The 210,814-nt window shown below is 44.9% G+C and overlaps 3 protein-coding genes across 4 annotated transcripts; 2 read left to right on the top strand and 1 right to left on the bottom strand.

Moving 5' to 3' along the window:
- Positions 1-58,866: 58,866 nt before the first annotated feature.
- Positions 58,867-200,454, bottom strand: TDRD9 (tudor domain containing 9). Its single transcript, XM_090034129.1, has 36 exons — positions 200,234-200,454; positions 172,337-172,443; positions 164,746-164,846; positions 164,179-164,400; positions 163,411-163,533; positions 159,905-159,985; positions 154,659-154,823; positions 140,710-140,813; positions 138,303-138,361; positions 131,513-131,567; positions 131,214-131,298; positions 130,503-130,560; positions 129,620-129,724; positions 118,505-118,602; positions 117,928-118,059; positions 116,070-116,235; positions 115,912-115,975; positions 115,613-115,676; positions 113,042-113,086; positions 110,437-110,490; positions 107,450-107,566; positions 105,837-105,944; positions 95,326-95,426; positions 93,065-93,238; positions 91,425-91,536; positions 88,461-88,673; positions 84,423-84,512; positions 80,643-80,903; positions 79,533-79,685; positions 77,410-77,480; positions 76,125-76,234; positions 75,821-75,917; positions 70,090-70,228; positions 69,058-69,176; positions 61,782-61,854; positions 58,867-59,862 (listed from the first exon to the last, which is right to left on the bottom strand). The coding sequence occupies exons 1-36, from the start codon at positions 200,452-200,454 to the stop codon at positions 59,761-59,763; spliced, it is 4,149 nt and encodes a 1,382-aa protein (XP_089890255.1). The 3' UTR covers positions 58,867-59,760.
- RD3L (RD3 like) lies at positions 186,187-189,944 on the top strand. Of its 2 annotated transcripts, none has more exons than XM_090034131.1 (4): positions 186,187-186,292; positions 187,192-187,278; positions 187,907-188,212; positions 189,016-189,944. In XM_090034131.1, the coding sequence occupies exons 3-4, from the start codon at positions 187,914-187,916 to the stop codon at positions 189,311-189,313; spliced, it is 597 nt and encodes a 198-aa protein (XP_089890257.1). In that variant the 5' UTR covers positions 186,187-186,292; positions 187,192-187,278; positions 187,907-187,913; the 3' UTR covers positions 189,314-189,944. The 2 variants fall into 2 exon arrangements, with proteins under 2 accessions (XP_089890257.1, XP_089890256.1); XM_090034130.1 differs by lacking the exon at positions 186,187-186,292 and adding an exon at positions 186,871-187,010.
- A 323-nt stretch (positions 200,455-200,777) lies between the features above and the next one.
- On the top strand, positions 200,778-210,053 carry ATP5MJ (ATP synthase membrane subunit j). Its single transcript, XM_090034132.1, has 4 exons — positions 200,778-200,917; positions 204,942-205,065; positions 205,853-205,873; positions 209,865-210,053. The coding sequence occupies exons 2-4, from the start codon at positions 204,942-204,944 to the stop codon at positions 209,888-209,890; spliced, it is 171 nt and encodes a 56-aa protein (XP_089890258.1). The 5' UTR covers positions 200,778-200,917; the 3' UTR covers positions 209,891-210,053.
- Positions 210,054-210,814: the final 761 nt, after the last annotated feature.

Here is a 210,814-nt window from a genome sequence, read left to right as displayed (position 1 = left end):
AGGGGGAAAGGAGTCAAAAATGTCCTTGGCTGAACATGGAAATCCAGGGGAGCCTAAGGGCTAAAAAGCAGGCATATAGGCAGTGGAAGCAGGGAGAAGCTACCAGGGAGGAGTATACCTACTTGGCCAGCACTTGCAGGGAGGCAGTCAGAAAGGCCAAAGCAACTACAGAGGAGGGCCACCCACATGATCCGGGGACAACAGGGCAGACCCTACAATGAGAGACTGCAGGACCTGAACCTGTTCAGCCCTCACAAGAGAAGGCTGAGGGGGGACCTGGTGACCGTCTATAAACTCACCAGTGGGGACCAGAAGGGTTTGGGTGAGACCTTGTTTCCCCGAGCGCCCCCTGGCATGACAAGGAACAATGGACACAAGTTGTTGGAGAGGAGGTTTAGATTAGACATCCGTAAGAACTACTTCACTGTCAGGGCGGCTAGGATCTGGAACCAACTTCCAAGGAAAGTGGTGCTGGCTCCTACCCTGGGGGTCTTTAAGAAGAGGCTTGATGCCTACCTAGCTGTGATCATTTGAGCCCAGCTTTTTCTCCTGCCCTGGCAGGGGGTCGGACTTGAAGATCTACAAGGTCCCTTCGACCCGACTTCTATGATTCTATGACTTCCAGAGCAAGCTTGGTCACGTTCCTTAGCCTCCCTGAGCCTCAGCTAATCACCTGTAAAATGGAGTAATTATGCTTCCCAGTTCACAGGAGTGTTGTGAAAATAAGTTCATTAAACAACTGTAAGGTACTATGGCAGATTTCAGGGGCTAGCAGGCCTGCAGCTTTCACCCCACTGCACCTTAACACACACAGTCACCCATGGCACAAGTTTTGCCTGTCCTCAGCTTGAGGTGCAGTTCCCCCCAAACCTCTGTACCTATCTCCTTGAAACTTGGCAGACTTTGTGGCCTCAGCAGGGGCTATTACCCCTGCAGTTTTGACCCTGCTGTGGCTTAACATATACACGTGACATGAGTTTTGCTTTCAAGACTTTGGGGTGCAGTTTCCCCAATCCTATATCCTTGTAACTTGGCACGTTTCATGCCCTCAGCAGGGGCTACCATGCCTGCAAGTTTCATCCAAATCAGGCTACAAATGACAAAGTTATAGGTTGTTTCGACCTTCCCCATTATAGCCTATGGACGAAATATTGATACAGTGTTGAAACGGCAACACATTTCGACTTGCCTCATTTTGTTTCAAGGCTGTTTTGACCATATCTGTTTCATTTTGATTTTGCTGTTTCGACCTCAAAACGAGTCGAAACAGCATCAAAACAAAACTGGTGGCAAAATTTCACACAGCCCTACAACAGAGGTATATAAATTGCTCTACACCGCTCTGTACTTCTACAGCAACAACAGCTGCTTGCTTAATCTCCTTTCCTAAGAAAAACTGCCAGGAAGCTCCACTATAATAAGCAAGAATTATGGCTGAGGTCACCTCTCACCTTTCTGAGGAAGGGTGTTCATTCAAAATAATTTGCAGAATCAATTTCCATAGTTCTGAGGAAGAGATCTCAGGCTGTGAATTGGCAGAGATAATTACTTAATTGGCTGCTCTTAATTGAAGACATTAAACAATACCAGACCAAAGACAGATCCCCATTGAATCCCACTTGATATCCTCCCAATTGTATGCATCGAGTCACTGCTGAACATGATCCAACCCATTTTGTGTCCGCCTTACAGTGCTTCCATGTAATCTGTATTTTTTCAGCTTGTTAATGGGAAAATTGTGGGAGGGTGTGTCAGAAACCTTGCTAGAGCCAAGGTATATCACATCCATTGCTCTCCACAAATCCACAGAGCCTGTCACCTTACCATAAGAGGAAATCAGGTTGGTCAGGCATGACTGGCTCTCAGTAAATCCACGCTGGTTGTTCATGACGCACCGCGTTCTCCTCAAGGTTCCTCAAAAATGATTCTCTGAGGACCTGCTCATCTGATTCTTTCCTCTGGTGGAAACAACAGGATATAATATAATGTTCTGCCTGTTTCATGTGAATACATTTTCTCCTGTAGACATTTCCCTGCTATTTCTTTTCTGATGCACCAAATGGCAATACGAAATGAGTGTAGTGCTACTATTACAGTCTGTTTGCAGATCTGCATGTTAAGTTACAACAATTTCACATTGTTAAGTATACGTTTGCAACAGCGCTGCCTGCACACCTCTGTCTGTGCACCATCCAGATCACTCGAGCCCCCCACACGGGAGAAACTAACCTTGAATTGTATATAACCCAGTATTATGATGTCAAAGAAAGATAACGTACCTGTGGTAACGAGATAAAAATGAGGATCCAAATTAGCTGACTTTAATGAAACAGTAAAATCAGAATAATGTGCTATGCTCGCCCTCTTATGACCAAACAGGCTCAGTACCACCCAAACGAAAAGAAACCCCCCTGTCCTAACAGCTGAGCTGACAGGAAAGAAGAGCCTGTATTGAAACCTGAGCAGACAAAGAAGAATCCGTTTGTAGTCATAATTGGCTGACACAGAGTAAAACCAGATAAGAAAAGTTATAAAAAGTTTCCCCATCTTTTGTTCGGGGAGACCGCCATTCATTGGTAACTTGAGCCGGACACATAGTTACCCCCCGGGCTGATCACCCATCATCTCCTGCCGACACTCCCCAGGCGTAACAACCATCCCCGTACCCATACCGAGTAAATCAGCTTGCAAGCTGCCGAGCCGCTACCAGGAACAAAGCATAACTTGTAACTCCTGTGTTCCAGTCACCATCATTAAGGGACGCAAGTCAATAAAACTCCTTTTTATAACCATATACGTCTCATGCCCTCCTCATCCCATAAATCCAGATCTGTCACGAACCGGAGGGAGCTGCATAGCCCCTCTCAGTGCGAGACACACATCAGATTTGTTCAGTTTACATGTAAAAAAATCTTGACTGTCTCCTCTGCAAAATCACAACAGCAGGCAAAAAATAAGCAAGGTTATTTTTAAGCATGATCTCCAGCTATGAAGATTATTACTACAGTAAAGGCATGTTTTTCTGTGTACCCCTGAGATCAGGTATGCCCAGAAAGTATTTTAATAGTCACTTTGCATAGCAGAAACACAAATTTCAGAGGTAGAAAGTCACTTTGGACTGGGTTGTTTCCTATAACTGTAACAAATTAAGAACCTTCCTAGCCCCTGACCTCCCCTTCCTGTTGTGCAAGCATGTACCTGTCACAAGTGAGCCTACTAGCCGACCTCAAATTAGCAATGACCCAGTCTAAAGTCCAGGTGACTGGGCTTTAACTCTGGACCTTCATGAATCTCCTTTTTTGTAAAAAGCTGACAACATATCTGCTCACAATGTGTCACTCTTCTAACCAAAGAAAGGAAGGTGTTTGGTCACTGACTGGATTTCCTTGAACATCAGGAAAGGTCTAATTTTTGGAATGTGGATTCCTAGTTTAGCCAAGCCAGTCCATCTATCTCTTGTTCTCATTTCTGGCTGCCCCAAAGTAACTCAGATATTGAATCCATATTACTTGCTATTCAGTTGTTGATTTATACTATATAAAATAGAGATTTATAGTATTAAGGATCAATATACAACCACGCCCAACCATGAGGCATGGGAGATGGGTCTTACTTGCAGAAGACAAGAATGCAAAAGTTTCCAAAAATTAGACTTTTTCTCAGACATGGAGGAATAACTAGCTATTTCTGCACTCTGGGCAGAGCCAGGGGCTAGGGAGGGAGAAAGGGAGTGTGGGGGCCAAAGTCTTATCTACTGCAGCATAGACTGAAGCAGAGGTGGAGTCCCTTGTTAGCCTCACTCCCCTGCTGAATGCTGCTGTGAATCTGCCACCACTGAGAACAGTCTAGCTCCATCTTCTTTTGCCTCTCCCCCACCCACCTCTGTCAGGTAGTTGAAGGCTGCTATTAAATCCCCCCTCAGTCTTCTCTTCTCTACACTGAATAAGTCCAGCTCCCTCATCCTGTCCTCATCAGTCATGCCCCCCCCCCAGTTCCCTCACCATTGTTATTGCCCTCCACTGGACTCTCCAATTTGTCCACATCCTTTCTGTAGTGGGGGACCTAAAACTGAACCCATTACTGCATACTCACCAGTGCTGAATAGAAAGGAATAATCACTTCCCTTGACCTCCTGGCAACACACCTACCAATGCAGCCCACTATGCCATTAGCCTTCTTGGCAACAAGAGCACACTGCTGGCTCATATTCAGCTTCTTTTCCACTGTAACCCCCAGGTCCTTTCCTGCAGAGCTGCTGCCCAGCCAGTCAGCCCCCGGCCTGTACTGGTGCATGGGATTGTTCTGTCCTAAGTGCAGGACTTGGCACTTGTCCTTGTTGAACCTCATGAGATTTCTTTTGGCCCAATCCTCCAGTTTGTCTAGGTCACTCTGAATCCTAGCCCTGCCCTCCAGCATATCTACTACTCCCCTGCAGCTTGGTGTCACCTGCAAACTTGCTGAGGGTACACTCGTTGATGAAGACATTGACCGAACCCACCCAAGGACAACCTCTGGGCCACTCCACTTGATACCAGCTGCCAAGTAGACCTTGAGTCATTGATTACTACCCTCTCAGCCCAATGCTTCAGCTAGTTTTCTATCCACCATACGGTTTATTCATCCAACCTGTACTTTCCTAGCTTGCCTGCAAGAATGTTGTGGGAAACCATATCAAAAGCCTTGCTAAAATCAGGTGTACCACATCCACTGGTCTTCCCACATGCACAGAGCCAGTCACCTCATCATAGAAGACAGTCGGGTTGGTCAGGCATGACTTGCCCCTGGTGAATCCATGCTGACTGTTTCTAATCACCTTTTTCTCCTCCCAGTGCTTAGAAATGGATTTCTTGAGGATCTGCTCCATGATTTTTCCAGGGACTGAGGTGAGGCTGACTGGTCTGAATGCCCACTTGTTACAGTAATTAATCTGTGAAGATTAGCACACTGCAGCTGGCAGATGCCCTGGATCATTGCTACTGTTGGGACTGACAATTGCTATAATAACATTAACTGTGCTATTTAGAAAACAGTTCACATAATTATTGCATTTCTCAGATATCTTATTAGCTTAAATACTGAGAAACTAATGTATTCCATTCAAAATAAGGACCAGGAGTTTTCTGACATCCAAATTACTATGGGTTGGAGGCCCAATCCTGATCCCACCGAGTGTTAGAAGTGCCTTTTATCTGTCTTCCAAAGTCAAAACCTGTAATGCAAGCTTGTCAGGGGAATAATCTGGACAATGAAAAGAAAGAGAACTGCTTTTGTACTACTCACTCCAATATCAAGCTGCATTTCCTATTATCATCAAAAAATAAGGGCTGGGGTGGTGTGGGCACCAAGATGCATGGTTGACAGCTCAGAGGTCACCGGGTTGAGGCTGTAAGCAGAAGTGCTCATGGTGCAGCCTGTCAGATTCCAATTAAATCTGCTAAATACTTTGTCATGAGGACACAGGAAAGGAAGGAAGTGTCTTCACAGAACTCATTGAAGTCCCCAGGATAAAAAATCCCCAAATAATTAGTCACCCAAGAATATTCTCGATTTGGAGCCACTGGCTATTCAGTATTTTTAACACAAGCTAAATTAAAATAAAGTGCTAAAGTTATGGTATTTTCCATCTGCAATGACCAACCCTATTCTCTGGAGTAATCTTACAAGATCTGTTCCAACAGGACCAATGACATGAATAAGAGCTATTTGTTTACCCACCTTGAAATGGGCCTAGCAAACACTGGTAAAGTAATAATTTGGGTCTCAGCCACAAAGCCCCCTCCTCACTACTGATTCGTCCTCCCTTCTTTTTCCCTGTTCCCAGACAACACTGGGTTTTTTTCTCCCCTCTCCTGAAAGTTTTTTGCCACCACACACCTTTTTCCTCTCCTAATGGCTGTTGTGGCTTTCTCCCACCGTAGGCCACTTTTTTAAAACCAGGATCCCCTCATGGCTCCCATCCCCTCCCTTTCCTCATCACTACTGGCTACTACATTATGCACTCAGAACTTACATCAGGGGCAGGCTATTATTTCGGGCAGAGGGCCCGAAGTTTTGGCAAGCCATTGAGGGCCACATGACAGGCAGCCACGGGCAGAAAAATATTAATTTTCTAAAGTTTTTAGGGCCCCTGCAGGCTGGATTGAATGGCCTGGTGGGTGGCATCTGGCCTGTGGCCACATTTTGCCTACCCCTGACTTGTATATAACAAGATAAAATTGAGAAAATGAGTACGGTGGCTGGAAAGAAAAAAGGGAGAGCTAAGAAAATTCTTTCTAATGGTTCTCTTGTGTTATTGAATAATATAAAGAATAGGGCGAAAATCCAATTGCTTAGGACAGTCGCTATTAGATTGGATGGACTCCAGGGAATGCAACTCCAGAGATACGCAAGCTGGGACCCAAAGTTGATTGCTTCCAACCCTAACTCTAGTGATATCCACTCATGCTGGGTAAAAACGTTAGCCGGAAGATCTCTGAAAATGACCATCAGTTAAACAGCTGAGCACTGACATTTAAAATATCCATTATTAGAATCCAGAGTTAATATGTGCAGAGATAAACAGAAACACTGAGAAGCATAAACTATTCAGGTTCTTATAGATACAGAATACCTATATCCATTCAAGCTTGGCTGATTTAATTTAAAACTGAATTTTAGGGTCCAGGAGCAGCGAGAGACACAGGGTGAAAGCCCATCATGCCCTCACATCCCAAAGACCCCCAGCAACCCGCAGCAGCTGCAGGGGACCCCCATCTGACTCCTAGCAGAGCCAGAGGTAAGCAGGGCCCGTGGTGGAAGGGAAGTAGCACAGATGTGGGGAGGCAGGTGAGAGGAGCCGAGGAGGGTCTCACCCTGCCCTGGCTCCTACTTCACCCAGCCACACAGGGAGCCACATGACTGGAGCCATGCGACCAGGACACACAAACAGGCGTGCTTCTCTGCCCGGAGTGCAAGTTAGCACGGAAGTTTGCACAGGAGGGTACGAGGCTCCAGGCACTGAGCCATAGTCAAGGGTCTCCACAGTAGTAGCCAGACTACTACAAGGACTATGGTGGGTGGGACACTTCGCACCCCGAGGTTCCCCTCTGCACCTGAACTCGCCTGCTCGACACCACTGGGGTCTCCACCCAAATGGAGCCCATGGTTACAGCCTCTACCCAAATGGAGCCTGCGGTCCCTGCCCCCACCCAGGCAGGACTCATGGCCCTGGCCTCCACTCAGATGGAGCCCCTGGCTTCATGTGCAGGCTGCCTAGCAAGAATGCAGACATCTGGGTTTGGGGGTGCTGATACCTCCTCTTGTGGGGTGTGCCCAATGGTGGAGGCCCTGGAGTGCCAGATTAGGGAACTCCAGGCAAGGGTGTCATTACAGACACGGAGCAGGAACTGCACTCTTACTTTCAGGATCTCCACCCGATGGCTGATGACAGCATAGTAGAACCAAGGAACAGCCATGAAGTCCAGTCTGGGGTTGCCTGGACAATGGTTGTCTCCAGCCCAAAGAGGCACAGCACCAGGGCTACCACTCCCCTGGAGTTGCACAACCATTTTGCACCTCTCTTATCAACTGAGCCAGCCATTCTGCCAGCTCCAGCATGTGAGAATGGAGGGCCACCAGCACCTGCGCCTAGAAGACAATGCAGATTTATCGTGATCAGTGACTCCCATCTTAGGGGGAAGAGGGAGCGATCTGTCACCCTGACCGCCTAGCCCATGAGGTCTGCTGCCTGCCTGGAGCTTGTGTCCAGGATGTGATGGAGAGGAACCCCAGATGCTTGCCTTCTGTTAGACTGCTGCTGCAATTTTCTTCAGAATTTTTCCAGGGATAGACATCAGACTGATTGGTCTATAATTCCCTGGGTCATCCCTTCCCCATTTCTTGAAGAGAGGGATCACAGTGGGTCTTTTCCAGTCTTCTGGGACCTCACCCAAGTGCCACAAATTTTCAAATATCTCTGCCAAGGAGGATGCAATGATGTCTGCCAGCTCCTTCAAGACTCTCAGGTGCATTCTGTCTGGGCCCACGGACCTGTGAATGTCCACCTTCTCAAGGTATTCCTCCACCTGTGATCCACATCAATTTTGGGCCCATCACCTGCTCCTAGAATGGTTTGTGTTGTTTCTGACAGCGTGATCCTCCTGGAAGGGTGAAAAACCGATGTGAAAAAGCCATTTAAGAGATTGGCCCTTTCTTGGACATCGGATGTTAGTTGCCCTGTTAGATCTCACAGGGGCCCAATGCTACTTTTGTTCTTTTTTTGACTTCCCACATATCCAAAGAAGGACTTTTTGTTGTCCTTGGTTCCCATAGCTAGCCTGAGTTTGATTTGTGCCTTGGCTTTTCTGGCCCACTCTCTACAGGTGCGGGCAAGTGCTAAGTAGTCCTCTTTGGTGATGCTTCCTGTTTTCCAACTGGTATAGGCTTCTCTTTTAAGTTTAATGGGGTCCAACAGTTCCTTGTTCAGCCAAGGGGGCTTCCTTGCCCATTGACTGCATTTCTTGCAAGATGGAATGACTTTCCCATGTGCTTCTAGGATTATGTTTTTGAAAGATGACCATTCCTGATATACTCCCTTTTCTAGGGGCGGTATGGCTTCTAGTTGCCTAACTGACCAATTCTCTGAGTTTGCAAAAGTCAGCTTTCCCAAAGTTAAAGACTTCTCTTTTACTGGTGAGTTTACCTGCTCTTCAGTGAACTAAGAACATGACCAATTTATGGTCACTGTCTCCAAGCTTCCCTTTGATCCTCACATCACTCACATGATCATTATACATGGTAATTGTAGGTTGCCACCAAGTCCCCCCTGAGCCTTCTATTTTCCAGACTAAAGTGTCCCAAGTCCCTCAGCCTCCCCTTGTACGGCCTGCCCTCCAGACCTTGGATCATATGATTGGCTTTTCTCTGGACTCTCTCAAGCTTCTCCACATCCCTCCTGAAGTGGGGGGGCCCAATACTGGACAAAGTAATCCAGCTGCAGTCTCACCAGGGCCAAGTAAAGTGGGAGGATGACTTCCCTGGTTTTGCTTGAGATGCACAGTGGATGCACACCAGAGTTTGGTTTGCTTTGCCAGCTACAGCATTGAATTGATGACTCATATTCATGTTGTGGTTAACCAAGACCCCCAAGTTTCTTTCGGTCGTGGTGCTAGCAAGCGTAGCACTGCCAAGCCTCTAAGTATGTTGAGGATTCTTCCTACCAAGGTGCAGCACCTTACACTTCTCTACATTGAAGACCATTAGGTTGTGGTCAGCCCACCATGACAGTGTATCCAAATCAGCCTGTATCCCCAGCCTGTCCTGTGGTGTGACCACCCTCTCCCATAATTTGGTATCATCTGCGAACTTTCCCAGTTCACCTCTGACTCCCAAATCCAGACTATTAATGAAGATGTTAAAGAGTGCTGGCCCAAGTACTGAGCCCTGAGGGACTCCACTGGTCACCCTGCACCATGTTGATTTGCTCCTGTCAACTAGTACTCTTTGGGTCCAACCCCATAGCCAGTTTACCTAGCCATTGGACCATAAGATGATTAAGGCCACAGTTCCCCAGCTTAACCATGAGGACATCATGGGGAACTAGGTCAAAGGCTTTCTTGAAATTCAGATATATGACATCCACATCATCTCCCCCATCCAGGGCACATGTTACCTTGTCAAAGAAAGGAGATGAGGTTGGTTAGGCAAGACCTGCCAGTCAGAAAGCCACATTGGCTGTAAACTTCAGGAAAGGCAATTTAGACTAGACACAAGAAAACAGTTCTTTATGGTGCAAGTGTCCAGGGTCTGGAACAAACTCCTCCCAGAGGCGGTACAAGCATCTACTCTGGACTCTTTCAAAAAACATGTGGATGTATTTTTTGCTGGGGTCACTTGATCCCAGCTGACTTTCTGGCTATGGCAGGGGGGCTGGACTCAATGATCTCACGAGGCCCTAATGTCTGTGAAATCTATGAAATATTACAAGTTTCTCTGGATACATGGAATATCTTTTATTAGACCAAAGCAGGTCTGATAACATGTAAATTGAGGTGATAAGGACAATAGGTGCAAGTTTCAGGAAAATACACTGGTTTAGCATAATAAACATTTAGAGATTGACTGCCTATTTTGAGAAATATGCCTTAAGTAATGAATGCAAATGTGAGACGGTGAGGATCAAAGGCCCCTGAGGACAATAGGTGAGTTAGTTTTGGGTTGGATGCAGTTATGTAGACTGATTTAGCATAGGAAACATTGGGTACATTTGCAATTAACACAGGAGATGTGGGCAATTTGGGATTGCTTTCTTACACATGATCCCAGCCACAATCTTCCATTTTTGTACAAAATGTATTGTTTTAGCAGTTTAACAATTTAAATTTCATGTGTAGGTCCTGACCAAGCTTTTACACCTATCAGATAGTTTGCTGTTATTCCATGCCCATTTCTGTAATAGCCTGAAATGCATAGCTGCTTTTCCAGTTTTGTTGGTTCAGTCTGAAGGTCAAGATTCTTGTTGATCATAGAACCCAAGTAGCAAAAACTGACTGCCTGGCTGGCATGCATACCAGTAGGGCTGTGCAAAATTTTGCTCTGTGTTCTGTTTTGAAGCTGTTCAATGCGTTTTGTGCTCAAAACAGCAAAATCAAAATGTAAAAAAAGTCTTCAAAACAGCTTCATAATGAAACAAGTGCACTCAAAATGTTTCAAAAGTTTAGAAACATTTCGAGTTGCAAAGCCAGGCTTACATGGCTTCAGCGCCAGTCCCAGCTGGCAGCAGCAGCCTCCTGTCATACGGCAGGCAAACCGGGGCCCGCCTGCACCCCTGGGAGGGCTGCAGGACTGTGCCAGACTCCTCCCGGGGGTGTGGGCCCCCGATCTGTGTGCCAGATGACAGGAGACTGGTGCTGCCAGCTGAGACTGGCAGCACCACCAATCTTCCTGATGCTGGGTGTGGGCTGCACCCAGCGCCATCCCAGGTGGCAGGAGTAGCCTCCTGTGATCTGGCAGTCCAACTGAGGCCTTAGACCAACACAGGTACAACCTACACCCCAAAAACTGTCTGTGACACCAAGAGATGTATGCTCCAGAGAGATGTCAGGTATTGTTTTTTCCACCCCTTGGTACATGATCACAGTCTTTTTGAGACTGATTGCCATCTCAAAGCTCTTGCATGACTCAAAAAATCCAAGAGGCAAACAGACAGCTCTGCTTCAACAAAGGCATTCAATGAGGGAAAGGTCACCCAGCTAGAGGTTCTCTGCCCCCTTTCCAAAGGGTAAGGCAGTTTTTCTGTCCCCAGTTTAGCCCAAAGCTCTCCCAAAAGATTGCTCTGTTGTTCTCTTTCCATCTGCCCAGCTTCCAAGCCCCAAATCTGCTGGGTTGGCATCCTTCTCTAGAGTGTCTCCCTGTTTGTCCAACTTTATGTCTATTTCCCTCCCCTAAGCACCTCCTGGGTATTACCTGCAATCCCACTCTTGCTTAAATCTCAACAAAGCTATTCAAATGTATGTAGAAGAATGTGTCTTCTGTCATCTAGACTCTGGATTCACTGTCTCTGTATCCCATGCTTTCCCCCTGCATAAGTTAGCTAGGGGGAAACTGAGGTATGCAGCATTATTACAACATGAACATGGTTAGCACAGAACTATTACAATAAATCCCAGTCTGACACCTATCCAAGCGTAATATTGATACTTTAAGTCACCACTTTATTCATCCATTGATCTACATACTTCAAAGCGTACTTGTGTCAATTGTAATGGTGACCTTGCACACACGTCCACTATGGACCTGACAGCACAAATTTATTTTACATAGGCTGTTGAGCAGCCATCATATGTTGATGACTTTCAGTCACTGCATTTATGCTAGTGAGCTAGAAGCATGTATCGTGTTACCAATTTTGTCAACCATTCAGACTGCTGTAGTTTACATTGGGCTGCTGTTACATCTTTCCTTAATTGATCAAGTGTCTGTGTGTTGTAGGGTGGAAACTTGAACTGTCAAGACTATGATGATCGAACTCCTCTTCACATTGCATCCTGTGAAGGACACTCAGAGCTAGGCAAGTACTTGCTGAAATATGGAGCAACTGTGTATGCTAAAGACAGATATGGTGCTACCCCACTGATGACTGCGGTCAAGTTCAGCTATAAGAGAACATTTTGTGCAAAGCTTCATGAAAGACTAGGTCAGTAGATGTTTCATTTTGGTGAGCAAAGATTAGTGAGCAATAAGTGATATTATCAGAGGAAGGCAAGGTGGGATCAGTTGTATGATAATATTTTAAGTAGTTTCAAAGAATATGTAAATAGTTTGCCTAATTGGAAGGCTTGCTGGTCTCAAGACAAATAGAGGTGACTAATTAAAGGATCTTATAGCTCAGTCACTAGTCCTGGATGTCATTATTTCCTGTCAGGTATTCTTTATAAAGTAGCATATCTTTGTCAGATGAAGCTGCCTTTGTTAATTTTGCTTTTACAAATGCGAGGAGCTGGGAGATAAAGCAGAGGTATCTTGCCTATATCCTGTCATGAAGAAAAGCGGTAATAGGCTTCTCCAATAGGCTGGAGAGTTCATACTCACACTTTCATGACAAATTTCCTCTACTTTGCACTTCTTATTCCTTAAATGATTTCTTGGCTTTTACAAGTTAGCGGCCTGGACTGAAAAAGAGTCAGTAGATAGTTACTGTGTTGCTAGTATCAGAGTAAGGAGCAGAAGGGGAAAGAGTAAGGAGCTGAAGGGGAAAGACAGACTCGACAAGTGGTGCTCCACCTTCTTCCGTAACAGGCAGGATGGGCAGTGCCTGGTCTGATCGCGAGCTGGATAGTGGTTCCAATCCAGCGCCTGGGGCCAACCACCATCTGGCCATGAGGAGCGGGGCAGGGAGCAGCCAACCTGGGCCTAGTCCCACAGTGGAGAGAAGGGGACTTCACTTGGCCCTGAAGGTGGGGGAAGACAGGGACGTGACCTGGCCTTGTGATGGGGAAGAGGCTTTGACCTAGCCCACAGAGGGAAAAGGGGAATGGCCCAGGCCCAAGCCAGTCCCCTGAGCAAAAGAGGGCATGGTCCCATCCCACATGGGGAAAACTCTTAATTTTGAATTAATTAAGACTGCTGTTTTAGAAAATAAGTCAACATGAATAGTTTATTACTTTTTGCCTCCTTTCTTTTTTTCTTACATTTGTGATGCGGGGGGGAGAGGGGTGGGCTAGGGACAGACATTCAAAAAGTCTGAGCCTGAACTGATTCAATCTTTGCAAGTTAGTGTAACCTGGCTAGGCTGAAGTGGTTTGTAACTGCACAGACATCCCAGAAATGCAGGCACATGCCTGCAGTGGCTGAGGCTAGAAGCTGGGGGGCGCTAGAGCAGCCCCCCTGTCCCTTTCACAGCACTGAGCTGAGGAGGGTGGGGCAGGATGTTCTGATTAGCCCAGCAGGCAATTAATAACAGTATTTATCATCCCACTAAGAAAACAACAGAAGGACGTTACCAGCTACCTGTTGATTCTGTCTGTTGATTCTACCTGTTGATTCAGCAGGGACTGTGGTCTGCTAGCTAATACACAGACACCTCCTCAGCAAGGCAGAGGGGAGGGAGAATTCCTGCATAGCAGGGAATGGTGAGGGGGTGAGGGGTTGCAGCCTTCAGTCTGTGCTGGAGCTGCAGTCAGGAAGTGGAGGGGAAGGGCCAGCCCTGCTGTGGAGGAGAGAGCCTCCCCCACTTCCCCAGCCCAGCCCAGAGAGCATGCCAGGATGCTGGGGGAGTCTGGTTTCTCTTAAACCAGCAAGGGGGCTGGGACAGACATTGCATAAGCTGGTTTGAGCCAAATCAGTTAATTCTCATACTACATTCAACCAGGTTTATCTCAAACCAGTTTCAGCCATTTTCAAACTGGTTTATGTGCGCTGAACATCTGTTCTGTTACAGATTTAAACCAGTTTCTGACCACTTCAATTAGTTTGTGTGTAATGTCTGTCCCTAGCCAGAGTGAAGTGCCAACTGCAGGTTTGAGCCCAGAACTGAAAGCCAGAATTTAGACACTAATTCCTTTTGTAGCCTTTGACAAAGTGTCTGTATTGTTATAACCACATTTTTTCCATCTATAAAATGGAATGGTACTGGCCTATCTTCTGGGATTCTGAAGACTATTACTTTATAAAGCACTTTCAAGGTGGAACATGATAAGTAAGCAGTAAATCTTTTATTTGTAGCGACAGTAACCTGAACAATTCTGTTTAAGCAGCTGATTGTTAGGAAACGTTGTTTAATAAACTGTTCAAATATTTTGTAGTTTCCTCTTCTTCCTCCACCTTCTCTCTCTGGCAGCAGTCTTGTTGTGCTTAGTTCAATGCCCAGCAGCACTCCTTGACTAATTAGCACAATATATTATTGTAGTGGGATAGCCTTAAAATTAATGGAATGGTTCTTTTCCCAGCCTTGCTGTTAATAGTGATGTGAAAGGGCTGCCTGCCTGATACCAGGCTGGGGAAGATGTGTAAGAAACAGGTTACAATGGTAGAATTCACAAGTTGTAAGTGTGCCCTGTGCATGAACATGAGCCTGCAATGCGATGCTGCGGCTAGTAAAGCGACCAAAATGCTGGCGTGCATCCATAGATGCTTCTCGAGCAAATCCCGGGATGTCATTCTCCCCTTGTACTCGGCCTTGGTGAGGCCGCAGCTGGAGTACTGCGTCCAGTTTTGGGCTCCACAATTCAAAAAGGATGTGGAGAAGCTTGAGAGAGTCCAGAGAAGAGCCACGCGCATGATCAGAGGTCAGGAAAACAGATCTTACAATGACAGGCTGAGAGCCATGGGACTCTTTAGCCTGGAAAAGCGCAGGCTCAGGGGTGATCTGATGGCCACCTATAAGTTTATCAGGGGTGACCACCAGGATCTGGGGGAACGTCTGTTCACCAGAGCGCCCCAAGGGATGACGAGGTCGAACGGTCACAAACTCCTGCAAGACCGTTTCAGGCTGGACAGAAGGAAGAATTTATTTACTGTCCGAGCCCCCAAGGTCTGGAACAGTCTGCCAGCGGAGGTGGTTCAAGCACCTACATTGAACACCTTCAAGAGTAAATTGGATGCTTATCCTGCTGGGATCCTATGACCCCAGCTGACTTCCTGCCCTTTGGGCAGGGGGTTGGACTCGATGATCTCCCGAGGTCCCTTCCAGCCCTAATGTCTATGAAATCTATGAAATCTATGTTGCATGTAGAGCTGTAAACATTCACGCTAGGCAAATCTATTTGGAATGCCAAAAAGTAGTAAAATTAAATAAAATACTAAATTATTCCAATTATGAGTTGATCCTGCATATAATTTGCCATTTTCAGGTTCACTTTTAGAAAAAGCAGCTTTTTCCTTGAATATTCTGGTATTGTGCACCAGCAGTTTGGGGGTGCACCCAGGGCCAAGCAGAAGCAATGACTTCTAGTTGCCCTGCTGTGGATTTCTGTTGTGTATTTGAATTAATTCTTTACCTGTATTTGTTACAACTTTACATGCATTTTCTTCAACTTTTTAACACTTTAAAAATATGCTTCTCATCAACATTTGCGATGTTCACTAACATTTCAGTGTAGATCACTTTTTAGTGGCATGTATCTAAGTACAGACTGCTGAGTTTAGAATTTTTCATAATGTGGTTCTTCTACTGTGTAAATTCATCATTTTCACTTTGCTAATTTCTTTCACCAGCCTACCAGTCATTAGTGGATTTAAGAAAATTACTGCTAACAGCATGGCTTTACCTTATAAGATTGAAGGTACTTAAGCCTGGAGGTTTGAATACTGGAAAGACAACTAAGTCTTATCTACTGATAAACTGGATCTGTGTAATCTGTGCTGTTCACTGGAACATCTGGTTTGTACAGGTTTGTCAGACATTGTCATTGTCCAAAGTAAAGACAGCCTATTATTGAGTTGGATTCCAGAGGATCCTCAGGGGTTCTTTCCTACCATGTCTTTGCTGTAATAAATATATCTAATATATTTAGGGGATGTATGTTCCATCCCTCCTGGTCCCTCCTTCAATCCTCCAGTCAGTCTTCCCATTTTGGGGCTCCACCTCCCCTACACCCCATCTAACACCAACCAGTGATGTTGAATCCTGGTCTTCTGGATTTGGTCACAGTGTTAGTACACACGTCTTTCCCTTTTGGATCAGTATAAATGTGTACGGACATCAGTTTGCCCCACTCTGCTTTGGCCATAGTGGGACTGACCTAGCCTCTTCCTGACCCTGGGTTACCTTGACTCCCCGTGTCAGTTCCACTTTCCTTGGACTGCAGTTGTCACGGCAGGGCCAGCTGTCTCTCCTGCTCTCTGCAGGTTTCCTGGGGGGTCCAATCCCTTCGGGAGATGTCAGGAGTCCACAGCTTTGTCTCAGGTAAGTAATACAGCCCTTTTGGGCTTGAAATATCTCCAAAAGCCCTCTCTTAGGACTGCCACCATTTTCCCTCAGTGGGGCTCTGCTCTTCTCTGGGATGCTGGCTCCCCACAGGGGAACCCACTTCTGGTCCCCCATGCTTCCCATCTGGTGGGGTTTTAATTCCCTTTTACATGGGCCAGCCAGTGAATCAGCACCAGCATGTGGCCATAAAATGCGCTCACACTGGCACGGGAGCCGGTCCTGGCTCCTCCCGGGTCAGCCGCTTTTTGGGGCTTTTTTCTTCTGGCACTGTGTTCTCTCCAGCCATAGCTCCGTGCCCACCGCTCCTTCGGCTCAGCACAGCTTCACGCATCCTCTGCTCATCTTCTCCCCCAGGTAAGTTCCTTTCTGTGATTCCATTTTTGTCAAAATCTGCTTTAAATAATGGGCTTCAGTATATCATGGGGAAGGCAGATGTACCTCTGCTTTTCCAGCGTTACTGTACTAGGAGCAAGAGAGCATCTGGCTGAGTTTTAAAAAGTGGGAAACAGTGATGGTCAAGATTTCCTTGCAGGGATCTAAATAACCCCAACGGGAGAATATAAATAATGTTGCTTGTGTTTTATTTAGTGTTGTACTTTATATAGCTGAAACAGGTAGTCAAAATAGTGGTTAAGGTGGGGGCAGGGACCTCAGGCTCCATTTGGTTACAGGCCAGAACCATGGGCTTCATTTGGGTGGAGACCCAAGTGGTGTCAGAGCAGGGAGGGAACCTTGGGGTGCAATGTGTCCTGCCCACCATGGCCCTTGTAGTAGTCTAGCTACTACTGTGGAGACCCTTGGCTATGGCTACGGCTCAGTGCCTGGAGCCTTGTGCCCTCCTGCTCGCTCTCCTGTGCAAACTCCCATGCTAACTCAAGTGCTGGGTGGAGAAGCACACCTGTTTGCACATCCTGTTTGCGTGGTTCCCTGGAGGGCTGGGTGAAGTAGAAGCCGGGGCAAGGTAAGACCCTCCTCGTCTCCTCTCAGCTGCCTCCCCGCAGGGCTAGTCCCCTCCCACCACAGGCTCTGTTTACCTTCAGCTCTGCTGGGGTCAGACAGGGGTCTACCGCAGCTGCTGGGGGTCACTGGGGGTCTTTGGGATGCGGGAGCACGATGGACTTTCACCTGTGCATCTCTCACTGCTTCCGGACCCTAACTGCAGCTTTTTTCCATAGGTGGGCCCTTTTAAACTGTGCACATGCACAGTGGGCCTGCCACTGTGTCACGTTGCTCCTGGGCTAGGGGGGACCCTACCCAGGACTAGGAGGACTCTGCCCCACTGGAGATAGACTGGTGAGTACCCTCTCCCTCTCCACTCTCCCTGGGGGGCTGTCCCAAGTAGGAGCTAGGGTGGGGTGGGGTGAGCCTCTCCTTGGCTCCTCTCAGCTGCCTCCCCACAGTGATTAGTCCCCTCCCACCATGGGCCCTGCTCACCTCCACTGTGCCACTGCATAGACCTCTACATAGACCATGAACCAAAGGATCAACAGTTGCCCCCCCCACCACACACACACACACACACACACACACACACACTGTTTATGTACACAGTTCACACAAAGACTTTGCTAAAGCATTGGCCAGAGTGGGCCTGATTGATAAACCTGACTGAAGCATGAGATCCTTACATAAGCATAAATTGAAATCTTCAAATGTTGTTAGGATGATGGCACAAGATATGAAATCTTACCAGGAGATGGGTGGAAGGGGTGTGTGTATGTGTGTGTGTCATGTAAAGGTCTCAAGGGGTTCTGCTTTTGTCACAGGTTCATGCATCGGTCATGTCTGTTGGTCAGGCCTACTCTGGCCAATGCTTCAGCAAAGCCTTTGATCAATGCTCCAGTGAGGCCTACATTCCCCTTCTTTTTGTCTTTTATAGAGGAGGATGTCTCCTCATCATCCTGGAAAAGCATAATGCAACAGAAGGTAACCTGGTGGGCTAGACACTGTTTAAAGTTAACCTTTTTATATCCACCTATACATTGGTCTACACATTGCCTCAGATGACAGGTTTACTCAATTGTTTGTCCCATAGCTTGAGTCTGGGACTGTTAGGTTCAGGACTTAAGTCAAGAGGAATAGCCTGCTCATGAGTATTTGAAACACTTTATCTGCACAGTGATAATAAGCCATAACTGAGGATACTAAATGATGATACTTGAGTCTAAATATACATGTGCATTTTATATTGTCAGAAGGAATAATAAACTCTATTAAGAGTGCTTGCATTGCTGGTTGGCAGAAAGTGAGAGTCCTGACGTGGACTATACTTGATATGTTCAAGCAGAATCTTTCCAGGTTCCCTGGGCAGGCTTCTTCCTTCATCAAAAGATAAGAGTACCCAAAAACCACATACTGTATTTTTTTACTTGTATTGCCTCATGAATTCTTTTTGTGCCAGTCAGACCCAGCCCCTTTTTTTGCAGTATTGGCAGTGATAGAGGCATAGCTCTCTCAGAGCCACTTGCTTTGAACAGCAAGTTTGGTCAACTTCTAACCTTGTTTTTGTTAGAAGTTGACTAGGGTAGTGCTGCATGTATACCTTATTCAGTAAGATTCCTCTGCTGTTTGCATACTACACCCTTACTGGAGGATTATTTCATCTGGGGATTGCCATTAGAATTTCCCTCTGTATGGGGATGGCACCCAGTCAAATTTAGCAAAACTTAAGAAGTCCCATGGGATATGCCCTATTCTTTGTTCATGTAATTGTGCTAGAATGGCTGTGAGACCATATAATGAGACCATTGTTGCGACTGCAGTAAGAATAAACTTTTCTTACCTAAGTCAGCAACTGTACTTCCATACATTACACAGGCTATGGCTAAAGAGACTTCATTATGTTTTAAATTATTGATAATGGATACGATTGCACTGAATTGTCCGCCCAGAGTTTCCGTGTCAGAGTTTCCATGTTCAGCCAGTACGTGTCAACCACTCCATTTGTCTCTTTGCTTGCAACAATTAAGAACAAAAGTTCCATTATCCAAGTTAGTGCTTTCCTGTAAGAACGAAATAAGAAATTGCCTCTCCCTTTAAAATATATATTATATATATGGCATAGGAAGTAGATTTTTTTTTTATCACAGACATTAAACTGTGTATATTTTTAACAGCATAATATGTTTCCAATATAACTGTCATTTATGTTAGTTAGATGCAGGGCTGGTCCAGATTTATTTACAACAGGATACAGGCCATGCCATTCATTTTTGGGAAATGTTCTTTTTGGCTCTGGTATAGTTTTAACTATTTCTTGGTAAAACCAAGGATCATTCCCAGTCATTTTATAGGTTCTGCTCCAATCAAGTTTTCCTTTTCTCTAACAGCACGTCATCTGGGGTTATCAGTGTAGTCGTTGCTGTTGTCCTCATTGGGTGTTATTGATGCATTGCCACTGTCAAAGCTTCAGGAACTGCAGTGTCAAGTCACAGCCAAGAGATTCCAACACCAACCTTGTCTTAAAGAACGACCACAGGCTTAGTTCAGTGGCAAAGTTTTGCCCAGGTTTGTTGTGTACAAGCACAGCTGTAACACATTTTGGTCTAACAAGTACAGGTGACCCTTGCCATTCATGGGAGATATGCTCTCGTATCTCCCGCAAATGGTCAAATCTGCGAATAAGGCACTGCATTCACAAACACAGTGCCCCCAGCAGCTGCGGGAGGCACGACTCCAGTGGTGACAGCGGGAGCCCAGCAGCAGTGGCAGGGAGCCCGGCAGCAGCAAGAGCACAGCTCCCAAGGAGCTCCTGAAAGTGCATAAAATATATTAAAAATGCAGGTTGGCATTCACAAATATTTGAAACCGCAAATGCCAAACCCGCAAATAGCGAGGGTTTCCCGTATATCAGACCAGGAGCTCAGGAATTTGTACATGTGACAAAGTAGTCAGCACAGCATCATGCAGGCTCCCCCAGGCCACTACAATATTCCCTTGCTTTCCAGTTCTCTTTTTATACAATAATCAAAACAAATTACACATTGCATTTCATCTGTATCTTGAACATCTCAAAGCATCCTATACCATGGGCTTGGTTCACGTTTTGACCTGAGTGTTTCTGTTCCACCCTTATCATCCTGGTACTGGGCTATCTTATCATACTGTGCCAGGTATGACTCTGTCCTTCTGCCCCTCTTCTCCTGCTCTCATCACAACCATCTCCCTAACCCAGTCTGTGACCAGGACACAGAACTAACTAGTTATGCTGCTGGAACAGAGGTCCTTAACTGCAATGCCAACCAATTCAGTAAAGTTAGAGGGGGCCTTAAGTACAGAAACGTTGAGAACCACTGGTTTAGTTTAAGAGGCAAGTGAGTGAAAACATGAGGACAGTCTTCAAATATGTAAATGGTTGCTGCAAAGAGGAAGGCCATAAACTGTTCTCTGTACCCTATGGGCACAGGGCAAGAAGTAACAGGCTTCCATTGCAACAAGGAAGACTTAAGAAAGACTGAGAAACTAGAATTAAGCATGGGGATAGGTTACCTACAGAGGCAATGGAATCGCCACCACTTCAGATTTCAAAGATCAGGCGAGACAAACATCTGCCAAGAATGCTTTAGGTATAGTCAAACCTGCCTTGGAACTAGAGTAAATGACTTCATGAAGCCCTCTTCCAGACCCATTTTCTGTGATCCCTCAAAGAAACACTTGAAGCTTGGTAGAGTACACATTCCCCACTGAAAACTATACACTTCCCATTATAAGCCATATATTCCACTGGTAGCCCCTGTAGATAACGCTTAGCAAATCTGTTGTAACCTGAAATTTGCCAGGTTTACTCTGAAAATTCTGAGGAAAAATAAAACTTCTAAATGAGAAAATTGGTCAAAATATACCTTTGCTTTGCATGCTGTTAATAATTGCCTTGATTTGAAATTTTGTGTTGCATCTGTAAAGTTTATGTCCCTTTAGCTCAGATATAATCTTTCTACATTAATCCTTCAAGCTCTCCACAGTCAGATTTCCCAGGCCATTTTTGAGCATGTTATTTCTGGAGGAAAAAACCCTAACACATTTTTTTTAAACTAAAAAAATTAAAATAGTTAAAATAGGTTAGCTGGATGCAAGACAATGATTGTATTATGGAACTGTAATGGTTATGAGTATGTAAGAATTTGCCCTCTGGTGGCTGACTGGAGTGTAAAGATGGGAAGGACTTCTGCCTTACCTGCACAGCAAAGAGCAACTCACAGAGACACTCTCATGGCCCCAGAGGAACAGACTTCCACCTTCAGCTTCCTCTGTGCAAAAATGAGGTTTATTTTCTACCTATAGGGACTTTTTTTTTTTTTTTTTTACCATCTTTAATTTTCCCTTAGCCTGAGAAAGGGCGTTTGCACCCAAAAGCTTGCAGAAAAGGATACCTCTTGTGTGATTTCTTAGTTGGTCTAATAAAAGGTATCATCTCTGAACCAAGATTTCTACAGTTTTGCATTTCCAGATCTACAAAAGACTTTTTTCCACCTCCAAATCAAAGATTTTTCCCCATGCTCAAATTGCAGAAGCTTGTGCTTTATCAGTCTAGGTGCTTACATCCACAGGAGTTTAGTGAGTGCCAACAAATATGTATTAGTAAATGGCCACTTTCTTGTGCTCTACAAAGCAAATTATTTTGAAAATATCTTTTTTGATTCCTCCTGCATAAAGTAGTGCACAACCCAAGAGGCACAAATTTAAGTAACTGTGTAAAAAGTAAGTATAACAAAATATGTATCTGCTTTTCCAGTCCGATACACTGGCTTTGAGTCCTGAACTAAGAATCCCAAACTCTAGGTTTTATCCTGAAGTCCAGCCAAGGCAATTCAATTCACTACTCCATGGTTCTGGTCCAGCATCAGCATCTGAATACTTATTTCCCACTTTGGAAAGCGCTCAGATGCCCACCTATCAATATCAATTTTAATCGTCAGCAATTAACCACTACAAACCTTGGCAGGGAGTTAAGTCATCAGTGGACTGAACTCACTGACTACCCATGCTGAACAGCACTGCATTCATGACCTTTCCCTGTATTTCCCCAGAGGTGCCTGTGCCTCTTGTCTCATCTTTAATGACTGTAAGCTCATGGGAACCCATAGTCTTTCTATCTCGTGTTGCTCCAGCATTGAGCTCAATGGGGTTTGGCCCATGACCAAGGCTCCTAAGCATTATGGTACTACAAATAAATAATATAAAAATAAAACTTTGTATCAAGGAAAGAAATTGCATGTGCATCTCCCACAGAACTTAACAATTAAAAATGGACCCTTTTCACATAAAAGTTAAATGAAACAAGATGCTGTGAACAAAGAACCTGGTAAGAAAACCAAATCCAAATGATCAGTCTTTCTAGAACCTCTAAGGTGATTCCAGGAAGTCTGGAACAGCTGAGCTGAGGTTTTGAAAGTGAATTACTCTTTAGGCCTATACGTTCCATTAAACTTAATTAAGCTTTGAAAACTCTAGTCATTGTGTTGCACATTGTTGGACCATAATGCAGCAAGATTCCCTTTTCATGATTTCACAGAGTCAGAATTTATTTCAAAGTTCTGCCTAAGCGAACACATCTGACACCCTGCACGCATACAAACTACTGCTTTCCCTTATCTTTGTTCCTTTCCCTCTTCTTCAGGTTCGTGGCCACAGGGACAGCTGTGACAGCCCCTAGTGGCCTTGCCACTCCCGCCTGGCTCAGACTCTAATGTCACTCTCCTTAGATTGCTCGTCTGCCATGCCCTGTTCTTAATATTATAGGTTGATTGAGGAAGGCTGCCAGCAGGCTTTAGAGTAAGCCCTAATCCCAATAAGTACCCACGGGGTCTCTCCTGAGGTCCCACTGGTCTCAGTCCTGCCATCAGGCCTCATAGGTCCCTCTTGGCCTGACTAGGCCCCCTGTAGCCTTAAGGACAAATTGTGTGCCTCCTTTTCCTCCCCTATACCATGCCCCAAGCCTCGCAGATGTTCTCGCTCACTGATGTTACCTTATATATACACTTGGCCTCCTTGGGCCCTCAGACCCCCTGGTCTCCACTGCACTCTCCAACCCCTGGTCCCACACACAATGTCTCCTCTGGGCTCTTGGACCCCTAGTCCCGCACACAGCCTATCCTCCAGGCTCTCAGACCCCCAGCCCCACATGCAGCCTATCCTCTGGGTTCTCAGACCCCTGGTCCCGCATACAGCCCCTCCTCTCAGACCCTCTAGTCCAGCTTGGCCCACTCTGGGTTCACGGGCCCTTTGGCCAGGCTCAACCCTTGCCTGGGCTCTTGGACCTTATGGTTTGGGCTTCAGGCTTTTTCTAGGCTCCTGGACCCCACACTGGGTCCCACCCTCAGTCTGAAGACTCCTAGGTTACTGGTTCTCTAAATAGGCCTTAATCCTGCCCCATCAGGGCTCAACACTAAACTACCGGTGTAACTCAAACAAGAAGCATCTCAGCCCTCTGGCAGACACCTCAAGCCCTCTAGGGTTTAACTTAAACAAAGACCACTTGCCTGGAAACCCAAACTTTTTTAGCCCAGGGAAGTTGCTTCTGTGTCCAGGCCTGCAGAGTCGTCTGGAAACATCCAGGTCCTTTCAGGAGCCCTGCAGCCAGGAGCTCCTCACTTCATGGTTGCTAGGGAGAGACTACCTGACCCATGCAGACTCTGGGCTTATGTACCTCCAGCCTGAGCCCTCTTCCAGTCAGGTGAGCCCCTCGCTAGCTCTCCCATGACACCTGCAAACAGCCTGGCTGCTTGCTGTCTTCAAGCAGCAGGCACATCCCAGGCTACACTCATTGCCTCAGGATGTTGTGGAGATCAATCGTAGAACTGGGTTCAGAGTGGGATCAGACAAGCTCATGGAGGACAGGTCTTTCAGAGGCTGTAAACACAAATGTTAGCAGTCTAACCAACTCGTGTTAAGTAGCAGAGAAAAAGGAGGAGGATATGGCCCTGTTTCATATGCTCTTCTTCTAAATCAGTGGTTACTTGTCATTGTGAGAGACAGGATACTGGACTAGATGGACCATTTATCTGATTTGATATTGAAACTGTTACTTATGTTCTTAGACTGGAGGCCTGCTCACTTCAATATTTATTTTTTCACTACATAATGGACTGTCTGTTATTAAATTACTTATGCTGTTCATGTCTGGTTTTTGTAGTGTTCACCACAAAGCTTTATGGAAAGAAACCTGATTGTTGTGTACCCAGAAATAATACTGTAGTTAGTTCTTGGGGCAGGGCGGGGGAAGATTCTTAATCTACAAGTGGGATCCGTCCTAATACAGCAGTAAATTTCTTTGGTGTTTTCCCTTCAACCAAACAAATCAGTTTTCATTTTGTGTTATAGTTCCCCACTAAACACACCAGTGAATTACTTTTCTTTCTAATATAAATGCATAAATCTGCTTTAAATACAGAATAGATACCCCCCTTGCAATTCAGACTTAGGAGTTCAGTAATCACTTTAATAAACTTGCTACCTCTCAAAGTGCTCTTGGCTCCTGTGAGTGTTGTGCACATTTCCCCTCTTAGATTCTCACCCAGCATCTGAGAAAAGCAGCAAACAAACACAGCCTTTGTAAAATCAAGGTGAAACTTCCAGTTCCAGAGCTTTAATTTAATAAGTCAGAAAAATAGGTTGACAATCATGGAGGAAAAAAATGCATTAAACTATAAACAGCAAAATAAAGCAGCTGGCAGCTCCTCAGGGAACCACAGCCAAGCTCCTTATGTAACGTGGGAAAAAAGTTGTTTTTAACTGATACTAACCAATTCCATTCAAAACACCACTTAGGGTTCAGTCTAGACTACCCTAGCTATCCGATGAAAGTATTAATGGTGTTAAATGGAGTCTACACTTGGTCCCAAGTGGGTTTGAAGCAGGTTAGCTAGTATAATTTAAAAGGATGCTTTTGTTACTCTAGATCAGTGGTTTACAATCCTTTTAGACTCAAGACACTCCTCCATAACTGTTGTGAATTGAGTGGCACCCAATCCAAAGTCTAATTTATTTATTATGGTGCTTACCTCTTTGCAGAGGGACCAGGCAGTTGGGGTAAGAGAATGGTCAAGCAGGGACAATCTGAGCCAGCCAAGAGATAAACAGATAAGGATTTTTTTTATCTCCTTACACTTCTTATGGCACCCTTCAAAGGATCTTGTACCACCCCGGGTGCCCAGACACCCTGGTTAAGAATCACTGCTTTAAACCAATGATTCTCAAACATTTTAGACTCCAGGCACCCCTCAGAAAATGCCAGCTCTTAGCTTTCATTTGTTTCTTGACTACAGGAAAAAAACAGAGCAGTTCTCCCATTGCAAAAAACTCAAAAAGCCCACAATAGGTCACAATGTTTTTGATGCTGTGAATTCCTATTTGGAGCCTCTGGGTTTATCTTCGGAATCATGTGCAGGCGTCTGCAAGCCAGCAGTGCCAATACTGGGTAACACCCTATGGCATAGGCGACGTGTAGGGGAGCGACAGGAAGGCACGTGTCCCCCGACAGGGCCATCCCTGCCACCGACACTCCTGGCAGTGTCGACAGGAGCTTGCCAGCTCTCCCCCCACTGCTAGCGGGATCTGCAGATGCTCACCAGCTCTGGCCCCACCACCGACACCGCTGGTTGCATCTGCAGGAAGTTACCAGGTCCACCCCTGCCACCAACACTGCCAGCAGCTTCTGCGGGTGCTACCCCAGACTTGGGAGGCACCAGTCACCTATGCCCTATGGCACCATTAAAAGGCTCTTACAGTACTCTTATTGAGAATCACAGCTCTAACCAAAATACAGCAAAAGCTGTATTAACTAGCAATTTATTAGCTGGAAAACTCTATTAACCAGCATCTGAGGGATGCAACAAAAGCAAAACCAGAAGTATCACTTCCGGGTTTCGCTGCCGCCGCGAGCAGAGTTCTTGCCACTTCTTCAGCCCACAGCCTCGGGCAAAGCAGCCTGCACAGGGCCCCCATCCCTGTCCCCCAGCACACTGACACCAGGGAGTGCACCAGACAGTGCACGTTTGATTAGCCAGAATATTTGATTAACCAGCATCCCCCATTCCCAGGGAATGCCGGATAACAGAGCTTTTACAGTACCCGGTTTATTTGTAACTAAATTTCTATTTGAAAACAGATAAGGCATCCAAAGATTAAGAGTTGAATAATCCAAACAACATTTTCAGCTGAGAAACTCTCATCTACTAAAATTATTAATTTGACATTTGTAGAGTTCGGTACAGCAGATATGTCAAAGATATGGTCCCTGGACTGGATCTGGCCTGTGCTCCCCTACCATCCATCATACTGTGCTGCTTGTTGGTCTCAGACACTGTGTGTGCAGCTGGTCTGGCTTGGGCCACATGTGGTACATGGAGTCAGTCCAGGGCAAGCAATGCATGAGGCCAGTCAAGGGTGCATGCTGCAGGAGCTGAATGTGCCAGGCCAGCCCTACACAGAGGATCTGGGGCTGATCTGGAGCAGATCCACAGACCAACCCTGTGTGCCAGATTCAGCATACAAAGCCAGTCTGGGGCATGTGTTGCATGTGGCATAAGGAGCTAGTCGGGGGCCGATCCAGTGCATGGGGCCAGACCAGCTCTGTATGCTGGATCTGGGGCTGGTCCAGACTGGGCCCACAGACTGGCATAAATGTGGTGGATCCCATGCCACACTGATCTGTTGTGCAGGACCGGTTTGTACACCTGATCCAACCTGAGGACTGGTCCCACACCCTCTATCCAGCCCACAGGGCCAGATGAGTTTGATATGCCTGCTGTAGAGTAGTGACATACATGAGCTTTGAAATGTTAGTTGGGGAATAACATGTCAGTCAGCATAAATTTCAAGGGAGCAACAAGTCCAAGGTCCTGTTATTCATTTTTATTATACCCCCTTTTTGCTTTCTCCCCACCCCAACAACAACACTTACCCATCTTTGCTCATCTCTCCTTTTCCACCATATCACTTTTTGATTGCTCTTCACTCACAGCACTTGAAAAAAAAAAAAAAACAACTTTTAGAGCCTCATTCTACTACAAGGAAAAGAACCACATCTTTGGGAATTCCTCATGCTGTTAAAAAAACCTGGATTTCTTCAGGAAATGCTTCAAACTCTTGGACTTCCAGCACCAAAAATCGAGGCTTGTGCCAACTGAGCTAAAGGAAAAGTTCTTTAACCATGTGAAAATGGCTATTATCAATGTAAAGGACAGCAATGGCAAAGAATTTAGGCTACTGGAAATAAACTAGGTCAGTTTACTACCTGCTGCCCTTGGTAGACAAATTCATCCCTGAATGTCTGAGGTCTCCAGCATATTTCAACCCTAATGTTAAACCCAGAGAATGAGCAAAAATTAAGATCAGTGAGTAAAAGCCTCAGCAGTGTGCAAGTCACTTAGGAGCTCAAATGGAACAGGAAGCCCATTTAACTTACAGCCTTAAGTCTCTTTAGCACATCTGAGGATTTTATCTTCGAGACTAGAGGCTGCTGATTTGAGGAAAAAAACTGGATCCCCAAACTCTGCCCTTTTTCCATGCTTTCCCAGTTCCAAAGATAGTTTAAGATACACATCCATCAGCTCTCACTCTCTGAACCAACTGCAGATTTTGAATTACAAGGAAAGAAGAGGAAAGGAACGGTGAGAAGAATTTTCTGTTCAGAGGAATCAAATAATCTTACTGCATAGTACTCTATTGAAAAGCTGCAGTTGCTAGGTTTTAAATCAGCAGTTTAAAAAAAACAAACCAAGTGTGGTGTTCTCCCACAAGCATGTTGACCATTTTATTACATTAGTTAATTCCAGTATTGTCGGGTGCTTTGTGCCGACAACGGGGGTGTTTTCATACCCTTCTAAACAGTGTTAGCTATGAATGATTTAGGATACAAGACTGGGTTGCATAATTCCCAGTTCCGGAAAACTCAAATCATGCTACAGAAAGAGTTTCACCTACGCCTTTAATGGCTGAAGGGAAGCAGAACGGAACCGAAGTCAGGCAAATGTCTTTAGTAACTGTATGGAGAGCTCCCAGTCCACAGCATTAGTGAAGAAAAGACCACTAATAGACATCTATGACATGGGGACTATGCCCCTGCCACATGTCATGTTTCTAAGTCTCTCTGGTACTGTTGCTGCTGCTAATTTTGTAGATTTACCTTTTGATGTCATTTTTACTCAAACTCAGAAAAGTCCAAATAAAAGTCAGTCAAGACATGAAAATGACCTTTTGGAATGAGAACACTTGTACAATCCTAACTACATGCATTGGTACACACACTGGTTGGCTTGCAAAAGAGCCTAAGAGAGTTAAGCACTCAGCTCCCATGGCCCACCTACCCCTTGTGCCTTTGAAATCTCGCCCCCCCCCCCAGCTTTAAAACCTGCACGTCCATTAACACTGTGTTCACCCTCATACCATATATATCCTCCCCCCTCCAATTAGTCCTCAAAAATTGGGGCGAATGCATCAAGCAGGAGAGCCAAAAGCTGCTGTCATTTCGGCAGCATCTATTAAAACAATAGCTTTTGCCTGAGCAGTGATGGTCAGGATCCCCTCTGGTCAGGGTTTAGCTGTGACTCTAGAAACATCTTTTCTTTGTCTTCATTCTGCCTTCCCAAAACAAGGTGCGTGTTTTATTTGGGGGCATGTGGTATGTGAGAAAATACATGGTGTCACCTCACCCTTCCACCCAAAAGCCAGTGCCATACTCAAACGGTGTTTCCTAGTGAAGGACACTGCACCACGCATTTCACTGTTGGGTGTCACACAGAGCACAATACATTTGCAGTCTGGATCAAAGACAGCAGAAAACAAAGTATGTTTCAAGTAAAACAATATGCAGAATGGCCCTCCTACCACAGCTATCGGTATGAATCTAAACAGTCCCTTGAATCTTACTTAATGAATCTAAGTCAAATGACTAAAATTTTCTACTAGAGTTGTTTTTATAGCCTTTTTTACAAAACAAAGCCTTTTAAAAGCAAATAATTCAGGTAGAAAACAACGTTAGTGAAATGAAACACATATTTTGTACAAAGATAAGGTCAGAAACTGTTCACCTGTCCAGTTGCATAGGCTGAAGTCACAAATTCTTGTAAGTACTGACGGCAGTTTAGAAACACCACGTTACATCCTGCTGCCTTCCTGAATTCTTCCAGCAAATCTCCTTGGTTATTTGGAGCATTACTACATCCAGGCATAGCCAGTACAATGCCCTCCATTGGGGAGCTGAAGAAATGCCTTCATCTGTAGAGTACAAGAAGTGAATATATTGCAAACCAAAGTGTCTTTCTCACGAGCCCCCCTAGATGTCAGTCATTCCTGAAGTGCTTAGAAATAGATTTAGGGATGTATTTGGTAGCCGTGTTGGTCTGAGACAAAAAAAAAATTGATTTAACATGGTTTCTAATTACGGCAAATGACACTATATTTGAAAAAAGATATGGAGGAAAGTACAACATAATAAAAAGCATCCTAAAAGGTTCAGATAACATATGGGAATCCAAGACATGAGGAAGGAAGTCAGGTAATAAAATGTGAGGCCGGCACTGGAATCACTATTAGTAGATGTCTAGGTTAAACAAATGTTTGCCTGGAATGGTTTTGATAGGGCTGAACCTGCCTTGAGTAGAGAGCTGGACTAGACAACTTCCTGAGATCCCTTCCAGCCATATTTCTCTATGGCTCTGTGACTCGAAGGGGTAACGTGTTTTACGGTAGAGGGGCAAAGTTAGATGAAGCAGGTGCACAGATGTAATTCAGAATAAAGCTCAAAAGACTTCCTCCAATAAAGCCAGTGCTTACACCATTCAGGGTTTAAAGAAAAACAGCAGCACCAATTTAAAATCAGACTGTGCAAAGAATGCAAGATGGTAATGATTGCTTAAACCACTGAGGAAATGTGCTGCTCCAGGCTGTGTAAAGTACAAATAAAAGAAAAACAACTCTGCTGGAAGCTGTATTAGTGACACAAATGATCAAGCATGAAGTCTCAAAGGTATGTTTTGCTATCGCAAGGCTTCCACAAGGTATTCGAGGGTGGAGCACATACAGATTATACAACAAGAAAAACAACAACCTATGCCTGCAGATGCATGGTTTTCCTAGGAAGCCACTAGTCTGACAAGGCCAGCATTAGTTTAAAGGCAAGGATTTTTAGGGTGGTATCTGTTATTAGACCAACTACATAGAACTAGATAAGCTTTTGAATGCAAGACATTCTTCATCAGGTGACCTTTCACTACCATTATATTAGCTTGGTAAGTTGTAATTATTTGTATTACCCCTCTGCTGTACTTTCCACTGAATTCCTCCAGTTAGATGCACATGATGTTGCTGGTTAAAAATGCCATCATTTCAGTAGGCAGGATTACAAATCTTACAAATCATACTATTATGATCACAAATTCTTTGTATATTGATGCAACCTTCCCCCACCCCCGCTACTCTGGATGACTCCCATACAAACATCAGCCACAGCCCACAGCCAGAATGGCACTCTACAAACCACTACATAGAGAAAACCATGAACCACCATATTTACATGCACAAAACCAGCAATCACTAGAGATGCACCTACAAAGCTGCAATGTATATTCAGGCCCTCACGTACCACCACATTTCATCTACAGAGAATAGTCACAACACCCTCCTCACCAGCCTGTAAACTGCTTTTACCTAGCTAGGACACTCCAACAAAAACAACAGATCATACCTTTAAACAAATCACTAAAATACCCTGTAATAACCTAGTAAAATTCAAAAAGAAATGCTCACTGATCACACAGCCCTGGTTATCACATACCTTCCTACACTGGAACATATATAAAGGATCATCAAAGAATTCCAACCTATTCTCAAACTGTTCAGACCTTGAGAGAAATAGTCCCAACTCCTTCCTGCTTCTGGCCTTCAAACAACCCCCTAACTTAGTCCAACTGTTCAGAAGAGAACTCACAGCTGATCAGCCAGGAGCTTCCTTGACTTCAGTAGACCCCCTATTCATGTGGCCCTTTTCAGCCCTTCTTTCCAATGTTCCTATGATCCTAATCTCCCTCCTCAAGTGTTCACGACCCTCGTCCATCTTGACCGGTCTTGTTCTTCCACTAGTTAGATTGCAGTCCTACTGCACTTCTTTCACCTTGTAACCACCTTTGATAAAAACTTCTTGTTCCTAGTTTACAGCCCTCCTCCAGTCCTTCAAACAGATTGCCATTTGCATATGGAGTAATACACATGCTTTTGTTCTACCTGCTGTTTACCTGAAGCTGTACCTGCTTTTCCCTCAGACCTGAGGTAAGGCAGCTTGTGCCCAAAAGCTTATCTAACTTTCTTCCCAGCTATACAGTTGGTCCAAGAAAAGGTATCACAAAAAGCCATCACCTCTGCTACAAGGTAACTGTTGAGTTGGACTTTTAATTACAAAAGTATGTTTCCACTAACACCCAAATATTGCATTCACTTTTAACATCCATATTTTTAAGAAAAGCATATTGCAGAAATGGGCTGGAGAAAATGACCGCTGGGATTTTAAAAGCTCCATCTATTTAGGTTAGCAAAAGGAAAAGCAGAGGTAACTTGATTATAGCATATAAGTGCTTTACCAAGGCAAAAATACAGGGTTCTTCAACCTAGTAGAGAAAGGCATAACAATACCTGGAATATGAAGTCAGACCAATCCAAATTAGAGCCAATTTTTTTTTTTTTTAAACTATGAAGGTGATTAACCATAAGAACGAACTAACGAGGGAAGCAGTGGATTTTGCTGCTGTCTTCAAGTCAAATGTGGGTATCATTTCGAAGATCTGCTTTAGCAAAATGTAATTTATTGGGTTCAAAGCAAGGGTAAATGGTTATAATTTAATGATTTATTGTACTAAGAAGAGGTCAGATTAGAGGACCTATTGGTTCCCTGTGGCCTTAAACTCTCTGAATCCATAGTCTCATACTTATCTATCTGTTGCGATTTATACAAGTAGAATGTTAATATAATTAATAATGCGATTTAGCAGTTAAATTCAAGATATGATGATAACCACAAAAATAAATGTGTCCATTAAGGGAAGGTGTGAATACATAGTAGGTAAATATATACATAAACACATAGACTGCATGTTTCTGCACACTGAATGAGAATCCAGATTCCATTTTACAAGCCAATTTTTCATTTCCCTTTTGAGCAGAATGAAGCAATCCATCTATAATTTTATATAGCATCTTTTCCCTCTTGGTGCCATTTCCAGGAAAAACTGGTCCCAATCATTTTGCCTTAAGATGTCCTTGCTATTCAACTGTTTGCTTTTTAAATAACTTCTTAATGGTTATTTTTGTCATCCAACCTTGGAAAACCCCAAACTTTTCTATTAACAACCCATATTTGAGTAATACAAGAACAAAAAATAAGTACCCTTCCCTCTTTTTTTAATTTGATCATGTACATATCATTATCTCTTTGAAAAACAACTAAGTTCTGGCTCAGCAAGTAAAGCAATGGAGCTCTTACATCAGGAATCTGGCAGCAGACAGAGAGACAATGCCAGCTGGCCCTGACAGTCTGGCTGGACTGGCTGCTTGAGTGCCCTCAGCTGGCCCCATTCAGATACTTGGGCATGGCTGCTGTATATAAGCGGCAGCCCTTATAATGCTCTGTGAGCTTACAATAAGGCAGATTCCCCTTCTGTCTGACCCAGTGCTCTTATTTCCTGCTTTCCTAGTCCTGGTTCCTGATCCTTGGTTCTCTGTTCCCTAGTCTGGTTCCTGCAGCCTAAATCAGGGGCAGGCAATTATTTCAGGCAGAGGGCCGCTTACTGAGTTTTGGCAAGCTGTCAAGGGCCACATGACAGGCAGCCAGGGGCAGATAAATATTAATTTTCTAAATTTTGTAGGGGCCCCGTGGGCTGGATAGAACGGCCTGGCGGCCTGCATCTGGCCCACAGGCTGCATTTTGCCCATCCCCGTCCTAAGGCTATACCTCCTTCCTGCACCTTTGCCTAGTCTGAAATGGGGAAAGTTCCCTTCATGATCCCTTTCCAGTCTTAAGATAGTCTTACCTTAGAAGCAGTGACCATCATTAAATTGCCTAAAGGGCCAAATAGAAGACCCGTTCTCAATTTCCCCAACAACCTCTGAAACTCTTGCTCCCAAGCACTTAAGCCTTCACCTTCTGTCCATGCCTAATCACTGTGGGCCCACAACTGTTTCAGCATTGCGTTATACACAATAAAAAAAACACCAATACCTCAATTTCTTTTCCACAAGTCCAGAAGTCCCTGCTTAGCGTGGCACAGGCAGGGCTATGCTGGAGCCACAGGACTAACTCTGCTGTCCCAGGCAGAACATCCTCAAAAGGGCTTCGATGAAGCAGCAGCACCTGGGCTGGGCTGGGCTGGGCCTGCTTGGTATGTGGGTATTCCCTCTACCATTCCTAGAAGTACATGGTGACGTGCAGTGGCTGCAGTGATTCCTGGGAAGAGTCACACCAGCCCAACGTTCCTGTTCATGCTGGCGTGAACCTGGAACTTCTTGATGGTGCTGGCTCTCCACATCATCTCCCAATTGACTATTGAACAAAGAAAGAAAAAGCCAGACTGTGGGAACCCCACCACTCTTACTGTTTAAGCAGTTAGTTAAGAGAGTCCCTAACTCCCCCGTATCGACACCAATATAAATCTCCTTTAAAAATCAACACTGTATCAAAGGCAGCAGCAAATCTGCCCTAATGTTATATTTCTCCAGCAAAGATTTTTATAGTTAAGAGTTTGGCAATAACATGAAGTTAAGGCAAAAAATTAGACATGAAAGCACCCGTTCAGTCCTAACAAACAGAATGGTCTGTTGGAAAAACCAGTTCAAGTGAATTGAACTGCCCGATTAATTTCAACAAAGTCCTCTAAAAATTAAATTATGTCAGGGCTTGGAAAAGATGTGGAATCAGCAATTATGCAGACCACTTCCTTATCATAACAGATTTAGCAAGGGCAGTAGTAGCATTGGAAATGTCCCCATGCTGCTCTAATTAATGCATCTAAACCCTGACATGGTTAAAACCTTTTATGAGGATACAAAGAAAAAGCAGTTTCCAGCCTCATTCCACCATTGGCCTTTCAGCTGAAATTTCTAAAAAGCATCTGAGCTTTGACTGGGAATTTTTCTGCAAGTCACTTTTCACAAACAAGAACCCCTCACCATTTATTACATTTTAAGCTTCCTGAGCTTGTGGGATATTGATAAGCACTCCTTTAAACTACCTCCATAATTATAACTACTGCATAAGCACAGATTCAATATGTAAATACCTTAAGGAAGGCTGTTTGCTTTTCCTTTTACATGGGCTGGGCATTACAGGATTTAAATGGCGGAGTCGCTTGCTTTTAATGTCAACCTTGGCATTTGCAAGTGAAGGCAAATTAGGTGAAGAGAAGGCAACTAAACTTTCAGCACCCACCTGAGTCACCCTGTTTCCCTCGTGCAACTGCTGGTGAAAATACAGGCAGGCCTGCAAGACGAGTAAACAAACAGGTCTGCACGCAAGCCAGCAATTAAAGATTCAGTTAAATAATGTTTCAACATGTTTTTCCAAATGTTTCCAAAGCCTCAAAATGAATGATGTAATTAAGGAGACACATAGCTTTGCAACTATTGTGCTTTGAAAAATGGTGTTTGTCACTCAAAATTAAGCTTGGCCCTTAAGTTCTTTTAAAAAATTGTCTAGTTAGGAAATTCCTTCATAAAAAGAGCAAAGGTCTAGAAAAATGGTAAACAGCATAAGCATCTAGAATCCAGTGTACAGGACTGGACAGCTGAGGGAGGAGGGCTTCACAGGAAACACAAACCCTTTCTTCTCAGTGCCAGCTGTTCAAATCTGATATTTAAGCAAAATTTATTGCAATTCACTGGCTGTTCCACAGACTTTTACCCATCAGTCTTAGTCTGTATCATAGCAAAGATGCAAGGTGGAAAGAGGATGGAAACTAAGCTATTACTCTAAACTCCACAGACAGTTTCTTGGAGTGCTGTACAGATCAAAGCTAACCTCAAATCTACTGCAGTTGTACACTGCAAAGGCCAGGCAGCGTTTACAGTAATAGTAACACACTGGTAAAACAAGCCCAAAAGATATGTGCAGCATCATATAACATGACACAGGCCCATTAAACAAAAGCGCACATTTTGTAGGTTAAGCGAAAAAAATGTCCAGAGCGGAAGCATTTGGTTTTACCAGCTCAGGAAAGCAAATTCTGCTGCAGTTGGCCAAGCAAACAGACCTCGGGAATGACAAACTGTCCGGCAATGTCCCAGCGGGCTGGAACACCCATCGCTCCTCAGTTCACGTACGGGCAAGACTCGGCCTTCGGCATGGGCGACATGGGCACCGTGTGCCACACATGCAAACAGTGCCACACCTTTCCCCCGGGAGTCTTTGTAGCCCTCTCTGGCTGCTGCTGAGCCAGCCAGGTGCCCCTTGGGGGTGGTGGGGTGCCAGAAGGCAGGGTTGTCCCTCGGGTATGGGGTGACCGCCCCCGGCCCCCTGCTTTGGGCGGCACCATGGAGCCGGGTGGTGCGGCTGCGGCCCCTCCCACAGGACCCGCCTGGTGCTGGCAGCTCTGCGCCATGCCGCAGAAGCGCGGAGGCTCCCTCAGGCACAGGGGAGACCCCAGCCCATGCCCTGCCTTTGAGGGGATCCCACAGGTCCCAGGCAGTGTTAAGGGGGCCCAAAACAGGCTGATTTGGCCCAGGCCCTGCAACGCCCAAGGTTGGGCCCTGCTATGAGGCCACCCCCCACCCTCCCAACTTTGTGGGCTATAAGCCTCCCTTTGGCTGGACCCAGGCAGCTTCCTCTTGCCCCTCTGCCTTCAGCAGGAACCAGGTGACTGCCATCAAAGCCAACCACCTCCCAGGAGCGGTGGCAAGCAGCAGCAGCAATAAGGGTGGGTAGGGGAGCACGTGCCAGTTCGGGAACAGCAGAGTACTCCTCATCGCATGTGGGGAAGGCCGGAGGAGCAGCCCCATTTCCCGTGCTAGGCCCGAGTGCTCTTTACTGCACGCTAGTGGTAGTACGGGGGTGTTGTCTGCTTCTCTCGTAAATACTGTACAGCCTGGTTTGTTCTGCCATTCTGGTTTGTTGGTGTTGTTTTTGGTGTTAATTATTGAATTGTTATAATACACACTTTTATTTGACTTTCATCTTGTGGTTATTAGTTCATTGTTCTCTGGGCAGGGCCAGGCCATAGGCCAATACCTGGAGTAGAGAGCCTTGTTGGCCTGCCAAAAATCAAACCAACAGGTTAAGAGGCCTAATAAGCCTCTGTGCTAGTTGAATATAGAGACCCCGCCAGCTCCTTTCAGCAGAGGTGGCAGAGCTGGGGAGTGTGCATGTGGAAGTACCTGGCTTGGCACAGCTCATTGCAGCCAGCAGCTACCTGCAAAGCGGTGGCACTTCCCGAGAGCTCCCAGAACCACCTCCAGGCGGTACATGGTGGCTGCCTTCCCGGGAAGGGCTGCTGTTGAGAAGTACACAGGAGAATGAGGACAGGCTGGCAGTGGAGGGCGGTGGCAAGGTGGCAGGGGCAAGTGAGCAGCAGAGGATGAATTGGGATGTCCGGGGACCCTACACCACGCTCTCCGGCTGCCTCCTGCTCACCTGCATGCTCAGTGCCACCATTATGGGCCTCAAGTGCTTCCCACTGGGCTCCAAGCTGGGAGCTGTTCTGCCTGGCCATCACTGCCCACACCTACTTGAGGTCACTGCTCTCCACCGAGTGGGGAGGCGGCACCAAAATTAAAGTTCACCCAGGGCACCATGTTCCCTAAAGCTGGCTCTGTAGGCACCTAGAAAATATGTACTGAAATTACACCTGCTCCCTTCCAAGAAATGAAGCAGCAGATAAAAGGCTGTAGATCAGGGGTCAGCAACAGTTTTGGGCAGTAGGCCAAAAGCACCTGTAACCTCAACTTGTAAGATGTTGGTGTCCCAGTGGCAAACAGCAGGGGAGCTGTGAGGGGCCTGATCCTTATTGTGGCAGTGCAGCCCTGGCCTCTTCCCCAGGGCGTGTGCACCAAGCAAAATTGCCTTCACATGCCATGCTCTGGCAAACATACTGGGGGTGTCTACCCCTGCTGTAGATCATGCAGTACAAATGCATCAGAAAAACTGAACTAGTTTATGTAAGAGCCGAGATGAACAACATGATCTTCAACAAAGCAACTAACTTTTTCAGACTGCAGCTAAGAGTAAGAGTTTTCCTTGTCCAACTGTCTCTCAGGAGTACTAATGACAGTTACACAAAGTCATGAGTCCCTCCCTTCCTGGCAGAGTATAAACATATGTAAACAGCCATCGCAGGGCACGTCCAGACGAGTGCACGCATGCCTTTTGCTTGGGGTAAGAGGCACATGCAGGAACAAAAAAATGTTCCCCGCACTGCAAGTTTGCAGCGTGGGGAAAAAATTAGACCCCTGCATATCCAGGGGTCAAAAAACAAAACCCAAAACAACAAAGCTTAAAAAGGCAGGGCAGGGCAGGCAGGACCATGCCCTGAGTCAACCAGAGGTTGGGTCCTCCATGGAGCGTCTCTATGGTTGGCCCCTCAACCTGGTGCTGAAGTATGTGGCCAGCCAGGCCATGTGTTCAGCATCAGGGTTTCAGTGCCATAAGTAAGGGGCCAGGGGGCTGGAGAAGGGGGGAGGGGGACCATGGGGGGGACCCCAGTGGCTCCGCCCACTCCCCTAGCCCCCCCGATCCCTGACCTGTCCAGCCCCATCTCCCATCTGCCCCCCGATCACTTCTCTGCCTGTTCCCTCCCACTGCCTACCACCTGCCCCCCCCAAACCCTGCCCTGCCCAGCCCCATCCCCCCAAACCCTGCCCCCCACCCCAGCAACCCCATAGTTTAAAAAAAACCCTGGCACTTACTGTCAGTCTGGGGGTTTTCTGTGTCACTGGGGCCACACCCACACACTGTGGGGCGGAGACAGCCTCAGCCCGGGCCCTCCTGTCCCCTGCTGCCCTGTGCTGCTTGGGGGGGCTCTGCCAGGAGGACCCAGAGCCCCCCCAGCCCCTGCTTCTAAGGTAAATAGAAGCTTTTCTTTTCTTTCTTTTTCTTTAAAGTGAGGGAGCCTGGGGTGGAGGGATGTAGATTGTAGCCATGTTGGTCTAAGGACATAGGCAGACAAGGTGCTTTGGGTGAATTTGATATCTTTTATTAGACCAACTTAAATAGTTGGAAAACAATTATTAAGCAAGCTTTCGGGTTCAAAAACCCTTCGTCAGGCTAAGGAAGTTTCTGCAGTTAGTGTGTGCTCTTCCTGGATGAGATGAAAAGTAAAGAAGCCAGAGGCTGGGCTGGTTTGCATGCAAGACAGGTAGTCAGTGAAAATGCAGACTGAGGAGTCAATGGGTGAGAGACAGGCAGGGGGGGGAGGAGAAGAGAGAAGGGGAATGAATAGTGGACAGAGACCTGGGGAGTCAGATGCCAGGCAGGTTATAATGTGTCATAAATCCAATGTCTATATTTAGCCCATGATTTTTAGTATCCAGGAGATTGATGAAGTGGATGGAGTTCATAGGCTCCTCTCTGGGAAGTGTTTTGTAAGTTTCCTTTGAGGATCAGGACTGAGAGATTGGAGAGAGCGTGGTTTTCTTGTGAGAAATGTGCCCCCGCAGGTAACTGGGTATTCCTGTCTTTGATAGATTTCCAGGGTGCATTCATTCTGGTGCGCAGTTGTTGTTAGGTCTCTCCTACATACTTTCCATCAAGGCATTTGGCACATTGGATGAGATATATTATATTTCTGGAGGTGCAGCTGAAAGATCTAGGAACGCTGATGGCTCTGTTGTGGGGCGTAGTAATTGTGGGGGTGGTGGAGATGTGTTGGCAGGTTTTGCATTTCTTGTCATGGCAGGGTCTGGATCCATTTGATGTGTTCTGGGCTTGAGGAAGTTTGCTTCTGGTGAGGAGGTTAGCGAGGTTTGGTGCTTGTTTGAAGGCTAGGCTCTGGGAAGATCTTTTTAAGTATGGGTTGCAATTGTTTGAGGATTTTCCGTAGGGGTTCGAGGGAGGGGTGATATGTCATAATCAGTGCTGTGTGACTCGTGGGGGGGTTTCTTCTGTACTGCAGCAGTTCTTCACGTGGTATCCAGGTGACTCTTTCAAACGTGTGATCTGTCTCTGGAGGAGTGTCCTGGCCTTTTTAAGATTGGTGAGGTGGCAATCCCAGGTGTTCTCTTCAGGGCAAATTTGTTGGTATCTGAGGGCTTGGCTGCATACCACAGCTTTTTTGGTGTGTTTAGGGTGATGGCTGGATCTGTGCAGATATGTATGTTGGTCGGTGGGTTCCTTGTATAACGTGGTCTGTATTTTACCATTCTGGATGCTGATCATTGTGTCTAAAAAGGAGATGTTGGTGCTGGACTACTCAAGATAGTCAGATGGAGGGGTGATGATTGCTGAATTTCTGATTGAAATCAATCATAGATTGCAGGTTTTCAGTCCAAATGATGAAGATGTCATCAATATATCTTAAGTACAGATGGTGCAGTCTTTGAGGAATTCTTCCTGGTGTGGGATGTTGGTATATAGGCTGGTAATGTCCATGGTGGCTAGGAGGGTGTTGCTGGGAAGGTGGTCTATGTTTTTAAGTTTCTGTAGAAAGTCTGTAGCGTCTTGTACAAAACTTGCTCTGTGGGTGACGAGCGGTTTTAGGATTGATTCAACGAAACTTGATATTTCCTCAGTTAGGGACCCATGGTTTGATATGATGGGTCTGCCAGGGTTCCTTTGTTTGTGGATTTTAGGGAGCATGTAAAAAGTCCCCGCATTAGGTAGTGGGGGGATCAAGGTCTGCAGTTTTTCTTGTAGTCTTGATGGAAATAATTTGATGGTATTGTTGAGTTTCTTGGTGAAAAGGGGAGTAGGAGCTTCCTGTAGTTCTTTGTAGTAGGTGGTGTCAGGGAGCTGTCTGTTGGCTTCCTTTATGTAGTCTTCACAGTTTAGGATGGCTATGGCTCCTCCTTTATCTGCTGGTTTTATTACTATTTGGTGGTTAGATCGTAGAGATTCTATGGCTTTTTTCTCTGGTAGACAGGGGTTGTTATGATGGCCTGCGTTGCTGATTATTTCATTGTTCATTCTTTCCCTGAAGCAGCCAACGTAGTGGTCAAGGTTAGGGTTTCGTCCAATCTGACGGGGTGGGGAGGGAAATCATGGGGGCCTGGGGGTGCAAGTGGGGGGGTGGGGCTGGGCAGGGAAGCCATTGGGGGGTCTGTGGGAGTGAAGGGCGGGGCTGGATGAGGTAGCCATCGGGGGCCTGCAGCAGCTGGCAGGGGATGGAACCAGGTGGAGCAGCAACGGGGGGGCTGGGGTGGGACATGTGGGCCTTGCAGGGTGTATGGTGGCCCCTGCTGGGGGACCATACCCCTTGTGTGGGGGCTGAATCCCCTGTTGGGGGGCCATAGCCCCTGTGTGAGGGCCATAGCCTTTGCGTGGGGGCCAAATTCCCTGTTGGGGGGCCATAACCCCCGTGTGGGGACCATAGCAAAATATATATTCATGAATTCATAAAACATGTATTTAGAGTTCACTTTATTGTTATTATTGTAAGAGACTTGCTTTAACACTATAGATATATCAATAAAACGTGTCCAACTGATCACTGTCTCCGTCTCACTCTCTCTCTTTATAGTGGTCTTTTGTTTTACTTGTGGAGGAACATGGATTTGGCATATTTTACACAGTGACATTGGGATTTTATCGGGGATTTTTCAGTTTTTCAATAGGGAACACCAGAATTCCTGGCATCTTGAATCCAGCTGGCTGTGGCTGACCTCCTGCCCAACTGGGGCCAGGAGGACATGCTTTGACAGTTCAAAGCAGGCCACCACACCTGGAACATCTTCTGGGTGATAGCTGCCCAGATGGCTGGGCAGGGGGCATATGTGGCAGTAGTGCCACACAGATGCCAACCCTGCAGCCACAGCCCTCTGGGCCAGCTGCCTCTTCTGGCTGTACAGTCCCCATCCAGGTCTGGCAGGTGCACAGCAGGTCACAGCCAGGCAGCAGCCCCCACTCCCAGACTGCACTGGGTAGATGGTGCAGGGAACTATCAGGGCTCCTTCAGCAGTCCAGCTGGCAAAAGGGGTAGCGTCCCCAGGTACCAATTGGCTGGGCCCCAAAAGTTCCTGAGAGCTGGTAGCCCTGAGCTACTTGCCAGGGCAACTTTTTATGCTGCTGGGGACTGCACAGGTGCTGGCCCCAGGCTCTAGCTCCCCCTGGCTGTAGATCCGGCAGGAGCCAAGCAGGGTTATTTTGCCCCAAGTGCCACAATTTGCTCCACAACAAAGCGCATGTCCAAGCATGTGCACCGAGGCAAAAAGCCCCAGCTCAAATTTGCACCACTTCTATTTGAGCTGGTGCAAGTGCACGTGCTTGCATGTGTGGACGTACCCGCAAAGTCTATCTGGCTACCCAAGGCTGCACAACATATATTCTTACATATAATGGGTGGGGAGACTCAAGAGGGGAGGAGGAGGGTGGTATTCAGATTAGCTGCAGTTCTTCAATTTACTGAGTTCTCCAAATTTCCCTCCAGCCTATAGTTATAGATGGCTTATTCTAATATTCCAGGAAAAGTTCTCTGATTGGTTTTAAATTTCTTTGTTTAACAAAAATGTTGAGGCCTGGACTGAACCCAACCTCTTATCCACTTATAAGGCATAGATTATTTGGAATTTACATCTTTGGGAAATTAAAAGAGAGGGTTTCTTATAGGGCCAGCCCACAATGTTTTGGGACCCAATGTGAAGGCGGCATTGGTGGTGGGGATTGGCGAGCACAGATGTAGATTAAGGCGTACTGGAGCCCTGGGCAAGCACAAAAATGGAGGCCCCCTCCCCCATGGGAGCTGGGTTTTTGGCAGGGGAGGGACCCCTTCCCCTCCTAGTGCTGGCAGGGGAGGCTGGGTGGACCCTGCTGGGCTGGGAGGGAGCACATGCCCTCCACTTCTCCTGTTCCCCACCCCCACTACAGCTAAATGTACACATACATATGGCAGACAAGGTTCTTTGGGCAAGTCTGATATCTGATAACAGTTGGAAACATTTTTTGAGCAAATTTTTGGGTTTAAAAGCCTTTCTTCAGGCTGAGGAAGCATCAGTAGTTGGCGTGTGCTCTTCCTGGATGGAACAAATAGTAAAGAAGCCAGAGGCTGGTCTGTATGCAAGCCAGTCAGTGAAAATGTAAATTGAGGAGTCAGTGGGTGAGGGAATCAGTGACTGAGAGTCAGTGGGTTTCGTGGAATCAATCCTTAAACCACTTGTTACCGAAAGAGTGAGTTTTGTCCAAGATAATACAGACTTTCTACGAAAACTTAAAAACATAGACCACCTTCCCAGCAACACTTTCCTAGCCACCATGAATGTTACTAGCTTATATACCAACATCCCACACCAAGACGGCATCCAAGCCTGCCTTACATACCTACAAGAGCAAGATGACAACTCTTGAGTACAGATCCAAAGATATTACTGGAATTATATGCTTCATCCTCTCACACAACAATTTCACTTTTAATAACTAACACTTCCACCAGACCATGGGCACAGCTATGAGCACCAAAATGGCCCCACAGTATGCCAACCTTTATATGAGCCACCTGGAAGAATTCCTCAAAGACTGCACCATCTATACTTAAGATATATTGATGACATCTTCAACATTTGGACTGAAAACCTGCAATCTATGATTGATTTCAATCAGAAATTCAGCGATCATCACCCCTCCATCTGACTATCTTGAGTAGTCCAGCACCAAAATCTCCTTTTTAGACACAGTGATCAGCATCCAGAATGGTAAAATACAGACCATGTTATTCAAGAAACCCACCGACCAACATACATATCTGCACGGATCCAGCAATCACCCTAAACACACCAAAAAAGCTGTGATATGCAGCCAAGCCTTCAGATCCCACCAAATTTGCACTGAGGAAAACCAGAATTGCTACCTCACAAATCTTTAAAAGGCTTTCACACAACAAGGACACTCCTCCAGAGAGACAGATGCACATTTGAAAGAGCCACCCAGATACCACGTGAAGAACTGCTGCAGTGCAGAAGGAAAACCCCCACGAATCGCACAGCACTGGTTATGACATATCACACCTCCCTCGAACCCATATGGAAAATCCTCAAACAATTGCAACCCATACTAGAAGGAGACCCAATTCTTAAAGAAATCTTTCCAGATCCACCCATCCCAGCCTTCAAACAAGCACTGAACCTCACTAACCTCATCACCAGAAGCAAACTTCCTATGGCCCAAAACATACTGAATGGAAAATACGGAGGAGAGACCAAACAACAACTGCTCATCAGAATGAAGGCACACCAGAAATCTGTTTAAGACCAGAATACTCAATTGCTGGTGGGGGCACATTTCTCAAAAGAAAACCACTCTCTCTCCAATCTCTCCGTATTAATCCTCAAAGGGAATTCACAAAACACTTTTCACAGATGAACCTATGAACTTCACTTTATCAACCTCCTGGATACAAAACATCATGGACTAAACATAGAAGAAATACAAAAATATAGAACTCTTGGTTCCAAAATGATACCTTTTATTAGACCAACTGGGAACTCACCAGAAAATTGTCCTTTTCTGCAAGCTTTCACGCTCAAAGTCCCTTCATCAGGCTCTGAGAAAAGAATAAATGGTAAAAAGTCCCCATAGGTAAGAAATAAACTTCATTTTTGCACAGAGGGAGCTGGAGATGGAAAGCTGTCCCTCTGGGCCCAGCATTTTTTTTGTGATTTCCCAGTTGGTCTAATAAAAAGATATTATTTTGGAACCAAGAGTTCTACATTTCTTATTTCTTCTAATCTCAGACAAACATGGCTACCAAGTAAAGTCCTGAAACATGAAGATGCTGAATTTTAGCTGCTTTGGATTTTAAGCTTCATTTCAGAACAACATGAAAGATTTTTTACCTCCCTGCCTGCCATCTGACACCTCCAGGGAAGGAATTCTACCTAATCTACACACCAAAGAGCAACTCAGCACAACTCTCAGACACAGCTACTAAGTACATCCCTGTACTAAAGATTGGATTTATGACACACCACAAGCTGCCTGCCATCTGACTCCCTAGGCACCGCTCCACTTTTCCCTGATACATTCATCCCCCGTTTCCCTCCCCACCCCGCCCCCAGCCTGTCTCTCACCCACTGACTCCTCAATTCACATCTTCACTGACTGCCCTTCTTGCTGCAGCCCAGCCTCTGGCATCTTTACTATTCATTGTATCCAAGACGAGCACACGCACACACCAACTGCAGATGCTTCCCCAGCCTGACCAAGGGCTTTTAAGCCCAGAAGCTTGCTAAGAAAAATGTTTCCAACTCTTTAGTTTGTCTAATAAAAGATATTACACATACACAAAAGACCCCAGCCTTATTGGTGAAGGAAGATGCCCTGCTTCTAGCTGCCAGGAAAGCAAAAGTAAAAGCTGCAGTTCTAAACTTGGTGCTGAAAATGGGCGCAGAGTTTAAAACTGAGGTTTTGACTTCCCTGCTGGGGAGGATGCCGGCCACACAGGGCCCCTTGGCTGCAGGGCCCCCTGAGGCCCAGGTTTTGCAGGCATAGATGGGCCGGCCCTAGTTTCTTATCTTCTTTTCTTCACCATTGTGGAATGCTGTTCAACACAGTCCTGTTTCTTCTTTACCTTACTTTATGATCTTCTCTGATGAAGCTGCTTTGTTTTTACAATACATCTAAACATCTTGAGAAAACAGATCTATTACAGGAAAACAGAATCTAATACATTTGGTTACATCAATTACTACCACTAACATTTTAAGATAAAGCCATCATATAGTACATTTGGATAATTTAATGTATGGCCTTCCTTATAATGTTTCTTTTTCAGGCCTTGTTTAATTAGATCTTATTACTGGAGTAGCTGGACATGTTGGTTTCTTCCTTTCCTTTGCTGACCAAGCTAGTTGTCACATCTGTAAAGGTTCATTCTACAGTCACTCAGAAATGGACTTTGCTGGCTACACTTCTGCAGCTTGGTCAAAGCCCCTTGAAAATGGTCAAGGCTGGCAACAAATATTCAAATATTTCTTCTTATGCACATTTAGTTCATGTCCCCATACCATGGTTACTGCACATTATGCAAACCCTTCACTGAACACAGAATTATGAATTTCTTTATGGATTTTTTTTTATTTTGATCCTGACAATATCTAAGAGATGCACAAACATTAATCAACTTACCGTCACAAAAACCTGGAAAATAAAGTGGTATTATCCCCATCTTAAAGATGGAAACAAAAGCACAGAGAGAACAAGGTGTGCACACCCACAAGTTCGATGACTTTGTTTTTTTAATATACACTTCCTTGTGTGTTTCCCCAATTGGTCTGTTAGTTAAGAATCTTGATTTTATTTGACCTTTTGCCACTTTTCAATTTTACTCAAGGCACTGTGGTCACAAGTCACAATCTCTACAAGCTTCGTAACAGAAGGATTTCTGGGTAGGCCTACATAGCACAATGCTATCATGCTAATACATAACTTCTTCAGGCTACTTTACAGGTGCTGAGAGAAGTGACATTGGTTGTGTGATCGGGGTGCCCTGAAGGTGCTCTATAGCCATGCCCTGGCAGAAGTGCACGACTACAGAGTGCTTTAAAGGTGCCTGATAACATAATAAATTACCCCACATGCAGCGAGGGTTCAGATGAAAGCATTACAAAGTAGACCACCTTCATTAACTTCTGTCAGCCCTTGTGTGCAATCTCAGCTGGGCTGACGCAGTCCAGCCCCACTCCCAGTACTGTCTGCAGGATGGGAAGGGAGCAAATGGAGGTCTGTTTCTTGTGTGCCTGTTTGTGATGTCCTCTGGGTTCTTTCGGTTCCACCGTAACTGCTTTCCTTCTCTCCTGTTCCCCAAGAGCAACTGTACGATACCTAGCCCCGCCTTTTACATCTGGCAGTGGCCATTATCCCCCTCATCTGTTCTCAGTGTGCCAATCCCCCACTGTGTTCCAGTTTCCCTCTTGACCCATGCCTGGGCTTTCCCTTTAGTAACAGGGGTTCTGCCCGAGCCCCGTTAGTCACAAACTGACAGAGAGCAGATTTCCACTAGATATCAGGAAGAACTTCTTCACAGTAAGGGTCGCCAAAATTTGGGATGGGCTTCCAAGGGAGGTTTTCCCCTACCTTCGGGGTTTTAAGAGGTTGGATAGGTATCTGACTGGGGTCATCTGACCCCAGCACTCTTTCCTGCCTAGGCAGTGGATTGGACTCAATGAACTGTTGAGGTTCCTTCTGACCCTAGCATCTATGAATCTATGTATCTATGAATGCAGAAGGTGACACTAAATTCAGGAAGTCCTATCCAGCCTTGTATCTACTCTGATATAAATATTGTTTTACAAACTGGTGCTACACTGCACCTGTACATCTACCAGGCTCACAGGTATGCTCCAGGAAGGGGTTGGCCAGACATGAGGTGCCCTAGGGAGGTACTCGGAGCCTGGTAGGTGGACAGGCACAGTGAGGGGGACAGCTCAGCACAGGAGCACCCCCTACTGGCCAGCCACACAAGGTGGAAGAGGTGGGATCCCACAGCCTGCTGTTTAGAATGCATAAATTGGGGAAGGGGATAACTCTGTGGATGAAGGCTCACCCCTTATGGCAGCACCAGAACTCCCTGCTGATTGCCTATCAGGGCTGAAGGAGTTCAAGCAGGAGGTTCTGGAGGACCCCAGCTTGGAGAAACTCCAGCAGATGCTCAGGAGCAAGAGACAGAGTTTACACCAGATAAGAGGGAACAGGTGATCTGGAATAAGGGACTCTTCTACCAGTTGTGTGCACCTAGGAAATAGGAGCCCCATTGCCAGCTTATTTCATAGATTTCATAGACTTCCCCGTGAGTCCTTCACTGGGTTATCTGCAGGAGTCTCCAAGGCAGACAGTCTCATTTATAATCCTTAGGACTGAAATGAAATAGCAGCTAGTGGAAATGAACCCCTGAGCAACGCAGAGGAAAACAGCCCAGTGCCACTTTTGTGCAGCCCCTGCAATACAAATCCTACTGCAGCAGCAGTTCCAATAACTGGAGTGGCTGGGGCATGTATCCTGTAATGTGCAATCCTATGCTCATGAGCCTAATCGCACCTCAGCTCCCTGTGGAAACACTTGCTCTAAAGAGGGGTGCAGTTCCCAGCGGTTCTGTCCACACCTTTCCACCTTCCCCAGGATCTGGGGGCAGCTCATGGGAGTCCCTGGAAGCTCTGTCTGTCTGCTCCCCACCATTACATACCTTGCCAATAGTGTCCCCCACTGTAGTCAGCACCACTACCTGGTGCTTTAGTGTCCACCACACCAGCAACTAGCTCTGGGTAGCCCCACAGGCTCTTGCAGCTCATCAAAGATCTCCTCAGCTGGCCCCATGGCCAGGTGGGCACTGCCATGCCGAGCTTGGGAGCCATGTGCTGCTCCCCTGAACAGGTTCCTGCACCTCCTGTGGCCCAACCTGACCTCCCCCCCTACCCTGTGCACCATAGGACCCACTGCCCCTCTGGGGTTGTAGGCTCGAGCCACTGCTCACAGCTCCCAGAGCCCTAACTCTGTGCGCTGAAATGTGCACCATGACACCTAGTCACCCACTAGGGTTGCAGGCTCGAAATGCCACTTGCGACTTCCAAAGCCTGGACTCCGTGCACCGAACTGTGCACTGTGATGGGCCTGAACAGTCTCATACCGCTCCCGGGGCCGGGTCTCCGTGCACCATTCCCAGGCACCATCCACAGCCCGAGCAGTCTCCCACCGCTCTCAAGGCTGCTCCTCCAGTAGCGGCTTCAGGAGTCTTGGGCCTACTGCCCATTGTGGAAGAGCTCCCCAGCTTTTCTCTTTCCACTCTTCTTAAGTCCCTTGCTGCATCTCTTCTCCAGCCTGCGGAGCACGCTCTCCTTTTATACTCTTCAGGGGCTCCACCCCCAAGTTCTCCGGACTTGGCAGGTGCAGTTCTGATCCAGGTCCAGCTTTGGAAAAGGGTGGGGCATTGCTTCCCTTGTGCTGCCTCCGGATTGGTGGGTGGGCTCCACCAATCAAACAGCAGACCCTGGATCCTGGGACTCAACCCAAGCTCTGAAAAGGTAAGCCTGCTACATAATCAGAAAATTCAATCTCTAACTTGATTTTTTTCTTTTGCAGTTTGAGGCCATTGCTCCTCCTTGTCATGTCCCCTGCAGCCACAGGGTGCTTGTACACATGATGGGGGTTTAGTCATTAGACTTGCATTCTATGCCCCCTAAACTGAAACAGTGGGGTTTTATTTTTCCATCAGTTATGGTGAGATGTCTGATCCTTTTTTTTTTTTTTTGGAAGAAGCCTGCCCATAGCTGCGGGGCAAGCTGCCAGTGGGCCGAGCGGCCCCTGAGCTGCAGGGGGCCCTGGTCCTTCCCTCCACAGCAGCAGCACCCCATGAGGCTGCATGGGTGGGCTGCTAGTGGGCCAGGTGCTGCCCCAGCTTGAGACAGTATCTGGCCTGACCCAACTCTCCCCCGATCCTGACCTGGGGCAGCACCCAGCTCACTAGTCCACCCAGGTAGCCCTAGGGGGTGCTGCCACCATGAAAGGAAGGACTGGGACAGCTCAGAGGCTGCTCAGCCCAGCAGCAGTTTGCTCCCTGGCTGCAGGAGAGGCGGACAAGTTCCACCAAAAAAAAGGATCAGGCCCCTTGCCACTTCTGCCTTCAGCAGGTTTCTGGTGAAGGCAGAAGTGGCAAGGGGGTCAATCCTTTTTTTCTGCAGAGCCTGCCCACCTCTCCTGTGGCCAGGGAGCGAGCTGACTAATAGCTGCAACACACTGCTGTAAACTCAACTATATCGGGATGTAGTTTAGTTTGCAATGATGCAAACTCATTTAAAACCCCCAAAACTCTTGCACTTGTACAGTGTGACACCATTAAGCCACACAAAGTGACACTTTCATCACATGTACCTGGTAATGGCATCACGTGTACAAGTGCCCACAGAGAATAATCTATCTCCATCTTCTTTAAAACTGCCCTTCAGGTATTTGAAGACTGTTGTGAAATGAGCATGGTAGAATAATGAATCAAGACAAGACATGCTATAAACACCGGGGGGTTGTTACAATGCAAGAGCAATTGGCCTTGAAAAGACAACCGTCTTGATTGCCTGCAGAGGCCACCAAAACAGTTTTGAAATCCCAGAACAAACACGCCAGTGAACTGAAAGAACAAATTCTGAGTAGATTTTATAGGACACACTCCCTCAAGCAAGGAGGGAAATAAACTGACACCCGGATCTTTGAGGTTAGGAGTCACTGGGAAAATAAGGCCTTCTTAATAGTCTAAGACAGAGGTGCCTCTGGGGGTGCATTTGGAAAGACCAGAGAAGGGCCCAAAGGTATAACTAGCCCTCACTGTTACAGAAGCCTGACAGTGTATGTGCTCACTGAGAGGAAAGGAAACAACAGCTAAACTCATATTGCTCTTCCTCCTTTAGTGACTTTGCTGCTGTCATCCTTTCCCCCCTGTCACCCAGACAAGATAGGGAGCCACACTTCTACCTGGACTGGTGGCTGGGCCCTCAAAGCAGTGGCAACAATAGCATGGCCTCCTGAACAATAGTCAAGTGGCTTCTGGCAGACTGCTGGCTGCTGCTGGTTCTCCAGGATGCCCTAGGCAGACCCACTGCAAAAAATTACATTCATATTTTAAGATTTTATTCAAGAGCACAAAGGAATAAAGAACTTTTTAAAATGCTGAAAATGGATCCTGACCTGATTCTGCGAGTTGGAAGCCCAAGGCAGGGAGCAGTTAAGTTTGTTTCCCAATGTTTTTCAAAAAGCAAACTGTGCTACGTAGATACTTTCAAAGGGATTTCGCCACATGGTCAAACCACAGTAACCTTATACTTCTTACAGGTAACTTACAAAAGGGGAAAAAAAAGTTCATAACTGTGGCAGAGCGCAGTTGCGGGGCTCACCATGCGGCAGGGGCTGCAGTAGTCCGAGACAAAGCCAGCAGAGAAGGCAGCCAAGCAAAGCCCCTGAAGGTCATTTTAAGTGGGGAGGTGTGTGGTGGAACACCTTTGGGGGTGCTCACCACTTGAGGCCTTTCACAGGCTCTGAGGGGAGCCTGCTTTGGAGGAGCAGCAGGGGGAAGCTCCCCCAGGAACTATTTTAAGGGAAAAGGTGTGTGGTAGTGGGTGCCTGCCACTTTAAGAGCTGAGCCAAGCATCCAGCAGGTGCTTGATTGTGGCAGCCTGGCTGCCTATTTAAACAGAGTTTGCTGCTGGCAGGCCAGGCAGTAACATTGCCTGGCTGCATGCAACATCCTGGAGGCAAGGGAGGAGCTGTAGGGGATGGCTAGGAGGCTCCTGGTCCTGGGCATGACCTAAAACTACACCCTGCTGGGAGTAAGTGGCCTGGTGGGACTCTCAGTGGCACAGAAGCCTCCAGGAAATGCCAAGCCAGTTACCACCCTGGTGAAAGGCGGGTAGGGGTGCCTTAACCCCAGCCCTCACCTTCGGGTGAGTCATTTGTCATCGGAGGTAGTTGGGGCCAGGCATGGCTGGGGGAGAGGGGGGGAACCAGAGATCTGGGAGCCCAGTATGTTGGAATGGATACAGTTGCCCCCGGAAGGGGCTAGGGCAAGCTTAGATCCAGTTGGGTAATTGGCTAGCTACTACCCCGGTTAGGGTCGCAGGAGAGGCCCAGAAGATGGTACACCTGCCACCCAAGGTATGAGCTAGCTAAAGAAGCAGGCCACTTAAGCCATAGGCAAGAGGGAGCAAGGCGGCATAAGCTGTCGAGGCATGAAAGAGACCCTGTGAGAGGAGGTGGAGTATGAGAGGCCTTAGTAAGAGGGGAGTGGTATGAATGTGCATGTGTCTAAGGCCTGGCAATGAGGGCTAAGCTTGGTTTGGCTATACGTCGTGAGCATTGAGCCATCTGGATACCATATGCGAGGCTTGGGCTGTGGTGTAGGGGAGGAACAGAGCTGCAGATAGTGCCCCCTGGCATTGGGGCAAGAATGGGCTGCCCCCTCACTGGGATCACGGAGTTCCCTCCCCAGTAGGCTCAGGTGGCCATAGCCATACCTGACCCCGACTCTCACTCCTTGGGGTCTTGCACCCCACAGGGCTCAGGTGGCTGCAGCTGTGCCTAGCCCCAACTACCTCAGATTGTCAAATGACCTACCCAAAGGTGAGGGCTGGGGTTAAGGCACCCCTACCTGCCTTTCACCAGTGTGGTAACTGGCCTGGCACTTTCTGGAGGCTCCTGCTTCACTGAGCCCCACCAGGTCACCCACTCCTGGCAGGGTGCATTTTTAGGTCATGCCCAGGACCAGGAGCCTCCTAGCCATCCCCTACAGCTCCAACCTTGCCTCCAGAATGTTGCATGAAGCCAGGAGATGTTACTGCCTGGTCTGCCAGTAGCAAACTGCTCTGTTTATGTAGGTGGTCAGAGATCTAAAATGGCTGCCGCAATCAAGCACCTGCTGGCTGCTTGGCTCAGCTCTTAAAGTGGCAGGCACCAACAGTATCCTGCCACACTCCTTTCCCCTTAAAACAGTTCCTGGGGGAGGTTTCTGCTGCTGCTCCTCCAAAGCAGGCTCCCCACAGAGCCTGTGAATGCCCTCAAGTGGTGAGCACCCCCAAAGGTGCTCTGCCACAATGACCTACTGTTTCCTTGTAACATACAAGAAATCTTTGAGTTTTTGTGCCCAAACTCTTCCAGCACAGACAAGTCAAGAATGTTGAGGGCCCTCTCTACACATGAAGCTAAAGGCATGATGGGGTCTAATGTACACTTCACACAATCATGCCTCCTGCAATGTCACATGTTCATGGCAGGAGACATTATTGTGGGATCAGTGCATTAGATCCTATCATACTTTACTGATCTCCAGGTAACTGCACAATCAACTAGTTAATTGTGCAATACCTATAACATAGGAAGAACTCCTCCCCCAACTTTTAAAACTTCAGGAAAATGAAGTTTTCCAGGGCTGTTTTGTATATCAACATCCAACAGAAAGCATAAAAGAATACAATCCTCTTTTTTTCCTGGCAAATCAGTTACCTTTAAACACTGTTCTCATCCACGGCCTGGGAAGTCATGCTGGGAATGCCTTTGGAAACAAACCTGTGAAACACTGAACCTGGTGTGAACAAGAATGTTAAGTGAGCTTAGTAGCCATCTTTACCACTTCTTCAAAAGGTCCAAGGATCATTTATAACCTCAGGTGCAGATCATGTGAAAATCCCAAACATATATAGATCAAAGTGATCTCACAACAGGGAAGATGTCAACTTCAAAAAACTCCTCCCCCACAAATATAGCTTTAAAAGAAGCCTCCTGACTCCCTAGTCTAATTTAACGAGTTTTATAGCTAAAAGCATCTCCTATTCACATCCTTTCCTTCCTGTTTTGCAGCAAGAAAGACTACCAGGAATAAAGGAGAAAACTGACTATAGCGATGCATTTACTTTAGTGAAATAACTGAACTCCATATGCACAAAAATTAACTGAAATTAATTATTTCTCTACTATTTCAGTTTCAACAATCTTAGATATTACCTGGAATAGCAACCCATATAAAATACAGAGATATGTGATTTTTAATTGACTGTCTATTATAGGAAAACACACCTCTCTCCTTCCCCTCGCCTGCCCAAAACAGCAATAACAGAAGCAGAAGCTAGGATTAGACTGGGTATTTAAATTACCACTGGCCTACCAGCAGCCTTCCTTCATAACAGTTCTGCATTAGACTCACCTTGGTCACCTGACATACCTTCCCCACCTCCATACTCGAATCCTTTCTGGAGCTTCCCTGGAAGCTGCCAGGGTCCTCAGAGAGTGCGAGTCGTCAGGGCTGGCTGCAGAACATCATTGTCTGAATGTACAGTTGTAGTACTTTGTGTCGAGTGATTTCATAGATTGTAAGGCCAGGAGGGACCTTGGAAGATCATCAGGTCCAGCCCCCTGCACCAAGCAGGAAAGATAGCTGGGGATCAGGTGATCCTGGCAAAGGGACTGTCTAGTTACCCTGGAAATCTTCAAGAGGAAAGTGATTGCACCACCTCTGGAGGAAGTTTATTCCACAGTCTGGACACCCTGACTGTGAAGAAGTTTTTCCTAGAGTTGAGCCTGAATCAAGTGTGAGAATGCAAGGTCCACTGTTTTCAAAATGAAATACTTGAGTGCCAATTTGTTAATCAACAGTAGAAGCATATCATTTTTGTCAGTGTGGACAAAGCCTCCCCTATGGGAGTTACTCAAAACTACACACTAAAATGATGAATTGCATGTGCAATTCAGCCAACAGGGATGGCTTTGCAGCTGAAACATTTTCAAACTACAGGCATCCATTTTCATCTCACTTGGATTCATATCTGCCAGTTATTCTTCATTCAAGGGCTGATTTTATTCAACACTGTGCTACGCTGGTGGTAGCAAAGTAGCTGTATCTTGCAAAGAATCTACTGTTGGCATCTGAGACCAATGTCATCTTATTAGTTCACTTGACTGCATGTACATATGGAATAGAACTAGAAACAGAATTGCAACTTGTGAACTCAGGAAGAGGTGTATGGAGCAGTTTCCCAATACTGCTCTTTGGCTGTGTGGACTGCTTCCTGAACTAGAAGCAACAGAGCTGCATTCAGAAAGCACCAGGGGCAAGTTTATTGCCACCACTGAGCAATAATGGTTCACCCACAGCAGAGGTCATATGCTATGAATAATTTTGTTTTTGGGTACATGCCTTCACAAAGCTCTCAAACCACTTTAGCCCATTCCCAGGGGCTCTGCAACCAATCAAGTTGCTTCATACTTGGTGGGTGTCAAATGCTGTAGCTGGGACCCAAGAATTGATTTCTGATCATCATTCAACTGACGGCAGAAAGTAAACCAACAGTGCCACTAACAGTCTCATTCCACATCTTGGCTAGATCATGCCAGGCCTACGACACTGATTTCAATCAGACAAACTTGGAGTTAACCTGCAGCTAGCGTTAGAGTTTACTAAGGCATGAAGGCTTGATCTAGCTAGGATTCATCTATCTGGACGGTAGAAAGAAAATCTTTATGCAATAGCTTGAGGAAGAAATGTTGCATTTTCTGGCTAGAATTACAGAAGTGGGTCAATGCTGCTTGAAAAAAACTTCCAAAATGCACAGTCCTATTTTTGCAACGCTTGATGCAAGGGTTTTCTGGGGTGTAGGCATATCACCACAAACCACCTCTCCATCAGGCTGAAAAAATGCAGTAAGGACTATTTTTCTATTTTCTACATAGCAACAAAAGCATATCAGTTTCACTAAAAACACCCAACACAGGGAGCCTTTTCTCTTGCCATAAAGAAAACAGTCGTCCTGCAATTACAAATTCAAATAGAAATAAAATGTACATCCAGCTTCCCACCAGGTGGCAGGAGACTCACACTAATGACATGCAATTTATTAGTTAACAGCAGTCCAATTCCCCAGGAGAATTTTCCTTTTATCCTCTTTCAGTATCTCCATTTCAAAGTTTAAACCACAACCAAACCATTTTAATAGCTCTACGTCTTGACATGAGTAGTCCCCTAGCAGAAGTTCCTACCAGTAATATCTTGGGATGTGATAGAGGCATAACACCTTGCCTGTTGCCCACTATCCCATCCAAATTTGCCTTAATCTGATTGCTCCCTATTTACCTGAGTGTTAAATGCAATACACTGTTTTTCAGTCAGGTCACTATATGTTTTAATTCAATGGAAAAGTGCTCAGAGCTACTTATCTAGAAAGAGGTAAAACTGAACCATAGAAAATTCAGGTTGGAAGGGACTTCAGGAAGTCATTTAGTCCAACCCCTGCTCAAATCAGGACCATCCCCAACTAGATCTTCCCAGCCAAAGCTTTGTCTAGCTAGGTCTTAAAAACCTCCAAGGATGGAGCTTCCACCACCTCTCTGGGTAACCTGTTCCAGTGTTTTACTACCCTCAGTGCAAAAATTCTTCCTAATATCTAACCTAAACTTCCCTTCCTGCAACTTGAAACTGTTGCTCCTTGTTCTGTCATCTGCCACCAAGAACAGTCCAGCTCCATCCTCTTTGGACCACCCTTCAGGTAGTTGAAGCCTGTTATTAAATCCTCCCTCAGTCTTCTCTACTCCAGATTAAATACACCCAAGTTCCCTCAACCTCTCATCAGGTTCCCCAGCCCCTTACCATTTTCACTCCCCTCCACTGGACTCTCTCCAATTTGTCCATATCCTTTCTGTAGTGGGGGGCACAAAACTGAATACAGTACTGCAGATGTGGCCTCACCAGTGCCAAACAGAGCGGAAGAAACATTTCCCTCGATCTGCTGGCAACGCTTCTAATGCAGCCCAGTATGCTGTTAGGCTTCATGGCAACTTGGGCAATCCTAGCCCTGCTGCCAGCGTATCTATTACTCCCCACAGCTTAGGGTCATCCACAAATTTGCTGAGGGTACACTCTACGCCAACTTCCATTATTGTTGATGAACATATTGAACAAAACCAGCCAAAGGATCAGCCCTGGGTCACTCAACTTGAAACCAGCTGCCAACTAGACGCTGAGCTACCCTTTGAGCCCTACCACCCATTCAGTTTTCTATCCAACTTACAGTCCAGTCATCCCACCTGTACTTACTCAACTTGCTTTCAAGAATATTGTGCAAGACTACCAAAAGCCTTGCTAAAGTCAAGGTACATTATGTCCACTACTCTCCCCGCATCCACAGAACTAGTCATCCCATCACAGTAGACAATCAGGTTGGTCAGGCATGACTTGCCCTTGATCAATCTATGCCAACTTTCTATCACCTTCTCCTCCTCTAAATGCTTATAAGTGGATACCTTGAGGACCTGCTCCATGATCTTTCCAGGGATTGAAGTAAGGCTGACCAGTCTATAGTTCCCCAGATCCTCCTTCTTCCCTTTCTTAAAGATAGGTACAATAGTTGACATCTCCATCAGCATGTTTTTAAAGACAATGGCCAGCAGCTCTACAGTCACACTGCCCAACTCCCTCAGCACCCTTGGTGCATTGGATATAGCCCCATGGACTTGTACACATCCAGCTTGTCTAAAGAGTCTTTAACCTGTTCTTTTGCCACTGTTGGCTGCTCAACTCTTCCCCAAACTCTGCATGCCAGGTGCAGTAAGTAGTTTGGGAGCTGATCTTACCTGAGGTAAAAAAAAAGGCATTTCCTCATCTGTCACTAGGTTGCCCCTCCCATTCAGTAAGGGACCCACATGTCCCCTAATCCTCCTCTTGTTGCTGACATACTTGTACAAACCCTTTTTGTTACCCTTTACATCCTTTGCTAGGTGGAAACCCAATTGTGCTTTGGCCTTCCTGATTTCATCCCTGCGTGCCTGAGCAATACTGTTATACCTACAGACCTACCAAATTCACGGTTGTACGATTTTCACAGAAAATGTGAAGTTGGGTGGGTTCGCTACAAAACAAATTTACCAGCAAGCAGAGAAAAGGGGAGGAAGTCCTGCCATCTTGGACCATGGGGAGCGGGGTGGGGGGCCAGGGAGGAGACTGTAGGTGGGGAGGAGGAAGGAGGCTGGGGGAAGGTGAGGGCTTCTTGCAGCAGGAGGTGAGGAATCCGCAGGCAGTTTGCACCAGGTCCCCGGTTACAGCAGGCAGCCAGGAGGCTGAACTGAGGTCCAGAGCCCTGGCCCAACTCATTGAGCTCATGCACCTGCTACGAGTAAGGAGTTGGGAGGGTGGGGGGAAGAGGGGAAGGCTCCACAGATCCTGATGCAGACTCCCAGCTGCCTGCCACAGCGGGCCTGGGACCATGGTGCAGCCTCCCCACTTATGGATGGCCTGAAACTGTGGCTTAATAATGCTGAATAAATTTATGGACGTCATTAATCCACACTCAGAAATGAGTGGAGTAATGGCTTCCCCAGGGCTTAAATCAAGGTAATTAAGCTGCAGGTTTGGGCCACCTGCAATCTATAGGGAGGGGCAGGACTGCTGGGGCCCCGTGGCCAGAGGTGTGGGGGAAGGGGGGTCATCATCATGTTCAGCTCATGAAAATGGTGGGTGGCTGGCCTCCTCCTCGAGTTTGGTAGACCCCAACTTACACCCCTCCCTGGTAGTCTGTCCAAGTTTCCACTTCATGTAAGGTTCCTTTCTGTATTTTAGCTCACTGAAGAGAAGTACCCTGCTTATCCAAGCTGGTCTTCTGCTATACTTGCTAGTCTTCCTGCACATCAGGACAGTTTATTCCTGTGCCCTCAGTAAAGCTCAAAATACAGTTGCTTCAAGGTGCAGCAACAAGCGGGGGCTCCAGGCTCACCCTTCCTCTGGCTTCCCCTCCTTGCCATTGCCCCAGGGGGCAGTCAGCCTTCAGTTCCAGGGGACCCTGCAGTCCAGTCCTGTGTCATGGTGTGGAGGAGAAGAGGGCAATTGTAGTGAGAGAGGTCAAGCTAAGGCTGCCCAGGTGCATGGTGCAGCAGGGAGGCATGCAGTAGTGGGGGATGCTCAGATGCACAGTGCAGTGGAATGGAGCACAGGATGCAGTATTAGGGGCGCTTGGGCACACAGTGCAGCAGGGGGTATGGGATGCAGGGGGGTGCACCTGACTGTGATGCAGCAGTGGCGGGGTATGTGGTCCCTGAGGCCCAGGGCTCCTGCTAGCATAGCCTGAGGGGCATGAAGCCCCTGGCCACTTGGAAGCTGAACAGCCCTGTTCTAGGCAACAGAGGAAGGAATAAAATAGAGGAGCAGTGGATCAGGGCTTCACAAGGACTTTTCTTTCCTCATAAGTAAGATTTATGTTCAGTTGTGTCAAGTAGATGGACTGACTTACTACAGCCAGCATTCAATCAACTAAGGCCCTTCTACATGTTACAGCTCATGGATGAGAACAGTATTTAAAGGCAACTGATTTGTCATGATCTTTCCAGGGATTGAAGTAAGGCTGACCAGTCTATAGTATTAAGGGGCACTTGGGCACACAGTGCAGCAGGGGGTATGGGATGCAGGGGGGTGCACCTGAAGGTGAAAAAGAGGACTGTGGAGGTTTTTTTTTCTTTCTATTGCATGTTGATATATGAAACTGCCCTGGAAAGCTTTGTTCTGTTGAAGTTTTATATGGTAAGGGTGGAGTTCTTCCTATGCTTATTTTAACCCCTCTCTATATATTATAGGTATTGTACAACTAACCGGTTAATCGTGCAATTACCTGGAGACCAATTACACATGCAAAGCAGCTATCACACAATAAAAAGCTCCAAACACATAAAATTAGACCTCAAAAATGCATACTGACTTTATAGTTGGTTACTATCCAGCTTTAATTAGCACATGTAGCAGGGTCTTCTCTGCAGCTGGCAGCCTCATCAAGACAGGGCTCCCAGCCACAGGGGTGCAGCCCCTGAGCCCTGGGGATCACAGCTCCCCGCATGCAGCTGCAGTCCCACACCTGACAGGGCTCTGAGTCCATGCTCTGCCTCTCATGCAGCTGAGACCAGGGCCCTGTCAACTGTAGGATCCTGGGTCCCAGGTGTATATGGCCCCATGGCTGGCCCCTCAGCAAAGGGGGCTTCCAGCTGTAAGCACCTGCTTCTTGCCAATGCAGGGGGAGCCCAGGATCAGGCTCACCCTATACCCATAATACAGCACAATGGGAACTAATGTGCCTACAACTGCACCTCCTGCCATGCAGCATAGCAGGAGGTAAGACTATGTGCATCACATATTAGATCCAATCACGACTTTACCTGCTTGTGTAAGTTAAATTACTGATACGTAACCTAAAAGACTAGTAGCCATTAACCTTTTATATATACAAACCGCAACCTAGCAATTTGCCATAACATTTATTTTCCGAAACACTAGCAACACCTAAACAAAAGAATATAAAAAACATTTTGCAACTCAATATCTATCATCTTCAAAGACAAAAATTAAATCTTATTCTTCCTCAGCTTTTATGATCTTTTAACTAAGCAGCTAAAATAACTTTCTTCTATTCCCTTAAGGGTTGGTTAGTGCTTTCTTAAAGCCTTATCAAGCATTATTAAAAGAAAAAGAGCATCTTGCTTTAAATAAATGTCTTCTACGAAGGTGTGATTGTTTTTTCTGTACTTGTGGATCTTGATTCAAATCTTCCAGTGCAAAAAGTCATTGTCCATTTGCTCATCTTGGGGTAAAAAATGATTAAAGTATTCCAAACTAAATTACAGCACACCATTCATTTTAAGAACCAGTGAGACAGAGCCAGCTTTAAGAGATCACACAAAAAAGGAGGAAGTTGTTAAGCCTTTTTAAAAACATTTCTTCCTTTAAATAACTTGTAGAAAACACTTAAGTATTTAACACAACTAGCTTATGTAGTTGGTAAAGAAAAGCATTCCTTCCTCTTTCATTCTGCCCCTCAGATTGATCAATGATGAGTTCTGAATCCACCTAAAGAAAACAAAAAAATGACAATGTTAGGCAGATGCAACTCTGCAAAAAACCTTTCTTATAAACAAAGCTGTGAAAAAAAATCTTACTTAGTTTCCTAAGAGTTTGACTGGTCCAAGTCAGAAAAGTTCTCCTTGTTTTCCATGGTGTGCGCTTGAAAACTTAACAAAAAACGCTACTCTGGAAATCCTTATTTGTGGAACTCCCACGTCAGAGTTCACCTCAACAAGAGATCTACAGATTTTACTCATCAGCTGAACACTTAAGGTATTTTGCAGTAGCATAACTAAGTGGAGATGTGCATGGAAACAGCCACTGCTGTTCCAATTGACTGCACTTCCAACACTGCTGGTGGAGCTGGTATCCTGTTATGCCTCTGGATATTTGGTAATGACATCGAATTAAATGCCCTCACTAAAATCATTTATGTACTTGAACAAAAGCTTACACTACAGTGCTCATACTGGTGGTTTAAAAACTACTGAGTTACTGTTCTTTGACTTACCAGGTCAATATTAATGTATTTGTAGATTAGGAGAGGAATCAGTAAGGAGCACTGCTTTATAACAACATTCAAACCGATCTTCTGTGCACGTGCGCGCACGCACCCCCCCTCCCCCATGAAAAAGGGTCAACTATAGGGTTTTCAACCCCTTATGCTGTTTAGAAGGGGAAGGGGGATTCATACCCTCTGAAGGTAACAGTACTGCAGGGGATTCAGAGCAACAAACTGAATGGGGTTTTCCTGATCGAGACACACTTCTTTCTAATGTCAATGCTTCAATACCAAACAATACTGAAATGTAAAAAATTAACACCACTACTATTTCTTATGCACGATATCTGAACTGGACTAGGGGAACTTTTGAGCTGGTGTTACAGAAGACAGACGATATTTTGCCATCATCAAATCAGCACAGAAAAAACAGCAGCAAAATTTAATGAAATTTAACTTTTGCTCACAGGACAAATATTCTCTCCAGTTCCTTATCTAGGTGTGACAATCTTCTCCTCCCTTTCATCCTTCATTTATTTGCCTTAGGAAGGCTCCCATTACTCCCCTTGCAAACCTCCTCAGAGATAGAAGTGCCCCCACAGGCCTGCCTCTTTTTTTTTTTTCTTTTTTTTAACCGATTGACTGACCACTGTTCTGGCTATGAACTACCGTGCAGCAGGAATCGAGTGTTTTTGGAAGGATGGGAAGTCATGGCAGGTTTCTAACAAAGCAGCAGGACAGAAAAGCACTTACTCCAAGCAAGACCCTAATTTTCCAGGTGCAGGAAGCCCTCCCCAGCTCTGCTGGAGAGTACTCTTTATTTGACCCATCCCAGTGACCCTAAAACCATCCAGTTTCCTGGAAAAATAAAAAGGAAATCCTGTTTGAAAGCACAACAGTAAACAGGAGAACCCAAATTTTGCTTACTGCCAGCTGGCAATTCCAGAACAAGCACAGCAAGTATAGCAATCGCAGGCCTTCCCTTCCTGTGGTTAATTTTACATCTGTGTTACAGGAAGTACCAGGAATTACTTTCCAAGGGAGATAAAATTTTAGGCATTAACATTTTAATCCTTATTAGAAAAAGCAACCAAGATGACTCCCTGTTAGAAATTCTTCTTCTTGTGAAGCTTTTTATTTTCAAACAATATAAAAAGAACTAATGTAAGCATTCACAAATTAAGCAGACAGCATTAGACTGATGAGTATAAGTTTGTCCATACATTTCACATACTAATCTACAATATTTACATTTTTTCAAATGAACTGTCTCCTTAAATGGTTATAAAACAAAAAAAAAAAAACAACCAACCTATGAAGGGCAACACTGGGACAAAATCATTCAAAGAGATTAGTGTCAGCCCTGAACCTACTACAGAACTCAAGGAATATATAACATCCCATTCTCTTTTTTTCCCCTTACCTGATTCCATTCGTAAGACTTCTCATACCATTTGGGAGTAATTACTTCTCGAGGTTTTGGTTTGCAGATTAAACTGAAATTCCATAAAAAGATTAATAAGAAACTGTATTTAGTTAACTCTAAACATCTACAGGACCATTTCTGTTTATTTGAATTGCTACTGCATACCATCATCTAAATGAAATTTTATATTGGAAACTCATTTCTGATAGTACTTTGCTGAAAAATGAAAACCCTCAGATTTTCACATTACTGTGCTTCATTTTGAATTTTTATCTGTATTATGCTGGCATTGTGAAAAAACAGATTACTGCTTTAGTGAAACTAATTTAAAAAAATGTATTCGGATAGCTAATTGAATAATATGCCTATCTGACAAAGGGCTATAATTTGCAGCATTCCCTTAGCCCATTAATTTTTGCATACTTGTTAATTTGACTATATAATTTAGATATTTTAGGACATTTTGTTTTTGTGACAACTCAAATACTATAGATGGTTTGCCTTTCCCACTTATTTCCTCAAGCTGTATGAAGCGCATTTTAATTAATTCTGTCTAGATGTGTTTTTCAAAATATGCATTTTATTCTGAAGTAGCAGTGACATGATGTAAATATGATTAACTTAAAAAAACAGAGAGGAACTGTAAGAGACTTAGCCGGATTAGTGCTATAATTTTTACTGGAAGGGCTCTAAATAATACGTTGATACATTGAACAAAAATAATCAGAAAATATTTGAAATATGGAAGAATAAAAGAACGTACATGGGTTAAAAAATAAAAGCAACATTGTGCTAATGAATCATCTCTTTCTTCAGAATCACGGTCAGCCCAGCCCATATGAGAAACAATCATTCTGAACGGAATAACAAGCAACTGATTTTACTCCTAAAAATTTGGTTTCTGGATACTAAGATCCACAAATACTGAAGAGATAAGAACACTGTGAGTGCTATACTGAGTCAGACCAACAGTCCATATAGCTCAGTATCCAGTCTCTGACAATGGCGGAAGTGGGTCTTTTGGAGACAGAGCACTGACTCAGATATATCTAGAGCAGAGATGGGCAATTTTTTTGGCTGGAGGGCCACTGAATATGTTTTTGTGAACTATCGGGGGCCACACAAATAAAATCTTTCAGAAGATACAATTTTAACAAATTATAGATTAAAAAACAAATAATATACGAAAAAAATCAAACCTTTACTATATTTTAATTTTATTTAAAAAAAAATCATCCTGATTTATTTATTTTTTGAGTAGTGAATATAGAGACAATTGCATAACAGCTCAAAATAAAGATTTACTCCTGTATATTGTGGGGAGGGGACAGGTGTGGAGGGGTCATATGTCGGGGGAGGCCGCCCATGCTAGGTTCCAAGGGCTGGCCGGAAGGTGAAGCATTGACAGCAGAGCCTGCCCAAGCCATGCGGTGCATGTGCAATTCACCCCTCACTCCCATCTGTCCAACAGCTGCCCCCACGGCGCTCTGCCTGGGGCCAAGCCCCACTTGCTCCTGCCTGGGGCGGCTTGCACTGCACTCCTGCCTGCACCTGCCAATAGCACCACCCCAGGCACAGCCCATGTACACAACTTCCCAGCAGGGCTGCCTTCCACTCACTTGGCTGCCCACAGATGGCTGCTGGAGTCCTGTGCACTGGGACAGGAGCTGCCCAGCTACAGCATTCCTCCTGCCTGGCTGGGCACGTGGTGCCTGGCATGTGCCCCACCCCCATGGCTGCTGATGCTTCCCTGCACTACCTGCTGCCCAGAGCAGCACTGCAAGGGCAGGAGGAGGAGCTGCTGGAGGTGGTAGGGAGCCAAGTAGTACCCGTGCAGCAGCAGCAACCCAGCCAGGAAGCTGTGCATGCTGGCCTGGCCAAGTCGGGGCTGGGGACGTTGATGGGTACAGGGCAGGTGCGGGCAGGGCTCAGCCCTATGCAGGCCGGATACAAAAAACTGGTGGGCTGGATCCAGCCTGTAGGCCGTATTTTGCCCACCCCTGACCTAGAGCGATCTACCCCTTGTTCAGCACCTATCTTGGCATCCTCCATCATTGGTTTAGAGATGCTATAGGAAATAATTTCTGACTATTCTGTTTAATAGCTATTAACATATACATTATTCATAATGTTTTTAAATCCTTTTTGGAACCTACCTGTATTATCTGCCTCTACCACCTCCTGTGGCAATGAGTTCCACAAGTTAGCTACAAGCTGTATAAAAAAGTACTTTCTTTTGTTACTTTTAAATCCGTCTCCTACTGATTTCAGTACGTGTACCCTGGTTCTAGTCTTCTGGAACTTGGTGAATAAAATTATCCCATTATTTGTCCACACTTTTCATGATTTTATAGACTTCTTTCATACCCCCTCAGCCTTCTCTTTTCCAGACTGAAGAGTCCTAGATTGTTAGACTCTCCTGGCATGGCAGCTGCTCCATACCCTGATCATTTGGTTGCTCCTCTTTGTATCATTTCTAATTCTACTACATCTTTTTTGACCACAACTGTGTACAGTATTCAAGAGATCTGTATAGTGGCATGATGATATTTTCCATTCTGTTTTCAATTTTCTTCTTGGTGATGCCAAACATTTTACTGACTATTTTGATCAGCAGTGCACATTGAGCTAATGTTTTCAGAAAGCTACATACAATGACTCCAAGGTCTGTTCCCAAGTCATAACAGCTCATTCAGAACCCACCACTGTGTATAAGTGTTTGAAGATATTTGTCCCCATGTGCATTATCTTGCACTTGTTAACAGTGAATGAAGCTCATCTGCCATTTTGGCCCGCTCACTCAGCTAAGGTGAGATTTTTCTACAGCTCTTCTGTCCACTTGGGATTTGACTACCCAAAATTGTTTAGCACCATTTGCAAATTTTGAGATTTCAGAGTCTATCCCCATTTTCACGTCACTGATAAAAGCATTGAACAAAACTAGGTCTAGCACAGATCCCTTCAAGACTTCACTTTTGGTCTCTCTCCATCCCGAAACAGTTCTGCAATTTCACCTTGGAGTGCCTTCAGAATTCCTGGGTTTATCAGTCTGTTCTAAAACGTATTCTGTTGCGATTTCAATGTGATCCAACTCTTCTGACCTATCCACTAAGAGGGACTGGTCTGGTCTGAGAATTCTCCCAATATCTTCTGCAGTAAAAACTGACGCAAAGGATTTTTTTCTTTGCCACGGCCCTATGGTCCCTGAGTGCCCTTTTTACACCTTGGTCTAATCTTGCAGGACAACTAAAACCTTATATCTTAATATAATTTGTTAGTATGGCTTTAGACATGTAATCATTGGAATATTTTTTTAGAACAGAAAGAAGTGTGATATATCACTAACTTCAACAAAGAAACTTCAGGGTTTTTTTGTTAGGGTAATCCTTTAGATTTAAAAAAAAAAAGACTTATTAATAACATGCTTTATAATATTTTAAGGCAGTAACTTGCACATCTTGAATGTGTATTCATCAGCACTACTGAATATGAAGTTGTCTCATTAAAACTTTGATTTTTTGCAAATACTGGGTGGGAGGGGGACAGGAACTGAAAAGGACATTGCTTGGTTCAGGAAAGATTAAAAAAAATATATGAGTGATACAGAAATAGCTATGGCATGATAAATATGCATCAAAACATCAAAGTTGGTGCATTTTGTCCCCCAGAGGAAAATGAATCTCTGGGCAGCTGGAAAATTTAGAATGCAGCTTCAAATGTTTTGCTTTTTGCACAAAGGGAGAACGGGAAGGGAAGCAAAAGGAGATGTGGAGGTATGGGAGTATATGAAGAAGCCTAACAAAGTTAAGGAACAGAGAACATCTGAAGATAAAGTTTAGAGAAAAGGAAAAAGAGATATGGAGACACATCAACAAAATGTAGTTCTTACACTAAACAGAGTTTTATGTCAAATATTGGTACTTTAAATACCATATCAAATAGGCTGCTTTCAAGAGACAATGTTTTATCAATGTTAGAATTGCATACAGATCCTAACGATAGTCCACCAGGATTTCACACTCTACAGGACAAATTCTGATCTCTACTTTTCTATAACCTGTTTATTTGTGCAGTCAGAGCTCAGTAAATCACTCTCCCGGATGAGGTACAAGTAGGAACCAAAGCCAACTTAGTTTCTCTTGGCAGTTTTGCAGTGGTAACAGAAGTAAAATCAAGTAACCACTTACAGAACAAATTTCAGTGAACCTTTTAGTCTCAATGGAAGTTTGAAAGTCATGCCAGTGCAAGATAAAAGTTAGAATGGACAGAGTGCTTGGGAAAGCTCTGTTGAATAAGAAGGTGCCATGTTTACAGTCATTTAAGAGAGGAAGATCACTTTAAAAAGGAGAGAGGCTGGTAAACTCGAGCATGTTTCGTTTAACCTTTGTATGATGCCTCAAGGCAGTGTTAATTTGTCACCTATGTTTAAAATGTTATTTTTTAGTCTATCTGCAGTTAAAGCCGCTTTGCAAAAATGTTTCTTGCCTGAGCAAAATAATGTTTGGCAGATTAATACAGTATTTCTTTTTTTCCATACATTTATTGCTGTAAGTGTGGCCAGCTATTTACTGCATAACATAACACAGTTACTTTTACTCTTGCGCTTCAACTTTCCTCTACGGTGCTACCCAAAGAAAACCCCAGGATGGGAGTGCAGATCATAACACTGGCATCTTAACTGGTTCCAAGGCATGCGAGAAATCAAGTGTTACCAGATGTACTTTTTTCTGACTTCTGATATTTGGTGATTACTTTGCAGGTCTACAATGAAAAATATGCGAAATCCTGCCCAATGGAGGCAAGCATGTTTATGCAGTACACGTCAGAACCAGCTATTCTGGAACTATCAGTGTGCTGTTTTTCTGGATGCATAAAATCCATTGTGTGCCAAGTTGCTAAGAAGTGCTGTATCACTCTGGGACAACATTAACTGTTTGGCTGTACCAGACAACAGTGGCAGGCATGACATAATGCCCAAAACCATCCAGGTCCCTTTGTTCATTTCACTGACACAGGTCCACAGTCTATATTAAATTTTTGTCAAACCCTGATACCTTGAAGGGGCACATCCAGGCGACCCTGCACGTGGCTCTTGCCCTGTCTCAAAGCAATTTGAGACGGGGAAAGAGGCACACTGGAAACAAAAACAAAAAAAATGTTCCCCGCACAGGGTATTTGCAATGTCCAGGTATCAAATAAACCTCGCTCCCTCCCCAAAAGGGACTGTGCCCTGAGGCAACCGGAGACTCGGATTCTCCAAAGAGACGCTCTTGTAGCCAGCCAAAGTGTCTCTATACCTGTCCCTTGCCCTGGTGCTTTAGCAAACCCCACATCTGGTAAGAAAACCAGAAGCAAACAACAAACTATTTAGATATTTAGAATTTATTTTATGATGATGATGGAGACACTAGTAGGCTTCCAAACTGCTTTAACATTGTACATATAGCAATAAAACATTGCCTAACTGATCTCTCTCTCTCTCTACACACACACATATATAGTGGCCTTTTGTTCTAATTGTGGAAGAACATGGATTTTGGGGTATTTCAAAGAGTGAATTTCAGATTTATTTTTATCAGAGAGTTTGCAGGTTTTCAATAGGGAACACCAGAATTCCTGCTAGTGAGGCAGGTGGCAGGACCCAAGCAAAAGAGCCCACCCAGCTGGAGGTGGCAGACGCTCTGGCCACTTGGGGCTAGGGGGACATGTTTTGACAGTTCAAAGCAGGCTACCACACTGGGAACATCTTCTGGGCGATAGCTGCCCAGATGGCAGGGCGGCGGCACACATGGCAGTAGTGCCACATAAAGGCCAAATGTATAGCCACAGCTCACTGGCAGCTGGCTCAGAGGTGCCTATGCCTCTGCTCCGGCTGTGCAGTCCTTGTCTGGGTCTGGCAGGCAAGCAACCTCAAGGCCACATGCTGTCGCAGGTGGCAGCAGGTCACAGCCAGGCAGCAGCCCCCACTGCCAGACTGCTGCAGTGGGTAGAGGGTGCAGGAAACTCTCAAGTTACGGCTGCTTCAGCAGTCCAGCTGGCACAAGGTGTAGTGTCCCTAGATACCAAGTGGCCGGGCCCCAGACGCTCCCAGGAGCAAGCAGTCCTGAGCTGCTCATCAGGGCAAATTTTTATACTGCTGGGGCCAGAACAGGTACTGGACCCAAGCTCTTGCTCCCCCCGGCTGCAGATCCGGAAGGAGCTGGGCAGGGTTATTTTGCCCCGAGTGGTGAAACGTGCCCCATACCAAAGTGCATGGGCATGTGCATGGAGGCAAAAAAGTCTCCAGCTCAAACTTATGCCACTCCTATTTGAGCTGCTGCAAGTGCATGTGCCTGCATATGTGGATGTGCCCAAGAAGGCATACCCAAGTGTCTCAAAGTAAGACCAGAGTCTTTCCTTACTCATCTATCCCTTTACAAAATGTGGTGACCCAATCTCTCTTCACAGCTGGGGAGTAAAATGTGAGGTGCTGGTAATCACACATACCGAATCAGTGGATATAGTTAGTAAACCTTGGCAAAACAATTAAAATATCTGCAGCCAAAGAGGGAGTCAAGGAAACATTGCCACTTTCAATGTGATAGGAGGATGCCATGGCAACCAGTTTCCCTACAACGCATGGGGAGACTTATTTTTAAGCTTTTCCATCTTAGCATGAGAGTGTCAAGGAAACGCCCCTGCTTCAACATAAATTGTATTTATTCAAATCCAAGATGAGGTGCCCCCATATTTAATATGGGGGGGAGGCCCCTCATCTTGGATTCAAGTATAAAGTGGGGGAGGGGAGAAGGCAGCTGCTGTGGCTGGTCCTGACTCAGGATTGGTGACAGAACTGCAGCTGCACCCTGTCCCTCCACTGCCTTCTCCCCCTGCCCCCTCCTCCAGCTGTTTACCTTTGTTCGGGCAGGCTCTAGTCCCACTCTAGCTTGGAGTAGAGAGCACATGTTTGCTCTGGCCCCAGCCCAGTCCCATAACAGCTGATGCATTGGTGGCACCTCTGGCCAGGACCTGTAGCCTGGGTCGGAGCTGCCACCACTGCTGTTGCTACTGGGTCACGCTGGGGCCAGAGCAAACATGTACTCTGTGTCCCAGGCTGGAGGGTCTAGCAGAGCTGGAGCATTCTCCAACTTCCAGAAAACACCAGAAATTCATAAAAGTGTACAGGATACTGTAACAAACAAGGCGGCTATCATCAAAGAGAAGAAAACTAATGGAGATGCTGTTTTGTCTATCAACTATGAAAACAAAAGAACCTTTATATGAAAAGTCTTACCTCAAAAGCTTCTGACGAGCATTTTCTTGCAGCTGTGCAATTCTCTCTTCTCCATGGCGTATCGGAACATTTGGACCATAACAAACTAGTTTGTTAATGGCTGTCCTTAGGATGTTTATCTGTAAATATGCCAGTGATATATTATGAAAAGCAGCCCAAGTACCAGTTCCAATAAAACATGATAATTTTATTTGTGTATGTAGGCAGTGGCCATCATGTTCACATTACCCTACATCTAGAATACCTTAGTTAAGACCAACAGTTTGTTGTTGCACCTTTGACTTTAGCAAAAAGGCCAAATGAGACTAGGTGCATCTTTTCTATATATGAATGTCCAATTTTTTATTTTAGTGTTAGACTGACATTGTAGCAGTGATGGTCCAGGAATTATGTAAGAGGAAAGGACTCCTTAGGGTGTTATCTTTTATTGAATTAACTGCATAGTTGGGATCAAGTTAGACAAGATTTTGAGTGCAAGACATTCTTCCTTAGGTCCCAATGTCTTGCACTCAAAAGCCTGTCTAACTTGATCCCAACTATGCATTTGGTCCAATAAAAGACAACACCCTAAGAAATCCCTGCTTCTTACAATTTTTTATGGCTAAATTAAGCTATAAAAGTGGTAGTAATCCTTTATACCAAGAATATAATTAAAAGGTATTAATCTCTCAGAAAACAAAAGCCTTTTGTATAAGAGTTTGACTAGTACAAACTTGATATTGATTTAAGTGTCAGTTTGCTTATACAGAGCAGTCCAAAAACATGCCAGTGTGTTACACTGTGTATTTGACTCTGCTCAATAAAGTTTAATAAAATAACCCTAGGGTGTTTTAAACTTAGTCTGTGATGCACAAAATCAATTCAAGGTTATAAACAGGCAACTCCACTAAAAAAAAAATTAAACAACTTTAAAATCCTGCCAAAGGTTGCTAGACTTCAAGGAATAAAACTGAAATAGCTAACGTTATCTGACAACCACTAGACTCCAGCTATGCAACACAACAGTGAAAATAATTCCTAAGCATGTTTTACCTCCACTATATCATCCACGTCAAAATGTACATCAAATGCCAGCTCCATTTCATGTTCTGGAAGAACTGGAGTTCCAAGAGTCTGGTTCCACCCCAAGCCACAAAGAACGCCCGTAAAATTCTTCCCATCTTTATCAACTCTAAACAAAATGCAAATAGGAAAAATGGGAATTTTTGAAAGCATACAAAACATCATGAGACATCAAAAATTTAACAATAACACCTTAATGTGAAATAGGCACTCACATGGAACAACTCTCCCAGACTACCGCAAGCACAGTTTGTGGAAGGAGGTGAGAAGCCAACAGTGGCAAAAGAACAGGTTAGGGACTATTTAAAAAAGCTAGACATGTACAAGTCCAAGGGACTGGACATGATGCACCCAAGGGTGCTGAGGAAGTCGGCCAATGTGACTGCAAAGCTGCTGGCCATTAACTTAGAAAACTTGTGGCAATCAGGAGAGATCCCAGACAATTGGAAATGGGCAAGTATAGTGCTCGTCTTAAAGAAAGGGAAGGAGAATCCAGGGCACTACAGGCCAGCTAGCTTCATCTCAGTCCCTGAAAAGATCATGGATCAGGTCTTCAAGAAATCCATTCCTAAGCACTTGGAAGAAAAGGTTGTGATTATGAACAGTCACCATGGATTCACCAAAGGCAAGTCATACCTGACCAATCTGATGGCCATCTATGATGAAATGACTGAGTCTGCGGATGCAGGGAGAGTAGTGGACATGGGTTACACAATCACGAAAAACTCTCACAAGGACAGTAGTAAACTACTGCAACAGGTTACCTGGAGTATCTCCATTCTTGGAGGTTTTTAAGGACTTAGCTAGACAAAGCTTTAGGATTGGCTGGGATGATCTAGTTAGGGATGGCCCTGCTTTGAGCAGGGGCTTGGACTAGATGACCTCCTGAAGTCCCTTCCAACCCTAATTTTCCTATGATTCTAACTCATTTGAATGGCCGTACAGGAACCAAGTTACCAATAACTGCCTCACTTTCAGGATCTTTGTGTTTTCTGAAACACTTCAGGGCCCACTGTGATGAAACAATGATTTGCAGTGTAACTACCCCAATTTGTAATGTAGAAGAATGTAACCTATGCTATGTACTTTGAGGTCATTAGGCTTTCACTATTCATTCCAATTTCAATCGAAGTATAGATTAAGACTTTTTTTTTTTTCCAATTTCTAATTCTGAACTTTCCATCTTTAGGGCTTCCAGCTTTCATGAACTCCTTTACATGAGGGCTTATAAGAGGAAAGAATCTGAAAGTAGTATTATAGCACAAATCCTTTTCTGATCATATTTGCTTGGATTTGGATCCAGAGACTTCTGACTTTTTAAATCATAAAAAAATAATAAAAAACTATAGGGGAAAAGTACAAAACTGAGGGGCCCCACCAAGGGTCAGACATAAGAGACTCATCAGTAACATAACACCCATATCACCAGTGGCTGAAATGCCTTTCATGGAATTACACATTTAGGATTAGTTGTCCATTTTTCCATCTTGCAGTTCCCCTTTAACAGCTCAGCACAACCAATGCTGGTCCAAGTTTTGTTGCAAGGTGAAACATTCAAATTCAAAGGAGACATGTCCAAATCAGGAACCAAGAGAGTTGGAGGCTTTTATCAGAGCTGGCCTCTGTAGCTCTTCACAGTTGTCATCTTGGCCTGGCCCACTGACTAGGCAGATCATACTCCCCAGAGCTACTCAGTACAGAGAAAATGTAGAAGCCCAGCGTACAAAAGGTGGCACCAAGGGCAGCAGAGAGTGGGTGCAAGCAGGGGGCAGTTCAGGATGGCATAGAAAACAGGAGGGGCAGGCCATTCACGCCACCTGATCTAAATGGTGGACAAAAGTGGCAGTGCCCAAGGCCCCATGTGGCAACCGCCACTGGAGGTCACTAGTCTTCTTAGCAAAGGACAGCTTGTACAGGCTAGATATCAGGAGGCACTACTTCACAGTCAGGGCAGCTAGGATCTGGAACCAACTTCCAAGGGAAGGGGTGCTCACTCCTACCCTGGGGGGTCTATAAAAAGAGGTTAGACAGACACCTTGCCAGGGTTGTTTGACCCCAGCACTCTTTCCTGCCATGGCAGGGGGTCGGACTTGATCTGCTCAGGTCCCTTCTGACCCTACCAACTATGAAACTACATCCAGGTGGGTGGTGAGGGCAAAGGCATGACTCACTGACTGTTCATGTGTAAAGCATCATCCAAAAGAGGATTTCAGAGCAGATCCTGCATGGGGAGGAACAGCCTGGGTATCAGGCCTGCCACTTTCACTGCTGTCCATGGCCAGAGAGATAGTCGTGCGTTCAACAAGCTGCCATTAGGAGGGTTTGCCATGTGTGGAGGTGTCTGCCAAGCAGCAACAGCATCTGAGGGAAGGGCAGCTTCCATTTCAGCCAAGAGGCATGATGCAAAGTGGACAGAATGCAGGCCCAGCGAGGACAGAGGCAGAGGATGTAAACAGAGACTGCATCTGTGCCAGGAGAAAACCTTTTGTCCCACAATCCTACAGACATATGAGCTTCAAGTCCCTTTCAGGTATGCAGGATAAAATGTGCTAGTGCTTTTTCCCAGGACATGAATGTGTGCATGCAGGCTGTAAACAGGCCAAGAGCAGTGAGAGTTAAAATATGGAAGTCTGAAGTTTGGCAGAAAGCACCAGAGTGCATCAGAACATTTGGAATCTGGCAAAGAACATCCTGGGATGGACAGAATTAGTATAACCTGCCATAGCAGATAGGCAAAGCATAGAGGACAGTACAACCAAAGCATGGTATGTACCTGGAAAGGTACATAGGAAAGCTACAATTAAATAAGTTCATTAATCAGCAAATTGTGAGATGTGTGGGCAGTGATGCAGATTTGAGCAGAGTAGAACAGAAGAAATGCCCTTTGTATTTGTATTTAACCCTGCACTATCCCTGCTGTCATCCAGTCCAATCACCTGGCTTATAGAATGAATAAAGGCTACACTAAGTTTATACTCACCCGGTTGATAATATGAATAAAGTTTATACTGTACTCATCAAATAGCTGCTGTGGGTTTATTCAAACCATGTTGCAGTAGGATCTAATGGGTCCCTAGGGGACAAATACAGTGCATCTGTAAGGTTATTGTGTTTTTAACTGGGACAAGCCAGCCAGGTTGTGTGCTCCTCTCTGGTGGAGAAGCAGCAATATAGTTTGCAAGAGTAATGTCTGTAAATGACTGCTGTGCCCATTTTAATCCAAGTTAAATCAGAGGACAGTCAGGCCTGTGTCATCTATTTACTGCCAGAAAGACTGAGAAACTGAAACCAGTGTAAAGCTCTAGGTACCTGATGCAGGTGAAAAGAGCAAAAATAAAGTTTAGCAATACAGCTTAACATACAATCCTCTCCACCACGCAGATCTGAGACTGGCAGAGGTCTACACTATACACTTAGCTACTGCTATACCTACACTTGTAATAATCTCAGGAATGTGACTGGTGCACTGTAATGTGCTACATGCTTTATTGTGTTGTTTCTGTGTTCACACTGTTGTTCTATCATGTGACTCAAGGTCTTCCTTAGAAGAGGTTAAGTGCCAGGACTGGCTAGGTGCAGGAGACAACTGGACAGACATTTAGCATTAGCAAAGCCTTGAATGACTTTGCTGACATGTCAACAAGGGTTAGATATGTGACATCCATGGGGTGCCTTGAGGATATACACAAGACAGTGGGAGAACAGGCTGAAAACAACCGACCTGGCAGCTCCTGACCGGAAGGGTTGAGTAAATGAAATAAGCTATCTTTGGGGGTGCCCAGGGCTTTGTGAACTGGACTGGGGATGGAAGGACTGCTTAATCCTTTTGGAGGGGACAGAGAACCTCTGGCTGGCTGGCCTTAGCCCCAGTAAATGCCTTTACTGAAGAGACTGTCTGATATGCTGCTTGGAACTGTGAGTTGTGCTGTTTCACCAACAGGAGGTGAAGTCACTCTCTCAGGAGCAGAACTGGATGCTCACTCCTGGAGTCAGGGCCACAGAGAGTCAGGGAAGGTGAGAACCCAAAAGGCCAGGGTCTCAAGCAGGAAGGAACTTAAGACTCCCCCTTTCTCTAGATACTAATCCTGGGCTGGCTTTAAGGCAGGGAAGGGCAATTATTTTGGGTGGAGGGTCACTTACCTAGTTTTGGCAGGCTGTCGAGAGCCGCATGGGTAGCCCTGCTCCTTGACAGGTGCCCTGCCCCCAGCCACCATCTTGGGACCAAAGTCCCAATGTCTTGGGACCAGTGTCCCAGGGCCAGCACTGGTGGGGCCCAGAGCAGGGTGCAGGCTGGCAGGGGTCTGTGGAGCTGGGCTGGGCTGCACCAACAGGGAGAGGAGGGAGCTGGCCCAGCTCCATAGAGCCCTTCCTGGCTGGGACCCCCCGCTCCTACCACCCTGCTCTGGGCCCCACCGGCACTGGTCCCGGGACACTGGTGCGGGCCCTGTGCTCCTGCTGGCTCCCTGCCCACTCACACCCAGTGCCCCCCAGCACAGGCAGGGAGCAGCACACAGCCCCAACCCCCTGCTCACCGGCAGGAAAGAAGCTGGTGCTGAGCGTGGGGAAAAGAGGCACCTCGCCTGCCCAGCAGCCGGGGAGCTCCAAGGCGGGCGAGGGGCCACTTTGCTTTGCGCCGGGAAGGAGCAGGGAAGGAACCCAGGGAAGAGCTGAGTGCAGGGGGGAAAAGCAGCCCCTCCCTCGCCCCACGGCCACCTGCTGCAGCAGCTCGCAGCCCACGTGGGAATGTCCGGAGCAGACACAGGCAGCCCCATGCGGGACGCAAGCAGCTGCAGCGCAGGGCGCCTGCCACAGGGCAGGGGAGGGGCAACTCCCCCCCCACACTCAGCTTTTCCCCACTCCTTGCTCCTTCCCTGCCCGGGGTCTCCCCCTGCCCTTCTCCCCTGCCCCCCGCTTACCTGAAGTTCTTGCACCACCAGGGCAGCCATGTGGTCCCAGGCCAGAAGCCCCAGCTGGGGCTTCTGGCTGTGGGGGTTGCGCTGGGGGGGGCCCTGCTGTTGTGGGAGCCCACTGGGCTTCCCCTGGGTCCTACTGCCCTTGGTGCCTGTCATTTTTGACAGGAACCAAGAGCAGATGAATATTCATTTTCTACATATTTTAGGGGCCCCACGGGCCGGATAGAATGGCCTCATGGGCCGGATCCGACCCGCTGGCCGTATTTTGCCCACCTCTACTTTAAGGGGTACTCTGAGAGACCTAACAACCCTGCAGCAGTCTGAAGCAAGCATTCCCTGGAGGGTACTCCGTGACATGAGACATCTATTTACAGCCAGAGAGACCAAGAAACCAAGACCTACTTAAGGTTCGAGGTACCTGAAGCAGGTCAGAAGAGAAAAAGTAAAATTCAGCAATAAAACCTTTAACACATAAATCTTTTCCACCATGAAGATCTAAGATTAGTAGAAATCTACACTATACACTTATCTCCTGTTACATCTATACTTGTAACCATTTAAGGAACGTGACTGGCATACATGAAGGCAAAGTTTGAAAATTCAGATTTACATACCTACCCAACATCTTTGCAGTGCTGTACAGCACTGCTGATAAAGGATGGAAGAAATGAGAAGCACTGGGAAACAATGGTAGAAAGCACCCAGTTTCTGAAGGTGTACAATGTCAATTTGCTAAAGTCACAAATTTATCAATGAGAAAAAAAATATTGTTAAAAAGGCATGAATACCTGAGTTCTATAACAGGAGCAAACAACATACAGAGGAGTGCTGGTAGCCCAGGGATAGGAGGCATAAAAGTCGTTTCCCTTAACAACATGGTGGACCCTATTACAGAAAAGAATAAAAACTGACAGTTAGCAGTGCGAAAAATCACAAATAATCTCAAAGCAGCCCACAAAAGGAACTATAGTGACAAATGTATTTACTTGTGTGGCTGTTCATATGAACGACGTTAAAAGCTAAAGTAGTACAAAAAATGTATAAAATTAGGAATACACAATAATTTTTTTTTTGCCTATTTCCATACGTTACCAGTTGCATTTACTGATAAGGAAGCAGCAACCAACATTTGCTGAAATGGATCTGCAGGGGTATCATGGACAATAACAGAGTTTACACTCTCTTTGTCTATCAAGATGGTTCTAGAGGGGAAAAAAATGACAAAATGTGTTTTGCAGCATAAAGAAAGCCAACTAGTACAAATAAAGAATTCAGAGAAAATCGATGCACAAACTAATTCTATTTAGCAGCTCAATTCCCAATATGAATCAGGCTCATAGTTTTGAACCTATCTGCAGTAAAAGTCTTCAAATGCTTTAAGGGACCTTGCCTCAAATGCTTTAAAAAATTAACCAATTCTCCAAATTCTAAATCACATGTTGTATTTTAACGCTACAGAGCAATGGTTCTTAACCTTTTCAGACTCCAGGCATTCCTCCATAAGTTTTCTGAATTTAGCAGTACCCTTTGTGGATGTGGGCAGAGGGAGCCCCTCCTTTTGTTCTATGAACACAGACAGTCTCCCCTGCAAGATTTTCATTCATTGCTCCTGCCAGCAAACTTCGAGTTCCGTTACCATGTTCAGCTATATCATCAAGGTTCCCAAATGAATTTTTGAACTCAAAGAACCTGAACTCCCTCCCTCATACATGCTTATTCTGTCTTAAGAGTTAAACCCCATCATTTTTCATAGTGCTGAATGTTGCTTGATCTGTGCAGAACCACACCAGCTTCTTACAGGTTCACTTCATGTGCCCAAAGGGAGCTGGGAATAAGGCCATGACTGCAAGAAGAGTTGCAGAAGTAAACCTAGTATCAGAGCAGCCTAGAGATTGCCAGCTTCAGTAGAAGGAGTTTTCCTACTACTCAGAACATATGAGCATGCTACTGCACTTATTGTAGCATGAGATTTTAGTAATCGTTCTTATTTTGCTCTAGAATCCTGGAGTATAACGCTTACATCAGGCCAGTCGGCAGCAGCAACTGCCACAACCTGAACACAGCCTCTCTTGTCAGGCTGGGCTGCAGCAGTTTGCCCCCTTCTGCCACAGCCACAGTCCAGTCCAGCCCCACAAGGAGTCTTCTGGGAATAGAGGCACAGCAGGACAGTTCTACGTAGTGGCAGTGGTGGTGTGGCACCCCTAAAAGGATCTTGTGACACTCTCAACAACTGGTTGAGAATCTCTGCTGCAGAGTTACTTACTATAGCATAAAGATGAATTTAAAAAAATTCAAGATGGGCAAATATGCTACCTTGTAACTCTTATTATGCATAAGAATAAGTGATGTTGTGCTACTGTTGACTGATTTACCATACCTGAACTTGGCAACTTGGGTCATACTATGACATTTCATCTCATAAGGACTGAATGGGCCATGAAGCACTGCCTTTGAAAATACAAGACAAATGAAAATATTTTTAGTTAATATTTGGACCTCCAGCTTAATCAGTCTATCATAAAAAAAGAAGCTTTTAATTAGTGATAACAATTAACCTCTCTCTCTAGTTTAGTATGCTTGTAGCATACATGCACGTAACAGGTAAAATTTTAATATATGAAGATCATACTTTTGGTTCCTAAATTCATGTTGAGGCATCTAAAATGGCCTGTTTTCACAGATGTGCACCATTCAGTTTCCTACTGATCTCAATGGAAAACTGGATGCCACAGAATTATCTACCAAAACAACTCAGCCCACTTCTATTTAAGCGGTCAGGACCCCAATCCTATAAAGACTTTATTCATAGTGTTATGCATGTGAGACGTGCTGTATGCAAATACCTCCATGGGACCATGTGTATGTAAAGTAAGCAAGTGCAAACATGTTTAGAAGACAAAACATGCATTTGCCCAACAAGGAGCCTAGCTACTGATTTGGGGGGAAAACCATAACATATTTGGTAAGATTAACAAGTAATTAGAGTGCAAAGCAGGACAGAATTGCAGTTTTTCATGTCTGCTGTTTAATTGTGACTATATATGCTTTAACATACAACCAAAAAAATCCAACATTTAAAAAAAATTATATGGTCAGTAATGGAACCATATACTGCATCACTAGTACTACTTACTGCAGGATAACTTTGCATCATCAGCAGAACCTATTTTTTGTATGGATTTACATTCAGATTGTTAGAAATAAATTTGACTGTGGCTGTATGTTCAGTGGTGGTAACCAGAGTTTGCCTGCTTGAATACACCAGCATCTGTGTTCCAGTTACAGGAAGTGTCACTATAGATTGGAGTATGAGGTTAAATTATGCTCTTAGGCAATGGACTAGAAAGCATATACCCTAAAACATGAATTAAAACAGTGATAAAGAAAGATCAACTGGATTAGTCCGTAGTGAAGGCCATATTCTGCAAGGTGTTAGAAGGTGCTTCTATATGCGTTAAGAAGGAGCTGGCTCGGAACAGGAATTAAAAGTGAATGACAGTAAATTATTACTCTAGTGTTGAATATGGCAACAAATCATGCTTAGAAAGAAAACAGGGGAGAATTTGTATTACTGTTACAACAAAAAAACCACAAGAGTAATCTTTAACAGCCAAAAGTGTCCCAAAATTTTGGTCACTGCTGACAGTTGTACAGCTTCGTAACAATTAACTGTGAAATCTAGATTAACATGGAAAAGTTGATTTCAAAACGTTCACAGAAGTTTAGGGCTGAAAGGGACCTTGTGAGATCATCAGGTCCAGCCACCCTGCTCTGAGCAGGAAGGACTGCTGGTGTATTCAGAAGATTGATGAGATCAGCTTTCCACAGACTTAATTACTATTCCAGTTCCAGAACTCAGTAAATTCTGAATTATTTTCCAACTTGTTTTTAAAGATAAAAACTGATATACCATACAAACAGAAGTATTCAATTTTATCCTTAACATTCTATTTGTATTGGAAATGGTTTCCACAGACAGTACCAGAGTTGCTCAGGACCTTGCACAGAAGTCTTAAAAGTTAATTTCAAGCTTTACAGCTCCCTAAGCAATACTCACTTCGAATCTCACAATGATTTACACATATGCATCTACAGCCAGATGTGAAAAACCTAAGTTAGCAGTGCCTCTTAACTAGTTTCAGCTATAAATAAAAAGAATATTACAAGAGAGAAATAAAATCTTGGCTAAAGACTTACAGGAAACCCTTGCAACTCGTGGGTTCAGGATTCACCATTTCAAATATTCACGAATGCCGAACCCACATCTTCAATATACCTAAAGGAGCAACTGTGCCCCACCCCCGTGAGGCACTGCGTTCATGAACACGGTGCCTTAGTCGCAGATTTTGCCATTCACAGGGAATATGAGAACATATCCCCCACAAATGGCAAGGGTCACCTGTACTTTAATTCTTCTGCCCAAGCCTACCAAATAGCTATTCAAGCCCTTACAATTTCAAATGAAAAAAAAAAAACCCCAAACCACATTTCTGAAATTACCTTGCAATTTGGAGTACCAAATTTGTTGGCAGAAAAGCTACTTGACATCATTTCAATTAGTTGTTTCTCTTTTTCCCTTGAGGATTTTTGGGTTGTGTTGTCCTCATGTTTTGCCGGTTTTGAAAACAGCTCATTGAGCAGTTCATGGCTTTGCTATATAAATACAGAAAAGGTTGGAAAAGTGGAAACATTCAAATTTAAAATTTGTCTTGTAAGCTTAATGAAAAAATATGCACATCTATGGAGGTGCAAAAATTCAAATATAATACAAAGTCTAGTATTTTCTTTACAAATCCTTCCCACTGAATCATAAAACATGAATTTCTAACATACAAGGTGTTCAGCTAATAAAGTGTCATACAATTCTGTTTTGGAAGTGTTTCAGAAAAAAGAGTGTGTTCTGGTCATATTACAATTACACTAGTATACAGGTTTCCCTCACTTTATGAGGGTTCTGTATGTGCAAATTTGCTCTTATGCAATGACTCTTTATACCAAAAATTCATTATATGCAAGGTAAATTCACTCTTATGTGATCGGTGTGGTAGAAGTCCACAATCAGCTGCTTTGTGCAGTGCATTGCGGGAGTGATGCACACCAAAATATAGTGTCCTGGGTGGATCTGTGCTTCTTGCCCGTTGACAACTACAGAAACACATGTTGCAGACATCCCCATTATGGTAACATTCACCACCACCCTGTGCTCATGTGGACTGTCTGCTGTTGGTGAGTACCAAAATGGTCTTGTAAAAGTGGTTGAAATGGGCCTGGGGGTCAGTACAACTGAGGTCTTGGAACATATCATTATTTGTTACATTGTAAAGTGGGTTCCCTTTATGCGAATTCGAATTATGCGCTTTCTTCCAGGAACGTATGTACTGCATAAACTGAGGGAAACCTGTATGTACTCTCAAAAGACCAACAATGCTTTCATGTACATAAGCACACACTTTACAATACAAATTTACATTCAACTACTAGTTAGACCCAGCTGTGTCTAACGTGTAAAGCTTTCAGGATGTCAGCTCCATGTGGTTTCAGGACACAGGAGATAAACGAGATTAGTAAAAGAAAACCAGAAAAACTGGTTTATTTTTATTTAATATATACCTTTGATTGGTATGATTCTTCAGCTACTTCAGCATAGCCTTCTCTAATAAGCACATCTCGAATGTTCACAATGTCTTTAATCCCCGAATGACAGTAAAGATTCACATGCAGAATACTGTGAACAACTGAATACACTTTCACTATGAGAGCACAGCCATTGACTAAGGAAGTGAATCTTTGACTAGCACCATAGCTCCACTGCTCTCCACATACAAGAGATTTTGCAGAGGGACGCATCTTGCATATCTTGAATTCTAATGCCTGAAGCAAAACCATTTAAGAAAATACAATGCATTACAGAAATAACACATTTTCATTTATTTATTTACATTACTAAGGTCAGTTACAATCTAAATAATGAAGCCCATATGTAACATTTCCATTAACTATATCAACTCCATTATTTTGCACTGAGAAATCCTAAGATTGCTATGGAACTACTGACACTTCATTTTAACTGCCATAGCAAACATATCTACATTTACAGAAAATCTTACACCATTTCATTCAGTGGGCTACGAAGTTTCCAAAAGACATACAGAAAAAAGGTCTAAGAAAAAGTAACATCATCTCAATTTGTTGTACAGCGTTGATTTGTCAACAAAATCAAAAAATTTCATAAGAATGTGACAATTCCTCCCTGAAACTTTGGTATCTTTCATTAAACAACTGAAATTTTCAGTGTCATTTCAGAAGGTCCTCAATACACATCCCTGCAGCAGCTGTTTTACCCTTGAAAAGCAAATGTAGAGTTTTCAACCTTTCCATTGCAGCCATTCTATAATTAAGGTGGCAAATGAGATTCTAATGTAAGTTGTATTTTATTCTATTCAGAACCCAAAGAAATATCAGAATCAACACTAGGAGAGTGGGTCTGCAGATAACTTCTCACTACCAAGTTTGAAGGAGATATAATAATGAACTATGAATAATGACCTCAAAAAAATCCAGCTGGTTCAACTCTAACTTTAGTCATTAATATTGAATTTAATAGAATGGCTTGCTTGCTGCAATAGGCTTAAATATATACCGCCAACTGAAGACCCAAGTGTCAAGTAACAGAAGATTCTAGCCCTTTTATTTGCAAGGAAAAATCTGAACGACAATTTATTTTTAAACCTAGCCATCTAGGAACATAGCTCATTTAAAATCAGTTCAAGGCAGGCATTAAAGACAAGTATACTGGAAAATATTAGAACAGTAATGCTCAACTTTTGGCCCTGCAAATGAGTGGCGTGGAGCTAGTCCGCAGGCCTGATTGAGTCCCATGCTCCAGGATCACATTCTGGGCCCTGACACTGCCCCTCCCTGCCCCACATACTTAGTAGTGGCCCCAAGGGGGCTGGTGTCCTGGGGTTGGTCCCCAGAGACCTGGTGCCACTGCCTATCACTGAAATTAGTCTTTGTAGGACTAGCACTACCCCTCTTCCCACCCCAGCTCCTCAGTCTGGGATTGAGCCCTAGACCCAGTGCCATGCTTGTGCACTAGGATCAGGCACCTGGATTGACAGGTTGACAACCCTGGATTAGAAGATCAAAATTAAGATGATGGTCAGGACAACAATTAAGTGGCAGAGACGAGAAACAACTACAAGATTTCACAACGATAGGCCCTCAGACATGGACAGTTTATCAGTTTGATCTGGCAAATGTAATGCCTATACATTCTTTTCTGCAGTTCTCTGCACAGCTGAGTGGGCATTTGGGGTTTGACTTACAGTTCACCAACAACTGTCACCAAGTAGGGGCAAAGCAGAAATACCCCAGACTGCTCACTGACCTACAGTAGACACTGAGAGAGGAACTAGTTGTTGTTTTGCAGATCCTCCTCCAGGAGCTGCTTTGGGTGTATGCATAAGGGAAGTTCCCAATGCCAGGACTCTCTCAGGGGCTGGCAGACATTCACTTAATGGTACAATGGGATCTAATACCTGATCCCAATAATCATGCTTCCAGCCATGGATGGTAAGAGGTGATTGTTGGGATCAGGGATTAGATCCCAATCATGCCACTGCTACCAGGAAGCTTGAGGCATAGGTCTGCAAGTACTAGACAGGGTAAGTTGATTGATTTCCCCCACATAGCAACTACAAATGGAAGGGCTCCCTGCTAGGACCCTGGGATCAACAAGCCTCTCCCATATCCTAGATCCTGGTGGACATATACATGCAGTTTTTACAGCTCCCAGTGCACAAGGACCCAACAATTAGGTAGAGGACCCCCGATTCATCCAGCAGATTCTCAAGGAAAACATTTCTAAGCACTTGGAGGAGAAAAAGGTGATTAGGAACAGTCAGCATGGATTCACCAGGGACAAGTCATGCCTGACCAACCTAACTGCCTTCCATAAGATGACTAGCTCTGTGGCTGAGGAGAGACTAATGGATGTGGTGTACCTTGATTTTAGCAAGGCTTTTCATATGGTCTCCCGCAACATTCTCGCAGACAAGCTAAGGAAATATGGGCTGGATGAAGGGACTGATAGAAAGCTGGCTGGAGCATCGGGCTCAGAGAGCAGTAATCAATGGCTCGATGTCTGGTTGGCACCAAGTGGGCCCTGGGGCCAGTTTTGTTCAATGTCTTCATCAATTACCTGGAAGATAGCACAGACTGCACCCTCAGCAAGTTTGCAGATAACACCAAGCTGGGTGGGGGGCGAAGTAGATAAGTTGGAGGGCAGGGCTAGGATTCAGAGTGACCTAGACAGATTGGAGGATTGGGCCAAAAGGAATCTCATGAGGTTCAACAAGGACAAGCGCAAAAAGTCTTACACTTTGGACGGAACAATCCCATGCACCAGTACAAGCTGGGGGCTGACTGGCTGGGCAGCAGCTCTGCAGGAAAGGACCTGGGGGTTACAGTGGACAATGAGCTGAATATGAGCCAGCAGTGTGCCTTGTTGCCAGGAAGGCTAATGGCATACTGGGCTGCACTGGTAGAAGTGTTGCCAGGAGGTCAAGGGAAGAGATTATTCCCTTCTATTCTGCACTGGCGAGGCCACATTTGGAGTAGAGTGTTCAGTTTTGGGTTACCCACTACAAAAAGGATGCGGACAAATTGGAGAAAGTCCAGTGGATGGCAACAAAAATGGTGAGAGGGCTGCTGAACATGACTTACGAGCATAGACTGAAGGAACTGGGCTTAGCCTAGAGAAGAAGAGGCTGAGAGGGGACTTAAAAGCAGCTTTCAACTATCTGAAAGGGGTTTTGAAAGAGGATGGAGCTGGATTGTTCTTGGTGGCAGATGAGAAAACAAGCAGCAATGGTCTCAAGGTCCAAGAAGGGAAGTTTAGGTTAGATATTAGGAAGAATCTTCTCACTAGGAGGGTAGTAAAACATTGGAACAGGTTACCCAGAGAAGTGATGGAAGCTCCATCCTTGGAGGTTTTCAAACCCTGGCTAAAGCTTTTGCTGGGATGATCCAGTTGGAGGTTGAACTAGAGACCTCTGGAGACCCCTTCCAACCCTAACTTTCTATGATTCCAGGGTCCTCACGTGCAGAGATGTCTAAAAACTGTGTGCGCAGGTGAGCTGGCAGACTTGTAGATACACAAACCAAGGGAGTTGTCCAATTAATATTCTCTCGATGGAAAGCACTTTGGTCTGCTAAAATACTTTACAACTAACAAAGTTGTCTTTCCTGTATGCTGTATTAGTAATATATGTGAACCAGCAACAGTACGTTCTCATTCTGGAAAGTGCTGTTGTTTAAAATACTTTAATTTGTTACACAGAACTTAAATAAATTCATTAAAAAAGTAGTATGTGATATTATTGTTACCTGAAAAGGAAGCGTCCAAAGATGTTGTGGAATTTCCATTAAAAGATTTAAAGGCACTCTCAATCTATTCCCATAATCTACAAAGAAAACCTAGACAATAAGAAAAGTAAAATAAAATATAAGGATCAGTGCAGGACTTTAAAGGATCAAAGAATAACAGAATACTATACAAGTGAGTACAGGTAATTACAGAAGAGCCCTACTATGGTATATGAGATTACTTTAATTTCATTCTGGTTCATCACAGGATGACGACATGGGCCAATGTGTTGCACCCATAAAAAACCAAATACATCCTACAACCTATCAGGGGAGGGGGCCGCAGGAAGATGAGACGACACCACCCGAGCAAGACAGGTGACAAACGCAATAAGTGCCCAGATAAAAAACAAGGGTCTGGACAGTCTCCCAAATCAGGGGGGTAGGACACGCAGCTAGGCAAGGCCTTAAATGCCTATAGACCAATGCTCGTAGTATGGGGAATAAATAGGAGGAACTCGCCCTCAGAATAGCCAGTTCAGACCCAGACATAATAGGGCTTACAGAAACGTGGTGGGATTCATCCCACAACTGGGCAGTCAGCATTAGGGGCTATAGGCTATACAGGCGGGATAGAGAAGGAAGGAAAGGCGGGGGTGTCGCGCTCTATGTTAAGGAGCAAAACACATCCTCTGCCAGCAGAATGGGTCAGAGGAGGGGCAAGCTGAAGTGCTCTGGGTCAAGATACAAGGGGGCCATGGGGAGAATGATTTGATGGTGGGGGTCTGCTACAGATCCCTCAACCAAGGGAAGGAGCTGGACCGGGAATTTTCAGGCCAGCTTGCAGAGGCACTTAAGGCACGGGATGTAGTTGTCATGGGTGATTTAAATTATCCGGACATCTGCTGGGAGGAACAGTCAGCCAGGTCACACCGTTCCAGGAGGTTCCTGGCCGAGATACAGGACCTCCACTTAATTCAGGAGGTGCAGTCCCACCAGAGGAAATGCCCTATTGGACCTGGTCCTGGCCACAGGCAATGACCTGGTAAGCGGCCTCCAGGTCCTTGACCACCTGGGTGATAGCGATAATCGCTTGCTGGAATTCACCATCCAAAGCAGGGTGTCAAGGGCCTGCAGCAAGGCAGTAGCCAACTTCAATGAGTTGAGATTAGTGGTTGAGGCGCTGGGGTTCTCAAGAGCAGGGGAACTCAGTGCCCAAGATGAGTGGTCATTCCTTAAGGAGACGATACTCAGGGCCCAAGGGGTGACCATCCCAACAAGAGGAAGTGGGGCAGGAGTGCCCAAAAGCCCCCCTGGCTCACCAGGGGTGTCCAGGAATGCCCGATTGCCGAAAAGGCGGCGTACAACCGGTGGAAGGAGGGTGCTCTCTCCAAAGAGTATACCTCCTCTGCTCGGGCCTGTAGGGGGGCTGTCAGGAAAGCTAAGGCAGACATAGAACTAGGACTAGCGTCCAAGATCAAAGATAATAAAAAGTCCTTTTTCAAATATATAGGGAGGATGAAGAAGGCACCAGGAAACGTGGGACCCCCGCAAAATCCTCTGGGCAATCTGGTGGTTGCGCCAAAGGAGAAAGCAGACCTCTCTAACCAATTCTTCACCTCTGTTTTCTCGGGCAGAACCGGGACTTCCCCACCGTGATGCAAGACAGACTCGAGGCAAACGCCTCCAGACCTCAGGTTGGGGAGGACTGGGTTAGAGAGCTTCTGGAGGGGCTGGACATGTTCAAATCAGCAGGTCCAGATGCTCTCCACCCCAGGGTGTTGAGGGAGCTAGCTGGGGTTATCATAGGGCCCTTGGCACGGGTTTATGAGTGCTCGTGGTACTCGGGACAGGTGCCAGATGATTGGAAGGTAGCCAATGTGGTCCCCATCTTTAAAAAAAAGGGAGGAGGGAGGACCTGGGCAACTATAGGCCTGTCAGTCTTACCTCAATCCTAGGGAAACTCTTCGAGAAGATCATCAAGGAGCACATCTGCGATGGGCCGGCTTCAGGGATGATGCTCAAGGGCAACCACCACGGTTTCATTAGGGGCAGGTCATGTCAGACCAACCTGATTGCCTTTTATGATCAGGTCACAAAAGCATTAGATGCAGATGTTGCCATGGACATAGTCTTTCTAGACTTCACCAAGGCCTTTGACACTGTCTCCCACCCCATCCTCATTAAAAAACTAGGTGACTGTGGCATTGATGCCTACACAGTCAGATGGACTGCAGATTGGCTCAAGGGTCATACTCAGAGGGTGGTGGTGGACAGGTCATAGTCAACCTGGGAAGTGGGCAGTCGGTCCTTGGGCCTGCGCTGTTCAATTTCTTCATCAGCGAGTTGGAGGACAGGGTGAAATGCAACCTGTTTAAATTCACTGATGATACCAAAATCTGGGGTGAGGTGAGCATGCTAGTAGGGAGGGAAAGACTGCAGCAAGACCAGGATAGATTACAGGGGTGGGCTAGCAAAAACAGGATGCGTTTCAATACTGACAAGTGCAGGGTGCTGCACTTGGGCAGTAGTAACCAGCAGCACACTTATAAGATGGGAAACTCCCTTCTTGAGAGCACCGAGGCAGAAAGGGATCTTGGAGTCGGCTCCAAGATGAACATGGGCCAACAATGCAAGGTCACGGTTGGCAGGGCTAACTGGACCTTATTGTGCATCCACAAGTGTATCTCAAGTAGGGCCAAGAAGGTGATCCTTCCGCTCTACGCGACACTGGCCAGGCCGCAGCTGCAGTACTGCATCCAGTTCTGTGCGCCCCACTTCAGGAGGGATGTGAACAACATGCAGAGGGTCCAGAGGAGGGCCACCCGCATGATCCGGGGACAACAGGGCAGACCCTACAATGAGAGACTGCGGGACCTGAACCTGTTCAGCCTTCACAAGAGAAGGCTGAGGGGGGACCTGGTGACCGTTTAGAAACTCACTAGGGGGGACCAGAAGGGTTTGGGAGAGACCTTGTTTCCCCAAGTGCCCCCTGGCATAACAAGGAATAACGGCCACAAGTTGTTGGAGAGGAGGTTTAGATTAGACATCTGTAAGAACTACTTCACAGTCAGGGCGGTTAGGAGCTGGAACAAACTTCCAAGGAAAGTGGTGCTGACTCCTACCCTGGGGGTCTTTAAGAAGAGGCTTGATGCCTATGTGACTGGAGTCATTTGAGCCCAGTTTTTCTCCTGCCCAGGCAGGGGGTCAGACTTGAAGATCTACAAGGTCCCTTCCAACCCTACTTCTATGATTCTGTGAGATGAGGTATTTTCAGCAGACACAGAAAAAGTACTAATGCCTTTGTACAAGGCATTAATAAGACCTCTTCAGCAATGCTCTATACAGGTCTGGTTTTTTCTGTTCAAAAGCATTAACTTCAAACTAAAATGAGTCCAGAGAAGGATGACTAGGACAATCTAAAGGATGCAGAGCCTATTTTGTGACAAGAGACTCTGAGCACATCTTGCTTACTCTAGCAATATGAAGACTGAAAGAAGATGATTTCTTCCTGTAAGTAGATCAGAATAGTAAACATGATAGAAGGAAAAGTCAAAGGGCAAAAACTGGACACAAATACAGATAAACTGAAAATTAGAAGATGAGCTTCTCACCATCTCATCCTTGATAATCCAAACAACCTTTCAACTGAAGTAATAGGAAAGATGGAGCCAGAGATCAGTATAAGAATGGAGTTGTATGATATGGTCACCAGTTTTACCAAAGGACTGAACTCACTGACCCAGCATATTCCTCCATCATTGTGCTTCTAAAACAAAATATCTTGTGCAGCTGCAACCTGTTTTCAGTTTTTACATCTACCATCTCGGCACACATGAAACAACAACATTTACTTTTCTTTTCCATCAATAATATTCTCCTTTTAATTTCAAGGAAAATGCCTGTTCTACTTCTTAACTGCCCCTGTCACAAGGTTTTACACATTTCTTTGCAACAATTACCTCACTAAAAAAAGCATTTAATTAAAAAAGTGCAGCTGCAAGATTGTTAACCCAATTATGTCTTACCTACTCAATATGACACAACATATTACTGTACCTCAGCTGAATCTCCAGAAACATACAGGATCCGAGCTCTGTAGTATCTTTTGTTTTCCAATTCAGGAAATGGTGCCAGACAAACTAAATCTGGATGTGGACTTTCTGGCAGAGGCATCAGGACAAAGCGACTAATTTCATCAGCTAGGGTCTGGAGTAAAGTCAGACTGTTTTCATCTATTCTGTAACCCCAGAAGTGTCCAACTTCGACTACCTACAAACACCAGGATATAACATGCTTAGAAGAGTCTGATTTTTGTAAGCTATTCCAGTTGTCTCATATGTATATACTTTCTATTCTTAGTGTTCAAAAATGTTATACTCTCCTTTAGGAAAAGTACAATACAACTTTCTTAATCTTGACTAGCACAATAGGCTGTTAAGCAATGAAGCATAACATCTGTAATTTCACCAGGTTCTGTAAATAAGAAACATATTATCATCACGTAACCACTTGGTGTAAACTCAGAAATGCTCTGGGTATGCAAACTGACATGATGAATTTACTTAAATCAAAGTAATTAAAAGCAATCTTATTTTGCATTTGTACTTTTAGTTATTTTCCACAAAAGCTGATTCTCATTAATTGTTTATTTGCAACTATAATAGCTTGATACTAAATCTGGGACTTTTCTGCAAGTCAAAATATACCACGTCTATACAAGTTTTATCTAAGCAAATTGTAGCTTATATTTTTCCACAAAAAATTACAATAACTATTCCCTAGAGGGTTTTTTCCAATATACGTAAGTCAAAATCAATTTGGATAGAAACTGGAATTTAATTATGAATGAAGAAAACCAGTACCGTATTTTCGCGCATATAGCCCACACACTGATATAACCCACACCCATGTATAACCTGTGGAAAATTTTATTTTCATAAAACAGTCTGTGTATTCCCCGCACCCAGGTATTCCCTGCCCCCCCCCCCCAAAACATGGCCGCAAGCACGGGCTCTGCTGGGCATGGCCGCCAGAGCCGGAGCTGGAGCCAGGGCTCGCCGCAGACTCTCACCGCCCGCCTGCAGCCTCACCCCGAGACATGGCTGCAAGCACGGGCTCTGCCGAGGCTCGCTGCAGACTCTCACTGCCCACCATGTCTCGGGGGGAGGCTGCAGGCGGGTGGTGAGAGTCTGCAGTGAGCCCCAGCAGAGCCTGCACTTGCGGCCATGTCTCGGGGGGAGGCTGCAGGCAGCTGGTGAAAGTCTGCGGCGAGCCCCAGCTCCAGCGGCCATGCCCAGCAGGCTCTGCCAGGGCTCGCCGCAGACTCTCACCACCTGCCTGCAGCCTCCCCCCAAGACATGGCCACAAGCGCAGGCTCTGCTGGGCAAGGCTGCTGGAGCTGAAGCTGGAGCCAGCTAAAAGTGGTGCGGGGGGAGGAGGAGGAAACAGCCCTGCTTCCCGCCACTGCCGCCAGCTGCGCTCAAGATAATCGTGCCGGGGGACGGGCAGGGATGGGCTATGCTGTTCTAAAGACTCTGCATAGCCCACCCCCTTGTATAGCCCGCACCCATTTGTCAAGTTTGTAAAAACATGTATAGCCTGTGGGCTATATGCGCGAAAATACGGTATTTACATTTTTATTAGTTAAATAAAACCTTAAATGTCCTAACTAGAATGGACAATATTCTTTAAATTAAAATGTGTTTTATAGTGAAAACTGACCTACTAAAGAGCATATTAGCTAGCAGCTGGTGAACTGAATCGTTTGTTTCTGGTCACCACGCCTTTCAAGGTTTTCAGATCTAAAAGAGGTCAGCCTCTTGCACCTCAAATATTACTCATAGTTTGGAAAAGGAAAACATGGCTTTCCTGTACTAATTTACAGATAAGTGATGTTTCATTTAAATCACAGAAAGATGTGGATTTGGGGTTACTTTTTTAAAACTGAAAATTAGGGATTTTTATTAAATCACAGAAAACCAGGATCTGTGATAATGACATTCTGTGAGTGGTTACTCAATCGTTCATGCATCCATCCAATGGCAATTTATGTAGCACACATTTCTTCACCCTTCTTGGGACTATATTTATCTTAGAGCCCAGGTGTATTCTGTACACTGCATTCCTTTTAGACATCAATACAGTAAAACCCCATCAAAGAAGGATATCAAAATGGTTTGGCATGTTATTAATAAATCTATGTTGACTTCTAGCAACCATCCCATCATCCTACAGGTATTCACAAACTGACTTGTTTTATGATTTGCTCTAGTAACTTCCCAGATCTTGAAGTCAGACCAACCAGACCAATTCATGAGGCGTTTTGTCTTCCCCCTCTTAAAGGTAAGCACTATGTTAGGCCTTCTTTAGTATTCCAAGACCCCGTTTGTTAACCACGACTTCACAAATATTATTGCTGGTTAATCCAAGATTCTTCAGTAGTTGCTTTAAAACCCCCCGAGTCATTTTCCAACTCCTTCTCTGAGCTGATTTAAATCTGACTTTTTAAATTCCAGTTCTCGTGCCTTTCTTTCCTTAAAATGCCAATTAATGCTTTTTTAATGTTATGTTTGCTAGTTAATCTTGCTTACTCCTTATGCTCCTTGAAGTAGTAGAGAAACACTGGTAAAATTGCCACTCAAAAAGGAACACAAATAATGATGAATTAGCCAGTAGCGATCAATTACAAGGAGCTGATAGTGAAGAGGGGGTCCTCACTGGTGAAGAATCAAAACAGAAAATCAGACCACAGTGGCAAATTCCAATAGATAAAGTAACCAGGGTTTACTGCTTATCAATATCAAAAAACACGCTGCAGAGTACCTTGCTTTTTTTCTTTTAACTTTAATTTAATCTTTTAATCTTTATCTCTTTTCCCCAAAATAGCCTTCTCTGGGGGGGAAAATGAAACCCTACCACCTTCCCAACACTAAATCCAATGCTTATTGGCTGCTTTTATACAAAGGAAAATCACACAGATTGATTAGATATAGTCGGTATTTAGCTACAGAACATTCCTACCTCTGTTACACTGATGGATAAGAGAAGACCTGAGATTGTCTGTGATTCTTCAAGAGCACTGAACGAAATCTGCAAAGGATCTACTGTCTGTTTCTGAAAATCCACATTTACTCTAAGAAAAAAAATCACAATGTGCATCAAACAATCAATTACAATATAATCAAATTATATTGATAATTTAATCAAATACAATATAATAATCTGAGCACTAATTCTTGGGACTGTTGTTAAATTATTTAAAATTAATTTACCAATACTTTTAGTTTTCACCTACTTCCTACACTCATTTAACATAAGAGGAAGAAAAACAATTAAAATGCTTGCTCTATTTGCCAAAATGTTTCTAAATAGTTGAAAAATATTAACTGTTTACTCTATAAAGTCATCCTACAGGATCCCAATTCAGAAAACCCTACCCAGCCCACTTTTACCTGGGTCTCTAACAAAACCAAGACACTCCAATTTGACAAGAAAAGTATCAGTTCTGAAGTGCCCAGTTTCAGGATGGTCTTTGCTAACAATACATGAGATACAAAGGGTCAAGATTATGAAAATCCAACAGACCACAGAGAAATTGTGTTTAATATACCTTATCAGGCATAACCAAAAAAGATACACACTGAATAGCACCTGTCTTAACAAAGCCTTCGATTCAAAAGCCTACACTTAACATTTAGATGTCTTTATTATGGCATTTCTCTTGAGGTTGTGTTCTGAAATTAAAATATCTACAGCCACTCTGGAACAAGGATTAATTCCAAAATAAACTGTTTTCAGAATGTATGTTCCCAGAAAATGACAATATTAATCCTCAGACCTTCCTGGACTAGGTTGCTTCAGGTCCTTTAATAATTAACATTCAAAAACACATGCCAAGATGTATATGAGTGCGTTGATGCTATTACAAGAGCTTTGGGCAAAAAGCAGTGTAATTAGTGGGAGCTGCACACTGGACTTCTTAGGCCCAATTTTGCTTTCAACAATTTTAATATTTTGAAATAGTAAATCCTGATTGTAGAAACTAATACCAGGACCTCAGAAGAAACCTTTTACTTGTATAGAGACAGCTTGTGTACCAGATACTTCTAAGAAAACCTCTTCACTGGGACCAGGGACATGGCCTATATATGTAATCTCCCTTAACTGTATCCATGTCACCAGTAGGTCCCCTCCCAGAATACTCCCCAGTCTCCTCCCTTTTGGTATTCACTTGCCCCCTACACATCTATTGCTCCCTACAGTGTAACCACCTACGGCCACAGAGAGGATGGGTCCAAACTCCGCATACACTGAATGTCCAAGCAAACAAATCTCAATTTTACCAAACATACCATTCCCCACTAAAAATGAAACAGTAAAATGAGTTTGAGGTTCCTAGGCCAATCGTTTTAACTTGAGTGGCAGCCCCCAAAAAGTATGCAGTAAATGAAGTGGTTCCACTATACAATACGTTACCCCAGCTCCCTTAAATGCTGCAAAAATATTCTCTCTTGGCATAAGAGTATGCTTGTGGCATCTGAAGTGTACAGGTTTAGTCTTTGTTACATTAGAGGCAATTTACACTTAATTTTATAATGAAACAGAAGCCATGTTACAACTTGTAACTATGAAGAGATCATTGTCTCTCCACAACACAGTACCTTGTGTGCCTCAAACTTGTAAACATCCTGTCTTCCATTTTTCTTTCAATCTCTTCTGGAAAATGAACTTTGAGTTCAAGAGGAACTCTCAACTGTGACATTTTAAGTGCCAGATACACTGCAGGAAGAGTTTTAAATCGTTCCATCGGATTACGAGAGAACTCCACAAAGGCCCTGTTCCAAAAAAACCCACAAAATAAAGGAAGTCCACGGTAGATTCTTAGAGAACTCAGTGCTTCATTTCTTCCTGCCCTCTTCCAAACACAGAAAAAGTAAAAATGCAGTCTAAGTTTTTTAATCTATCCTTTATAACTTTAAAACATATTTACAAACAGTAATGGATATAGAGAAATTCTTCCAGGATGCTCAAGATTATACTAAAACTGAGACCTAGCAATATAAAAGATGAATATGAGAAAAACATGAATTAATTATGAAGGCAGTGAAACCTCAAGAAGGTGCCGAACAGCAAACATATGAGAGTCCTCACACTCTGGAGAGCTCAGGGTTCAAAGAGGCTCGGATCAGCTGGACATAAGGAGTTCAATTCTTTTAAAATGCTTCTGGAGTCTTTAACTGAAAAAAGCTTGGGTCCCTATAAAAACAGATGGAAATAAACATGGACAAGCACGGCTGCCTTTCTATGATACATTATCATCAAAGATCCAGGTTTTCCATTTGCTGCAGAAAATCATGGGTTTCTACTTTAAAAGAGAAAAAAAAGGGAAACCAAAAAAAAAAAAAAAAAGGGTTTTCCTTTGCAGGCTGGCACAAGGGAAGCCAGCAGGGGATGCAATGTACATGTATGTGGACAGCAGCTCCCTCCAGGTAAGTCTATGAGGGCGAGGAACGTGGGGAAAGAGGGCACATGTGATGCGCTGTGGAGCAGGTGGGGCACGGGGCACGCATTGGGAAGGGGAGCACAGGCAATGTGGCGAAGTGGACAGGGTGGCCATGTAATGCAGGGGCCACATGCCCCCCAAGATTTCAGTGCCCACTGTGGGAGGTGGGGCTGCAGCTGGGCTGAACTAGCTCTGGAGAGGAGCCACAGCCCAGTGGGTAGGACCGGTGTGGAAGGGAGTGCTGTGCTGCGATGGCCGCCAAGGTGAGGAGCAGCAACAGTGGCGATGCAGATTCATGGCCCTGCTGCTGCCAGGCAGACAATGGGGCCTCATCTTGACAGCCACAGCAGCATGGTGTTCTCTAGGCCACAGATGCATCTCCTCTGGAGCTGGTCTCACCTGACTGCAGCCCCATGCCCTGCTGTGGGTGCAGAAATGAGGGAGAAGCGGAGGCGTGGACACATGACTTCCCACTGCGTCACTTGTGCCCCCATGGTTCCCCATGCATTGCCTTTGCCCACACCCCCTCCCTTCCCCACACCAACCCCATTCTCCACAAACCCACTCACTTCCTCACAGGCTGAGGCAGGGGGGCCGTGGGACAGGAGTGAGGGACACTGGCAGGGCTGGGGAGCTGTGGGTCAGGAACGAGGGGCACCAACAGGGCGGGCTGTGACTTATGAGTGAGGGGAAATGGAGGGGGCACTGTGGCTTGGGAGTGAGAGGCACTGGCAAGGGCAGGGCACCAGCATATCAGGGCTCCTCAGTACCATGAAGCAGCGGTGGGGAGACACCAGCAGCTGGACCTGTGTGCTGGTAAGCCAAGGGGGCAGGGAGAGCTCTGATCTTCCGTGATTTGAAAAAACCCAAATGCCAAAATATATAGGTATTTAAATTAATTTTATTATAATGACTGAGGCACTGATAAGCTTCCAAATTGCTTTAAAATTGTAAATATATCAATAAAACCTTGTGTTTAACTGATATTAATATATACAGTGGCGTTTCACTTTAACTGTGGAAAAACGTAGGCTTGGGGGGCGGGGTTTAGATCAGCAAATGTGGGGGGGGGGGTATCAGAAAATTTGAGGAGGGGTTAAACAGAATACCAGGATCCCTGATTATTATACAACAGAAGAAAAAAAGACTGGAGCTGCTGTCAGGAACAGAAGACATGAGCACAAAAACAAACTGTTACTTGCTTCTCAACTCTATAATAAACCAACATGTATTTAGCCGCAAACCAACTTCCCTTACACCACCCAACATTTGGTTTTCAACTCAGACCACCCAAGCAGATTACATCCTAACAGATACTCTATAAGGATGTACTGACCAAATCTGGTTAACAAAAGTAGTGGCTCGGTAATTAATAAATCTGCACTTGTACCTTCATAATTATGACTTCTTTTTACTTACTTTGCTTCATCATATGCAATGGATTTTACTTGACCACACTGTCTGAAGAGTGATTGCAGCTGCTTATGATACAGGAACCCGTATGGAGGAATGTTCTTCACCTGTTAACAAATAAATTATATTTCCATAATTTTAAATGTTTTCACTGACTGAATTCAACAGAACCTGGAAGTATTTGCTCATTCACTCTGTCACTCAAGGAATACACTATTTAAAACGGAAGGAAAAGCCATCAAAATTGATAAATTTTGGACAAAAAGTAGCTTATGTAACAAGTATGTTTTTAAAAAATGAGCAACCACAACATCCCAAGATTTTGCCACTATTGCTGCCCTGCTTTCCAAAGAAATGTTGTACAGTACACTGAAGGTCATAACACAGTGCAATAAAGAGTAAAAGGAATAAAGAGTAAAAGGAATAAAGAGTAAAAGGAATAATCTCCAGCACAAAGGGTGCCTGACTAAGTACTTCCCCAAAGCAAGTCTGTTCCTTGATAAATGTAATTCTTTCAGAGAAAAAGAGGAATTTTAAAGGTGGAACCCTCAGGTGTTTGGTTTCACCTCAACAACCTTCCTCATAATAGATTTCTATATTATGCAAAAACTGCCTCCCTTAAAAAGCAAAAACCGCATTTTATCACAAGGCAAAACTTAGTTTAATTTGTTTAGCATGCCAGAATTATTCCTGCAAGCCACCTGGTGTTAATTTAGTCCCTTGCTGCTTTTACTGGAAGGGAGATGGATTTAGTGGCCCACTCTTTAGAACTGTGTCCCACAGTGCAGGTCTTTTGCCTGCAAATGCTAGCATAGTAATTGCAACATTTAATTCCCAAGGTTTTTTAATTCATGGTATTCCTGGACCATTATATTTATGACCATTAAGATTTATCGCACACAACCCCAGCTGCAAAAGAGTTGGTTGTCTGCAACAAGGGAAAAGAGAGCTAACTTTTCCCACGGACACTGGAGCTCTTTGACATGGATGGTCTGTAGAGTCATTCCCATCGTGGTATGCTGTGTTTCAAACATTCTGCCTTAGACATGCCTTTGCCTTAGCAGTACTCATAATGTGCACCCTGCACCTGTAGAACATTTTCCACATAAGAACAGAATCTTTTACTAGAAGGAATATCTTAGGCCAGTGCTGCCCAGCTCATGCAACTGCATGGGCCATACGAACAGAGTGGGGCTGACCTATAAGCTACATCCAGAATATGGCAGGGTTTACAGAATATGGTGACAGCAGCATTAATTGTTGCAGCTCGTAGCAGCTACCACTCCTCACATCACTGTATTTCCAGCCCTGTGACCAACCCATGGACCAGATGGCACAGCCAGCTTGCAGAACTCCTCATAGGTCCAGAAATTTGGCAGCAGGGTGAACAGCAGTAGCATCAATTGCTGCAGCTAGAGGAGCTATGGCAATGAACACTGCCACCACTAGCCATGTAGGCTGGATTACAGGCTGGGGACTGTATCTTCATCACTCCTGCATTAGATCCCTGAGAACCTTCAACACGCCCAAGTGGAGGACAGACTGGCCTTCCACTTGTGGGTGGCAGGCATAATGAAAGTGAAGAGACAAGGTCACTGCACTTCAGCTCCATCAGCTGATCCCCCTAAGGTAAGTGGGGGTGGAGGGAACTGGTGCAATGGAGCCAGAGGGGAAGCCCCCTGGGTCCCTTTTTGCTGAGCCGGCAGGGAGCCGTGCTCCTGAGCTGCACGCGTGAACAGAGTGTGCCTGCATTTGCACCGGCGGGCAGGCAGTAAGGGCCAGGAGGGAGATTCCAGCAAGGGTAGGGCAAAGGCATCACACAAAAATATAAATAAATAGCAATTTATAAAATAGTGTCAACACTGAACGCTGCTAGGGCCCTGCCGCCTACCTGGAGCTTGTCGGAGGCCTCCACCCAGACAGAGCCCATGGGGGAGCTGGCATCTCCCTGCCCCCCAGCCTGCGGGGAATGCCCCGGGGGGGGGGGGCGCAGGCAGGGAATGAGGGCCCCCATACCTGTCCTGCAGGTGCCTGTCTTAGGGCCCTGGAGGCACAGGTGAGGGAGCTCCAGGAGGAGGTTAGCAGGCTGAGGGGAATCAGGGAGGCAGATGAGGAAATTGATGGGTATTTTTTCTCCCTGCAGGGCCATGCATCCAAGGGAGAAACACCCCAGACGGTGCCCTCCACAGCAGTGGCAGATGACTCCCTCCAGAGCCAGGGCTGCTCACAGCAGAGCAGAGCAGTACCAGTTCCTCCAGTCTGGCTGGAGAACAGGTACGAGGTCCTGGCGACGCTGCAGGAGAAGGAAGAAGACAACGACACCTCCAGAGAGGAGGCCACTCTGCACTCTCCACACTCTGAACAGCCTGAAGGAGCTAAGCAGACCTGGAGGAAGAAACATCGAGCGCTCGTCACAGACAACTCCATCCTGAGAGATACAGAGGGTGCCATCTGTCGCCAGGACCCCTTGACATGCAAGGTCTACTGTCTGCCTGGAGCAAAGATTCAGGATGTGATTGTGATGATCCCAGCCATTATCCGGCCTACTGTCCTAATCCATGTGGGCACTAATGATGCGGCCAGGAGAAGCCCTGATCACCTGATAACGAACTACCATGCTCTTGGAGGCATGCTGAAAGAGACAGGGGGCATAGGTGGTATTCTCTTGTCCTACCAGTGAGCGGATGTGGAAGACAACACAAGACCCGCATCATCTTGCAGCTTCAGAAATGGTGTCTAGAGGCGAGCTTCGGCTTCTTGGACAACAACCCGCACATCAGGACAAGAGACATGCTTGGGTGGGATGGGCTTCACCTTTCCCCCAAAGGTAAGCGTGCGTTCTCTTCTAGGTTGGCTGATCTCCTCCGGCGGGCTTTAAATTAGGCTCGGTGGGGCAAGGGGAAAATGAGGGCGGAGGAGGCCTTGGACCACTAAACCAAGCACCACCCACAAGAACAGCCCAGCCTAGACCGATGACGAGCAGAACAAATACCCAGGTAAGCAACAGGGGCCCGGGTAGTACTGGGACTGGGGGGGGGAAGTGCATGCATCTTCAGGAGGCCTCAAATGCCTCTTACACTAATGCTCATAGTATGGGGAACAAGCAGGAGGAACTTACCCGCCTGCTAGCTAACAACAACCCAGACATAGCGGGGCTCACCGAAACGTAGTGGGACCCAATGCATGACTGGGCAGTGAATATCAAGGGCTATAGGCTGTACAGGAGGGACAGGACAGGGAGGAAAGTTGGGGGTGTGGTGCTCTATGTCAAGGAGAAATACACCTCCTCAATGAGTACCACTGGGTCAGAGGAGGAGCACACTGAAATGCTCTGGGTTAGAATACAAGGAAGTCAAGGGGAAAAGGACTTAACGGTGGGGGTCTACTACAGACCACCCAATCAAGGGGAAGAGGTAGACCGGGAATTCTTAAGTCAGTTCATGGAGGTAGTTAAGTCAAAGGATGTGGTCATCGTGGGGAACCTGAACTTTCCAGACATCTGCTGGGAAGAGCAGTCAGCCAGGTCTGACAGCTCATGTACGTTCCTAGACAAGATACAGGACCTCCATCTAACCCAGGAGGTGCACAGCCCCACCAAGGGAGATGCCTTGCTGGATCTGGTCCTGGCCACAGGTGACGACCTGGTGAGGGGTCTGCAGGTGCTCAACCACCTGGGCAACAGTGACCATCGGCTGCTGGAATTCACCATCCAGCGCAAGGCGGCAAAGGCCTGCAGCAAGGCAGCAGCCCTAGATTTCAGGAGGGTAGACTTCAATGAGCTAAGGAGAATAGTCGGGGAAGCACTGAGGTCCTGGATGGGAGGGGAGTCAGGTGTCCAAAAGAGTGGATAATCCTTAAGGAGATGATCCTCCAAGCCCAAAGGGAGGTAATCCCAACACGGATCAAAGTGGGCAAGAGGGCGCAAAAGCCCCCATGGCTCACGAAAAGCATACGGGAACGTCTCCTAGCTAAAAAGGGGGTGTACACCCAATAGAAGGGAGGGGCCATCACCAAAGAGGACTATACCTCTGTTGCTCAGGGCTGTAAGGGGGCAGTCAGGAAGGCCAAGGCAGAGCTGGAACTAGTGACCAGGATCAAGGACAACAAGAAGTCCTTTTTTAAATACTTAGTCCAAAATAGTTTTAATTAGGGCTGTCAATTAATTGCCATTAACTTGTGCAATTAATGCAAGAGCCAACTAATGAATTAACACATTAATCACGGTTTTGGAGACTGTGCCTGAGCTGCCCTGCCCTGCTGCTGTCACCACCACCTCTGGGCCACCCCGAGGGGCAGCAGTGGCAGTGCACAGATGCCATAGGGCAGCCCGGGTACAGGCTCAGGGCTGCTGCAGCAGGAAGGGAGGGGAGATGCACCCACACACAACCCCCATCCCAGGCCCCAAGCAGCTGGGCTAGCAGTACTGAGGGTTCAGGGAAGGCAGTGCTGAGCCATGGTGGAGCTGCCTGGTACCCTCAGGCCCCACAGCTTGGGCTTGGGGCAGATTGGGACCACGTGGGAGCTTTAGCATGAGCCGCCTCCAGGCCTGAGGGTTCCCATGTATCCCCAGCCCAGGCCCCCAGGGACCAGCATTGATGGCAGCCCGACCCCCTGCACCTTGCTGGCAGGCAGGGGTAGGAGTCCCATGGAGGTACCTCCTGCAGCCCCAGCCCATGCCACATGCCTGGCATCACTGCTGAGCTGGGCAGAGCCACCCTTCTCCTTCCTGCACCAACCCGGCTCCTGCCAGGACCTGCACAGACACCAGCTCCCAGCAGGATCCTAGGCAGTGCAGTGAGGAGAGCGGCAGCTCTGCCCAGCTCAGCGACGGCAGTGCTGGGCACAGCTTGGGCTCCGTCTGTGCTGAGCTGGGGCTTGGTGTGCAGCATAGAACAGTCTGGGCGCTGTGGGAGGTGGCTCTGTGGGAATCCTACCCCTGCCAGAAGCATCTACTTCTGCAGGGGCACACCTCTGGGGCTGTGCCTGGGCAGGAGGTGCACCCCAGACCCAGGCCAGCTCTGGAAAGACCTCACTCAGATTGACCATCCTGTCAGGGCATGCAGGAGTCTCCCTTCCTTATATCCCAGATGTCCCTGTTACTCAGAGTCAACCCCGCTCCCAGGCTCCAAACCCACAGCTCCCCACACCTGCTCCTCCCCCCGCACACACACCCCCAACCATACAAACGATCTGCATAATTTTGAGTTTTTAGCCATGTAATTAAAATCGTGATTAATTGCGACTAATTTTTTTAACCACGCAACTAATCATGATTAAATATTTTAATCATTTGACAGCCCTAGTTTGAATGGATGTCTCAGGGATGGAGAGGGACCTCACACAACATCAACCTGAAAACCCAGACCACTTGGGCCTCGTTCACAGGCAAATAAAGCACTAGCCAAAAGTCTATAGTGGTCTTCAAAAGCGAGCATTCACCACAAGGCCAAGAGTGTAGAACAAATGCAGGATCATGTGAAGGTTCTCTGCCAACTGTCACAGAGAACTACTTTTTCTCAACTTGTTGCCTAGATAAGGACAGACTGTGATTTTGCTACTCACATAGTGAGTCACCACCAATCTTAGGACCTTTGCAAAAAAACTCTCTCAGCTGCTGAGAGATAAAGTGCAAGATCCAGTATTCATGGGTCTATCAAGAACTAGAGACATTTCTTGAGCGAAATCATGATGAAAATACAAAAGCCTGGATCCTGAGGGTCAAGAGATACGCACCCAGGGATGAGATTAGGGGGCTAGCATTACTACCTTAAATTGAGCCTGTAGACCAATTCACCAAACCTTCCTTATGACCAGGGATCTGGGTTTTCCATTTGCCACAGGAAAATGTGACAAAACAGAGATTTTCTCCTTTAAAGAAAAACGTTGGAAACCATGGGTTTTTCCTTGCAGGCTGACAGAGTTCCAGGCTGCAAGGGGCTGCTTGGGGCCAGGAGGAGTGGGATGCAGGGCACACACATGCACGTAGCAGCCAGGAAGTCAGGAGGCATGATGGTGCAGAGTTGTGCCCCCTTGGCCAATCAGAGGTAGGGGGTGTGTGTGAGTGTGTGTGTGGGGGCGGGTGTATCGCCATAAGCCCTTGAAAATCGCAGCCGGACCTGCAGGCTGCTTGTGAAGTTGCCTGGCCAACACTTCAAGTTGAACAGACTCCTAACAATGAAGAACTCAGCATGGGCGTGTCAATGAGGGATCTAGCATGTGGTGAGGCTCTAGGCAGCAGCAGTGAGGGAACCAAGGCACAGTGATGCACCTGGGAGATGCATGGCACCAAGGACTCATGAAATCTTCAACTCACTGCTTTAGAAACAGTGAAAAAACTGAGCGTTCCCTGGCAAATATTCAAAGAAAACAGTGGGAGGCATATCCCCATGATAAGAGGTAGCAGCTTAGCTCAGAGACCAACAACATTACTTGCACAAAAAGTTACCATCAGACTGTAATGAAAAACTTGTTGAATTTCAGAAGCACATTATTGGGCTACGCAAGACTCATGATTACCTGTTGGGCCAGGGAGGAAGTGTTGATAAGACTGCAGTCTATTCTGACATTCCAAGTAATGTCACCATCAATGAGAAAGGCACAAAAGCCATAACTTTGAGAAATACACAAAATGAGAAAGTCACAAATTACAGTCAAGTTAACAGTATGGATGGGAGAAAACTGCCATCCCATAAGATTTTGAAATGGTAAACTCTGCCAAAAGACAAGCCGCCACCAGGACTAGTGCTTAGCTGTCGGCAACAAAGGTGCATGTTGAGCGAACTGATGAATGCTGTGTGGAAATAGAGACCTGGGGCACTGCTACGGAAACGAGGAATGTTAGCGTCAGATTCAGAGGGCATTTAACACCAGATGTGAAAGTACAAATTGTAATCGTGTACTCAGACAAATTTGGTATACCATTTAAACTCCAAGTACTAGAAGTTGTAGTGAATGACCCCTTTAAAGACCGTTTATGGCATCAGTACTCAGACTGGCTCTTGGCAGGGTACCATGCACTTACAGCTGGTGGGAAGATTAAGAAGCCAACCCTAGCACTACTTTGGCAATAGATTCTGAATTCTTGAGGAAGATATCTTCAGAGTCCATTATTAAAGGCTTCAAGAAGTGCAGTATATCCAAATGCTATGGATGATACTGAAGATGATGCATTGTTGGGAGATAAGGGAGAAGACAAGAGCAGTGAAGTGAGTGAAAGTGACGTGAAAGTGACCAGGGTAAGTTCTAGGATCTAAGAAAGGCGCAGCACTCACCACGGTCTGGATAGAACCTAATACAACCTAAATTGTTTGAACTGAAGTTAATGTTGAATTTATGACTAACCTGTAGTACTGTAGTTTTTGTCAGTAGGTCTGTTTATAAAAATAATACCAAATTAGAAATTTTCCATGTGTGGAATTTAATTATTGGCAGAGGTGTCTTAAATTCAAGGTCACTTTGGATTCAGGTAAATATGGTAATGAGATCTGAAGTGAAGTTTCAGCTATTAGTTTCCTTTCTGTGAGCAAAGCAGTGAGTACTTTAAGATTCCAGTGGCATATTTGTAAACAAACGTTAGGCACAATGTGCTAACAGTTTAGTAATTGGCTACTAAGAATTGCAAAACTGGCAACAAATGCAGTTTTGAGTTGCTATGAAACTGTTTAGCCACCTTGACAACTCTACCTACTAGAGAGGCAAACACAGGATTCATACAGAAAAAACTGCATTCCTGGAAAGGACTTGAGGGAAAGAAAAGGTTTTGAAAATAGCCGCCAGGCAAAAGTGCAGTTTGTATGGCCCCTGGTAGGTGTCACATTTATTAGACCTCTAACATGTTAACCACAGGAAAAACTGGAAGCCCCCTGCCAGATGCAAGAACATTAATATGACTGTGATTGGAAGGATTTTATGCCCCATCACAAACATCACACCTCCTGCCATGCCAGATGTGCACAGCAAAGAGTGCAACGTTTGGGATAGGGCATAACATTTATTTCCTCTGATCCCAGCTGCGCCATTGCAGAACTGCCTAGTCCATTCCAGCAGATTGGGCAGCTCTGTCCCAGACTCAAGGCTTCCCCCAGGTTCTAATGGGTTTCAGGACTGTCCAGGCCAGGTCCAACAAGCCCAGATAGTTGGCCCAGCTCCAGGACCACCCAGCTGTGGCTGGGCACCTTTGGTGCCTGCCATTTTAAGGGACTTGAGCAGGCTGTGGAGCAGCCAGCAGGTGCAATTAGGCTCAATTAGGCAATCACATGACTGCAAGGGGACCACCAGACTGGAGGAGGGCTGGGAAGCCTCAGTATAAACCCAGGCCCTAGAAGCAGACCCAGCAAATACATCTAGGAAGCCACAGAAGCAGCATCACTCAGCCTGTGGACTGCAGCACTCAGTTCCTACCCTGACCTCCAGGTGTTCTATGGCAAAGGAGGAGGTTCCTGGTCCTAGGTAAGACCCAAAACTGCACCCTGCTGTGTTGGATAGTGTGGTGGGGCAGTCTCCAAGAAATGCCACACCTGTGCCTCCCCAGTGAAAGGCAAGGATGGGGTGCCAAAAAGCCACAACCCCCACTGCCTTGTGGGTAACCCCATAGGGGGGACAGGCATATTGACAGACACCTGAGGCTTGAGTGGCCATAGGCTGAATTTGGGATGCCCGAGGCCAGAGAAGGCCTAGGGCTGGAGTCAGCCCATAGTGTGAGGCCCAATGCCTGAAAACACGAGGCCTAGCAAGAGGCCACGTTAGGGGTCCAGGTACGTTGACAAACACCTGAGGCTCAAGTGGGCCATATGCCAAGCGTGGGACGCCCCAGGCCAGAGAGGGCCAGAGTCAGCAGTGGGGCTGTAGGCCTGATACCTGTCATAGAACAGGGCCTGAATGGAGCAGCCTGAAGGTCTACAAGGGGTCAGGACCACATGCGAGACAGAGGAAACCTGAAGGGCTGTATGGAGTAGGGCTAAAGGGGCCTGAAGGGCCATACAGAGTACGGCAGAGTGCATGGGGCTCCAGTGAGAGGGGGTGGAGAGGCCCAAGCACATCTGAGGCTAAGTTTGGGGCGGAGGCTGAGTGCAGCCCAGCTAAGCAGCCAGGAAGATGGACGTGATCTTGGATGTCATCTGTGAGGCATGGGACATGGTAAAGGGAAGATCAGAGCAATGTATTACACCCTTGACATCAGGTAATACATGGGCAGCCTCCCACCTATGAACAACTATTCAGTTCCAACAAAGGCATGGCAGGAGAGTCAGGTGGGCAGACTGCCCTAGACAGATGGGTGGGCCAACGATGTTCTCAGGATGACCACATGAGCTGCATCCACGATTTTTTAGAATTCCTGGAAGCCCAGGATCAGGAAGCCTCTCCCCCATCTTGGGGTCTCTGTGCCCTGGGCCATTTAAAATGTGTTCAGCCCGGCTCCCCCTATTATGGAATTTTTAGAGTACCTTGCCCTGCAACCCAAACATTTTGTTCCATTTGACAATAAAATATGAGACTTAAAATAGGAAATTCCTGCGATGCAACGTTTATGAGTAATCCTAAGGTAGCAAACAGGTGTATGAAACAGGTGTTTGGGGTTTTTTTGGCTAGGCTGATCTAGTTGGGTACGGATCCTGCTTTAAGCATGGGGTTGGACTAGGTGGCCCTCCTGAGGTCCCTTCCAACCCTAATTTTCTATGATTCTATGGTACATGTGGAGGAAAAAGGGTATCATGGAATTCAAACTTCAGTTACATGCTTCAACGGCTTAATTATAAATGCTTACTAAAAAGTAATCTTGACAGTCCTAATATACATTTAAAATACTTTACCATATTCAAGAAGCTGGTTATAGCTGCATGACCGCAGCATTCAAAAGCATAGGTGCCAACTTTGGTTTCTGCAGGTGGGTACCTGCAGGCTTAAAAAAACAACACCCCCCCAAACCATGCTTTATTTTAATCTCAATGCATTCCTGCGCCAGCCCAGCACGTGCCCAGAGGAGGCAGCACATTACTTCAACCTGGCTCTGCAGCATCTGTAAAGATTGGGCACTTTAGTGGGCCTTTCTGCCACTTACCTAATAATTGACTGAATCAACTTTAGCTAAAAGTGACAAAAGCCCTGTTGAAGCTCTGATCTTTACAGATGCTGCAGAGCTGGGTTGAAGCAACATGCTACTTCTGCAGGTAAAGCACAGATTTTGGGGGGAAGGGGGTTGTTTGTTTTTTAATACTTGCAAGCAGCATGGCTGTGACTCATGGATGCTGAGTACCCACTAATTATTTTTCAGTGGGTGCTTGAGCCCAGGAGCACCCATGGAGTCGGCGCCTATATTCAAAATAGTCGGAGGTAGACCTTAGCCAGAATTCTTTCAAAATTGTCCAGTCACCACCAGGGAAAGAAGGAAGAAGACTTATTGCATAAGGATTGAAGCAAAGGTAACTATTCTTTTCCTTTTCCCAGAGAAAACAAAACCAGCCTCAACAATTATTTTAGTTGCACAAGATTTCAAGAAGTTACTCACTGTATTAACATACCATTATGGTGGTTTTAGGATCTCTGCCAGTCAGATTCTTCACAGCAATTTCTTCATCACATTGTCCCAATGAAAAATAGTTTGGATAGAAAGCACCAGCTATTACAATCTGAAATTAAATAATTTTTTTGCTAAGATGCAACACATTATGTGTAGTACCTCTCATTAAGATATTTTATCCTTTAATACAGGTCTAAAACATCAGCAATGAGATCTTCATGGGGAAAGTCCTCTACAGGGGAGTAGGGGGGAACCGAACTGAAATTTTATTTCACAAATCAGATTCTAAAAAACATGCTTTCATGAAAAGCCTTTTGGAATAGTTTTCAGTATTAACATAGGTAGCTATCATCTACCCAAATAACATTTGAAAACCTACTGGAATTGTTGGGAATGATGGGTGTAAACCAGGGGTGGGCAATAGTTTGGGCCCAAGGGCCACAAAGGGAGTTTTAACGAGTGGGTGGTGGGCAGGAGGGAACCTCCAGCTGGGCGGCTTCTACTCGGTGCATGGAGCTCCAGCTCCCAGCCACCTTCCACCCGCTCCACTCACCCACAGTGGCTGCTCATCACACCGGGCTCCCCTCATGACTCCCTTAGGGGAGCAGAAGAGCATCCAGCTGACAGCAGCCACACTGGGTACAGCCCCATGAGAAGCTACATGCTGGCTGGGGCCTGGGCCAGCAGGAATGCAGTGCAAGTTGCCCCAGCAGGAGCTAGTGGGGCTGGGGCCCATGTGGAGCACCATGGGGACAGAGCTATGGGCCAGATTCAGCCACCTGGCAGATCAGATCCATCCCACAGGCCGTATTTTGCCCATCCCTGGTGTAAACCTTCATAATAAAAATGTTTTGATTTTAAAAGTTGTCACAATAACTACATGGAAAAGATTATGTATACTATTTAAGACAGGCTCAAAGTTGTCTCAAAATAATTTCACAGCAAATCTCAAAGGAACTGATGATAAAGATATGAGAAACTCAAATTAATCAGTTGCCATTCATATAACTGTCCTGCTTGTACTAACTGGTAACAAGCTTGTTTTCAGACAGGTATTTCATTTGATAGAAAACCAAGGAAACTATATCCACAATAGTTGATGTGATCCTTATGCCAATGAAGCTCCAAATGTGGACACAGAAGGGAGGGAAAATTATGCCCCAAGCTTACTCCTGGCATAATTTACATTTTTGTTATCTAACTCTGGTGCCATTTTCCTAAGTAAGTTGCTTTTTTTTTTTTACTTTAAAAACAATTAATTCAGACAGTCACAGCAAAATGACATCTTGTTATGACTTGGGACACTGCTCAATATCAATTCTGAAACATTAACAATAAAATAAACTGTATTTCTACTTTTTACAAACAACATTCATATTTCTTCCTTTAACACAAAAGTTTAGATCCTCCCAGACCAAAAGATTTTCAGTTGTATGAATTTGGTTACAATACTAAAAGGAAGAAAAACTACTTTGACAGATGCAATTTAATAGGCACTCATTAGTACTTGGTGCAAGCAACCTGTAACAAAGGGCTAGAAGCAAGCATTGTCAATTAATGTTCTGCTCTCCCCTTCCACAACAGGATCAAGAAACTGGGTACATTAGTACTTACCTGAAGAATAAAGCGTTGTTTGAATTCATATTCCTGATCCATAGCAGGTGGTTGAGTATTAACATGCATGTTGAATGATTTGATTCGATTTTTCAGTTCTTCAAACAATTCAGCCACCTGAAATTTTAACTTTAAATAAGGCTGAACAGATCAAAACCATCTACAAAACAAATCTATTAAATCCTTCATTTGTAACCAACTAATGAAATGGGAGAGAGAGCTCCTATTCATTTCTGTAGGAACCACAAGCATCAGTCTCTTACAGTAGACTGCTTAATAACTACTCCGAGAAAAAAACCATCCAACAGTGTGATCCAACCACCCTCTAAGCCAGCTCCTCAGAGTGTATTATTCAGTTAGTGAATTCTGCATTATACCACACACAATAAACTGGAAGATCAGAAGAGAGAAAGATGCTCTGTTTACCAGGAGTAACTAGAAAAAACAGCCATGAGCTGACAAAGAGCAGATAAAAGTTAGACATCAGGAAGAACTTCTTTATGGTGAGGGCTGCCAGAATCTGGAATGGGCTTCCAAGGCAGGTGGTGCTCTCCCCTACCTTGTGGGGGTCTTTAAGAAGAGACTAGACAAGCACCTGGCTGGGATCATCTGACCCCAGCACTCTTTCCAGCCCAGGGCAGAGGGGTCAGACTCGATGATCTGCTGAGGTTCCTTCCAACCTAAATATCTATGCATCTATGAAAATAAACTGACAAGAGCAATGGGGTAGTCACCAACTCATTGTTTTAGGTGAAGATAGAGAGCCAGCCTGAACAGCTCCCCTACTAACACAGATGCACTCCTTCATGGAGTTGTGGTAGCTGCCCTACATAATTGTACACTGAGATTTGGCCTTTGCTTTGTCATAAAGGAGACCAAATTTTCAGGATATGGAAGAATGCACTCTTAAACTCTCTGTGAAGCTATAAATTACTGTATTTACTCAAATCCAAGTCAAGGTCATCATCATGCCAACCCCACAATCAGCAGGGTCGGGGGAAAAAAGCCTGGTCTTGATTGGAGTACCAGCAGCCTGGGCTAGATTTTCAAATAGCTTTCAACTGCAATCGGAGCCAATGGTAGTCAGCTGGAACATATGGGGCACATCTATATGAGACACTAACTGCGCAGTAACTAAATAATATTGTTTGGTAGCGCATCACAGCACCAGCAGTGCTAATACGCTACTGTGCGGCAGCATCAGTAAAAAGGCATTCGCCAGCACTACTGCACAGTAACTCGTTACTGTGCATTTATTTAGTACTTGATTATTCAAGTACTAAAGGAATGCACAGTAACCACTGCTCAGCAGTGTCTTGTATAGATGTGCCCATGAAGTGCTAGAAAAATATTTAATATTGGAGAAAATAATTATACTCCAGGCTTCTCACTCTGGGAGACCAAACCTAGGGGAACATTTGACAATTTGGGCCTAAATCCCTGGGCCTTCAGTTTCTCACCTGTTTAATGGCAAATGTAATTTCACTTCACTCAGATTTAAAAAAAGGATTTAAAAAACACATCAATAATGTTTTTTAAGCTCTTGGACACTAGATAGAGAGATAAGTGCCCTAGAAAAGCCTACTAGGAAATAAGTAATTCTGTTTTCAGGGCAGATTTTGAATAGAATGTGATGAAGGCCCAGCATTGAATGAAGATAATAAAAAAAAAATACCAGGCTCTTTTAATGAATGCTATCCAGCCTCTGAACTAAATGAGGAAGGAGTCCCAGGGGGGAAAAAACCTCTCAGTTTTATGACTGCATACTATCATACCACATATGTACAAATAAACCAACTTCAGACTGCAAAGGCAACCAAACCACTTCCTTGCACATGCTTGACTCAAAGACACTTTCGTATGTATATTACATAAATTGCTTCCACTAGCTTGCTTTTTATGTAACAACCTCTACCTTTTCGAGATTAATTAGCAAGTACTTTGTTAATGAACCTCATTTTCTGATGTTCTGTTTAATAAGATGCTAGAATTTTTAGCTTACAATGAAAGCATGAAGGATGCACAAACTAAATACATTTTTGCTTCTGCACCCACTGCTGCTCCCAGGGTGACTTGTAAGGGAAGCTTTTGCTTTTTTGTGCCTTTTGAACCCTCTATTTAAACTCTGTGTGCACTTCCCTGTACCATCACTCATGCCAGGAGTCTGATGTGATGGAATCATGCCCAGATGTATGTGTGCCAATGCAAAACAGTTGCCTAATTAAGAACCTTGCTGCTAGCGCATGTGAGTGGGCAATCAAGGTTATTCAGGAGTTCTAATTATTTTTCCCCTAGGCATGCCACAGCTTGAAGCACTTCTATGATGAAGTTTCCATTAACTCCTGTAGTAACCTTAGTTACAAAATGCCATGTAAAATTTGCCATTTTAATCTTTACAACACAATCGTGCTTGTTCCATTTGTGTAAGTGCTTAAAATTACTCTAAAGATAAGAACAAAATAATGCAATGTCAAAAAAGCACTAAATTCCAACTACAGCTAGTTATACATGGACTATATAACTGGTAAATAATCTTGAAGAAAGAGCTTAAGAGAAGATATTGGGTGGCCTCAAAATTTTATTTTAAATTCAATGGGCTCTCCCAAAGAAGTATGGTTATTTGTAGGTAGTGTCTTAGGGCTCCTACAGATGTACAGCAAGGCTGCTCTGATGTGCTATAAATCCAGATTAATCAAGTCTGTTGGAGCATGGAAATTAATGCACTCCAACAGCCTCCAGTGTCATGTGTATCAGTGTTCCCATGCTGAAGAATGGCAGCGGGGCACTTTGAACTAAAGCTGGTTTGATGAGCAAAAACTTGCTAATTAAATTGCGCCCCACCCACCTACCGGAGTATGTCTATAAACTGTATTAGTTCTTCGTATTTTTAAAACTGTGGATTCTGCTATAAATCATAAGATAAATAGAAAATTCATAAGGTGAGGTACTGGATAAATATTAAGCAACTGTTGTGCATTTCAACTCACCTCTCTGATTCTCTTTATCTGAATATAGTTTGATCGACCCCAATCAAGTTCCTCCTGAAAGACAGAGAGAAAATTAAAAAGATTTAACACAAACACGGATAGTTGTTACATTACTAGCTTCCTTACTGGTTACCATATTCTCTTTTTAAAACAGTCCAAATTCATGAAAGATGGCTCTAACACTGTGGCACACCCACTTATACATACGTTCACTCAAAACAAGTACTTCCAAAGTAGCTATTAGAGAGACATGTCACCTATTACAAGTCAATTAGAAACTGAATGTATAATGAGGCAACACATAACTATGACACAAGTAATATGGCATTTTGGATCAGAAGCACTTTACATAAAAACAATTTCTCAGTCCAGGCCTTGAATATGACAAATCTTCATGACAGTTTATTCAGTTTATTTTAGGAAATATTCACTGGATATGTGATTTTTAGTAGACAGACAGTCCCTGTAGATAATTTGTCCTCGTCACTCAAGAGAACTTCAGTGCATGCTATGCATTTTTATTGCCAGGTCAGCATTCAGGAGGAGCCAAAGTGTAAGCTTCTCCACTACCTGCATAAGAAAGGTGTACCTCCTCAGCAACTTCTCTTGTGATTCTTTGACCTTTTTTTATTTTATAAACTTCTTGTAAGGTATGCGGCCCTTTCCCTAGAAATAACCAGGTACAGAAGATTCCCCAAGATGAGATTAATAAGGAACCTGGATTTCCTGTCCCATTGGGATATGAAAGGGAGCCCACAGGGCAGAAACATGTTGTTTGACGTTGCATTGGTGTCACCATAAAAATAGATGTCCCTATTCTTTAGCATGCCATAGCAATATTGTGACAAAAATTAGTGTAAATAATGCTGCTTTATTGTACTCTCGGGGGGAGGGGGGGTGCGGGCAGCCTGGAGCTACCCACACCATCCAGCCACCCTGGGTAGGTGGCTCCGGGAGTTTGAGGGGGCCAATCCTGCATACTCAAGGAATTTCTGCACACGATCAGGCCCCTGAACCCCCAAAGCATCTGCCCAGCTTTCCCTACTTATAGAGACACACCCTGGGAAGTCTGTGAGTTCCCCTCTGTAAGTGAGGGAAATTGGGATTCCCTGCTTCTGGAGACCAGCCCTGGGATCTCCAGAAGCATCTCTCTATAAGTAAGGAAAGCCCACATGGGTCGTGGCATGGAGGCACAAGACACAGGGAAAACCCAACAAACCATTACTCCATCACACTTCCCCTTGCCTCCATGAAGAACAGGTTGACGCAGGACCCGGCACAGGTCCCAGCATGGAGGCATGGGGCACTGGGAATTCCCTAGGTCCTGCATACCCCTGGCTTCCTACTGGGATCCATGCTAACCTGTGCTTCATGCAGAGGCACGGGTCAGTGTGGGTCCTGGTGTGGAGGCCCAGGGTTTCGGGGATTCCCCAGGTCCTTTGCTGCCCTGCCCTTCATGCTGAGGCACAGATCAGTGCGAGTCCTGGAGTGGAGGCATGGGGCATTGGAGATTCTCCAAGTCCTATGCCAAGCTGCATATCCGTGGAAGCCATAGGTCAGCATAGAAGCTGGGTCTCAGCAAGAAGGCACAGGCCAGCAAGGAAAATGGGAAATCTCTTGGCAAAGGGAACCTATTGCCTATTGTCCCAACGCGAGAAAACAAGCGATGTGTTTTTCGCCCAGTGAAGTGAGTCAGCTGTGCTGGCATGCATCCCACCACAGCTTGATCTGCTTCATCTGGCACCACCTGTTTTTACTAGTAAACATTCCTACAGAGCTCTTGGAGAGCCTTATTTATATTTCTGCCTTACAAGGTGCCAAGATGGCAGTAATACAGCTTTTCTGAAAAGTGAGGGAAGCCAAGCATGCTTGCTGGACTTCCCATGGCAACATGGGCATTTATAGAGAATTGGTCAGGAAAGGCAGATTGAACATTTCCATCATTTAGAATATGCTTTTTGTGTCCTAGAGGTGGACAAAATTGAAGAGCGACCAAATGGAAGGAAAAGAAGAAAGGATAAAAGAGGTCAGGATCCAGGAGTCTCACAGCATTTTCTATTAACGTGTAGTGAATTATGAACTCTATTTACACTGTTGAAAGAATACTGAAGTACCCAGACCTCAGCTAGAACATGGTGTCAAATTCTGGCCGCCCACAGTGAAGTAAAATTAATTTGATTTGGTCAGGTACAGTCAAGTAAAAAGGGCAATGGTGAGCCTGCCTTACTAAAGAGCAGAAGTGTTGCATTTCCCTGCCCTGCAGAATGGAGACTGAAGGCAGAACAGGACTGCTCTCAAAAAAAAAAAAAGAAATGCATCATGGAAGTAAACACCAGGAAATCAAAGTAACTATTTAAGCTTAAAGACAGTGTTGAGATGGGATGTAATTTTATGGAAAGGATTCACTGCAACAGAAGGCAAGGGATTGGTAACTCAGGAGGTCTTTTCACTCCTATTATACTATTTAAACAAAACTCAACCTGTACTTCACTTTCATGTATAATTAAGGAAGAGGACTGAAGTAAAGAGACCACTGATGATCTGTATCCTTTTTCTGCCACTTCAACACCAGTCTTCAATCATGAATAAAAAAGCATTAGCTAACCTTGGGATGTCTCAGTTGTCCTCTCTGCCTACAAGTCTGCCATGCCTAAAGTAAAGAAATGATTTTTATTATGCAAGAACATATCAGGTTAGATCACTGCTATTTACAAATAAATATAATGCATTCATAAATATTTTTTCCAAACATTCCTATTACAATTTTAATGCGATAAGGTAATTTCTGCACACTAATTAAAATACAAATATTTCAAGAACACTTTTGGGTAGGGGTGCACCAATAGAGATTTTTTTGGGCCAATACCACTGGCCAATTTTTCATATTGGTCGATACTGATCTGATCGCTGATATGCAGCCCCACAGCGTGGAGAGTGGCAACCGGCTGGTGAAGTCTGTTGTGGAGGAAGGGGTGGGGGGAAGGGAAGGGGTGTGGGGAGCGCGGTCAAGGCATGAGGGAGCTGGAGTGGGGCAGGAGCAGGTGCTACCCAGCCGGGCTCGTCCTGACACCCCCTGGGCATGCAATAGGGCTGAGGCAGCTTCACAGCTAGGCTGCCTTTCTAGGCAGGCAGGGTGGCAGTGGTTCCTTCCAGCTGCTCAGTGCAGGACAAAAGCAGCCCCCTCCACCTTGTCCCCACTGGCACTTCCTGGTGCAGCCACCCAGAGCCCGCACGGGGCTGCCCTGCATCTCCACCATGTGACTGCCACCTCTGGGCTGCCCCATGGGGCAGTGCAGCACAGACACAGGGCAGCCCTGCATGGGCTCTGGGCAGCTGCACAAGGAAGCACTGGCAGCTGGAGGGGGAGAAGCTGCTTTTGCTCCACACTGAGCAGCAGCTTGCTCTGCCCTGCCGCTGCCGAGTCTGGGCTCTAGATCCAGCTCCAGGCTCAGTGCTCCAGGCTGAGCAGCAGTAGGTGGCAGTAGCTGGGCATAAGCTATTGCTCGGCATGTGGGAAAGCAGCTCCTCTCACTTCCGCTGCCTGCCAGTTTTTGGTACAGCTGCCCACAGTGCATGCAGCGCCAGGCTGCAGTCCCTCATGACTGCTCAAGAACTCCTACCAGTTTACCGCCAACTCTTAGAATGTGAAGAACCACTGAGTTTATGCCATCTTGGTGAAATCAAGTCCACAGCTTGATAAGCTTCCACACTGAGAAGCACCTACCCTCATTCAGGGACACCAAACCCATCCCTAAAGCACCTGTGATCAATTTCATCATCAAGGGCATGTCCAGGCAAGCGTGGCACCAAAGACCTATCTGCAGCACCACAAACTGCATGTGCCACACATGCAGGTGTTCCCTGTGCTGAAAAGTAGCAGCAGTCGGGTTTCTAGATACAAGGAGATCCATTAAAAAAAAAAAAGACACCTAAAAAAAGTGAGGCAGCATATGTGGCGGCAGCACACGCTGCCCAAAACAAGAGCCTGACCAGCCAGACGAAGCTGCTGGCCAGCCAGGCTCCAGCTGCTGACCAGGCTCCCTGCTTCCAGATCACCACAGCCGCAGCCCACAGAGGATGCCAGGTAAGACTGCTGGGGCCAGTCCAGGTGCTATCCCCAGACTCCCTTACCCCAACCGAGGCAACATGCTGTGAACCAGAGCACATGTGCAGAAGCATTCTCCAGGGACAAGAAGCAGTGGCACACATTGTGCCGCTGCATTTTGTCCCCAGGGAAATGCATGTTCCTGTTCATGGGGATCCACCCCCAGGAAGGGGCTGAAAAGGGCCCTCCCTCCTACATTCTTGGATTCTAGCCAGCATATCGATTCTTTGATGTGATGTGGCATTACGCACATTCTGCCTACTTGGCATCTTGTCAAAAAATGACCTGACTAACAGTAGAGCTGTAATGACTTGCAGGTGGAGTCTGGGAAGTGACACCACATGCATGCATGCTGACACATCTAAAACATGGCTGTCCAACTGGAGGCCTTTCGGCTGCATGTGACCCATGGGGGCCACCACGCAGCTTGTGCTCCTGCAGCTGCCTTTCCCATTGCTCTGTGCTACGGGAGGGTCCAGGAGAAATGCACGTGCTGCCCACGCCCACAGTAGGAGGTGCTGGATCCTGAAGGTGCTGCGTGGCAGAGGTGGGGGGAATCCCAGAGCGCCACTCCTCCAGTATATGGCTTATTTAGCGTGTGGGCCCCAGCCGCATGAAAGTAGAACAGCCATGATCTAAAAGTCTGTGGTAGTGTATACTGTAATGAGCTAGTTTGATTTTTAGTACTGACTGCAACATATTTTGGGCAGGTATGTTTTCACCAATGAATTATGGGCCCTATGAATGTTACTGTCTGATGAGTGGTAAGATATCATTGCTTGTAGTCCAAACACAGGCAGAGCTGGGCAAACCTCAGGCCCTCCACCATTCTCTGGTGGAATCTATCTGTGACCATCCAGTGACTTAAGTGAGAGTACACATAGATGCCCTGCCGTCTCAGATGGGCCACCACTACCAGTACACATTTTGTGAACACGCTATATGCCTTGGAGTGCAAACAGCAACACCTTATTCTGACAGTCAGAGCTGGCTTACAGAACAAAAAATAATTTGCAAAACTTGGTTTCAATTCTAATTTAAATAGACAAGATGACTAGACAATATGATTACCTTAAATGCCTTGACGAAAGCAATGCAGTCACTCTTGCTATTCCCAGAAAAAATTATTTTGCTCCTGGGAATGCAAAAAATAATGTTAAAGCTATTCTAAAAGTTCTTAGACAGCCTTCCTCATTGCAATATCTCAGTGCCTTCCATAAGTGCATGAAAACAAGGCAAGTAACACTGGCCATTACAGAAGCAAAGCTAAGTGCTGACAGAGATTAGGCTAGCTCCAAAATCCTGTAGTCTGGAAGACAATAGAGGAACAGTATTTTTAAAGATGTTAAATATCTGGAAGGTAAAAATACCTGTATCCATCAAAGAGTTGCCTGAAAGGCATTGCAAAGAAGTTCTTCAAAGACAGTGCTGCAGCTGTAACAAGAATAAATGGAAATGAAGCATTGCAGCATGTGCAGATGCAACTTTAAGGAGACTTTTCTTAAATAATTTCTATTTCCTCCCTTACCTATAATAAGGCACTCTTCCAAACATCCGAAGACATGGCCAAGGACTATTAGCTTGCCAAGATGTTGATCCACAGGTAATTGTGCCAACACTCTTCCTAAAAAAGTCAGCTCACCATCATAAGGATTTTCTTCTTCAGTTTGTGCACTAATTGCAAGAGCTCCTATCTTTACAAGAGAGATTATAAGATTAAGAGCGTATAAATTTAGCCAATATTTGTGACCTTTGTATTAAAAACAACTGCCTTAGAACAATACATTTCAAATTAGTGACAAAAGTCCTTAAAAACAACTGCAGGCTTAAGTCAGAGGTTGGCAATTATTTGGGCCAGAGGGCCACTTACGGAGTTTTGGTGAGCTTTCATGGACTGGGTCAGCACCCGCCCCCAGGTCAACAACTTGCCAAAACTCCCTGAGTGGGTCTGCTCCACACTCAGCTCACTCCTCCAGGAGCAAGATGGGCAGGAACCTGGGCCACGGCTGGGATCAGGATCATGAGGCTGTGACAGGATGGGCCCAAAGCCCAGGGCAGGGCCATGATCCATTCTACATATGTCCCCGTGATAGATGCCAGTTCTACGGGTAAGGGCATCTAGAAAGCAGATCACAGCTCTGCCCTGGGACCCGACCCTGACTGACTTCCTTAGGTCAGTGCAGGGCCAGGATCCATGTGGGCAGGGTACATGGCTGGGTGGGCAGGGAGCGGTATCCAGCAGGGCACGGTTCTTGGAGATGTGACAGCGCACAAGGCCAGGGCCGGGGACAGAGCCACAGTCCATTCGTCGCATGCCCCTGCTCACAGAATTGATGCCTATTGCAGGGGTAAGCAGGGAGTGGATTATGGCTCTATCCTGGACCCTAGCCCTACACTGTCACCATGCCAAGATCCCAATCCTAGCTCCACCCACCAGTCCCAGTCCTGGATGCCACTCTCTGCCTGCCCATGGCCCCATACCACTCATGCGGCCATGTGGGTCCCGCCCCCAGTGGTAGACACAAGGCAGACAGGCTGGTGTGCCTAGGCAGTGGGGCCAGATCTAGCAACAGCAGCAGCTGGAAGGAGCCACCGCTGCTGGGGCTGCCAGGAAGCGAGTCCAGCCACCATGTCGCCCCAGCTCCACTGTGTGCCCAGAAGCAGTTGGGCTGACCTCACACACCAAGACCCAGGTCCAGGAGGCACCGATGGATCCACTGCAGGCCAGACAAAATCCCTTGATGGGCCATATTTTGCCCACCTCTGGCTTGAGTTAATTCTAAAAGCCCTCATTTTTGCATGCAGGCAAGACTCATGCAGTGCAAATCAAATATGCAAAAGTAGTATGCTCCTTCTAAACTGGTACTCAAATGTGTGTCCAAAGAAAGATATATTTAATATTATTAAATGCTACCCCAGAGCTTGCGATCACAGAGCATTAGCATTGTGATTTACCTCCTTGTGCAGATTTGCAAACTATGACCCTGTTCTCCCCACAACCTCCAAGTAGAAAAGAAGGGTGCTAGCAGAATTTTGACTTTTTTACCCCCTTCGAAACTGCTTTAGTTGCTGTTATTTCTTTACTATTTTATTTCACTCAGGACATTTGCCTACAAATAGGTGCTCTCAGTTTATTAGTTCCTGGTCCTTGACAAAGTCATAGTCCTGTTTTAGTGACATTATAAACTGTCATCTTTTGGCCTGATTTCTGCAGCTAACAATGAAGTGGGGAATAAACCACAACTGCCCCCCATGTTTCTAAAGTTAAGTGTCCTTGTCCTCCCCTCTCCGAACTCCAAGTAAGAGTCTGCACCTCTAAAAACACATCAGTTCAAATTACTTTCCTATAATACGATTAGTAAAGCAATGTTAGGAAAAATACCTACTTCCTTAAGTTGAAGGATTGTGTGTTCAATATCGCATATACCAGGTGGAGAGAGAGCTGTTGCCAACAAAGCTCTTGGTTCCCCCATGTCAAGCAATTTAACCTTCAAGATGGTACTTCCCAATGGACAACGCTAAAAGGAAAAATAATTGGGAAGTGTTAACTTCCATTATTTGTGGAAAGATGTGGAAATTCTCCATATGAAACTGCTTATTCATAAAAAGTCTGCAGTTTAGCTAGACAATAAAAAAGAAAAATCTATAGAATCCCTGAATTCTCCCACAATTAAAAATAAATTCTAATATTACCAACCTACTAAATTCATCTGAAACAAGTCGTATTTTTATTGATGTGTTGTCTTCACAAAAAGAAAATTGCTAAAACTGTATTTTTCCAGTAGAAATATTTATCATTTTACCTGCTTCTTTCTATACTTCTAATATAAATAAAAATGGTTTACATCTGAACATATGAGTAACTTTTATAACAACTTATTTTTAGAAATAGATCACTTATTACTTACATTACAAAACAGTGAAAAAAACATTAGAAAAATTATATCAGAGAACAATTCTTACCAACATCTCAGGTACTGCATTCTCCAGAATATAGTTTATCCAGAAGTGCTTGCTTACAAGCCTGTAGCAATACCCCCTGGAAACACGTCCAGCCCGCCCTTTAAATTAAACAGCAAAATTAAAGCATCCTTTAGCAATGATTGTAAACTGACCACATCTTAGACTGTCTTGTGTTTTGAAGAAGAGAGATTCACACTCGTCTTAAAGCATTCCACAAGATCATATGGCAAAGCCCAGTAGAATAAACAAGAAAGCTCAAGCTGAAAAAGCTATCTAAAATGGTGTTTAAATTCTCTGTTCTATGCAACAGACTGTGGACCAAATCCTATAAATGGGATCAAAACATCAGAATTTGGAAGATGGAAAGAACGGGTTGGGGGGAGGAGGGCCTAGTGTCCTAGAGGATGGAACAACACCTGGGACTCTTGAGACTATGATTTGATTTTCTGCTCTAGCTGACCCTTGGCAAATTACATAGTTTCTCTCTTCTTCAGCTTTCATCTGTCAAATGAGATAAGAGCACTTCCCTGCCATCCAGGACAATTGCAAAGATAAATCTATTGGGTTCTCGTATACTATGATCTATACCAGAGAAGGAATTATTGAAAAACCCTCCTAACTAGTAAGAAGCAAATTTCATTCTTTCTTTCTTTCTGAACGAATGAATGAATGAATGTGAAAGATTTCCCCCAAACACCACTATTCCCAAATAGCAAAAATGGTTTTGGTCAAAATTTAATCAGATCAATAGCATTTGGGCAGAACCTGGGCAAGGAACTCTTTATGTACAGGAGAGCATAAAATCTAAGCTAAACATGACTGCTCACTGATTCATTCCCCATACACGTTTCCTATAAGAAATCTGCAAGATACAGAAGAGTATAAGAAGGACTGAAACAAATTCCTAACCTCTTCTGGTCTGCATATCCCAACCACATGGTATGCTCAGAAGTTTATAATTCAAATCTGAGATGAGGAAACTTGCCTCAGTTTTTAATCTTTTCTCTGATCAGCACACACCTCCTAGTTTGATTTTCTAAATATTGAAACAAAACTCAGATATAAGCCTAAACTACCTGACCTCAAAAAAAATACTTATTTCTCTGAATTCACCATTCAGACCTTGTCCACATCATCATATTTTTGGAGGACTCTTCCATAATCATACTATAGCTCCATTTGGGAGACTCTTGGTTGAGGCAGACTACTCTAAGCATTTTAAGCACCATTATGTTTTGTACCTTCTTAAAAGCAACACTGAAAAATTTTCTTAAAATAATCAGAGTGGCTACATTCTTTGATTTTTAATAGCAATGAATTATATCATTCTAAATGTTCTATTATAGATGTAACTGAAAGGACAAATATGTCAAAAGTTATGCCATGCTACTGAGGGATTTGGTTGGCTGGAAAATACAGCACTGTTTTTGCACTTGGTATGCCTCCTGTTTCTATAAAGACAGCATGTTTCTAGTATATAATACTCCTGTGTACAAGAATAGAGCTGGCTGGAAAGCAGAACAGGGTAATATTCACATAATTAAGTCACACAAGCTTAAAGCCCTGTACTCTCTCTCAGAAGGATATTTTGAATATTATCAATGTTGTAACTTTGTTTTCAGGACCAGTTCAATATCCCAGGATTGGAGAAGCAATATGAAATAAAATTCACTGGATGGATTTCTTCACTTGAACAATATTTAATCTTCTGTTTCCTTTTATCACACTTTTGGCTACGGTAAAGCAAATGAAACTTAGTTAAAAAGACAAGTCAGTTTTTAAAAATGTATCTAGAGAAGTATATTAGTCAATGGAATAAAAAAACACTAAAAATACTATGCTTAAAAGTAGAACACTAACAAGTACATTCTAAATTTCAGTTTGTATTGAATATTTATCTCTCAAATTGCCATAAAAAGAATGACTGTCATATTAACTCATATAACAAATATAACTCCTTTAAAAAGGTTATATAGAGAAGATGAATCAAAGAAACAAAAGAACTAAAAGCCAAGAAAAAGGATACCAAGAGAAGTCATCCTACTTCATAATACAGTTCACGATTTCTATAAAATCGTATAAAAAGTCTGCCCATACCTGTCAACTTATTTGTATAATTTTTGTTTAGAAAGCAGATCCTGTCTATCATCACTAACATTTCTTTAACTGTATGCTATTCTTCCATCTATAGACCATATTCTGATTTCTGGGGTGCACCAATACAGATTTTGAGGACTGATACCAAGAGCTAACTTTTAAGGAGGCATATCAGTCAATACCGATCTGATTTCCGATATAGCTGTGTGCAGCTGGTAAGTCTGTTGTGGTGGATGGGAGTGGAGAGGGAAAGAATGTGAATGGTGCAGATCAATGCCCCCCACATTGAGGGCGGGAATGGGACAGGGACTGGGGCAGGCACTGCCCAGCTGGAAGGGCGGGGGCAGGGCGCAAGACTGAACCATGGTTCTTCTGGGGGGTGCAGGGCGGGGGGTGCAGCTCCTGTTGCTGCGTGCACCCCTGGAAGGTGGGGGGGGGAGGGGAGGGAGGGCATGTGTTCTGGATCTGACCCGGGGGGCAGGGGCTGCTCTGGGTTCTTCCTGGCACGTGGGGGCTGCCCTCAGAGTTGTGGGGCCGCACTCGGGCCTGCGCTCCCACCACACGGGGACTGCACTTTGGACAGGCAGCGGCAGCGCTGGGAGGAGCTACGGTAAAATTTGAGATAGCTGCACCCCTCCAACCCTCCTCCCAACACCGCCGCCTGCCCTGAGTACAGCCCCCACGCGCCAGGAAGAGCCTGGTACAATGTATCGGTGCATGTCTACTGATTTCCAATATACAAGAACAAACGTTGCAGCTGCTTTTAGAATTCTGTACAACCAGCTTCTTGGAATAAACAAGATTCTATTTAGAAATCTATTAAGATCAAAATAATATGTTTTCCTTTTAGCACACTGTCAAAGTTAGGTTCATTACTGACTTCCTTCTAGAATCAAATATTAAGACAAACCCTAGCATATGAATCAAAATAGCACTGGTTTCTGGATATCAATGTTTTTTACTACTAGTAGCTCCAAACTTACTCTTATAAGCATTACATTACACGTTCTGTCAAACGGAGAGCTGGCACAAGTCAGGAATAAAATATTAGATAAAAGTCCAATGCTTGATGGGTACCATATTTACTCAATTCCAAGACAAGGTTTTTTCCCCTATTTAACGTGGGAGAAAAGGCCCCTTGTCTTGGATTGAGTACAAGGCAGTAGAGGGGAGGGGAGTCAGCTGTTTGAGCTTCAGCCCCAGCCCCAACCTTTGGTTCAGCCCCCACGCCAGCTGGGCAGCACTTGCCCCATCCCTACTCCCTCCCTTGCCACCAGGGCCTCAATCTGAAATTGAATCTCAGTGAGGAAATCCTCATGAAGCCATCTTAATATCATATCAAAAAGTACTGTGAAATGTGGGGGGGTTTTTCAGATCTAAAAATAACACTGCCAATGATTTGAGTTCAGTTAAATCCATCAATAACCTTGAATTATTAATGCCTTGAAATGTCTTAACAAATCTCACTGGATTAAATTAAATAGGAGCCAAAATTAGCGGCTGATCTGGTAGTCAGGAGCAGATGTCTGTCATACCTATGACAATTGAAATAACAGTGATTTGGGGGCATAACTCACATGACTGGAGCACTGTCATGGATGGGTATAAACTAAGGCTGTGTGAAGCTACAGTAGCTGATTCAATTTGGAAGAGATTTGGTCAAGAGACTCACTAAGAGGTTAGAATTGAAATCAGAAGCCTCTGAATCGATATGGAGAGATTCGGGGCTGATCCAGAGATTCAGCCATAGGCTATACAGGTTTACCTGACATAAAGCGAACCCACTTTATAATGTAACAAATAGGGATAGGTTCCCCAAACCAGTGAGGAAAGGAGGGAGTGAAGCTAGGACTAGGGAAGGGGCAGGGGGAGGGGTGCTGTTTCCAGGGCTCCAGGGCTGCACAATGCTCTGTTCCCAGGGCTGCACAATGCTCCGCCTGTCCCCCCATGCCTAGACTCCATCTGTTCACACTCACCCCAGCTCCTGGGCTACGCCACGCTGTGGTGCAGGCAACTGGTGTTGGCTGCTTCCATGGCTCCTGTGGCAGGTGCTGGCAGAAGTGGCAGCAAGTGGAGCCCTGGGAAGCACAGGACACAGCGCAGCTTGTCTGCGCTCACCCTAGCCCCGGGAGCCACCAGCTCCAATGAGAACTGTCAGTGGGTGCGGAGGAGGGAGGGGCAGGGCGTGGAGGCTGGGGGGAAACCCAGGGACATGAGAGAGGGGCGCGAATCAGCCAACCAGCCTGCTGGGGCACATGGCCCAGAGGAAGGCTGGCGTGACACAAACGCAAGAGCCAAGTCCTTCTGATTGAGGCCACCCGCCCTGCCGCGTGGCGGTGCCCTCTCTCAATCACCCTTCTTCATGCATAGGAAATCTCTGCTCTGAGACTCCTCAGACCAGCAGAGACTTGCTGTGCCTGAAGAGGGGCAATTGAGCCCAAAAGCTTGCTAAGAACTTTTTTCCGACTACTCACTTGGTCTAATAAAAGATCTCTCATGTGCTCAAAGAACCTTGCTTGATTTTAGCAAGACTTTTGATACCATCTTCCACAGCATTCTTGAAAGCAAGCTAAGGAAGTATGGGTTAGATAAGTGGACTGTAAGGTAAACAGAAAGCTGGCTGGATTGTTTGGCTCAACAGATACTAATTAATGGCTTAATGTCTAGTTGGCAGCAGCTATCAAGTGGAGTGTCCCAGGGATCAGTTTTGTTCAATATCTTCATTAACTATATGGACAAACTATGAGGTTAAACTACGGGGTGGGGGGCACAGTGAGAGAGACCTAATTGTAGGTGTATACTACAGACCACCAAACCAGGGGGAGAAGCTTGATTTGGAGTTCTCTTGAGAACTGACAGAGGCAGCACATGCACGGGACATGGTCATCATGGGTGACTTGATTACTCAGACACCTCTTGGGAGGAACACTCAGCTAAGTCGGACTGGTCATGTTGCTTCTTGACTTGTATCGAAGAGCTCTACCTGACACAGAAGTACACAGGCCAACCAGAGGTAACGCTCTTCTAGACTTGGTCCTGGACAAAGGAGAGTGACTTGAATATAGAGGATAACCTAGGAGACAGCGACCACAAAACCATCACGTTCACTGTCTGTCATAAGGCAAGCAAATCAGCTAGCAGGGTTGAAGTTTTGGACTTCAAAAAAGTGAATTTCAACAGGCTCAGGGCAATAGTAGGGAAAGCACTGCAGGACCAGGGACCGAAGGTGAAAGAAGTGCATGAAGAATGTTCATTCCTCTAGGACACAATCCTTGAAGCACAAAAGAAGTCCATTCCCATGCAGAGGAAAGGTAGTAGAAGGGCTGGTAAGCTCTCTTGGGTTAACAGGAATATCACGGTCCTCTTGAAAAAGAAGAAAGAGGCATACAAACAACAGAAGCTTGGGACAGTCCCCAAGGAGGACTATACAACAATGGCCCATACCTGTAGGGAACAAATAGAAAGGCTAACACGGCAAGTGAATTTAAACTAGCAACAGGAATCAAGGACACTAAGAAGTGCTTCTTTAGGTATGTAGGGAACAGGACGAAAACAAATGAAAGTGTGGGGCCATTGCTTAACAACTCATGACAGCTGGTTACCGACACTCAGGAGAAAACTAACTCCTGAATGACTACTTTACTTCAGTATTTCACTGGACTAAGGAGAAAATCATACTAGATAAGGTTCAAAATGGGCATGGTGGGAATGATCGCCTTCATATTGTTAACATTGAGCTGGTGCATGATCAGTTAAAAAAGAGAGACATTTATAAGTCAGCAAGACTGAATGAACCTCACGGAAAAATTGGGGAATTGCAGCCTAGACAATTTCACGGTCCGATTGCTGGGGAACTGGCTCCGTGAATGGACCCAGAGAGCGATAGTCGATAGAACTAAATCAACTTGGTGTACTGTAACCAGTGACGTCCCCCAGGGCTCCATTCTCAGACCTGTACCCTTCAACGCATTTATAAATTATTTGGACTTGGGTGTTACTAGCAGACTGGCTAAGTTTGCTCATGACACCAAACTATGGAGAAGTACAGCCACCCCAGAGGATAGGCTGGCAATCCAGGCTGACCTCAACAGGGTTACAAGGTGGGGTGGATCAAAACCTGATGGCATTCAACACTGAGAAATGCAAGGCGCTCTGTCTTGGGAGAAAGAACCCACACCACACCTATAGGCTCAGCAGTGCTACCCTAGGTAGCGCTGCGTCCGAAAAGTCTTGGTGGTCATGACTGACCACAAGATGAACATGAGCCACCACTGTGATGCCACAGCTGGCAAAGCAAACAAAACTCTGACCTGCATCTTCCAATGCATCTCAAAGAAGACCCAGGAAACCATCCTCCCACTTAACTTTGCCTTGGTGAGACCACAGCTAGAATAGTGTGTCCAGTTCTGGGCTCCACAATTCAGAAAGGATGTGGAGAAGCTCAAGAGAGTCCAGACGAAAGCGATGTGAATGATTAGAGAACAAGAAGACAAGCCTTATGAAGAGAGGCCAAGAGACATGGCACTTTAGCCTGGAGATGCCTAAGCTCAGGGATGACTTGGTGGCAACCAATAAGTATACAAGCGGTGTGCACCAGGAACTGGTAAAAGTTTTGTTCATCAAAGCACCCCATGGGAAGGCTAGATCCAATGGTTACAAACTCTTGGAAGACTGTTTTAGGCTGGACATAAGGAAAAATTTCTTTACTGTCTGAGTCCCCAGGTCCTGAAATAAACTCCCCCCAGAAGTGGTACAGGCACCTACTCTCAATTTCTTTAAGAAACACTTGGATGCCTATCTTGCTGGGATTATTTGACCCCTGCCAATTGCCTGTCCTTTGGGCAGAGGGCTGGATCCACTGGGCACCTCAGAGACGGCCACCCAGACGGAGCCCCTGGCTCTGGGCTCCACGCAGACGGAGCCCCTGGCTCTTGGCTGCGGGGGCTGCCTGTCCCTTTTTCAGGCTCTCGGGCCCAGGAGCATGGCCACCTCCCCTTGCGGGGTCTGCTCCCTACTGGGGTCTCTGGCGCGTCAGCTGGAGGAGCTCCAGGCCACAGTCCAGAGACTGTGTGCCATCAGGGACTGCGAGAAGGAGATAGACTCCTAGTGCCAGGCCCTTCTCCCCCGGGAGCCACAGGGGAGAGCACCATCTCCCTCCACGACTAAGGAGGACTCTGGGACCTCCCGTTCTGCCCAGTCAGGGGCATGCACCAAGGTGGTCAAGGGCCCCAAGGCCCGCCGCACCAAGGCCCCTGCCCCGCCAGAGCTTAGCAACAGGTTCGCACCTCTTGCAGCCCCAGCAGAGCCCACGCAGTTGCCAGCTCCCGCAGGCAACCCAGGCTCGACTGCAGCTACTGGCCCCGCTCTCCCCAAGACAAAGCGTAAGGTGTTTGTTGTGGGAGACTCCGGCCTACGGGGCACTGAGGGGGCAATCTGCCGCCCCGACCCCTTAGCCCGGGAAGTCTGCTGCTTCCCGGGGGCCCGCATCCGAGACATTGCGGAGAGGATCCCGCAGCTCCTCCGGCCCACAGACCACTACCCCATGCTCCTTATTCACGTGGGCACCAATGACACGGCTCGGAGCACCCCCGGTCAGGTCATGAGGCGCTACAGGGAGTTGGAAGCAGGGCTTAGGGGTCTGGGAGCTCAGGTGGTGTTTTCGTCCATCCTCCCAGTCTCGGGCTATGGGCTGAGGAGGGAGAGGAGGATCCATGCAGTGAACCAAAGACTGCGGAGCTGGTGTCATTGGGAAGGCTTTGGCTTCCATGACCACAGCCCGCTCTTTGGAGAGAGAGGCAGCGAGCTGCTGGGAAGAGATGGCCTCCACCTCTCTCCCCTGGGGAGGAGGCTCTTCTCAGCCAGGCTGGCTGACCTGCTCCACCGGGCTTTAAACTAAGCCCGCTGGGGGACGGGGGGACTTCTGCCACTGCTGGCCCACTGAGCGACCGTTGCAAAGCCAGCAGACCAAGGCACTTAAGGGAGCCCACCCCTGCCCCAGCCCTGGCACAATCTGTGAGCAAAGCAAGAACCCCTAAGGGCACACTTGCCTTCCTGTACACTAATGCCAGGAGCCTGGGCAACAAGCAGGAGGAGCTTGTCCTCCTGCTCAGTGCAAAGAATTATGATGTCACTGGGATAACGGAGACCTGGTGGGACTCCACCCATGACTGGACCACAGGTATAGAGGGCTATACCCTGTACAGGAGGGATCGTGTTGACAAAAGGGGCGGGGGTGTAGCTCTCTATGTGAAGGAAAGCTCCATGTCCCATGGAGAAAAGAAGACTTGAGGCGGCAACTGACAGCAGCCTTTAACCACCTGAAGGGGGGTTCCAAAGAGAATGCAGCTAGACTGTTCGCAGTGGCATGAGATGACAGAACAAGGAGCAATGATCTCAAATTGCAGCAAGGGACATGTAAGTTAGATATTTAGAAAAAAAAAACCCCTCTCTCTAGGAAGCACTGGAACAGGTTACCCAGTGAGGTGGTGGAATCTCCATCCTTGGAGGCTTTTAAAGCCCAGCTTGACATAGCCGTAGCTGAAATTATCTAGTTGGAGATAGTCCTGTTTGCAACAGCGGGTTGGGACTAGATGCCCTTCTGAGGTCTCTTCCAACCCTAATTTTCGATGATTCTATGATCTACATTGTTGTGGCTCTTTCCCTGACTTAACCATAAAGGAAATAAGGTCCTCCTTCATGGACCAAGGTAAATCCTCTTCATTATACGTATGTATATGTAGCAGCATACGCTACCAGAGGCATAACAGTTAAATGACTGAAGATGTTGATAAAACACTAGTAGCCCATCTGATGTTAGTGCTTTTCCCTTCTTCACTTCATTTATAGCATTTAATAAGACCAAATATTATTTGAATGATGCTGACTAGCACCACAACTGAAAGGGACCTAGAGGTAATAATAAACCATAGTACGAACATAAGCTGTCACGGCAATGCTGTAGCCAGCAGAGTAAACAATACTCTGGCATGCATTAACTGATGCATCTCAAGCAAAACCAAGGGAGTGATTCTTCCGCTTTACTCAGCATTGGTGAGACTGCAGCTGGAGTACTGCATCTAGCTCTGGGTGTCACACTTCAACAAGGACATAGGAAAGCTTGAAAGTGTCCAGAGAAGAGCCACTAGTATGAGCAAGCCATATGAGGAAAGGCGGAAGGACCTGGGACTCTTCAGTCTGGAAAAACAAAGGCTGAGAGAAGACTTCATAGCAGCCTACCACTGTGTGATGACTGGGGCCTTATGTGTTGCACAGCCTGTCAGGTGCATAGCCCTGCCCCTCAACTTGCCTGCCACAAGTTTGATGTTAAATTATGAAGAGAGGGGGTTCAGTGGAGATCTTCCTGAGAGGGCCTCCCAACAAACGACAGTACTCACGACTTTATTTTGACGCGATGTTCCACGGGGCTCCGCCTCCCCTACACCCTGTCCGCTCACTAATCGGATGGATATTCGTAGAGAGGGGATTTCAGCCCTGCAGGATTGCCCGCAGCTTGCCTCAGGTGAGGTCCCATGCTGAAGTGGACACAAATGACTCTTCTCCTTCTGACCTCGAAGCATGGCCCGCCTTCTCTAGACTCCTTAATTTCCCTTTTCCATTTTTTCCCCCTCTCTCTTTTTTTTTTAATTTTTAGAATAAATACTCCCTAAGAAGGAGAGGGCTGTGGAGCTGCCTTCTTGGTCCCAGCCTCTTCCAGGGGCCTCAAATGCTTCCTCTGCCCTGCTCCCTACAGGGAGCTTCAAGGCTTCCCTCAGGTTGTCTTCAGCAAGGAGCTGGAGAGCTTCCCCTGCTCTGCCTCCTGCAGGGGGCTCAGAAGTTTCCCCTGGGTAGCCTGCAGGAGCTGCGGAGGCTGTGCCGCTCCTCTTCCATGCTAGAGCCTCAGTGCATCTAACGTGCTGCCCACCAGCACTCTCTCTCTCCGGCTCCCCGCTCCCCCCCTGGTTCCGGTGGGACTTTTCAACTGTCCTGTGGTGGCTGTACTGCAATTGGTCCACGTGTTCCCCATGAGGGAAACAGCTGATTAAACAGCCGGCATAACACTGGCTCACATGGTTGCGGCCATGGTCCTGGCTCCTGCTCTGGCTGCCCGGCAGGGGGTAAGTCACCCCTGCCGGGGTTCTGCTTCCAGGGTTTGGGGCTCACAGGCATTACCCTCTCCCCTTCGGGAGCCTGTGGTGGCACCTCGCCGCCATACGCTTTTTCAGGGAAATACATCAAGTGCTCAGCGAACAACTGTTCCCCAGGGCACTCTTGGGGAAAACCAGGAGTAATGGCCACAAACTCCTGGAAGACCATTTCAGGCTTAACACTAGGTAAAACTTCTTCATAGCCAGGGTGTCCAGACTGTGCAATAAACTCCCTCCAGAGGTGGTGCAATCACATACCCTGGAAATCTTCAAGAGGAGACTGGACGATCAATTCACTGAGGCCACCTACCCTCAGCTGTCTTTCCTGCCTAATGCAGGGGGGCTGGATCTGATAATCTTGCAAGGTCCATTCCAGTCCCTTATAATCTATGAATCTATACATAATTTGCAGAATTTTAAGATAATATACATGATTATCATAGAATTAATACTTTAAGTAACAAGAAATATCTCCTGAGAAAATGTGAACAATTTACCATACAAGTGGTTGGCATCTTTTTAGGCTGTGGGAGCAATTTTGCCCCAGGCTGTGGGAGGGTTGTGCCCCAGTTTGGGGCAGAGCCAATAAGCAGGTGCTAAGAGCAACCCACTGTTGACTCTCATCCCTGCAGCAGCATAGGGAGAACGTCTGCAGTCAAAGCCCCATGCCCATGGGCCACAGCTTGCTGAACCCTGAACTACAGGATAAAAGAAGGTGGAGATTTATCATGGATCTGCTATTCTGTTTTGACTGATCATATACATATTTTTATCCTAGGGTAAGTGTAAGTTAAACCACATAACTCGCTCTCTTTTCCTTGAAGTCTCAAAAGCAACATGGAAATTCCTATGGAAACAACTATTGTTACCTTACCTTTTCTCTGATTACAATTAGTCTGAGAAGCCCAGCAAAGTCTCAGGCTCTGATATTTAGTGTCTTCATCACAAACCAGTGTTCTGGTCAAACAGAAGTCAATAACTGCAAATTTTAAAACATACAATACATTAATTAATTAAAGTACTGCAGAGGGGAGTGATTTGTACAATGCAGACACTGGTTGGGGTTTTGTGAAGCCACAAAGGAAAATCTCAAACAAAAAACGAATGCCTTCGAAGAAGGTGGGGTAACTACATATGTAAAACTGCACTTGATACCTGAAGTACATTACTCCAAACTAAGATTTAGATGCTTATATAAAATTTAATAGAAACTTAACGTATACTGAAGGATAAACATACAAAAGGCAATCACTTCTGTATTTGGATGTTCTTCCTGACTGAGTTCTTTCATATGAAAATTTGCTTCTCAAAAATATATGGGGAACTGGGTTGACCCGATAATAATTTTAGGTTTGTGCTTTTGCCTTTTGTTTGGTATCCGTAATCAAACACTGGCAACCCCTCCACCCCCACCCCCTGTTCTGCAATCATGGTCTCTCATAAATACTCTGCTCCAAGTTACTAAGTTTTAAAGACAAACTGATTGAGCTGGGTGCTTAATGTGTCAATAGTACCAGCCACTTTTTTTACAGCATTTTTTGCCAGAGTATATCAATATTTTATCCTATTAATATTCAGAAGTTGAAAGGAACACCCATACTTCAAGGTAGAGGGCTAGGAATCTTATCGACAAAATAGCTGCTGCACATAGCAAACTGGATGATGAAGACCTTTTTAGTTAATAATGGGGGGAGAAACGTATACAGGTACAAAGCAAGAAAATGCACATATTCCTATTTATTATGTAGAAGACTCACCGTATTTAATATCAGGCACTGTTAAAGAACTCTCAGCTATGTTTGTAGACAGAATAATCTAGTTAAAGTGCAAAAAGGGGGGAAAAGTAAGCATGCAAAGCAGAATCTACTCATAATTATGCATATATTTAAATGCAAGAAGTTCAGCTCCCCTTGGGCAAATTCTGAAGAGTCATATTTTATGTCCAGACATCAAATGGCGTTACAGGATTTAATATTTTGTTTTCTAGTGGTAGAGTGCTATAATAATGAAAACATCTAGAAAAGAACCTAATAGTTTCTTGGTACATATATTTACTGCTATAGCACTATAATACTCTTACCAAATCTGGAAAATAAACACACAAGATTCTAAACTGAGCAAATACAGAACACCATCCAGCAGAGCATGCACCACGCTGGTAAACTCCTCTTCCCATGTAGAATATTACTGTCATCCATGTGCAGGACACAGCTCACTGTTGTCTTTGAAAGATCAGAACAATACACTTTTAGGTATGCACGTTTCTTCACTTTCTATATACTGTACAGCATCTGTCCGGCTGTGGCCAGCAAACTATGGCCACAGCTGTAAATTGAGAGATGATTTCTTACCCTAGTAGGAAGGTCATCAGTTGACATCTAAACAAAACTGGAATATGGTACATGTTTTTTCACCAAAATTATCTTCTGTTTTTATTTTTTAAAAATACCTATTTAATATTGGTGTACCTTTCTGTAGCCAGGAACAGGAGTCAAAAACACATTATTCTGTTCTTCTAAAGTCACACTTGAATGGAGTGGATATACTTGCAGCCTACACAAAATGTAATTGGTGAAATATCTGTATAGTGCCCCACAGCAATTCTAAAATATTTAAAGGCATAATCACCTGACACACATATTTTGGGACAGGAACTGACATAGCTGAAGGATTAATGTTGTACTTAACAAATTTAATATAATCACAATAGAAATAAGCATATAGAAATACTTGAGTGGTTATTTTATTACTGGTTATTTCAACTCACCTTTTGTGAACCATGTTTGAGAGAAGCTCATGCATATAATTTATCTCAGCCAAACCTAGAGGAAAAATAACCAACTAAGTGAAAAAAAATGCTCACAGAACCAAACAAATTAATGATTTTTATTCTAAAAGCAATTCTCATTTCTGTTCGAGTTCCCAATTCTATTTATTTTCACTGTTTCATACACAGTTACGGTGTGGAGTTAAATAGCAAAGCACTGCACAGTGCTCTAGCGAGGAGAGGAAGAGAATTTATCCTACAATTGCTGCACTGGATTACCATGGGCTGTACTGAGTCCAGACATAGGAACAGGGAGACCTATTTCACATCTCCCCTTGTTTTTAATGATTCTCTTCCTGGATCCAAGCCATGGAGAGTAGGAGAATGCTGAACAATTTGAATGCAGAGGGGACGAGAAGCAGATCTGCAAAGGAAGAGGGGGAAGGGAGAAAGAAAAAAGTTTGGACTACGAAGGGGGAAGAAGGTAGGCACATGATTGGTAAGAAATGAGACTAACGGTAGACTGGATGAAGAGTAGGGGCTATGTAACAAGGCATGGTGGGAGAATTGAGACTGGCTGGGCAAAAGGTACCGAGTACTAAGGAACAGCAGAGATGCACAGGACCCTGAAACTGAAGAAACAGCCCACGGTGAGAGTTTAGGATCAGGAGTCTACAGGAACAGCAAATGTGGGCAGGGGACAAACAAACCAATATCTGGGAGACAAATCTGGTGGCAGGAAAGAGAAACTACTGTGAAGAGCAAAATGACACAATATAGGCTATCTTTCAGAATAAGACTGGGATAAAGAGTCACTGTAATGGAAGATACAGGCCCGATTCAAGCACTGATTGGAGAGGAGAGGACATGACACAAACTTGAAAGGAGCAACCATATCTTGCTTCTGTCCCTGGAATCTAATATTAAGATTTCCAATTCCTTCACTGCCAGAAAACATCAATGGCAAGGGAGATTATGGCCCTGAGTGCTGGTTCCACCACTGGATGGATGGTAACCTACTAATCCTTTAGTTAGTTCATGAGCACAAGTGATATAAATCTGTGTGGCAGATTTAAATGCTCAGCCTTACTGAACAGAGTGCTGAGATTAGGGATTGATGATACAGGTGTCAATGTGTCACATGGTGGAATATGCCATTTCAGGTGCCTAAAAAACAAATAAGCAAACAACGAGGCACAGGTGGTCATTAATTTATGTTCCTCATTTTCTCAGAGGCATAGTGATCTCACTGAGCATCCAGGGCAGGAGTATTCCAACCCCTGTACAAGTGAGCGAGTGGAAAGGAAGGCTTACCTTCCCAGGCTACTGCTGCCACTGCTATAGCAGCATCAGCTCTGCTCTGGCAGCAGCAACCCTGTGACCAGGCTCCCTGGGTGCCAAGCCTAGTGCACTGTTTGCTGCTCTCTCCCATCCCCTCCCCTTCAATACATATCACGTTATCATAAGCAGGGCTGTGAATACTCTGGCTAAGGCTCCCAGATTGGAGGAAGAGCAGGAAAAAGGAAGGGGGAGCAGCATTCCACTTAACCCCTGCCCCCTGGATATGCTGCTTGGTGAAGTGCTGCCCTGCCCTGCCTAGAACCGATGGCCCGGCAAGGGCAGTACAGGGCTGCCTATCGTGTGGCAAAGACTCCCAGAGGCAATTCTGGCATCATAGCCAGCACCCAGGGCTCGTATCCTGCTTGCCCCACCTTCTTTATGTAACTAAAGTGTCTGATTTGAGGCTTAGGTCTGACTTACAGCTAAGACCCAGCACTAACAGCTCTAGCTGGAGTCAATGAGAGCCACGCTTTAAAAATCTGAAGTATTGTTTTCAACTCATCTTATGTTCTCTTCATTTTTTTTTTATTTTTTTTTTAATAGGAGCTGTAGCAAATGCTTCTTGAAAATAAGTCATTTTCACCTATCTGCAGACCTGTTTGCAACAAATGTGTATACATCCACAAACTTTAAAATTGGTATATGCTGAAAACTGCTCTTGATGTTTTCCAAAAAAGGGTGTGCTGCCAAGTTTAAACAGAGGTAACTGAGGAAATAAATTTTAGTGAAAAATTATGGATGCGGTCCTCCAATCAATTTGTTTGACACCCTTGCTTTTGATGGCTGACAGGAAGCCCTATCCCTGTGGAGAGAAAGACTGAAGAATCTTGACTGACCTGATCCAGCTGAACAGTGATCGTAATACTGTCTCCCCAAACTTTACGCTTCCTGGCTGCTAGGCTGTTGATTTGCAGAAGATGAAAAGCTAGTGGCCTTGCTGGCAATGTGAAAAATCTCTTTAAGCAGCATCTTTCTGTTATACATAATGATGTATTTGCATTGTATTTGTGTTCCTCTTCCATATAATACATTGCGAACTGGTCTGATTGCTACAGGTCCAGGATATTATTTTTAAGAACAGACTCTTGACAATTCAGCTGGCTCCGTTTCCTTGATTAAAACAATTGTCTATGGGTCACAGTATACCCTGTATTGACCACTTTTCTGCCACTTATTTTGTGTTTTGTAGAACAGACCAACCTTAGCCAGGATAAAAATGCCTTCAGGTGAAACAGCATCATATAAATGCAAGCTGACATGTGGTCTATCACTCAGAGGTGTGTGCACAATTTGATAATGGCCCGAAGTGATTGCAGTGATCAGAAATGGTCTTCAGGGAGATATGTCTTTGCTGATGGGGAGTCAGAGCTTCTATAAATGCTATCATCTGTGATAGAATAAGGAATGATTTTATGTAGTTTACTAAGGGGTATAACTGGTTAAAGAGCTGAACAGCACAGTTCGGAGCTGCAGAGATCACCTACTGGGCTGCTGACCTTTTATTAACAGTCATTACCTTGGGTCAATGCAAATGTCTTGTCCACTCATATGTGTTCCCAACACATTAAATAAACATTATTTAAAAATTCTCAGCATGGTGGAGAAACTGAATGGTGGTACTTAGCATTGGCAGACATAGGCTTCCCTATGAATAGTAAATTCATAGGGATGCTCAGATCTGGACCATGCTGCCCCCCCCCCCAGCCATGTATGCCAGTATTGGGCTCTGCAACCCAGGACCACAACCCACCCATACTGAGACTGGGGCCCTGCATGCCAGGGTTAGGGCCCTGGGCCCCAAGACCCTGTACAGCACCCCTGTGCTGAGATTAGAGCCCCCAGACTCCACACCACTTCCAATTGTCCCCTCCTAACACTAAGATTAAGGCCCCAGACCCTGTGCTCCCTCTGTCCAGCCCCACATGTTGGGATCAAGGCTCCAGGAACCCACATCACTGCCACCCAGCCCCACAAGGGGAGTCAGCCTCTGAAGCGTGTGCCACCTTCCACTGGCACCTGGGCTCCAGGGCCCCATGCCACCCTGCATGCCAGATCTATAGTGTAGGGCCATGGACCCATAGGGAGCCCTGGATTACAATGTACAAGTATGCACCCCATAAACTGACAGCCATAAAGCGTGATGGAAACAATATTATCATCCTGGATTGTATTATGACATAATACATTTTCAGTGTTCTCAGATACAAAGCAGGACAGAAATCCAGGCTCTTAAGGATAAGGAAATACTTGGAGTAGAAGTCCCCCCTCCTCTGTGCTCTTTGGGAAAAGCAGAGACATAACATCTTATTTAGATTAGCATCTATGAGAAAGGTCCAAACAAGAGGAAGTAAAAAGGGAGCTAGAGAGTAATAACTGAAACTGGACAGCATAGCCATGTCCCATGACACACCTGTCTGTCAAGAAAAAAAGTGGCATCAAAAAAGGAAGAGGTTTGTTGTTGACAGGTTTGGCTGTGGTTCTCAGCAGTTATATCAAATTTGCTATCTAAAAGCAGGTAAGACTGACATCAGAAGAAAAATAAGGAAGGCACATTTGAAACACCTCCTACTAGCCAGATGTCAAAGGGTCTAAGTTTTGCAAGCAGGAAGATGTTCTCTGCCTAAATTACCTCTGATTTTTAAAAGAACATGTAGTTTGCAGCTGGTGTACAAATGCCTTGTGGATACTGTAGAATCCTGGAAGGAGTACAACACTTCACCAATGTACATGCTTAGCAGTTTCACTCTCTCCAATAATAAAAAATCAACTATCTGTTGTATCTCTTTGGAGATGCATGTGGGTTGTAGCCATGATGTTCTATGCCTGGTCAAAGTGGTGGTCAGAGATTTTGTTGTATTACTGCATCTAATGCACCCACAGTCACCTTGAAGGAACACTAGCCTTTGCAGGCAGCAGGGGACAGAGGTGGCAGCAGCTGTAGCTTCAACTCCAAGCCAGTGTTGGGACTGGAGCCAGCTGTCCCTGCCCCTATCTTATACTCAAATCCAAGCCAAAAGGCTCCCTGCTCCCATGATGAATGAGGGGGAACTCTGTCCTGGATTTTAGTGAATACAGTACCTGGCAAGGAGAGCATGGCATTTTGTATTGCAAGAACTAGGTCTTCCTCTCAGAAAAAATCCAGTATTTTGGGATTGGATCCACAGGTGGTTGAAAGGGGGTGCTAACAGGTCTCAGGCCCCCAAATGGAGAACAGCAGCAGGCATAGCCTTACAGCAGCCTGGCTACAGGCTGCTGCAGCAAGGTGGGGGAGGGGCAGGCACACTCAGATACCCTGTGCACTCGCAGCTGGCCCAGCCACAAGTAGGTAGGTAAGTTTCTTTTAATTTTCTTTCTCGATCACCCTGGAGGGGGCGGGAGGGGGGGAGCAGCAGATTGAGACCCACCCCAAGTGCAAGAGAATGCAGTAGCGGCAGGGCAAATCATTCATGCTTGCTCCCTGCTCCACTTTGGAGATTGTCCCATGACCAAGCCAGGGCCCTGTTCACCATGAATGTAGCCCCAGCCAGGCTGGGTCATAGGACAAATCTGAGCCCAGCAGTTCAAGGGTGTGGGCAGGCAGCTCCCACCACTCCGCACTGTGGGGAGCCAAGCAGGGGAGGGGGGAATTCCACCCCACTCTCAGCTCCGCACTCCTGGATGAGCCTCCAGGCTCCGACTGCCCCATGACCTGGCCTGGCCAGGGCCCCATTCATGGTGAACTGGGCCCTGGGACAACCAGAACCCAGTGGTTCCTGCAATGCTGGACAGTCAAGGTGGGGTGGGGAACATGTGGTCCCCTGATCTTTGCACTGGGCAAGGACAGGCTGCAGCTGTGAGCTGCACTCTGCTCTTTGCCTTACTGCAGCTCCTTTGAAAGTGGTTCAGCGCAGTGCCACGTGCCTCGCTACCCAGCCTGCTCAGCAGCGGGACACACATGGCGCCTGATGCTTTTGAAGCAGCAGGAGCAGGGAGGCACAGAGGCAAGGAGCCCTCTGGCCAAGCAGTACAGCTGGCTCTGCTTTGGCCCCTGGCTCTGGGCTCCCCCAGGCAGCGTGCGGCCAGGGCCAGAGCAGGGAGGCAGCTGGGGCAAGTGCAGCTGGGGCTGGCCCAGCATGGTGCCAGGCAACACCACTCCTCCCCTGTGGCCGTTTCCGCCTGCCCCCCTGCAGACTTTTCCATGGGGCGGGGGGGGGGGGGCATGTGTGCATACGCATGCTTAGCCACCAAAAAATGTTTTTCTTCCTTCACCTATAATTATATCCTTCTCTGAGGGTACTCTTCACCATTTTGAATTTTCATGCACCACAGGCAGATTTTGTAGTGGTTAGTATGTGAAGAATCATTCATATCTTTTCTATAGCATTTATTAGTGCTTCTCTGACTTTCTGGCTCTGGGGACAGAGGCAGGTGTCTTGGTGATAATACCTTTACTGGACCCTAGATGTCATCACTGATGCTGGGATGGGCTGGGATGCTGGAAGCAACCACTACTGAAGATATCACAGGAGACATCACTACAGAGGATATAGATTATTCCATTATATACTGGCTGGTATGGTAAGGAAATCTCTTAATGGTCCCAATATCTGCAACAGAACCATGGGCCAGGAGTTGGCACAGCTTCTGGGCAAAGTGCCAAAAACACCCGGAACCTCAACTTGTAAGATGTTGGCATGTCAAAGGCAGATGGCGATGGAACTGCAAGGGGCCTGATCCTTGTTGTGACAGTACAGCCCCAGCCCCTTCTCCGTCATCCACCCTGAAGGTACACATGCACCTGGTACCAGGAATGAGTTGGGCCAGGGTTCCACTGATGCCAGCACAGCTGCTTGCAGGATAGTAAGGAGACTATTAGATTGTGATAACATAAAAGAACAACACTGCCGAAGTCTAAATTATATAAAAGCTATCTGATGGATGCCTTTATCTGGTATTAGAACTCATCTGGACCTCTCAAACAAAACCAGATCCATGCATTTTGTAAGGTCTTAGGGAAGTTGAATTTTTCCACCTTAATTCTGCAAAAAAATAATATATTAACTGATGTGTGATTCTTTATGGATTATCTGCCAAGCATTCACAATAGGCCACTGCACAAACTGAATTCCTGCTTTAAGAGTCTTGGTAAAATTTGTAAAACACAACACGAGGCAGACATGTGAAGAAGCTGTGGCTCCCTAAAGACAGAGAAACTTTATGCAGACTCCAAAGTACATTGTGTGTCAAAATTTAAATCAGCTGTAAGACCACTCTTGCTATATTGTAACTTCATTTGAAAATAAGATTAGAGAACAGGGTATTTGAAAGTGCTATATATGTTGTAAGTTACTGCCATACTCATACTACTTTGGGATACAACTATCATATTTAAAAGGAACAAAAACAACACCAGAAATAAACCTGATTTTAAAAGCATACTGACCACCAAAATTCTTAAATAAGTGCTCACCTGGTAGAAACACTAACACGCTGCCACAATCTGACGTGGGGGTCACATTTTTATACTCTCTAACATAAAAAAAAATTATTAAATTTTATGCAATACCTTAAGCTTTTTACCTTTCCAAAAAAACAGAACTGTACTTCTCCTATAAGATCAATTATTTAAACTCACTCCAGGGATATAATGCAACAAAAAAATAACCTAAAGCCACATGGTTTTATGACACATACATAAAAACTACAAGTAAATCTGCTCCTTGGCATTTAGAACAATGTCACACAGAAGCAGTTCTATTTTACTTTAAGATGCATCAAAACATTATGAAAGGGCTTTCATAAAATATTTTTCTCTACAGCATCATTACCTCAGAACTAATTCAGTATTAATTTAGTTAAAATTTGTGACGTGTCACTACCCTTCCATTAAAAAGTGATGTCAGACATCTCTAACAAACGCTTTTGATTTGTGATCTAAAAATCTCATGATGAACTGCAACTGAATAAGTCTGATTTATTACAGCAGAAACAGTCTCTTTACTTAAGTACTAACAAACTAGCCCGTGACATTAATTGTCTCCGAGAGATCTGCATAAGTCTGTGTAACAGAATTGAGGCTAGTCAGTTTAGCATAATAAAAAATGCCATATACTTGGTAGCAGCCACTTCAGATTTTTATAACATTTTTAATTAAACCAGGAAAATCACAACTCTTATACAATATAACAAAAACTTGGCATCATTATCATCAAAAAGAGTTATTTTCCCTGAAAGGCACTAACATATTTTACTGTAAGCAATGCACCTTTTTGCAACTGTATTCTTAAAAATATGTATTAATCTAGCATGGGAACATTTTATATGATCCTTTGGACCACCTAATTTGAAAACACTAAAAAAGTACTTGTAGAAGTACATAACTCCTCAGAAAGACTGTAGTTTTCTTCAGTCAGAAGTTCTTCAGACACACACGATTAATGATAAATGCACTTAAGTTATAATGTTTTATAATTCAACTAGGTACTACTGTGGGTTAGGACTTAATGAAACTATCCCAAAATTTCAAAAGCTTACTTAATTATTAGGGGTGTGCGAAACAATTCATTGATTTGGATCACGGTCCCAATTCAGTTCGGTTGAATCCAAACATGAATATTTTATGCTGATTCGGAGAATCAGCAATTCAGCCATAGACACAGCTTTAAATGTTTTTTCTATATACCGTGATGTACTAGGCACGGCTCGTGAATGTTGGGACGGTGAGGCGGATAGAGTGTCCCCTGGTCCACTTTTGGGTCTGCCACTGAGCACACGGGAGACATACCCCCTGCCAACTCAACGATCGGCCACAAGGGGACCCCGGGTGCTCCCCCAGACACAGGAGGCACCAGTTGCCGAGCTGGGGAAGGGGGGAGGGTGTCCCTGGCAGACCTGGAAGTGGACAAGAAGTGCTTCTGATCCACTTCCAGATCCGCTGCCAAGCGCGCTGGGGACCCCTCTGTGCTTCTGTAGGACACTCCAGCTGCCCCAGCATCTCAGCATTCATGCCTGGTACCTTGAGGTATGCTAAAAAAACATTTAAAGCTGTGTCTGTGTCCAAATCAGTGACTCTTTCCACATCTCTCCAAATTGACTCGGAGGGTTCTTATTCGATTCAGAGACATTAAAGGGTCTCCTGGTTCGATTCAGATTCAGAGGTTCGGCCACTGAATCAGACCGAATCGAATCAGTGACCAAAGCTTCTCACAGCCCTACCAATTATGTACTTTAAGAAAAAACTACTCGCTTAGAAAATGTAAGATATATATTTATAAATCACTACCAGAAATCAGACTACCAGCAAGTATAGAAAAAAAAGTAGCTTTAGGATGCTGTTCAGAATTAGACCAAGTTCTTGTACCTTCAAATTCTTCTATTGTACTTTTGAAGATGCTGAGACCAATTTGCAAAATGCTGCAGAGTAAGCAATATTTCCTTAATCTATCCTGCATTCTGAACCATGATGTACATTAAGAAAGTCAGTCTAAGAATATAAACAACACATATGCTTTCCTCATCTTTTCTATATGCTTTTGTTCTCTTTTTTAAAAGAGACTCTGAATTTTACTTCTTTTTATAAAGGACATTCAGTTCCAGCCTGCAGCAAAGCGTAAAAAGTTCCCATTTGACATGGCTTTAATGGTTATGTTTCAGGGCACAAAAGCATATTTTAAAATAAAAGAAATTAGACAAGAGCTAAGAGGAAATTTAATGTGATTAACCTAAGCAGAAGTCATATGTAAAAGAAAGCAAAGTAGTGCAAAAAACTGAAGGCATCACTCAGCAGTATTAAGTATAGTACAAAGAATCCTATTCATTAATTAGTTTTATTTCATTAGCATTATAAATTCTTCATCCACAGGCATGTAGTATCTTACCTACTGTCTTTCATTTCCAATTCACTAAACATCTGAATAAGACAGATTGCAACTTCGTACATTTCCTTTGCTATCATAGGTTGTTCAAAGCTCTGAAGGGGAAGCTGGAAGAAAAAATGTTAACATTAAACACTTAATACTAACAGTTTCCAGACAACATATTGAAAGTAAACTGGCAGTCATTTACTTAGGCCATCTGTACATGAAACAAGGGGCATGTGTGCACTACACTTTAAAGCAGGTTAAATGCTTTTGCATTGCTTTAAGGGCGTTGGTGCTTCCATGTGTTGGCAGCATATTGCACAGTAATTCCAGGCACTGTAGCAAATTCAGTGGCATAATGCACCTCAAATGACTTGGAGCACAGCAAATTAAAACTCCTCCAAGGAGTTCTAATTTGCTGCCCTACAGCCATGGAGCGAAGCACCGGGCTCCATGCACCTCAGGGGCTCTGCAGAAAGCCCGTGCAGGCAGCCTGGCAGCAGCCTGGGAAGGCAGGCTCTGTCTAAAAAAAAGCAAGCATTAATCTTTTTTTCCCCCCCGCCTTCCTGGAGCCTCCCTGCCTGCCTGAACTGTCCAGGGGCTTAGTGCTTCCCTCCGCAGCTGCAGTGCCCCGCAGGATTGCCCAAGCTGGGTACCGCCGGCGGGGGGGCGACACTGCTACCGTGAAAGGAAGACCAGTCCCACCCCACAGCCCAGGGAGTGCTCCGCCCACCAGCAGCTCGCCCTCCCCTCCCCACCACCAGAGAGGTAGGTAAATGGGTATGTGCACAACACGGGAGTTTAAAGGGTCCTAAATTGAAGCGAAGTTTTTAAAAACCCACCGCTTCAGTTTAGGGCCCCCATTTCATCTACACACGCACCTAGACCAGAACTAGTCCCAGTGCTCAGTGTGATTTTTTGCAGACTTTTTAAATTTTTCTAAGATCAATGGGTTACACAAGTCATGGGTTACACAACCGGGCCAGGGTATACAGCAAGGAGAGGAAAAGCCCCAGGGAGTTCAGGGCATGGTGTAGCCCAGCAGCTGCAGGCAGCTGGTGCTGGCTGCTCCTGAGGCTGCTGCAGTTGGGGCTGAGGTGAGTGCAGCCATGGCCCTTTCCCTCCCCTCACAAACTTACCTGCTTGGGTGGGGGGAGCATCTACACTGATCACATAAGAGTGAACTTAATTCACACATAATGAAGTATGAGTCTAAATATGTTCATCACATGAGAGCAAATTTATAAGCAAAGAACCCACATAAAATCAAAAGGAAATCTGTATAGTTTTAGGTACCATAAACAATAGCCAGGCAATCTCTGGTACAGTCTCCACCATTCCTTCTCATTGAAACAGGATGCTTAGTCTTCACTTGACTTTTGTTCCTCACACAATCTTCATATTATACTCAAAACCTTTTGGTGGCCACATCCAATTGCATAAATATGTAGCAAAACCCCCAGTCTTTTTTCCTTTTAAAACACATTCCCTCCCCTTCCCCAACCATTTCTGACTTTTTCTTTCCCTCTCTATTCCCTATACACAAGTATAAGTGAGTTAAGACATAGGATAAGCTTCAGCATTTTATTTTGGTAGCAAGCTGTATTTGTTTTGTTTTTTTCTTCTTTATATTCTATAATTATTATGTTTATATTGACTTTTACTGTTCTATATTACGGTTTTACTGGTACTATATGATTTAGGCCTACATATGTAAGTTAGCGTAAGTCATGTCAAGTTTCCATTTTGTTTGTCAAGTCTCCATCCTGTCCCCAGGCCCGGTTGTGTAACCCATGACTCGCACCTACCCCACCTATGTAACTTGATTCCTGAATGAATGGGGATGAATGGCGGTGCTTGAGAGACAACGGCAGTAGGTCTAAAAATTGCTCCCTCTGAATGACCGAACCATCAACACCAATATCTGGACCAATGACCCAGCCCTTGGAACCACCCTCAGCATTCAAGAAACAAAAGATGAGGCAATCCACCATTGTGCCAGAGCTGCACATGCTCATTAAGAACAACTGGAGCCCTCTGGAACAGGATTGACCTTGCCTGGACAGGCCCTCCCCATAGGAGATCAGAGGTAGTCTGCCCCATAAAAGGGGTAGCGAAGACTGACTCCTTGGGGACGCCCTCTTCATCTGGACCAGCCCCATCCCACACCACCTATCCACCCAGAGGCCCTGCCTCCTCTGGACAACACCTACTGGACAAGGACCCCTTCCTAGCCTGCACAGGTAGCTATCACCCCCCATCCCCTCTTCAACCAAGGACTTGGACTCTGCTTCTCTTCCTTACTTGGACTCCAGCCCTTCCACTGAGTCTCTTTCTTCTGTTGCCATTGTGAGTGCTTGCTTGCTTGTGTGCATATGCGCGTGCACCAATAACTTCATGGGGCTCTGTAGTGTGTTGTCTGTTTAATAAAACTAACCCAAGTTGCGTTTTGCTTTACTATGGTTTGGCCCTGCTCCAATCTCTGCTCCTCGCCCCTCTAACTTCCGTCTCATTTCTCCCTCTCCTGTTTCTGGCTCACTGCCACCTCCAACACCCGTCCTGAGCTCCTCTCTGCCTCCAAACGCCCTGTTCTTTTGCCACTGTCTTATCCCCACTGCCTTTTTCTTTTCCCCTAAGCAACTAGGTTTCTGCTTCAGTTTCCTTCCTGGCTGTCTCCTCCTTGCCACCACTTATCTGTCCCTTCCCCCCGCCCCCCAAAAATCTCAGCTGTCTGCCTCAGTTTCCAGCTCCAGTCTACCTTAAGTAAACCCAAGCCTCAATTCCTTAGCCAGCTTCTCTGTAGTCTACCGTTTCTAATCCCAGTTCTGGCAACCTTCACTCCCTACACTTTAACTCCCTCTCTCACCTGAACCTTCCCCCAAGTATCCCAGGTACCCGAAGCACACACATACACACAGTACCATCCAAATTAGGAACTTACCTGTATGTATACGTAGGTAGGTTGTATGTGTGTGAACTGGTGAGTGTGTATCTATGGCATTGTGTGCATGATATACAAATCAGTGATCTGTGTCTAAGTTTGGGGCGTATAGTGTATGTGTTTGTATTGGTGATAGGTATGCATGTGCCCAGGCTGGTTTGGATGTGTATGTGCCTGAGCTGGGGGGGGGGTGTGGGTGTGTGGGTGTGTGTGTGTGTACGCGCGCACACCTAATTGATTTGTGTGTTTGTATATGTGCAATTGTGTCACACCCTCCTGTCTAACAGCGCAATATTGAGATACTGAGAGATGGCCTTACCCCACAGGGCAACAAACAGATCTTGCACAGTATTCACAGTAGAAATCTCATTCCAAGGCATCTCTCATTACCCCAAGTACAAAACAGACTGTGACTGTTCCTTCATGCTTCATTAGATACTTCCCTGAAACCTAACAATTTTAAAGTCAATTAACACTTCACTGAAAAGGGGGAGAGGAAAACGGTGGTGGACAAAAAACAAAAATTTAGTAGGCCTGAATGCTCATCCTCTGCCTTTATTCCAGTTCCCCCTTTTATGATGAACGCTGCTTACCCAGGAACTCAAACATGCTCCGAGGAACACTAGATTTTCTCTCCAGCCACCAGACTCATCTAATTTGTATATGTGCTCAGAAAATAATCTAACTACTTCATTTCCTTCAACAGTTTTTTTTTGTTTTTTTGTTTTTTATACTCCCAAGCAGCACTTTCTTACTGTAAAACAGGTCTGATCCATGCTAGGAGACCAAAACTGCTGTGCCTCCAGCTTCATTCTTAGTGGTACTACAGTACAAATGCTATTGGATGCAAGGAACAGGTATTTTAAGCACCCCGCCCTGGATTACCCAACATCAATTACATGGCTTTGTGCACTTCTGTCTCATAATCATACCTAGAGTTGCGAGCTGTGGAATGAAAGACTCAGTTCTAACAGAGAGATAATTAAGGGAGTGGGGGGATGTATCTAACATTAAAGACTCAAATGCCAAGCCACTTTCCGAAAGCATAAAGAAACTTGCAATGCACACTGAGCAGCTCTACAGTGTTTGCTGAGTATGTAGAAAAGAATATTTTAGATTTAGATGGAGGGAAAAAAATGAAAAGAGAATTTTCAGCTATTCAAATTCCATTTCTATGAAGCTTCAAACTATGAATAAAAGACTTTTTTTTAAGACTCTGTTACATGAGAATACAAGAAAATTTAGCATCAGCTTTCTATTAGTCAATAAAAAAGATACCAGTGTGATAATGAAGTCTGTTCAGACAAATCTGAGAAGCATTTTTGATTCAGAAGATCAGATCATTATATTGAAGAAAACTGGATTACCTAGAGGCCAACAGAGCAATACAAGCAGACAAAATTCAATAGCACAAAGTGAAAGGTCACACAGTGATAACAGGAATTTCTGCTAGAAACAAAGCTTAAACTGAAAAGGTCCAACGAGAGGAAAGACCCTGTGTACTAGTCAATCAAAGATGTCTGCAAGCTGCCAACATAAGACCTTGAAACAGGGAAATGGAATCCTATAAGGCATCATCAGCCAGGGTACACCATCATGCAATGCATGAGAGAGATGTCTACTGGAGTAGCGTACATGCCAGTGATGCTCAACCTTCTGGCCCTGTGTGCCCAATCTGGCTGTGAAGAAACCCCACATACCAGCACACAGGTCCAGAACTTTGGTGGTTGGGGAGCAATGGTAGCACTGATTGCTGCACCTCTGGAAGTTGCAGCAATTAATGCTGCCACCACTCCCCCATTGCCAAATTCCCAGAGGGAGCCCTGCAGGCTGGACAATATGGCTCAAGGTTTTTCTGCTCACCCTGTTCAAGAAACAAAATGGAACAGGAACAAGAACAGAGAAGGATGTAGTAGTAGTCGTCATTGTGGTAATTAGTAGAAGAAAAATCAGGAAAATAATGAAGTATACCGTCATTTTTTTTATGGTAACTTAAGTTGTCGCACTCCAAGGGGCCAAAAATGTTGCTGCGACCAAAGCAAGTCACAGTTTGTGACACCTTAAAATGGGAGGATGTCCATTTGCTTATTGTGCACCACAGGAATCCCTCTGCAAGGGGCTTCTGCCATGCACATAGGCTGCCATGTCTTGATTCAGAGCACACTTCTGCAAGCAGGAGAGCCTATATGGAAGTTGCCTGCTTGCAGACACACATTATGGGAGTCCACTGCAGGGGAATTCTTCTGTTGCATTTATCTTGCTGCTGCACCTAAACTCAGGGTGCAGCATCTGCGGCCACTGTCCTGAAAGATCAGGCCCCTGAAGCCCCAGGATGGGCAAGGGCCCAGCTCTGCTGAACAATGGCTCTGGCAATATCTGTAGATGCCAATGAAATGGATCAGCTTTGCCAAGACGCATGCCAACACAGATGATTCCACTCCAAAGACAACTCCTGTTGATAGCCTGAAGTAGATAGGCTTGGCTTGTCTAGCAAAACACGGGACAGAGAGAGAGATGACAGCAGGGGGCAGGAAATAAACAACAGTAGGAAAAAGCCTATTTTAACTACAAGACAATAAGGCACACAACAAGTACACAGTGGCTATGTAAAAAAAACAGGTTAAGTTGGAAGTTTTAATAACATTTCTAACCATCATAATAATATGGCTCTGGAAAAGCCTTCCAGCTAATGTACTGGGGACAAAAAAAAAAATCCAACTAGCTTTAAGGTGGAGATGGATCAGATTATGAAAGTAACTGTAAGATACAGCTGTCCAAGACAGCGGGCCTTAATAATACAGACAGTGCTTTCCAGTCTCCTGCTCCTAATAACATTCTTTACAAAGTAAGTGATGTAACCAGTACTTGATACACTCAGCTTTTTATATAGACCTTATTTATTTTCTTGAAAAGCCAAACGTTGAAGTATAATTTATTTTTAAATACAGCTTCATTTCGATGGCTGTGATGAGAGTCTGTAGCTTTCTTAAAGTGCTTAATATTCTCTGGAGATTTGTCCTCTCTGGGCTACCTGAGTCCAAGATGTTGCTTTTTGCATTATCTCTGCTTGAACAGCTTTCAAATTTGTCTTTTCACTTTGTTAGCAACTGTACCTTTCTTTGCTATCCCTCAACGTGACAAGGCTGTCATATAGCCCAGGAAAAAGGTAACGATGTGACAAAGGAAGTTCATAACTTCTAACATAGCTGTCTGAAGTAACACATCAAAAATAAAACTGGCTTTGACAAACACTTTGCTGCCTGGCATCTGGATTCCATGACTTCAACCAAAATGACATGAGTGAGTTTTCACAAGGGACCCACACAATGAGCACAGGTAAAAATCTAACTTTTACCAAATACAGTTTTTAAGACAAAACTTCTTAGTGAAGTTTTTCCTGCAAAACATCTTTGGAAAAAAGTTTTCTATTAATAGTTCTAGTGCAGTAGCGCTCAGGACCCACAGTCATTGACTAGAACCCCATCATAGCAGGCGTCTACAAACAGTGATGCCAGGTCCGTCTTTATTCTCACAGCTCAGAACCTAAAGGATTCTTGAGAAAGGTTTTGAAGATGTTTCCAGGGAGCTTCTACCAAGCATGAGGGACAACATGGGAAATGGATGCTTCTCCATGTAGCCCCAAAGACCCAAAAGAGTGGAGTGGGTCTGGGGGAAGGCACGAGAGGAGGGGACAAGGGGCAGCTGCAGGCACCAACCTGTACATTCCCTCTCTGGGAAAGATTTCTAGTGCTGGAAACTCACCAGAAATTCCCAGATAATAGCTAGTTAAAAGAAATCCTAATGTAAGGGACAAACCTCACTACTTCACGCCAACCAAAAACAGATAGTATTATAAGGAAAATGTCTTGACTGCTTCTAAAAATCTAGATACTTGCTGCAATACCAATTGTAATTTAAATTTCTTTCACACCGATTACTTATCTGAAGAGGATAAGGCTTGTTAAGTTTGTTCTTACAATTCCTTAACTGATAAATCCTTTTCAAAATATCACTAAACTGTTAGTCTTGTCTTTTAATTTTCTGAAACTGTTACAGGCAAAAATACAAAATATAGAGAATTAAAGCCCCAATACTGTGCACAGTTCATTATACAGTACATCTAACCTTACTCCCATGACTGGCCCCACTGAATTTAATGCGATTATTAATTTGTGGCATCAGCAACCCCAGAAGTAAAGTTTACTTATTAATTATAGCTCTCTTAGCAGCATAAAATTACGTCAAAGCAAAAACTCCTTCAATGTTAGCAAGTTATTCACACCTTCAATACTTGCAAGTCAGTGAACTTTTTATCCTTATTAAAACTACACATGGCAAATTTTAATGCTAGGCTTTAAAGTCCAAATGTAGTTACATAAGATATGAATCTTCTAAATCAACATCCCCAAAGCATCTGTTTATGGTTTCTGTTCAAAATGTTATAGAGTAATAAATGGACCTCTGATTTAATATGGCAATATTTCTGTTGCATCACAGTGCCTTGATATCCACGCCATAATACCATTTTTATTTGGTTATTAGTAAAATTTACACAGAATGTGTCTGTTAACGTCCCCATTAATAAAATTTGCCTTATAACCTACAACCTGAAGATAAATTTTCAACCTGTAATTTTTTCCAAAGTTATGCAACAGCCCAGTACATTTAAGCTTTCCCACTCCCTTCCAATTTTTCTTATGTGTATAAAAATCAAGTGATCTTATGTTTGCTTTGGAACTGCCTTAGGGTATAAATACAACTGTCTGTACCATCCAGTTTTTTCCTTCCTACTAAGCAAAGAATGGTTTTAGCCACAAGGAAAAAGAACAGTAGTAAGAAATGAACGTCTTGAAAATTAAAGTTGAAAGGCCATGTGCAACAAAGCAAATAATGGAAATATTTTTTCTACATCCATCTAAAATGATTTCCCTACTTTGGGTCGAAAGGTGTGGCAACTGGCCTATAATATAAAATGCAACACTTTGATAGAAGGAGACTTCTCAGTGAACTTCTTGGTTATCTTTTTGTTGCCACCTATCACCAAGAATCTTTCACAGCATCAGATGTTATGTAATCTTCCCCATGTTGTCCATTTGAGCTGACATGTCACTGCTAAATATATGAATGCCGAGAGGACATTGTTATATGCTCTTCTTGTAGACTTTTTCTGGTGTAGCAGAATGAATGGATGAAGGAATTAGTTTCTTTGCTCATCACTGTGTTCATCAAGAGATGTGCGACAACAATTTAACAAATTCATCCATTTTCCTTTAATCCTCCAACAGTATGCCACTTTCATTGTGGTTTTTAAACTTCCTGTCACCGCTGGGCCTCAACCAGTCGCTCTTGTGCCTCTCTCGTTCAGGTGATCAATGTTACGCACCTCTTGGGCTCACGCCTCTGTCTGTGCTGGTGACTTCCACCCGAATCCTTGACCCTGTGCTCGCCTGCCACGACTTGATGACCTCAGTGTCCAGGGCCATTCATCCAGTATGCTCGTTGACCCAAGGTTCCTCCAGTCACCCCTACAACCCGGCCTCACACCTCCTGTGCAACGGTAACAAGCTGGTCGACGTCTCACTCCTGGGACGCTCGACTGGGTCCTGCTCGGGCCCCTCCCAACACTATCTAGCCTACAGTGCGGGTCCGCTACCCTCCTATACCCCTTGGAGCTTGGGGTAGAATAAAACCAAAAGGAAAAGAAAAAAGGAAGCTCTAACACAAAACCGGATGTACTGTCCCTTTAACTAGCCCCCCTGCACTTCAACAGGACACTGGCTGCCTCATCCCTTTAGGCACCCCATTCCCTGCCTACTCTAAGGCACCTCCTGGTCCAGTGGCGATGTTCCCTCCAGCGGCAACTCTCCCTGGATTCCTTGCAGTCTCTCTCTCTCGGGTTGGATCTCTCCAGGTGTGCCTCCTGTCGTCCTTCCAAGGCTATCCTGGCATCCCTCTGCCGCCTTATCTGCAGTGCTGCCAAGAGGCTCCTCTTCTTCCTCCTTGCTTCTGTCGCGGCCGTTCCTGCATTCCAACTCGTCTTTGCTGCGGGGACATCAGTGGCTGTACTCTCTCTCTCTCCCTGCCGGCTCCGCAGTATGTGCCGCCATTTCTATCTGTGCCAGCCGGCATTCAGCGCTGACGTCACTGGCCAGCTGCAGCGGTATAAACAGGCAGCTGACGAGCCGCGCGGGTTCTGTCTTCCGCTCCTCACGTGATCTTTCCCAAGTTGCCGGTGAGTACTCGTGCCTCCCTCACGTCCCGGGACACTTCCATTTTGTAGAAACTGTGATGGACTCAGATGCTAGTTATTTCAAATGAATTATCTCTTCGTTGTGTGTCAGCTAGTAGGCATTATATCAATTATCAAGGTTAGTTAATTGACTATTTCCATGTCCTAATTATTTTTAGAATAGCTATTACTGTATTGAAGCATAAACAAAAGCTTTCTATTTACTCCAAACAGTCTACCAGTCCATATTTGTCTTTAATTTTTATCTCAGGCTACATCACTCAAACTGCAATACTGTGAAACAAGACATTCACATTTTTCCTCAAAGGTGTTTAAAAAAGCTTGGAAGCACAATGCAAACTTCTAACTAGTTTCAGTTTCCATCCAGTATTTAAATTTCTACAGCTCTAAAGACATAACAGCAACTTTACAAGACAAGAGAGGCATAACTACATCTTATAGAACTTAATTTTTTAAGTGATGAAATGAGAGCAACACATTGGGATATGGACGTGTGGGGAAATTACATGCTGCAAGAGCCTGTGGCATTTTAGCATCATTACATCGAAAAAACCACCCAAAAAACAACAGCACTCATTTTTCTTGTGGTCAACAATGCTTCTCCCACATCAGTACATTCTGGAACTCCCAATCAAAGGAAAACCTTTTCATGAACTCCATAAAATAGAGCAGTGGTTCTCAACCTTTTAGACTCAAGGTGCCCCATACGAGTTATGAATTGGGCAACATCACATTTCCAAAGCTAATTTATTTATTATAGTGCTTACGCTATAGGGGGGTAGTTAGGAAGGCCAAGGCAGCGATGGAACTGGGACTAGCTTCCCAGATTAAGGACAATAAGAAGTCTTTTTTTAAATACATTGGGGGTAAAAAGAAGGTCCCGGGTAATGTGGGGCCCTTGCAGAACACGTTGGGAAATTTGGTCGTCACACCAGACAGCAAAGCTAACATGTTTAACGATTTCTTTGCCTCCGTCTTCCTAAGCAGGGACCAGAACAGCCACCTCCCTGCTGGGCCCCCCTCGGGCCCCGGGTTAGTGAGGATTTAGTTAGGGAGCTTCTGGAGAGGTTGGATGTATTCAAGTCAGCCGATCCGGATGATCTCCACCCTAGAGTTCTAAAGGAACTGGCCAAGGTCATTGCAAGTCCCCTGGCACAACTTTACGAGCACTCATGGTGCTCTGGTGAGGTACCGGAGGACTGGAAGAGGGCCAGCGTGGTCCCCATCTTCAAAAAACACAGGAAGGAGGACCCGGGAAACTATAGGCCGGTTAGTCTTACCTCGATCCTAGGCAAGCTGTTCGAGAAAATTATGCTGGCACACATCCAGGAGGGGCCAGCAGGGGACTGCACGCTTAGGGGCAACCAACACGGATTCATCAGTGGCAGGTCCTGTCAGACCAACCTGGTGGCCTTTTACGATCAGATCACCAGATCATTAGATGCAGGGGTAGCAGTGGACATAGTCTTCCTGGACTTCTGGAAGGCTTTTGACACTGTCTCTCACCCCGTTCTCATTAAGAAACTGGGGGGCTGTGGTGTAGACACCCACGCAGTCAAATGGGCTGCCAACTGGCTGGAGGGCCGCACCCAGAGGGTGGTAGTGGATGGGTCCTTCTCAACCTGGAAGGACGTGGGCAGTGGGGTTCTGCAGGGCTCTGTCCTCAGGCCCGCACTGTTCAACATCTTCATCAGTGATTTGGACAAGGGGGTAAAAAGCACCCTGTTCAAATTTGCTGATGACACTAAGATGTGGGGGGACGTGGGCACGCTGGAAGGATGCAACAGGCTACAATCAGACCTACACAGGTTACAGGGGTGGGCAAACGAGAATAGGATGGGTTTCAACACAGACAAGTGCAAGGTGATGCACCTCAGGAGGAACAACCGGCACCATATCTACAGGTTAGGGAACTCCCCTCTCGTCAGCACGGAGGCGGAAAAGGATCTGGGGGTCATCATTGACTCCAAGATGAACGTGGGCCGGCAGTGTGGGGAGGCAGTTAGGAAGGCCAACCGCACCTTGTCATGCATCCACAGATGCATCTCGAGCAGGTCCAAAGAGGTGATCCTCCCCCTCTATGCGGCACTGGTCAGGCTGCAGTTGGAGTACTGCGTCCAGTTCTGGGCGCCACACTTCAAGAGGGATGTCGACAGCATGGAGAGGGTCCAGAGGAGGGCCACTCGTATGATAAGGGGACAACAGGGCAGGCCCTATGAGGAGAGGCTATGGGACCTGAACCTGTTCAGCCTCCACAAGAGAAGGCTGAGGGGGGATCTAGTGGCCTGTTATAAACTAGTCAGGGGGAGATCAGCAGGCATTGGGGGAGTCACTGTTCCCCCGAGCACCGCCAGGAGTGACCAGGAATAATGGTCACAAGCTGGCAGAGGGTAGGTTTAGGTTAGCTATCAGGAGGCGCTACTTCACGGTCAGGGCGGCTAGGGTCTGGAACCAACTTCCAAGAGAAGTGGTGCAGGCTCCTACCCTGGGGTTTTAAGAGGAGGTTAGATGAACATCTTGCTGGGGTCGTTTGACCCCAGTATTCTTTCCTGCCATGGCAGGGGGTCGGACTAAATGATCTGCTCAGGTCCCTTCCGACCCTAGAAACTATGAAACCTCCTTGCAGGAGAGCCAGACAGTATGGGTTGGGGGTTCAGGCAGGGAAGGGCTTGAGACTACACTTACGTGCTTAACTCCTCACACCTTGTGGCACCCTTCAAGAGGATCTAGCACGAACCCTGGTTGAGAATCGCTGCAATAGGAGTTTAGCCCCAGCCCACACCCAAACACAGAAGTGCACTTTGTAATCTCATCAACTGTTGTTCTATATACCATCAAAAAAAACAGGGCCACTTGGTTCCGGGTTAAGATTTGGAAGGATCCTCTTCTGCCTGCCTCCTAGCAGTCCAGGTCTGCCCATACTTTCAGGGACTTGCACACAGTTACATAGCTACTCAAGCAGAAGAAGCAGGCCACGGAGTGAACATGGTCACAGAAGATCCCTGCCAAGCATCCCAAGGACAAGCCTTACATGGCTACATTTAGACACTTTTAGGTGAAACAGGATTTTGGTCCTAGTGACAACTTGGCAAAATCTACAGTGAAGATTCCATTTTTTGGCTCAAGCTTAGGTACTTAAAACCAGATACAAAGAACTGAAAAAAAATTATTACCCCTTGCAATAGAAATTCCAGCTTGCAAGACAGTTTGCAAGGAAGTACGTTGCAGAGATCAGGTGCCAAACAAGCAGCATCAAACTTTTCTCAAAAATCTGGGGGAGTACAGGAAAGCCATTCCCTGTTCCAATCCCAGACAAAAAAAACCCGTTAACCAAACTTTGGAATCAGGTTGCTTCCAAACCTGGATGGCTAGAGGCCTTCTTGTTGGATATGATCCTGTCAGCTGTTTTAGATCTCAGCTACTTCTTGGAAAAACATGAAGAAACGTGTTGTCTATAGTCCCTCACTTTTCCTTTCCTTAAGAAATTGAATTAAGGTACAAACAGAAAGTCTTTATTTAGGTTGATATGACCATTTAGTCAAACAATCTGCCCTCTCCTTACCTCGGAAAGGGAGATAAACTGCAGGTTCCATTAAGTACACTATGGACTTTGCTATTAAGTGGAAAGTGCTTTCATGCTGCAGTGAGGGGGCGTAGATGGAGGATGTAACTAAATGTAGATGGGAGTGATGAGGAAAATTGGAGAGTTGAGGCTGCAAGTTCCCTGGGCTGGGCTGTTTCAAACTCCAGTGCAGGATCACCTCCAGAGAACAGGATCCTCAAGGTCTCGAAGAATGATCCTCAAAACTCCAAGTCCAAGAGAAGCACAAAGCCCTAGGGTTTCAGTGCCGAGGACGTTATAACTTTATTTTGAGCCTCCAACAAGCAAGTTTCAAACTGAAAAGCACTGGGCAGATAGCAACAAAAATTATTAGAGGTCTGGGAAGCATGACTTGTTATGAGGAAGGGCTGAAAGATCCAGGGTTATTCAGTCTGGAGAAGATAAGACTAAGGAGGGATTTGATAACAGTCTTCAAATGACTGAAAGGGAATTACAGAAAGGATGGAGATGGGCTTTTCTCTGTGGCTGTAGCAAGCAGGACTAGGAGCAATGGACTTAAGCTGTAGCAAAAGAAATTTAGTTTGGAGATTAGGAAGAACTTTCTGACTAGGAGGGCGAGTAAAAAATTGGAACAGGCTGCCTAGAGAAGCTATGGAATCTCCAACCCTGAAAATTTTCGAGAGCAAGTTCAACAGAGACTTTGCTGGGATGGTTTAGTCAAGAATGATCCTGCCTTGAGCAGAGGGCTGGACTAGACAAATTCATGAGGTCTCTTCCAGCCCTACTTTCCTATGAGGATACACATAAGATCACAAGGAGTGGAGGAAAAGCTTGGACCCATACTAAGCAGAGGTGAAGAGAACCACTGTAAAGAAAAAAAGAGAAAGTAAAAACAGACAGATGCAGAGAGATACCAAGATAAAAGCAGCCACTGTTCCAAATCACCAGAAGACAGGCCACAATGAACGGCACAGAAGTGATCAGAGTTGGATTGGTTATGCTACCCGTAACTCAGATTTTTTCATTGCATTTCCTGCTTGATAAAACTTAATGACTTGATAAACCTAATGACTTATGGCAACCTCCTGTTACACCCTAGCATTTCAGCGACACTGTTAACTTTATCAAATTCATCATTATTGGGGGGGGTTGCCTTTTTCCTCCTCTAATCCTGTTTTATTGCACCAAAATAATTAGCATGTAGTATACCTCACCTGGACACGAGTAATGTGCTTCAGATCATCGAGATAGTATTCTTCAATGGCATGGGGTTTCCCTTCTACCTTAAACACATGGGCTGGACTCAGTCTGCCCCGAATAGGAACTGAAAAGTACTCCATAAATTCCTTACAGTTGATGGTAGCAGACATCAGGATTACCTGTTAAATAGAACATGTATAAGTGAACCATTAGCAATAATCCACAATGTCTCATTACACTAAGTGGAGTTAACGCTACAAGTCTAATCTTTTTTAATCTGTTTTTTTCCTTAGTTGTTGATTGCACAGGAATCAAAGCATATGGTACTTCCTTCCTGCTTCAGTGGTGTGCTGGGACAGAACTAAGCTGCCTTCTTGTTATCTCCACTTGGTTTATGGTTAATGAAGCAAAGCCAAATGACATAAGCTAACCTTCAGGTTATTTCTACATGCCTACAGAAAGCATGATAGCAGATGCAACTTCTTTAAATGAATCTCCAAAAAATCAAGAGGCTCTGAATGGACATTTGTTTTGCCATGTGTTATTAAAGCAGTAGGCGAACACTTTTGCCAAGTATGGAAATCTCCCAAAAATGGTACCCCAAAAAACTGAAACTACAACCTCGCTGCCTAGTAATTCAGTGCTCATATGAGACAAGCAAAAAGAGGGAAAAAATGTTTTTCTATGAACTGCCTTCATCTGTTTACTCTGTGAGAGGGTGCACACTGATGTGGTATCGGTAGCAATGGTCCAGTCATGCATTGGACAAGCACAAAAGAATACAACCCCTTTACATGACAAATGATACAAACTTGTAAAACAATACAAAAAAATCCAACATCTTCAAGGAAGACCCAGGCATTTTCACTGACTGTATTAGTCAATCTAAAATTGACTCTCTCAAAAGAACTTAGTACAGTGCTGGGCATGTGCCAATAAGGTGGCTACATTACTTCTATTTCAGGAGGTGACAGAGCAGGTGCATCCATACAGAGCTCCCTGGTCCTGGGCAGAGGCAGTATAGATGTCCTATGTTTTGATGAGGCATTCAGTATCAAAGACAAAAATGAGAGGTTTCTTCTAACGTGACTGACAGAACCTTCAATATCAGTGCCATAATAAGCACAAGTTCCTGAATTTAAAACAACCCTCAAAAAGGAAAGGAAGCCAAAACCACCTGAAACATTCTTGATACAATTTTCTTGTCTGCTTCCATTTCTCTCATTCAGTTAGTCACACAGGCTCCCCTTTTTCCTCTAATAAACTGTCAGGTATTAGCCTGAATAAGCTAGCCTTTCCTGCTCCCTAGATAACGGTGGGGGGCTTCCTTTACCAGTGAAACTGGAGGATGTCTCTGAAACGCCCTGAAAGGCCACCCAAGATCAGGACAGGACTAGCCAGGCCTAACAATGACCAAGCTCTGGGATCTCTGTACTTTGAAGGGTAGGATGATCTATATGTGACATATCCAGAGATCATCCTCCCTGCAAGAATATTCAATTTAACAATTTGATTCCCCCAAGAATGTGCTTGACCTATCACAGTAACAGCTGAAACATGTACATTGGCAATAAAAAAAAAAAAATCCCATTGCCAGGAGTTTGACCTCTCTTCAGTTTGACATGATCTCTGGAACCAGCAGACAAGTTTTGAGGAGAATTCTCTCATTAGAATTGAGACCATTGGTTTAGGATCCAACTGGATCAGCTCCATATTAGACAATTCTGAGAACTGTGAACATAACTTGGTTCAGTCAACAGGAGCTATTATGACTCTGATCAACATTTTAAACACCAATAGTTTCTCTTGTGATTTGACTCTGAATTAAGAGTTTGACACCAGAGATTACGAGGACTTCAGGGTCTGACCCACCAATTTAGGAACCAAACACACAGCAAGCCAGGAATATCCCAGGGCAGACTAAGCCATTTGCATAGCTCCCTTTTTCTTAGGCCCAGAAACATCCAGAGCAGATGCCATTTTTTTCATCAGGTTTAGATGCCTTAGTAATATCTCATGCAAAACAATTCACAGCAAGAGCTTCTTGCAGCAAGAGGGCCTTTAACCTGTTTCATCCCTTGAAATAAACACATAGCACATAGGGCACCCTCAGAAAGAATGGTCTTCACCAAACATCTAACATGGATGTGAGATACTAAGAAAACCAATGCAGGAGCAGCAGAGATGAGAACAAACAATAATGCCCAACAGAAAGTCTGATGTTTTGCAGTAGTATATTGTTGACTTGCAAGTAACATCTCTGTAACAGAGTTTCTTCATTTTGGTACTGCATCCGACATCCAACCTGTTCCCAGAAATTGACACGGGAAAGCAAAAAAAGGACCCTGTACCAAGGTTATCAGGTCTCATTCCCAAGAATGATGGGCTTAAATACGGATCTTTGAGATGAGATCTGACCACGTTCAACATGCTTTTCCAAAAGTGTTTTGGAAAAGAAAGGCATATGAAATGATCCTTTTCTATTTCAGGCCATAATACCAATCTGCCCTCTAACAGAACTGGGAGAACTGTTTCTGTTCCTGGTTACAAATAAAAGCAAGGATTCTGCCACTGAATTCTTATTTTGGTCCTAGCCCTTGAAATCAGAGCCGGCTGCAACTGTCTTTAATGATCAGATGTGCCAGTGTAGTCAGTTGTTGAAACCCCTTTCTAGAAGGTAAATTTTTCTTAGCATAGCAAAAAGAGCAAATGCACCTGGCAATTTTGATAATAAATTTACTGTACAAAATGATTTCCTGATACTCTATTAACAATTTCCTCTGGAAAGAGGGATGGATGATCTTGAGAATCAGCTTTAAAAGGTGCATAGCAACATGTACTCTTAATGTCTCTCTGTACTCCAGAGCTAAGTGACCCAAGCATGCGTCCAGCCAAAGTTTGAGGTATGTTGCAGAACAGATTGAAGCAGAGAGGAAAGGTTAAAACTCATTCTCTATTAATTTTGTAGAAGCTGTCTTATAAAGGTGGATTACTACCTTAAGGGGAGATACAATCATGCTGGGAAAATGTAGATAGCACTGTCAAACATAAGCAGGGGGGCATCACAAAGTATTGGTTTTCGCATGCTGTATGGAAGCTTAAAACATTACTGGAATCCTTGGATGGTATCTTGCCAAATCAGAATTGCCTGAAGTTTTTACTAACGGAAAACTACTAACTCCAAACCTAGACTGGCCTTCAAAATATCAGAACCAGATGGAGATAAAATCATCTTGCTATATGCTTCCAGCCGTAGGCTCTTGCAAAAATAAATAAAATAAAAGTATGCCTTAAAATTATTCTCTGAAATAAACCTGTCTCTTAGAGAGTTAACACTCCCACTCCTAAGAATACTAATAAGGAAAAAGTTTCTTAGAAAGATTGCATGAAATCTGATCACAATGGTTCGTTCTAAAGAACCTCTCTCCCCCCACACACTTTTGGTCTTACACTACTGAGTTTCAGACTGCCAGAGAAAAAGGGTACCATTCTCAAAATATGCTATCTTTTCTGTAGCCCTCCGCAAAAAGAAGGCTTTATAACTTTTAACAGTGCATGCTTCAGAAGGCTGATTTTTGAAAAGTGACAGAAGGGGTGGAGATGTTAGCATGGATTCAAACAGAAAGGCATATTCACTTTGGATTTTCTCTAAAACCCAGCAATTAATAGTGATAGCTTTCCAGGCCTAGAAAAAAAAAAAACCAAGACAGACGATCCCCAAGCTGAAAGATACCCAGGAAAGATAATGGAGACCTCTACCATTTTGAAGAAGCAACTGCAACCAAGGATACAAATGAGGTAAGATGTCATCAATGATTCCAAATCCCAAACATTTAAAATCAGGTTTGACGTACAGAAACATGTGGTGGTAGATACTGAGAATCTTTCTGGAACTTCAAGAATAAGACTGATGCACTTTTAACAGTGCTTTCACTTTCCTGTAAGTGAAGCATGCACTTATAACAGCATGGATACTGAGAAAAGTAGAGGCAATTTTGTCTCAGCAGGCACTGCAAGTATAGGAAGCATGAAGTAAAAAGCAAACTATTCAGGATCCAGGAGAACAAACTGTGCTGCTTTTAGTATGCTATGGCTAGATGAAGCCACATTCAAAAGCAGACTTGAAAAACAATGTTAATGCTGTTTAGGGAATTCAGAGTCATCAACCTTTTACTGGAAACAAATGATACTGGGATTTTAGGCAATGTGTTCCCAGCTTCAGGCAAAGAAAAAATTATCTAATGAGAGAGACCACTCTTCGGAATCTAGTAATGAACTCGAAGAGCTTGACTGAGTTTTCCCTGCTGCAACAGGACTTACTGGTGGAGGGTTATATATTACCTTCTCTGAAATCAAGAAAACTGTGTGAAGTAGTAGGGTACGACTGTTTGTATTAGGCCATTAAAAAAAATTCAGCTATATACTTGTAAACACACTGACAGCTGATTACTACCAACTCTAGATCAGAGAAATGTGCTTCAGTGAGATTCTTTTGCAAATCATTGTATTCAAAACTTATTTATGTACAAGCGCATTAGTTAAAGTAACTATCTAAAGATACCTCTTTAAAGTCAAATCCACCTTAAGGTGGCCACTACCTAGAACAGAGCTGTACTCAAATGTACTGGGTTTCCAAAGCCAACCTGTTTATTTCGGCCCACCATGAAAATCAAGTCACTTTTAAGACTGCAGACACCCATGTGAACTTTTCACATCAAGACCCTGCCTACTGCAACTGAAAAAAAATGTTAAGAGCACAGAAGCAAAACTATTTACTCATATGAACACAGAGAATCTTAACCATAATGCTGTATTAGCATGTGTGTGCATTTTATGGAATATATTATTTATATTTCTGCTGTTTTTCTTGAGACTTTTGCTCCATTTTAAAAAAAAAGTACTTGTGCATTAATATCATCAAATTTAGTCAAGGAGAATCATGACCCTCAACATCCACATGTAATTTCAGCCAAGTATTCATCTTGTATATTCTGTAGCCCTAAGCATATTATTTTAGAAATTAATGCATCTTAACACCGAGGAAAAAAAAGGCTCTCAGAACACATTATACTGGTCACAGAAAAATGCCCTTTAGCTTCCTAATTTAATAGGACTGGAGTACTACGGAATTTTTTGGCTTACAATGATTCACCATGTTCAAATCGGCTCTCAAAGCCATATTCAGGTGCAAAATGATAACAAAGCTGGTCTTCAACTTATTCTTTTACAAAAGAAGAGGGGAAAGCAGTTTAAAACTTACCTTCACAAATCTTGAATTTGTACGCAAGAGTTTACGGACTACCAATAGCAAGAAATCCATTTCTTCTGTACGTTCATGCACCTTAAAGAAGCAACATAACACAATTCATTTATTTTAACCCCCATCCCTCTTTGTCTAACCTCTTCCTGTTGGTTAACTTCATATATTTTTCAAATTCTGATTGTAAGCTTTTCATAGCAGACAACAGGTCTTTTCTAATGCATGTTAAGTCAATAAATTAAGCAAGCTTTATACCACAATACAGTAGTTTTGACAATCTGTTTAGGATTTTATACAAACAATGAACACTGCAGAATAAAGGTGAGGATGGCAGTTACTAGCCACCAGCCTGAACCATAATGCATGTACTGTTACAGAAAACAGGTTAGACAACTGTGCTGGTGGGTGTAAACATTTCAGGCAGGGACTGTATGCACATTTTTCTCTGCTAGATTAACAGGCCTCTTCTCCTCTTCATGGTCCCTGGACATCATCAAAATATAAATACTGGTACCTAAGATTAAATGATCATCAATCTATTCTGTAAGGCTTTAGAGCTGATGATATCTATAATCTGACCTGTAACCCCTGAAGACAGAAAGACTATGAAGTAGTCTTGTTAAGGGGCTTTATCCATGTTTGGTACTGTCAAATGGGAACTGTATTAAGCTACCCTTAGAGGCAGAGTATGTGTTTGAGGCTATTTAGCTGCACTGCTTCTTGCTGGGTGAAAGGGTAGCACAGGAATTGGAATTCAATCTAGACCAATACAAAAAATCTGCACTAATATTCCCCCATAATGAAGCTCTATATTAACTGTATCAATTTAAGGGAAGAGACTTGAGCATCACTTTTGACAATTTAATGAAGCCCTTTCTGCTCAATGTACAGCAGCAGTCAAAAAAAGATAACAAGGTAGCAGGATACATAAGAAATGCAACAGAGCAGAGCAAAAGTGTCCAACTCATGTGGTCCTATGCTCTGGATCCAGACCATGGAGCTCCTTGTGGACTGAATGACCCACTGCTGGATCCAGCCCACGGGGCATCTCACTGTAGCTTCCGAGCCAGTCAGCACCAGCTTTTCGCATGCTGTATGGAAGCTTAAAACATTACTGGAATCCTTGGATGGTATCTTGCCAAATCAGAATTGCCAAAGAGTTTATGCCATCACTCAACAACCCTCATCACTGGAGATTAAACCAGCACAGAGGTTCATGGGCTGCATTCTGCCCCCCCGCCAATATAGAATAACAAAAATAATATACAGCACTGGTGTACCATTCTAGGCTCCTTCATTTGAGGAACACAGCAGAAATGGGCTGAAGCGTGGTGGGGGAAACAGCAGTATCAGAATGACGTGACAACAATATTAGGAGCACAGAGTAAAGTCATATAAAGATAAGAGAACATTTATGATTATCTAGGCCAGTTGCTGCCAACCTTCCTAGCAATCTTGACACAAGGTAAGTTCTGCATCCTCCCAAAGTATCACTTGGATCCCCTTATCCTGCCCAATCTGTTGCTCTGCTTCCTGCCCAATTTGTTGCTCTGGTTCCTGGTCCCTCCTCAATCTGCTGCTGTTTCCTGCTCCCTCCCTGATACGTTGCATACCCAACGGACAGGTGGCCCATGCCATTTGTGGAAAGAGTACCACAGGTTGGGCACCTCTAGCTAAGCCACAACTGTCCGACTTCAAAGTAGCCAGGGGCCACATGCTCCATGGGCCACACACCAGAGTGAGCCACACACTGCAGGGCCAATGGGCCTCCCCCACGCTGCATGCCCTGCATGTATAAGTGCAAGTAGTTGCTCACCCTCCTTGCTGCACCATGCGCACAGGCATGCCCCCACACAGGGCAGCAACCTGCCTCACCTTTAGCTCCTTGTGGGCTCCATATCATACAGGCACTCCAGGCTGCTAGCTCCACTGCTGTACAATAGCCTGGTGCCAGGCCATGCTACCCTACCCCCTGTAGCCAGATCAACAGAGGCAGTAGTAGCCAGGGGGGAGCCCAGGGGCCATATGTTAACCCCTCAAGGACTGCATGCAGCCCAGGGGTGATGGTTGGACACCCCTAGTTCAGGCCAGCCTCGCCTAACTTCTGAGGCACTGCCCTATCACTGCCTCTCCTGTGGGCTGCTAGGATGCAACAGCTGGAGGAGGGAGGGACCAGGGTGGGATGTAGTGACAGCAGCCACAGGAACAGACAATTGAGGGAGGCAACAATAGCTGGAAGCCTGTGAGATATAAGTTAAACTTCCATTTCCTTTCCATTTCTTAGGCCCCCTGTGCACGTTGCATTTATGCCACAATTAACATGTTAAATCGACATATACATATAGGGCTTAGTCTGTCAGTCTGTTCGTAATGCTCTTTAAATGCAAATAGCTTAAAAACTGTAAGAGACAGAACATTTGTGTCTTCAGAGAAATGTCTTTGCTAAACCTTAGTATTTGTTTAGTGATGTCAGGATGATCCCAACTTCCAGAACTGGGAAAAAGGTCAGGGCCCAGGGCTGTTTCTACTGAGCTCCTCCCCGGAGGGCGCTGGGAGTCTGGCACAGCAGGGAAGGCAGAGGGAGGAACCAGATGAGGAAAGGTGCGAGTTTGGCAGAGGCGTGAGGCAGTAGGCAAGCAACAGCGGCCCTGTCCCAAGCCCCAAGCAGGGAAGGTGGTGCCCAGGGGTGGTGTGGAGGAAGCCTTGGGGCATGGGCAGCTGTTCTGAGGTGCAAAGCTTGCCTGCCCTTGCCCAAAAAGGGCACACAGGCAGCAGCCAGGCAGTAGCACAAGCAGATGTGCCTGCAGTCTGCTGGATGAGAGCAAGTGCAGGAAAGGACTGGTATCTTCAAATGTTCAGCCTATTTTATTTAAGTTTTATAAATATTTAATTTATTTAATGAAGTAAAATCTGTTTGTTTTTGTTATTTGAAATTCATCCATCATTCCTGATGGGCAATTCATTAGTCACAGCATAAATGGCAAGGGTGGTACAAATACACCATAAAATGGCAAATGAGCCATATAAATATTCTACAATGTAGAACATTCTTATGGCTGGTTTGTATGGTGGCTTAAATTGAACATGGAGCAGGGACAATCAGCTGATTGTTGGTTCCAACCAAGGTTCACTGGAGACTCAAATTAGACCCAGTACAGTCCAGGGCCCAGGGCAACAATCATACACTAAGAAATGCCTTACTAGCAAAGAGGTAGAAACCCTTACCTCTTGGATTCTGACAGCTTCACACAATCACTATCTAAAGGAGTGAGGTACCACCTCAAAAAACTTTCAGTTCAAAATGTGTATTCAAAACTGTACCTCCTCCATCCAAAAAGGCCCTCTAGAATGTGATCAGAATTTCTAGGCTTGGTAACCATAACGTACTAATTAAATGAAAGCTCTTCCAAACTTTATCAAGGCAGGGCTCACATGGAATTCAGCAGGTTGTCCAAGTAGAAACAGCTACGATAAAAGCAGAAAAAGTTTTAACTTTGCTAACTCACTTCATCTATGAAGATGTGTGTGAATTCCGTAAGGCTTTTGGCACCAACTATTTTCTGAAGAAGTACTCCAGTCGTCATGTAAATTAATCTTGTATCCTTTGTTGCTACTTTCTCTAAACTAACCTAAATATATTGGGAGGGGGGGGAGAAACAAAACAGTTAATCCAAATATATCACCGCTAGCTACATATGACATCTACCTGAAGATTTCATAAGTCTAAAGAAAATGTAGATGTGTGACACTCTCCCATACATACAGAGGTTATAATCATGTGAAACAGAAACAGACAGTGAAGCAGTCAATGGTAGGAAAGAAAGGCCTGGGAGTATACCTAGAAGGAAGAGTCCACATGTTCAGGAGTAGCTGATGAACAGGATGTTACTAACAGTTGCTTACATGTTTGGACAGAAACAGGGAAAGACTCCTGCCTGGTAGAATTTGTATAATTAAGCACAAGCAATATGCTCAGCATTATAGAAAAAAATTCATGTTACCTGTTTTTTATTGGAGTTCTTCATTACGGTACTCCCACTATTCCTGCCTATGCCTGAGCATTCTTTAGAAAAGAATTAATATTATAGTCCAAGAGTGAACTGTAGGCAGAAAGGTGGCATCAAGAACTGAAGAGAAGGAAGAAGAGCTATCTGGTAAGAAAAATAAATTCTGAATGAAGAAAGAACAGTTTAGGAAGGTGAAGAAGTCTTCTTTTATCTAGAATAATTTTGTCCTGACTTCCAAACCACATACAGTTTGAACCATCACTGTACCTGATAGCCTACAAATCCACCTAGTGTCCACGATCGTTCTCTGCTAATCCATCTAGCAATGCTACTGGCACCAATTTTTCGAGGTTGGGTAACAACAATGTTGCAGTAGGAAGACTGATGAGAGTAATAATCCAAAATATATTGTGGAAGTTGTGTACTTTTACCACTACCAGTTGCTCCAAGAACAATTACAACTGAATTGCTTTCTATCAATGAGACTATCTGAAATTCAAAAAAAAAATTAAGGAAGTTCATAAGACTACAAAAATATTTTTAAAATATTACAAAATTTCAAGCAATTGTTTTAACAGTATTAAATGCCTATAATAATTTCCTTATTTAAAACTTCTAAAAAGTTCATTTGAAATGGCAAAAAATTGTCATTCATTTCTCTTTTTGCGCATACATATGCGGTAATAAAAGAAAAATGTATTTTTAATACTGTTAGGAAGACTGTAAATTAAATTCATTACAGATTCGATTATCAATAGAAATTTACTTTTAGAAGAAAAGTGGTCAGCAACTTTAGTCTATGAGCAGCAAAAGTTTGATTAGCAGTAAATTTACCTCTTCTTTATATTTGCTTATAGGCAAATCAGGATATTTATACTTAGTTACTGGTAGAGGAGTCAAACAGCCTGATTCATTCAGAAATGGTGAGGGAGTCACTGAAACAACAAAGGATAAATGTTAAATTCTTACCGTTAAAATAAACACAAATGTGAGCCACTATAAACATTCACTATCTATAGTGTACAGTATAGTGTATGGTCTGAAGTCAGACAAAGTAGGGCAAAAGAGCACCTCGGAGACTAACTGGTTCAGAGAGGCATGGGAACTGGCAGAAGTCTCCAAATCACAGCATCTGACAAAGCAGGAAAAGCAGATGCCTCTCTGAATCAGTTAGACTGATGTACTACCATGTTCTTCCTTCTGCCTATCTGTAGGGTGCATTCCTATCAAGGCTTGAGTTGTATATTTTTTAATATTAGCAAAATTACTTAATACATGTTCATATTAACAGGACAGAAGAAGTATCATCTCCCTTTATACAACTGTTACTCTGTTCGCTTACCCCCACCCCGTTTCCAAGCACAGGCTTAGTATTCTGCTCTTACTAAGTTCTATAAGCCTCCGTTGTGCTGAGCTAGGCCGGAACAAGTAATTTTGCTTTCTTTAAAATTATCAGCCCAAACCAGTTCTTAAGAAAGAGTCTTGTTTTTACACAAATTACCAACAAACAAAGTGAATAAGAATCAATAATTTAAATAATCACGTTATTTAAAATCGGGTGGGGTTGTTTTTTTAAATAATCAATAAAATACTAAATTTCTCTCTCTCTCTCTCGTCTAAAAAATAAGTTACAATTAAATCTCATCACAAACATGCTAAACCTACACTTAGTCTCATAAAAACCAGCTAATGGCTATGTCACACTCACATACATTGACTTACCTACCAATCAAACAGTTTGGTATCGCTTGGTATTATTCACTCAAAGCTAAGAAATCAACTGAGAGTTGAAAAAGCAGGACAACTTGTATTTCTGTTTCAGTCTATGAATAAAAATAACAGTGGGAGTGGGGAAGATGAGATCTAGCTGTAGAAGTTTTAAGGACAGCATACGTTTAGTGTTGTGATGACTTGTCTGTTAGAGCTAATCAAATTTGAAAACTAAAAAAATTTAAGGACAGATGTAAAATGCTGTATTGAGTTGTAAATTAACGTGTTTTAGTGATCAGATTTGCACCTTTGTTTAAGAAATATGTGAAGTATCAGTGGGAAACTTGATTTAAAAAAAATCAAAGATTTAAATCAGGGTTTTCCCTTGGTGATTTAAAGCATGATTTAAATCGACTTGATTTAAAATCAATCCACCGTGCCAACAAAACACTAGTGACATAAATCAAAAGGCCTTCAACCATGTCCTGGGCATAAAGACTCGATACTGAACAGCCTTCTTGTAGCAGTGTATGAGAAGGATCACTAAGTAAACCATACAGTTTTATGGCAGATACACCAATCTGAAAAGGCATCTATATTTGTTTGCAGGCATAATTACCAAAGAAATGTGGGGGAAAATAACAAAAAGTCTTGAAACTTTGAATGCAGTGCCCAGGCACGACTAGGGCAGGTGTGGAGCACAAGGAAACAAAGCGCGGGTAAAAAACCATGTAGGTAGATGATTTTGAAGAAATAAGACATTACAAGCCAAAAGCCAGTCCTAATAACATCAATGGTAACTCTCCCTTGACACCGAAAGGATGGTGACTTCATCATTTGTCAAAAAATAGATTTTATTACAGTAAAACTTAAGTCTCAAGTTATTGTTCTATGTCAAACAGCCCCTTTTTAAAATGGTGTTTTGAAGTGGAGGACAGATTCCTTTTAAAAAAGGAAGCAAAGAAAAATAAGCTGTGAACAAACACTGATAACTACTGTGAATCCTTTCACGCAGTAGTTTAAGCGAGCTCTCCAAGGCACATGTCACGTTTTCCAGTGGTACAGTAAAGCATCACACAAAGACCCAATCCTGTTAAAGACTTTTGGGTGCTACACAGTACCACCGACTTATGAAAAATAGCAGCACAGAATAGCTTTGCTAGATACTTCTGTTCACAGCAGTTTTTAGGAATCCCTTGGAAACAAATTCTTCCCATTATGTGACAGGATGCTTAGAAACCCCTATCTTGTGCAAGACAGAGACAGCAATAGTTACAAACAATTACTCCACAGTATTGTGGTTAGTATCAACAAAACATGGAAAAGACAGAACTGCATAACAAAATAGACCTTAACCAATATTAATGTTGCCCTTTTTAAAAGGCTTTTGGTCAAGACTCTAACTATATTTAGCCAGGAAAATCTTACATATAGCATCCTGTCACAATGACATGATGCACACAGGATGACTGGCTTCCCTCCGGCACATTCATAGATGTCACTATTGAGACATCAGTAGCTGTACATGACTGAACCAATGCTAGAAGAAATCTCAAATTTTTCCAGAATGCTTCGGGTATTTAAATTGTTCTTGCTAAAATAATGTAGCATTCTCATCTATTTAACAGGATTCCCACCAATATAATCAAAGCACAAGCAATACTGTAAAACAAAAACAAAAATAAAAAACAAAAACCAGCATTTTCTAAGTAGTAAAGACAAGTATGGAAATCCAAATTCAAAATTAAAGGAGAGACTTGAAGAGCATAATACAGGTTGTAGTTATTTTAACAACAAGGAACTATCAAGCTTTATAAAAAGGGGGGAAAGGATTAAATAATGCTATCTGGTAGCTGGAGCTACACCAGTATTTCCCAACCAGCGTGGCACAGCACAAAAGTGTGCCATCAGAAATGAAGAGGGGTGCCATGGAATTTCACCATGGCAAGGATTTCCTTTGTTCAAGTAATAAAGCTGACAATGGGAATTTCAATCTGTTGCAGTCACTTGCACACAAGTCAGTCCCACTCAGTGACTCTCAACTGGGGTCCTAAAAGATCTTTAAGGGTGCTGAAGCAACCAGCTCCTGTGTAAGGAAGTGCTTGCTCCTCCCCTCATCTAGCACCCTGCACCGGCCCCAGCGTCCCATGGAGAAGCGGTGAGATGGCTGCTCTTCTGCCAGGATTCCTATTCCTGCCCCCACCTTCTGGTAGCCCCTGCAATGGCCAGCTACCCCCAGACTCCAATCAGCACACACTGCCCTGATTGAGCACCCAGGAGATGCTTATCCCCCAGCCCCTCCCACATTCCCAGGACCAGTGCCAGGGGCCATACGGACAGGTGACTCTGGTCACCTGGAAGAACAGGGACATCAGTGCGAGCTGTACTCACCCCAACAGGTATTCCTACCGCCTAAGCCACTTGGGAGGTTCTCCCTTACATAGTTCTACATCCCAGAGGCTTCTGGAACAGCGAGAGGGTTGGGTCCATGTGAGTCCCATTTTTGCTAGCAAGAATAGCTTCTGGAAGCCTTTCTGGTGAGCGTAAGTGCCATCTGGTGCAGTAACAACAAATTCCTCACATGCATTTAGCTCTGATACAAAATTTGTACAGTCAAACATCCACTCTTTTCATTCCTAGTCCTACTGTATTAATAATGCAAGGATGTGCCAGATATTAACAAAATTAATTCAACTAGATAAAGACATGTTTGGAATGCTCCGTTGACAACAAGGGAGACTGCCAGAACAGAAGTATAACATTATTCTTTCTACCATACATAGAAAAATCAGATATTTGGCTTCTTCTGCCTGCCTTTACCAGAAATCTTCTAGTACTCCACCCACATGGGTAGCGCGTTGGGGATCTCTCTCATACATACACACACTATATTCTGATCATCTGCATGTATCAAATGATTCCTGATTAGGTTTGCTGCCAGGTGGAAATCAGAGAAACTCTGAGGCAGCTCCAAAATATCCCAGAGGCAAGAGCTGCCCTCAGCATCACCAGAAATGACCAGCAAGCAAAAGTGGCTGAAAGCATTATTTGCCAACCAGCTTTATTCCTCCACTGCACTGACTTGAGCGCCAGCACAGCTAAGGCTCTGGCCAGGATCTTCAGAGGGAACAAGTATAAAGTCACTTGTCAAAAATTACAGTGATTTTTTTTTTAAATAACACCCATGAAAAAGTGTCCAAAGCAACTAAACACACCTAATCTGTAGGAAAATAGAACATGTAACTACACTGATTTGAAAAGCTACTAAGCAGCAGCTCTGCAGAAAAGGAACTGGGGGTTACAGTAGACCGGGGCAGGCAAATTTTTTGGGCAGAGGGCCAATTACTGAGTTTTAGCAAGCCATCGAGGGCTGCATGACAGGCAGCCCAGGGCAGATAAATATTAATTTTCTAAATTTTTTTTTTAATTTTCCTGATGTCCCTTCCAATCTTAATTTTCTGTGATTCTGTTATGAAAGGTCACCTTGAGGGACCATGTCAACAATACAAAAGATTAATGTTAGTCTAAAGTCAGGCAGGAGGCAGGGCAGATATACGCCATATTAACTAAGATACACACACACACGCTTCACAAGTGCACACTGTAAATTGTAGGGGTGTACTAATAGAGATTTGTGGGGCCAATACCGATAGCCGATTTTTAAGGAGCATATCTGTCAATACTGATCCAATTTCCAATACCAGCCCAGCATCTTGAAGAACAGTGTCCAGCTGGTAAGTCTGTTGAGGGGGAGGGAGAAGGGAAAGGGCGTGGAGGAGCATGGGGCAGATCACGGCCCCTGCAGTGAGGGAGGCACTGGGGCTGGGGGTGCTGTCCAGCCTCGGTGGGGCAGGGCGCAGGACAGAGCCACAAGCAGCTTGTTGGGGGGGAGGGTACAAGGAGGGTGGGGGCAGCTCCCGCTGCACTGCAGCTGCGCGCATGCACAGGTATTTATCTGCCAAATTATCAGCCACATTAGGCAAATTTCTGATGCAGACAATTTTCTTTATATCAGTACGAATCCGATATCAGATCAACGTGTTGGTGCACCTCTAATAAGTTGCATAGCTACTGCACCACTGCAGAAGATTAAGTGTGTCGTATGTCAAACCACGAGTATTTGAGCCAAAACCTCCACTAGCTTCCTCCAAATATTGTGCATTTGTATGAACAGCTTGTAGTTCTGGGAATATTTTCTGTTTTCATTATGTTTAGCAAGATAATAACTAATAGCTAAACCACCAAAAATGAATAGAGCAGTGGGGTCCTCCATCATGGTGCTTTAGAATCACTGGGGGCAGTGAGATCCTTTTAAGAGTGCCATGGGATAATAAGTAAATTCTTGAAATGGGGAGCTGCAAAATTCAGAAAAAGTTATGGACGGGTGGCTTGACTCAAAAAAGGTTAAGAACAACTGCAACTAGGAAATTTCCTCCCGTTGAAGGAACTTCCACAGGCAAGAGAATTCTAATCTACTTGTCTAAGCTATAAAAATGACATCCGCTCGTCACCCAGTGACAGTGGACACTAAGTTACAGATTCCATAAGGAAAGAGTATAACTACTTTCCCTATGAAGTCACATGGCAAATTCCAAACTCCAACAAATGCAAAACCTTCAGTTTCCATCTCTATCCCAATGATTATTTACCACCTGAATGGCTGGATCTGGGGCTGGAGTACTTAGACAAAAAGCAGAGCCAATTAAAAAGCTACCTCCAAAAAGGAGTATACCTCCTCTGCTTGGGCCTATAGGGGGGCTGTCAGGAAAGCTAAGGCAGACATAGAGCTAGGACTAGCGTCCAAGATCAAAGATAATGAAAAGTCCTTTTTCAAATACATAGGCAGGATGAAGAAGGCACCGGGTAACGTGGGGCCCCTGCAAGGTACGCTGGGCAAACTGGCGGTTGCACCAGAGGAGAAAGCGGACCTCTTTAACCAATTCTTCACCTCCGTTTTCTTGTGCAGGGACCGGGACTTCCCCACTGGGATGCCAGATGGACTCGAGGCGAATGCCTCCAGCCTCAGGTTGGGGAGGACCGGGTTATAGAGCTTCTGGAGGGGCTGGAATGCTGGAGGACTGCAACTTGGGCAGTTCATCTGTGGGGAGCAGGCACACATTAACAGAACATTAATTGGGTAACAGATCAGAAATGAACCTTCCCTGGTGTGGCTTAACTTTAAGCCACCTAATGTTTGCTTCAAACTAGCTTCAGGTACTAATGTGTGGACAATCTAGGGGTTAAGAGCTCCAAGAGCTGCCTAAAATTAACATGCAACAAGGCCCTTATTTGGAAATGTGTTCTGTGTGTGAAAATACCGTAAACATACAATTCTCATGCTCACTGTTTTTTCTTTGAATACTACCCAACTATGAGAATTCTGCATCTGTTTATATGATGGTGGTAGTAATGACGAAATATCTGAAATACGCTGAACTGGTTCATGCTACAAGTCTCACCAGTATTCTGCTGCTTTGTTCCAGAATATTAGTAGATACCTTCTAGTCACAACACTATTCAGTCTGTTTAGCTCCTTTCAGCTAATACTACACATAGCTGGGAGCACAGAACTGATCACAGGAGGTGGACAGCAACACAGGAAGCAGCAACTTCCTGATTAACTAAACTCTAACAGCATTACAGGGGCAAAAAGCAAGAAAAGGGATAGGAGAAAACAGCTACCAGAGAAATAACAATAGAGCACCTGTTATGATATTTTATGGGTTTGTTGTTTATCTTCATTGTAGTAATTAAATATGCTGTTGTAGTAAGTGACAACTGAGAGATAACAACAATATCCTTAGGAATATAAACACCAAGGGAAGGCAAGAACATTTTTTAAAAAACAATAGGAGAAACGGGATTTTATTAAGACGACTAATTTAAAGGCCAATCCTGTAAAATTACAGTACATCTTCTACTGCTTTCATTGCAAAATTTCTCCCTAATTTATATAAGATATTAGGGAGTAAAGAATAACATTAAAAGGTATTTTCATAATGACTATAAATACGTAACGAGTACACAATTCCTATAATGCATCATTGGATAATTGGGTTTTCTAAAGTTAAGTAAGTATTTTGGCAGCAGTTTTATGAAGCAGAGCCAGCTCAAGCCTTCCTACTTTAGTCACTGAAAGACATAAAAGAACAAGGAGTACAGAGTAACTCTATAAGAAAGGCCCCTCTACAGTAACTTGTTTGGAAGTTAACTGTAGCACAGTATAGTTTGAGGCTGAGCTGTCATGACAACCTAGTCACCGCTATACTGCTTTTACAAGAAATACTGGGAAAGAGGTTCAATCCAATTTCCCTCTAACAACACTCAGAAGAGAGACATTCACACACACTTTCCAAAATAGAGTACAGTAGAGTGGAATGTAGCAACCCAGAACAAAAGAAACAATCCACATTACCCATTTCTATTCTGGCAACAATAAAACCATCAGAAGAGAGAGGGAGAGAGAGAGAGAGAGAAATCTTTTTACACAAATGAGTATTTTAAATTCTAAATAAAAGATACATCATCACCATAAAATGCATTACATCGCATGTACGTACACATACACACGCAATTCTTCACTTGTTAATAACAGTCCATCTTTAAACAAGACAGAAAAAATACAGAACCATCAATACATACACAGACATTACAGTTAATATTTTTGTTTAGTTTTAAATATTAGAATTAGAAAAGGGGAAGGGCATTTTTTCACCTGGGCCACGGAGATGCTGTTCTTTATCAACTGCAACCAATTCTTGCTCCTCCAGTTGTCTGTATTTTTCAACATATTCAGCCCCCACACTCTCCTTGGCATGTACCCTGAAGGGGGAAAAAAACAGCAATTCAGCAAACACTTTCTAGAGTCAAGGAAAGGGTGAACAAATCCTTGGGGATATCAAAATTATTCAGTTACTTCAGGGTCTCCACATCAAGCCCTGGCAGGATCTGCCCCAGAGCCTAAACACCAGACATCAACACCGTCCCTGCCCTTTGAAGCTACCTACAGAATAGGACTATGTTTTTTTAATGCCTTTACGTGCTGGATTTCAGATAAATTTACCTTTCAACAAAACAGGGAAAGGGAATCACACATGCTCAGTATTTATTTTCACTAAGAAATTAGAAAGATTTCTTATGGGCAAAAGCAAAATAATTCTATTTAAAAAAAATGTTTTTTTTCTTTAGAAGCAGGAGGGCAAAATAATGAGCAAATCTGACCAGATTTTAAAAATGCATGCTTTGTCCTTGAGACAAAAGAGGTTGAAACAGGAAAAAAAAAAAAAAAGAATAAAATTACTTAGCAGTAGGAACAGCAGATCAATGCCTCGGCTAGAAACCCACAATAGTGTAGTGTGTCTAATATAGATCTATACTCAAAGCATTCTGTCAATTCCTGAAGTATCTCTTTCTACACAACAAAGGGCAACCAGCAAGAACACAATCTCACGAGGTTCAACAAGGACAAGTACAAAGTCCAGCACTTAGGACAGAACAATCCCATGCACCAGTACAGGCCGGGGGCTGACTGGCTGGGCAGCAGCTCTGCAGAAAAGGACCTGGGGGTTGCAGTGGACAATGAGCTGAATATGAGGCAACAGTGTGCCCTTGTTGCAAAGAAAACTAATGGCACACTGAGCTACGTTGGAGAGTGTCCAGCAGGTCAAGGGAAGCGATTATTCAGCACTGGTGAGGCCACATCTGGAGTACTACAGCCAGCCTGGGGCCCCCCACTACAGAAAAGATGTAGACAAACTGGAGAGAGTACAGCGGTGGGTAACAAAATGGTTCGGGGGCTGGGGCACATGCCTTATGAGAAGAAGCTGAGGGAACTGGGCATATTGAGTCTGGAGAAGAGAAGACTGAGAGGGGATTTAATATCAGCCTTCAACTACCTGAAGGGTGGTTCCAAAGAGGATGGAGCAGGACTGTTCTCAGTGGTGGCGGATAACAGAACAAGGAGCGACAGTCTCAAGTTGCAGCAAGGGAAGTTTAGGTTAGATATTAGGAAGAATTTTCTCACTAGGAGGGTAGTAAAACACTGGAACAGGTTACCCAGAGAGACTGTGGAATCTCCATACTCGGAGGTTTTTAAGACCCAGCTAGACAAAGCTTTGGCTGGATGATCTAGTTGGGGATGGTCCTACTTTGAGCAGGAGGTTGGACCTAAATGACCTCCTGAGGTCCTTTCTAACCCTAATTTTCTATGATTCTACAAGCTGCCATATGGGCTTGCTCAGAGACAAAAGCAGTATTCAGAGTACTGAATACAGATAGAATTTAAATGTTTGAATAATTAAAAGAAGCCAATTTGCACTATTCTTAGAGTGTTGCATCACAATCTAATTGGTATGAAGTGTTTGTGATTAATGTCCTTCCTAATAACAGCTGAAGGACTACAAAATAATTCTAGCATGTCAACTCATCACAGTGCAATCACCCCTGCCCACTTCCACAGTGTACTATTTCAATTTTCCCTTTCTCTTCCTCCAAAAGACAACATAAACCCATGAAATTATACAGCGGTGGCAGTATGATGCTACTTCATATGCTTGGCTGGTTTCTAAACACAGTTCATTTCTAAACTCTGTCCTTATCAGTTCAAACAATAGCCCCAAGAAAACAAAACCATAAAACACCCTGTTGCAATTAGATAATGTTACTCATCTCTGACCTAAGCTGTTTAGGGGACCCAGAAAACCCCCCCCACAACATTTAGCAATACAGATTTTATACTTTTCTCTCTCTTATGCTGAACTTATGTAACAAGATCTTGCTGCACTTAAGTGCCTCAGCCTGCACCACAGCTAGGGCGGTACCTGAACTGCCACAACTGGAGACGAACACTGAATTATTAGATTGGGTGGTTACTTCCTCCTAGTGAAGAGTGGCAAAACATCCATGGCGACACTGGATAAGCTGCTTCTGACTCTGGCAGATGCAACACTAAACTGTTCTAACAGAGAAGGAGTAACTCTTACTCCTCAAAAGTGCACAAGGCAAACCCATAACTGTGGGAGCACACCGATGAAACAGATTAGCAGAGTTAAACCAGTATAACCACAAATGAAAACACAGGTTTAAAGTTCCAACAGTTCAACTTCTGGTTCAAGTGAAACAAAGTAGAAATATATAAAAGTTGTAGCACTTTAAAATGACAGAGCTTTACAGATGTTTAAATATACCTACTTATGTGTCTGTGCTCGTTGATAAAGACAACCATGAAGTTGGCTTGCAGGTTAACACCTCCCATGTACAGGCAGAGGCATGGGCAACAGATGCCTCCTGAGTCTGGGGGGGCACCAGATTGATGATGGGGGGGGGGGTCCTCAGCAACCAATCACCGACCAGGGGAGGGGAAGAGAGGAGTCAGGGGTCTCTCAACAGCCGATTACTGAGCCAGCAGCAAAACTGAAAGTGCACTTCCACTGGCACTTCCAGATTCACAGCTGGCACTTCCAGGGGTTACACAGCCAATCTCAGGGGTGCACACGCAACCGCATGCACCCCCCAAGCGTCGCCAATGGGCAAAGGTGTAGCAAGCTCCTGAGGTGTAGCAACAACAACCAGGGTAGACTGCCAACCCATGGAGGGACAGGAGGAGTGCCTTTAACTGTATGACCACATGGTTGCCTCCCTGCACCCTTGCTTCTTCATTTAGGGCAGAATGGACCAGCTCTGTTGACAGATATGGGGTTTTCAGCAAAGGAGATGTCAGACTGCAAGAATCCTGCCTCATTTGCTTAAATAGGAAAATATATAGTGAATAGTTAGGAAGGCCAAAGCACAATTGGAGTTGCAGCTAGCAAGGGAACTGAAGGGTTTCTACATGTATGTTGGTATCAAGAGGAGGATCAGGGAAAGCTAGGTCCTTTACTGAATGGGGGAAGCAACCTTGAGACATAGGATGCAGAAAAGGCTGAAGCACTCAATGCCTTTTTCACCTCGGTCTTCACAGGCAAGGTCAGCTCCCAGACTACTGCACTGGGTAGCACAGTTTGGGGAGGAGGTGGGCAGCCAACAGTGGCAAAAGAACAGGTTAGGGCTTATTTGGCCGGGGGTCCAAAACAAGTGGTCATTCGTCAGGGACATGATCCTTGGAGCACAAAGGTAGTCCATTCCAGGCTGCAGGAAAGGTAGGAAAAGGGCTGGGAGACCCCCATTGGCTCAGAGGGAAAGTCATGGACCTCCTGGAATTGAAGAGGAACTTATAAGAGATGGAAGTTGGGAAATACCACAAAGAAAAACAACACAGCAATAGCCTTCACCTGTAGGGAGAAGATGAGAAAAGCAAAGGTGAAAACCAAATTCATACTGGCAACAAGAACAATAAAAAGTCCTTCTTCTGATACATAGGAAGTCAGAGAAAAAAAAATACGGGAAACATTGGACCCCGATGAACAAAATGGGACAGCTGTCAACTGACACCCAGGAGAAATCCAAACTCCTAAACGATTACTTCACGTCAGTATTCCACCAGTTCAAGGGTGCTACCCTGCTTGACAGGATACAGGATGATCAAGGTGGGGGTGATCATCCACCAATAGTTGGCAAAGATCTCGTGAGGAAACATCTAGAGAGGCTGGACATCTACAGGTCAACAGGCCCGGATAAACTGCACCCAAGAGTGCTAAAAGAATTGGCCAACATCATTGCACAACCCATGGCAAAACTATTTGAGAATCTGTGTTGCTCGGCAGAGGCTCTGGAAGACTGGAAGAGGGCCAATGTGGTGCCTACCTACAAGAAGGGAAGGAAGAAGGATCCAGAGAATGACAGATCAATCAGTTTGACCTCAATCCCTGGAGAAATCCTGGAAAAAATATCAAAGAATCCATTAGCAATAGGCTAACAGAAGGCAATATTCCAATCGACAGTCAACATTAGGCCTGCATGACTAGGGAAGCATTCAATTTGGATTCGGCCAATTTAGAGGACAGTGATTCGATTCAGAGATTTGAATCACTGTTCCCATCTGATTTGGCCAAATCAGAATCAGAGATTCAATACTGATTCAGAGATTTGGATTGGCCAGGAAGAGGCAGGCACACCTGGGTGGCTGCAGGTTCTCCCACGGCTCCTCCAGCTGTGCCTGCCTCTCCCCGAGTGGGGGGAGCCATGGGAGAAACCCCCACGGCTGCCTGTGTGCGCCAGGCGGGGGGGGAGGGGAAGGGGGCGATCTCTGCTGCCCCCCACTGCCCCACGGGACTCTGCCATGAGCCCTCAGAGCCCCTGATTACCGCTGACAGAGCCAGTAAATGCAGGGCTTTAAAAAAAAAAAAAGTGTCAGGAGAAACCCCCATGGCTGCCCTGCCCAGACCCATCCGCCACCCAGTCCAGCCAGCATGGGGGGGGGTACTCAACCCAGGCATGGCTCGCTCCGGGCGACAGCATAGCCCCCTCTCCCAGCACTGCCATGCCCACATCAGTGCTGGGAGCAGGGACTCTCTCCCACTGTGGCTTGCCAACTGCTGCAGGGGGGAGGCGCTGCTGCCACTTGCCAGCCAATGGCTGGGGGGCAGGGGGCGTGTGGGATGCAGGCACAGTAGTGCTCGGAGCAGGGGCTATGCCCTGTTGCCGCTTCCCAGCCAGCATGGACTGAGGGGGGCACAGAATACAGATGCAGCAGCACTGAGACCCGGGGCTATGCCCTGATGCCGCTTGTCCCCTTCCGCCTGAAGCAAGCTGCACCAACATCCTGCCTCCCCCGCCGCCTGCTCCCAGTGCTGCTACACCTGCATCCCGCACCCTCCTCCCCGTGTGTGTGTGTCTCTCTCTCTCCTGCCACCCCAGCTGGGCATCTTGTCCCAGTCTCAGCCCCAGCCCCACTCCCCCCCTCTCCCATACCCCTTCCCTCCCCCAACTCCAACAGATTTACCAGCTGGAGGCAGCTGTCTCAGCTCCCTGTTTAGTCTATGGCCAAATCTCTGAAGCAGCTGAATCTTTTCTGAATCAATTTGGATAATTCAAATCAATTCGGAGCTTTTAAATTGGTCTGCTGATTTAATTCAGTCTCAGAGATTTGGTCCCCAAATAGGGCCAAATGTCCTCCTAATTGAATCAGCTACCTAAGCCTCACACAGCCCTAGCCAACATGCTTCGTTACAGGCAGGTCATGCTTGACCAACCTCATTTTCTTCTATAATCAGGTAACATGCCACCTGGATAAGGGAGATGAGGTTGCCATAATATATCTGGACTTCAAAAAAGCCTTTGATCTGGTCTCCCACGACTTGCTCCTGGTAAAATTGGAGAACTGCAGTCTCAATAACCCTATGGTCCGGTGTCTAGGCAACTGGCTCTGAGATAGGACCCAGTTCCATCTATTATTACTCTCCAAGTCAACATGGTGCTTGGTGAACACTAGTATCCCTTAGGGTTAGTTACTCAGACCAGTACTTTTTAACATATTCATTAATGATTTCTACTCGGATGGACTGGCAAAGTTCGCAGATGACACCAAATTATGGGGGACTGCGGTCAGGGTTGAGATTAGACTGGGGATACAGGCTGACCTGCACAGGCTCACAAGTGGGCGGACCAAAACCTGATGATGTTCAACACCGGGAAGTGCAAGATGCTTCACCTGGAGATAAACAACCCACAACATACTTGCAGGCTCGGAAATGCTACACTTACTAGCATCACAACTAAAAGAGACCAGGGGGTCTTAACAGACAGTTTAATGTGATACTGCAGCTGGCAAAGCAAAACACTGGTATGCATCTAACGACGCATCTCAAACAAAACTAGATGTCTTCCTCCCACTTTATTCTGCCTTGGTGAAGCCGCAAGTAGAGTACTGTGTCCGGTTACGGGGTGGCAGCCACATGGTGGTGGTTGCAGCTACCGGTAACCACCCCCTCTCCTTCCCTCCCCGCCGGCTGTTGTTGGGTGGTCAATGGCGGGGGTGGCTCTTGCCCTTGGCTCTAAGGAGCAAATGGGGGGGGGTGTCAAGGCCAGTGCTGCTAGCCTCATCCCCTGGCTCCATGCTCTCTTATGTGGGGCTCCAGTCCCTGCCATCCCCCTCTCCCTCCAAGAAGCAGCGCTCTGCCGTCTGTCCCGTCTGTCCAGAGCACTCTGACTGGCTGCCGAGACAGCCAATCAGAGCGCAAATAAAGCGTTATGGACAGAGACAGACAAAGGCTTTTATAATATTAGAATTAGAACCAGTTACCTTCCTCCCTGACTTTACTGCCTGCTACACTGTCTTTTACTGGAGGCAGCCTGTAATGTTGCCCTGTCTTCAAGAACCACAGTTACTATAGTGTAAAGGCACTGATTCTTCAGTCACTGAGGCGGAATGCTTTATTTAAAAACAAAAAAATTATTTTGCCTACTTCTAAATATGAGTCATCACAGTACTATTTTAGTGGGCTTTATTTCTTCTTTTCTTCAATTAAGAATTTATCAGTGTCAGTCTCCTTCAGATAGTTAAGATCTGAAGAGCAGGAATAACTAGAGTACGAGACACTTGAGCAGTCTTCTCGTATTTTTACGAACAGAAGATCTTATTTTTAAATAATGGCAGAGTTTTAAATCTAGCTCAGTAAGTTTTTCAAAAGGACACTCTACTGAGTGAAGAACATAAACCCCTATCCTTAGAGTTCATCTTTTACATTTAACGGGTGAACAACCCAAACTCAGAATCCTAACAATATTCCCACTAGGGCTTTTTCTACTGTAATGTTTCCAGCCTCGGTTCTTGACTTGGAATGTAAATATAAACCCAAAAGGTGCATTTCTAAAAATGTTTTATGTGGCTTATAGAAATTGAATAGTAAGGCTTTTTATTGGCAGTACATTATTTCTTTCAAGTTAGCCTATTCTTCTGCTTAAGACGATGCTATCGAAGTCCTGAATGCCAACTGGCAGTAAAAGGAAAGCCATTTTTAGTGAGACCTTCAGCAAACCCCAGTTGAAGGTTATTCACTGTTACAGCAAATATTCAGTTATATAAAGTGTCACATTATTTTAGTTTCAGAAAAGAGGCTGAGACAGTCCACCATATGTAATTCTACCAAAACTGCACAGGTAAAATACTGCTATAACTGTCCTATCTGCATTTTTGCTTCCTGTGATTTTTGCGAGGTTTGTGGGAATAAAGGGGAAGTTTTTGTATGGAATAGAACATGCACAATTAAGAGTGATCTCCAAAGCGAGTGACACTAGTTTTAAGTAAAATTCCTACTGATGTGCTGACTGAGGTAGTGGTGCAGTGAATGAAATATTAAAGTAAAAAAATAAAAGATATTCAAGTGAGGCTTAAAAAAAAAACAAACCCAAAAACACTACCTAGAATGCTTAGGTTGTGATTATTTGACAATTTGATTCAGGTTCTCAATGTTAACCAACTTAAGGTACATCTTGGTCATCTTAAAATTGAAATCTAGTCTCAACATTTCCCACTGTAAGAGGAAATCTGTTTCTCACTTCTCCCAGAACAAAACCACAAGGTCCCTTCCAGCCCTAAAATTCTGAGTCTGTGTAAATGAAAGATGTTTTCCTCCCCAGGATTCTTATTATCAACTCAAATACACTCTCTCTTTACAGGCTCAAGTTCTTGCTAAGTTAATCAGAGTTCTTTTTCATTATAGGTAAATTTGTGTTTAATACTTTTAAAAACACTAGTACATGTAATGCACACTGAAATACAGTTGAAGTTAACATGCGTGTTAAATCAGATGCTTTGCTTTATTTGGCTCTGCTGCATTAATACAGGATGGCTGAGCTTTGTCTTTTTTCTAAGCTGGGAAACCATGCTGTATTTGATATTTCAAATCCTGTTCAAATGTAAAATTTACTGAATACTTTGCCTGTGCTGTATTGGCCTCATTGACTTATTTGAGGTCATTTTATAGCTGCAAGAAAAGGAAGACCTTTGTCTGGCTCACTGTATTTCAAGCGAGGCACCCTCAGTGTATTGGGAACATTTACACTTGAATGTGCCAACAATTTCTGGTGTTAAACTGTGTTTCCCTTCCAGTAATTCCCCTAAAGTGACAGTTTAGTTTAATTAAATGTTAATTTTTAAAAATATTTATATGTATATTGTTTTATGTTTACTTGTTCATAAAAATTCAGATAATATGTACATTCAAACAGATGCTCATGTGTTTATTTATAACAGTCTATACAAAAAAACCACTCAGATCAATTTGAACAAAATATGACAGTAATTAAACTTTACAGAAAAGGATAAATAAGGGAAAGTATCCCACCCTCACTAATACTGACTCTTAAGCAGTGGTTCTGTCCACAGATCAGGATAGAGCATTCTGAAGCCCAGGGGCCAGGGTAGGATGCTCTGCCACCAAGTTCCTTTTTATATACAACAGAAAGCAGAGCTTGAAAGCAGGGATGTAGATACCAATTTTAAAAAAAAACCTTGTTAAAATTACAACAGTGTGGATGGGGCAGAGGGGTAGGGCACACTGGGGTTGAGCCACAAGCCTGGGGGAACTGCCCCGTGCCTCCACCTTGCCCCTGCCAGGCCCTGCAGCTGCTCCAGGTCTGGCCAAGGGATGAGCACGGGCACCACCAGCAGCAGAAGACATCACATCCAAGAGGAAGCTGAGTTGCTTTCCTTGTGGACAGCAGAGTTCAGGGGGGGAGAGGAAAGGGGGGACTAGTACCTAACTACTAGGCTCCACAGACCCTGCTGCAAGCAGCCCGGGCTCCAAGGTGGGTGGCAGGTACCTGCTTGGAGCCCAAGCTGCTCGTGGCAGGCACAGGGGAAGCTGCAAGCAGCTGCACTGGGGTCTACAGAGCCTAGATACAGGTACTAGTCCCCCCCACCCCACCCCCTTCCTCCTCACTCCTCCCCTCCTTCACACCTATTCTGCTGCCTTCTGGTTCCTGCTGGGACACCACAAGGCCTCCCTTTGCCCCCTTTCCCTGCTGCGCCCCACTCCATGCTAACAATAAACAGTAAGCTATAACCAGACATCACTGGCCTTATCCGTTAACAATTAATTGTTTAACAGTTCACATCCCTACTTGAAAGTATACACCCACTTCTGAGGAGCATGCTTTATTTTTTTTTTTTCTTACTTTCTTTAGCCTTATTGCTTGCATTTATATTCTGGCAATCTTTTCTCCGCAGAACAGTAGCACCCTTGTGTTTTAAACCAGACACTTGGAATTTGGCAGACATAACTTTTATGTCACACAGGTGTTTCTCTCTTCCTCATGAATATCTGCTCAAATGTGAGCAAGTTTTAAGCCTCTGAAAAACTGCACTGCAATGATGTAGAGTAGACGTCTTTAGTTCAGTTTCCCAAGATTCCCCAAGTGAGCTCACACCACTCCCTCCCAGCTCTTACAGATGGCCAGATTGTCCACATGCACGATTCCCACAAAACAGCTGAGCATGCTCCATGCTTTCTAGGAGACTGCTGTTCTGGGTTTGGCTGGGTTCAAACACTAAGAGCAGGGAGTCTGCCTGTCCCATGTTCTCCTTGATAGCTCATGCCTGAAAGAGTAAGGGGGCAGTTTGACTGGGACCAAGATGAGAAGTTTTAGGAACCAGAAGTGTTAGTTTTAGGAACAGACAAGATAAGGACATGTTAGAGACAACAAGGCAAAAGAGGTTGTGTTTGGGGAAGGAGCAAGAGTCACGCTCCCTTCCATTCCCTATGCAGCTAAGGGACCGCCTACCCCCTTAAGCCAAATCATGATCCTTAATATCAGCTGACACCACCCTCCTGCATGTGCCATAAAGCTTGCTTGGCCAAAAACCCATGGAAGGTCATGCTCTTCCTCAGCTCTGAAATTCCCTCCCTCTTGAGGTCTGCCACAGCTGGAGCTTGGACATCTTCTGGGAGTACTGTGACCCATTCCTATTTGGACAGCTGTTTAGCAAGCAATGCACAAACCTCAAGAGGGAAGGAATTCAGAGCTGAGGAGAAACATGACCTCCCACAGGTTTTCTGCCAAGCAAGCTTTATGGCAATTGCACGAGGTACTCTCAGTTGCTTTTATAAATTATTTTGTTCTCTGAGCCTTTCCTGGGAAGTCTACAAGTCTAATAAATACATCAAGAAAATAAATCTACCTGTTGTCAGGAAATACCTGTGAAACCCACTATCAAAGAGCACATGTCATTCCCTTTGGTTTGCAGAGGCCAAAAGCTACTTCTGTTAGGTTACTCTGGTTCAAGTAGCTGTGCTTTACTGCCTTTACGCATCACACACTGATGACACATATGGGGATCAGTGATGCTGTATCATGGAATTTATTAATTTACTTGATTTTTTGCTGGTTACAGAAGACACAAATCTAGGAAATTACACACGCTTTCCCTCCCCCCAATCATAAAAGAACATTTGGACTGCAAAGTCATACTTTCAGAATTCAGAAAATAACAGGATAAAGGTTACCTGTGCAATCTGTTCTCACCTTCCTTGCACATTTATCCCTTGACAAAGATATAGCCTACTGACCGGATCCAGCCCACAGTGCTGCCTCAGACTGGACCTGTATGCTGCATGTGACATGCCCGTGACTAGGTCATGTCCCACACGTGGAGCACCACAATTGGCATGCAGGACTGGTCTATGGGCCCAATCTGGCCCCATGCCATTTAGAGCCCACAAAGCCTGATGAGTTTGATGTCCCTGTTCTAAACTATAAGTAGCATGGCACTCATTTGCTGATGCAATTTCAATTAGCACATTACGGAAAGAGAGTTGTGATGAATTCCTGAAGGACATAAGAAAATTAGGGCAACCTGATAAGTAGATTAAGTTAAAGAAAAGACATTATTGGCAATCTGTTTTTTTTGGCTGATGTGGCCAACAATGACACCAATAAATGCTGCATGCATACGCACAGCTAACCCGGCAGCTTGGAGAGCAGTGTCTGGCTGGTAAGTCTGTGGAGGGGGAAGGGGAGGGAAGGGGAATGGGGTGTGGGGCAGATCGAGGCCCCTGCAATGAGGGAGGGAGTGGTGCTGGAGCCACAGCAGGCACTGCCCAGCCAGGGTGGGGCCCAGGACAGAGCCGTGCAGCTCATCCAGGAGATGCAGGCTTGGGGAAGTCAGATTCCACTGCTATGCACACTCCCAGAGGAGCCATGTAGGCCCCGGATCTGTGCGTGGGGCAAGGGTGGGCTGCTGCAACCGGCTGGAACCAGGGGTAGCACCAGGCTCTCCCAGGAGGAGGTTTGGGTCGGGTCTATGTGCAGGCTATGCAGTGGCAGCACTGGGAGGAGGGGGGTGGGTCTATGGTCAACTCTCGAGTGGCTATGGCCCACCCTGTAGCTCCCCCCCACTACAGCACTGTCACTACCCACCCCAAGAGCAGCCCCAGCCTAGCCCTGCACCAGGAAGAACCCAGCCCCAGCCCATCCTTGCCCTATGCACAGATCTGAAGGACACACTCCCCATATCTCCCCCAGGGCTGCACACAGTGGCAGAATCTGCACCCCCCCCCCCCCCCCGGACAAGCCCCATGGCTCTATCCCGCACCCTGCCCCAGCTGGGCAGGGCCTGTCTTGGCCCCAGCCCGGCTCCCTCCCTCACTGTAGGGACCTCAATCTGCACCCCTATGCCCTTTCCTTTTCCCAACCCCTTCCCAACCCCAGATTTACCAGCTGGACACTGCTCTCCAAGCTGCCAGGCTTCATATCAGCAATCGGATCAGTATCAGCCGATATGGCTCATTAATAATTTTGCTATTGGTATTGGCCCAAAAAATCTTTATCACTGCACCCCTACCGGTTATTGTGCATTTCTTTAGCACCTGGCTATACAAGTACTAAAGAAATGTGCAGTAACCACCCTGCATTAATGAACATATAGACATGCTCCAAATGTACACTAATAAGTTTAATTGTCAGAAAAGATTATGAATTAGCAGGGCCAGGGGGTTGTGACTTGGGAGTGAGTGGCCTGGACTTGTGTCCAAGGGCAGGGGAGCTCTGATTTTCCATGATAAAAACCCCAAAAATCAAATAACAAAATGCACAGGTAGTTAGAATTTATTATAGTGATTAAGGCACTGGAAGGCTTCCAAACTGCTTTACAATTGTCAATATATCAATAAAATACTGTGTTCAATCGATACCCATATATATTGTGGCCTTTCATTTTAATCACAGATTAGGGGAGTTTATATCAGAGAATTTGCAATTTTTTTTTTAAATCTGAGAAAACCAGGATCCCTGGTCATTATTAGAAAGTGTTAAAAAGTGACCAAAATATTCAAAACAGGACAACAAAAACAGTCAAAATTATAGGTTATGAGGTAGCAACTTCCACCCTCCAAATACTAAGGGTACTTTTTATATACATGTGTCTATTTCTTAACGTCAGAAGCAAGGAAAGAGCCTAAGTGGCAAAATCATATTAAAATATGATTTCAACAAATCTAAAAGACCCTTTTCTTATGCTAGAGGTTGATGATCAATGGTACAGAGAAGGCAACCAAATCACCTATTTCCAACAACAGAAGAATTAGAGGCAGCCCTCAAAATTAAAAGGCAGAACTAATGTTAAGGAGAAAAGGCTTTGCACCCCATGAAGTTTTACTGTATAACTTTCTGGAGGATGGCACTGAAGCAAACAGTAACTCAAAATAAATTTAAAGGATTTGCTTATGAAAGTAAAAAAAAAGTACCTGTAGTTTTACATTAATATAAAATTACTTAATATTTTAATGGTCTGAGTCAGTGATGGCTCAACCATGGTGCAGCGGCACCTTGGGGTGCCTTAAGATCTTTTGAAAAGTGTCACAGGGTGTCGTGCAGTGTTAGCACTGTTAGGTATGCAAACATGATTCACAAGATAAACCCAGAGATTTCAAACAGAAATCCATAGTGTTAAAAACATTCTGACCTGTTTTGGTCTGAGCTCTGTGCAAAAGAAAAACTGCTCTAGTTGTCCAACTACAGAAAAATACAAGTAAAACTTAAAAGCTAGCATTTTCCAACAGTGCCTTGCCTCTAACAAGCTTGAGAACCACTGCCTTAAAATTAATGCAACCAAGCAACTATAGATATAATATTTTCATGACTGCTCATTATGTTTTTAAATTGATATACCTTCCAGTATGTACCTTCTTGCTTTTTAAAAGGCATTAAATTATCCATATATTGTACAGCAGTTTACTTTCTGATACAATACTCTAACTGTACTGGAAAAGAAGTGGCAAGAAACATTTTAATATCATCTGAAAATTCGTGAGGACAGTTCTGTCTTTGTAAGCCCAGCTCCTTTCCTTTTTTATAGTACCATGTAAAATGCATTGTGAAAACCTTCCACTTGAAGGTGATTAATACTGACATCTGAATTTTTCCAATGTATAAGTAATATCAGCTTTAATAACAGCCATTCACGTCATCCTTTATGTTGCATGACATCTAAAACAGTTTACACAACCCCTGTTCTCCCAACAGTTCAACCTAACAGTGGAGACAAAAAGTAGGAATGAAGAATCCTTAAAGGAGAAAAGATAGTCACTTAAACAGCAGAGAGCTGAACAGAAGGCATTTTATACATCATGCCTGCTCTTTAGATTAATAGGAAGAGACCAGATAACTGGAATGGAAAATGGCTGCTACAGCGACCTTTAGTATGCACCATGCTATCCCCGAAAATGAATTTTAAAGTGGATATCCCCAAAATAAATCAGCAAGGATTACCGTCAAGTTGAAAGAAAAGTAGTCTATGGTAAGACTTAAAATTCTTTTTTTAAACCAGTTTTACCTTATTTTGTTATTATTTATCCTATTCTTCCATCCCTTTAATTAGATTAATACCTTTTTCATGACATCCTGTAGGCACTGCAAAGTTGTTTCTTTAATCTCATTTGATAAATGAGATTAAATATCAACTAAAAATGCTAACAGCTATGAACTGTAATGAAACAAATTAATGCTATGAGAGGGATGATCTTCATTAGGAAGAAAAGTATTTAACATAGCCACAAATTTCACTCAACAGCCTTATTAATAGCTCATTATTGTTGCGCCTTTGCTAAAATGAACTTTAACAACATCTCTCACTAGAAAAGGATTATTGTAACCTACTTAAAATTAACAGAAAAAAGCCTGATCCATTTCCCCCAACTCAAACAACAGGAAAAATCTTCTAACATCTTAAATAGCCTGAAAGTTTAGTTAGACAATAAAAGCAACATAGTTATTTTTAGAGCTCTACAGGCATAAAAATACAGCACTAAACTGTGACCTACAGCTATGCACAGCCAAGCATCACATCATGCAACAGTCTTAACTTTAGCTGGGAGCACATCTGTAGCTGCTTCAGACTATCATTATTCATCTCACTACCAATATCTTTGGATGGATTTAGCAACAAACATCTGAAATTGTTACCATCTTTTCTTTTTTTTTTTAATTGCTGCTATAGGTGGAACTCAAATCAAAAGGTTGATCTTAATGGACTTTATGGAAAATATTTGGGAATACATCTTAAGTTAAAAGGATTTCTTTATGCTACAATATTAAATGCCCTTAGAAACAAAAGAATTCAAGATCCCCTCAGTTCAGAAAGTTATTCTTCCAAGTAAAGTTTCAGTAGGTAAATGAAAAAAACATCTTTTTTTTTAGCAGTGACAACAGCCTGGAAACAAGATATGCTGGAATAAACAACCTGCAACTCAAGAAAACTCATTTACAACACAGACAAGCACAAAGGTACAGTATGATGTTATTTCACTTAAATTTGTATATTGTTTTGTAGCAAGTATAATTATAAAATATACTCACACAAAAAAATCTGTAATTTGGAGTCTAGTTCCATTAGATTTCTATGCTGTTTTTCCAGAAACTAATGCATAATTTTCTATTAAAAACTAACAGGATAAGAATTCTGAAGAATGGAAAATGTAGAAATTCACTCTCTAAAAACTGATCAACTATAGTTTACTTGTCAGAGATTTTTTTTTCAATGGGAAAGTTTATTTTGCTAGTTGCATACTTACAGCATTTCAGCATGGCAGTTTTTCAAAGGATATTTTCTACTCTAACAACGTATTTTCAAATACCATTATAATTTGGTATGATTTAATTAATCCAATAAAACACAAACATTAAATGCCACAACAGGCTTTCAATCTTTATAAAATGTTAAGAGTATGTCAGATCTGATTTTGGACTAGAGAATTAAGTTGCACAGCAAAATATTTTACCACTGAACATATGTACAACTATATCATAAATGCACTGAATACTTTCTGGATTTTCCATTCATATCTTAAATGGCCAAGATGTTTATATGAACATTACAGTTTATGAGAAGATTAAACATTATGGTTCTTCATAGCTTAAAAATGCCACTTTTTGGCTGGATGAAATGGCCCAAAAACTATTCCTACAAACCTACACAATACCCTGGCTCAGAAGTAGTAACAAAGACCCTGCTGAGGGAATTGAAATGGCACCTGAAAGAGCGTGAAAGATTAGTGCAAGAAATTGAAAATGAACAAAGAGTCCAGAAAACCGGCGTGGATTACAACTGGCTGAAGAACTATCAAAATCCTCAAGCCACAATCCCAGCTACTGAACAAAGGCAGCTTGAAGCTCTTTGCTCCCAAATTCAACCTTGTCAAACTGGAACTGTCCTCAGCAGGTAATTTCTCCTTACAATTACTGTAATTTTCACTTAACAGCAAAAAATAATTTCCCCCTTATTCTTCTTCAGAGTTAATTAAGTCTGGCTGTGATTCCAACCTCCCCTTTCCCCCCAAAACCAAACAGACTGGGCATTTAAATGGAGAGCTTTAGTGTCCTACAGCTCTTCTAGAAATAGCCTGAAATTTCATAATGTGAAATATTGAAAACAGCTTCTACCCCTGTGTTTTGAGATGAACCAAGAAAAACAAGAAGCATCTATAATGCTTAGACTTCCATACCTAAACGTTATCAGCATTCCTCTCATTTACCTGATGACCACAGGATTATTAACAATGTAATACTGTATAAACAAAGTCAGACTTCTCAGAATTTGTAGAGACTAAAATTAAATTTCTCAAAGTTAGCTCATGTAACTGAAGGGTGTTTTAAATCAATTTTTTTCCTTGTTGAAAGAAAATTTCATAAACCCCCCTAATTAATATATTTTATGTAATTATATATGCCTTGTAGCACTATATGGAAAACACAAAAGCAAACTTATGCTCCTTTTTAAGCCCAGAAATACCTGAGGGCAAAAGTCATCTTAAATCAATTTAGCCAAATGGCTCAACACAAAAAAAATAACTTCTACCCTTCTTAACATTTGCCTTGCAACCAAATGCATTGTAAGAGCTTTTCTTTCTCTCTCATATGAGAAGAGCAAATGTGACTATAACACACGTTATGAAACAAGAGCAGGAATACCTTTATAGAAGAGTCAAGCACTGAAATCAGATTTCAATTCTCGTTTGTTTCTAGATTTCGTGAAGTTTTGGCAGAAAATGATGTCTTACCATGGGAAATAGTCTACATATTCAAGCAAGTTTTAAAAGATTTTCTAACTACTATTGAGAGAGAAAACCAACAAGAGCAACTAGTAGATGGATGGAATACAAATTGTTCTGTACAGATTACTGCATCTAGCAACAGCTCTAACAAATCAGACAAAGATGAAATCCCAACAGTTTCAAGTTATGTTGACAAAAACACACAAAGCATGTTTCCTACTTTCTCCCATAGAATCTGGAACCTACCACATTATTACCCAACAAGTTAAGTTTTTTCTTCAGCCAGTCCTCAGTTCTCTTCCAGTCTAGACACATACAGAAATAAGAAATATAACATTCTTCTCTTTATTGCAAGGTCTGAATTTTAAATCCCTCATTATAGTCTACATATATTTTACAAATTTGAAAGAATTAGAATAATCCCATTTTTACCATTCTTATTCCCACAACGATATTGTGTTTATGGGAACCTTTTCACCAAAAATGTACCTAAACTTTTATAAAAGAAGTGTTGAAACAATCCTGTTTTCTTACCATACTTACAGCATGTACTATAACAAGATCAAGTTGTTTTCCATATTTTGGAATATGATCACTGTGCAATGTGTTAGCAGGGACTTCTACTTTGTGATCTACATATAGTTTTTTAGCTTCTAAAGGAAACTTATAGTGTGAGATGGATGCTTTAAAATAGTAATCAATTTATATTCAACGTAACTGAGAAAATTTTTTAACTGAACTACTATTTAACGAATTCAAGAACCTGTGAAAGGGAAAAAGTCTAATAAAGGTATAACATACAGTACTAATGGTTAGTTTTCTGAACTGTGCTCTGCACAGGCTGCAACACTATGACGCTAATGAAGTGAATGAAAACAATCTGGATATTTACCTCATTTTAATGGTTCATTCTCTCTCCTTGAAGACATTTAACAACAGCGTTTTATTACCTTCACCTCTTGCCTTTTACTGGGAGAAATTATCCTGCAACCCAGATTCTGAACTAGCTCTCAGTGCTTTGGTATCTTACAGTATCGGGTTTTGTAGAATGATAAACAAGTCAAGAATTATTCTGGGAGGATATAGGTTACTTGGTTATTTAAAATTAAAAAGTATAAACATTTTGATTTCTGTTGCTGCTTTGAGGTCTAATAAAAAGCTGTATTAGACTTAACTAACACGTACTAGCTGTGGTCACAACTGGCACAACTAGAGCAGAAAAATCAATGAAAACTGATGCCAGGACCCACATTTGCTGCAACTGTGCCTGGCCTGTGTTACAGAAAAAAGATTTGTGCCTCTTTTTGTTCCGCAAACCATCTGACTCCAAACTTGCTTTTCCTTTTTAATCTTAGACCATAAAAGAATTGTGTGCGTCTCAATTGTAAACATCTTATTCAGAAAGTATGATACATAAAGCATCATACAGAGAAAACCTTTTCCCCCCTATTATTTTCTAAGAGTATACAGAGACATTTTGATAGAGTTCCTTGGACAAAAAGTACAACTGAATCTGAGAAATGTCCCTACATTTTCAGGTCAACACACTTCCTTCCACAAAACTGCTTACAATACAATACAGTGAAGTTTGAGCAAATTAAGCTTTCCCAAGAAGCTAGGCTTACAGTACCATTATACCTCTTAAAAACACTAATCTTTGGAAATACAAAACACAACCCTTGTTTAAAAGTACTAGAATACAATACATATTTGTAACGGAAATTCAATTTTACAATTAAAATCTAAGCTATCTATACCAACCTCCCTTCATTTAGTACTTTGCAAGACAGCCTAAAGAAAACTTCCTGAAAGTTTAAACATTTTTTCTTAACATCTTTAATAAGTTCATGTAGCACAGATGTCAATCTCAGTAACAGAATTTTCCTGGCCTCACAAGCTTTTTAAGGGCACTGGAAAGTCTATGACAAGCATAAATAGGCGCACTGGAGGCTTAGTCCTCAGAAGAATCTGAAAGATAAAAGACAGCAATTCACTGGCAGCAAGACGGTAAAATAAAGACGACTTCTGAGACTTGCAAGCAAATAGAGTCGGTACAGAGAAAAGAAATCAGCGGATCATTCTATAATCCAATCATGGGAGCAGAGTTTCTTTTCTACGCCTTTCAGAAGGTCCAGACGGACAGGCGCCATGGCATATCCAGGAGAACAGGGGGAAGACGTAAGCGATAGCGCTGTGCAAAGCTTCGGGTGCCGATTCAATTCGGAGGAGATTTGGCCCGATTTGTCTGCCAAATCTCTGAATTGAATCAGGAGACCAATAAAAAGGTCCAAATTGATTCAGAAAAGATTGTGAGAAAGGTTTGGACAGTCTCCACTCGCCACTGCAGGGAGCTAGACCTAGACTCCATGTCAGTAAGTGGGGGAGGGGGGCTGAAGGAGGGGGAAAGGGACCATGGGAGAAACCCCTGCCAGGCCTCATCCCCTGCCTCCTCCCCCAACCCTCCTAAGCCCCCCTGACTCTTGCCCACTCTTCCAGCCCCATCAATGGCTGCTCTGTCCAGCCCCAGCCTTGAGCTCACCAGCTCCTGCCAGGGGGGTGGGAATCCCTGCTGCCCTCTGCTGCGTGGGGGCCTCTGCCACAAGCCCCCATCCCCCACCCACTCTTCCAGCCCCGTCAATGGCTACCCAGTCCCAGCATCCTGGCACTTGACAAAAAAGCCCCGCATTCATCGGCGGCTGCTGCTGTGGCGAGAGGCCTCTGGGTGCTTGAGGCAGAGCCCCCACGCACAATGAGGGGCAGCAGGGATTCCCCTCCAACCTGACAACAGCTGGTGAGTGCAGGGCACTTTATAAAAAAGCCAGGATACTGAGGCTGGGCGAGGCAGTCATTGACAGGGCTGGGAGAGCGGTTGGGTGGGGGGCTTGTGGCAGAGCCCCTCCCCCCTCCCATGCAGTGCAAGGCAATAGAGGGCAGCAGGGATCTCCCCCCACCAGCCCCAGCAGGAGCCAGTGAGTGCAGGACTTTTTTTTTTTCAGTGCTGGGGCTGGGCAGGGCAGCCATTCCCGGGGTTGAGACCTGTTTGATTCACCAAATCAGATTCGACCAAATCAATTTGGGACAGCAATTCACATCACTGAATTGAATCACTGTCCCCCAAATCAGGTGAATCCAAAGCGAATACTAGCTGCTTTGCACAGACCTAATAAGCAAGTATTTGCCATTTCTGAAGCTCATAACAAAAGATAAATCACTGGAGCCCCTGTTGAAATTTTTTCCTATTGCCAAAGTTTGCTAGTGAATGAGTTATACTTTGAGTTCTCTCTCTGCAGGACAATGAGAAAATTAACTAACCAGAAGATCCAGAGAGTTTGATCTTACCAGACTTGATATTTCAACCGGTCCTGTGACAAAACATGAAATTATTTATCTGACTTAAAGACATTTTGACGAAGTACACTAGGTCTCCGCTCTGAAAGTCCACTTTATTAGATACATTTTTTCTTTTTTTCTTTTTTAGTTACACAGTGAAAAAAAATAGCAGAAAGTTTACATTTAGAGTTGTGGAATGTTAATTCTTTTACGGGGGGAGGGGGAAGGCAGAGTAGGGAGTCTGCCTATTTTGAAGATCACAAGTTTTAGAAAAATTGCCAATGTTGCCACTAATTTTTATTAGTGCTTATTGTAAATGTCACAGGGGAGACCATGAGTCAGTGAGTAGAGGATGACAAAATTAAGTTTAAAATAGAAAATCAGTTTCATGAAGCAGTTGATAAAACTCATGGTGTAAAAAACAACTAAATTCCATTTATAGACAGGAAACTGAGAATTTGATTTGTTAAATAAAAAATTCTGGTTAAAGAGTGAAAAAGATGATAGAATGTATTTGCTTGGCCAAAACAAGTGAATTACAGGTGGGATTTCTTTAAGGTATTATCTGATGGCCAAAGCAGCCATGATTTCACAATAGCAGCAACGGCAAAGTGAAGATAGCAACTAGATATAGGAAAAATTCTAAGATTATAAAATCTGTAGTCTGTCTGTCCATAACACTTTATTTGCACTCTGGCCATTTCAGTAGCTAACCAGAGTGCTCCAGATGGACAGGACAGACGGCAGAGCACTGCCATGACAGTGGGGACTGAGGAGCAAGGTTTTTTGTGGGACTGCCGGGCCGGAGGCTGCCCTGCCCTGGTCCTTGGAGGCAGAGGGGGATGGAGGGGACCAGAGCCCCACCATAACAGAGGGGATGGAGCCAGGGGGCAAGGCCAGCAGCACTGGCCTCATCCCCCCCAATATGCTCCTTGGAGCCAGGGGATGGAGCACCCCCCCACCCCACAACAAGAGCCGGCAAGGGGGGGGGAGAAGGGAAGGGGGTGGTTACTAGTAGCCGCAGCCACCACCCTGCTGATGCCACCCCGGGCCCGCTGCCGCCACTGGGCCCACACCCACCACCAGACCCACAGGCACAGAGCAGCAGTAGCATGGGCAGTGGCAGCCACGGGGAGTGAACACACCCGGACCCAAAGCTGCAGGAGGTGGGGAACAGGTCCGAGCCCAAAGCAGTGGGCAGGGGGGGTAGACACGGGCCCGGCCCCAGAGCAGGGGGACCAGTCAGAGTGGTGGGGGCAAGAGTGTGGGGAGTGGACCCAGGCCCAAAGTGGGGGCAGGGCAGCAATGCAATCAGGCTCATGGTGGGTGGGGGGAAGAGGAGGGGGAACAGCCCTCACCCCAAACCCAAACTGCCGGGGGGACAGGGACGGGCCTGAAGCTCTGCTCCATCCCCACCATCCTACCACACCATTTTTGATGGGCGATTTGCTAGTAATACATAAGAACCAGAGAAACAGGGGAATAGAAAGCAGTTGCACTAAACCAGGAATTAGGAAGATTAGAAAACTGATAAGGAATAACAGTTACAAGGGAGATATCTATGGCAGACAGGGACAAGTAAGGTGAGAACAATTAATCCAAGCAACATAAAACCAATACTACACAGAGATGGAACAATTGGTAGTGTTGTGATCACTACGTCTGTTAAGTGGCCGTGTTCGCCAATCAGAAGAGTTGCACAGAGTTATGTAACAGTTGCTAGGCAGACCATAGTTGTTTTTCTGCCAGCAATGCAAGAGAGAAGCGGTAGCTAGAACTTTCCACAAGGCGGAGTCCAGCGCCAGTCAGGCAGCGCCATGGGCCTATCGAAAGGTGCCTCACGCAATCACACCACCGCACGTCACCTAAGCTATAAAAGGAGCCTGCACCTGATCGTCAGGGTCCTTTCTGCGTCCAACGGACTCGGAACAATTCACGGCAGATTAACACAGACGCGGCTCAGCCTTCGGTGTGGCCAACCGAAGGAGGACGCAGAGACCCGCCTGATCCCAGCGACCTGAAACCCCAGAAACCACTCACCAGCCAGGTTCATCGGTCTCGCGCACCATTAGGGCGCGTGAGGCGTGGTGAGTTCTAGCCGCTGCGTGGCTACGTTGATATTCAGTAATAAAAGGTACCAAGCCTGTTTTCTCCGGCCTATTCGTAATCTGTGGTAAGCCCAACCAGGGAAAGTTCCTGTAACAGGTAATAATGATGCAGAAAAGACAGGAATATTGAATATTTCTGCTCTACATCTAGAAAGCAGGATGACATATTTGTAACACATGAAGGTGATAACGTAACTTCTAGTCGCTCAGTAATCAAAGAGAATGTCAAATAACAGCCACTGAACAAACACTGAATTGGCAAGCCCAGCTAACTTTCACCAGGATCCCGAGACGATCTGACAGAGGAGATCTGTCCCACTGAAATGTCTTTCTAATAAAACCTGCAATCTTAGGGAAATACGAGAAGTCTGGAAAAGTACTTATGTCTTTCCAATATTGAGAAAAGGCTAAGATGACCCAAGTGGGCCAGTTAACATATTATCAATCATGGGAAAAACCAGGAAGGATGGAACAGGATATAGCTGATAAGACCATAACGCCAGCCAAGCTGATCTTGTGAAAAATGCATGTTAACAGACAAATCTGATTTCATTTCAGGAGACCAGATTACAAGTTAGTGGGAAATACCAACTACCTAGTCACAATTTACTTAGCCTTTTGTAAAGTGTTGGACTTAGAACCACACTGTTCTGATTTAAAATTAGCACTATACAATATTAACATGAACACACTAAATGTATTCACAGGAGACTAACTCAGTGGCACCCAGCCTTCTCGCCCCAAGGATGGACAAGTAGCAAGGGGCTAGTCTATGGGCTGGATCTGGCCGTAAGCTGGCACTATCCAGTAGGGGTGCACCATTAAAGATTCTTTTGGCCCATCATTAGCCAGCCACATCAGCTGATACCGATACAATTGCCGATATGCAGCCCCACAGCTTGGAGAACGGTGTTGAGCCAGTAAATCTGTTGGGGGGGGGGAAATGGGGGAGCATATCAAGGCCCCCATGGTGAGGAAGGAAGTGGTGCTGGGGGACAGAGCCATGGGCAGCTCGTCCAGGTGCACGAGGGTAGGGAGGACATCTCCCACCGCTGTGTGAACCCCTGTGGGGCACAGGGGAGGAGGGCATGTGCCCCCAGATTTCTGCACGGGGCAAGGGCGGGCTGCCCACTGAGGGCTTGGGGCCAGCAGCTATACCAGCTTCTTCCCAGCGGGGAAGCTGGGCCAGGGCTGCACTCAGGGCAGGTGGGCAAGGGCAGGGCAGCAGCAGCAGCACTGTGGGGGGGGGGCTATAGCCACCCCAAAGTTCTCCATGGCCCCCCCCCCATACCCACCACTCCCCATCCCTGCCCACCCTGAGCGCAGCCCCAACCCAGCACTGCCCACCCCAGGAAAAGGCCAGCACAGTCCCCAGCCCCTAGCACACCCAAACCCCACGCACAAATGCAGGGGACACATCCCCCCATGCCTCACCCAGGGGTGCATGCAACAGCAGGAGCCGCCCCACTCTCCATCCCTCTGGGCAAACCACCCATGGCTCCATCCCATACCCTGCCCCTACCCCACCCCTCCCTCACTGTGGGAGCCTCAATCTGCCACCCATGCCCCTTCTCCCTCCTACAGGCTTACTGGTCAGATGCTGCTCTCTAAGCTGCTGGGCTGCATTCCTGGCTGTGTGCATGTTGCAGCTCATGCATACACATTGCATTTATTGGTGATGTTATCGGCTATACTGGTCAAAACAAGCCAACTGCCAATAATGTCAATTTTCTTTTTATTGGTGCTGATACTATACCAACCTATATATCGGTGCACCTCTACTATCCAGTGTGCAGGGCCACTTCATCTGACCTGTAGGGCTCCCCACTAGTCCAGGCATTTGGAAGCAGGGGAGTAGCAATTAATACTGCTACTACTCCTTCACCACCAAAATTTCCAGATCCTTGGGGAACCCCACAGGCCAGATGTGAAGAAAACAGACTCCAGCCAATTTTTAAAAATTATATAACTGCCTATTTTTTAAAAATTAATCTCAGCTTTTAAAGGTCAGCTAATTATCTTAATAACTGGATGAACTTTAACCTTTAAAAAGTATGCCTATTACAAGCCTACTATCAAATCTAACACTCAAAACATACAAAAATCAGACAACAAAAAGCGTTAGTAATCAGATATATCAAGTTTTAAAATTTATATTCTTGCTTTTATTATAGTGAGTGCCATAGTTTTCAGAGTAACTGTTAACATAGTAACATATTTCATGATTAGTCCCAACAAAACCTATAGGTAAGCAAAAAAATTTTAAGATGCTAAGGAGCTGTAAAAAAAAAAAAAAAAAAAATTTAGAAGCCATTAAATATAATCTAGGTATTTTGATGCATTTAACGCTTTAGGGATCATTCCACATAAACTGACCAATATTTTCAACAGCTTCTTATACTGTACTATTAAAGAGAAGCATCTGTTATTCTCAAATCAAGCCAGGACAAAGTGGAATATCTTCCCTGGGTATGCCCTCACTAAAGGTTGTCTGTGCTTTGTTGTCCCCATAGGCATCTGGGCACCCCATGAGCAACATTTAAATCCCTTCCAACACACGTCCTGGAGCAAGCTGAATCTAAGCAGAGAGCTGTGTGTAAGCAGAGAGCTGTGTGTAAGGAATAGATCTGTGCAGTCTATCCAGTTTAAACAATGGCTCACAAGATTTTAACCAAACTAAACAGTCTAAATGTGTCAATATCAGAACATTAGGCAATTACTGAAGTGAACCTCACTGCTCAGTCAGCAAAGAGTCCTTACAGGTTACCACTGCATGCAGAAAAAGCCTTTGACGGAGTTGAATGGAACTATTTAGCAGAGATTCATTTCAGAGAGGCATCCAGGAATCTGGCACCCAGATTTTTGTTAAAAAGCCAGAGGAAGTTGGGTGCCAGTTCCACTTTATGCTTTTAAAAAGTCTCCACATACAAAACTAGAACACCAAAATTTGTTGCATGCAAGATGGCCCAAAAAATACATTAATGGTTACTATGCCAGCAGTCTCTGTGGCCAGGGTGATGCAGCATTCTGAAGTGCCTTGAGAACCTATCATGGGCGCCAGAGGGAGCAGTGCAATGTTAGCACTGTTAGACATGCAACCATATATCACACTAGATATAGAAATATAAATTTATAGTGTTAAAAACATTGTGACCTGCTTGGGGTTAAAAACATTTTAATCCCATGAGCTTTCTGAGGTCTTTGCAACAGAAAGATTGCTCTAATTACTTATTCTGTAGTCAAACACTGAATGAAAACTAAGAGTTGGCATTTTTCGATGGGTGCCTTGAATTATTGGTGTTCTAGTCCAAGAAGGATGACAACCGTTACTCTACTCCTCTCCTTAGAAGTACATAGGTACTTCAGTCACCATTTAGGCACAGCAGACATCATCAGACAGAAGGTAAAAGCCTTATCTTCTGTGAGACCACTGAGTATTCTGGAGTGTGCGTCTCCCATTCCTCTCCAGTATTTCACCAATAGAATAGAAAACACAGCTGCAGACTATACAAGCAGTTGATGTGACTTAAGTCCCTGCAGGAAAGAGCTCAGGAAAAAACAAGGCATCTGTCGCTGGCCAAGCATGCCAAATTGAATGCCTGAGCCCTTCCCCTTTCCTCTGCATTTCAATCCTAACCAGTTTAGGTAACTCCACAGCCTTCTGAGACTTCTCCAGGCATCTAAGTCTTCCCATGCATTGCTCATGCACCCCAGACACCTAATTCAAGGCTGAGGATACCACTAGATCACAGGACAGTGAAATAAAACCCTGCAATACTGTGCAGAGCAATACTTAAAATATCACTGACAATCTGAGCCTATTTAAAAGATTAAAAAGTGTGCAAAAATTTCTAGGTAATTACTCAGAGCCTAAAACAATGAAACTAGGTCTTAATGTGATGGTTTACGACAACAGAATAACAAACACAGTATTTTTTCTCCTGAAAGTTTTAAAAACAAACAAGCTACATCTCCCAATACATCCAAGAAGCAGGGAACTTACCCACATTTTAACTTGTTTTATACACACTGCCACACACCTGCCAGTGGAAACAAAAACTGCTGTAAAGACTATCAAACTAGACAACTGAAATTAAAACCTTTTGATGGTCAAACGATCCAAAGATGTGTCACCTTAATAATACAACATTTAGGGCTGTACTCCAAGTTAGGAACCAAAGATCAGAGACCTTTTAAAAATGCACCAGACTAAATTACCAAATTAGAAAAGAGATTGGACAAATCATTGGAAGAAAGGTGCACCAGTAGCGATTGAGCATGGGAGTGAGGGTCATGGTTGCTGAATCAGAGCTTCCTAGACTTTAAGGCTGCTTACAGACATAAAAAAAAAAGGTGCTTCACTTTAAACTTAGCACACCCCCACACCAAGCCCAGCACATGCCCAGAAGAGGTATCACATTCACTGGACCCAGCTCACACACTGTATGTAGAGATCAAGCACTTTAGTGGGGCTTTCTTGGCACTTTTTTATCTAATAGCTGATTGAATAAGATTTAGATAAAAGTGCCAAAAAGCACTGCTGAAGCGCCTGATCAATACAGACACTACAGAGCTGGGTTGAAGTAACATGCTGCTTCTTGCAGTAAAGCGTTTTTAGTTTTTTCACATTTTTTTCCACATCCATCAGCAGCCTAAATGCTGGAGGCTAAAAGTGGGAAAGAAATGAGAAAAAACACTGGTTATATCCTGTTCACTCCCCCTTCCAGTATCCACTCTTAGTCCTTATGTCACACAGTGGCGAGCCGATGTGCCACAGCAAGGCTCGTCAACCAGGGGTACATATACCCCTAGGGGTACCTGGGAAGGTCCCAGGGGGTACACAGCAACAGTGCAAAGAAGCAGCAGGCATTTCCAGTTTTGCCCCCCAGACCCATCCCTGCTCGTCCATCAGCCACAGTGGCCCCCCCACTCATCAAGCAGCCACCAGGGTACACCAACCAAAAAAGTCTGAAAACCTGTGCCAGAGAGATTCATGGGTCTAGACCCACCAAGCAGCTCAACACCAACTGGAGACATGAGTTGTGGAAGGACAGGAACAAAACCCACCCTCCCCCAACCAGAGCCGCTTTGCTGGCCTGGGAGCTGGCTAGCTTGGCCAGAGCCAGGAGGAGGCTGACCAGATCCTGGGACTCAGCAAAGTCATGGACAGAAAGTGCATAAACAAGAAGTTGCAGGGAAATGAGCAGCAAGACCCTCAGCAGGAGGCTCCAGAAGCCAAAAAGGGGCTGCAACCCTGCACCCAAGGCAGGCACATTAGCAAAGCAGGTATCGGGGGTGTCTTTGAAGCATGCCAGACACGTGCTGGGGAGCTCGCAAGCCAAGAGTGAAGTGGACCAATCTAGCAGGAACCCCTGCCCAGGTCATCCTGCCACATGGTGCCAGGGCAGGACGTGAGGCTGGGCGAGAGGGGCCTATACCCCAATCTAGCAAATCATGGCTCAACACACTTGTCCCTGCAAGGAGCAGCCCTCACAACACCAGGACTGGGCTATGGCTGCTCCTTCAGCCCAGGCCTCCAGTGAGTCACCTCAGCCGCACACCCGGGGCTTCTCTTTCTCTATAGACCCTCCCCCAACCTCGCAGCGCACCCCACCCCGACCCCGCGGGCCTCTCAACCCGCTCCCACCCGCACTGCGGGCGCCAGAAGGAGGGTCCCCTTTCCCAGAAGTCTCTGCTGCGCCCCGAGCATCCCCGCGGGCTCCCACAAGGGCCCGCCCGCCCCGCGCTCACCCGGCGGCGGGGGGCGGCGCCGGCACGGCAGGCCCGGGGTGGGGGAGAGCGGCCGCGGGATCGCGTCCCAGCAGCTCGACGTTGGTGACGGCTTTGCCGATGGTGAACCAGTCCGTGATCTGCTCCAGCGTCAGCTTTCGCAACATGATGACTGCTGCGGCGGCGGCGCCTCGCACCACCTGCCCCAACCACGTGCCCACCCAAGCCTCCCCACCGCGCATGCGCCCAGCCTCGTTCCCGCCTCTGCTGCCACGCATGCGCCACATTCCCGCTACCTAGGTCACGTGCCCGCCACCTCCCACCGCGCATGCGCCAGGCGTCCCCTACCCCTCGTAGTGTGGACGGACAGTTTTGCGCTTGCCCCTGTGTACGAACACCCCACCCGCCCGCGGGCGGCATACTCCTGAGTCTGTTTTCTCCCCGTCCCCGGAGTGGCCGCCCACCCGCCACTGCCCTGCCTCCTTCCCGGGGGAGGGCGCTAGGGACGCACGGGTTAACGTGTCTTGCGCCAAAGGGCTGAGGGAGGGAGAGAGAGCGGGGCGGGGCCAGACAGCGGAGGGCGCTGTCATGGGCGGGGCGCGGCGGCGGACGCTCTAGCCTTTCCTCTCGCTGGCGCCGCATTTTCCGGCAGGCCGCGCTGCAGCTCCATTTCCGGCTTCGTGACCTTCGTCGGCGCTCGCCGAGGTGGGTCCTGGACCTGGTCCGCGGCTGGTGGTGGGGGGCGGGAGGGGAGTTGCTTTCTGGCGCCGGGTGTTGCGGGAGTCGCCCCGCGGCGCTGTTTTGGGGCAGGCCACATCCCGCCGTTCCCGGGCCTCCGCTCTCCCCTGCCAGCCGCATCCTGGCAAAGGCGTCCCCAGCTCCTCCCGGGGCTGCAGGACGCACCGGTTGGGGGACGCGGCCTGCTTTGCTCCCACGATGGGGGAGGGTGGGGCTGGTGCCTGGGGGCCTCGCCCGGCACTTTATGCCCCTTTATGAATTCCTGCGTCTGGGCTGCCCCTCAGGATGCAGCAGGGCAAGCTATGGAGGGGCTGCCCTGCGAGGAGAGACAGAAGAGGCGATGCTGCTCCATTCAGATTGTGGCTTGGTACTGCCAGGTCGGGCACCGACAGCACTTTGCTTGGCACTGCACCTTTGGGCGCACAGCAGGGAAAGCGCTGAGCTGTGCTGCCATAGGGGGATCGAGCCCAATGGCCACCTGTGGCATTCCAGCACCTTATGAGTCAAGGTTGTTTTTGGTACTCTTCCCAAAAATGTTGCCAACCCCTTGGTTTAGAAGGAGGCACTTAGGGGGGTGGAGGGGGACAGGACCTGAGAAAGAAGTTTACAAAATAGTAAGTTGATAGAGACTTGTTATTGACTCTTGTGTAACAAGAACTGGGGGGTCACCAAATGAAAAGAGCAGGTAGTCAGTTTAAAACTAACACGGGGAAGTTTTTTCACACCAGGTGTCATTCAGGGGTGGAACTTGTGCCTGCCGGAGGCGGTGGAGGAAGCTGACAGTTTGGCTGGATTCAAACAAGGACTGGACACGTTCCTGGAGGAAAGGAGCATCAGTAGCGATTGAACATAGGGGAGAGAGACAGCCCCTGAATCAGAGCTTCATAGACCTTAAATCTGGGGCAGGTGAAGTCTGGCCTGTGGGCCAGATCCCGCTAGCAGCGGACTCTGTTTCCAAGCAGCCCCTGCCCATGTGGCTGGGCCTGGTTTCCACGGAGACCCCAGTAACAGCTGTATTGTGATGGCACAGGGCCGGGGTTTCTGTGGAAACCAGCCTCACCAGCTTTGGCAGGCAGCAGTGACAGTGCCAGCCTGCTGGTGAGGGAGCTGCTGAGGGGATCTGTGCTGCAGACAGGAGCAGGCAAGAGCAATGGTGTCACTGGGAGGAGGGGCTATGGGGAATCTTGGAGTTGCTATAATGCCCCCCGGCACTGTCCCTGCAAGCACGGTTCCCAGCAAGGCATGGAGCTGCTCCAGAGCCCAGCTGGGATCTTGTGGCACTGATAGTGTGGTTTAAAGCCAAGGCAGACCCATGATCAGCTGCCTGCACACACCTGCCTGGAGCATGTGAGCTGCAGATCATGGATCTGCCTTGGCTCTGGACCACACTTTCACGGCCGCAGGATCCCAGCTGGGCTCTGGAGCAGCTCTGCACTCTGCCAGTGCTGCTGGGGCTGGTCTCCGGAAACCCTGGCCTTATGCTATCACAGTGCGGCAGCTGCTGGGGTCCCCATGGAAACCAGCCCCAGCCACGTGGGCAGGGGCTGCTGGGAAATGGAGTCTGACCACCAACTGGATCTGCCACTTTGCCTATCCATGCCTTGAATGGTGGCAGCTGCAGGTGAGGGAGGAACAGTGGGGGTGGGGAACCCTGAACAGACCTAGTTCTCACTTTACCTTTCAGCATCTACTTTCTGCCCCTGTAACACAGGAGACTGGGCCAGATGGACCTATGGTCTGACCATAGTAAATGGCAATTCTTATGATGGTGCTTAACCACACTGTATGGAGTATCAGGGGAAGGTCTGTTTAAATAGCTCAAACTATGCCATTTTTGTTGGCTTTTGAAAGCTCTGGTTTAATGAGCGTAAAACCTATTGATGCATATATTACCCCCCCACCACCACATATTACAGATATTACTCAGTTCACAGATCAATCACACACTAAATTTAGACCAGCTGCACATGCAAAGTAATAGTCTCAGTTCACTGGGTAATCACACAATAAAGGCAGACCAGCCACATGTACAAAGTAATTATTTAGTATTTAGGTTAGCTATTAAGAAGCACTTTCTCACTAGAGTGGTTGTAAAACACTGGAACAGGTTACCCAGAGAAATTGTGGACTCCATCCTTGCAGGGTTTTGTAGACCCAGCTAGGTAAAGCCTTGGCTGGGATGATAATTTGGGGGGTGGTCCTGCTTTGAGCAGGGGGCTGGACTAGATGACCTCTGGAAGGCCCTTCCAACCCTCATGTTCTATGATGATTCCTAAAAAATTACTAGACAGCTGTAAAGAGCGAGTTATATAGTTAGTGCTTGAAAATACATAACAACCCTAGAGCTGGTTTCTGTCCAGCTTTAATCTGAATGTGGAGCATAACCCTTAGAGGTAATTGATTTGGCATAATGATGCTGCTTTTTAATTTATGAAAAAGGTGGTGAGATTCTTCCAACTCTCTGTGTAATTACGGTTAGCTTAAATCTCTGCAGAGGCTACATCTGAAGGAATTGAATTATAGGCAAGTGATATTACTAGTAGCTACTGTGTACAATTATGACTGTAGACTGGATGAGATGATAAACACTTCAGGTAACGGTTGAGTGATCTAATTTGTGGACAGGGATTGTAGTGAGTCATATGTCAAGAGTTCTCACTGGTGGATTAACATTCAAGTCATATCTTATGCGTATTTAACTTACGCGAATTCAGCTATACGCACTCGGCTGCTGGGGCTGGCCATCGGGTACCAGCTGGGGCACGGCACGTAGTGCGGCCACCACGTGGTACTGCCTGCACACACCGGCATGGCTGGGGGGTGGCAGCTCGCTCACACTCAGCTGGCTGCCCTGGCAGGACGAAGTGGCAGAGGACAAGAGGGGCGAGGAGCGCGGCAGGAAGGGAGATTTCAACTATATGTGATTTTCGCCTTATGCGCTGACTTCAGCACGTAACCCCCACGTAAGATGCAACCCGACTGTACTTGGCCCACTTGTCACTGTTGCTTAAATACTATTTGGCCTCAAATTATTTGTAATTAACTTTTATTTTTGTTTTGATAGCACCTTAGTTGTAATCTTAACTCTAAATTCCCTGCATACATCCTAAAAGCAGCATTCTTGTGCTGTTTTTATGATCAAGTTACTCACTTTTCTAATAGAAAGCTACAGGCTTTTATCACTCCTCACTAGCATTTGTCAGATAAGGTATTTTAGAACCCTGTTTCTCAATCTTTTTAAATTCAGGGCATTCCTCCATGTTTCTTTTGATTTGGCAGTTTCCAGGTGAACTGCTGTTGTGATACCTCAGCTTGCCTCAGTAGATCTCAGCTGGGATGCAGCTACTGTTGCTGCCATAGCCAAGTGCAACTGCACTGCCTGTCTTGTGCACAGCCAGAAATAAGCCTCAAGTAGACAAGTGCTTTTCTCACTTTGCCCCAGCCCTCACACTTTCCTCCTGGGAACGGAAGTGAGCAGGACAGTTCCACATCCCTCTAACCAGGAGGAGAATGTGCAGCAAGGGTGGATTCTTCTGCCTGCTCTAGGCTTGCAAGGCACACAGGGCAGTTCCACCTGATTGCTGTAACACCCTTGAAAGGGTCTTGTGGCACCCAAGTTGAGAACCACTGTTTTAGATCATATACATCAGAAAATAGGAGCATATGATAAAAAGATGCTTCCTGGGACCTTAAGTCCAGTCCTTTATGTTCACAGTCAACCATTTCTTTGAAACAGTCCATAAAAACTTCTATTCTGGCCCTTTTTACACACCACAGCCACAAAACGTAGGCTTTGCAAAAGGAGGAAATGAGGGCATTACCAGTACCCAAGTGAAACCTAAATTCAACCTGGGTTATGATCAAATATCTTCCTTTAAAGGTAACATCCCTTATTCTTTCAGAGACCTCAAAAAAGTTATGAATGTAAAACATCGGGTATATAAGGAGTCTTAAAACTCCACCAAAACAATTGCTTTTTATTAACTTCCAGATGTTGCAACAGATATCTCGGAGATGGTGGGGGACCATGAAACCTTACTGCACTAGAGTTTACCAAGAAGTGTGGTTTGGCCTGGCATGCACCAGCTACATGTATTACAAAATTTCATATGGCGGTAAGTCACCTTGTTTCAATCTTAGGTTAGTTATACCTACTTTGAAATCCCAGAAGTGATACCTTCTGTTGTAGATACAATTGACCTGTATCTGAGAAATTAGTTCTATATATTTTGATAATTGGAAGTTGTACCATTTCTTGCTAAAGCCAGATCTACACTAGAAAATGCTTATAAGTATAGGTGTCAAACTTCCCAGTGAAGAGACAGCAGCACCACCAACACTTTATGCCAACTTAATAGTGTCTCTGAGAGAGCATTTGTTGGAGTTATTTATTTAAAAATTCCTGTATTTTGTGATGAAATTAAGTAAGAATTTGAACATATAGGTTAAGCTGTAACAGTGGGATTATCCCCTGGTTAGCAAACAAGTTCCAAATTTAGTATAAAAACTAAACTCAGTTGCATATCAATGGAACCTTAATGAGTCTGAATTTGATTCCTTTACTCATCAAAAATACACGTCTTCTATTTCAAAGATCTAACAGCAGACACTTATGGTAACATTTTATAAATACTGCACTTCATTACACTTGTTATTTAAAAAATAACTTGGTGTTAAACATAAGATACCTCTGCACCATGGGGGTGCTATCTTGTTCATTTCCAATCTTCACTAGCGCATTATCAGAGATTACTGTAAACATGCTACTGCTTGTGATTGTATATGCTATGGCTTGACTTGGTCATTGATGGCTGAACATCTTAAGACTTGGAAAATGTAAGTGGGCAAATATAAATCCAAAGTCTTTTGGAAAATTTATGTTTTTTTACTTTCTGTTTCTAGGTAAAAAAGACAAGAAAAACAGTACGTATTAACTTAAATGTATACTGCTGTATGTTGTTCTAGGTAATAAAATAATTCACAACAAATCCTATTTGTTTAAAGTTGAAATTAGATACATGTATGTATGTGTGTAAATATATGTATGTTGCAAAGTAGAACTTAAGGGCAAAGCTTTAGTTAGTTATAGTTCTGTCTGTATCGCACTGCTAATCATAGAAATTTAGGGTTGGAAGGGACCTCAGGAGGTCATCTAGTCCAACCCTCTCCTCAAAGCAGGACCATCCCCAACAAGATCATTTTTGAAAACCTCCAAGGATGGAGCTTCATAGTTTCATAGTTAGTAGGGTCGGAAGAGACCTGAGCAGATCATCAAGTCCAACCCCTGCCATGGCAGGAAAGAGTACTGGGGTCAAACAACCCCAGCAAGGTGATTGTTGAGCCTTGTCTTAAAGACCCCCAGGGTAGGAGCCAGCACCACTTCGCTTAGAAGTTGGCTTCAGATCCTAGCTGCCCTAACAGTGAAGTAGCACCTGATGTCTAATCTGAATTTACTCTCTGCCAGCTTGTGACTGTTATTCCTAGTCACTCCTGGTAGTGCTCAGGTGAACAGGGACTCCCCCAGTGCCTGCTGGTCTGCTCTCAGCCTTTTGTTGTGGAGGCTGAACAGGTTCAGGTCCAAGAGCCTCTCCTCGTAGGGACTGCCCTGCTGCCCCTGATCATGCGAGTGACCCTCCTCTGGACCCTCTCCATGTTGTTTGCATCCCTCCTGAAGTGCAGCGCCCAGAACTGGACGCAGTACTCCAGCTGCGGCCTGACCAGTGCCACACGGGGGGGAGGATCACCTCCTTGGACCTGCTTGAGATGCGTCTGTGGATGCATGACAAGGTGCGGTTGGCCATCCTGACTTCATCCCCACACTCCCTGCCCATATTCATCTTGGCGTAAATAATGACTCCAAGATCCTTTTCTGTCTCTGCACTGATGAGAAGGGAGTTCCCCAGCCTGTAGGTATGGTGCCAGTTCTTCCTCCCCACGTGTATCACCTTGTACTTGTCAGCACTGAATCCCATCCTATTCTTGTCCACCCACCCCCGTAACCTGTCTACGTCCAATTGTAGCCTATTCCTCCCTTCTAATGTGCCCACATCCCCCCACATCTTAGTGTCATCAGCAAATTTGAACAGGGTGCTTTTTACCCCCTTGTCCAAGTCACTGATGAAGATGATGAACAGTGCAGGCCCGAGGACCGAGCCCTGGGGGACCCCACTCCCCACGTCCCTCCAGGTCAAAAATGACCCATCCACCATCACACTCTGGGTACGGCCCTCCAGCCAGTTGGCGACCCATTTGACTGTGTAGGTGTCGACACCACAGTCCCCCAGTCTTTTAATAAGAATGGGGTGAGACGCAGTGTCAAAGGCCTTCCGGAAGTCCAGAAAGACTGTCTGCTGCTACCCCGTCATAGACGGCCACCAGGTCGGGCTGACAGGACCTGTCTCTAATGAACCTGTGTTGGTTGCCCCTAAGCATAATCTCCCCCGCTGGCCCCTCGTGGACATGTGTCAGAATAATACTTTCAAAAAGCTTGCCCAGGTTCTAGGTAAGACTAACTGGCCTATAGTTCCCCGGGTCCTCCTTCCTCCTTTTTTGAAGATGGGAACCACGTTGGCCCTCTTCCAGTCCTGTGGCACCACACCAGAGCACCACGAGTGCTCATAAAGCCATGCCAGGGGTCCCGCAATGGCCTCAGCTAATTCCCTCAGCACTCTGGGGTGGAGATCATCTGGACCAGCTGATCTGAGTACATCTAGTCCCTCCAGAAGTTCCCTGACTAGATCCTCCCTGACCCTTGGCCTAAGTGTGCTTCCCCTGAGGCCTGAGGGGGGCCCAGTGTGCGGGCTGATCTGGTCCCTGCTCAAGAAAATGGAGACAAAGAAGTCTTTAAATAGGTTAGCTTTGTCATCTGGTGTGACGACCAAATTTCCTAGTGTGTCTTGCAGGGGTCCCACGTTACCCAGTACCTTCTTTTTGCCCCCTATGTATTTAAAAAAGGACTTCTTGTTGTCCTTGATCTGGGGAGCTAGTCCCAGTCCCATCTCTGCCTTGGCCTTCCTGACTGCCCCCCTGCATCCCCAAGCAACCGCAGTATAGTCATCCCTGGTGATGACCCCTCCCTTCCATTGGGTATGCGCCTCCCTTTCAGCTAGGAGACACTCCCACGTTTTTGGTGAGCCATGGGGGCTTTTGCGCCCTCCTGCCCCCTTTGATCCGTGTTGGGATTACCTCCCTTTGGGCTTGGAGGATCGTCTCCTTAAGGAGCAACCTCTCTTCTTGGATACCTGACTCCCCTCCCCTCCGGGATCTCAATGCTTCCCCGTCTATTCTCCTTAGCTCGTTGAAGTCCGCCCTCCTGAAATCTAGGGCTGCTACCTTGCTGCAGGCCTTTGCCACCTTGCACTGGATGGTGAATTCCAGCAGGCAATGATCACTGTCGCCCAGGTGGTCGAGCACCCGCACCAGGTCGTCACCCGTGGCCAGGACCAGATCCAACAAGGCATCTCTTCTGGTGGGGCTGTGCACCTCCTGGGTTAGATGGAGGTCCTGCATTCTGGCTAGAAACCTATGTGAGCAGTCAGACCTGGATGACTGGTCTTCCCAGCAGATGTCTGGAAAGTTCAGGTCACCCATGACGACCATGTCCTTTGACCTAACTACCTCCGTGAGCTGTCTTGAGAATTCCTGGTCTAGCTCTTCCCTGTGGTTGGGTCGTCTGTAGTAGACCCCCACCATTAAGTCTCTTTCCCCTCTTGCCTTATATTCTAACCCAGAACGCTTCAGTGTGCCCCTCCTCTGACTCTGTGCTACCTGGTGAGGATGTATATTCCTCCTTAATGTACAGTGCCACACCCCTGCCTTTTCTCCCTGGCCTGTCCCTCCTGTACAGCCTATAGCCCTTGATACTCACCACCCAGTCATGTGTTGGGTCCCACCACGTTTCAGTGAGGCCTACTATGTCTGGGTTGGTGTCAGCTAGCAGGAGGGTAAGTTCCTCCTGCTTGTTTCCCATACTACGAGCATTAGTGTAGAGGCATTTGAGGCCTCCTGTGGATACGTGCACTGGCCCCCTAATCTCAGCATTGCCCTGGCCCCTGTTGCTTACCTGTGTATATGTTCCGCTCATCAGCCTAGGCTGGGCTGTACTTGTGAGTGCTGCTTAGTTTAGTGGTCCAAGGCTCCTCCCTCGTCTTCCCCTTCCCCCCAACGAGCCTAGTTTAAAGCCTGCTGGAGGAGATCCGCCAACCTTCCATTACCTCTGGTTATAACCTGGTAGCAGAGCATTTACAGCTTGCTAAATTGATATATTTTTCTTTGTATGTGTTTGAGCATAAAGGAGTTAATGCTAAATATTGGTATATGGGAGCTTGGGTGGGTTTAATTTTAAAATGCTAAAGGATATATTCAGTCATTTTAAAAATGTATGAAATTGCTAACTAGGTTAATCTACCATTTTTTCCTTTCAGCTAAATTGTCAGTACAAGAATATTAATCTAAAAGTTGTATCAAATTCTGAGTATTTAAAAGTGAGAAGCAAATTTATGAGCTGTAGTAACTGTCCTGTTTCAAAAGCAGATGATGCCCTTGCTCCAAATTTAGTCAGTTGTGTGTGTAAAATGATACATAACATTTGCAGTTGATCTTAAAGAAGAGTCCCAATACATTGAAAGCAGTAACATTTAACATAATTCTGAATCTTTCCATATGTTACCCAAAAGTGCTTTAGAGGAACCCATGTATGCTTAAATAATGCTAGGTTGCATATCTTGAAATTAGGAGAATTTTAAAACGTAACAAGCTACCTCATGCACAGTGCTTTGAATATTTATCTTAGTTTTAGTTCAATGTGCTGATCATTCTGGTAACTGTAATAGTAGATGGTTTTAGGTTGTAAATGACAGATTTTTTTTTATATTGCTTTACAATTTGAACAATCTAAATCATGTGTTTGTTTCAGAATCCTCTGATCCTGGTCATCATTAAGTAGCTCTTCTTTGGGTATGCAGCTGGTGATTCATCCGTGTTATAAATGAAGCAAGCTACTACCACCATAGGGAATGTAATTGGACTTCATAAGCATTGTACAGTTCCAAAACTGTACAATAATCCAGCCACCGTACTTAAAGAATAAATCTGTGAGCATGTAGTACTCTGGAGTGTATTTTAATACTGTAACTTCAAAGTAAAGTAATTTGGCACGTGAAACCATATGGTGTAAAACAAGGTAACTTTCAACATACCATAACCTCTCATAAGAATACATTGAAATAACTAACATTTTGCTAACACTAAGCACATCAATAGTAGACCTGTTCAAACAAGAACCAGTATTGTGAGGTTTTTTGCCTCTTTTAAAGACTTCTGAATTTCCCGTGAAAAGATGTTTTCTCTCAGAATTTTCCATGTCATTTTAAAAACACTTGGAGTGTAAATGCATATTTAGTCTATTCAGCAATATAAACATTTCTGTTGTCACTATGTAACTTTTGGTTATCTAAATCACATAGCAGCATTTCTTTGATGCTAAAAGTAAGCAGTTTTAAAAAATGGAAACTCTGCTCTTGAAAAAGCTCCTCTGAGTTCTGCAGGAAAATTTACAAAGCAAAAGCCATATTGTTAACAAAAACAGGTATCATGAAATGTTTTCAGATTTGCTGAAATGTCCATAGTTAGGGGGTGCATTGATAGAGATTCCAATATGCAGCAGGGCAGCATAGAGACCAGCATCTGTTGGGCTGGTAAGTCTGTTGTGGGAAAGGGGTGGGGGGAGGGAAGAGATGTGGGGCAGATTGAGGCCGCCATGGTGAAGGAGGGAGTGGGGCAGCAGCCCACCCTGCCTGCGCGCATCTGGGGCATGCTCCCCAATAACTCCCGGGGTGCATGCAGTAGTGGGAGATGTGCCCCCTG

The sequence above is a fragment of the Crocodylus siamensis genome, chromosome 2 (genome assembly GCF_052110815.1).
Source record: "Crocodylus siamensis isolate JL-2025a chromosome 2, ASM5211081v1, whole genome shotgun sequence".
Classification (NCBI taxonomy): Eukaryota; Metazoa; Chordata; order Crocodylia; family Crocodylidae; genus Crocodylus; species Crocodylus siamensis.
The sequence above is the reverse complement of the archived record's forward strand: the minus strand, read 5'-3'. Positions and strand labels throughout refer to the sequence as shown.

Bases quoted from the DNA above. Each gene is read 5' to 3' on its own strand.
- ATP5MJ (XM_090034132.1), top strand. From the start codon at position 204,942: ATGTTGCAACAGATATCTCGGAGATGGTGGGGGACCATGAAACCTTAC. The intron at 205,066-205,852 runs GTAAGTCACCTT...TTCTGTTTCTAG, and splicing joins TTACAAAATTTCATATGGCG to GTAAAAAAGACAAGAAAAAC. The intron at 205,874-209,864 runs GTACGTATTAAC...TGTTTGTTTCAG, and splicing joins TAAAAAAGACAAGAAAAACA to AATCCTCTGATCCTGGTCAT.
- RD3L (XM_090034131.1), top strand. From the start codon at position 187,914: ATGCCACTTTTTGGCTGGATGAAATGGCCCAAAAACTATTCCTACAAA. The intron at 188,213-189,015 runs GTAATTTCTCCT...GTTTGTTTCTAG, and splicing joins ACTGGAACTGTCCTCAGCAG to ATTTCGTGAAGTTTTGGCAG.
- TDRD9 (XM_090034129.1), bottom strand. From the start codon at position 200,454: ATGCGCGGTGGGGAGGCTTGGGTGGGCACGTGGTTGGGGCAGGTGGTG. The intron at 107,567-110,436 runs GTGAGTTGAAAT...TTAAAATTTCAG, and splicing joins AGATAAAGAGAATCAGAGAG to GTGGCTGAATTGTTTGAAGA. The intron at 59,863-61,781 runs GTAAGGGGAAAA...TGTTTTCTTTAG, and splicing joins AGTCTTACGAATGGAATCAG to GTGGATTCAGAACTCATCAT.